The sequence below is a fragment of the Procambarus clarkii genome, chromosome 31 (assembly GCF_040958095.1).
Source record: "Procambarus clarkii isolate CNS0578487 chromosome 31, FALCON_Pclarkii_2.0, whole genome shotgun sequence".
In the NCBI taxonomy this organism is placed as follows: domain Eukaryota; kingdom Metazoa; phylum Arthropoda; class Malacostraca; order Decapoda; family Cambaridae; genus Procambarus; species Procambarus clarkii.
The window spans coordinates 16,401,077-16,623,964 of NC_091180.1; the positions used below are offsets into that span (position 1 = coordinate 16,401,077).

At 40.6% G+C, this 222,888-nt stretch overlaps 8 protein-coding genes and 1 long non-coding RNA gene across 34 annotated transcripts in view; 6 read left to right on the plus strand and 3 right to left on the minus strand.

Moving 5' to 3' along the window:
* The first annotated feature begins 2,134 nt into the window (after positions 1-2,134).
* On the plus strand, positions 2,135-39,371 carry LOC123758628 (uncharacterized). 4 transcript variants are annotated; one of them, XM_069334397.1, is made up of 5 exons: positions 2,135-2,226; positions 20,628-21,009; positions 25,027-25,237; positions 31,214-32,560; positions 33,626-39,371. In XM_069334397.1, the coding sequence occupies exons 2-5, from the start codon at positions 20,690-20,692 to the stop codon at positions 34,361-34,363; spliced, it is 2,616 nt and encodes an 871-aa protein (XP_069190498.1). In that variant the 5' UTR covers positions 2,135-2,226; positions 20,628-20,689; the 3' UTR covers positions 34,364-39,371. The 4 variants fall into 4 exon arrangements, with proteins under 4 accessions (XP_069190498.1, XP_069190499.1, XP_069190501.1 ...); XM_069334398.1 differs by lacking the exon at positions 2,135-2,226 and adding an exon at positions 12,648-13,524; XM_069334400.1 differs by lacking the exons at positions 2,135-2,226; positions 20,628-21,009 and adding an exon at positions 23,342-24,389.
* An 18,370-nt stretch (positions 39,372-57,741) lies between these two features.
* LOC123758627 (uncharacterized) lies at positions 57,742-89,989 on the minus strand. Of its 3 annotated transcripts, none has more exons than XM_045743115.2 (13): positions 89,813-89,951; positions 88,397-88,540; positions 84,260-84,461; positions 80,748-80,895; positions 80,155-80,622; positions 78,096-78,362; positions 77,592-77,716; positions 76,041-76,207; positions 75,718-75,859; positions 74,966-75,054; positions 71,623-71,805; positions 64,185-64,329; positions 57,742-58,959 (listed from the first exon to the last, which is right to left on the minus strand). In XM_045743115.2, the coding sequence occupies exons 2-13, from the start codon at positions 88,534-88,536 to the stop codon at positions 58,807-58,809; spliced, it is 2,229 nt and encodes a 742-aa protein (XP_045599071.1). In that variant the 5' UTR covers positions 88,537-88,540; positions 89,813-89,951; the 3' UTR covers positions 57,742-58,806. The 3 variants fall into 3 exon arrangements, with proteins under 3 accessions (XP_045599071.1, XP_069190502.1, XP_045599072.1); XM_069334401.1 differs by having other exon boundaries at positions 58,530-58,959; positions 89,849-89,989; XM_045743116.2 differs by lacking the exon at positions 89,813-89,951 and adding an exon at positions 89,652-89,777 and having other exon boundaries at positions 58,657-58,959.
* LOC138370195 (basic salivary proline-rich protein 1-like) lies at positions 89,027-92,759 on the plus strand. The gene is made up of 3 exons (XM_069334186.1): positions 89,027-89,068; positions 90,261-91,322; positions 91,914-92,759. Exons 1-3 carry the CDS (start codon positions 89,027-89,029, stop codon positions 92,757-92,759), a joined length of 1,950 nt encoding a protein of 649 aa, XP_069190287.1.
* Positions 92,760-94,389: 1,630 nt separating this feature from the next.
* On the plus strand, positions 94,390-121,989 carry Atg13 (Autophagy-related 13). Of its 10 annotated transcripts, none has more exons than XM_069334405.1 (10): positions 94,390-94,587; positions 100,427-100,464; positions 100,785-101,077; positions 102,298-102,516; positions 103,279-103,408; positions 109,554-109,746; positions 110,008-110,169; positions 113,758-113,995; positions 115,345-115,494; positions 118,337-121,989. In XM_069334405.1, exons 3-10 carry the CDS (start codon positions 100,838-100,840, stop codon positions 118,553-118,555), a joined length of 1,551 nt encoding a protein of 516 aa, XP_069190506.1. In that variant the 5' UTR covers positions 94,390-94,587; positions 100,427-100,464; positions 100,785-100,837; the 3' UTR covers positions 118,556-121,989. The 10 variants fall into 10 exon arrangements, with proteins under 10 accessions (XP_069190506.1, XP_069190509.1, XP_069190503.1 ...); XM_069334408.1 differs by having other exon boundaries at positions 100,785-101,071; positions 110,056-110,169; XM_069334402.1 differs by having other exon boundaries at positions 94,390-94,557; positions 100,427-100,584.
* A 3,081-nt stretch (positions 121,990-125,070) lies between these two features.
* LOC123758624 (tetratricopeptide repeat protein 5) lies at positions 125,071-149,769 on the plus strand. 3 transcript variants are annotated; one of them, XM_045743107.2, is made up of 11 exons: positions 125,071-125,387; positions 128,372-128,685; positions 130,183-130,315; positions 132,656-132,867; positions 133,861-133,953; positions 135,644-135,793; positions 136,553-136,606; positions 138,776-138,961; positions 139,612-139,728; positions 146,038-146,238; positions 147,117-149,769. In XM_045743107.2, the coding sequence occupies exons 2-11, from the start codon at positions 128,662-128,664 to the stop codon at positions 147,234-147,236; spliced, it is 1,290 nt and encodes a 429-aa protein (XP_045599063.1). In that variant the 5' UTR covers positions 125,071-125,387; positions 128,372-128,661; the 3' UTR covers positions 147,237-149,769. The 3 variants fall into 3 exon arrangements, with proteins under 3 accessions (XP_045599063.1, XP_045599062.1, XP_045599064.1); XM_045743106.2 differs by having other exon boundaries at positions 125,071-125,349; XM_045743108.2 differs by having other exon boundaries at positions 125,071-125,349; positions 128,584-128,685.
* Positions 149,770-152,655: 2,886 nt separating this feature from the next.
* LOC123758623 (acidic mammalian chitinase) lies at positions 152,656-163,618 on the plus strand. Of its 2 annotated transcripts, none has more exons than XM_045743101.2 (8): positions 152,656-152,953; positions 155,849-156,052; positions 157,207-157,331; positions 158,937-159,090; positions 159,932-160,023; positions 160,772-160,987; positions 161,145-161,346; positions 161,599-163,618. In XM_045743101.2, the coding sequence occupies exons 2-8, from the start codon at positions 155,885-155,887 to the stop codon at positions 161,749-161,751; spliced, it is 1,110 nt and encodes a 369-aa protein (XP_045599057.2). In that variant the 5' UTR covers positions 152,656-152,953; positions 155,849-155,884; the 3' UTR covers positions 161,752-163,618. The 2 variants fall into 2 exon arrangements, with proteins under 2 accessions (XP_045599057.2, XP_045599059.2); XM_045743103.2 differs by lacking the exon at positions 152,656-152,953 and adding an exon at positions 153,543-153,872.
* On the minus strand, positions 161,512-164,361 carry LOC138370307 (uncharacterized). Its single transcript, XR_011230073.1, has 2 exons — positions 164,223-164,361; positions 161,512-161,672 (listed from the first exon to the last, which is right to left on the minus strand). It is a non-coding gene; the product is annotated as an uncharacterized lncRNA (long non-coding RNA).
* Positions 164,362-165,511: 1,150 nt separating this feature from the next.
* Positions 165,512-176,999, plus strand: LOC123758622 (transmembrane protein 59). Its single transcript, XM_045743100.2, has 6 exons — positions 165,512-165,701; positions 170,444-170,579; positions 172,270-172,370; positions 173,502-173,730; positions 174,050-174,219; positions 175,906-176,999. The coding sequence occupies exons 1-6, from the start codon at positions 165,525-165,527 to the stop codon at positions 176,053-176,055; spliced, it is 963 nt and encodes a 320-aa protein (XP_045599056.1). The 5' UTR covers positions 165,512-165,524; the 3' UTR covers positions 176,056-176,999.
* Positions 177,000-179,992: 2,993 nt separating this feature from the next.
* Fhos (Formin homology 2 domain containing) overlaps positions 179,993-222,888 on the minus strand; it is a 256,586-nt gene continuing 213,690 nt past the window's right edge. For 2 of the 9 annotated variants that reach the window (XR_006772912.2, XR_006772914.2), the window contains exons 9-29: positions 221,930-221,988; positions 220,082-220,255; positions 219,055-219,261; positions 217,986-218,166; positions 217,349-217,471; positions 215,533-215,629; positions 213,533-213,665; positions 213,188-213,308; positions 212,657-212,891; positions 210,625-211,170; positions 209,636-209,756; positions 203,725-203,885; positions 201,740-201,925; positions 201,088-201,342; positions 199,283-199,425; positions 198,600-198,674; positions 197,909-198,101; positions 194,279-194,414; positions 192,004-192,162; positions 183,291-183,433; positions 181,541-181,681 (exon numbers count right to left, since the gene is read on the minus strand). Coding sequence is in view for 4 of the 9 variants with exons in the window: in XM_069334410.1 (XP_069190511.1) it covers positions 181,605-181,681; positions 192,004-192,162; positions 194,279-194,414; positions 197,909-198,101; positions 198,600-198,674; positions 199,283-199,425; positions 201,088-201,342; positions 201,740-201,925; positions 203,725-203,885; positions 209,636-209,756; positions 210,625-211,170; positions 212,657-212,891; positions 213,188-213,308; positions 213,533-213,665; positions 215,533-215,629; positions 217,349-217,471; positions 217,986-218,166; positions 219,055-219,261; positions 220,082-220,255; positions 221,930-221,988 (3,382 nt within the window). In the remaining 5 variants the exon portion in view is untranslated. Of the gene's footprint in view, positions 181,682-183,290; positions 183,434-184,832; positions 184,937-187,224; positions 187,360-192,003; positions 192,163-194,278; positions 194,415-197,908; positions 198,102-198,599; positions 198,675-199,282; positions 199,426-201,087; positions 201,343-201,739; positions 201,926-203,724; positions 203,886-207,209; positions 207,303-209,635; positions 209,757-210,624; positions 211,171-212,656; positions 212,892-213,187; positions 213,309-213,532; positions 213,666-215,532; positions 215,630-217,348; positions 217,472-217,985; positions 218,167-219,054; positions 219,262-220,081; positions 220,256-221,929; positions 221,989-222,888 lie in introns of those variants that run through there. The other 7 variants (XM_045743093.2, XR_006772909.2, XM_045743095.2 and 4 more) reach the window with 7 other exon arrangements.

Consider the following 222,888-nt stretch of genomic DNA (forward strand, 5'->3'; position numbering starts at 1 on the left):
CTAGTGTCACAATTGATATGTTTGTCCTGCACACCGCCCCCCCATCCAGTGGGCAGCGGTGGATAGGTTACAATCACTTAGTTACTACCTACAGTTAGCAAACTGGAGATATTTGGCTAACATTTCTGGTAGTAGATCATTTTGATTAAATATTTACACATCGTTGGAACATTGGTTATAGAATTGTCTCTGAATTCACGTATCTTTTCGCACTCCATCACATAGTGACGGAGGGTGTGCGAATAATTTTGTTGACACAGTTTACATTTGGTCAGGTCTACATCGGCAAATAATGAGAATTCCCAGAGATACTTGTAACCGAGTCTAAGCCGAGCAGTAGTAACATCTAGAAGTCTGCTGATTTTATTGGATGAACCATAGATGTGTGGCTCCTCTTGCATGATAGTATGATGGTAGATGGAATTATAGGTGTCGATTTCACTTTGCCTCAGATCCTCAAGATATTCTTGAAGTTCTTGGTGTACTATTGCTCTCAGATTGCTTATTGACAATCCAAGGTTACACTCAATGGCTCCATTAGAGGCAGATTCTTTGGCTAACTTATCAGCTGTATTATGCATTCGGAGGCCAACATGAGATGGAGACCACGGGGGCCTCGTAGCCTGGTGGATAGCGCGCAGGATTCGTAATTCTGTGGCGCGGGTTCGATTCCCGCACGAGGCAGAAACAAATGGGCAAAGTTTCTTTCACCCTAAGTGCCCCTGTTACCTAGCAGTAAATAGGTACCTGGGAGTTAGGGCTGCTTCCTGGGGTGTGTGTGTGTGGTGTGGGGAAAAAAAAAAAAAAAAGTAGTTAGTAAACAGTTGATTGACAGTTCAGAGGCGGGCCGAAAGACCAAAGCTCAACCCCCGCAAAAACACAACTAGTAAACACAACTAGTAAACACATGAAATGGACTCTGTTACCATCATTAATAATTTTGCTGTATTTGTGTCTAGCTTCAGACACGAGCATGTTACAGTTATGTACCTCGCCCTGCCCTGGTGACACTCTATTACTCTCTCATTTATCCTTATCTCAACTATAGTATTTGTGCTTGGGGGTTCTACTACCCAAAATCATTTACGTCCTCTAATTACTCAACACAAAGCTGCTATTAGGACAATATCTAACTCTGGCCCCAGACATCACTCGGTACCCTTACTGAAATCTCTAAATATGTTATCTTGAGCCTCCTAATGTTAGATATTAAGTCACTGCACATCCTCTCATGTGTATTTTATATATATAAAGCGCTGAACTGTAATGTCAATCCTGACCTTAAAAGCTTCCTAGAAGGTTGTAACAGATCTTATGAGCACCAACACACAAGAAACAAATACCTATTTGATATTCCAAGAGTACGACTTAGTCTAACTAGAAATGCTTTACAAATTAAGGGACCTCGAATGTGGAATGACCTTCCTAATTATGTTAAAGACTATCTCTCCCAACCAGTTTAAGATAAAAACTAAGTATTGTACTACCTAATTAACTCAATGTAACCTACCTCACTCCTAAATGTCTACCCATGTCTACGATTTTAAACAATGCTGTTTGTTGACCAACTTGTATCATTGCTGATTTTTGCCATGTCCCCCCCCCCCCTCACCCAGTTTTCCTCTTTCAACTCAATTTATGCTTTGTTAGTATTAAGTTTTAGTCCAAGTGTTTCCCCCTCACCTTGCCCAAAACACATATTAGTAGCTTTGTATGTACTAGCTCTATCTATAAATGCAACTTTATGTTTGTAACTCATCTGGTATGTATGTATTTTTTTCCCTGAATAAACATTTGATTTGATTTGATTGTTTTGAACGGTAGTGGCCTGAGCCACTCTGAACCAATGAGAGACCAGCAGGACAAGACTGCCCGGCCTCCTAATAAAGCGTCACATTTTGACACATACTTTACCTAGGGCCAAAAATCGTCGTACTAGAAAATGGTAACGGCTCGCGAAATTGATACAGCCCCGTTATCTGTGTTAGGTCCTCTGGTAGGTTAGGAGAGGGCACTTTAATACTACAGTTTACTGACGTTGGGAACCTTAGGAGGCCTTGTCCAGGGAGCTGGTGTCTCGACCAATGGCAGATGACATGGCAGCATAACCTAGCGTCAGTCGGCCAATGGGAGTAAAGAGTGGTAGCAGGCAGCTGTGCTAGGAGTCCCCGAACTCACTACCTGTCAGTCAGTGAGTGCAGCTCGTCGTGAGAGGCCACAGTCACGGTTGGTGCTGGTTGTCTTCCTGGCCGCGTTTGGCCATACTGTTTCCTCCTATACTGTATTCTTCCCTGTTGCCCAATGTCATATATTATTTCCTATTGTGATATATCATACAGGGCCTCGTACTACAGTTGGCTTCGTTCTAGACTCATAATCGAGGATCCCGGGGTCGATTCCCGGACGGGACTGAAATAGTTGGAGGAGTTTCTATTAACCTAATGTCTGTATATGGGTCCCCAAGAGTTAGGCAAAAATTATGGTTTGCATCCTGGGAAGGGTCAGTAACTGTCTTGTAATAACCCACTAAACCACACTGACTGTTCAAGAGAATTGGAAGTCGTCAGACCTTTTAACCCAATCCCCGACAGCACTTGGTGGTCAATTGTTAGGGTCAGATATATTTCATCGCATCACCTCGTGTATTGGGCCCAGGTGAGTAACACAAATGAGTAACACATAACAGAGGTAATCACATCTGTCAATTTATATTGTAGTTATTTGTTGACATGAAAACCTCGCTACATTGTAGCCCTCTCATCTTACCTGATATATGTTAGATTAAGGACCGGCCCAGAACGTTATGCGTTAGTGGCTCTGCGTAAATGTAAAAATACCAGACTTTTGTAGCCTCACCAACCCATTGTACCTTCTTGTAAATAAATTATTATTATTATTATTATTATTATTATTATTATTATTATTATTATTATTATTATTATTATTATTATTAATTGACCCCCGAGTGCTGTTGGGGACAGGTTGCCTGTAGGTCTCGGTGAACTAAGGGAACTATCAGGGGGAAATTAAGCGCCAAATCATTACGACTATATATATATATTTATATATATTGCGACCTGCCCGACACGCTGCGCGTACTAGTGGCTTTATAAGATTGTAAATACTATGCTATGTATTCTCACAAATTCAATGTACCTTCTTGTATATAAATAAATAAATAAATATAGCACTGGGAAGGGGTCAGGATAAGGATTTTGGGATGGGACGGGGGGAGGGAAGGAATGGTGCCCAACTACTTGGACGGTCGGGAATTGAACGCCGACCTGCATGAAGCGAGACCGTTGCTCTACCGTCCAGCCCAAGTTGTTGAGCTGGACGGTAGACTTCCCAGTACTTCTGATAGTCGCTGGCTGAGTGGTTTTAACACTAAATTGGTGCTGAGATAACCAGTCTCCGTGGTGTAGTGGTAAGACACTCGCCTGGCGTTCCGCGAGCGCTTTGTCATGGGTTCGTATCCTGGCCGGGGAGGATTGACTGGGCGCAAATCCTTAACTGTAGCCTCTGTTTAACTCAACAGTAAAATGTGTACTTGGTTGTAACAAGGATTCTTCGCGGCGGGGATCGTATTCCAGGGACCTGCCCGACACGCTACGCGTACTAGTGGCTCTACAAGAATGTAACAACTCTTGTATATATCTCAAAATAGAAAAGCAAAAAAAGAGAAACTAAACTGCCAGGGATGTGGAGACCCCGGTGACGCGGGGTTCGAATCCTTCATGGGTAAAGAAGGTTTATATGTCGTTTATATGTCTATATTATATATTATATATATATTCTTCCTTGTTGTTAATAATAATAGTAATGATAATAAATAATAATAGTTTATTCATAAGAATGTGCGTACAAAGAACACAGGGTTACACTACAAGGGCTACACATAATACACTACAAGGGCTACACATAATACACTACAAGAGCTACACATAATACACTACAAGGGCTACACATAATACACTACAAGGGCTACACATAATACACTACTAGGGCTACACATAATACACTACAAGGGCTACACATAATACACTACAAGGGCTACACATAATACACTACAAGGGCTACACATAATACACTACAAGGGCTACACATAATACACTACAAGAGCTACACATAACAATACACTACAAGAGCTACACATAACAATACACTACAAGAGCTACACATAATACACTACAAGAGCTACACATAATACACTACAAGGGCTACACATAATACACTACAAGGGCTACACATAATACACTACAAGGGCTACACATAATACACTACAAGGGCTACACATAATACACTACAAGAGCTACACATAATACACTACAAGGGCTACACATAATACACTACAAGGGCTACACATAATACACTACAAGGGCTACACATAATACACTACAAGGGCTACACATAATACACTACAAGAGCTACACATAACAATACACTACAAGAGCTACACATAACAATACACTACAAGAGCTACACATAATACACTACAAGGGCTAAACATAATACACTACAAGAGCTACACATAATACACTACAAGGGCTACACATAATACACTACAAGGGCTACACATAATACACTACAAGGGCTACACATAATACACTACAAGGGCTACACATAACAATACACTACAAGGGCTACACATAATACACTACAAGAGCTACACATAACAATACACTACAAGAGCTACACATAACAATACACTACAAGAGCTACACATAATACACTACAAGAGCTACACATAACAATACAATACAAGAGCTACACATAATACACTACAAGAGCTACACATAACAATACACTACAAGAGCTACACATAACAATACAATACAAGAGCTACACATAATACACTACAAGGGCTACACATAATACACTACAAGAGCTACACATAACAATACAATACAAGGGCTACACATAACAATACACTACAAGAGCTACACATAATACACTGCAAGGGCTACACATAACAATACAATACAAGAGCTACACATAACAATACAATACAAGGGCTACACATAACAATACACTACAAGAGCTACACATAATACACTGCAAGGGCTACACATAACAATACAATACAAGAGCTACACATAACAATACAATACAAGAGCTACACATAACAATACAATACAAGAGCTACACATAACAATACAATACAAGAGCTACACATAATACACTACAAGGGCTACACATAATACACTACAAGAGCTACACATAACAATACACTACAAGGGCTACACATAATACACTACAAGAGCTACACATAACAATACAATACAAGAGCTACACATAACAATACACTACAAGGGCTACACATAACAATACACTACAAGGGCTACACATAATACACTACAAGGGCTACACATAACAATACAATACAAGAGCTACACATAACAATACAATACAAGAGCTACACATAACAATACACTACAAGAGCTACACATAACAATACACTACAAGGGCTACACATAACAATACAATACAAGAGCTACACATAACAATACAATACAAGGGCTACACATAACAATACACTACAAGAGCTACACATAATACACTGCAAGGGCTACACATAATATACTACAAGGGCTACACATAATATACTACAAGGGCTACACATAATACACTACAAGGGCTACACATAATATACTACAAGGGCTACACATAATATACTACAAGAGCTACACATAACAATACACTACAAGGGCTACACATAACAATACACTACAAGGGCTACACATAACAATACACTACAAGGGCTACACATAATATACTACAAGGGCTACACATAATACACTACAAGAGCTACACATAACAATACACTACAAGGGCTACACATAACAATACACTACAAGGGCTACACATAATACACTACAAGGGCTACACATAACAATACAATACAAGAGCTACACATAACAATACAATACAAGAGCTACACATAACAATACACTACAAGAGCTACACATAATACACTACAAGGGCTACACATAATACACTACAAGAGCTACACATAACAATACACTACAAGGGCTACACATAATACACTACAAGAGCTACACATAACAATACAATACAAGAGCTACACATAACAATACACTACAAGAGCTACACATAACAATACAATACAAGAGCTACACATAACAATACACTACAAGAGCTACACATAATACACTACAAGGGCTACACATAACAATACACTACAAGGGCTACACATAACAATACACTACAAGAGCTACACATAACAATACACTACAAGGGCTACACATAACAATACACTACAAGAGCTACACATAACAATACACTACAAGGGCTACACATAACAATACAATACAAGAGCTACACATAATACACTACAAGAGCTACACATAATACACTACAAGAGCTACACATAATACACTACAAGAGCTACACATAACAATACACTACAAGGGCTACACATAATACACTACAAGAGCTACACATAATACACTACAAGGGCTACACATAACAATACACTACAAGAGCTACACATAACAATACACTACAAGAGCTACACATAACAATACACTACAAGGGCTACACATAACAATACACTACAAGGGCTACACATAACAATACACTACAAGAGCTACACATAACAATACAATACAAGAGCTACACATAATACACTACAAGAGCTACACATAATACACTACAAGAGCTACACATAATACACTACAAGAGCTACACATAATACACTACAAGAGCTACACATAACAATACAATACAAGAGCTACACATAATACACTACAAGAGCTACACATAATACACTACAAGGGCTACACATAACAATACACTACAAGGGCTACACATAACAATACAATACAAGAGCTACACATAATACACTACAAGAGCTACACATAATACACTACAAGAGCTACACATAACAATACAATACAAGAGCTACACATAACAATACACTACAAGGGCCACACATAACAATACACTACAAGAGCTACACATAACAATACAATACAAGAGCTACACATAACAATACAATACAAGAGCTACACATAACAATACACTACAAGGGCTACACATAACAATACACTACAAGAGCTACACATAACAATACAATACAAGAGCTACACATAATACACTACAAGGGCTACACATAACAATACACTACAAGGGCTACACATAACAATACACTACAAGAGCTACACATAATACACTACAAGAGCTACACATAATACACTACAAGAGCTACACATAACAATACACTACAAGGGCTACACATAATACACTACAAGAGCTACACATAACAATACAATACAAGAGCTACACATAACAATACAATACAAGAGCTACACATAACAATACAATACAAGAGCTACACATAATACACTACAAGAGCTACACATAATACACTACAAGAGCTACACATAACAATACACTACAAGAGCTACACATAACAATACAATACAAGAGCTACACATAATACACTACAAGGGCTACACATAATACACTACAAGGGCTACACATAACAATACACTACAAGAGCTACACATAATACACTACAAGAGCTACACATAACAATACACTACAAGGGCTACACATAATACACTACAAGAGCTACACATAACAATACAATACAAGAGCTACACATAACAATACAATACAAGAGCTACACATAACAATACACTACAAGAGCTACACATAATACACTACAAGAGCTACACATAACAATACACTACAAGGGCTACACATAATACACTACAAGGGCTACACATAACAATACAATACAAGAGCTACACATAATACACTACAAGAGCTACACATAACAATACACTACAAGAGCTACACATAACAATACAATACAAGGGCTACACATAATACACTACAAGAGCTACACATAATACACTACAAGAGCTACACATAACAATACACTACAAGAGCTACACATAACAATACAATACAAGAGCTACACATAATACACTACAAGGGCTACACATAATACACTACAAGGGCTACACATAACAATACACTACAAGAGCTACACATAATACACTACAAGAGCTACACATAACAATACACTACAAGGGCTACACATAATACACTACAAGAGCTACACATAACAATACAATACAAGAGCTACACATAACAATACACTACAAGGGCTACACATAACAATACAATACAAGAGCTACACATAGCAATACACTACAAGAGCTACACATAATACACTACAAGGGCTACACATAATATACTACAAGGGCTACACATAATACACTACAAGGGCTACACATAATACACTACAAGAGCTACACATAATACACTACAAGAGCTACACATAACAATACACTACAAGAGCTACACATAATATACTACAAGAGCTACACATAATACACTACAAGGGCTACACATAATACACTACAAGAGCTACACATAATACACTACAAGAGCTACACATAATACACTACAAGGGCTACACATAATACACTACAAGAGCTACACATAATACACTACAAGGGCTACACATAATACACTACAAGAGCTACACATAATACACTACAAGAGCTACACATAACAATACACTACAAGAGCTACACATAATATACTACAAGAGCTACACATAATACACTACAAGGGCTACACATAATACACTACAAGAGCTACACATAATACACTACAAGGGCTACACATAATACACTACAAGAGCTACACATAACAAGGAAGCTCTACAAAGAGTTTCCAGGAAAAGTTAGAATAATTTAGATACAAAATTATATACCAGTAAGAAAAGATGTAATTATAGGTGTATTATTTATAGGTATACTAGGGCAACCACTTCATACGCTGCCATATACTCTGCTATATTGTTTTCATTTGCTGTCATACTTTTCCATAGTTATCTTAATGATTTCGGGGCTTAGCGTCCCCGCGGCCCGGTCCTCGACCAGGCCTCCTTTTTGTTAAACACCCCCAAGAAGCAGCCCGTAACAGCTGTCTAACTCCCAGGTACCTATTTACTGTTAGGAGCAGTAAATAGGGGCATCAGGGTGAAAGAAACTCTGCCCATTTGTTTCCGCCTCCATTGTGGGTCGAACCTAGAACCTTAGGACTACGAATCCAAAGAGCTGTCCACTCAGCTGTTAGGCCCCTATGTATGTTGTACCATAATTTCTGCGTACTTTGTGAATGTTGAAATGTCTTCAGATGCCTGAATTAAGTCAATATACAAGAAAATTGTTTAATAGTTGAATCAATGATACTCTAAAATTACACGTAAAGGTTCTGCATTTCCGTTTTATCAGAAATTTCAAGATCGCGAGTTTTTTTAGGTTTTGTAAATATTTAATAGTGTTATTGTCAACATCACGTTTAGAAATTTTCAGTTTGAGTTAAAAGGCTTCTATGTTATCAAACATGACATAAAGTGTTGTACCAAATCCCTGTAATTTGGCGCTAAAGTCATGTTAGTGAGGTGGCCAGTTTTATGAAGGGGAAATAAATCGGTAGCCTCGTACTATGGTACAGTTAGCTTAACGACTATTCTAGTAACATTGTTAGAGTTAGTCACAAAAGCCATATTGGTTTACATGTAGATAAACACAGTTTAATATGAGGTTGACAACATGGTTGTGCTCCAGGCCGTTCATGTTTAACAAAGTTACTCTCTCCACCAATATATTTCAAACAGTTGATAGCGGGAAGGATTGCCACATTCTATATCTTGGTGTTAGCAAGGCCTATAATACGGTACCTCACCAGAGACTCGTGGTACTGGAGGGGCGAAGCTTTTTAACTTACCTTAAGTCTTGGTTATTTCAAAGAGAGCAAAGTTACTATAAATGGAGTCAAGTCAGAGACTGTTGTTAGTGGAGTGCTCTAGTGTTGTGTTTACCGTATTATACGGTACAAATATTATACGGTAGACACATACGTGATTGCACAGCAATACTTGCAAATTTGCTGAATATATATGACAGGAAATAAATTCAGATGAAGACATAAAATCGTTCCAAGACGACCTAGAAAGCAGGATAGAAATTTAGATGATACAAATCACCACAAGGTGATTTAAACAGGTTTTCAAAACTTTGACATTTTAAAGTCTGAATGTGAACAAAATGTGTCATGATTAATAGGAATCTTAAGCCAGAAAAAGGATAAATGTAGAAAATAAAGAAAATAAGACACTGGAATATATTTGTTGACGTGTTAGCAACAAAACACCCGGTGTTAGTCTTCAGGTTATCTTAACACCCGGTGTTAGTCTTCAGGTTATCTTAACACCCGGTGTTAGTCTTCAGGTTATCTTACTCTTGCTAGACCTCATACAGATCATGCCGGTCATATTTCCTCTTCAGACTATACAATGAACATAAATTCTCCTTAACACGAACGGAGAAGAATGACAAAGTTAATCCCAGCAATTAGAATCCTTCCATATGAAGAGATTCAAAAAGCTTTATCTACATTCTCTAGAAGGACGAAGAATGAGACATGACATAAATGTTGTATATAAATTGGTGAAGAGTATAACAAAGGAGATATCAATAAGGTTTTAATTCCAACACAGAACACAATGCATATAAACTGGAGAAGTTTAAATCACGAAAGACCTGGGTAAATACTAGTTTGGAAACAGGGTTGTTAATTTGTTTAACAAATTACTGGGTAACCAGCCCGTCTTCATAAATAAAGACCAAAAGTGATTCCATGCATCCGCCAAACCTCCTGTTTATGAATATTTGAGTCGTGTGTAAACCGTTTTTCATTCATAAACAACATGGGGGTTTGGCGGGTGGATGGAATGGACTTTGATCTTTGTTTGGAGGACGGGCTGGAACAAGTGCCTCGCTGACGACTTTTGTTCGAACCACAACGCTGTAAATGCTTCACCAGCATACTATCAATACAAATAATCGCCAAGGGAACCTAAACACATAACCTAACCTAATCAATGCCTAAATATGCACAATATGCTAATATATAACAATAATAATTTACATTTGAAAAAATTCCTATTCCGAATGAACAACATGTTAAAATTTAATGAATGCTTCTTTGGGGTCGACCGCTGGATGGAATGGACTTGCTCTGAGGACGAGCTGGGGGTAACATAATAAACATGGGATCGCTTGATTGTTTCCAGCGTAAGTTATACACATGGTGACTTTGAGTTAATATAAATAAGAACTGTCTAGTACGGACCAATAGCTTGGCCAGCATCTGCAGCCTCGTTTAATACTAATTAGTTTTGTCAGGGACAGGCAGCCTGTATATGTTTATACGTTTAGGCCTGTATGAAGGACCAGCGGACCCACCCCAGGATACAAACTCAACAGTTGTCTTACTCCCGGGTACTTATTTAATGCTAGGTGAACAGAGGCATCAGGTGGGGAGAAACGTTGCCCAAAAGCTTTGATCCTGCTGTGGGAATTGACGCTGACGTTTCCGACTGCGCTCTCTACCACACCCAAGGTCATTCATACACATACACTCTCACATACAAGTGCTCGTTCGCTAAATACATAGTAACACATACACTCATGCAAAGACGTTGAAAAGTTTCTATAACATATGTCGCACCATTGGGTCAGTTTGTATAACAGTATGGGTATGTTTGTATAACATATGTTTGTATAAACATATGGTTGTACAAACAGCTAAATCTATGCAAACACCCCATGCGAATAAAAGGGCCCAGTCCATGGAACTCACTTCCTGATGAATTCAACAATGTTTCATCCAATACCTTGTTCAAAAGTGCAACAAAAAAGTACCTAATTACTTCCTCATAGTTTCCTACCTCGTGCTTCAAACTCACACTGTTCTTGTACTACCCACTTCCCCAACATTAGCACTTAAGACTAAGTACTTCATCTTTACCAGTGTAATCACCTCCGTCAATTGATATTGTTGATATAAAACTTTGCTACACTGTGCCTTTTCACCTTACCTGATATCTTAGACTTAGAACCTCTCTCAAACACTGCGTGTTAGTCACTTTGTCTCAATGTACAAAAATCACTATTGTAATCTGACAAACCCAGTGTACCTTCTTGTAAATAAAATATTATTATTATTATAACATGCAAGTGGTTGGGATCACATGAGGTGATGTATGTGAGGTGAGATGAGATGATGTATGTGAGGCGAGATGAGATGAGGTGATGTATGTGAGGTGAGATGAGATGATGTATGTGAGGCGAGATGAGATGAGGTGATGTATGTGAGGTGAGATGAGATGATGTATGTGAGGCGAGATGAGATGAGGTGATGTATGTGTGGTGAGATGATGTGATGTATGTGAGGTGAGATGAGGTGGTGTATGTGAGATGAGGTGGTGTATGTGAGATGAGGTGGTGTATGCGAGATGAGGTGATGTATGTGTGGTGAGATGAGGTGGTGTATGTGAGGTAATATTAGTTAGGCTCGGCATGTGATAAAGACTGGTGGTAGTGTTGACATATAAGTGTATGAACACTGCAGGTGTGTTTGGCCTGCTCAGGTGTTCTCAGTATTACACCTTGTTCTCCTGTTATGAAAGCCTCGCATTTTCTCTCTCTAACAACACTGAATTGGCAAAATAATCGATATTTGCTGATGCATGAAATATCTAAGAGGAGGCAGCTAGTAGTGTAGAGGGTATCACCCCGCATTATGGAGTAAGAGGACCTAGGTTCGAATCCTGGGCCATGCTGGACGCTTGGGCACCATTCTTTAAATCCATTCGCACCTGGGCGCCGAGCAGTACTTGCAAACCTGACCGTAAAGCACTAGATGGTGCTGAATAACCTAGCCGGTTCCAGTACTTGGCTCAGAGGCCAGTAAATCTCAACCAAGCTCACTACCTGACGGCGACAGGTAGTGACTGAGGGACTTCCTGTCATATGTACATTAAAAGCTAAGTACTCACAGGTAAAGTGTTATGACTCCATGTAGCCTGGGTGGAATGAGTCTACCCAGTGAGAGTTACTCTGCTTTCTGGACCTGAGATTAAGAGATTAGAGAAAGAAAATATATAATAAACGTCAGTGAATAATTTAAAAACACGAGCAGAGGATGAGCGTCTGGAAATATGTGACACGAAATGAGATGTCGATTCTTTGGTGACGTGACACTAGCAGGACGTCGTGACCTCACTTGAGTCACAGCAGGCGTCAGAGGTGGTCGTACTTCGTTGATCTCCTGGGAGGAGGAAGAATATAGTTCTCTGTATTAGCGCTGGAGTGAAGGCTGCGTGTTTGCAAGTGTGAGGAAGCTGTTGGGGACATGGTACACCATTTCTTTGTGATTTGCGTATATTAGAAGCGACCTGGAAGTGAGTGTTGGTGGCGCCTTTGTGGAACTCTAATTGTGTTGGTTCTTCAAGAGGAAGGAAGCAAGCAGGCGTTCCTGTTATGGAGCCTGCCGGGCGACGCCGTGTACTCAAGTCAGGACTTGAAGAAGCCTTGTGAAGCAGGCCTATAGCGATTTATGTGGGCGGCCTGTGTGAGCGCCATTGTTGAGGACCGGGGGGGCCTGAGTGTCCCTACGCCATAGATCCCTGCGGTGAGCCTGTTTAATCATTTGTTAGACTAGCTACCAGTGTTTGATGGCGTGCCCAGCGATCACAGTGAACATGTGTATGTATAGGGTAGTAATTTTATTGGGCCATTGAGCTCAAATAGGAAATTTAAGTTGAGAGGACATGCTGGAGAGAGTTTTTTTTTAGTTAGTTTAGTTCATTTATTATGCACCCCATACCCATCTTGTGGGCGGTAGTGGAAAGGGTTACAGAGACACATAATGGGCTCAGGGACTTAACCCCACAATTCATTTAGCTAAGCAAGTTACAATTTTGATGAACTAGTTACAAAATTCAGTATAAGTCGTCACATCAACAATGGGTTCGAGATCGACCTCAAGTACAGTTTTTAAGTTAAGCAACTGACATATGTGGAGAGCTAATGTCACAATTGATATGTTTGTCCTGCACACCGCCCCCCATCCAGTAAGCAGCGGTGGATAGGTTACAATCACTCAGTTACTACCTACAGTTAGCAAACTGGGGATATTTGGCTAACATTTCTGGTAGCAGATCATTTTGAATGAAATATTTACACATCGTTGGAACATTGGTTATAGAATTGTCTCTAAATTCACGAGTCTTTTCGCACTCCATCACATAGTGACGGAGGGTGTGCGAATAATTTTGTTGACACAGTTTACATTTGGTCATTTCTACATCAGCAAATAATGAGAATTCCCAGAGATACTTGTAACCGAGTCTAAGCCGAGCAGTAGTAACACCTAGAAGTCTGCTGATTTTGTTTGATACACCATAGATCAGGGGATCTATTCCACGGCACTCAATGGAAGTGAAGGAGTGACAGAGGGGCGGCGGCCCCCAGCAGCGCAGCGGGCTTGTCTGGGAAGAATTTAATGGAGGAACTTCGAAATTGGAGAAGTTAATGGAGGAACTTTGAGGCTGGAGAAGAGGAAGTGTATGGTGAACTCTAAGGTAGAGCAGAACTCCATAGTAAGGAGTTGACTTCAAGCAGTGTACGGGAGCTACACGTTTCCTTGTGGAAGCAGTGAAGAAGCGTAGCTGATGTTGGAGTAGAACTTCTTTGTGCAGCAGATTGAGAGAGCTGCAGAAGTGCCATTCCTGTTATCTTGGAGGACCTTGATATATACATCGGCGGTGAGCCTTTAGGAGCACAACAGAGGTTCATTGTGGACACATGATTGTATAAGGGGAGTTCTTGAATGCTTATTGTCATGTAAGACGCAGTGTAAGGTGAGAGATTGATTTCTTCTTATGTTGGGGAGATACGTTTGTAGATGTTTCAGGTATGTCAGCCCCAAGCTGAGTTTCATATACTTTTAGGGTTGAGGATACAGTGTTGTTTGACAGGATTTGAGCCCCAAGCAGTGAGGGAGTAGTAAGTGGTGAGCCAAGAGTTGTACAGTCACTTGATATGGACAGTTGGTGAAGCCAGGATATGATATTGGAATGCTACCGGGATGTAGCAGTTCAGAGTGTTGTATAGTCATATTGCTTATTCTATGTTTTTATTATATAGATTTATATATATAATAAATGTTGTATATGTTAGCTGGCTTTTGCTCTGGTCCTGGTGGGGATTCCCAGAAAGTGAGTGAGAGAGAGAGAGAGGGGGGGGGGGGGGGGTCACGGCTGCATATAAGGTGACAGTACACTCTAATTCACATAAAGGGGGATTTTTGAGGTCATTCCAAACAAGGAGAGAGTGGGGAGCCACGGTGGCTTAAGTAGGGTGTGTACTCAAGAAAACGAGGCCAGTTTTGGAGCTGCACCTCTAAAAAGATGATGCTGAACCCCCTCTCAAAGATCAAGAGGCGTGCAGGGTGATCTAGGTAAATTCCAAGCACTCCAGTGTCCATTGCTGGTCGACCAACGGTGGCCGGAGTGTAGCTGCCGAGGTCGGCTTCTTCTGTCAGGGAGTGGTTGGGCACGTTGTCCGCCTGTACGCCAGTAAAAGTCTGCTGCAACACCCAGATCACCTTTTTGAGGTTTAAATCCCCAACCACCTCCTTACCCTCCCTGGGGGAGGGTAAGCTGCCCCAGGGTGAGGTTGGGGGGGAGGGTAAGCTGCCCCAGGGTGAGGTGGGGGGAGGGTAAGGTGTCCCAGGGTGAGGTGTGGAGGAGGGTAAGCTGCCCCAGGGTGAGGTGTGAGTGAGGGTAAGCTGCCCCAGGGTGAGGTGTGAGAGAGGGTAAGCTGCCCCAGGGTGAGGTGTGAGGGAGGGTAAGCTGCCCCAGGGTGAGGTGTGGGGGAGGGTAAGCTGTCCCAGGGTGAGGTGGGGGGGGAGGGTAAGGTGTCCCAGGGTGAGGTGTGAGGGAGGGTAAGCTGCCCCAGGGTGAGGTGTGGGGGAGGTAAGCTGTCCCAGGGTGAGGTTGGGGGGGAGGGTAAGCTGCCCCAGGGTGAGGTGTGAGGGAGGGTAAGCTGCCCCAGGGTGAGGTGTGAGAGAGGGTAAGCTGTCCCAGGGTGAGGTGTGAGGGAGGGTAAGCTGCACCAGGGTGAGGTGTGAGTGAGGGTAAGCTGCCCCAGGGTGAGGTGTGAGAGAGGGTAAGCTGCCCCAGGGTGAGGTGTGAGGGAGGGTAAGCTGCCCCAGGGTGAGGTGTGGGGGAGGGTAAGCTGCCCCAGGGTGAGGTGTGAGGGAGGGTAAGCTGCCCCAGGGTGAGGTGTGAGGGAGGGTAAGCTGCACCAGGGTGAGGTGTGAGGGAGGGTAAGCTGCCCCAGGGTGAGGTGTGGGGGAGGGTAAGCTGCCCCAGGGTGAGGTGTGGGGGAGGGTAAGCTGCCCCAGGGTGAGGTGTGGGGGAGGGTAAGCTGCCCCAGGGTGAGGTGTGAGTGGAGGGTAAGCTGCCCCAGGGTGAGGTGTGGGGGAGGGTAAGCTGCCCCAGGGTGAGGTGTGAGTGGAGGGTAAGCTGCCTCAGGGTGAGGGTAGCGTGCACAATAAAGTTAGCAATTTAAAACATAAACTCACTCCACACATTTTCTTGTGTCAGTTACATTTACAAAACCCTGTTCTTAAATGCAAATCTGCTCTGAAACTCTCCATGGACAGATGTAATAGGACCCATTATCACCACACCAGAAATAAATATCTCTTTGATATCCTCAGAGTCAAACTTAATCTGTGTAAACACTCTATGCAAATGAAAAGACCCAGTCTAGCAAGAAGAGAGCAGGAAGTCTGCTGGATCAAGAAGGGCGCCAGTTAAGTCTCGATAAGTTCAGCAACTTGACAGTCTCTTACCAGGGCCCCTGGACAACTTGACAGTCTCTTACCAGGGCCCCTGGAGAACTTGACAGTCTCTTACCAGGGCCCCTGGACAACTTGACACTCTTACCAGGGCCCCTGGACAACTTGACAGTCTCTTACCAGGGCCCCTGGACAACTTGACAGTCTCTTACCAGGGCCCCTGGAGAACTTGACAGTCACTTACCAGGGCCCCTGGAGAACTTGACAGTCACTTACCAGGGCCCCTGGAGAACTTGACAGTCACTTACCAGGGCCCCTGGAGAACTTGACAGTCACTTACCAGGGCCCCTGGAGAACTTGACAGTCACTTACCAGGGCCCCTGGACAACTTGACAGTCACTTACCAGGGCCCCTGGACAACTTGACAGTCTCTTACCAGGGCCCCTGGACGTGTTGGGCTGCCCACCGCCTGGCAGGTGTGGGGTCATGGGTAGTGGTGTAGGGAAGAGTGGACGTGTTGGGCTGCCCACCGCCTGGCAGGTGTGGGGTCATGGGTAGTGGTGTAGGGAAGAGTGGACGTGTTGGGCTGCCCACCGCCTGGCAGGTGTGGGGTCATGGGTAGTGGTGTAGGGAAGAGTGGACGTGTTGGGCTGCCCACCGCCTGGCAGGTGTGGGGTCATGGGTAGTGGTGTAGGGAAGAGTGGACGTGGTGGGCTGCCCACCGCCTGGCAGGTGTGGGGTCATGGGTAGTGGTGTAGGGAAGAGTGGACGTGGTGGGCTGCCCACCGCCTGGCAGGTGTGGGGTCATGGGTAGTGCTGTAGGGAAGAGTGGGCGTGGTGGGCTGCCCACCGCCTGGCAGGTGTGGGGTCATGGGTAGTGGTGTAGGGAAGAGTGGGCGTGGTGGGCTGCACTAAGAGTAGTGAGCTGATCACTCTGAGAGTTGATGGTAACACTCGTGTTTGGTGACGAAGGATGTCAACATTCAACACTTTAGTTGTTCCTACTGCTTATATGCTCTCCTCTCCCCTCTCTCTCTCTCTCTCTCTCTTACCTCACTCACCCCTCTCTCCTCTCGCCCACTTTCTCCCCTCACTCTCATATTGTTCCTGCACTCATACTTCCCCTCACTCTCACATCGTTCCTTAACTCAGTGTTCCCTCATTCTCCCCTCACTCTCACACACACTATTCCTCCTCTATTCCAAACGCCTCTTTACTATCGCCTCCATTTCACACTGTCGCATCTGTAAACTATTAGGTGTTGCGTGAGAAAAAGTTGTGTGAAAAAGTTAAAATTACATGTTAAGCAAATATTTTGACGATAACAACATTATTCGTCAAAATACAAAATAGTTCCGTGTGAACCATAGCTGCAGCGATGTCCAATACCGTCCAAAGTTTTTAGTATGAGGAAATAATTAGATATACCCAGCATCCAAGTTAGAATGTTTGAACGCAATCTTATAATAATTGTTAATTTTGTTAGAGGACAGGTACTAGTGTATGTTAGGCTTATATGGAGGCACCCCCCCCCTCACTCCAAGGTCAAACTACTGACCATCCCCCTGGGTGCACCCCTCCCTCCCCAACAAGCTGATTGCCTCCTGGGTACTTACTGCTAGGTGAACAGGCGCATTAGGGGATAGAAAACGCGCCCAGCTATTTGTGTCCCACACGGGATTCGAACCCGGAATTCTCGATTATGAGTAGAGAACGAGCCCGTTTTTACGATCGTACTAAAGCTTGTGCGTGGTAAAGATATTGTATCAGGTGAACTTTGCGAGCACACAGGCAGCTGTGCTAGTGACTCTGGATGAATTCAAGGAACACGACTCATATTAAAATGTTTGTGTTGGACGAGGTGTGTAAAGATGACAAGTGTAGCACTTCCTGTCACCCTGGCAGCTAGTACGTTGTGACATGACACTAACGCTACTCACACAACCCTCATACTCTGCTTGCTCCTAAATTAACTAGGCTTCAACAAATACACAGTTCACAACGTGAAAGCAGGATCACACACACACACCATATACTGTGATGCACCTCTTCTCGCTACAGTGAGGGGCGGGAAGTGCTATCATTGTTGATCAACTCGACCACATGACAAGTGACAGGAATAAGTCAGTAACTGGTCATCCAGCCACCTTGCAAGTTGAACTGTTGAATATTGGAAACCCTGCCATAGATAGCTTAATTATCTTGAACTCCCTCTCGTTACTAACGTTAAATAGCTTACAATCAATTTGCAATGTGTTATCTCTGAAGCCAGGCAGTTTCGTTATCGATAGTGAAGGATCATTCAGTATTAAATGGTAATGTCTGCTCAATGTTGGAGGCCAGGCAGGGAAGAGGGGAGAGAAAGGGTGGAGAGAGAGGGAGTGGTGGGGGGGAGGGGTGTAGGGTGTGAGAAGTGTAGAGAGGGGGGAGGATAAAGGAGAGATGGGAGAGGAAATGAAGGGGGCGGAAAAAGGGGAGTGAAGGAAAAGAGTGCGGATGGGAAGGGAGGAAGAAGGAAGAGAAAGGGGGAATGTGGGTAAGGGAGATACAGACGGGGGGTAGCCAGCAGTGCTAGAAGGGGCACCGTTGCTACCCCTTCTAGCACATATAGATGGAAATGTCTAGCTGTTCAAAGTTGGAGGCAAGATGAGGAAGAAGGGGAGGCTGGAAGAGAGGGAAATAGAAAAGAGAAATGAGGAGAGGGGGGGGACGTTTGAAGAGAGAAGAAGAAAGAGAAGGGGGGGGGGAGACGAAGCGAGGGTGACAAGAGAGGGGTGAAGTAAGTAATTATCAAAAGAAGGCACCAAACCGGGAAGGCTATGTAGCACCATCAAATGTGCAGAATAATCAGAGGGCGCTAAATATCACCAAGGATGCCAATACGAGAACAAAAACGCATAAGGCGAACGATATCAAAAGTATCCGAGTCACCAAGAATTCTATTGAGGTACAGGTGACCGAGAGAGGGGTGAAGAGGACACCCCCATGTATACTCTACAACCTGCCGTGTTGATACCCACAGACAGCCATGGCAAATACTTGCCGTGATCTAAGTATGTCATTCATGTGAAATTGTTAACCTTTAATTGACACAAACACAATTTTAACTATATTATTATTTAATTAGATAACATTAATGTACGTATGTTAATTAATACCTAAATACTTTGTGTAATATAATTTTCTCTTTATGCATAAAGCAGCACTTAATTGCTGACATCATGACTAACTCTTCCAAGTAAAATAATAATATTAATAATATTTTATTTACAACAAGTAATTATCAAAAGAAGGCACCAAGGCGGGAAGGTTATGTAGCATTATTTACAAGAAGGTACAATGGGTCGGTGAGATTACATTACTTATATTTTTACATTCTTGCAAAGCCATTACTTACTTACTCGGGCAGAACGGACAAAATATAGACGTCGAACTTGCCATCGACGGAAATGCTTCTCATGGATGATAATACGGTACAGTAACTATGTATGGCAGAACCCAACATCCAGTGGAGTGTTCTTGCTCATTGTATCTAATGTAATATTCTCTTGGGGTTGAATCGTGCATAAAGGAATACAAGGCTACTTGCCTAAGATTGGCCATTGCGCAGGCAATGCAAACTTTCATGTTGAGAGCTCCCTGGAGAGTAGTACAATGTAAAGTGGGAACCGGATGGTTTTAATCCAATACCTAAATGAATCGTGATATTTCTCTCAATTGCAGTCAGAGCACAGTAGGCTCGGATACTGTGGGGAGGGGGAGGGATCATGCTAGAGGCATATAAGGGGGTCCTGCAAGATGCTGCGAGGACCACGCTAGATGCTATGGAAGTTCAATAAGATGCTGTGGGAGCCTGAAAGATACTGAGAGGATTCTGATAGATGCTGTAGAAAAAGTAGCCACTTAATTTTGCTGCATCTTTCCAGGTTTTGGCGGTGTGTCGAAGGGCGTGCTTGTCCTCATAACGCAACACAAGCATAACTACACGATGAAAGATGCTAAAGTTGTGTGCTCGCAAGTTCTGGTAGAGAAAGTCAGGGTGGGACAACTGGACAAGTACCAAATGAGAGATGAGACAGGCCGTGGGGGAGACAAGACACACCAGCGACCACTACCACCAGATGGAAAAGAAAACGAATCAGGAGGAGGAGGAAGAGTAGCATCAGCAGAAAAAGGAACAGAAGAGGGAGCAGGAGGAAGGGTAAGAGGAGGAACGGGAAGAAGAGGTGTAGAGAGAGAATGGAAGCCTCAACACGAGGCTGTTGCAGACCTCGTCGCTGGAGATCAACAAAATACCACACACCAGAGGTAAGCATTAATACGTCTATACATAACTTTTACTTATCCATATATATTTATGGAGAATGTGCTCCATCTCCTGGCTTCCGACTTTCAGGTATCGGAAGCCCTGTGCAATAACTCATTTTGGCTCATTTCGAAGAACGTCCTCTCGTTCACTTCTGGCTGGAGACACGACAATGAATTTAAGGAAAGTAGTAATGTTGAACCATTGCCCATATTATTTACATGATGTTGGATCTGATCAAAGTTAATGCTGTTACTCCAATGTCGTGCATTCTGCGTTGCTTCTTCGCGAATAAACAAGCCAAGACTCTTAATCTTATGCATGATGCGGCGAGTTCCATGCCGGTCCGTCTAACTATCCAAAGCTTCCAAGCATTGTGTAAGTAATGAGGAAATGATATATTTCTTCATTACTTACATAATGCTAGGAAGCTTTGGGTAGTTTTGAGTAGCTCTGGGTAATTAAACGGACTGATTCCATGCAGGTGCTGCACACGCTGCCACTGTCTACACTAGAGGGCTTCCATGTAGATCCTGCATACACTGCCACTGTCTACACTAGAGGGCTTCCATGTGTCCGAGATTACTTTAGTGTTGGACCACTACTGTGATCAGGAAGGCTAGGACAGGTGTACAAGCCACTCACAGTAGTTAATGCTGGACCACTACTGTGATCCGGAAGGCTAGGTCAGGTGTACAAGCCACTCACAGTAGTTATCAACAGATGCAAGGTAAAATGCTCAACATAACAGCAAAAGATCTTGAGAAGATCTGACAGGATATAGGTCATGTCTAAGCTCTATCTGTGATGGTGTAGGGAGATCACAGTAATCACTTCATCAAAAATATTTTATTTTGAGAGCTAATACGTGTATATGGCGGAGGATCCCTTTGTGGGATCGATTCGGCAAAGGTTTGCAATATGGGGGAGAAAAAATTTCCTGAAACACTATATGCTAAACATTTAATTTATTAAACATAAATTGCATTTACACATGGAAATGGGGATAATTGTCTTTACTTTACGAGTCTATCAAAGGCAGAACAATCCACAGTATCATCTTTTGATGACAATACTTAGGTGACATCAAGTAACCTAACCTTAACACTTCTAATACTGATTTATCTGATGGACATTAACCCTAGTGGCCTCGACGAGGACAGGAAGCTGTGGGTGAAAAAGCATCTCCTGTTCTCAGTCCTACAGTGTGGCTTGTTTTTTAGTTTAGTTCATTTATTATGCACCCCATACCCATCTTGTGAGCGGTAGTGGAAAGGGTTACAGAGGCACATAATGGGCTCGGGGACTGAACCCCACAATTCATTTAGCTAAGCAAGTTACAATCTTGATGATCTAGTTACAAAATTCAATATAAGTCGTCACATCAACAATGGGTTCGAGATCGACCTCAAGTACAGGTTCTAAATTAAGCAACTAACATATGTGGAGAGCTAGTGCCACAATTGATATGTTTGTCCTGCACACCGCCCCCCATCCAGTGGGCAGCGGTGGATGGGTTACAATCACTTAGTTACTACCTACAGTTAGCAAACTGGGGATATTTGGCTAAAATTTCTGGTAGTAGATCATTTTGAATGAAATATTTACACATCGTTGGTACATTGGTTATAGAATTGTCTCTAAATTCACGTATCTTTTCACACTCCATCACATAGTGACGGAGGGTGTGCGAATAATTTTGTTGACACAGTTTACATTTGGTCAGGTCTACATCGGCAGAACCTTGGATTGTCAATGAGCAATCTGAGAGCAGCAGTACACCGAGAACTTCAACAAGATCTTGTAGATCTGAGGCAAAGTGTGGCTTGTTGAGCTTGAAACCGTTGCTCCTTATTTGTGTTACATCTAACCTTCTGAAGAAAATATCCGGATCAACATCCTCTAACGTGTTCAGTATTTTAAACGTTTCAATGAGATCCACCCTGTCATGCCTGGTTTGCAGTGTTGTTAGCCCTGTGACCCTCAACCGTTCCTGATATGAGATGACTTAGCTCTAAAATGACTTTTGTTGCCCGGTGTTGCACCTTCTCCAGGGCAGCTATGTCCTTCTGGAAATGAGGTCTCCATGCTTGGATACAGTAATCCAATTGGGGTCGAACCAGAGATTTATGCAGTTGAACCATTACCTTATTTTCCTTATAGTCAAAAGTATGCTTGATTATCCCAAGAGTTTGGTTAACTTTTCTGACTGCTGCACCCACCTGTTGTGCAACTTTTAACGAGTGGTGGATTTTGACTCCAAGGTCATTTACTTCATCAATCTGCTGTAATATAATTCTATTAATTTGGTAGTCGGGGCATGGGTTGTTATGCCCCACATGCAGTGTCTTGCATATGTCAATGTTAAAAAGCACTTGGCAGTCTTCTGACCATTTGTGGAGTTCATGTAGATCTTTATCTCTCTTATAGCTTCGTAGATCTCTTTGTAAGGCTTCAATATCATCATCATTTCCCACTTTACCATAAATCTTTGTCATCTGCAAATTTGATGATGTGGTTTGTAATTTTCTCATCTATATCATTGACGTACTGTATATGACAAAAAGGGTAGGTCCCAAAATGGATCCTTGTGGCACTCCACTTATCACATTTCTCCATACAGATTCGTTTCCATTTAGCTCGACCCTTTGTTTTTTTTCCTTCAACCATTGTTTTATCCATTCTAATATTTTACCATTTATTCTATGGGCCTGTAATTTCCTTGCCAGTCTTTCATGTGGTACCTTATCAAAAGCTTTAGCAAAGTCCATGTATACTACATCCTCCGGAAGGCCTTTATTTGAGTAGCTGGTTACGGTTTCCAAAAATATGAGCAGGTTTGTAATGAAGGATTTGTTTTAACAAATCCATGTTGCCTAACAGTGGTGTTAGGCATCCACGGTTGCCTAACACCACTACCGTATGCAAAGGAACAATTTAAAGCTCAGAGTGATGCTCTCAAAATGATTTGCATGCACATAAAGATTGACATGTGTTGGAATATATATATACAGTATATATATACACCTCTCAAGGGTTCTTGCTAGAAATGGCCGCAACAGATATTAGACAAGAAACACCGCCTCAGCTCACCTGGATCGCACTTAGTGCCACGCAAATGTGAGTCAATAGCAAATGCAAAATAAATACAATTTACTTAAGAGTCACACCACACATTCATACGTGCTTCTTCTGATGCTGTTGATGAATGGTGAGTTGTCTCTACCAGGATGCATCTGGAGTGAGCAATAGTAGCTGTCAAGGGTGCCAGTGCTCAGGAGCTCAAGGAAGCACTCATCCTGTTTAGCTCACAGCTTCACCGAGAATGACCAATGGAGAGTTAAGGGCAAGCCAGCCAAGCTCATACCTCGCTTCACCCAAGGTAAAGCTTTCCCACAGAGCACCAATCTGAATGCAGTCTCAACCATACACCCACATCTGATTGAGTAAACTCTAGGTTTCAGTGAGGTGACAGGGAGAGAGTGGAAAGGGTTATCAAGACTGTTGGCTGAGCCAGGTCACACCTGCGACCCTGGCTGACTACCTGGTACTCGACAGGTGAACTTGGGCGGCGGGAACAAACCCATGATTATACAGGTGAATTGTATAAACTGCCATCTGCTAGTATAACCAGATGTCGTATATCACATTTTCTGAACCACTCTCTCACAACAGATGTGCTGCATACACTGCTACTGGCCACACTAGGTGCTCATGCAGGTGCTGACTACCACTGGCTACACTAGGGGCTGCCATGCCGGTGCTGCACACTGCCATTGGTCGCACTTGGGGACTTCCATGCATGTGCTGCACACACTGCTACTGGCCACACTAGGGAAGCATATACACAAACTGCCCTTCTACCTCTGTCCTTTATTATTTTCATTATTATAGCACAGAACTCCAGTAGGTTCATTAGACTTGATTTCTCATCCCTAAAGCCAGGTTGTTGATTTTTGTGCATGTGTATGGCACTGTATGAAGACAACGCTTCTCATACCCATTTTGACAACATGCAGGTACTGGTGTGAAGGCGGCGTGACCAGAGTGATAGTTACATCAGTGGAGGCATGTTGTGAATGGTGGGGCGGACAGGTGGGTCAACACACCACTTCAGCCATCCTTATCGCCCTCTGCCTCGTGGGTCTCGCCTCCCTCGGCCTCCTCAACCTCACCCTTGAGATGCGTCCCTACCGACTCTGGATACCTCAGGACAGCTACTTCACACAGGTAGGTGTAATGATATATACCCACTATAACATGCCATACTCAAAATAAAAAAGCATGACATTGATGCACATATTACACCATGTGTTGACATTTTGTTATTCATTTTATTCAAATTTATTTAAAACACTTTACAAATAACAATGGACCATATCTTCTTGAGGTTATCTTGAGATGATTTCGGGGCTTTTTAGTGTCCCCGCGGCCCGGTCCTCGACCAGGCCTCCACCCCCAGGAAGCAGCCCGTGACAGCTGACTAACTCCCAGGTACCTATTTACTGCTAGGTAACAGAGGCATTCAGGGTTAAAGAAACTTTGCCCATTTGTTTCTGCCTCGTGCGGGAATCGAACCCGCGCCACAGAATTACGAGTCCTGCGCGCTATCCACCAGGCTACGAGGCCCCCTGACCATAGAACAATGTAGTGGCTTATAGAGCCACTAGCACAACATTTCAGGTGAGCCTTAAAGCTAACAAAATACTTGGTGTGCACTGACAGTTTGTAGTGATCTCCAAGTTCCAAGAAGTACAGTTACATTTGTACAAAGTTACCTAGAGATACCTGGAGAGGGTTTTGGGAGTTCTACTCCTCGACCCCAGACAAGTTGGTGAAACTAGGGATTAAGGTTAATGTTTAATAATTTTATGTGATGTGGAGGTTTATATAAAGTAATTAATATATAACAAGGTAAATAAAACTAGCAAATGAGGTGTACATTGAAAATTTACAGATTTGAGAAACTCTTTAATATACCAAACAAGTTTGAGAATATTAATCCAGACCCATTCTTTAAAATGTCAGATGTAACATATACAATGGGCAATAGCTTCAACCTAAACAAGCCACAATGTAGGACAAAAGACACGAGATACTTTTCACCCGTAGGGTTTAAACTCATGGAACCGTCTACCCACTGAAGCCATAAATGTCAAAACATTACAACAGCTCAAAATCTAGTTGGAAAAAATCATAATGAAAAATGTTGGGACCTTTAACCTGCTACTGGCTTCCAGTTCTTGTCAAGGCCATCAGATAGATGATGGCCTTCTGGTAAATCAGGATGCAAATTGGCATTGATGGTAGGAGAAAGAAAGGCAATGATTATGTTACAAAAAACCACATAAGGCATTTAGATATATAAGTACAGTAGTTGTCAAAATAGCATTAAGCCAGTATGGCTATACAGTAGAGCACTGCCTCTTAATATTCAAAAGTTCCAAGATATCATTCAATATGCCAATATGAGAGCAGAAAGACATGATATGATTAATGTTAAATAAGGCAGATACTCAGAATCCTCTGTGAATCTAAGACATAATATATGTGGCATATTAGAGACATTTGGCATATAGAAACAGTGGGAAAGCAACATTTTTCTCATCTTGAAAAATTAAACATTCCACAAGATGAGTGACCATAAATGGAACAATGCAACTGAGAGTGAGGAAGTGCAGGTCTGTTCCACTAAATGACCGATATGTAACCGAGTCAAAGACATTTCCATTTCTATTTCAGTGTTTGACCACTGGAATATGTCACATTTGATAGTACATAATTTGTTAAATACTGTGTAGTAGTGCACAGTAGCCGACTATGTTTCCAACAGTTGCAGATCACATTGTAGGATGAACAGTTGCAGGTATGGTTGGCCAGGCACTCCTGTTCACCACTCAAAGCAGATAGTTATCACCAGTATTGTTAAGTATACAAACATTGCCATGTAATGGAGTCCTCTCTCTCTCTCTCTTGTTAATATTGGTGAAAGGATTTTGTCAGAGTGGCAATAATTGTTCAGAGGTCATCATAATTTGTAATTATAAGATTTATCAACTGAAGTTGCCAGGGTGTGTGTAATATCTGGGTGCAACAACTATTATGTCAGATTTAAATTTACTAGTTGTGTTAGAACTATTTATAAAATTTGCCAGACTTTACTCATCAACTATATTAAAAATCAGTCTCTATTTAGATTCATTCTTTTCAGTCTCAGACTGTTGTTAAAATCAGAACTATCAATATCAGACTACATTATTATCAGAATCAGATGCCTATTCAGAATTAGACACTTGATTCAGAAAATATTAAAAAAAAAAAAAAATCCAGAGGCTGTAGAGTTCGTCAGTTTTCTGGGGGAAACCCCATCAGCTCCCCGGAGCTATACCAGGCTGATATGCTAATGTCAGACTTTGGCATCAGTCATGTGTATGCAGTTCTAGGGCCTACCGGGGACCACGGCCAGAACATGGCCCCCCCTCAAAGAGGCAAGGGAAGCAATGGCCTATAGAAACCTCCTGTGTGGTTGGAAGCATTCTATGTCTGCCATCGACCGGGTCAAACATCCAGAAAGGTAAGCATCCCAAAACAAACCCCCTATTCTGGTAAAAATTGCTACCAAAAGCTGAACTAGTGGATAGAACTCCCCAACAGAAAACAAGCAAACAAGTATCTTGAGGTTATCTTGAGATCTTGAGACGATTTTGGGACTTTAGTGTCCCCGCGGCCCAGTCCTCGACCAGGTCTCCACCCCCAGGAAGCAGCCCGTGACAGCTGTCTAACACCCAGGTACCTATTTTACTGCTAGGTAACATGGGCATAGGGTGAAAGAAACTTTGCCCATTGTTTCTCGCCGGCGCCCGGGATCGAACCCGGGACCACAGGATCACAAGTCCAGCGTGCTGTCCGCTCGGTCGACCGGCTGCCCGTCATAGCTCCCCGTATGACGTTGCACATCACCGCACCTCTGTCTGCGCAGCTGCCCCCTCCCCGGGAGGGGGAACGGGAAGCCCCAGACCTCTCACGCCGGCTATCCACCCATCAGTTCTGAGGCTGATGCTATAGGCACTGGTTGTGTGCTTCGGCTCCAGTGGTTGTTTCAGCACTGTGCCTAGAGCGTGGTGTCTGTCTTCTAGGTGGTGCGTGAGCCGGGAGTGAGTCTCCAGTACTCGGGCTGCATGCGCCCAGCGTTGCCTTCCCTAGGTGCCCTGTAAGTACTGCCCTTGGGGCTTGGGGTTACCTTCCACAAGTTCCTTGGGTCCTGCTTCTGCTAGGCCGTTTACTGCTTGGTTTTCGGTCGCCCTTTGTGTGATAGGGGGTTCTGTCTCCCTTGTTCGCCTTAGGGTAAGGGGCAGGTTGCACTGGTAGGGGCACAGGGTACTGTGCAGCTTGTTTTCACCAATAATAGCGGTCGGCTCTCTTCCACCTGGGTACACTGTCCTCTTGCGGGGGTTTTCTTTTTCCTTTTTGTTTGTCTACCTGGTATGGGTTTGCCTTTGGTTCTTACCCCCTTTGTACTGGATTCTCTTCCTTCTTCCGGTGGTTCCCCCTGCTAGGTCTCCGTGAGTGTACTTGTCCCGGGGGGTTCAGTTCTTAGAAGGTTGTTTGGTAGACATGGGCGCCGGTTAGCAGTATCCTGCCTGGGATTACCTGAGCGCGAGTCCTCTTATAGTAAACGCTCAGGACCCTGGGAAAACCCTAGGGGGAGCGTGGGCCCGATGGATGTGGCCCAGGAGTCCCCCCCTCGCTTTGTGCGAGTTTGACGGTTGCTCTGTCACCTTGTCTCAGGGTGACACTCGTTGTTTTGCCTCCGTCAGCTGCCTGTGGGGTCGGTGACACCTTCAGCCAGGGGTCCTGCGAGTTTTGTTGCTTGCTGTGGCTCGGTTACCCAGTCTTCTGCTGACTAAGTGGGTGCAGGCAGCATGGGCGTTGCACGTTAGTTTCGATGGCAACACGCTAGGTTGTTTGCTCCCCAGAAACCCCAAGGCTGCCCTGTTTTGGTTGGTGGCTTCTTTAGTTTTGGCTGGGTTTCTGGCTCTGCCACCTCGGTGGTTGCGCCCGAGATCTTCCTGCGGCTCTGCCTCTTCCTAGGCTTGGATGAACCTTGACGGGGCCGGTTGGGTTCTGCCTCGAGTCTCTCACCTTTGGTAGGTGATCGGGTGACTTCATAGTTGGTGTCCCACCTACGTGCTTTTCTTGGCGGCAGTATGGGGTAATCTGGCGGTCCTTCCTTTTCCTTCTGTCCCTTCTTAGGTGGCTGCGTTTGTTGGCGTCAGCTTGGCTTTTCTACTGGGGGGTTGGGGGCCGTTGACTTGCCGCATACTGTCGCCTCGTTTTGTGCGACGCTAGCGGAGCCACTTCGGCTTGCTTTCGGTCTTGGTGTTACATCTGCGCAGTTCATAGGCTGTCTCGTGGGTTGTTTCACCTCCGGCCTGTTCTTGTGCCACTTGGGCCGTCCTGGTCTCTGGGCAGCGTGCTCTTGCTTCTCCTCGGTTGGTGGTGGCCCCTTCGGTTCGGGTTTGTTTTGACGGCTTTTTTCCTGTTGACGTTCGCCTCTAGGCCTCAGGTCGCTGAGCTTCTTGCTCTCCTTCAGTCGTGGCGTTTGGTTTGTTCGGTTGCAGCTGTCTCCCTCTTTCCTGGTACAGGGTGAGGCTGCAGCGTTCCAGGGGGTCCTTGGTTTGTTGGTGCCTGGTTGGTCGGGCCGGGGGTGCATCGTGTTTTGTGTTCAGTTGCAGCCCTCTGCTGTTAATTGCATGCCGCGGCTTCTGTGTCCTGGGCGCGCTTTCAGTTGATCCGGTTCCGTTCTTCCCTGTTCGCGGGAAAAGGTGTCCCGGGTCGTCCGCCGTGTTATTGCGGCTAGCCAGCCTGTGTTCTTTGCCCATGGTGAACGTGATTTCCCTGCTCTTGCTGCCGTCTTGGCGGCGTGTCCTTGCTGTGGGTACTGGGCTTTTTGGCGGTCGTACTGGGGCCTGGCTGCTCGTTGTCTCGTGTCGTTCCCAGGCTCGTTCGGGCCTGTGTTGCCTTGGGTTGGCGGTTGCAGCCAGTTGTCTCGTTTGCCGTTGAGGGGTGCGTGGTGTTCGCCTCCCGGATCCGTCCCTTTGACCTTCCTCTGTTGGTAGTTAGCTCCAGGGAGCCGACAGGGCTTCCCCTAGAAAACCAGCGTTGAATGTAATGAAACAACATTTTCTGGACAAGACCCGGAGGCTCCCCGGCAACCCTCCCTCCCTCCGGTCAGCGGTTTTTCGCGTGTTTTGACATCCAGCCTCAGAACTGATGGGTGGATAGCCAGCGTGAGAGATCTGGGGCTCCCCCTCCCAGGGAAGGGTGGAGCTGTGCAGACAGAGGCGCGGTGACGTGTGACGTCATACTTGTTTGCTTGTTTTCTGTTGGGGAGTTCTATCCACTAGTTTGGCTTTTGGTAGCAATTTTTACCAGAATAGGGGTTTGTTTTTGGATGCTTACCTTTCTAGTTGTTTGACCCGGTCGATGGCAGACATAGAATGCTTCCAACCACACAAGGGTTTCTATAGGCCATTGTTCCCCTTGCCTCTCTGAGGGGGCCAGGTTCTAGCCGTGGTCCCCGGTAGGCCCTAGAACTCCATACACATGACTGATGCCAAAGTCTAACATTAGCAACATTAGGGAGCCGGTCGGCCGAGCGGACAGCACGCTGGACTTGTGATCCTGTGGTCCTGGGTTCGATCCCAGGCGCCGGCGAGAAACAATGGGCAGAGTTTCTTTCACCCTATGCCCCTGTTACCTAGCAGTAAAATAGGTACCTGGGTGTTAGTCAGCTGTCACTGGCTGCTTCCTGGGGGTGGAGGCCTGGTCGAGGACTGTGTCCGCGGGGACACTAAAAAGCCCCGAAATCATCTCAAGATAACCTCAAGATAAGATAGCATATCAGCCTGGTATAGCTCCGGGGAGCCTCCGGGTCTCGCCCAGAAAATGGCATTTCATTACATTCAATGCTGGTTTTGTCATGTATTTCAGTATGGGGAGGAAGACCTGTGATGTAGTCTATTCAGTTAATTGTCCTGATCAATTCTGGTATAGGTACCTGGAGTCTGCCTCTCAACCTTCAATTGACTGGTGTAGTTGGTGTGATTTGTGACTTTAGAGATGCTAATATATGGTCACCAATCTTGTTCTGCTTCCAGGTGAACAGGCAGAGGATAAGAACACTGATATTCTTTTTGATTCCAGGTTAATGACTGGAGAATGAAGAACTTCCCGAGCAACTATCGCTCCCAGGTGTTGTTGTGGGAAGCCAATGAGAACCTCCTGACTGGACGGACTGTGAGAAGCATGTGGCGTCTTCACCAGCAGATTGTCAATCTCACACTGAACGTAGGAGATTCTGTTGTCACTTGGGATCACGTCTGCACTCGTGTTCCCTCCCTCATTACTGACACCAGCCATCATCGCACCATTCGGGATGCCCCTTTTGAACCCCTTCCTGCTGAGAACCATAAAGGGAAAGAAGATTATGAGGCTCAAAAGGGTAGCATCCTTGCATCCATAAGGGATGCCAAACAAGTCTTTGGGAACATCAGCCAGGCTCCAAGAAATGCCAACCAGACCACAAGGGACACTGGTCAAAGAACAAGGGGTACAAGCCATGACACAAGGAAGATTAACCCAACCTCAGTAGACACCAGCCAAACCCCAGAGGCAACCAGTCCAACCACATGGAACTCCAGTAAAGCATCAGAAGATACAAATCAGGCAATCATGAACTTCAGCAAATCCCAACAGGACTCCAACCCAGCTCCAAGGTACAACCTCCAAACCCTAAAGGACACCAGCCCAGCTCCAGGGGATAACCCCACCAACCCAACCCAATGGAACTCCAGTTCAGCCCCAGAGAACAGTAACCAAACCACAGAGACCACCACCCAAGTCCTAGGGAACACCAGCCCAGCCCGAGAAGACTCTAGTCAAGTAACAGGAGACACCAGTCATGCTCCAGGGGATGCCAGCCATACTCCAGAGGACACCAACCAGGTCCAAGGGAAGGGCAGCAATGAATGGCCCCTGAAGCAGGCTAGTCAGAAGGAGAGAGAACTCATGAGCAGAGTGCCAAGAGAGGTATGGGAGACAGCAAAAACTGATTACAGCCATATGTTACCAAGAGACATGTACTGCAGTATGCTGAACAGCCTACCCAGCCTGTGTTATGAGAGAGGTGTGCTGGAGGTGTGGGGCTACCACCAGCACCTACTCATGAACCTTACCAATGAAGAGGTGCTGCATGATGTTAATGAGATGACAACGAGTCATGTCTTCGGGTACCCACTACAGGTAACAGACTTCCTTGGTGGGGTAGAGAGGGATGATTCTGGCCATATAGTAGCAGCCAGGTCGGCCCTCCACACTTGGGTCACCATGGTCAATACTAACAGCACCTCCAGCGAAGTGGACCTGGGTACTGGCCAATTAGTGGACCAGGAGAGCATGGCCTGGGAGGTGGCACTCCTACACCAAGCACAACAAGCACATATACCCAGCGATGTCACTCTTTATGTCCACGCTGCCCACAGCTTCGGGAAGGTGAGCTCAACAGCTATCATGGATGATGTGATATGGGTGATAGTAGGGTGGGTGGCAATGGTGGTGTATGTGGTGGCAACACTTGGCAGGCCACTTCCTGCCCTGGTGGGACTCCTGTGTGTAGCATTGGCTGTTGCAGCCTCCTACGGCATGTGTTCAGCATTTGGTGTGCCCTATGGCCCTATCACCTCGGTGTTGCCCGTGTTACTTGTGGGTTTAGGAGTGGATGACATGTATGTGGTGGTGGGAGCCTGGGAGGCTGTGGGCGGGCAAGGTGTAACAGTGGCAGAGCAGAGTAAGCAGGCGTTGAGGAAAGCTGGAGTAGCAATCACTCTCACTTCCCTCACTGATATAGTAGCTTTCTTGGTTGGCTCCAGTACACAGGTACCAGCCCTACGATGGTTCTGCATCTATGCAGCTTCTGGTATTGCTGCTGTTTACCTGTTGCAGGTGACTATATTCGTAGCTGCCCTTGCCATAGACCAACATACTAGGGTGTCATCCACAACCAAGTGCAGCATTGAACTATTATGCAAGCATAGTAGAGGGTTTGTGGAATGGGTCATGAAAAGATATGCCAGGGTGGTTGTAATGCCAGAAGTAGCAGCAGTCGTGGTGGTGGTGGCAGTAGTCATGGTTGGAGGAGGAGTGTGGGGTGCAGTCAGTCTCAGGCAGCAGTTCAACCCAGTATGGTTCCTGCCTCATTCCTCATATCTCTATCACTGGTTTGATGCTATGGATCGCTGCTTCCCAACGGTAGGAGAGAGAGGCAGTGTGTATTTTGCCAATGTGAGCCTGCCAGAAGAACTTCCTGCTCTGAATGCCTTGGCTGACTCCCTCCGTCAATCCTCTTACATTGCCAAAGTTGATTCCTGGTTTTCCGAACTTGACATCTACATGTACCATGATTATAGATATTCTGGTCGCAAACTTACTGAAGAGTTATTGCATGAGGCACTAGGCATATTTCTACAGTCTAAAATTGGGGCACGCTTCATACCATACTTTGTTTTTGATGAACCTTTGGAATGCCATGATCCAGCCCCACCATTCTCTGCATTTAAGCTGGAGTTCGTCTACCGAAGACTCGATGAACGGTGGCAGCAGCAAGAAGCAATGGCGGAGGTGAGGCAGATGGTGGAGAGTTGCAATGTGTCTGGCTACCATGCAGCTTGGGCTCATGTCTACAGTCAGTGGGAGACTGATGCCAGTCTGGCAAGTGAGCTGTGGCGCAATCTGGGTTTGGTGATAAGTGTGGTAGCTGTTGTAGCAATGGTAGTTGTTGGGGCAGGCCTAGTAGCACTACTGGTGGTTGGATGTGTAGTAGCCACGCTGGTGGAGGTAGCTGCCCTCATGCACCTATCAGGTCTCACTGTTGACACTGTCACCACCATTGCTCTTGTACTGGCTGTGGGTCTGTGCGTTGACTATGCTGCCCACATTGCACATGCCTTCCTGGAGGGCAAGGGAAGTAGGCAAGCACGAGCACAGGCAGCAGTGTCCACCGTGGGCCCAGCAGTTCTACATGCTGGACTCTCCACACTGCTCGCCTTCCTAGCCCTTGCACCGTCACAATCTCACCTTTTCTTTGCATTTTTCAAGATCTTCACGAGCATGTCTGTGTTGGGTCTCTTCCAGGGCCTGGTGGTGCTGCCAGCCCTGCTGTCCCTGGTAGGCTCTGATCCTCGCAACCTACAACACTCCGAACCAAAGCCAACATCAGCACCATTAGCACCTCAACAATATACACACACTCATCATACGCCCACTCCTACACATTTCCCACTGCTACCGCAACCTTAAAACACACTTCTCATAATCACTGCCCCACTTCTGCCACCCCACAACACGCACACACACACACACACAGTTTCAAGTGTAGATATGATAGAGCCCAATAAGCTCAGGAACCTGTACACCTGTTGATTGACGGTTGAGAGGCGGGACCAAAGAGTCAGAGCTCAACCCCCGCAAGCACAATTAGGTGAGTACACACACACACACACAACAAGGAAGAGTCGTGGCCAGGTTGTAAGGACGACCGCCGGAGTCCTGATGGTTGGAGGAATGTCACAAGTGGAGTACCAGAGGGTTCAGTTCTTGCACCGGTAATGTTCATTCTTTACAAAAACGCTCTACCAGATGGAATACAGAATTATATGAACATGTTTGCTGATGATGCTAAGATAATAGGGAAGATAAGAAACAGATGATTGTCATGCCCTTCAAGAAGACCTGGACAAAATAAGTATACTGTACATTGGGGTCATTCCATGTGAATTCACCAAAGGTCTCCCACTCGAACCTTTCTAAATCTAATGAAATTTTGTAATAAAGTAGCCCTAGACCCAAAATGAAAATGAGCAAAATATTAGAGCTCAATCTGCTTTGGTTCTTAAATAACAGGTCCATATTGAATGGGCTCTCGTCCCATTAATGCGTAAATACCACAAGTTACTAGTTAGTAACAGTTGAGAGGGGGCCAAAAGAGCAGAGCTCAACCCCCGCAAGCACAACTAGGTGAATACACACTTGAATCATTGACAAGTGTAATAGTGAAAGTATTGGAAAAAATAATAAAAGCTAAATGGGTAGAACACCTGGAGAGAAATGATATAATATCAGACAGACAGTATGGTTTTTGATCTGGAAGATCCTGTGTATCGAATTTATTCAGTTTCTATGATCGAGCCACAGAGATTTTACAGGAAAGAAATGGTTGGGTTGACTGCATCTATCTGGACCTAAAAAAGGCTTTCGACAGAGTTCCACATAAGAGGTTGTTCTGGAAGCTGGAAAATATTGGAGGAGTGACAGGTAGGCTTTTAACATGGATGAAAAATGTTCTGACTGATAGAAAAATGAGGGCAGTAATCAGAGGCAATGTATCAGACTGGAGAAATGTCACAAGTGGAGTACCACAGGTTTCAGTTCTTGCACCGGTGATGTTCATTGTCTACATAAATCCTGGCCGGGGAGGATTTACTGGGCGCAATTCCTTAACTGTAGCCTCTGTTTAACGCAACAGTAAAATGTGTACTTGGATGAAAAAACGATTCTTCGCGGCAGGGGATCGTATTCCAGGGACCTGCCCGAAACGCTACGCGTACTAGTGGCTGTACAAGAATGTAACAACTCTTGTATATATCTCAAAAAAAAAAAAAAAAAAAAAAAATGATCTACCAGATGGAATACAGAATTATATGAACATGTTTGCTGATGATGCTAAGATAATAGGAAGGATAAGAAACTTAGATGATTGTCATGCCCTTCAAGAAGACCTGGACAAAATAAGTATATGGAGCACCACTTGGCAAATGGAATTTAATGTGAATAAATGCCATGTTACGGAATGTGGAATAGGAGAACAGACTCCACACAACATTTAAATTATGTGAAATCTTTAAAGAATTCTGATAAAGAAAGGGATCTAGGGGTGGTTCTCAATAGAAAACTATCACCTGAGGACCACATAAAGAACGTAGTGTGAGGAGCCTGTGCCACGCTTTCTAACTTCAGAATTGCTTTTAAATACATGGATGGCGATATACTAAAAAAATTGTTCACGACTTTTATTAGGCCAAAGCTAGAATATGCAGCGGTTGTATGGTGCCCATATCTTGAGAAGCACATCAACAAACTGGAAAAGGTGCAAAGACATGCTACTAAGTGGCTCCCAGAACTGAAGGGCAAGAGCTACGAGGAGAGGTTAAGAGGCATTAAATATGCGAAAACTAGAAGGCAGAAGAAAGAGGTGATATGATCACTACATACAAAATAGTAACAGGAATTGATAAAATCGATAGGGAAGAATTCCTGAGACCTGGAACTTTAAGAACAAGAGGTCATAGATTTAAACTAACTAAACAAAGATGCCAAAGAAATATAAGAAAATTCACTTTCGCAAACAGAGTGGTAGACGGTTGGAACAAGTTAAGTGAGAAGGTGGTGGAGGCCAAACCCGCCAGTAGTTTCAATGCGTTATGTGACAAAGAGTGCTGGGTAGACGGGACACCACGAGCGTAGCTCTCATCCTGTAACTACACTTAGGTAATTACTACAAAAGGCCACACATTCAATCTAAGGTAACAAAGGTGCCAAAACAATATTTGAATGTTATTTTTTGTGAACAAAGTTATTGAGGGTTGGAACAATTGAAGTGAGGAGGTAGTGGTTGATGCTAAAATCATCAGTAGGTTCAAAACATTACATGATTAATATTAGTCAGCTTGTGGGGTTGCATTCTGGGGAGGGCCTGTAGTTTGGCCCTGGGGAGACCTCAATATAATACTGGCTACCTGTTCCCTGACATAGTGAACTACCTGTATTATAATTATCCAACATAAGTCCTCCCAGATTCATAACATGTCATGCATTATCCAACAGTAGCCTCCCAGATTCATGACATGTCATGCATTATCCAACAGTAGCCTCCCAGATTCATGACATGTCGTGCATTATTCAACAGTAGCCTCCTAGATTCATGACATGTCGTGCATTATTCAATAGTAGCCTCCCAGATTCATGACATGTCGTGCAATATTCAATAGTAGCCTCCCAGATTCATGACATGTCGTGCAATATTCAATAGTAGCCTCCCAGATTCATGACATGTCGTGCATTATTCAACAGTAGCCTCCCAGATTCATGACATGTCGTGCATTATTCAATAGTAGCCTCCCAGATTCATGACATGTCGTGCAATATTCAATAGTAGCCTCCCAGATTCATGACATGTCGTGCAATATTCAATAGTAGCCTCCCAGATTCATGACATGTCGTGCATTATTCAATAGTAGCCTCCCAGATTCATGACATGTCGTGCAATATTCAATAGTAGCCTCCCAGATTCATGACATGTCGTGCATTATTCAATAGTAGCCTCCCAGATTCATGACATGTCGTGCATTATCCAACAGTAGCCCTCCCCCAGATTCATGACTTGTCATTCCGTATCCAACAGACGTTCTCCCAGGTCGTCCAGATTCCACTGTCATCCACTAAATTCCTCACAGATTTCCGACTCTACCAGTGATGTATCGTCTTTGAAACAAGATTACATAATTGAATACAGGACCAAGGCAAGGGCTTTAATGCAAGAAGCTCAAGCCTTGAATTAGTATTACTTTCCATCATTAGTATTGCTTACTTTACTTATTAAGATGGCTAATTTCCTCATCAAACCATAACAAATCTCTTAGATTTTAATGATGATGATGACCAAAGCACACATCAGAAAGTGAAGAAACAACAATGTTTCAGTCTGCCCTGGACCCTTACCAAGCTGTGTTATCATTATATTATCAATCACACAGCTTGATAATGGTCCAGGCCGGACTGAAATGCTGTTGTTTCTTCACTTTCTCATGTATGGTTTAGTCATCGTATCTTCAGCCACATTTTTGTGGTTCATCGACTGCTCTAGATTTTAGTTGTTGTGGCATTTTTTTTAAGGTTTACCAATATGGGAGGTACTGATGAGCCATTACTGTGAAATAAAGGGAGCCATGCCAGTATACAAGGTCAGTCAGGTTCCTAAAAACACATTTAAATTACAAGACATCCAATATCTTTTACCAACTTATGCTAATATTTATGCATCAACATTTGTAATTTTGTAATTACTCTACTTTACAGAAGTGAGGGCTGTTGAAACTAGAGCAGTGTACAAAGCTTTCAACATTATGCCACATTTCTATGATTTGGCCTCTTACTGATCAGGGCCAAGGAGCCAAGTAGCCACTGTACTTTAATCTGAGCCTCTGTATTTGTTTTAAATAACATTATTATTATTATCATCATTATTATTACTGTATTATTATTATTATTATTATTATTATTATTATTATTATTATTATTATTACAGCTATTATTATTATTATTATTATTATTATTATTATTATTATTATTATTGAGCAAATCCGTAAGAACTGTGATGAGGGTTCGAACCAATGCCACAACATGGTCTAGACCATGTTGTGGCATAGTTTTCTAGAGCTTGTGCGTGGGAACACCCAGCACATAGGTTCGAACCCTCATCACGGCTTCTATGGATTTGCTCATTGATGCATCACAATAGTGTGACTACTCTGTGTATTATTATATACACAGAAAAATCACACTAATGTGACATACCTGTACGTACATCAATACGAACCCGTGACTAAGACATTGCCAGCCATATACTCTACCACTGTACCACCACTGATTTAGTAAATGTCTTACAACCAGGTTTCTACTGAAATCACAGGAAGTCTGGAGGCCCATTCTGAAGCCTGTCCAAGTTTTACATAATACCCCCAAGCACTCGGGTGAAGAGTAACGAACCTGTGATCAAGGCATTGCCAGCTGCATACTCTAACACTTACCCTTCACCCGAGTGCTTGTTGGGCTTATGTATAACGTAACAGAAATCACAGACCTCCTGTGATTTCACTAGAAATCCGGTTGCAAGACTTTGAACATGTTTGTGATGGTACAGTGGTAGAGTATGTGGCTGGTAATACCTTGGTTGCAGGTTCATGTCTCCTCACATCTTCCCATTATTTTTTCTTCTCATTATTAGTGTATTTTATCATTACAGGTATTATTATTATTGTTATTAATATTATTATTATTATTATATACATTGGCATTTTGTGCTTCAGTGTATGTAAATAGTACCATGTGATATCAAACATATAGCATTAAAATCACAGGACGTATGCACAATATTTATTATGATGTAGAGAAGTAAAAGGATGAGTAGACTTTATTTGTAGATTGTACAAATATAAATTGTAACAAAGTCTCTCCTGTCTCTCACACTTACCTCATTTGTTTTATTCCTACCTGGTTTTACCCTTATAAACCTCTGCTGCTTGTCCCTCCCTTGATGATGAAAAAACCATCATTTATAATACTATATAGTGATTTAGAACTAGTACAGTAGTTGTGCAAATTTTTTTTTATTCATTTCACTTTATCCTTTATTTAAGGAACAAAAATCTGAATACATGCAAAATATATATATACACCACTTCTCTACACCGTTGTTTCTCATCAGCGTGTATTGTTGATCGTCGGTAACAGTGATCTTTATCTAGAGATGATATTGATATTCTTGTGTGTGTACTATTGGCCCTCGTGTGTGTACTGTTGGTTCTCACATGTACTTCAGTCTCACATGGTCCTTATGTGTGTACTGTTGGTCAACACATGGGTACTGTTAGTTCACATGCAGGTACCATTGGTCCACGTAAGTAGTGTTGGACTGCCATGTGTATTCGTGGTTCTCACACATGTACTGTTGGTTCTCACATGTATACCGTTAGTCCACATGGTTGTAATGTTGGTCTGCAGCTACATGTTTTGTTGTTCTTTATTTAGACACATTGTTGTCCATAAATTTACTAATTGCCTCTAAACAGACATTTAATAGTAACACAAATATATTTTGCCATCAACAGTAACCACTAACATACCCTGCTATAAAATCATTATGAGTTTGCCACCACAATAACAGAAAAAGCTTATTGAGAGGTTAAGTTTCAACTACACATCAAACAAATAAATTTGATAAAATTTCTACCACTTTTGGGACAACAACAAAAATTAAATGTAATGAAATACCTTTTTCTAGTGGGTCCTTCATGCTAGCTACCTGGATAGTTCCACCCAATTCATTGCATGTGAGTCATTGTATATCTACTGGGGACCAGGCCAAAACCTGATGCCCTCTATGATAGCCATCAGGAGCACACAGAATACAGATCACCCCCCTGGAAACACAAACCGAATCTGTCTCTATTTTCCGCTTGTTACAACTTGTAATAAAGTTGTTACATCTTGGCTTAAGGTGTTTATGACGTATTAGAACGTTGTTACAACTTGCTATATTGGTTGTTATAACTGGTTAAGAGGTGTTAAAACTTATTTGAACGTTGTACCAACGTCGTAGTTTCGGTGTGTGTTTGGCGGGCCTAAGCCAAGAACAGGGCACAAGAAAGGTGGGCGAGCCAAAACATACAATCAGCAAGATAAAAAGCATAGAAAACAGGACATCAGACCCCCTGAAACGAATGAGCCACCTGGTCATGCAGCAGTTCACTCGTTAGTTCATCTGCAGGGAAATGTGCACCTTTATCTTTGACCTCCGCAGCTCTGGCATGGCAGTCATTTAGCCAAGTAGATGGAAAACCAAAGTCAAGAAAACGCACAACATAGGCAAAGTTCAGACTCCTGCACAACAGTTTGACAAAATGGCAGATAACCAGGAGACTTGCCACCACCAGCCAGACACATGCAAGTGCATCAGGGACACAGGTGGAAGGAAGAGGGAAGCCGACCGAGAATTCCAGACTAGGCCCAACCAGGTCCAACCAGAGACGGAACCAAATGAGCCTTTGGTCAATTCACCAGTACTAGTAACTCGAAACTTGCAGGTTGGAAAAAACCAGATCCTTGGCTTGCAGACACAGACTGGCTGAGAGCCCAAACCAGCCAGTCATTGTGTAGTTTAAGATGTTAACCCCTAACACCCAAACGTTATAAACCACTACACATGCCAACCTGCTTAACACTGAGGTAGCCAGATTCAAGCTCAACAGGAGAACTGGGAAGCAGTTAGCCTGATGCCCCGTTCCTGAATCTGTAATGAATAAAACCCTTACTCAACAGACAGCATGACAGAGCAGTAAGACTGGCCACCACAGTACAGTACATCAATCCTGAGGCACATTCTTCAACCATAATAAAACCCTACAAAAGGCCTTGCTGGGTTCTGAAGGAATGACCAAATAGGAAACACTTGAAATAGGGGAAGGACTGTACTTGCTGAATATCACAAATGTTAAAAACAGCCTAGGGGCATAGGTGGCTGTTAAGGGTGTGAGCGACATGGCACAAAATGAGCACACGAGTACCCTGTGCGACCCTTTTAAAAAAAAAAAAAAAACAGACTGCCCCTATCCACAAATTCTTACAGAGAAGTCAAAGACCTGTACACTGTGCACTACTCTGGTGTGCCTCACCTGGATTTTTGCATCCAGGCATGGAGATCTCATCTTCAGAAAGACACGGCTGCTCTGGAGAAAGTGCAACACCGAGCAGCAAAAATAATTCCAGATCAAAGTCATCTCTCGTATCAGGAATGGTTGAGGGCCACAGGGCTAACAACACTGCAAACTAGGCATGACAGAGCAATCTCATTGTAACCTTTAAAGTGGGGCCAGGTTTTGGCCTCTGGTCCCTGGTAGGCTTACAATAACTTGTAAGGAGCTGGTATGTATTGAATTGGCTGGAGTTATCCAAGTAGAAGCTCCCAAGAGAGCCTTTCCAGAAATTTACACATTTACCAACAATATTTACATATTCATATAAACATGAAGTAAACCAAAGCAACACTCACCAGGCAACCCCATCATTGAATACATGTTCGTGCAGTGATACTCGAATGTGCCTTTAGCCTGGAGGTGTCTTGCTAAATTAATCTTCGTCATACTTCAAGATACTGATGCAGGTACAGCATTTTATTTTTTAAAAGACTGCATTTTTTCCATCTCTGGCAAGGGAGGGTCAATGTGCTTTGCTAAGCTGTAAATGAAAGATTTAGAGTAGGTACTTTAGCAATGGATGGAAGCCCAGACATTCTCTAAGACCAGAGAACACTCAAGTCAAATGTTACCAGAGCAGTTTCAGAATTAAAAACAAGTCATTTATTTATATTAACATTAATTACAACAAATATGAGTTACACAGCATCTACTAAATGTCCTTTACAAACACTACTGAAGCTAAGAAATTGATTAGTTAGGTTTTCCATGATTATAGGAATTGAAAAAAACACAAAGTTAATTTATATATATTAATATTTATTAACCAAAATATATGAGCTACACTGCAACATGTACTAAAGGTCCTTTGCTAGCACTACTCCTTCAGCTGTGTTGCCTAACCTAGTTCAGAAGTAACAAGTACCACAGTCTGCTCCTCGCCTAGTAAACTTCCTTACAAAAAAGACAAGTTGAACACCATACACAAATTATTCCAGAGATGTGTGTATAGTGAAGATAGTCTTGCCAAATTTGAATTGGAAAAAGTCATAATACGAGGCATGATAAATATAAGATGGTATTGACAACAAAACAAACAAAATTACAGCATTTTTGAACCCTAATCCAATTTGCGTGAACAAATTTGACAAGACCAGAAAACTTTAATGAACCACCATGAGAATATATGGCCTTCGAACGTGCAGACATAAAAAACAACAACTGGTGGATGTCCGCTAGTTGAAGAACACAATGTGGGCGTGTAATTCTGATGATGCTACACTGATACATAATGACCACCACAACCACGTGGCCAACTACTTGGTGAAAACAAAATACAAGAAGCAGGAAAGAGCAAATCTCAATGGTATTGAGAAGGTAACCTATTTAGAACAGGAATTTGAAGCAAAAAAAAATAGAAGAAAAGTATAACACTTAAGGCAAATTTACAATTAAGGGACAGATCATTCAAAAGCTTTGCTGATTGTTAAGTGTTGGCTTGGCAGACAGAATAGCAGGAGAGAGCTCACAATAACAGTTGTTACTTCTTTCAAACTGTCCATCAAAATGTAATTAGATTTTGTAATTACAATGACTTCTCCCCAAAATTATGTCAATAAAATAATTTAAATTTTTATTTCTATCAGACTATCCTACTCTGAGTAATTTAGTTTTTAATTCTCCCAAACTATCTATAAAAAAGCATTTTAGTTTAACACCTCAATTCTATCGCAACACAAGCTCTAATCAAAGGTAATGAAACCCCATTTTCTGGTAGGCCATCAGTAGCTTCCCAAGTTAAGTGCTGGTCCAGTCAAGCTTTAAAGAGATGCCCAAGATAATAATTTTAGAATGGTTTATATACTGCTTTATAATCTCTCTCTCACATGGTACAATCTGTAACTCTACTACTGTACAACAACTTCAGCATCTCATGGTTCGAGTTCTTCACACGCAAGCTTGTGGCAAAGATACAGGATTAGTCCAGGATGCCAAGAGAAGCTAATAATCAAACATATTTTGAATACACGACAGCAAAGTGCTCGTTTCTTTTCAGAACAGTTATCCACTTCTCTTGACAGGGGATCACAGGAGGCTGAAGAAACTGATGCAATCTAGATATAATTGACAGCCTTGAAAGCTCACACTACTTCGCTGCTGCATGTCACAAGCCAACATCTTTACAATCAACATAAAATTATGCACAAGACAAAATTTTCAAAGCCAAATACCAGATGAATTCATCAAACTCAGTCAGACTTTTAACATTCAACAAACTCCACAGCCATGCTGAGTCAATCTTAATTGTATTCAGTATATAATATTTAATTGCCACATACTTCCAATCCTAAAATCCCACTTAAGAAATTGAATAGTCATACTTGACCAATTCTAATTACAGTCGGCAAATGTTAAAATTACACTAAACTAATTTTTAATTAGTGTAAACTAATTACACTAAACTAAAATGCACAAAGGTTTTCAGCCACAATAGATTTTTTCAAGTTCATTTTATATTGCTAATAAAGGGCTTTGCCATGCACAACAAATCTTTCAGTTACAATAAATTTATTAATTATACATTGCTGATTATACAAGCAATCAAAGTTCTCCCTCCTGGTCACCCACTTCTACTCATGATCCAACTCCCAACTTTTTTAACTAACTCAACTCTCACTTGACTTGTCTTTGCGATCCAATTTCACAGTCCAGTTATGCTTAATCAGTTTTTGGGAACAAATTAAGATTTTCATTTCACTAAAAAATTTTTTTTTATAGAGTACTTGATTACAATGACTCCACAATCATGCTAATTCATTCTTCACTAAAGTTAATCATATTCTACCATCACACTAAACTATGCTCATTCTGTCTAGTTACTGTACTAAAGTAAAGCTATTCTACTATCACACTCAACCAATTCAACTCAATTATCAGCTTCTGCTAGAACAGTCTGTCCCACAATAAATTACAACTATTAGAATATCAAGAATGCTAACAAACCTTAAGACCTGTCTATGTGTGTCTTAGAGTCTATCTACACTACAAAATGTGTGTAACCCAGGCAGAATGCACAAACACCCCCCTAGTCCGTCGCAGTGGAAGGCGACGTTCTCCTCATGTCTGCGACGGACAAATGGGCACTTGGATGCTACTGTCGAGCCAACACGTAATACACTCAATACTGCATTTGCTAACCAAGACTACTACTTATGATAGCATTTCTAAGTACATTCACTTTGACCTACTGAAGACGAGAAACGACAATTCTACATACAAAGTATGAGGTTATAAATAACCCTCTAATAAAAAAAAAGTCATGCAACAAATTTTTTTAATACAAGAAATAAATCCATGCTTTTTCTTTCACCGATTTGATGCATCATATACTTTTGGTCACTACACCATTATTATTACCCCGTGAAAGGCAGATGAACACTGCCTCATTCTCACAGTGAACTGCCACTGCGTATATGTACAGCAGGGCTACCATACATTTTTTACTTATTAGGTCACCCTAAATTTCCCAAATACAATAGGGCCACCCTAAATTTCCCAAATACAATAGGGCCACCCTAAGTTTCATACATACACCAGGGACACCCTAAATTTCATACATATACCAGGGACACCCTAAATTTCATACGTATACCAGGGACACCCTAAGTTTCATATGTATACCAGGGACACCCTAAGTTTCATATGTATACCAGGGACACCCTAAGTTTCATATGTATACCAGGGACACCCTAAGTTTCATATGTATACCAGGGACACCCTAAGTTTCATATGTATACCAGGGACACCCTAAGTTTCATATGTATACCAGGGACACCCTAAGTTTCATATGTATACCAGGGACACCCTAAGTTTCATATTTATAACCCCTCACAGCTGGGATAAAACAAATTCCAACTCACAGCAGGACCACTATCAAAATCAACAAACTTACCTGAAAGCCATCATTCAAATTCCCAATTATATAACCTATTTTGGTTAAATATGAAGAACACTTCAAGGCCAATCTGAGGAGCAGCTCTGTGATTAATTTAAATAAAATATTAATGTAGGACCCTCAAGATGGTTGTCAAGTTTCAAGTTTCATAGCAGTATGCACATAGCCTACAATATTAGTTGTTTTTGTCCTTAAATGTGAAAGGTTGTAACTCCTGTGCAAGAAGTCTTTATGGGAAATGCTTTCACTTGGGTGTTGGCTCTGACTCATCTCAACGCATCTAAGCAAACTGCTGGTCAATGTTCATTTTGTTTACTGTCTTTGTTATACCAATTTGCTGACCGTCTGCTTATCAAAACACGAAACGACTGCTAAAACAATTGGTAAACATGAATACAATCACTGCTACAGCAATTTGCACCTTTAAATACAAGTGTTGTTACAACAAACTGTACCTTTAAATAGTCACTGCTATAACTAACTTCACCCAAGAATACAATCACTGCACAATACCCTGTACACAAAAACAATTACTCAAAACCCTCTGTATCCATATACAGTCATTGATACAACAATTTCCACCCAATACAATAATGCTGTAACACCCTGTATCCCATGAGTACAATCACGTACTTACTTACTTTCACAATTAAATGGTGTCTCATTATATATGTTCATCCTTCTCTAATGAAACTGGGAAATGGAATACTGATAATGTATTTATGTTTTTTTAATACATTCAATTAAAAGGGGCAGAAGGTGGCTTTGATTTTCTCCTGTAAATATTGATGTGTCAAGTTTATCACTGCCATCTTAAATTACCCTTTGTTGGACAAATTTTAAGTTTTGGCCTACTGGATAAGTATTGGTTATAAACCTAGATGACCATTTAAATTTTCAAAAAACATTCAGTAAGATTTAGCAAGATAAAAATAACATTGTGTAAAACCTAATTTGTGAAACACGAGCTGCTCCTGATCATATCTTACCTAGCACCTAAAGAGGTACGTCATTATTTTACATACAAGCCCTGGCAGAAAAAGAGGTGCACCAATAACACATACTTCCTAGTTTCTGCATCGTCAAACTAGCAAACACATAATTCGTCGTGTAAAAACACAAGACTCCTCCTTTATCAAACACAAATAATCCACAAGTGGAAACACAAGACTATTCAAACTACACCTTTACTGCTGATATCCCACATGATGATCCAAGCAACCCAAGAAGAGTTGGTCACCCAACAACACAATGTTGGGTGACCATTCTTTACAAACTCTAAATGGAGAGCTGAAGCCACTCTAAACCCAAAACATTGTCATAAGCTTAATCAGTATGGTGTTGCTTATCCTTCTCCCTGGGTATCAATTACACCATTCACTTCTACCGCTAAAAGACAATCATTTCCTAAAAATTCCACCAATTTATTTCAGATTGCAGTATTCCCTTCCTGTACAATATAATGTCAATGTTGTTGTGATATATAATAGATTAGCTGTAATACATAGCCATAAAATATTTTTTGAAACAAGTGTACATCACTTCCCATTCGGAAAAGAAAGTGAAATATTAACACGAGTTTATGATAATTTCAATAATCCGACCAATGCCGACAACAATCTTAACAACAGTTGAAGTACTAACGTATGTTATCTAATGTTCCTAAAGAACTAGCTGATAGGGAGATGTATAATAGATATTTCTTACATATATAAACAACATTTTGAGACCTTAACCAAACAAGCTTATTTGAAATGTGACATAAGATTACACCTCACACGTTCTGCAAGTAAGGTTGTACTATGACTCAGGTAACGCTGCAAATTCAACTAGTAATTCACAGCGAACTGTTTTGAAAATCGGAATAGTAATTTCAAATGGTAGGATGCAATTGGCCAGTAGTATGGCACTAACTGGTACTAAACCAGTTCAAAATATATTATAAGTATAATTAATCCAAATAGCTTCTAGGAATACAAATCCAAACAAGACTTTCAATATCTAAATTTGAAATGTCATAAATATAGTATCAAATTCGAAATATGATACCAGTAAATATTTTTTACAAAAATGTAATAAATATTCTTGTTATATCAAATTTGAAATGCGATTAGCATTGTATCAGAAGCACATTTAGACTGCAATGGTCACTCATGTCTAGATCAAGATTAGTACTTGGATCTTTGTGGGTTGTACTGTGAGTTACACAATTAGCATGAATCAACCAGTCATTTACTGTTCAGAAGCAAGCATGGTGTTTTATAAAATACCTAACTCCCAATATGCAATAGACAGAGAAGGCACACTTTCACTCATGGTCAATGAGTTTACACAATTTACACTTCAGATAAATTTTTTGTTGAAATTTAAGCATTGTCTATTTTTCTAGATCTAATACAGTATTTCCTCCATGCAAAGCAGGGAGGTTTTGGCAAATTTTGAGATATACTTTATAAATAAGATTAAGATCCAAGAAAATGTGTATTGAGTTGGATTAGGATTTATGACAATTTATACCTAGTCTACTTAGGATTCATCATATGATGAAAAATACAGAAGTTCACATCCTACAACTGGTGATGGCTACACATAGAGCAATAAAGTTAGTTGGAGATATGCAGCCAGTTGTGTGTTAATTACACAACACAGAAAGTAAACTAAGGAATAACTACAGTACACTAGCACAAAGAAAAAACAATATTAAGTAAGAACTGCTTTCAGAGCACAGCATTGCTTCTTATCATACCACTTCCAAATATCATCACATACACAGCTATTATAGTATATCTCTCGAGTCTATAATAGCAGAATGGGAATGCCCTTCACAGTTTTGACATCAGTGACCAATACCTGACCATAAGCCAACCACAGGATCACTGGATAACATTCAACATTCTGAGAATGTGACAACATGGTGATAAAAAGCTAGGGCAAAATGCATTTAAAAATAATTCATTCAATTACTACAATGCAAGTGGGGGTTTAACAAGTTAAAATTGCCTCATTCTATAACCTCAACTCAAAATGGTGCCAGTGGGCACTGAGGCTGTCTTGAAACATTTTTCTGTCTGACAGTGAAGGTTATACCATCATCACCCTCTGGCTCCTTAGTGCTGTACTAAATGTTATCTATTTCTCAACAAAGCATGCATAAGTCACATAAGGTATAAATATCTGTTTTGTATTGTAATAGAAAAGACTAATGATAAACTTTGATGTGTAAGAGATTTTGCACTGTAACATGATTAAAATTGCTTTAGTGGACATGTGCAATTATGGTGAATATCAGGGAACTGTGTAAGTCACTTACTATAAATATGGTAAAGCCATTACAACACAGTGCTGGATGAGAAAATGGCTCGAGTAATAGGTGGAACTGCAGCAGTGGAGATTTTTATAGTGTAGAGGTGATAGTTACCTATGATGCCAAGTGTGGAAAGGAATAATAAAAGTTCATATGTAACTGAACATTGTCGGGTACTTTTTTATACAGTACAGTACCAGTATTTCAACATCCTTTAATGGTGGATATTTCCCTCCTTCCCTCATGAACTGGTATACAGTTGATGTTAATATCCTTATTGAATAATATGCAGGAGAAACTGTAGTAAGAGTAACTCATGTAAGTAAAAACTTGTATACTGTGAGCAGTGAAAGCATTGCATGCAATAGATCTCATGAATGACCTGTTTCAAGTGATAATACAAGCAACACTGGGAGAATAAGTGTACACTGCATACAGTGGTAGTGTTGTGCAAGTAAGTAAGTAATTATCAAAAGAAGGCACCAAACCAGGAAGGTTATGTAGCACCATCAAATTTGCGGAATAATCAGAGGGCGCTAAATATCACGAAGGATGCCAATACGTGAACAGAAACGCATAAGGCGAAAGATATCAAAAGCATCCAATTTACCAAGAATTCTATCGAGGGACAAGCGACCGCGAAGGACGGTCGGAAAGCAAGACACACGCTCGTCCTGGAAGTCAGGACAGTGTTGTGCAAGGACATGATATGAAATGTATAGTGATAATATTTACTCTTGGCCTAGTTAAGGATACTAGTGAATGGGATAGGTACCTATTGTATAAGCAATCCTACCCACTCCTTATTGGACATGAAATATCAACACACATAGGAGATAAAATACAGTTAAAGTTAAAAAAATACTATGGAATACCAGCCAGAATCTAAAATGTACTAGGCCCACATGAAATGATAAAATATTTATCCATGCAAAATTACAGCAAAGAATTCTGTAGACAACTTGACATAATGATGGTGTATCAAGGTTGTGTTGATCAATGCATCCCTTGACGTACCACTTGGCGTCATGCCGCAAGTAGAGAGCATCAAGGTTGAGCTGATCATTGTATCTCTTGATAATACAATGTCACCAGGTATCAATAGCCCCATCACCCTTCAGGTTTACTCAATGTATCATCTGCACCTCTAGTAGCATATCCTGTCATCGACCAATTCTTTGTAGGATGATTTATCCATGTCATTATAACATGAAATAGATAGCATGACATCATATAAATGCAAGATGTGCTGTCTCTGGAGTTCATACACCACAAACATGAATTAATGGCAGGTATGTGTTTTTACCGCACCTTTGATATGACATTCTTGATTGCTACATTCAGTGGGTCTACACATCATCAATTACAGTAGAGAAGTATGGATAAGCCTATACTTACATATGCACACCAGCACATGTACTTGTACAATACAAAGTTTTGGCTTACTGCTTCTCAAGAAACAAATTTATCTTTTGCATACAAATATTTAACATCGTAAACAATTGGGCTCGGAAGATTTACTCCACTCTAAGTCATTGAGAAAAAAGATGATGGGGAAGGTAGCAAGTATGTAAGTAATTATGGAAAGAAGGTGCCAACCAAGGAAGTCTATGTAGCACCATCTGTGGAGAAAGATAGGAAGCTAACCAACAATTACAGGGAGTAAACAAAATCTGAAAACACACAGACTGCACATACTGGATGTATACAAATGCTCTTGGTAATACTAATATGCATCCAGGAATGTAAATTGTTGCATTGTGTCATTGCAGCACTTTGCACCAGTTAACCCTGATCTGAAAGCAGGAAATGGTATACTTAACAACAATGACAACAAAGATCTTTGTTACCATGTACCTGGTAAAGACATGTGTGTATTTATGCACACATGTGTTAGTGCATGCAAATATTTGAGTGTAGTTATTTGTGTGCAGGTGTGTATGTGTGTAGATAGCCATATGTGGACAGATATTTTTGTGCTGTGTGTGTAATAACCTAAGTGTAAATACAGGATGAGAGCTATGCTCGTGGTGTCCCATCTTCCCAGTACTCTTTGTCATATAAGGCTTTGAAACTACTGACGGTTTTGGCCTCTACCACCTTCTTACTTAGCTTTGTTCCGTCTATGTTTGTTTCTGTTTGCAAAAGAAAATTGCCTATTAATTTTTCCGAACCTTTGTTTCCTTAGCTTCAATCTGTGTCCTCTTGATCGTGATGTTGCTGGTTTCAGGTATTCCTCTTTGTCAATTTGGTCAATTCCTGTTATTATTTTGTAAGTGGTGATCATATCGTCTCTTTTTCTTCTATCTTCTAATTTTGGCATGTTTAATGCTTCTAATCTCTCCTTGTAACTTTTGTTTTTTACAGTACTGTAGTTCTAAAAGCCATTTCATAGCATGCCATTGTACCTTTTCCAGTTTAAAAAGTGTGTGTAATTACCTAAGTGTAGTTAGAAAATGAGAGCTACGCTCGAGGTGTCCCGTCTTCCAAGCACTCTTTGTCATATAACACTTTGAAATTACTGACGGTTTTGGCCTCCACCACCTTCTCACCTAGCTTGTTCCAACCGTCTACCACTCTGTTTACAAAAGTGAATTTTCTTATATTTCTCCGACAGCTTTGTTTCATTAGTTTAAATTTATTACCTCTTGTTCTTGAAGTTCCGGGTCTCAGGAATTCTTCCCCTATCAATTTTATCGATTCCTGTTACTATTTTGTATGTAGTGATCATATCACCTCTTTTTCTTCTATCTTCTAGTTTTTGCATATATAATGCCTCTAACCTCTCTTTGTAGCTCTTGTCCTTCAGTTTTGGGAGCCACTTAGTGGCATGTCTTTGCACCTTTTACAGTTTGTTGATGTGCTTCTTAAGATATGGGCACCATACAACCACTGCATATTCCAGCTTTGGTCTAACAAAAGTCGTAAACAATTTCTTTAGTATTTCGCCATCCATGTATTTAAAAGCAATTCTGAAGTGTGCGCATGTGTGCGTGTGTGTGCATGTGCGCATACGTGTGAGCATGTGTGCATGCACACGCGTGTGCATACATATAGTATATGTACTTACATCTATTTGTGAGTACATTTGTTGATTTATGTACCTAAGATTCCACTGAACCCACTTGCACAAGAAACAAAATGTTGAGCTGTGTTCCAGCTGAGCCTAACAGGACTGCATCAATATTCAGCCCAGCACAAACAACACGGAAATTAAACTTCTATCTTGTTTACCTTTTATCTTTAAGAAGATCCTTAGCCACTACTTATTGAAGTCTAAATTTCGAAGACAGACAAAAAACAAAACAAAAAAAACACAATGTAATGAAACACCATTTTCTGGGTGTGACCTGGAGGCTTCCCGGAGCTATACAGGCTGATATGCTAATGTCAGACTTTGGCATTAGTCATGTGTATGGAGTTCTGTGGGCCTACCGGAGACCACAAGCCAGAACCTGGCCCCCTCAGAGAGGCAAGGGGAGCAATGGCCTATAGAAATCCCCGTGTGGTTGGAAGCAATCTATGTTTGCCATCGACTGGATCGGGCACCCAGAAAGGTAAGCGTCCCAAAACAAACTCCTATTCTGGTTAAAATTGTTACCTAACGCCAAACTAGTGGATAGAACTCCCTAAAAAGATACGAGCAAACTAGCATGACGTCACACATCACCACGCCGCTGTCTGCGCAGCTCCCCCCTGCCGTGGAGGGGGGGAAGGGAGAGCCCCAGACCCCCACGCCGGCAATCCGCACCCCAGTTCTGAGGCTGGATATCAAGAAAACACGAAAACCGCCGCCAAAGAGAGGGAAGGATGCCGGGGGAGCCTCCAGGTCACACCCAGAAAATGGCGATTCATTATATTCAACGCTGGTTTTTTTGGGGGGAGCCCCGTCAGCTCCCCGGAGCTAACTACCCACAGAGGAAAGTAGAGGGACACATCTGGGAGACGGTCGCTGCACGCTTCGCAACTCAAAACCGAGACAACTGGCTGCAACTGCCGACCCAAGGCGACACAGGCCCGACTAGGCCCAGGAACGAGTACAAGACCACGCACAGTCAGGACCCTGTCCAACCGCCAAAAACCCCGCGCCGAACGTCAAACCAGGCCACGTTGCCAATAACAGCAGCAAGAGCCGCAAACGTACAAACGTCGTGAGCACGGGGATAGACCGCAGACTGGCTAGCCGTAAGAATCCTGTGGATGACCTGGGAAACCCACACCTGCATACAGGAAAGAAGGGAAACTGGAGCAACCCAAAACGCGTCCACGGACACAGAAGCGGAGGCACGCAAAAAACAGCGGAGAACCGCCATGGGCCACAAAACACGATACACCCCCAGCCTAATCAACCATGCATCAAAACTCCAAGGACCCCTCCGGAAAACAGCAGTCTCAACCTTTGCCAGACAAGAAGGAGATGGCTGGAGACGAACAAATCTACCGCCCCGACCAAAGGAGCAGAAAACCAGAACATGAGGGGCCACCATAAACCAAGGAGAAGAAAGAAAAGAGCATTCCGCCCAAAGACCAGGATGGCACAGGCGGCGCATGAGCAGGTCGGAGGTGAAACAACGCACGAGACAGCTTGCTGAACGGCTTAGAAGTAACATCAACACCGAAAGCAAGCGAAAGCGGCTCTGCCAGCACCGTGCGATACGAGGCAACAGTATGCGGCAAAATGATGGCCTCGAATCCCCACAAGAAAGGAACAAGACAACGCTAAAAAACACAGCCACCTAAAAAGGGACAGAAGGAAAAGGAACAACCACCAAAAAACCCACACCGCTGCCAAGAAGAAGCACGCAGGTGGGACACCAGCAACGAAGCCACCTGACCACCAACAGAAGGTGAGACTCGAGGCACAGCCGAATGAGCCGAGGAAGAGGCGGAGCCGTGGGAAGACCCCGGGTGCGATCATCGAGCAGGCAGAGCCGAAAACCTGAGCCGGCAAAGAAGGAGATGGAACGTCTGCCGTACCAAAAAATATCCCAACCCAAGTGAGCTGTTAGGAGGTTGGAGACTAAGACCCCGACAGACCCCAGAGAAGGGACACCGCGAGACTCCGAAAACGCCAACAGGCCGGGAAAGCCAGGAACCAGAATTGAAACCTAGCAATAGTGAGCCAAAAGGCACAAACAAAACATATAATGTGTAGGACAAAAGGAAGCTGAGGAACGAAGAAGATAGGCAGCAAACGGGGAACGAAGGGACCAGACCAACACCAAAAGCCGCTGGACATGTCCCAACACGTCCTCGGAAGACAGAAGATCCAGAGGGGACAAGACCACCACAAGCAAACCCTCAGAGGAAATGACAGGGCAGAGAAATACAAGCCAAGGAACACATGGGGCACACGTAACGGGATAAACATGTTGAACTGAACGCCCAAATGAGCTGTAGAAAAGAGAAGAAGCACACCAGTGTCGGGAGGAGACAATAGGAACGCATGAGGTAGGGAAGTGGCAGAGGCCAACCCCACACCCAGCGTCAAGTGCAGAGAAGATAGCCTAGAAAGCTCAAGAACCTGCACAGAAGTCAAATGACAGGCGAGAGGCAGGACTAAGAGCCAAAGCTCTTCCCCAGCAAGCACAACTAGGTGAGGACAGAGAATCCAATGTTCATGGAAAACTGAAGCCTGGTACAGCAAGATCTGCAAGGAATGAGGGGGCCCAGAAAATCATGGGAACAAAGAACCCAAACAAGGAAGGCCCTAGGAAGAAGCACGGAAGGGCCAAAGAAAACGCCACAACCATATCCCAACACTCAACCACAGTATCAAAACCGCAGTAAAACGTCACCACACAACACCCCTGAACACAAAAACATGTGCCACGTATCAGGCACCCCCTCCTTTGTACCCTGGAACACGGTGGAGGTGGGGCCCTGAAACGCAAGCATGGGTGGACATGCATAGGAGAGGGACTGGATGGGCATAGTCAGGAGCCGCCTTGTATGGGCCAAGAGGCCTCCTGCAGTCACCTGTGTTCTGACGTTCGAATAGGGTGGTAAGGAACAAGAGCCGTCATGTATGGGCCAATAGGCCCGCTGCAGGCACCCCAGTATATATGTTCCATGTTCTCATGAACGTATGTACTCCAATTCGTACCCCCAAAACGAACCAGCGCCTGGATGAAGGAGACGTCAGACCACATAAACTCACTTGCAGAACATAGGTACGGAAGGGTCATGACAATGTTACTAGGTTGGTGCTGCCAGAGGCAGCAAGGGTATCATGCACCCTCAGCCCAGAAAAATGGGAGCACCACCTGCGGAAGCAGACCAGAGCTGCTCATGCAGAAGAGGAGGGGAGAGGCGAAGGAGGAGCCCCCCACCCAAAACGCAGGGAAAACCCAGCGTCCTCCCCATAACGACACTCCAGAACACACCCAGGAGCAACGGGGCACGGACTGGAGAACAAGAAGAGCGAGAGGCAAAGCACTCAAGAGAAAATGGACGGAGAACACCAGCACTTGTGCACACCGCCTGAACCAAAACAAACTCCCACTGCACATGCGTAGGACACTAAAGTAGCCCAAAAGTTTGTATCCAGAGTGATTCGCGTAAGAGAAGAAACAGCCCAATGCACGGGAACAGAAGCCAAAAAGGAGTAAGCAACAACACACATAGCCGGCTTAGTTAATGAAATAATGAACCTAACTGGAACCCAACCGGGCCACAAGCAGCCCAACTGGGCGACAAGTAGCCCAACCGGGCCACAAGCAGCCCAACCTGGCATCCGGGACCAGGAGTATGGAAGGAAAACAAGCAGTGCCGAGACAGCACGGAGAGAAGATACATAAACAAATGAACGAGACAGGGCCGAAAACCAAGAGGAAACATGGAAGAGGACCAACAAGCCCTAGAAAGGACCGGAGGGAAGCCTCACCGAAAGACGACAGACGTTCCAATAATACGGGAAGGAGCAAAAACCATCCTGAACTGTCGAGAACACAGAAACAAGTACAAATGACGAAGGCATAGAAAGGCCCAGTCGCACCCGAGACCAAAAGTCATGCAGAATCCCAAGAAGTGGGGAACATGACGGAGAAGTCCCGTCCCAAGAAAAAGGGGGGAATAACGGAGAAGAGCACCCACCGACAAGATGGAACCAATGGGCTTAAGGGACAAGGAACCGAGCCCGGGGAGGGGCCGAGGCCCAACAACTCTTGTGAAGAGTGGGGAGGGAAAACCCACACTCCGCTCAACTGCAAGCCCCGCCCAGAGGGTAGAAAAAACCCCGGCGGGGTCCAACGGCGCCTGAGGCCCCCCAAGTCAGCTCCTCCCCAGCCCCGGGAACCCACACGGCAGGCCCTGGGGCCAAGCCGTTCCCCCAAAGCCCCAGCCTCAAGAAAAAACCGGGGCAGCCATGAAAAGCACAAAGCAAGGGAGCCCACTGGCAGACTCTTACAACACGGCTGGAGGAACAGGCTCGAATGACCCCGTTGCTACCCCGGAAGGGGAATTCCCCAAGACCAACCGAGTCTCAAAACCATGGTAACCCCGCCCCAACCTCGAAGCCACAGACGGGAAGGACCCGGATGCAGGGGGGACAGGGGACCCGACAAGACCACCAACCAAAACGGGGCAGCCTCAGGGCTTTCGGGGAGCAAACAACCTAGCGCATTGCCACCAAAACCCAAAGTACAATGCCCGTGCTGCCTGCACCCACATAGTCAGCATAAGACTGGGTAACTGAGTCACAAACAAGCAACAAAACTAGCAGGACTCAGGGCCGAAGGTGTCACCGACCCTACAGGCAGCAGACAGAGGCAAAACCGAGAGAGTCACCCTGAGAAAAGGGGACAAAGCAACCCTCAAACTCACACAAAGCGAGGGGGGCTGGAACTCCGGGGCCACATCCATCGGGCCCATGCTCCCCCTAGGGGTTTCCCAGGGTCCTGAGCGTTTACTATAAAAGGACTTGTGCTCAGGTAATCCCAGGCAGAGTACTACTAACCGGCGGCCATGTCTACCAAACAACTTTCTAAGAACTGAACCCCCGGGACATGTACACTCATGGGGACCTAGCTGGGGGAACCCCCGTTAGAAGGAAGAAAACTCAGTACATAGAGGGGAAAGAAATAAAGGCAGACCCCCACCAGGTAGAAAAAGAAAACCCCGCAAGAGTACAGCGTACCCAGGCAGAACAGAGCCGGCCTCTATGATTTGTGAAAACAAGCTGCGCAGTATCCTGAGCCCCTACCAGTGCAAACTGCTCCTTACCCTAAGGCGAACAAGGGAGACAGAACCCCCTATCACACAAAGGGCAACCGAAAACCAAGCAGTAAACGGCCTAGCAGAAGCAGGACCCAAGGAACTTGTGGAAGGTAACCCCAAGCCCCAAGGGCAGTACTTACAGGGCACCTAAGGAAGGCAACCTTAGGTGCATGCAGCCCGAGTACTGGAGACTCACTCCCGGCTCACGCACCACCTAGAAGACAGACACCACATTCTAGGTATAGTGCTGAAAAAACCACTGGAGCCGGAGCACACAACCGGCGCCATTAGCATCAACCGAAGAACTGGGGTGTGGATTGCCGGCATGGGGGTCTGGGGCTCCCCCTTCTCCCTCCCAGGGAGGGGGGAGCTGCACAGACAGTTGCGCGGTGACGTGTGATGTCATACTAGTTTGCTCGTATCTTTTTGGGGAGTTCTATCCACTAGTTCAGCGTTAGGTAGCAATTTTAACCAGAATAGGGGTTTGTTTTGGGACGCCCTTACCTTTCTGGGTGCATGACCCGGTCGATGGCAGACATAGAATGCTTCCAACCACACGGGGTTTCTATAGGCCATTGCTCCCCTTGCCTCTCTGAGGGGCCAGGTTCTGGCTCGTGGTCGCCGGTAGGCCCACAGAACTCCATACACATGACTGATGCCAAAGTCTGACATTTGCATAACAGCCTGTATAGCTTCGGGGAGCCGACGGGGCTCCCCCCCAGAAAATTAATCAACAAAGCTAGAAAAACTCTCCTTCGAATCTTTTGTTTAATAATTTAGTTGCACCTGAGGGTTGTATAAGTGACCTTTACTAGGACTTTTATCATTTAGTTTAACCTGAGCTTAGATAATTTAGCTTTGCCTGAGACTAAGATAATAAAGTTTCACCTGAGGTTTGGATGATTTAGCTCCTCTGCTCAACTATCAAATACAAACACTGAACTCAGATGATCACAACTACTGCAATAAGAACAATGTAATCCACCCCATTGCTACACATTTGGTGGATATGACTCAAGAAATATTGGCAGTGATAATAATTCACTCACATTAACAGAAATGCTCTTAAAAACTGATTAAGAACACATTATTAATAAATATAAAAATTAGAATCAATAAATAAAGCATTTTCTACTATAAACTGTGCCTGGGAAAATATATGTGAAGTGGCAAGTACTGGAATTATGAAAATGTTGATACAAGGTATATATCCTCTTGGCTATGTCTAACAATTCTCTCATTAGCATCTATTGGGTGACTAATCTTGTAGTAATTACTTAATAATGTTATAATGTCAGGTCATAATGTTAAATAATATAAAATGACACAATTTACAGCATCCTATGATGTTAAGTAGTCAACTCTTAATAAACTGTTAAACCAAATAATCAAATTTTACACTGAGAAGTCAGTCTGGAGAGACAAAATGTAACACATACTGGTTGACTATAAACAAAAGCATGAATCAAAGACATATAATTCAGCACAAGATGACTCTTCAGCAGTTGTTAGGGACTTCCAGGTAAATAATTGGATCATTAAATGTTTCTGTGGTATTGATGCCATTGTTCAACACCTTAGTAAAATTCAATACAGGGTTATCCTACTATTCTTTTCTACATATCAAGAACCAGCATTAACTTTTCTACATTAACAAAGGCTCCTAAGCCATTTATCTGGCACAGGTGGCATGACACCGGAAGTTTAGCAGCGAGCTTTGAGCGATCTTTGCCATCCTTTACGAGAGCAGATCAACATAACGCTGCTTCAGTGCGGCCCAAGAGAATGTATTGAGGTCCAGATTGACCTTTTTGGAGCGCACCAACTGAGGACGGGAACACCACTGGGCCAGGCTCTTCTGCAGTTGCTGCGTTGTGTTGTACAAACATTCCTGGAAAAAGGCAAGGAAGGCACGGGTGAATATGCATTGTCTAATACACTCGAGCTGTGAGAAATGCTTTAGTAATTGTGTTCTGAGACACCACATGTAGACACATACTTCAACCCTCACTTGCAAGATGAAATCCTCCATGAAATGGACAGAGAGAGAAAGAGAAGGCTCTTGGGAATTTCACCGAACATGCCTCCTGAAGCCCACATCAAAAGGATAGTCTTGCAAATACTACATCAATGGCATATGCAAAACTAGCTAATATCAGATCTGCCTTTAGAAATTTGTGTAAGGAATCATTTAGAACCTGTATATCACGTATGTCGGCCCAATTCTGGAATATGCGTCTCCAGTGTGAAGTCCATACCTAGTCAAGCACAAGATAAAGTTGTAGAATGCTCAAAGGTATACCAGGAGACTAGTTCCAGAACTACAAGGTATTAGTACAAGGAAAGACTACATGTACTGAACCTCATGTCGCTGGAATACTGAAGGGTTAAGCGGAGACATAATTACCACACGTATAATTCTTAGGAGGATTGATAGGTTAGATAAAGACAGACTATTTAAAATGGATGGTACTTGCACATGGAGACAGGTGGAAACTGAGTACTCAAATGAGCCACAGAATCATTAGAAAGAATTTTTTCAGTGTCAAGAGTAGCTAATGGAATGCACTATGAAGTGTTGTGGTGGAGTAAGACTCCATGCACAGTTTCAAATGCAGATATGATAAGAGCCCACTAGGCTCAGGAACCTGTATACCAGTTGAGTGACAATTGAGGTGGGACCAAAGAGCCAAAGCTCAACCCCCCACAAGCACAATTAGGCAAGTATAATTACTGATAGATCTGTACTTGAACCATCATACTTGGAAACACTATTCCTCAATGTCCACTTGCCCCCAAGGTCCACTCAATGTTTGCTGATGATGCAAAAATTACGAGGAGGAATAAGACTGAAGAATAAGATCAAGAAATAAATAGAAAGAGGCTACAAGATGACCTAGACATATTGAAGGTCATTCCATTATAATTGTAGGAATGGTCCAACAAATGGTTATTAACTTTAACTAAAGTAAATTTAAGATAATGAAACTAAGTGGAGAGAATAGGAGGCCAGACACATAGTACCGAATGGGAGATGAAGTCCTCGGACAGAAAGACCTAGGAGTTGATATCACACCGAACCCGTCTCTTGATGTCAAAATCAAAAGAACATCAGCAGCGTATGCGAGACTGGTTAACATCGGAAATGCCTTTAGAAACTTGTATAAGATATCATTTAGAACCTTGTATAAGATATCATTTAGAACCTTGTATACCACATATGTAAGACCAATCCTGGAGTATGCAACTCCAGCATGGAGTCCATATCTTGTCAAGCATAAGACGAAGTTGGAGAAGGTTCAAAGGTATGCCACTAGACTAGTCCCAGGCCTAAGAGGTATGAGTTACGAGGAAAGGCTGTGTGAACTGCACCTCACATCGCTGGCAGACAGAATAGTTCAGGTAGACAAGATCACCAAATACAATTCTCATGGGAATTGATAGGTGTTGTGAACCCCATATAATCTCATGATTTAGGCCCTGCCCCAAAGTGATAGTTATTCCTCACTTGGTCCTACGGAGGACCCAGATGAATGTTTTAGTATACATTGGCAGAATAAGAACCACTGTTGGATATTACAAAAGAGGCATTAAGACAATATGAGCAACTTTATGGAAGCAGGATGAGATGTCAACAGTATGTGGAGTTCCCCAAGGAAGGGGATGATGTCATAGCTAGTGGAGTGTCGTATGCAAAGATGACGTCGTCATTAGTGACGTGTTGTGTGCAGAAGATTTGCGACATCACTTGCCAGTATGAGGTCAAGGAGAGAGAACGCACTTCATAGCTTCTGAGGAGAGAAGATATTTTGGTGTTTTGGCGAGAAATCTGAAGGGATCTTCGAAGGAAGGAAGTGCTGTGAGCAGTAGGATGATTTGTGGGGTGCATCTCATCTAGTGGTTACAAGAAAGGCGATCTGACACCAAGGTAGTGCACATTAGTAGACCCAAAGAAGAGGTCTGTTTATCTTTTGAAGAGGATCTGTTGACAGGTAAACAGACCTGGTACCTGTGTATTGACCCCACACTCAAGTCAGGACATAGAGAAGTCGACAGTGACAGTCGAATGAAGAATTTATGGGTGACCTGCAAAAGGTAAACTCCAGGCGCCATCTTGACATTGGGAAGCAAGCATCGTCACTCCTGCAATTTTGCAGTAAGAGCTCTTTGGTTACCATAGTTTACCTAGTGCAAAGAGGATTAGTGCCCAGTGATCTTACAATGGTGTTTACACACAAATTAGTCATGCATGTAGCGATGAGATGATATATGTTAAAATGAAATAGCATGATGGAGGCAACAGCAATACATGCTCACGCAATGATGGTTGGTGATCGAGAGATAGAGTTCGCCGACTGGTGAAGATTTTTTGAGAGGACTTGCCCAGAGAGGAAAGGGGAAGTACCATTCACAATGCGGGCTAGCTGATGATTTTGGGGTGTTGGAGAAATTTTATTTTTATCACTTTATAGTTGTTTATGGAAAAAGAGTATTTAGTTATGATAAACTTGCAGGTTAATGCATGATAGATGTAGTTTCGTGTATGGAGCTGTAAGAAGTTTACAACTACTGTACTTTAGGACCAATCGATGGATGATTCTGCTGTTTGTTTACTAGAAGATTAATTGGCAAGGAAGAAGCCTGCCTGATTACAAGGGAGATCAATCTGCAAAGCAATATATGGACGATCTTTTGTCAAATGTGTTTGTTTGCGAAAAGAATGTATATGTTGGTGTACTTGACGCAGTGAAAGGAAGCAAGAGAATTTATTCATTATTACTGATTTATATGTTGAAGCCTAGCTCTGATGATAATGTGTTTTCTGCCCAGCAAATTGATAAAGAAGAGAGCAGTAGCCTAGTGATGAACAATTTTTGTAGAGACTATATGGAAGAATAATGACATTTATTGAGGCAACGATTTCTGGTGGTGACAATGTTATATTCCCAGGTTTTTGTTGGTGTATGGCATTTGATGACTACTTTTGTATTTGTTTGATATTTATATATTTATGTATGCCATAATTTCTTGAGCTGATGCTTTACTAAATTCTGGAGGTGATTGTGGCTAAGACAAAAGCTGTAAGTTGGGAACCCCGACCAAAGCACCATCTAATCATTATACTATTTTTATTTTCTTGTGTGTGTAATAAATGTTTGTCTATTAGATAACTTTGTTTGCTCTTGTTCCTGTGAGAGCTTTAATAGAAAGAAAAAGACATAAATACTCTGACCTGCAGACCAGATAACAATGATGTGAAACTAAGGAAACTTTGAAGGAGGATACCCGAGTTGAGGAGAGAAGGGCGAGTCATCGTTTGCCCATTTCTTGGGTGTGAACACGTGACAGCAGGTGGTTTCTAAGCCCGAGTTCCCATCTTAGTAATGTTAAGATCTTTCTCAGCAATTTGGTACGATTCTGGCAGATTCTTGAGTGAGTGGCCAGACATAGTGCAGTGTAAGAAGTGGCAGCATCAGAGGGTGTCTGCTTTCCTGATTGTTTTTCATGGTCACACTGATTAATTTGAGGGCCCCTGCCAGGATGTTCCTCACCCATTTGTAGTTGTGATAAGTTGGGGCGGTTCTGTCTGGGAGGACCTCCCCCCATTTTAGTAGTTACAGGTGTGATACAGGGTAGAAAAGGACAAATTATTTAACATGGGTTGTACTCACAACAGGAGACACAGGTGGAAACAGAGTACCCAAATAAGCCACAAAGACATTAGGAAGAACTTTCTCAGTATCAGAGCAGTTAATAAATGGAATGCATAAAGTAATGATGTGGTGGAGGTTGACTTCATACATATTTTCATATGTAGGTATGAAAGAGCTCAATAAGCTCAGGAACCTGGATCAGTAGATCAATAGTTGAGAGGCTGGACCAAAGAGTTGAAGCCAACCCCTGCAAGCACAACTAGGTGAGTACTTGAATCATCATGATCTGAGATACACTTGAACCATTATCATAATATGCCCAATGGTAAGGGTGCAGCACTATCCGCATGCTATAGTATGCTCTTCAGTTAATACTCCCTTTATTCATTTCTCTCTCTGTTTGCTTGCTCCAAAGCTCATCAGTCTCAATCTGCTGAGCATATCAAGATCGGCCGGCCTATTCCCTATTGAAGAGCTCATAATATCCATAATATCCATATACTGCACTGACAGAGTTCTTCTCCAATATGCCTTCTGCCAATATCAGGACATAACACATTGGCATTCAACATTCAAATTGGGTGCTGGCAGTCTATTTTCTCCCACCTCTGCCTCATTCCCATAGGTGGTATGTAACACCTGGCTGAGTGAAATGCATCTGAGGCAGTGCTTCTTCACCAGACTCCCCCTTCATCATTGATAATCTTGCCGCCTTTAAGTCCTCCTTTTAATTTCTTTTATATTATTATTTCTTTGTGTGTAGGGCTATAAAATAAGGTTTCTCTTGTGGGGCCTCATTTCTGGGTTCACCCTCAGTAGCTACATGTTCTAGCCCTATTTCTACCTACTTCCCAGTGGCTTTAGGTTGGACCTGGACTAGAGTAGGATGGGCTCCTAACTCAGACTAGTGATGGATTGGGCTGCCAACTAGTGAAAAATGTGAAAAGTCATTTGATATGCTAGTTAGTTTGTCAAGAGTTTTGTTTAGTAATTCAGAACTCTCAAAAACTGGTTCAGGGTTTAGCTTTCTTCCCACAGATGCTCTTCACCATAGGTGGGGTCTTGTCCCTGGTTTGTAGTCTCATGGGTGCCTGGTAAATCTAGTGGCCTGTGACAGTCAATGTGTAAGCTGATGGGGGATGCCCAGAAAGTATTACAGCGCAAGACAAAATAGTAAAAGTTATAAAGTAACATTCAGCTATTCATACTATCTTCTGCACTCGGTATCACCACAAAAAAACATGCACTGCTAAACTTCAACAAGAATTCCATGATAGGATTTAAATTATTTTACATATGAGATGTAATAAATATAAACTGCCAGAAACACATCATTCAGTCATTCCTCTTGACAATCAAGTTCTAGTCAGTTCAATCTGCTTCCACTTTTCATGTGTTGTTCACATAAATATCACGTTCATTCTAGTAGTCAAGTTCTTTATGTGAAATGTCTGCTTAATACCTGTGGGAATATTTCCGGGTAAACCAGTCTGTTAGGACATATTGGAAAGCAGCCTGCTCCAACAGCTTCTAGCATAGCCACACCAAAAAACTCGTGGTGAGCTGTTGACACCACAACGTCTCCAGAGTGTAACACTTCCCAGTATCTGAAAAGGAGTACATGGTAAGACAAAAATTCATCTGAGTATATAATTTATTCATTTATATAAGCTGTTACTGTAATGATGTTATTGGCATCATATAAACAAAATTCATCTAGCCTTTGGGTTAGGCTGACAATTTGAGCTGAACTTCAGGAGGTAGAATCAAACAAAAAGAAATAGGATTCTGTGGAAGACTTAGTCTGCCTCTTATTCTTTCCCTGGGAGTGATTTCACAAGACATTTAACTGCCCTTTCAATCATCCACATATGCAATCTCCCCATCAAATTAACGAAGAAAGAGGATACATTAGGGGCCCAACAGCTGAGTGTATTCGTAGTCCTGAGGTTCCGGGTTCAACCCCCAGTGGAGGCGAAAACAAATGGGCAGAGTTTCTTTCACCCTGATGCCCCTGTTCGCCTAGCAGTAAATAGGAACCTGAAAGTTAAGACAGCTGCTACGGGCAGCTTCCTGTGGGTGTGTAACAAAAACGAGGCCTGGTCGAGGACTGGGCCGCAGGGACGCTAAGCCCCGAAATCATCTCAAGATAACAAATACTGAACAAGGTAACTGGCTAAGCCCACATTTAGTACACCATGAGTATATAAAAAGGGCTTTGAGTGAAATTAAAAGCTCCTTTTTGAGTTGGCTCATCAGTTGTGTCCTGACCCACCCCAGGACAATGTCAGATACACCAGAGCTCCAGTGATTTTTACATGCACTTGATATTCGTATGACCCAAGTGTGTTCGAGTGATTTGATAAAATAACTGTGCCCAAAAATACACCAGGAGTGTTGTCAGGTGTTGGGTGCATGCAGGTATCAGGACTTCTCAACACTTTTAGACAATCACTGGCTGAGTGGTTATAGTACAGAACTGCCAGGGAGAGACAACCTGGTAGGTACAACCTGGTACTTTGGCAGACCAGGTTCAAATCTGTGAGATCATAGACTTTACAGTTATACATTGGCTTGGAGACCATTCAAGATTTATGCACACAGATGTATACTATATAATAAATATATATATTGTAATATATTTTTTGTTAAAATAAAATATATATAGGGGGTACCACCTCTGGTTGTTTGTAGGGACCCTCAAGCCTCAAAGAAGAGGATATGCAGCACCTGGGGGAGCCTCGTCAGGCTCCCATGTGCGCTGGCACATATTGTCTTCTCCTACCAAATACATGGATGGCGATATACTAATGAAATTGTTCACAACTTTTGTTAGGCCAAAGCTAGAATATGCAGCAGTTGTGTGGTGCCCATATCTTAAGAAGCACATCAACAAACTGGAAAAGGTGCAAAGACATGCTACTAAGTGGCTCCCAGAACTGAAGGGCAAGAGCTACGAGGAGAGGTTAGAGGCATTAAATATGCCAAAACTAGAAGACAGAAGAAAAAGAGGTGATATGATCACTACATACAAAATAGTAACAGGAATTGATAAAATCGATAGGGAAGATTTCCTGAGACCTGGAACTTTAAGAACAAGAGGTCATAGATATAAACTAGCTAAACACAGATGCCGAAGAAATATAAGAAAATTCACTTTCGCAAACAGAGTGGTAGACGGTTGGAAGAAGTTAGGGGAGAAGGTGGTGGAGGCCAAGACCGTCAGTAGTTTCAAAGCGTTATATGACAAAGAGTGCTGGGAAGACGGGACACCACGAGTGTAGCTCTCATCCTGTAACTACACTTAGGTAATTACACTTAGGTAATTACACTTAGGTAATTACCATCCCCTTATTTATTTATATATATAATGAACTTTATTGTACACAAATACATGATTACAAAATGTGGCATTAACACATACACAACACGACCATTACAAGTAAAATGAAAAACACACCACCGGGATACATTAATAAATGTCACAGACATATTCGATCATTGTTGCAAGTCAAACACCTCTTTAAACTCCTCCGAGGTTGGACTCTTGCCCAAGATGCAACAGGCATTTCCCCCCTCTGAATTGCAACACTGAGGAGCTGGAACAAGAAGCTTTTTGCTCTGTTTTTTTGTAACACTGATCAATTTGTTCCCCAGTTCCTTCAAGAACTTCAATGCACATTTTTCCCATGAACTGAGGATCTCCAAACCGATCGGAACAAAGCTGTAACAGTGTGCTAGACCTCTGTATTTGAGTGCTTTTTTGCATTTCCCTGAAAGAAGCAGCATTACCTCCTTCAATTGTGCTGTGTTGGAAATAGGTACTGGCCAGTGTGGAAGTGCATTTGTAGTCCCACATCACTTGTTTGCCATCCTTCCAAGGATGCATGGTAATTACCTAAGTGCAATTACCTAAGTGTAGTTATAGGATGAGAGCTATGTTCGTTGTGTCCCACCTTCCCAGTACTCTTTATCGTTTAATGTTATGAAACTACCGACAGTATTGGCCTCCACCACCTTTTCACTTAGTTGTTCCAACCGTCTACCACATCTGGATGCTTCTGAGGTTTGTCGAGTCTGAATAAGTGTGGTTCTCTTTGTGCTGGGCAGCGGACTGTGGTGAGGCTCCTCTTGTTGATGTCTTTGACTTCTTCATGTCTTGCAATCTTACCCTGTGATTTACGACACACCAGACCATGATGACCGTATTGGTCTGCCATCATGCTTCCACAGATGCACCTATGTTCGGTGTGGATGGGGACGGCAAGGTGACGGGCAATTTCAATGCGGAGGACGTCATGATTGAGACGAGTTCCTAGGGCTGTATCAGGCACAGCAAATAACAAATTCCCGTCATGGGGGGTGCTGTTACCTCTAGGAGGTGAGCTTTGTTCTCAGCAGATGCCTTTTCAAGCATTGCTGAGGCAGTCTTTTCAATTATGGGGCTATGCCAGTGGGCCTGTTTGTGGTCTTTTGGGGCTTTGGTTTTTGGGGCAGCAAGTCAACGGTTTTTCATTGACTAGCTGCTTCGATGAACTTTGGATCATGAGTTCCCACCGAGTCTCTCATGAGTCTGGTAGGATCTTCCCTACTAATTCATTGGCTGCTGTCCATGAGGATAAGAATGCTTTAAGTGCTACATCAGTTGCCTTTCGTAGGCCTATTCCCCCAAATCTCACTAATAGTGTTGCTTGGTCTCACTGACTCATCTAAATCTAGAGTGAGTGACTTCCTGAATTTTGACTTAAAGGAGCTCATCATATTGACTTAGCAGTGGGTTGCCAAAAGTGGGCGCACACCTTAAAAAGCACGTTAGCCTTCGTAAGGTAAGGCACTTTGTGAGAAGGTAGAGGGTATCATGGAAGTCCAAGTCCCCTATTCTCTCTTCCATCCTCTTTAGATCATTAAACTTTTCTTCAAGTACTGCAGCAGTGGCATTGTGACCCAGAGGTGCTCTAAGTAGTGTGCTGTCCTTGGGTTCAATGACCGAGACTTCCGGTAAAACTGATTTCCCTGCATTAATGACTACCTCGCTGGATGAAATAATTTTGCACTTTGAGGGGTTAAGGACAAGATTTTTTCCCTGTGACTTCACCAGCTGCAGGTCTTCCAGCAGGGAGTGTTGTGTGCCTGCCAGAGTGCCATCATCCAGGAACCAGATGTTGAGCTCACTGGACAGTTTGCTTGTGATTTCTCAAACTGCTATGCAAAAGAGGAAGGGTGCAAGGAGGGGTCTCTATTTAATTTCCTCTGCTGAGGTGACTTTGTGTTCGCCAAACAGGAGCATTGAGTCTTTGCTGTAACCTGCTGACACAAAGGGAAGAACGCTTGGGCAATGTTCCTGGAGTGCTGTGAGGACTACTTCCCTTTTTACAGAGTTGAAAGCATTTGTTAAATAAATTCTGTAACATATTATTTATAAATAATAGATATACACACACACACACACACACACACACACACACACACACACACACACACACACACAGATGAAAATCATAGAGAAAATAGTAGGTTTAGGAGAAGGCTCAAAGGAAAATGTCAGTGATTTTAGAAGAATAGGAAAATATGAGAAAGAAAAGAACCGCCCCTTAAGGGTGACCTTTAATGGAGTGAAAAACATGATGGAAGTGCTAAGAAATGCCAGGAAACTGCAGAGTGATGAGGTTGGCAAATCTTGGTCAATAAGACAAGACCTCTCCAAGGAAGACAGAGAAAAGCTGAAAATGAACTTAATTGAGGCAAAACGGCTAAATGGGGATAGAAATGAAGAAGACAGAAATTCTTTTTTTTACAAAGTGACAGGGACTGGAAAGCTTGTGAAATGGTACATAAAAACAAAGCAACAAGATCAGTAGTGGAAGGGGGAGTAAAGAGCAAAGGAAAAGGGAACATGTTCCTGAAAATTGTATATACCAACATAGATGGAGTGAGGTCAAAAACTTTGGAGTTGCAAGATATAATCCAGCTTAGGGTCCCAGATATTGTTGCATTATCAGAAACGAAACTTGAAGGAAATATAATAAATGAAGTCATATTCCCAAGAGGCTACTCAGTTTGGAGACGTGACAGGAAAACTAGGAAGGGAGGAGGAGTGGCTGTACTGGTGAAAAAACACCTGAAGGTAAAAGAGTTAATATTTGAAAACCCTCGAGATATTGACATAATGGCATTGCAGGTCTGGAATCAGGATGATAACCTGATAATTGTAAATACCTACAGCCCACCAGCAAGCAACACGTGGACAAAGGAAGAACTGGATGACAAACGAGAGGGCCTCATAATGGTCATGAGAGATATTATTGTACAAGCAGATAAAGATAAATCACGACTGTTGATACTGGGGGACTTCAACTTTAGAGCAATAGACTGGGAGGCCTATGAAGCAAGAACGGAGGACTTTTGGACATGCAGATTTGTGAACCTCATTCTGGAGACATTCTTGTATCAACACATAAAGCAAGCCACAAGAATGAGGGAAGGAGATATACCGTCAGTACTGGATCTAGTATTCACCAGGAAAGAAGAAGAGTTTTTTGACATCCAGTACCTTCCTCCCTTGGGAAAGAGTGATCACGTCCTGTTAGACATTAAATATGCTTTAAGATATTATCTAGAAGAAAATGGGGACATTGAAACAGTTGATAAACTCGATTTAAAGAGAGGCAACTATGGGGAACTTCGAAATTTTTTTAATGAGTGTAATTGGACAGAATTGTTGCTAGGCAGGGAAGTAAATGAAATGTATGCCAAATTTTTAAAACTATACGAGGAAGGCACACAAACATTCATACCAAAACAGAGATGCAGGACCAGAAAACAGGATTGGTTCGACAGAAATTGTGAGAGGGCAAGAGACCAAAAGACACAAAAATGGAATCAGTATAGGAAGAGGCCAAACCCCCAAACATACCAGCGATACAAAGATGCGAGAAACAATTATACAGCAGTAAGGAGAGAGGCAGAAAGAAATTTTGAAAAAGGGATAGCAGATAAATGTAAAACAGAACCGGGCCTATTCTACAAATTCATAAACAACAAATTGCAGGTAAAGGATAATATCCAGAGGTTGGAAATGGGAAACAGATTCACGGAAAATGAAAAGGAAATGTGTGAAACATTAAATGAAAAGTTCCAAAGTGTGTTTGTACAAAATGAAATCTTCAGAGAACCAGACACAATAAGAATTCCAGAGAACAACATAGAGCGGATAGAGGTGTCTAGAGATGAAGTGGAAAATATGCTAAAGGAGCTCGGGAGGAACAAAGCAGCTGGCCCAGATGGCGTTTCACCATGGGTTCTGAGAGAATGTGCATCTGAGCTCAGCATTCCACTTCACCTGATCTTTCAGGCATCCCTGTGTACAGGAATCGTAGCAGATGTGTGGAAACAGGCTAACATAGTTCCAATCTACAAAAGTGGCAGCAGGGAAGACCCCCTCAATTATAGACCTGTATCATTGACAAGTGTAATAGTGAAAGTATTGGAAAAGCTAATCAAAACTAAATGGGTAGAACACCTGGAGAGAAATGATATAATATCAGACAGACAGTATGGTTTTCGATCAGGAAGATCCTGTGTATCGAATTTACTCAGTTTCTATGATCGGGCCACAGAGATATTACAGGAAAGAGATGGCTGGGTTGACTGCATCTATCTGGACCTAAAAAAGGCTTTCGACAGAGTTCCACATAAGAGGTTGTTCTGGAAACTGGAAAATATTGGAGGGGTGACAGGTAAGCTTCTATCATGGATGAAAAATTTTCTGACTGATAGAAAAATGAGGGCAGTAATCAGAGGCAATGTATCGGAATGGAGAAATGTCACAAGTGGAGTACCACAGGGTTCAGTTCTTGCACCAGTGATGTTTATTGTGTACATAAATGATCTACCAGTTGGTATACAGAATTATATGAACATGTTTGCTGATGATGCTAAGATAATAGGAAGGATAAGAAATTTAGATGATTGTCATGCCCTTCAAGAAGACCTGGACAAAATAAGTATATGGAGCACCACTTGGCAAATGGAATTTAATGTTAATAAATGTCATGTTATGGAATGTGGATTAGGAGAACATAGACCCCACACAACCTATATATTATGTGAGAAATCTTTAAAGAATTCTGATAAAGAAAGAGATCTAGGAGTGGTTCTAGATAGAAAACTATCACCTGAGGACCACATTAAGAATATTGTGCAAGGAGCCTATGCAATGCTTTCTAACTTCAGAATTGCATTTAAATACATGGATGGCGATATACTAAAGAAATTGTTCATGACTTTTGTTAGGCCAAAGCTAGAATATGCAGCTGTTGTGTGGTGCCCATATCTTAAGAAGCACATCAACAAACTGGAAAAGGTGCAAAGACATGCTACTAAGTGGCTCCCAGAACTGAAGGGCAAGAGCTACGAGGAGAGGTTAGAAGCATTAAATATGCCAAAACTAGAAGACAGAAGAAAAAGAGGTGATATGATCACTACGTACAAAATAGTAACAGGAATTGATAAAATCGACAGGGAAGACTTCCTGAGACCTGGAACTTCAAGAACAAGAGGCCATAGATTTAAACTAGCTAAACACAGATGCCGAAGAAATATAAGAAAATTCACCTTCGCAAATAGAGTGGTAGACGGTTGGAACAAGTTAAGTGAGAAGGTGGTGGAGGCCAAGACCGTCAGTAGTTTCAAAGCGTTATATGACAAAGAGTGCTGGGAAGACGGGACACCACGAGCGTAGCTCTCATCCTGTAACTACACTTAGGTAATTACACTTAGGTAATTACACACACACACACACACACACACACACACACACACACACACACACACACACACAAATGTACTGTATAAATAATAGACAGTATTTAAATATATTTATTCATATATTAATTCCTTACTTTTCCTTATTTTCTGCATAACCCCAATGCGTAATGAAATTTGAGAGCCGCTGACGTGCTTCAGCAAACACTGGCGGGTTCTCTGTATAGGACTGACCCAAGATGCTGATGCGAAAATTCAGTCCTGCCTCAGCTAGCTGGAAGAGAACTTGGAACAGGGTTGCTGGATCCTTGTCATGTTCCCTGAGAAAGGAGAAGAACAGTGGCATAAAATGAGGCGTTAGTGGTGGAAAAACGTATCACTGTCATCATCATTATCACCACCACAATCATTAATCATCTTCACCCCATTTTTACCATTATAGGATGAGGAAAATATTAATTTCTTCAAAACTGTAACATTGAAGTTATTGGCATTGTATTATACAATATCCAGTTACTCTTTGGGCATGGTATATGATCTCAATTTGACTCCCCAACAGGAAGAGTCGAACTAGAGGGGACAGGCTGTGTGGCCCATCAGGTAAGAACACAGTTAGCTTGTCTGCTATTCTTTGAACAGAAAAACAAGTTAGCATGAGACTCTTAACACTCTCGCGCCTAGGGCGTGCGCTTCGTTTGTATGCACGAACTACTCCTGGCGGTGCGGGCGACTATGCGGCGACACCGAAATGTGTTTACTCGTTTCAGTTTTTTCACCTTAATTCTTGTGCTACATCATTCGTTTTGGTATCATTGTGTTCGCAATTAAAATCCCTGCAGGTGTATATGCATATAAAGTCCAAAAGCCTGGCGTGACTCCCCTTAGCAAGGCCTAAAGTTACTCGTGAACGAGCACCAATTGGAACACCCGCAACCTAATGTGTATACTTGTTCAGTTTGATAACATCAATTATCGTGTTACGTCGCTCGTTTTGGTATCAAACTGTTCGCAATATAAAGGCGCGTATTGTAAAACTAGTCCCATAATAATAGAGCAATAAATTTAATTTTAACAAATATTTTACATTTTGGACGCATATCATCACAAAATTATTTATATCTTTCCAGTGTTCTGACATCAATTTTCGTATTACATCTTTCATTTGGGTATCAAATTGTGCACACTCTAAGGGCGTTCATTTTAAAACTACTCCCAGATTGATTGGATAAAATTACAATTTTTAACAAACATTTTAAAATGTGGATGTTGCTCGCATCACCGACTCGGACACAAGAGAAAAACGGTTGACACCAGGGGAGTTAGAAGAGTGCAAAAGTGTTAACTGATCTCTGGATCACCAGAGCAGGCAATCCTCCAATCATTGCATAGTGGTGCTCCATGAGAGGAAAGGGTGAGCATGGAGAGGAAAAAGGGAGATGAATGAGGAAATGAAAGACACAAAAGGCTGGTGAATAAAGTAAATTATACAGTCAAGTGACCCAGGGCGCATAGTTTGGTGACCCGGGCCAGAAAGGGAGGCTTGGGAGACATACCTGTATCTCATGTGGACACCAGCAGAGAATGACACAAATGCTTGACATAGGTAGCGTAGAGGTGGCAGAACTACAACCTCACTAGACATCAGGAGAAAGAAAAATGGAGAAGACACTCAAACAAATCTAGAGAAATCTGACAAGAGTCCTATTGTCAGAACAGAAGTCCGACAGAGATGACAGCCAAAACAACCATGGTGAAATATCTCACAACCTAAAATGAAAGGAGATAGAACTTGGAACCCAACATATGTGATCCAGCCACCAGAAAAAATGCCACCAGAACCATTTGAGGAGAGAAGATAAAGAGAAGATAAATCCATCAGACACACACAGCCCAGAAACAGGGAATGCATACCTCAATCAGAATGCAGGAGAGAACTCAACAAGAACAATATCACATGAGGAAAGTGGAATTAGCAAACAACAGCCACTAATGATAAAAAACCAGTGTTGAACGTAATGAGACGCCATTTTCTGGGTGAGCCCTGGAGGCTTTCTAGAGCTATCGGGCTAATATGTGATACATTAGACCAGGGCATTAGTCAGTGGTGTTCAAGATACTGGGGACCATGAGCCAGAAACTGGCCCCCTTCAGAGAGGCACGGGTGGCAATGGCCCCTGGAATAAAAAACTGTGGCTCTGGGTTTTCCTTATCTGCCATTGACAGGGGTTAGGCACCCAGAAAGGTAGGCATAACAAAACAAACCCACATGGTAAGAAAATTGCAACCGAAAACCAGAGAGGCAGAACTCCATCAATTCCCAAGGAAACAAGCAAACGTCACCCCCCCCCCAGCCATTCGTCCGCTCAGCCTTCCCTCCCGGGGGCCCAGACACCCCGCGCCGGCCACCCAGCAACTGCAGTTCAGAGGCTAAGCATCAAAACAATGCAAAAATCATCAAGTGGGAGGAGAGAGGGTGCCAGGGAGCCTCTGGGGCTCACCCAGAAAATGGCCTTTATTTACATTCAACACTGGTTTTTGTGGGGAGCCCCTTCGGCTCCATGGAGCTACATAACCAAAGATAAGGAATAGAGGGACTTACTCGGGAGGCGGCTCCCACACACTCCTTAACTCGAAGGCGAAACAACTGGCTGCAACCTGTGACCCAAAGCCACACACAAACACCCAGGACCAGGAATATTGACCAAATAACAGGTGGCCAGGACCCTGTTCAACCTCCAAAATCCCTGTGCGAGAATATCAGCCCAAGACATGTTGCTGAAGACGGAAGCCAAAGCAGCAAACTTCCGAACGTCATGGGTACGAGGATAGACTGCAGGCTGGCTAGACCGAATAGCCCTGTGGATGACCTGGGAGACCTGAAGACACTGGGAGACACAAACCACACTAGAGTCCAGGGGTGCCAGATTTGAGTTGCCGAAAGTCGCGAGCTGAAGAACTAAATGTCACAAACTTTACAATAAAAGTAGCCAAATATTTTTTTTTCTGATTGATTTGCTTTTCAGAATAAATAGCCCAGCTTATTTTAACTGTCGCCGAGAAAGTAGTATGTAGCGACATACATAGCTGGCTTTTTAATTAAATACAATTATCCTAATTGGTAACACAATTGGGCTACAAGTAGCCCAATCTGGCATCCCTGCACTAGACCAGAGTGTCAAGACCACTCTGGCTAGCCAGTTATAAGTTTTGGACCCACTCAGGACAATTCCTTGCAATTCTACCTACTCTCTCTCCATTCCATGATTTTAGTAGAAATTTTTAATACTGTATGTTCAAATGGTAATCATGGATCAAACCAAGTATCCTACAGTTATAGGCAATCATTATTTATGTATAAGGTAAATAATAAGAAAATCATTTAATAAATTAAGCACATCAAATTATCTTGGATAAGTACCCAGTAAGTCTCTGATATCACATCCAAGCTAAAGATAAAAGACAGTGCAAGAGTTCTCTTACCAGCGGTGTGGCCAGATAATGTGGAGAGGTTCCAGGGCATCTTTTGGACATCGGGTTTTGTGGGAGATAGTCACGGGGAAGTATATCACCTGTGGGTTGCATTCAGTGTTCAAACTTACAAATCATTTGGAGACCTCTGTTTAATCTACTAAATGGCTGAAATAGCAATGCAGTTGACAGATCCCAAATAAAGAAATCTGGAAAAAAATAATAAGACAAATTAAGGCCATTATGCTAAAAAGTATGTGTGAGGATGTAATATCTGGGAAGATGTAATATCTGGAAGAATGAAAGACAAACACTGATGGATGGAAAACCAGAGAGCAATACAGTGTGCCCCCAGTACACAGGAAATAACAGTGCACCATACTGCCATTCTAAGAGAAGAGGTACCAGACCTTAAACTTCAGACAGGGTTGTACAGAGAAGATGGGATAAATATAAACAGAAATTGAATTTTATTAAACACTAATGTAATCCATCAATTCATATACCACCCCTAACACCATCATTTTATCAGCAACCTAATGTATTCCATTCATTTATAAACACCAGTACATATAATGTATGTAAGAATGTTGAGTATGCAGCACAAGCATGGAATCCCCACCTGAAGAAGCACAATAATCTGCATATGCAGAAAATTTATAATAAAGAACCTAAGTGATAAATAAATCCTGGAAATGTATATTTTTTTACACCATACATTTAGCTCTCCTAGTGCACTTCTACCAACAAAGCCCACAGCTTACCTGACTCTTCTCCCTGATGCTCTGGGCGATGACTTGGGCATCAGCCCTGTGGTCAGGCTGCAGCTTGAGATGGCGTGGAAGCTCACGCAGGAAAGATTCGAAGTTGTACTGAGAGTTGAACACTATAACATCTGCCACCAAGCTGTCAAAGTTACAAATGAATGTTGAATGGACAATACATGTTTTTCATCTTAGTTATACACCATGCAAGCTGTTATTTAGGATATTCTGTGATCAGATAACATGCATTATTCCTTTCAATAAGTAGTTATTAAGTAGTCATGGGACAGCTAACAGCCTTAACCCATTGTTGCATCACTCACCAGGATAATATTTGGTTGTAGCCGTATTGAAAGTCCCGGTCTTTCTGCTTGCGGACAGGATAAACGAGTTGATTTTCGTGAAAGTATAGAATCTTCCGCAATTTTCCCAAGTCAGGACGAAGGCCAATCAGCTCGCAAAGGTTAAGAGTCGACGAAGCAAACAGAGTCTAGAATATAGGAGAATATGGTATAATGATTAATGTGTCTAACAAATTCCATTTATGAGGATAATCAGCTTCCAGATTGATACACAGACTGATAATTTATTTGGTATTAAAAGGAAGGCTGGGTCTCTTAGGACTGGTGCACCTCCTTAATTAGGGCTTGGCTGAACCAGCACATAGCTTGGGGGAGACACTGAAGGGAACTTCTCAGATAAAGAGAATAGTATGGAATGAAATGGTCATTTGTAAGCAGCATCTCAGTTGCTTTCCTAGCCTAGGCCATGGATTCACCCAGGTCACTGTCTAGCACCAGACTCTGGTTGCCTGTGAGCACCACCAAAGCATGTACGTTTTCAAATGATCTTGTGTAGTCCAGGGGCAGACAAACAGTGAAGAATGTACCTCAATATACTTACAGAGAGAAACAATCAGAACTGCAAATATAGCCAATCATCATTGAAAATACATAACTATAAACAACACTAGATACACCAACCACTACTAAGTACTGGAGGTGGGAATCCCCACTTAAGGCCCAGTTCAGTCAAGCATGATGGGAAAGACTGGATCAGAAGCACAGAAGTAGGAAGCAAATAAGGTGAGGCTCAGAAAGAATTTCACACCACTTTATACCCTATTTCTGAGCGTGGTTGCTCTGGTTGCTTTCCTGGCCAATTCCACACTGCAAGAATAATTTACCTTTGGTGGTCATTCCAAGCCAGACGTAGTGATTTTCAATGACTCCCTAGCACATAATATGACCATACGCAGATGACTAAAAATTCTGTGGGACCGGTGCCAGAATGTCATCTTGCCTGGCTGCTTGTGATCATGGTCATATGACACTAGATTTAATCTTGGGAGGCAACCCAATGTGACAGCTCAGTAAGGAAATATGCACACACACACACACTCAGTTGGTTTACCCAAATCCCATTATAATAATCAAGGGAATGCATTTATAGGATTTATATGAATGAAGCTTACAAGACACTAGGCCAATTAGTTGCTCACAAAATTATAATATAAAACAATCCCATAGGAATCATTTTATAATATTCAAGAGGTGGAATTTTGTATCTTCAAGTTATAAACTAAATTTTGTCTGAAGAAATTATATATTATAATAATCTTAGAGAAACCACATATAAAATTCCAGAGTTACTTTTACAAAACTTACTTTTGTACAGGTACTTCGTACTGTAACATGAAGCATGCAGTATGGACAACGATGATGTGTTAAAGACACCGTATTTTATGGAGATTATATTTACAGACATCATCTTGCTACAAGATGCATTTAACAAGACTACTGTGGCAATATATTGTTTATAAATACAGTACAAATCATTATCTAATATGTTGTCCTTAACTTAGCATTCTGTACCTTGAATTCATGAGTTTGAGGAATCTTTTGGTGGAAGTAGAGTGCAGCAGTACGAGCCCTCCAGTGCCACTTTTTGCTGGGGAGGGTAAATAGAGCCGCATCCTCACTCCCAATTACCGAGTCATCTGAGGAAGGCGTATTCTCCATCTTAAATTAACCTACCCCATATATTCTATCTTAAATTAACTTTACAAATATATTTTTCCTTCACAGGTTAATCTAGCCCAACACAACAGTTATTGTGACTCTCTTATGCAATTAATACACTGTACTGTACTTTTTATGTACACTTAGCCAGTTACAGATGTACAGTACCTGTACTATATTTATAAATAAAGTCTTTGAATGATTGATTGTATTAGATAAAATACATTTCATTTACAAATCTGAGCCAGCTGAAATACTGTACAATGAAAAAAAAAAAGAGAGACTTGGACACTAGAACATGCTCAACATCTATGCATTACAAGATACGCTTTACATAATAATTGGTATAACACTAACCATTTCTAAGACAAGTAATAAGCTGCTTGTGAGAGCCCCCGTAGAAAGGCTCAATAATAAGAAGTTGAGCATTAGGAGGACAAGCATCTTCGACCCCTGCGCCCCCCCATGCTTCACTCCCATCTTCCGTGTCCATCACCTGGTCCTCCGCCGTACCATCCGAATCCCCATCACTCTCTGCCCCAGGAATTAATCCAGATCCCGCAGCAGTTGCTGGGGCTGTTGCAGCAAGTACAGGTGCTCCGGAGGGCCTAGAACTTACTGCTCCTGAAATAAATGGTTTGCAGATTATTCAAAATGTTATCATTATTATTACTCTGTTCTCACTTTTATGGGCTGAGGAGGGAGGCATTTGCCCAAAGAGGATATGAACAATAGAGGAAAAGAAGGCTAAAGATGTTTAAACACACATTGCCATTGCTTGTCTATATACTGTACTCAATACAGCTACCAGAAATACTGTCATTTATCTTGTACAATTTAATATTTGGTCATTCCATACTAAGTGCCCCAGAGTGCAAAATTCTCAACACCTACTAGTTGGAATTTAAGAATTTTTAATGTACAAGAATGGTGCTGTATTATAACACAAGAGAACAGTACTATCTAAAACAATTCTGCAAATCTGTGGGCAATGCACCAGACCATCAAATGAGTGCCCTAGATTGTCGGGTGATGCACTGACAAGGTAAAAGTAGCACTCCAGAACATTGGCCAAGTGCCTAAGGTCCCCAGATGGCTGTTCTGGTTCACTGAGCAGGTTCCTCAACACTCCAGATGAGTGACCAGTTCTCCAAGCATATCCTCTGGTGTCTTGGATAGTGTGCTCTGGTGTCTCGGATGTATGCTCTGGTGTCTTGGTTGTGTGCTCTGGCATCTCAGAAGTGTCCTCCAATACTGTATCTTGAATGTATCATCCAGTGTCTTTGGATGTGTCCTCCTATGTCATGGATGTGTCATCCAGTATCTCTGGGAATGTGTTCTGGTATCTCAGGTCCTGCCCAGTTATTTTCTTTTCTTTGCACCATGATTCACAGCGTGTTGACCAGGGGTGTGAAAGTTATGAAAAATGTCCATAGGGTCATGTCTCACTTCTTACATATGGTGAAGATGACGTTTCCAAAGCCTTGCTTCACATTATAGGCCTCTGTGTTGGTTTCTCACATTCACTGACCAGGATTTGGGTAGAACACCACTGTTCTTGGTTTGTCTTGTGGTTTCGGGTTGGTCTTTGCTCATATCACTGACCCTATGGTATGGCTACTGGCAAGTTCCCTTCTTTTCCAGTTCTAAAATGGGCTAAGATTTCTGTGAGACTCGCCAATTACTTTACTTTTTTTACGTTACTTGGTGCTCAGAATGGTCGTCAGACTTACAAGAAAGCGTATTCCAGAACCTCAACTCTAGGTCTCTATTCTAGCCTTCACTATGAATAGCTAATTTGGGACTCACATCATCAGTCATGCCTGCTGACCAGGATTTGACTTCAGTGTGTTTTGATCCACTAGGGCTAACACTTCAAAGTTCCAAGTCTCTATTTCAGTGGGACATATTATAAGCAGATTTTGATGCTTCTGTATATAATATTTCTATTTGTTGTCTTGGTATTTGAGGGTCAGTACTGTTTCCCAAGGAATACTAAACAGTTAAAAAATAATTTTTCCCAGTTAACATCTCAATTGTTGAAATTAAATTGCTTAAATCCTGCCCCCCACCTCCCTAACTGGTGGGATGTAGCCTCCTCAAATAGAACTACCAATGGGTAGGCCTAACCACATATGATCGCCCATTCTATTATATTCCAGTTATGCCATTGGGGGACTCATCCTGAAAATAATTCTGCACTTTCCCAATGTCATGGTGTTGGTAATCTATCCATCACTAAAAGTACTAAATGCATTTTATAATACTGCATAACAATTAAACAATATATGCAAAATATATATACAGTATTTGTAATATCTTGTACAATATATAAACAAACATGAGGTAAAGGGAGTGAGCTTTGAACTCCAACCATCCTACATAAACAAAAGAAAAATGTTCTAGGGAGACTGACCAGCTGTATTCCGTAGCACTTCAGCATTCCCAGACACACTATACTGCCAGCCCGATCGCAGCTGAGCAGAGAACCCAGGCAGGCCTGCTAATGGTAGGCGAGGAAAGAATGGGTGAGTAAGCGGTGCCACAGGTGTTATGATCCCGGCATTCGTGAGGGCTGGGTTGCCCGCAGAGGTTGTTACCACATTATTCAAATTGGCAGCTGCAACGCGCCCCAAAGCAGCACCATTAATTGCAGCAGTGCCAGAAGGTCCTGGAAGTGCTGCTAGCGTTCCTATGGGAGGTGGCAAAGGAGTGGTAGCAGGAGTGCCGTCATTAGAGCTGCCCCCCCCTAAACTGGCGAGAAAACTTGCCTCGGCATTGCCAACAACCCCAGACATCAAGCTCTTGATTTTGGTGATATCGGACTTGCTAATTGCTTTCTTTACGTCTATTGGCCGACTTTTGATAGAGTGATTTCGAGTTACTGTGAAGGAAGAAAATTGAAGTGAAAGTTTTGCATTACTAACCCATTAAACACCTTAAAATAATTTGAAGAACTTTCTATAATATTAAATATACAATGATATACAAACTAAATGAAAAACTTACATAGAACTTTATCAACCGGATCATAGTCGTTAAAGTCAACAAAAGCAAAACCTCGATGCCGGCCGCTAGTCTTGTCGTACATTATGTTGACGCAAGTAACTCTACCAAAGTGGGCAAAATAAGATTCCAAGTCATCCTCCTTTACGTCCTGTAAAACAATAAAACACAATACTGTATAAACCACTCATTTGTAATTTAGCTCATTTTAGTACTGTATTTGATTTTATTACCGAGTTTACCAGATGGCCAACTAGTGGCTCAATAAGGACAGGAAGCCAGCGACTTGCCGAAGGTCAAACTTTTTATTTTTTACCTTGTTATGACCAAGGTTTATGGCCAAAATCCAGTTTGTTTTGAAAGCCAATAATTTTTTCATGTGTGAGTGTAAGTGTATGAAAGAAGGCAAGGGATTACAGGTTTTTCTACATGTTCATATATTTTAAATTATATAATCAGAAACCTCACATCACATAGTACAGTCTGAAATGCAGGCAACAGGGACCCAATCCTCAGCACCATAGCCAAAACATCAAGCCCACTCCAAAGCCTGACCAGCAAACAACTCCAGGACAGATCAGATATGGAGTATGGGAGAGCGAGCCAGAGACAAGCCTGTGATCCCTTGCAATCAGAGGAGCAAAGAGCAAAGGCAAATTCACTTGTAGCTGCCAACTGCCCACATTCTGAGGCAGGGCCAAGGAAAACTGGCACGAGTCAGCATCTCAAAAGACAAACTATGCAGTGAGAACTGATTTGCCCTGCACCTCGGGAGCAGTTTGGTAGGGGTTCAAGTCATTGCCAGGGAGGATTGTCTTGGTGGCAATCCTTAACTCTTCACTTCACTTCACCCAACAGTATTTGGGTACCTGGTTGTAAACTAACTTGTTAGTTGCATTCCAGGCAGACTTGTGAGTAAGGCTTAGCATGAGCCATTGGAAGAGAAAGCTCTAAGCCTGCTAACAAGAGTCGTGGGTCCTCCATTCTCGTAGTCACCTACATAAATAAAATAAACTAAACATTCAGGCTTTGAGGGTTTGGAATGGTAAAAACCATTCCAAGCCCCCAATGAAAACAAGAGGATTGTCCTGAAGCCTCAAACCACAACCAACTGACAGAGGCAGACTCACACTCAAAAGAAGCGGGATCTATCAAAGAAGCAAGGTCCCGGTCCTACAGGAGAAACTGGAGCAGGTCTGACCATCAGAAGCTAGGTACTGATGAGATATTGGGAAAATACAGTAAAAGGATGGGAACCTGGAAACACTGGCATTCAGGGAATGATGAACGGGCAGTCAACCAAGGAATTAAGCTCAAACTGCAATGGAGGATAAATAGTCCCCTGTGCTAAGCAAAAATCCCTCAGAAGATAATAGTACAGTACCTTCTTGATGGGGTTCTGGGAGTTCTTCTACTCCCCAAGCCCGGCCCGAGGCCAGACTTGACTTCTGAAAGATTGGTCCACCAGGCTGTTGCTTGGAGTGGCCCGCAGGCCCACATATCCACCAAAGGCCGGTTGGTTTGGCACTTCTTGAAGAAAATTATCGTTTTCTCTTGAAAATGTCCACGGTTGTTCCGGCAATGTTTCTTATATTCGCTGGGAAGATGTTGAACAATTGTGCACTTCTGATGTTTATACAATATTCTCTGATTGTGCCAATGGCACCCCTGCTCTTCACTGGCTCTATTCTGCATTTTCTTCCATATCGTTCACTCCAGTATGTTGTTATTTTACTGTGAAGATTTGAGAAGTAGCCCATCAGTATTTTCCATGTGTATCTCTCTCGTCTCCTTTCTATTGACTACATTTGGAGAGTATCGAGACGATCCCAATAATTTAGGTGCTTTATCACGTCTATGTATGCCATATATGAACAAATCCACAAGGGCCATAACGAGGGTTCAAACCTACGACGAAGAGCATCACAGACACTGCCTTGGTAGTTGTGAGAGGCACGATCTTCCCGCTCTAAATCTATGTTGGCCTGGGTTGTGAAGGTCATTGGTCTCTATGAAACTGGTGACCTGATTCCAGATCACTTTCTCAAATACTTTTATTATGTGGGATGTTAGTGCAACTGGTCTATAATTCTTTGTCAATGCTTTGCTCCCTCCCTTGTGTAGAGGGGCTATGTCTGCTGATTTAAACGTATCTGGTGTCATCCCCGTGTCCAGGCTCTTCCTCCACTCTATACTGAGTGCCGGTGCTACTGGCACCTTGCATTTCTTTATAAATATTGAATTTCATGAATCTGGACCTGAAGCTGAGTGCATGGGGCATGTTTGTAATTTCTCTTTCAACATCTGCCATGCTCGTGTTGATATCAGTTATATTTACAGGGGTTTGGATATCACCCATAAAGAAGTTGTCCAGATCTTCCACTGTCATCCTGTTTATCGGAGTGCTAAACATATCCTCATGCTACCTTTTTCAGGATTTCACTAATTTCTTTGTTATCCTCAGTGTATGAACCTTCACTCATTCGAATAGGTCCAATACTGGCAGTGGTTTTTGCCTTTGATTTTGCATATGTGAAGAAATATTTTGAGTTTTCCTTTATTTCTTGAATTGTTTTCTGTTCTAGTTGCCTTTCTTCAATCTGATATGAGTGTTTCAGTCTTTGTTCAATTTCTTCAATCTCCCTGTTTGAATTATTCCTTCTTTGTAGTAAAAGTCCTGTCTGCCTAAGCATTTCCGTTATTTTTCTTCCTTATTTTATAGTGTTGTCTGCGTTCTCTTTCTACGTTGGACCTCTTTCTGGCTTTCCTCAAAGGAACATGTTTTAGACAGACTTTATCTGCTTCCAAAGTCAGTTTTTCTATTCCTTCTGTAGGATTTTTTATTACTTAGAACAGTTTCCAATGGAATGTTTGTAAATTCCCTGTTTAGTTTCTCCCAGTCTATCCATTTATTATTAGAACTGAAGTTACTGAATAACCCCTCTTGCTTGAGCATTGTTTTAGGTCTATTCTGAGTATCATGACCAGGAAGGATTGAAGGGCAACCACAGACACTTCCTTGGGATCCTCACAATTACCAAGGCCCCAATTACTTGTACCAAACCTCTTGGAAAAGCTAGGCTCCACACCAGATGCCTGAGAAGACCAACAGGCATTGGGGGAATACCTGGCAAACATGGCAAGGGAAGGCACAGGCAAAGAACAGACACAGAAAACTAATAAACAACCCACACTGTTCACCCCTAAACCAACAAAAACTCCAGCCTACGTCAATCACCAGGTTCCACAGAAGAGCTGAAGCCCATACATTACTTGGGACGAGACTCCTTGAGTGGAGGCAGAACAAAGCACAGCACACACATATCTAGTATCATGACTGATATCTTGTGCAGTTTACAATGATGGACACTGTGTACAATGAAGATGTTACAATCATGGCAGTCTTTACAGAGATGTTACAGTGCTGGAGATCGGGGACAATCAAAATGTCATATTAGCCCACTTTACTAGAAATCTTTCTTACAACACTCCTGAATTATTAATTGATGACCCACCTGGGGAAGACCTCCAATAAATATCCTTGTATGAGTTGCATCAGGATGGTTGGCAGTTGGGAGGAAGGTCGGGTTTGTGTCACTTCGTGGTACAGCACGTTTCGTTTCCACCAAGCGCCCATCAACCTTGTGTGGCCTTGCTCGTTGCACTGCATCCACATGGTCAGGGTTCATAAAGGTAACAAATCCAAATCCTCGAGACCTGTAATGGGACAGCTGATGATATGAAAATTCTTAACTGTACACTTAAGCTACAATTGTTGTTTCCCCATGTTCTTCATCATTCATAAGATCATAATTCCATCAAGAGCCTTTTTCTACCTAACTACTTCATAACATGAGGCACATATGTAGAGAAAACAGCTGGTTATGAGAAATAATTCACTTTTCAAGACAACAGCATCCTAATACTACAACACAAAATTTGCATCATAACAATTAGTGCACCTTTCCCAACTTGGTTCTCAAACAAGATGACCCAGGTTAAAATCTCTGAAGATTTGGGATGATTGGGCACTGTTCCTTTACTGGTTTCATATGTAAAAGATACCTTGAACACTAATTATGTAGGACATACGCAAGTCTGTGTATTTACATATGTGGGTTAGATCAGCATTTTAAAATGCTGATCTAACATTGTAACATTGATTGTTTTTTTTAATTTATTGATTGTTCAATAAATCCAGAACTATCTGTTTAAGAGATCTTTAACCCTGTCCATGGAGGACAGAAGAACATTATTACAGGTATAATCCAGGTATAAACCAAAATACACATTGTGTTCTGATGAACACATGCATGGCAAATCCTTAAAAATATCTAAGAAGACTTTAACCTGTAAAATGTTTAAAGAAGATTTTTTTTCTGCTATATAGTACCTTCAATTATAACAAAAGGTCTAGACAAAAGCTTCAAAATAATAAACCTCCATTTCTTGACAGTTTCCAAACAAGAAAAATTCATTTTTCTAAACAGCTTTTTATTAGGAGAAACCCATTTCTTTAACCTTAATACAAAACAGAATTTAACTTTGCTTTGTTACGTGGCTCTGCATTGGGAGGGGGGGGGGGAGGAATAACCGCGTGGCTCTGCACTGGTGGCATAGCCATGTGGCTCTACACTGGGGGCATGGCCACTTGGCTATGCACTCAGTGCAGGGTCACATGGCAAAGCCCTCAGTACAGAGCCACATGGCTATGCCCTCAGTTCACAGTCACGTGGCTATGCCCTCAGTACACAATCACGTGGCTATGTACCCTCAGTATACAGTCACGTGGCTTTGCCCTCAGTGTACAGTCACGTGGCTATGCCCTCAGTGCACAGTCACGTGGCTGTGTCATCAGTGTACAGTGCTATGGTTATCTCCTGTATAGCAGAAGTTCCTGCCTGTTCCTTTACCGCCTACATATCAGCATGCTCCAACATCAAGATTCAACATAAACAATACGTGCCAAAACGTATTGTCTAGACACACCTCTTTCCCCCCCCCCCATCCAACAGTACACGAGACACTTGCACCTGCTGTCTCGCTGGTTGACCAGACGCCACCTCTCCCTCTCTACCTCTCCTAACTACCTCTCTCGCTCATCTAACTGCCGGCTTCTTGTTTCCAACTCCAGTATTCCTGCCAAATATGACGTCACAGCCCATATAAGAAGCCCTGCCAGTGTCCAGAGTGTCGGATTACTCTTCTAGTGCTCATTGCTGCCCCAGCTACTCTCACCTCCGGGTGACGGTAGACGCACATAGCAATTCTGTATAAAGTATTACCTTCACCTTTGTTATTAATGTAAATTTCACATTTATATATTTCTACTTTAATTGTGTTTAAGCCAAGTGGATAAGGGGTTTTGTCATTAATTATTACTTGTCAGTTTGTGTAAAATTATAGACTTTTTTGTTATATTAAATGTTGAAAGTTTTTATTCTCTTGTTTTTACCTGCAGCTCTCACACGGTAGAGGTATCAGCAGTTTTTTTTACTTTGTTTTCTCTTTTTTTTTTTATTAATGTGTGATTGGCACAGCACCTGCCAGAATAGTTACTGCTCTATTCCAGATTCTCATCACAACAGTCACATGGCTATGCCCTCAGTGCAGTCATGTGGCTATACCCTCAGTGCACAGTCACATGACCCTGCACTTTACATGTAACATTTTGTTACATGTAAAATTCACTATCAAGTTTATAAAATCCCCAACCCCTGATAGGGCATAGCCGCGCGACCCTGCAGTGAGGGCATAGCCGTGCGAACCTGCACTGTGGACATAGCTGCGCGACCCTGTAGTGGGGGCATAACTGTTTAACCGAGCAGTGGGGGGGGGATAGCCGCACGACCCTGCAGTGGAGGCATAATCGCACAACCCTGCAGTGGTGGCATAGCCGTGCGACCCTGCAGTGGAGGCATAGCCATGTGACTCTGTAGCACGTGACTCTGCGGTGAGGACATAGCCACATGACTCTGCAGTGAGGGCATAGCCACATGACTCTGCAGTGAGGGCATAACCATGTGACTCTGCAGTGAGGGCATAACCATGTGACTCTGCAGTGAGGGCATAACCATGTGACTGTAGTGAGGGCATAGCCATGTGACTGCAGTGCATAGCAATGTGACTGCAGTGAGGGCATTGCCATGTAACTGCAGTGAGGGCATAGCCGAGTGACTGCAGTGAGGGCAGAGCCACATGACTACAATGAGGGCATAGCCACATGACTGCAGTGAGGGCATAGCCATGCGACTCTGTGGTGAGGGCATAGCTACATGACTCTGCAGTGAGGGCATAGCCGCGTGACTCTGTAGTGAGGGCATAGCCACGTGACTGCAGTGAGGGCATAGCCAAGTGACTGTGGTGAGAGTACAGGGAAGTGCCAATGTAGTAGGAGTACTGTATAACCAAAACAAAACCAAGTTATGGAGAAAAGGATTAGATATTCCCTTCCCATTATTATGCCTATATACATGGGTTCCCCACTTTTGAACATCTCACTTACTGTTATGACCTGTGTGGTCTTGGATAGAGGAACATGATAATGTTGCAAACAGATAAAATGAATACTGCACATTGGAGGCAGTTATAATAAATAAATAAATAAATAAATAAATAAATAAATAAATAAATAATAAATAAATAAATAAGTTGAGGCATTGTTGCCAGACTTTTAAGTGATTACTGGCATGTATGTTCCTGGCTAGTTTTAAAATAATGTGTAAATTAGTGAATTAATAAAGAGCCAGAGAAGTACATTAAATATGATGTGACAATATAAGAGATTGGTAATGGTCAAATGAGTCAGAGCAGACTGCTACTGCATGATCATTTAGGCTACTCTGAGGCACTGTGGGAACACGGATTCAATTGGTAACAGAACTGGATGGCAGGCGATCATTTGTATTGACTCTTGGGAAATTGCCTCAGATAAGTCCTAGTATTATTGTAAGTACAGGTTACTGATCTACTTTAATAACTTTTCTTACTGTATGCAACTCTATGCTTGCTCCACTGTTATTGTGTTTGTGGGAATGAGTTTAGAGAGGATTTTCTTATGTTTGTGGGGGGTTATGGGATATTTCAACTGTACTTCCTTCAGAGGTTTTTGGGCCTGCCTAGAATGTTTTGTTTGTGAGTCTTAATCCCTGGACCAGGGGGATTCTGAGCATAAGGTAAATGTCAACAGGCAGTACCAGGGGTTTTGTCATAGGAAAGGGTTCTGTGATTATTAAACCATAAAGTATACATACTAATTATTCCTTGTGTCCAGTGTGGAGATGTCTATCATACCCTAAACTAGATATACTGTATTTGTGGGAGTACTTTCCCTGGGGGCCAGGCCTTGACCCACCCCACCAGGAGAGTTTGCTAGATTGTATGTTTGAAATGAATAAGGTGGCCCATGGAGCACAGTATAGTGGTAGCTTTACAATGAGTATACCACAACAATTATCACATCCCTGTAACACTTACGAACCTCGAGTTTTAGAAATGGCCGACAAGTCTCTGTACATCTCTCTAGACAAACTAATTCCTAAGTCCTCACATTATATACAGTGCTACTAATGCATTGTTACTGTACATTTTCAGAAGGAATACTTCCTCAATAATAGCCAAAAAGAAGAGGAAGTGTGTTGGCAAGCGCCCACCTGTTGTTGGTCGGGTCCTTCATGACGACAGCATCGACAACCTCTCCCCATGTTGAGAAGTGTTCCTTTAGGCTCTCGTCTGTTGTGGTGTAGTCAATGCCTCCCACAAATATCTTGCGCATGTGTATTGGGGCCCACATCTTGCTGTAAGATTACAATGAAAGCTTTAAAAGAGTATGCAAATTTAGTTTCAATTCCACCTAACAACAGTAGTGCCACTATTCCTATAAGGCATCAAGAGTGCCCATACAAACAGGGCCATAATATCAGCATGAGTGTTATTATTTACATTATTACCCCACAATACAGGAGTTTATATGATCCTTTAAGAACCATCAGTCACAAACTGAGAACCAATGTTTCCAAAATTACTACAAACATTTCAATTAATTTTACTAATTCTGCAAATTGTTTATTCCCTGTATGACTCCTCTATATTATTATTAGTGCCAAACTCATCACAATGTTTCCCTAGTGATCAAGCGAGGTCAGGATGCGACTCTTCGGGGTCTGGCCGCTGCTGCTAAGCTTAGCATCGCAAAACTTAAGCATTCACAGCCTCGAGTAACAACATCACCTAACATTCCCCAAGGCTGAATAAGTACCAACTATCAGTTCTGTTTACAGAACATGATAGGTGGACAGAACATGATGGGTAGACAGACCGGACAGGTGGGTCCGTTCTTCACTTAACCACCAGTTTGGAGTTGAATACCTGTGAAAAACACATTTTTTACTGATCAACTTTGGAAACCAACACTGGCAAAATTGTCACTGGCCACTGACCAATTTCCACCAAATTGCTGTGGCACAATTCCTCGTGGACATGTCACTTTGGACCCAAGATGGTTAGCCAATGGGTTTTAAAACCTAAAGTTTTAACCTTACCCAAACCAATCTAACCCAGCCAAACCCAAGATAACATGGCCAAACCTATGCTAACACTGCCTAACATAACCTAGCAGCCTAATCTTATATAACACACACTAAAATAACAATTCGTGCGGTTTTAACTATTAGAAAACGAACTTTGTCGAAATGCCAAAGTAAAACGTTACCGTCCTTCACATAGTGTAGTGCATCATAAGTCACTACCGGCCTCCACAGTGCCCCCCACAACGCCCCCCACCACTCCAGGCCCCCCCACAACCTTACCCCACACATCACAGCCAAGATATAACCAATAACCCCTCCCCACCACACACCACAACACTTCCTGGGACCGCACAAGACACACAGTAAACATTACACTCACAACTTGAGAAAAACATGTAATTTCCACCAAAACTACTCCAACTGCTCATATATTAACGAGACACAGACGTAGGCCACAAGAAAACACGACCATTTTAACTGAAAATGATGATAATTAGCTCCGGGGGGAGGATAAATAGGAGGAAATGAGGGAGTAATCACCGCGAGGCGACCCCAGCGACGCTGTGTTGACTGTACCAGCAACGTCTGCTGCCCGGGATGTTGATCCCAGGACGGTCTGCTGACTCCTGCTGCTATTGGTGGTCCCCAGGCCCCTCCTCCTGCTGCTGGTGGTCCCCAGGCCCCTCCTCCTGCTGCTGTTGGTGGTCCCCAGGCCCCTCCTCCTGCTGTTGGTGGTCCCCAAGCCCCTCCTGCTGCTGTTGGTGGTCCCCAGGCCCCTCCTCCTGCTGCTGGTGGTCCCCAGGCCCCTCCTCCTGCTGCTGTTGGTGGTCCCCAGGCCCCTCCTCCTGCTGTTGGTGGTCCCCAAGCCCCTCCTGCTGCTGTTGGTGGTCCCCAAGCCCTTCCTGCTGCTGTTGGTGGTCCCCAGGCCCCTCCTCCTGCTGCTGGTGGTCCCCAGGCCCCTCCTCCTGCTGCTGTTGGTGGTCCCCAGGCCCCTCCTCCTGCTGTTGGTGGTCCCCAAGCCCCTCCTGCTGCTGTTGGTGGTCCCCAAGCCCCTCCTCCTGATGGTGGTCCCCAGGCCCCTCCTCCTGCTGCTGGTGGTCCCCAGGCCCCTCCTCCTGCTGCTGTTAGTGGTCCCCAGGCCCCTCCTCCTGCTGTTGGTGGTCCCCAAGCCCCTCCTGCTGCTGTTGGTGGTCCCCAAGCCCCTCCTGATGTTGGTGGTCCCCAAGCCCCTCCTGCTGCTGTTGGTGGTCCCCAAGCCCCTCCTTCTGCTGTTGGTGGTCCCCAGGCCCCTCCTCCTGCTGTTGGTGGTCCCCAAGCCCCTCTTGCTGCTGTTGGTGGTCCCCAAGCCCCTCCTCCTGCTGTTGGTGGTCCCCAAGCCCCTCCTCCTGCTGTTGGTGGTCCCCAGGCCCCTCCTCCTGCTGTTGGTGGTCCCCAGGCCCCTCCTCCTGCTATTGGTGGTCCCCAAGCCCCTCCTCCAGCTGTTGGTGGTCCCCAAGCCCCTCCTCCTGCTGTTGGTGGTCCCCAAGCCCATCCTGCTGCTGTTGGTGGTCCCCAAGCCCCTCCTCCTGCTGTTGGTGGTCCCCAAGCCCCTCCTGCTGCTGTTGGTGGTCCCCAAGCCCCTCCTTCTGCTGTTGGTGGTCCCCAGGCTCCTCCTCCTGCTGTTGGTGGTCCCCAAGCCCCTCCTGCTGCTGTTGGTGGTCCCCAAGCCCCTCCTTCTGCTGTTGGTGGTCCCCAGGCTCCTCCTCCTGCTGTTGGTGGTCCCCAAGCCCCTCCTGCTGCTGTTGGTGGTCCCCAAGCCCCTCCTCCTGCTGTTGGTGGTCCCCAGGCCCCTCCTCCTGCTATTGGTGGTCCCCAAGCCCCTCCTCCTGCTGTTGGTGGTCCCCAAGCCCCTCCTCCTGCTGTTGGTGGTCCCCAGGCCCCTCCTCCTGCTGTTGGTGGTCCCCAGGCCCCTCCTCCTGCTATTGGTGGTCCCCAAGCCCATCCTCCAGCTGTTGGTGGTCCCCAAGCCCCTCCTCCTGCTGTTGGTGGTCCCCAGGCCCCTCCTCCTGCTGTTGGTGGTCCCCAAGCCCCTCCTCCTGCTGTTGGTGGTCCCCAAGCCCCTCCTCCTGCTGTTGGTGGTCCCCAGGCCCCTCCTCCTGCTGCTGCTGGTGGTCCCCAGGCCCCTCCTCCTGCTGTTGGTGGTCCCCAAGCCCCTCCTGCTGCTGTTGGTGGTCCCCAACCCCCTCCTGCTGCTGTTGGTGGTCTCCAAGCCCCTCCTTCTGCTGTTGGTGGTCCCCAAGCCCCTCCTCCTGCTGTTGGTGGTCCCCAGGCCCCTCCTCCTGCTGTTGGTGGTCCCCAGGCCCCTCCTGCTGTTGGTGGTCCCCAGGCCCCTCCTCCTGCTGCTGCTGGTGGTCCCCAGGCCCCTCCTCCTGCTGTTGGTGGTCCCCAAGCCCCTCCTGCTGCTGTTGGTGGTCCCCAACCCCCTCCTGCTGCTGTTGGTGGTCTCCAAGCCCCTCCTTCTGCTGTTGGTGGTCCCCAAGCCCCTCCTCCTGCTGTTGGTGGTCCCCAGGCCCCTCCTCCTGCTGTTGGTGGTCCCCAGGCCCCTCCTCCTGCTGTTGGTGGTCCCCAGGCCCCTCCTCCTGCTGCTGCTGGTGGTCCCCAGGCCCCTCCTCCTGCTGTTGGTGGTCCCCAGGCCCCTCCTCCTGCTGCTGCTGGTGGTCCCCAGGCCCCTCCTGCTGTTGGTGGTCCCCAAGCCCCTCCTGCTGTTGGTGGTCCCCAACCCCCTCCTGCTGCTGTTGGTGGTCTCCAAGCCCCTCCTTCTGCTGTTGGTGGTCCCCAAGCCCCTCCTCCTGCTGTTGGTGGTCCCCAAGCCCCTCCTGCTGCTGTTGGTGGTCCCGAAGCCCCTCCTCCTGCTGTTGGTGGTCCCCAAGCCCCTCCTTCTGCTGTTGGTGGTCCCCGAGCCCCTCCTTCTGCTGTTGGTGGTCCCCAAGCCCCTCCTGCTGCTGTTGGTGGTCCCCAAGCCCCTCCTTCTGCTGTTGGTGGTCCCCAAGCCCCTCCTCCTGCTGTTGGTGGTCCCCAGGCCCCTCCTGCTGCTGTTGGTGGTCCCCAAGCCCCTCCTTCTGCTGTTGGTGGTCCCCAAGCCCCTCCTCCTGCTGTTGGTGGTCCCCAGGCCCCTCCTGCTGCTGTTGGTGGTCCCCAAGCCCCTCCTTCTGCTGTTGGTGGTCCCCAAGCCCCTCCTCCTGCTGTTGGTGGTCCCCAGGCCCCGCCTGCTGCTGTTGGTGGTCCCCAAGCCCCTCCTCCTGCTGTTGGTGGTCCCCAAGCCCCTCCTCCTGCTGTTGGTGGTCCCCAAGCCCCTCCTCCTGCTGTTGGTGGTCCCCAGGCCCCGCCTGCTGCTGTTGGTGGTCCCCAAGCCCCTCCTCCTGCTGTTGGTGGTCCCCAGGCCCCATCTGCTGTTGGCGGTCCCCTGGCCCCACCTCCTGCTGTTGGCTACCCGTTGTTGTTGTATTAAATTTAGCTACTCAGAACAAAATGTCCATGTAGCAGGGAGTATAGTGAGCCCGTAAAGGTGGCGACCTATGGCTGACCTAAGTACCGATGGGATGTGCGCGCGTTGCCCGGCGCAATATAATTCACTCATATCCTTCATACAGAAACTTTCCTGTTTTTGCAAGCAAGATTATTTTTTGTTAGTGAGTCTGCGTTTTCATTACCATCTATGCCAGTGTGACTTGGTATCCAATTTAGGGTGATTGACAGCCCTAGATTGTGTGCCTCTTTTCCTATATGTAGGATTTCAGTGATGGGTTTTATATTATCTCTGTACTGGCTGGTTAGCAATGCCTGAAGGTGGATAGAATGATGGTAGTGAATGATAGGTGGAGAAGAGGTCGCCTGCACGAACTTAAATACCCTTGGGACAAAGTCTCGCCCTTACTGCTGCTAAACACAAGACAAGAACAAATCCACAAGGGCCGTGACGGCCTATTGACATAGCTCGGGTGCAGTGGGGGGGGGTTGTGTAAAAGCCTGGTTTGTGCCTCGGAGAGGCTACGGGATCCAGTAAGTTCAGAAGAACTTCGGTTTCAACCCTTTTACCCTGTCGTAGCTCAGTCGATTAAGGCAGTGTCTGGGATGCTCCCGGACGCAGGTTCGAATCCTCGTCACGGCCCTTGTGGATTTGTTCATTTGATGCATCACGTTAGTGTGATCTGTGTGTGTGTGACAGGACACAAAGCATTCAGTTCCTCCGAAAATGCCCGTTGCCCACGTATTTTGACAAGCTTTATCTCTACAAATACATCAGTTGGGGTGTTAAAGCCTTTGATAATGAACTGCATGAAAGACTGGCATGGAAATTACAGGCACGTGGAATAAATGGTAGAATGCAGTCCCCGTGGTGTAGTGGTAAGACGCTCGCCTGGCGTTTCGCGAGCGCTTTGTCCTGGGTTCGTATCCTGACCGGGGAGGATTGACTGGGCGCCAATTCTTAACTGTAGCCTCTGTTAACCCAACTGTAAAATGAGTTACAAACAGAATGTTGGATGTCTAAATAGAGCTAGTACATACTATGCCTAAAGCCACTAATACGCACAGCGTTTCAGGCAAGATGTGGGAAAAACACTTAGACTGAAACTTAAGACTAACTGAGATCAAAACAGAAATTAAATTGAAAAAAAATTGTAACAGTAGAAATTGCAACAGAACAGCAGAAGTAATTTTAACTAAATAAACGCAATTTTCTTCAAGTTTATACATGTCGAAGATCAGCAGTTAAACAAGGGCGGAGATCAGTTTATACCTGCCTACCTAAAATTATGTTAGATTAAGGATCTGCCAGAAACGCTATGCGTTTTAGTGGCTTTATAAGAATGTAAAAATAAATAAATAAATAAATTTAAACTTAAATAAATAAATAAATAATAAATACCTCTAAGGGCACCAAAGTTCAGCTTGCCCGGGTCAGCGGCAACCCTAGGACCGGCTCTGATTTGAGTATTATCATTAATTTATCAAGTTTTTCATTAAGCAGGTATTTAAACTAACCCCCCTCAGCAACACTGTGATATCATAATATTTACCTTAAATTCAGGTGAAACCGTATCCCCTGTCGCAGCTGGGCGACGCAGGAGAAGAAGCGACCAAATGGTAATGTAAACAAGAGTTGCTGGGATGTTGGTGGTGGACTGTTGCCGAAATTTTCTTCATTTTTGGCACTTCATCTCACTTTTTTATCCTTTGAGTATCTTCTAACAAGTACCAAGTGTCGTACCCGACGTTGGATACACTTAAAATGCCAATTTTAAGAGGTAAAAAGTTTTTTTCTGGTTAAAAGGCAGGTTGGTACTTTGTCACCCGTTGTATGTTAGTCACTTGTAGTTGTTTAAGGTTTATATTGTGCTCTTAGTTTACTTTTGGTCAATTCACAGTGTACATTTAAGTTTCTTTATGATATACGTTCTGTGCTGTTTTGGAAAGTGGGTCATATTGAAAAGTAAGCAAGTTCATAAAGGGTTAAAAAGATGTCGATTTGCGTCGTCGATAGTCTTCAAACAAATCTCGGCTGGATGCTTTGGTGACGGTGCTGCAGGTAGCTGCGTGGTTTTTCCTGCAGTGGTCAACCCCCTTACCCTCTCAAATGGGTGGTGGAGGTAGATTTCAATATCGTTTACTCTGTGTTTCAGCAGGCAGTGTTATCACTTCTTTAGAAGTCTGGCTAGTAATTGTCTGTATTGTCTTTCACACCATTTCCTCATCACATGTTGCCAGTGGCAGTAGGGGAGGTTTTTCCAGTTGCTTGGGGTGGCTGGCATTATCGTCCTATCCTTGAGTTGGGTGTTTTTGTGGAGTGGTTCCTTTCCCTCTTGTGTGCTTTGAGAGGCCAGTTTTTCTGCTTGCTGCTCCTCCTGGCTGAGGCATTTGTTATTGGGGTTCTTTGCAACTGCTTATTTGTGGCTCGTCCTTTTTCCAGTGTTGTGGGGTGAGGTAAAACAAATGCTCTGCCAGACTTGTGGCTTTGTTGATTAAACAGTTACAGTACAGTTACATCCTGCAACAAAAAACAAGCAATGTAATAAACAACACACACATATAGTCCAAGCATTGTCTATTCACAATAACAAGAAATAAATTATGGGAGCACACCTCCACAGACCTGTACTCATGCCAGACAAATCTGATCTGCCGGCCACCAAACAATAACAAACAAGCGATCATCCATCTGGCACAACTACAGCTCCACTCCGATATGATAGACACATTTTTACTACATTCACCTCTGCCTTGCATTTGACATAGTCTCGAAGATGCGTAGGGGTACTGTGCATCCTTCCTGATCGTTGAAGGGACTCCTGCAATATTGAAGGATCTAGCGTTCCAGTTGGTTCCTGCACACACCACTGTCTCGAGGGCGTGTTACTTCAAAGATAGGTACCCAAGTAGGTGTTTCTAGATGTCTAGGTAGGTGTTCGGGGCAAAGTAGTTCAGGATGAGGTGGTTCAGGACGAGGCGGGTTGGGGCTTACCCAATTTTTTGCAACGCTGGGTGTTGCTGTTGAAAGCCAAAGGTGGAGTCCAAACTCTCGCAGCCCTCTGTGGCCATGGGTGCAAGGTGTCTTAAGAATACAGTAGTAATTCTTCCATCTGGGAATTTGACATGGGCATATTCGAGATTTATGTCTACGAGCTCAACCTCATCAACTAGGGGATCATATTTGCTTTGCCACACCTGACATTGTAGGAGGACAGGGCCTTTGCAAGCAAGCCACATAGGCAATGTTCGCCCTGACGTAGACCTTCTAGAATGTTGGAAGAATCGTTCATGTAGTGTACAGTTTGTAGAGGTGTATAATAATGATCGACTAGAGTGGAGAGCATCAGGAAGAACAACTTCCCATTGGGATACATCTAAGGTTCTCGTCCTAAGAGCTAGCAGCACTGTCTTCCAAATAATCCCATTGTACTTCTCAGCCTAGCCATTTCCTCTTGGGTTGTAAGGGGTCATACGGCTAGTTGCTATCTCCTTTTTTTAGTAGAAAATCTTCAGCCTTCTAAAAAACCTTCAACTCCTCAGACATACAGGAGGTTCCCCTCTCAGGGTGTATATACGAAAGATTGCGAACGACTGCACCAGGCACTGAATTACTGCATCAGTAGTCATATCCGAGCATGGGAATACAAAGGGGAATTGGGAGAATTCATCTACAACAGTCAGTATATATTTATTCCTTGATTGTGGAGGAAAAGGTCCTTTAAAATCTATGTTGAGTCTTTCAAATGGCTGAGTAGCTTTAATCAAATGCCCGGAGTCAAACTTGCAAAACTGAGCTTTAAGTTCAGAGCATGCAGAGCAAGAATTCATCGTCGTCTTCACTTCCTCTACAGAATAAACTGCCCGAAACACTTTGCGTAATAGTGGCTTTAGGCATTGTATGTACTAGCTCTATCTATAAATTCATCAATATTTGTATCACACCCTGTATGTATGTACTTTACCTGAATAAAATTTTTAATTTTAATTTGAATAAGGCAGATTTTGACATTGGACAAAATGAGCCATACGAGACAGATTTCCATGTAATTCCTTAATTTCATTCACACTGGTGGCACCACATACTTGTGAGAATGCATCTACGGGTATGTTCTTTTTACCTGGGCGATATACAATGTCATAGTGGTAACAAGAGAGTTTGACTCGCAATCTAGCTATTTTATCATTTTTAAACTTTTTAACCCCTGCACTGCGCAACTGTTTTAGGCGAAAACGTCATAGTGCAATTGTTAAGGACATATTTTTGTTGTTTTTATAAATGTTCAGGTAAAGTTATTGTCAAAAAGTTTCCAAACTCATCTATTTTCATTTCAAAATACAAAAAGTTATGAAAACGTTAAAAAACATTAAAATATTGCCTAATTAAAAAAAAATAGCATAACTCTCAGAACGACTTTTGTTGGCTGGCGCAGTTAAGGGGTTAATCTTACCAGCTGATTTAGAGTTAAACATAAAAGCAACACTACACTGGTCAGTAACAAGCCGCAAATGGCGTCCAATGAGATAATGTCGCCACTTCCTTTGAGCTTCAACAATGACATAAGCTTCCTTCTCCAGTGATGAGTGCCTCAGTTACTATTTGAAAGCGTTCGAGGGAAGAAAGTTACTGGTTGTTCATTCTGGGTTAAGGTAGCAGCAATGGCATGATCTGAAGCATCAGTTTCCACAGCAAAAGGAGCTGCTGGGGAGATTGCTCGAACTATGGCTTCAGCAATGTCTCGTTTCAATCCTTCCAATGCTTTTGCAGTGGCAACAGATAAGGGAAAACCATTTGCATGAGAGAGGGGACAAATCTTCTCAGAAAAACCTAGCACCCAGTGGGAGTAATGTGCAAGCATTCCCATCGTTCTGCATAAAGAACCTGTGTTGTTTGGTAGTGGAAGTTTTAACAGTGGCTCGAGACATTTCGGGTCAGGTCTAATTTCTTCTTCTTGTGTAAGATATCCCAATAGCTTTATAGACCGGAGTTAAAAGCTACATTTTTCAATTCAGAGTCAGGTTATACCCTTTTGCAACGTCCATAGTGTTCAGATTTTTGTCATGGTCTTCTGCAGAATCTCCACACACACACACACACACAGACATCATCTACATAAGAAAAGGTACCCCTCTACTTCTTTCTTGAGGATGCCATCAATTACTCTTTGAAAACTGGCCCACTCCATTAGTGACCCCGAAAGGGATACGATTAAATTCAAATAGCTTTCCACAGGCTTCGAAGGCTGTATAAGTTTTTTCTTCCTCGTTTAGACCCATTTCATGGTAAGCACTTCTCAAGTTTAGCATGCTGTGTACTTTAATCTAGCAACATTATTCACAATCTCATCTATATATGGTAAGGGATAGGCATCCAGCTCCATGAAACGGTTAATTGTTTGTGAATAATCTACTACCATTATTTTCTTGTGATTTTCTCCTTGAGTTACTAATACCTGGGCTCTCCATGGAGAATTACTTGGTCAAATTATCTCTTCACATGGCAGCCGTGCAGGCTCAGCTTCAATAAACATCTTGTCAGCCACAGAATAGCATCTGGATTTTACAGCTATCGGCTTGCAGTCTGGGGCTAAATTACTAAAGTGGGATGGAGCTGGCACTTTGACGGCAGCTAATCCACATATTCTAAGGGGAGGTCTTTCTCATCCAAAAGCCATCTCGAGCATGAAATGATTTTGTTAAAATTTATGACCCAAAATCACATCGGCACACAAATCAGGTAACACTTTGAGATTCACACCATGGTAGTCCCAGCTAAAGTAGCAAGCATAGCAGCTGAATGTTGAAGCACTGTTAGTCTGTTTCAGAGATCAGCAGACCTGTGCATAATGACCCTTTTTCTTGCAATTCATACACAGAGCCTGTCTAGCTGGACATTGACTGCGAGGATGTCGAGTTTAACCACAAAAGAAACACCTTAAAACACTAGTTATAGCGGCAGAAAATGTTTCAACTTTTTTTCTACACTTTCTTGTCCTACTGAGCCCTCCAGGTCTAATGAGTGTGTCACAGCAGTGTTTGTAGCCCCTGGCTGAACATAACAGGCAGAAAGTTTTTGTGTCATTTCTAGAGTGTGAGCCTAGTCAAAGGCTGACTGTAAGTCTAAAGTTTTATTTTCAAGTAAGAGTTACCTTATTATGGCAGAACCCAGCCCATTAAGGAAAGCATCTCTCACATAGTTATCACAAGCTTCTGCAGCAGTCACTGCTTTGAACTGATAATCTTTAGCTAATAATTTCAATGCCTGAAGAATCTGGTCAAGTGACTCACCGGGTTCTTGGCATCGTGTTGCAAGCACGTACCTTTTGAATACTTCATTCATGGGCTTCACAAACAGTTCTGTTAGGGATTTTTCAGCTGCATCATACGTAGTGCAGTCAGCTATATAGTCAAACACAATTGGACCAGCATAGTTTATCAGCAGACCCAGCTTGTCCACGGTGGGAGTAGTTTGTTGTACTGCTAGAGAGGGAAGTTTTTGAATATCTTGAACCAGTGATGCCATTCTGGTGCGTCGAAGCTAATTAATTGTTTAATAATTGTAAACAAAGCCGTCAAAGATTCAGAAAAGATGTACAGGTTCGTAAGTGCTTGCGTAACTGCTTCGTGAATCTGGCCCCTGCTTGATACCTGCTTGATGGTGTTCTGGGAGTTCTTCTCTTGCTTAAGCAGGCTTTCCTGCAGGGAGTCACGCCAGGTGTTTGGACATTATATGCATGTATACCTGCAGGGAATTCTATTGCAAACACAATGATACCAAAATGAACGACGTAGCACAAGAATTAAGGTGAGAAAACTGAAACGAGTATACACATTTTACTGATTTTGTGCGCTCACGGGTAACTTTTGCCGACTTTAGGCTTTGCGGTGGGGAGTCACACTGGGCTTTTGGACATTATATGCATATACACCTGTAGGGAATTCTATTGCGAACACAACGATACCAATACGAACGATGTAGCACGAGAATTAAGGTGAGAAAACTGAAACGAGTGTGCACATTTTCGTGTCACCGCACCCTCGCTCGCATCACCAGGAGTAGTTCGTGCATACGCGCGGAGCGCACGCCCGGGGCGCGAAAGTGTTAATACATCCCCAATTGTGATGTGCAGTATAAGGGTTAATGGCGATCATATCCCTGATTGTGATGCACAGTTGAAGAGTTAAATCTTGCATCCCACTGGCAGCATTCACCATACATACATTCCACTGTGGCTGCATACACCATATACAAACCACCATAGGAGTATTCACCATATCATACAACCCATTATGGGTGCGTACACAAGTTACAATACATCCCACTGTGGTAGCATATGCAGGTACCATATCATACATCCCTTCATAGGAGTACACACTATATCATACATCCCATCATGGAAGCACACACTATATCATACATCCCATCATGGAAGCACACACTATATCATACATCCCATCATGGAAGCACACACTATATCATACATCCCATCATGGAAGTACACACTATACACATCACACTGTGGTGACATACACCAATACATCTTACATGCAAAGGATTAGTTCACTGTCTTAACATTGGTGTAAGTTCTCTCTGTACATTCCTTTAAATATGCATACATTATCTAAAACCTGCTTTTGTTACTTTTTCAGATGGTGTATGCATTGATGAGCAGTAGCCGAAAGGAGAAGTAAGGAGGATGGTAGAAGTTTTTAGAGAGAACACACATTTGTAATAGTGGGGACTCTTGACTGTGGCTACCACTCACAGCAACAACAGTGCCGCCAGAGTTTCTAGCAGCAAGCCATTTGTAAATTTCTCCTGGGGACTCATTGACTTGAGATTGTTATCTTTTCCATGAATTGCCATTTGACCAACAGGAAGGTTTATGGCATCATTAACAGCAAGCATTCATTGTGTATTTATATAGTAATTTTGCATAATCTCAGTGTGGTGTTGTGGAAAACAGATCTTGAACTTGACACTAATATTATGTGAATTGTTTGACAGGCAAAATAGTGCAGCTGTAGGCTGAATGACCAGGAATTAAATGCGACAGATTTATGATTTTCTGCCGCTGCAAACGTGTGAATAAATACTTGGAATCTCCAAGTGGATATGAAGCGTACCACGTAGCCACAAACATGTCTGGCCGCCATCTGAGCTCCGAGGACCGACGGGAGCTGGCCCGACTAACTAAAATATTGACCCAAAAGATTGTACAAGTGGTTGTGCAGAGCAGACTTGGAGAGAAGGCCCTCACAAAGTCGAAGGCACCAGCACAAGGATCAGAATGGGTTTGTGTGTGTGTTGTCCTCTGAATTTTACATTAATGATAATTTGCTGTGTGTGTGATGAACTAAAGAGGAGAATAAAACAGCAATGTTTAATTATGTTTTATCATAGTCATTGTAGGAAGGCTGCTTGTGAAGGAAGTTACTACATTTGTCGTCCCCTCCACATGTCTTGTACTTCCTGTCCCCTTGTTCCACACCTCCCTCATCTCTTCTTCCACATCACCACCTATTCCTCGCTCCACACCTGGAACACCACCCCTCGCTCCACACAATTATCTGCAACACCTTCTGCCCCTTGATGCACACCTCCCTAAGTCTCTCCCTCCATGTGTCTTCTTGAGGAGGTATGTTGAGCACTTGTGCCACATGCGTCTAAATTATTATAATTGATGACTGTACAGTTAGGTTTGTCTTTTTATTTTATAGCAACATCCAGAGAAATGCCAAATCTTGATAATTATAGAGACTTATAAGTTGAACTAAATTCTTATACATTTTGATAGTGAAAACATCAATGATGTAAGCCACATCGACAGGTAAACCCCTACAGTATACTGTATGTCACCTGACGTAAGTTGCACTCTAAGGGTCAATGTATTGTTGACTGATATTATGCTTACACTGTTAATGTACCATAGTCAAATATTATACTCACACCAGTCTTATGCACTGTTACAGTAACAGTACAATTGCTTAGATTAGTGTGGGACATTCTAATCCTTCTGTAATCGTAAAGTTGATATTAGATGAAGGTATGGAGCTAGCTTCATTCAATTGTGTTCTGTGTATCTCCACTTGTGGAATAAATATTGTATACATGAAAACATGTACTGTATTGAGAATATGTACTGTATATCAAAATATAATGCTAATACTGTACAGTAATCCTATTCAAAATTTAGTTTTATAATTTAATTCCTGTATTGAATACAGTTCTGATGTGTTTTAGAGTTCTTACAAATTAAATTTTTAATTCTAATCTATAATGAAACATCAATCAAGGACAATTTGTAATAGATCATTTTTGATATACTGTAGTGGAGAGTTTCTTCAGGATCTAATGTAGCATTTCAGTGACTGAATCATCATGTGTAATAAGGGCGTTTCCTTGACTTGTCTCTCTCTCAACAGTTTGTTCAGAGTTATCCTTCATTCATCAGATAGGATACAACAGTGTAATGTGAAACCAAAAGATGAAAATGTGTTAATTTTTTATTTCTTGGCAGTTTAATTTGGGCATTGAGGACATTCACGAGATACAGCAAGAGACGAAAAGAGGGTTGGGAGGTCATCTACCGGATGTTGGGAAACCACTCGTGGTGGAGATTCTCCTTCGGACTCCAGAATCAGACAGCTTGGTCCTGGAACTCTGGACCCTTAGGATCTTGGATGCTTGTGACACGTCACCTGCCAGGATAAATCCAACGATATACAATCGAATGACGGTAGGAATTGAATATTTGTGTAGATAATTATTTTCCTTCAGATCAGATGACTTGGTAATTGAACTGTATTAATAACAGAAATGAAGTACATTGCACTAACAATGTAGTGCTTCCTTTACAGCCTCAAGTCTTGCATAATGTAAGTTAGTACTGAACAGTATTGTAGTTAGTAGTAAGAGAGGATATGATGTAATTTTATGGTATTTAAAGTTCCTCTTTTAGCCTAAGGATAGTAAATAGACCAAGAATGTTCCATCTCCTAGAGTTAAACTCTGTGGTGGTGTTGTACCACAAAGCCCTATGCCCTCCAGTTGGATTGTACTTGTTGGAGAATCAAACTACAGTATTAGAAAGACTATTTGTTAAGGCTGTCAGACTTTATATTAATAAATATTAATTACAGAATTTATTATATAATACCATTACAATGATATTGTCACTTAAAAGTTATTCAAACATTTATAAATTGATTTATTTTATTAAGATCTCTACTAATTATGACATATAACTGCTATACTCAAATTTGGTAATTTCAACATTGTCCAGCTGATATCTAGCAACACTTCAGTATTATTAATTCTTTGGCTCAGAACCCTCCATTTGTCATCATTAAACTGCATCTGAGTCTTTGTTCATTTTAAGAGCCTATACAGTATAAGATGTCATGAAAGAATTTTGATATTGTCTTTTGAATTTAGTTACTGCCCTATTATAGTTTGTTGCAGTCATAGAGAATATTTGGCAGCTTCTACCATTTGACAGGTGCTACTCAAGTCTCTGCTGGCTGTGACGCGCATCACTCCCGCATACAAACTGGCCTTCAGACAGGGGCCTGATTCATTCATCATCTGTTACCGTGTTTATCTCGGCGACCCCAACTATGACTGTCTCGGTGAGTATCCCTGCATACACTACTGATTAGGATATGCTAACATACAAAAAGTTCAGAAATAACTGATTCTATTTAAATCATTGACAGTCTTTATTATACAGTAGTAGGTTTTGTTTTATTTAAATAGATATTGTATGGGCAAAATCAACAATTAACCTTTTCTGCTGCTCTTGTTTTAAAGCAGACACCTGATGGAATTACTTAAATAACAAATACAATTGTAGGCTATGAATAGCGTCAGTAAAAAAATATGGACATATTGTAACGCTCCAAAATGTAGTTATCATCACTTGTTGATTCCCATGGCCATTACAATTATCATCATACATTATGTTGCACAGTCAACAGGTTACTTGGAGGGTCAGCAGGTTGCTTGCAGAGTCAGCAGGTTGCTTGCAGAATCAGCAGGTTGCTTGCAGGGTCAGTGGGTTTCTTGTAGAGTCAGCAGGTTGCTTGCAGGGTCAGCAGGTTGCTTGTAAAGTCAGCAGGGTGCTTGCAGGGTCAGCAGGTTGCTTGCAGAGTCAGCACATTGCTTGCAGGGTCAGCAGGTTGCTTGCAGGATCAGCAGGTTGCTTGCAGGATCAGCAGGTTGCTTGCAGGGTCAGCAGGTTGCTTGCAAGGTCAGCAGGTTGCTTGCATGGTCAGCAGGTTGCTTGCATGATCAGCAGGTTGCTTGCAGGGTCAGCTGGTTGTTTGCATGGTCAGCAGGTTGCTTGCATGGTCAGCAGTTTGCTTGCAGGGTCAGCAGGTTGCTTGCAGAGTCAACAGGTTGCTTGCAGAGTTAGCAGGTTGGTTGCAGAGTCAGCAGGCTGCTTGCAGGGTCAGCAGGTTGCTTGCATGATCAGCAGGTTGCCTGCAGGGTCAGCAGGTTGCTTGCAGAGTCAACAGGTTGCTTGCAGAGTCAGCAGGTTGCTTGCAGAGTCAGCAGGTTGCTTGGAGAGCCAGTAGGTTGCTTGCAGGATTAGCAGGTGCTTGCAGGGTCAGCAGATTGCTTGCAGGGTCAGTAAGTTGCTTGCAGAGTCAGCAGGTTGCTTGCAGATTCAGAGGGTTGCTTGCAGAGTCAGCAGGTTGCTTGCAGAGTCAGCAGGTTGCTTGCAAGGTCAACAGGTTGCATGCAGAGTCAGCAGGTTGCTTGCAAGGTCAACAGGTTGCATGCAGAGTCAGCAGGTTGTGTGCAGGGTCAACAGGTTGCTTGCAGAGTCAGCAGGTTGCTTACAGAGTCAGCAGGTTGCTTGCAGAGTAAGCAGGTTGCTTGCAAAGTCAGCAGGTTGCTTGCAGGGTCAGCAGGTTGCTTGTAAAGTCAGCAGGGTGCTTGCAGGATCAGCAGGTTGGTTGCAGAGTCAGCACATTGCTTGCAGAGCCAGCAGGTTGCTTGCAGGGCCAGCAGGTTGCTTGCAGGGTCAGCAGGTGGCTTGTAGAGTAAGCAGGTTGCTTGGAAAGTCAGCAGGTTGCTTGCAGGGTCAGCAGGTTGCTTGTAAAGTCAGCAGGTTGCTTGCAGGGTCAGCAGGTTGCTTGCAGAGTAAGCAGGTTGCTTGCAAAGTCAGCAGGTTGCTTGCAGGGTCAGCAGGTTGCTTGTAAAGTCAGCAGGGTGCTTGCAGGATCAGCAGGTTGGTTGCAGAGTCAGCACATTGCTTTCAGGGTTAGCAGGTTGCTTGCCGGGTCAGCAGGTTGCTTGCACAGTCAGCACATTGCTTGTAGTGTCAGCTGGTTTCTTGCAGAGTCAGCAGGTTGCTTGCAGAGTCAGCAGGTTGCTTGCAGAGTCAGCAGGTTACTTGCAGAGTCAGCAGGTTGCTTGGAGAGCCAGTAGGTTGCTTGCAGGATTAGCAGGTTGCTTGCAGGGTCAGCAGGTTGCTTGCAGGGTCAGCAAGTTGCTTGCAGAGTCAGCAGGTTGCTTGCAGATTCAGAGGGTTGCTTGCAGAGTCAGCAGGTTGCTTGCAGAGTCAGCAGGTTGCTTGCAGAGTCAGCAGGTTACTTGCAGAGTCAGTAGGTTGCTTGCAGGGTCAGCAGGTTGTTTGCCGGGTCAGCAGGTTGCTTGCAGAGTCAGCACATTGCTTGCAGAGTCAGTAGGTTGCTTGCAGAGTCAGCAGGTTGCTTGCAGGGTCAGCAGGTTGCTTGTAGAGTCAGCATGTTGCTTGCAGAGTCAGTAGGTTGCTTGCAGAGTAAGCAGGTTTCTTGCATAGTCAGAAGGTTACTTGCAGAGTCAGCAGGTTGCTTGCAGAGTCAGCAGGTTGCTTGCAGAGTCAGCAGGTTGCTTGCAGAGTAAGCAGGTTGCTTGCAGAGTCAGCAGGTTGCTTGCAGAGTCAGCAGGTTGCTTGCAGAGTCAGCAGGTTGCTTGCAGAGTCAGAAGGTTACTTGCAGAGTCAGCAGGTTGCTTGCAGAGTCAGAAGGTTACTTGCAGAGTCAGCAGGTTGCTTGCAGAGTCAGAAGGTTACTTGCAGAGTCAGCAGGTTGCTTGCAGAGTCAGCAGGTTGCTTGCAGTCAGAAGGTTACTTGCAGGGTCAGTGGGTTGTTTGCAGAGTCAGCAGGTTCCTTGAAAAGTCAGCAGGTTGCTTGCAGGATCAGCAGGTTGCTTGCATGGTCAGCAGGTTGCTTGCAGGGTCAGCAGGTTACTTGCAGAGTCAACAGGTTGCTTGCAAGGTCAGCAGTTTGCTTGCAGGGTCAGCAGGTTGCTTGCAGAGTCAACAGGTTGCTTGCAGAGTTAGCAGGTTGGTTGCAGAGTCAGCAGGCTGCTTGCAGGGTCAGCAGGTTGCTTGCATGATCAGCAGGTTGCCTGCAGGGTCAGCAGGTTGCTTGCAGAGTCAACAGGTTGCTTGCAGAGTCAGCAGGCTGCTTGCAGAGTCAGCAGGTTGCTTGGAGAGCCAGTAGGTTGCTTGCAGGATTAGCAGGTGCTTGCAGGGTCAGCAGATTGCTTGCAGGGTCAGTAAGTTGCTTGCAGAGTCAGCAGGTTGCTTGCAGATTCAGAGGGTTGCTTGCAGAGTCAGCAGGTTGCTTGCAGAGTCAGCAGGTTGCTTGCAAGGTCAACAGGTTGCATGCAGAGTCAGCAGGTTGCTTGCAAGGTCAACAGGTTGCATGCAGAGTCAGCAGGTTGTGTGCAGGGTCAACAGGTTGCTTGCAGAGTCAGCAGGTTGCTTACAGAGTCAGCAGGTTGCTTGCAGAGTAAGCAGGTTGCTTGCAAAGTCAGCAGGTTGCTTGTAAAGTCAGCAGGGTGCTTGCAGGATCAGCAGGTTGGTTGCAGAGTCAGCACATTGCTTGCAGAGCCAGCAGGTTGCTTGCAGGGCCAGCAGGTTGCTTGCAGGGTCAGCAGGTGGCTTGTAGAGTAAGCAGGTTGCTTGGAAAGTCAGCAGGTTGCTTGCAGGGTCAGCAGGTTGCTTGTAAAGTCAGCAGGTTGCTTGCAGGGTCAGCAGGTTGCTTGCAGAGTAAGCAGGTTGCTTGCAAAGTCAGCAGGTTGCTTGCAGGGTCAGCAGGTTGCTTGTAAAGTCAGCAGGGTGCTTGCAGGATCAGCAGGTTGGTTGCAGAGTCAGCACATTGCTTGCAGGGTTAGCAGGTTGCTTGCCGGGTCAGCAGGTTGCTTGCACAGTCAGCACATTGCTTGTAGTGTCAGCTGGTTTCTTGCAGAGTCAGCAGGTTGCTTGCAGAGTCAGCAGGTTGCTTGCAGAGTCAGCAGGTTACTTGCAGAGTCAGCAGGTTGCTTGGAGAGCCAGTAGGTTGCTTGCAGGATTAGCAGGTTGCTTGCAGGGTCAGCAGGTTGCTTGCAGGGTCAGCAAGTTGCTTGCAGAGTCAGCAGGTTGCTTGCAGATTCAGAGGGTTGCTTGCAGAGTCAGCAGGTTGCTTGCAGAGTCAGCAGGTTGCTTGCAGAGTCAGAAGGTTACTTGCAGAGTCAGTAGGTTGCTTGCAGGGTCAGCAGGTTGTTTGCCGGGTCAGCAGGTTGCTTGCAGAGTCAGCACATTGCTTGCAGAGTCAGTAGGTTGCTTGCAGAGTCAGCAGGTTGCTTGCAGGGTCAGCAGGTTGCTTGTAGAGTCAGCATGTTGCTTGCAGAGTCAGTAGGTTGCTTGCAGAGTAAGCAGGTTTCTTGCATAGTCAGAAGGTTACTTGCAGAGTCAGCAGGTTGCTTGCAGAGTCAGCAGGTTGCTTGCAGAGTCAGCAGGTTGCTTGCAGAGTAAGCAGGTTGCTTGCAGAGTCAGCAGGTTGCTTGCAGAGTCAGCAGGTTGCTTGCAGAGTCAGCAGGTTGCTTGCAGAGTCAGAAGGTTACTTGCAGAGTCAGCAGGTTGCTTGCAGAGTCAGAAGGTTACTTGCAGAGTCAGCAGGTTGCTTGCAGAGTCAGAAGGTTACTTGCAGAGTCAGCAGGTTGCTTGCAGAGTCAGCAGGTTGCTTGCAGTCAGAAGGTTACTTGCAGGGTCAGTGGGTTGTTTGCAGAGTCAGCAGGTTCCTTGAAAAGTCAGCAGGTTGCTTGCAGGATCAGCAGGTTGCTTGCATGGTCAGCAGGTTGCTTGCAGGGTCAGCAGGTTACTTGCAGAGTCAACAGGTTGCTTGCAAGGTCAGCAGGTTGCTTGCATGGTCAGCAGGTTGCTTGGATGGTCAGCAGGTTGCTTGCAAGGTCAGCAGGTTGCTTGCAGGGTCAGCAGGTTGCTTGCAGAGTCAACAGGTTGCTTGCAAGGTCAGCAGGTTGCTTGCATGGTCAGCAGGTTGCTTGCATGGTCAGCAGGTTGCTTGCAGGGTCAGCAGGTTGCTTGCATGGTCAGCAGGTTGCTTGCATGGTCAGCAGGTTGCTTGCAGGGTCAGCAGGTTGCTTGCAGAGTCAACAGGTTGCTTGCAGAGTCAGCAGGTTGGTTGCAGAGTCTTGCAGGGTCCGTTCTGTAAGCTTTCTCGTGCATTTTTCCACCAACAGCCTGCTCATGCGCTGCATGAGCCATCCTGGTCTTTGGACCGGGTGCTCTCTTTTCTCTCGTCTCGGTTTCTTCTAGCCCCTTCGGTCCAAGATTGTTTATTAGAATGCTTTGTTTTTGTTGGCTTTGGCCTCTGGGGGTTGGGTCGTTGAACTTCATGCTCTCCTCCGACATGGGTTTCTGCTCTTTCAGGCCTGGTGGCTGTTTTATTTATTTGCAGCTGTGTCCTCCTTTTCTGGCACAGAATGAAACAGCTGGCTTCCCGGAGGAGTCCGTGGGTTATCGATGGTTGGTTGGTCAGGCCGGGGGTACATTATGTGTTGTGTCTGGTGGGGGTACCGGTACTTCTGTGGATGTGCTTTGGGTGGACCCTGTTTCCCTTGTTCCCTGTTCCAGGGCTCGGGTCTGCTCTCAGGTTGTCCGCAGAGTTATTAAGTCGAGCCAGCCTGCAGTCTACCCTCGTGCCCATGATGTTCGAAAGTTTGCAGCTCTCGCTGCAGTCTTTGGTAACATGTCTTGGGTTGACATTTGGGCACGGGGGTTTTGGTGTTCGGACAGGGTCCTGACCACCTGTTATTTGGTTAATGTTCCGGGTCCTCAGTGACCCTGTATGGCTTTGGGGCACCTGTCGCAGCCAGCTGTCTCGTCTCCGTCCTGAGGGACGTGGTGTGATTGCTTCCCATGGGTAAGTCCCTGTTTTACTTATATGTGGGTACCAAGCTTCAGGGAGCCAATGGGGCTCCCAACAGAAAACTAGTGTTGAATGTAATAAAACGTCATTTTCCGGGTGAGCCCCGGAAGCTCCCTGACACACACCCTCCCTTCGGTCGGTGGTTTTTCCTTTCGTTTGCTCCGTCTCCGAACTGGGGGTGAGCAGGGCCTCCCCCTCTCCCCGCCTCGAAAATAGTGTTTCATTACATTTAACGCTAGGTTTTTACAGGACTGACATTGACCGAACCACTTTGGAACTGGACAGTAGAACACTGGTCTCACTTCTTTTAAGTTGGAGTTCATTCCATGACTGTGCAAGTAGTTGAGCACTGTTCCTTTCCTCAGTCCTATCCCAAGTCTTTATCCTCATATTCCTTCCAAGTTCTATATAGTCATAAAAGTTGAGCACTCTGATAATAACTTTAGCACTCTCTGATAATAACCTTGGATCAGTATCATTCTACAGGACAGGTTGAACCAGTGTCAGCTGAATGCAAGAGATTAGGAAATCGACACAATCTTTTTTTATCATTGTTTATTAATTTTCTCAGGGGAGAACCAGGTCCAGGCACGTCTTGGTCAGGTGACGACTCCAGAGTCAACGCTGCTCCTGTGTGTGAGTTATAGAACTCAGATCACCCTTGCACCACCCAATCGCAGTCCAGCGCATGATACTATTATGCTCAAAAGCGATCACTTCAAGCCGGAAGTCTCGCCACGCCACTGCCGCCGCGGTGCTGACAGGTGGGTAGTGTTGGTTGTGTATAAGGTAATGTGTGGTGCTGACAGGTGGGTGATGATAATATACAGGGCAGGGTGTGATACTGACAGGTAAGTGATGGTGGTCAGGTACAGGGCAGTGTATGGTGCTGACAGGTGGGGTCAGCACCATACACCATACTTACCACTTCATGGTAAGCCTGTTTTATCCATTCCCTCAGAAAAGTCTTTCTTGGCTATGTATAGTTTCCATGGCTTCTTTTGAAAAGAGGTTTTGCAGTCTAGGTCAGAGGTGGTTGTGGTGGCTAAACCCGAGACTCATATGTGCTGCAGAGGAAATGAGAGCAGTGAGGCCACGCAGGCGTCGGATGACAGCCAGGATGCTGCCCGTCTCTTTACTGCATCTCCTCTTGATCAACCGTCCACACCTCGTTCCAGAACTAGCAGGTACTTAGTTTTGTTTTGCTTCATACATTGTTCCAGAGCAGGCAGTCCAGGTAACGGAGTGCCATATTATTGCAGATATTTCCTGAGCCAGTAGTTGTAGGTTTCCAAGTATCATTCTGTTAAAAACAGTTGTTCCTTTAAGTACTGTATCATAATGTTGTAGAACCTGCAATTATAGGTCCAAAACTACTGTAGAATGATTACAAATTATTCTAGAATCAGCATCTAATAAGGAATTCACATGTTTTGTTAACAGCTACTTGTGTTTAAACAAATTGTTGCCATTCTATCCCATTTGTGTTCACATTACATCATCATTGTTTACACGAATGATTACATTGTTTACAATATAATGTTTACATTGCATTACATTATCATCATTTCCCTCACATAATTTGAGAGGCCTGCATAATTATTGTATTCCATCTTTCTTCTGTCTTACATCACTTAAACCCTCAAGAAGTAGATATAATGGCATTGGAGATTTGCAGTCAGAACAATACCCTAACAATCATCACTGTATACAGTCCACCAGCAAGTTATATATGGTCTAAGCAGGAGCTTGATGACAAAAAGAGAGGGCCTTATAATGATCGTAAGAGAAATCATTGTAAAAGCAGATAAAGATAAATCACGATTGTTGATACTTGGTGACTTCAATTTAAAATTGATAAACTGGGAAGCCTATGAAGCAAAAACAAATTATATTTAGACTGGCCAATGCGCAAACCTATTCCTGGAATCCTTCATGTATCAATATGTAAAACAGCTCACACGAATGAGAGATGATGCTCCATCATTGCTGGATTTGGTATATACCAGGAAAGAAGAGGAGATATTTGACATTCAGTACCTTCTTTCTTTTGGTAAAAGTGACCATGTTCTGTTGGAAATTAAATATGCTTTGCGATATAATCTAGAAGAGAATGACAAAAGTGAAATAGTTGATAAACTTGATTTTAAGATAGGACACCATGGGGAACTTAGCAAATTCTTTAATAAATTTAATTGGAAAGACTTGTTGCTAGGCAAGGAAATTAATGAGATGTATGCCAAATTCTGTGAACTACATGTATATGATGAAGGTACACAAAAATATACCTGTACCAAGAGATACAGAACCAGAAAACAGGATTGGTTCAATAGAAATTGTGAAAGGGCCAGAGAGGAAAAGACAAGAAAATGGGTACATTATAGGAAGAGGCCTAACCCTCAAACATACCAGCACTACAAACAAACAAGAAACAAATATACAGCAGTGAGGAGAGAGGCAGATAGGAACTTTGAGAAAGGGGTAGCGGACAAATGTAAAACAGATCCAGGTCTTTTATGTAAATTCATTAAAAGCAAGCTGCATGTAAAGGATAACATACAGATATTGAGAATGGGGAACAGGTGCATCTGTTTATCCATCCATCCATCTATTCATCTATATATCCATTTATCCATCTGTGTCTATCCATCCATCCATCCATCTATCCATTTATCAATCCATCTACTCATCTATCCATCTATTTATCCCAATCCATCCTCCTGTTTAGATAGTGTTTTTTGTAATTCTGTGAACCATCATGCATAATAGACATAATGGACTGTTAGAGTGTAGAATTTGGTACTATTCACTTGTACATGATTTTTATTCCCCCAAAAAATAAAAATGAAGCTAAAACTAAATGTAATTATTGCTAGGCCTAGTATAGTACATATATGTACTATATTTGGCCTCAGGTGGCATGTATTAGCCCTAGGAAGGATAGGTTAGGTTTTTTGCAACATCAGTACAAACACTTTTCCAGTTTGTCAAATTCAATAGCATCAATTTCTACTTTCTAACTGCCTTCTACATCAATATATGTGCGATGGTCCTCATCATTACTATAAGTTCTTACTAAATAGAAGGATGGGCTGTTCCATCCATCTACCCATCTTCACACTCTCACATTTGTTAATTTTCTCAATATTAATGAATAATGATGTATACAGTACTATTACTATAAGAAAAACTTTTCTTTAAATGTTTGTTTTCAAAATATTTTCCTATGTAGCTGGCAGTCAGAGCAAAAAATTGTGGTTGGGGTGGGGGGGGGGGGGGTTCTGAATGTGACCCCGGTACGCTGTTCCCTTTGAAGTTCTGGCAGTCCCAACCAGCCTATGTTCATCCTGTACCCCAGACCATTCCCTCTGTCTATTTGGGTGAGCCTAGCTCCAAACATCTGGCCTGCAACTTTGGGCAGATATTCTCTCTTATAGGTATAGTTATACAGTATATTGTAATATATATTACAGGGGTACCTCAGTTTAAGAGTTTAATCCGTTCCAGGAGACAGCTCGTAATCCAAAAACTCATAAACCGAAGCTAATTTCCCTATAAGAAATAATGGGAAATGAATTAATCCGTTCCTGACTACCCAAAAACCTGACTTCAAACTAAATTTTAAACCTAATTCGTCTAAATCTACACTACAAAAGTATGTTCAAGTTATTACTTACCCTTTCTGATGACTGCTGTTGGTGTATGGAAGATGGTGAGGAGGAGGGAGGAGGAGAGGTGTTACTGTTTGGAAGGGGAGTCCCCTTCCATTATAACATCAGGCAGTGAGGACTTCACTGGTGTGCACTCTCTGGCATGTTTTGCCTGCATGCCATTAGTACCTGCTCGTGGCTCACTGCTTGCTTGTCTTACTAAGAATCTGTCTAAAGACACTTGTTTTTCGCTACATTTTAACACTTGTCTGTAGTAAGACATCACATTGTCATTTAAAAGGTCAATGCAACGGCCTGCTACAGCTTTATCTGGGCGAGTTTTTTCAACAAAACTTTGCAGTTCTTCCCATACTTCACACATTTTCTTAATGAAGAAGGGACATCCTCTACTGCCTGTACTCACAACTATTTTCTTAGGTTGAACCTTACCATTGGCTTTCTTGGGACCCATGGCGAGATATATATAATAACAACTTTTATGCTCAAATGGCCAAAAATCTGGCAAAAAAACTGTAAATCCTTGTCAAAAATTCAGGCAGGATAGTCACTGGGCACGAGGTACTGGTAAACTGAGGCGCGATCGCTGTGCCACCACACGCTAGTCGGCCTGTACGCGTATCAACACCCTCGTCTTCCGAGGCAACGCTCGTATTCCGATGTAAATTTTCTGAGCAAATCCTGCTCGTATTCCGAATAACTCGTATACAGGGACACTCGTATTCCGAGGTACCATTGTATTTCTAAAAATTCAGAATGGGAAAGTGCAGCAAAATGCAGAAATGGCAAATGTTTGTCACATGTCTAAGCTACAGTATTTACAGATTGCCTTGTTTTGACAGAAGTTGTAGGTCCAGAAAGCTGTGTGCATTTTTGGGCTGAGTATGTAACCTCATAAAATTTTACATTTTGTGTACATTTTCTTTGAAATAATCTTACATGAACAGAATAATTAATCTTTGGTGGTATTGGATATGAAGGAATACTTCTAAATTTATTATATTCATGCATGTACATTTCCTGGTGTGTAAACTTATGTAGTATGTAAAACTGAAACTTGAGTGGCACTGGGCATGGAAGATTACTTTTTGCATAAATACATTACAGTGACAGCAGCTGCCGAGGGTACATGCAGCAGCAGCAGCAGCAGCCGCCACCAGAGCGGAAAGTGTCAGTAGCCTTTGTTGATGCCAAGCCACCAAAGCCGGATGACTTTTTCCTGCCGGATATACCATTTTTTAACCTTCTTACCTCCACCATTGAAGTGCAGCATGAGAAGAAGGTAGAGAAGTTTGATGGGGCAGCTAATATACAGTCAAATGCAGCTCAGGAAAAGAATGCTCAGGTGAGGATGCTGTTTCCTCATTTAATATCACAAGATACAGTATTTCAAAGTACAGTACTGTACTGTATCATAAAAGTAAGGTCATGCCCTTTTATTAAACGCTTATGCTAAAAATTTAGTTTTTCATTATAATAATGATTTTTCTGTGGCTCCCTCCTCTGGCTCCCCGGAGCTATATATGATGTGTGTGTATATTAGACCGTGGCAACAGTCAATCGATGGAGTTCTTATCCTACTGGGGACCATGAGCCAGAATCTAGCTCCTCAGAGAGTCACGAGGAGCAATGGCCTATAGACACCTCCCCCCCCCCCATGTGGTTGGAAGCAGTCTGTGTCTGCCATCTGCCAGGTCAGGCATCCAGAAAGGTAGGAATCTCAAAATAAACTACAGTGGGTTAAACATTGCAAACCGAAAGCCGAACAAGCAAGCAGAACTCCCCAATCAGAAAACAAGCAAAGAAGCATGACGTCACCACAGTGGCCGTGCCACCGTCTGTGCAACTTCCCCCTCCCTAGGAGTGGGAAGGGGGGAGGGTCCCAGATCTCCAGTGCTGGTTATCCAACCTCAGTTCTGAGGCTGTTGTGTTGAGTGGCAGTCGATGGACTCTAGCTCCAATCTTCGAGCAATGCTGTGCCTTGTGGTGGTGTGCGAGCCAGGTGTTATTCCTGAAGTACTGGGGCTGCATGCACCAAGAATCACCTTCCCTAGGTGCCCTGTAAGTACTGCCCTTACAGTTTGGGGTTACCTTTGCTTGCCCTTGCAGTTTTGAGGTCTGGAACCCCCCTCCTCAGGAGGGAGGAGTTGCGCAGAAAACAGCGCGGCGGCTGTGGTGACATCATGCTTGTTTGCTTGTTTTCTGATTGGGGAGTTTTGCTTGCTCGTTTGGCTCTTGGTTTGCAATGTTTAACCCGCTGTAGTTTGTTTTGGGATTCCTACCTTTCTGGGTGCCTGACCTGGTAGATGGCAGACATAGACTGCTTCAACTACATGGGGGTGTCTATAGGCCATTGCTCCTCATGCCTCTCTGAGAGGGCCAGGTTCTGGCTGATGGTCCACGGTAGGCTAAGAACTCCATTGACTGACTGTTGCCACGGTCTGATATATTCACATCACCCCGGTATAGCTCCGGGAAGCTTCCGGGTCTTACCCAGAAAATGGCATTTCATTATATTCAACGCTGGTTTTTTGGAGTCCTTCAGTAGCTCCACGATGATACAATCTGGAGTCCATCCACTCTTTGGTAGACACACCAGGCCTCTGATGAAACATAAGTAAAAATACTGGAAACCATGACTAACCATAGTCAAATTAGAAAGTTCAATAGCTAAATATGTTTATTAACTTTCAGGAGAGAGTAGGGCCAGTGAGTGGGGCGACAACTGGTACAACTCAACATGAAGGCGGGGAGAAAGCCATCATGACAACCTCGGACGGTTCTCATAAGTCCAACACCTCTGCACATCTCAAGGAGGAGGCTGATTTTGTCATGGTTGAATTGGTATGCTTCTATTATCTGTTGTTCAATATATTTTTTCTCCATTCTACTCTCAAGATTTCAGTTCTGTATTACATATTTCCTATATGTATTCCTTTTCTTGCTATCTTTAATGATTAGGTTCTATAGCAAAACTGTGAGAGCATCTGTATCTTATCTTGCAGTTTTATAGGGTAGCAATACCCAAGGCAGGAAGAATTAAGAGAAGCTATTTCAATGGCTTTTACCAATTGCATTCCTGAGTGATACAAAGAAAATATTTTTTGTACAATTGTGAGGTTCCCAAACTTCTGGCCAAAGGACTGGTTTCAGTGGAATGGATCAAACAGGTATGGGTCTATGATCAGTTTTTTATCCATCTCACAGGCATTTATTTATCTCGCCTTGATAAAAAGAGAGAGATAAATAAGCCTGATCTTTTTTTGTGAATGTTAGGCCTAAGAGTTTATCCCCACACTGTGGATTTAAACAACACAAAATTTGAAGTATGCAGGATTTTATCTTGGTCTATGTTTTGAAATGTGATGAAATCTTACTTTATGCAGGCTCATTACAGTCTCAAAGTAAACCATTCCACCTGTCTAGTGGCCTGACCTAACATTGTTAGTATAGTGATACACTTCATATGAATTCTGCTGTTTCTGGGCTGTGCACCCAGGTGGTGCAGGGAGTGTGTAGGGTTTTTCTTGGCACTGTGTACCCAGCTTTCCATGTTCTGCATGCCTGGCTTTTTCCTGGGATGTTTACCTGTGATTTACCTGTAGTTGGTTCTGATAGTTCTATTCCCTAAGTTCAATCTGGAGTCAGGTTTGCCTTGTGATAGCTTGATTTTAAAAGTTACTGCTTGGAGAGGCCCATAAGCTCATATAACCATTACAACCCAGCTGATCTGGCACTTCCTGTGGGAACTTGTCCAATTATCTCTTGAAAACTACCACTTGTGTTCCAGCAATATTTCTTATATTTGGTGGAAAGAGGTTGAAGAGCTGTGTGCCTTTAATATTCATACATGGTTCTCAAGTTGTGTCTATGGCACCTCTACTCTTTACTGGGTCTATTCTGTATTTCCTACCATATCTTTTGCTCCATTAAGTTATTTTGTTGTGCATATTTGGGACCTGACCTTCCTGTATCTTCAGTATGTACAGTATTATGTGATATCTCTCTCATTTCTCCTTTTTAGAGTACATTTTGTGGGCTTTGAGATTTCCAGTAATTTAGGTTCTCTATTGTGTGTGTGTGTGCTATATATGTTCTGTAAACTCCTTCTATATCAGAAATGTCTCCTGCTTTGAAAGGGGAGGGGAGTACCGAGTAGTACTCTAATCAAGGCAGGAAAGCACAAGTTATTGGAGAAGTAGGAACATTGTGATGCAATATCTTCAGTCTGGCATGATCACTTTAGCTTCTGTTCCATTTCTTCAATTTTCCTGCTTTGATTACTTTGTCTTAGGTTATTTATACCTGCTTGAGTATTTCTGTTGTTCTTTTCCTTCCTCTGAAGGAAAAGAAGGAAGGAATCTTGTGTTTGCCTTCTAAGTTGGTCCCCTTTTACGATCTTCCGCATTAATGTTTTTCAAGTACAGCACTGTATACTTTACATGCTTCACCAGTCAATTACACTATTGTTTTGGAGTTTTGGCACTTGGGACTGTTTTCCAATGGATATTTGCTAGTTGTATGCTCATTTTTTCCCATTCAACTTTCTTATTGTTGAAAATGTATTTACTGAACAATCCTTCCCCCTTACAAATATTTTCTGGATATATTACTATGTTGGTTTGGACTTCAATGAGTTTGTGATCTGATTATGAAGTACAGTATCTGAGATTGTAATGTCCCTAATTAGTTTTTCACTGTTCTTGAAGATCAAATCAAGATTATTTTTTGTTCCAGAGTTGGCTGTTGTTATCTGCTGGTTGAATTAGAAAAAGTTTAGAGTTTAAGAAGCTCTCTAGCCTGTGTTTGGTTATTTCCAGGTTAATTTCCTTTTATGATGTTATTGTTTGTTATTCTTAATACTAAATTAGGTATATTGAAGTCTCAAAGGAAGATAATTTCCATCACCCAGTTTTAAAGATTATCGAGACAATTCTTGATTTTACTTCTCTGTTCTGCGACTTCCTCAACAATTGCATCTGGAGGCTTCTTTCTCATTTCCCTTTTACCTAAGTTTTGCATACATTTTTGGTCATGTTACAGTCTTCAGGTCTAGTATTTTAAATATACTGAATACATTGAACAACCCCACTCATCTTAATCTCATGATGATTACCTGCATATCCTTACTAATGAATTGAAATTCCAGACTAGGCGAGAGTAACAGAATTTTGTTAAGTACTCTGACGTGGGTACAACAAACCACAAAGAATTGCAGTACATTCAGTTTTGCAAAAAAGTCTTCATCAATATTACCCCCATTTTCCACTAGATAGGATAGATAATTAGGAACAGATTTTGAGAGATTCATCATCATACTCTTCCCCCTATTCCCAACATAGATTTTCAAAATGTAAAAAAAAAAAAAAAAAACAGTGCCGGAACAACCGTGGACATCTTCAAGAGGAAACTAGATTTATTCCTCCTAGGAGTGCCGGACCAACCGGGCTGTGGTGGGTATGTGGGCCTGCGTGCCGCTCCAAGCAACAGCCTGGTGGACCAAACTCTCACAAGTCGCGCCTGGCCTCGGGCCGGGCTTGGGGAGTAGAACAACTCCCAGAACCCCATCAACCAGGTATCAACCAGATAGATACTGTATGTTAAAATATCAAAGGACATTTAATAATATGTAAACTTCCAAGAAAAAAATACAATTTTTTTATCTTTTTTTCTTTTCTTTTTCTAGAAAACTCCATTTGTGGGGACATATGACACTGGCAATGACCTGGGAGCTTTCTACCGGGAGTGCCAGAGTGCTCCTCCCCTCCGAATGTTTGCTGACACCCCTGAAGATGAAATTAGTGGTCTGACAGAGCAGCTCTTGACCTTTGAGGCCAATATGGATGAATATGATGAATTGGTGAAATCTCTTCATTCTGAGAATAGTCCAAACAGCCCAGACTAGACTATATGTGAACATTAAGTTAATCTTAAATGGGATTTGAGTGTAAATGGTCATGCCAATTAACTAAGTGCTATATTGTATTTTATTAAATAATCATACCTTTTCCAAGATGGCTTCTCTGTTGTTTGTGGCTAGTAATAGGACTTATTTGATTAAATTTTCTTAAAAAAAAAACCTGTAAATTTCAACATCACATATCTTAAATTTAGTGTTTTTAGATAATGACTCGCAGTATTTACCCTAATCACGGCAGGGTGTGCTTACTGTTACGTTTTGTTTATGCATTTTATAAAACTCGGCTCAAAATCCAACCAGAAGTTTGTCCATTGCAGTTGACCATTTTACTGGTTACTGCAAGGTAGTCCATATATTATGAGAGTATTCTAATGAAGGGGGCGTTAAATTTGTTTTATTTTGGTGGGAGAGCCCAGACATGGAGTGGCTGATGTTTCTTGTTCCTCTCGATGTGTATGTTGTATATATTTAGATATGCACTGGTATGTCTCCCATGTACATGGTAAAGTATACAATATAAATATTTTACATGTCTCGTGCAAACTTATTTATTTAAATATATGTATATACTTGCAAGATGAACACAGCACTGTTTATAATGCCTGAACACATGTATATAGCACAGACTAAGCTATGTATACATGCACACACATCTGTATGCAGTCACACCTTCACACTTATAAATAGACCCAAGTGCATTTACATGCATGTTTGTGTTATCATGTATGTGTGCATGCATTAATATATAGTCAAACATACACTCATCCATCAATATCCACCCAAACACATTCACATATAGTTCATTTATATTATCTGATGCACATGTTTCCCTGTACCCCAAAACACTCCTGATACTTTGTCAGATTCACAAATGCCCATATACTATACTCCAAAACACACCTGCTTCTTCCTATCAGCTGCACATGTGTCCCTATACTCCAAAACACACCTGCTTCTTCCTATCAGCTGCACATGTGTCCCTATACTCCAAAACACACCTGCTTCTTCCTATCAGCTGCACATGTGTCCCTATACTCCAAAACCCACCTGGTCCTTCATATGAGATGCACATGTCTCTATAAACCCAAAACACATCTACTCCTGAGTGCATAACCATGACCCAGCAATGCTCATATTTCACTAATATTTAAGATTTATCATTATGGCTTACTGCACACGAGTATGTAATAACGTTTTTTAATTTAAAGATTTTATGGTAACTCTGAACTGAATGGAAATGGGATAGTTTCAGACTTGACATGGAAAGTTTTGGGACTTATTACAGGAAGGTTTAGGACTTACTATAGAAAGGTTTGGAACTTATTACAGGAAAGTTTGGGACTTATGGGAAGGTTTGGGATTCATCCTGGGAAAGTTGTGGTTACTGTAAACAAAACTGGTACAGTAATCTTATTTACTCAGTATACTATTTGTGTTAATTGCAAAGGTTCTTAGTTTAAAAGCAAATAGCCAATGTTTTTTGACTGTAAGAAAGATAAATTTTGTGTTTTAATTATCTAATACTAATTATATAAGTCATTGTCTTTGATGAGAAAAATTAACTGTGTATGAAGCATGTAATTATACTGTTCAGTACATAATATAGGCCAAAGTAAGGGAAACAATGTAAAACCACTGTATTAGTACTGAGATGTTAAAACTTAATTCACAAGGAAGACAAGAGAATTATCAGGTGGCAACTCCAGCAAGAGAGCTATTAGACTGCTCCACCTGTGAGAGTGCCAAGATGTGGCGGCTCCCACAAGAAAATGAGCAGATAGCAGCTCCAGTGAGAGCTGTAAGAAGCAGCTACTCCAGTGAGTGTGTCGAGGGTTGGTGGCTCCAGTGAGAGCTGTAAGAAGCAGCTGCTTCAGTGAGGAGAGCCAAAGGGTGGTGCCTCCAATTTGTTTGCAATAAGTATTAATTAATAGATAGCCTGTAACCCATTAATTAAAAACAACAATTATTTTTTAGCTGGCAAAACTGTTAAATGAAGTCTTCAGCACATCACCTACATTTACTGGGATAGTGTGAAGACATATAAAACAAATTAATATTAGTGATTACTAAGGAACAGATGATATTATTTTGTAAACCATACATCAGTGTCAAATATTCTATAGGAACCAAGTGATTTCTTAATCTGCTTGTCCATTATTTTCCTAACAGGAAGAGTGTCTGCTTGTGTTGCAGCTAGCCTTAGCACGGGTCAGAAAGAGATAATAATTTGCAGACATGAAGATGATGGAGACTGCAAGTGAGACATTATTTGCTCTGTCAGACTGCTGTTTGAAGGTGGTGTTTAGTGAATTGTGATAAACAGCAGCAGAAAAAACTTACAATTAAGCATTGTAAAAGCAGTTGATTCTTTCATCTGTATGGAAAATTACCTTAGGATGATGCTTTTGGCAGTTGAGGGGGAGATTCCGCATGATCTGTTTGTCTCGCAATGATACTAGAAGTTTGCAACATGAGGTATGTTATTGGAAGAGCTTCCTAATAGCCTGTCCTCCCAGTGATACTTGTATTGTAAGCTATGTGTTCATTCATGTGGGTCCTCACTTCATCCTCAAATTCTGTCCCTCCATTTGTATTTTCGTTCTTGCATCATTGGCCAGTCATTTTGGATAGCTGCAACATATGCCACATTGCTGTACTACTGTGATGCTTGCTTATATTTTTTTACTGCTATTAATAGGTCATATTTTGCTTTAACAGAGAACAATAGATGTTAGAAATAAATAGGTGGACAGCAGTCAGATTTTTTAGTAGTTTTATTGTAGGTACTTAAGGCCATCTTATCTATTGAATCAAGTGATTGTCACCTGATCCAAAGATTATTTGGAAACTGGTAACTCACTTCGCTCACTATTTAAAAAGAAACATCAGTTCTATTTACCTTAAGAGCTGTTAGTTTCATACAAAAAAAGGAGTTACCCCATGAGTTACCCTCATTTTACCCATAATTCATTTATATTATAATCAAATGGGCTATGCTTCCAAAAATCATAGTCTTCTTTAGCTGTCATCATGCCTGGTAACAATTGCCCAGGTTGGAATCTGGGTATTTTTATATTATGCTGCAAACCAGGCAGATGATAGAGAGGCAATTTGTCCATCTTTTCTTCTCTCCTGTGCCATTGAAGACTCATGCATTGTGGTATCAGATAGCATAATCTTATGTTGGTACCTTTTGGACTTTACATTATGTTAATGAAAAAATAAATATTAGTAATTATGCATAATTGGTATAGAGTCTTGTGCTAATGAGTGTATTGCTATTGTTGTGTTGCACTGGAAATATGTAAGACTGAGAAAATGACAATTATTCTTGAATTCCTTTATTTAGAATAATTGAGCTATTAATGTGAATCCTTTATCCAATTAAGTCCTTTAATTAAAAATATTAATGATTTTAATACTTTTCTTATTATCCAGTATAAAGGTAAATGTATATACAGAAAAAGATACTATGGTGAGTTTTATACAATGTAAAGGTCTTAAACAAGGCTTACACAATTTTTATCAAATACTTGGAAAATGTTATGCTTTATAATACTAGCAATAGTTATGTAATGCTTGCAAATACTGGATCAGGATAGTATTAAGTGGTGTGTTGAACTGTATTGTCTCAGCAAGTGTTCCTGCCATGCAGGAATATGACAAAGCTGTAGCCAATATGTCAAAAGCCAAGTAGATATAAGGTATGAGGTGCAAATATTAGATGAGGTCCAAAGAGAGAGCAAGTAAAACAAAATTTAAACACATTTCAGTGGAATAATGGGGCTTACTGTGCTTTCCAAATGGGTGTCCTCTCGGCATATTTAGGAGAGTTTTTGTTTAATCTCCAGGAGGACTGTTGTTGGTGTCAAGTCTCTCTCATATTTTTTTAAAAAGCAAAACTTCTCATCTCACTCATAAATACTTGACAAGCACAAAATAGGATGGTACATAAGATATACATACCACATGAACCACTGAAGTGTATTGTAAGACACAGATAGTGTAGAAATGATTGCATTAGAGATCCGAATTACAAGCAGAAAAATTTAGCAAATGTGTGACCCACACTTCTATAAAAATTATTAATAATTCATTGTCGGGGACAGGCAACCAGAGTGTGTTCAAACACATTAGGATTATATCGAAGTCAGCCCCCTCCCCCCCCCCAAAGAAAAGTTGAATTACTGACCTCGTCCAGGACGCAACCCCCACAACAGCTGAATAATTCCTGAGTACCTTACTGCTAGGTGAACAGATGCATTAGGTAATAGGAAACGTGGCCAACTATTTCTGTACTGCCCGGGATTCAAACCTGGAATTGTCGACTGTGAGTCGAAAACGAACAACTGTACTACCGGAACCCAATACTACATTTTGTACAATATTGTCTTTCAATATGGGTGTAGAAACATCTTGTATATCTCAACACCAGTCTAGCAACACCTCATCTCTCAACACCAGTGTAGCAACACCTCATCTCTCAACACCAGTGTAGCAACACCTCATCTCTCAACACCAGTGTAGCAACACCCCATCTCTCAACACCAGCGTAGCAACACCTCATCTCTCAACACCAGTGTAGCAACACCTCATCTCTCAACACCAGCGTAGCAACACCTCATCTCTCAACACCAGCGTAGCAACACCTCATCTCTCAACACCAGTGTAGCAACACCTCATCTCTCAACACCAGTGTAGCAACACCTCATCTCTCAACACCAGTGTAGCAACACCTCATCTCTCAACACCAGCGTAGCAACACCTCATCTCTCAACACCAGTGTAGCAACACCTCATCTCTCAACACCAGTGTAGCAACACCTCATCTCTCAACACCAGCGTAGCAACACCTCATCTCTCAACACCAGTGTAGCAACACCTCATCTCTCAACACCAGTGTAGCAACACCTCATCTCTCAACACCAGTGTAGCAACACCTCATCTCTCAACACCAGTGTAGCAACACCTCATCTCTCAACACCAGCGTAGCAACACCTCATCTCTCAACACCAGTGTAGCAACACCTCATCTCTCAACACCAGTGTAGCAACACCTCATCTCTCAACACCAGTGTAGCAACACCTCATCTCTCAACACCAGCGTAGCAACACCTCATCTCTCAACACCAGTGTAGCAACACCCCATCTCTCAACACCAGCGTAGCAACACCTCATCTCTCAACACCAGTGTAGCAACACCTCATCTCTCAACACCAGCGTAGCAACACCTCATCTCTCAACACCAGCGTAGCAACACCTCATCTCTCAACACCAGTGTAGCAACACCTCATCTCTCAACACCAGTGTAGCAACACCTCATCTCTCAACACCAGTGTAGCAACACCTCATCTCTCAACACCAGCGTAGCAACACCTCATCTCTCAACACCAGTGTAGCAACACCTCATCTCTCAACACCAGTGTAGCAACACCTCATCTCTCAACACCAGCGTAGCAACACCTCATCTCTCAACACCAGTGTAGCAACACCTCATCTCTCAACACCAGTGTAGCAACACCTCATCTCTCAACACCAGTGTAGCAACACCTCATCTCTCAACACCAGTGTAGCAACACCTCATCTCTCAACACCAGCGTAGCAACACCTCATCTCTCAACACCAGTGTAGCAACACCTCATCTCTCAACACCAGTGTAGCAACACCTCATCTCTCAACACCAGTGTAGCAACACCTCATCTCTCAACACCAGCGTAGCAACACCTCATCTCTCAACACCAGTGTAGCAACACCTCATCTCTCAACACCAGTGTAGCAACACCTCATCTCTCAACACCAGCGTAGCAACACCTCATCTCTCAACACCAGTGTAGCAACACCTCATCTTAACATCGTGTAAAATGTCATTCATTCATAAACGGGGGTTGGCGGTTGCACGGAATGGACTTTGACCCGTCCTCATATGAAGAATAATAAAGAATAAGAATAAAGAATGTAAGAATAAAGTAAAACATACTAAAGAACTATGTACGAATAAAGTAAACGTGATGATAATCTTTATTTATTTATCTCTAGAACAAGAAAAAGAGTTCTTACATTCTTGTACAGCCACTAGCATGCATTGCATTTTAGGCAAGGCCTTAATCCTATGTTCCCAGGAAAACGACCCTTAATAATTTTACTGTTTGGATAAACAGAGGCTACAGTTAAGGATTTGCACCCAGTCAATCCTCCCCGGCCAGGATACGAACCCATGACAAAGCGCTCGCGGAAAGCCAGGCGAGTGTCTTACCAAGTGGTTGGGGAGGGAGTTATAGAGTAAACTGTAACTTTAGCTTTGTCCCTACTGAGAAACTGATACGGCTGAATGCTGCATTATTTCAAGTGCATTTATATAAATGTTTTCAATATTTTTTGAAACAAAAACTTGTTAACTTAATTTCTAACGGCAATAATTAGATTGCATCTTGGCTGAAACCCTATGCGTATTTCTTTTTATTTCTATGTACAAAATTAATATAAAGTTTATGAACCATAGAAAACGTAAAAGTTGCCCCGGGATACTAACCGCGCTCCTCAGATCCGTCAAAATAAAGAGTTGCCACGAGAGCTTAAAGCCCCAAAGGCATTATCATAAAGAAGATATTCCAGAGAAGGAGTTTGTAAGAAAACTGGAGGTGAGGCGAGCCAGTAGATGCTGCTGGAAAAATGGCACTTCGGTCACGACGAACTGAGTGAGGAAATCAGGCAAAATTATTCCGACTGACTTACCAAACCCACCGCGACCCAAGACCTAATTTGGAATGTTGCGTGGGAAGCAGTGAGTAACTTGGTTCTTGCCAGGCTGTCAAGTGAAGGGTAAGGTCTTACTTCTGGGGCTACAACTTCCATCTTGTCAGGCTGTCCAGTGAAGGCTAAGGTCTTTCCTCAGGGGCTACAACTTTCATCCTGTCAGGCTGTCAAGTGAAGGCTAAGGTCTTTCTTCTGGGGCTACAACTTTCATCCTGTCAGTCTGTCAAGTGAAGGCTAAGGTCTTGCCTCTGGGGCTACAACTTTCATCCTGTCAGGCTGTCAAGTGAAGGGTAAGGTCTTGCCTCTGGAGCTACAACTTTCATCCTGTCAGTCTGTCAAGTGAAGGGTAAGGTCTTACTTCTGGGGCTACAACTTTCATCTTGTCAGGCTGTCAAGTCTGGTCTTACTTGTCTTACTACTTGTCTAAGGTCTTACTTCTGGGGCTTCAACTTCCATCCTGTCCGGATGTCAAGTGATGGGTAAGATCCTACTTCTGGGGCTACAACTTTTATTCTGTCAGGCTGTCAAGTGATGGGTAAGGTCTTACCTTTATGACTTAACAACTATATATATATAAAATATATATATATATATATATATATATGTACACATACATACATACACACATACATACATACATACATACATACATACATACATACATACATACATACATACATACATACATACATACACACACACCAATACATGTGAGTTGCAGGAAGCAACAATATTGAGATAAATGTGTATTAACGATCTTACTCAAATAATTTTTTAATATACCTGTATCAATTAAAAATAGATTCAAATTTTACAAACAATTTGAACTCATTTTTGTATTATGTGGCTTTGTAATTTGTATTAAAGCAGATTCAACAATGTTTCTGTTGAAAATGATTTTTATAATTATTGAAGAAGACCTCCCAATCAATTTGGTGTGAATTTTCTAACAAATGAATAAATAGGGCATTAAATAATTGTCCGTTTTTGCTTGCAGAATATTTATGATGTTAAATTCAAAATTTCAAACCTTTGGATGTTTGAAATGTATTAATGTTCTACTTGGGAATGTATTGCATTGTAATACATATATATTGTATTACATTGTAGTTACAGTACAATGTAATATAATGTAATAACAATGTAATACATACAATTACAATGTACATATGTAAAATGTACTGTACGTATGTAATTACATATGTACAATGTAGCGTATATGTGTAATTATATACGTACATGACAGCACGTATGTAATCCATGGTTGTATCACTACTGTATCGTTTGCTACTGGAGTCCTGTCATATTTCAAGAATGGCTCGCTTAAAATATATTTTCAGGGCTGCCTAGTCTGCCACTCCCTAAGGAATCGGTGTTCTTTTTCTTATCATGTACAAATTTGGGAAGAATATACAGTATTGTATATGTTATCATTAAATCAGGGCCAATAAATCATATATGTTACAAGTTATGCAACACATACAGTATGCTCATTTCTCTCCAAAGTCTCCCTTTTATCACCAACACTCGTCGCACCACATAATCTGCCTTCTTTGTTGCCGACACATGTCTCAGTTGTGTTCTGTTCTCTCCTATCACTATCCTTACATTCACTTTTCTCACTACATTTTGTAATGTAATAATAATAATAATAATAATAATGGTAATTCATTGTGTTGAGGGATAGGAAACCAGAGTGTATTCATAGACATTTGGCTTTTATCGAAGGGTTCCTCCCCCCCCCCTCCAAGGCTGAATTACTGACCCCCACCCAGGATGCAACCCCACAAGAAGCTGACTAACTCCTGAGTACGTACTCACTGCTAGGTGAACAGAGGCATTAGGTGAAATGAAATGTGCCCAACCATTTCTCTCCCGCCCGGGATTCGAACCTGGAATTCTCGATGGTGCGTCAAGAACGAACCAGACTGTACTACTGTGACCCTTAAATATATTTTAATTATCTTCTTACTATATTCACCCTTGTATTTAAAGAGCTGTATAATCACAGTTCTTTACTCATCATCTTACATAGTCCCACTTTCCCACACCTGGTAAATTCTCCATTCTTTTTTCTCTAATGGATTTAAATGGATACATACCAATTTGTTTGATTTGTAGGTGCTGTAATTTTAATTATCCAGATTTTAGTTATCCAAATCTTTGAGTATCAGGACTTGCAGTTTGGTTAATTATTTGGGTAATTGCATCTGATGACACTCTTGATAACAGGTTCAGTTGTAATGATGAATCCTTAACACTTGAACTATTGGCCATGAAACTTGGATCATAAGAACATAAGAACAAAGGTAACTGCAGAAGGCCTATTGGCCCATATGAGGCAGCTCCTATTTATAACCACCCAGTCCCACTCATATACATGTCCAACCTACGCTTGAAACAATCCAGGGACCCCACCTCCACTATGTTTCGTGGTAATTGGTTCCACAAATCAACAACCCTGTTACTGAACCAGTATTTACCCAAGTATTTCCTAAATCTAAACGTATCCAATTTATACCCATTGTTCCATGTTCTGTCTTGTGTTGATACTTTTAATACTCCATTAATATCCCCTTTGTTATGTCCATTCATCCACTTGTAAACCTCTTATCATGTCAGCCCTAACTCTTCGCCTTTCCAGTGAATGCAATTTAAGCTTTGTTAATCTTTCTTCATATGAAAGATTTCTAATTTGGGGAATTAACTTTGTCATCCTACGCTGGACATGTTCAAGTGACTTTATATCCATTCTATAGTACGGCGATCAAAACTGAACTGCATAATCTAAATGGGGCCTTACCAGAGCAAGATATAGCTGAAGAACAACACCAGGTGTCTTGTTACTAACGCTTCGATTAATAAATCCCAGTGTCCTATTTGCCTTATTATGAACATTCATGCATTGATCCTTTGATCAATGGGATCGACGTATTATCCCATCCAAATTGCAGTTTAGTCCTCTGCCATTCAGGTACTCTAGATTTTCTTTCAATATGTAAAGGAGTGTATTTTGACCACTAATGCTTTTATTGTACTATCTTTACCAGGTTTTTATCAGCAGAGTTACCATCACTGTGTTGGGTGCTCTCTGGCGCTGTCCCTACTTCTAGTGTAATACAGTTTCAACCTGATGCTGTTGAAGAGTTACTAAACAATTAATGATATAGCAAATTAGTTATATTGTTATATATGGTATTTGTACTGCATGAACTGTGTGTACACAAAACTGAATGAATAGCATATACCAAATATTCTTCAGTGAAGTCTTCCTCAAGCAGACGAACACAGGTCTGGGGCCTCTCAAGGCAGGTCACGGCAGTGTCAAGAGAATCCCACCATGACTGCTATAGAGCAAATAAGGGTGAGTAATAGCAGTGTGAAAATACAAAAAAATGTAGCATTGTATGTAATTATATGGCCTTTTCTGGACATCCTCATTAGTTTCCTGAAACATTGGCTTTGGTACCACAGAGATGGCATCAAAACTACATCAAAACTACCCGACTTTGGAACTCTTGCAGGCCTACCAAACACTAGGACCAGCATCTTCTGTACTCATTGAAGTGAGAGGAGTATGGAGATCTAAAATCAAACTCATAACCGAGTAAAACCTCTTAAAAAGTACAAGCAAAGCAAAACAAAGTATATCTCCTGAAAGAAATAATATATGGATACAAGGAAAAGTTAATTGACCTATGTCAGCAAACCAAGCACTTGCATCTCGGTGTGCTAACAGGTGGCAGCTCAGGTTCTGCCTGCCCACCTAGCTCACATGTCACTCCAAGCAGCCCCGAGCCCCACAGAGAAGAAAAACTAAAGGGTTGGTTTGGGGAGTTTCTCAGGTCACCCAGGAAAAAGTGTTTTACTACATTCAATGCTTGGTTTGTGGGCTGACCCTCAGAAGCTCCCAGTGCATACATACAGTGGTGCCATGGAGAAAATGAGCTGGCATTGGGTGAAAATAAGCAGCAGTAAGAAATGAAACTCGCAAAGACGTAAGGCTAATCATTTGGGTGAAAGAGCTGGAAACACAGGGTTCAGGAAAAAAGAACTTGGCAACAGGAAATGCATCACATGAGTTTAGGGATTCTTGTGCTCTATCAGTGTTAGCTACTCATTACCTTTTGGATGTTCCTCATTATCACTAGGTCTGCAATTACCTAAGTGTAATTACCAACAGTTAGGTAATAACAGACCCAGTGATGAGGAGGAACATACAAAATATAATTAGCAGCTAACACTGTTAGAATACCAGAAACTCTGAGCCCATATATTAGTTCTAGACATATTAAGAGAGAAAGCAGAAATAGCGGCATACTTAACCACATTATATGGATACACATTAGGCTGGATCAGATGAGCCACCTAATATTATCCTGAGAAAGCCTTACCTTGGAACAAGGCACCAAAAAAACAGTAGGAGCTAAAAGAGCAAGAGCTAAAGATGCATGACTAATATGCACATAAGAGACAAATAAGATGCCCATACTCTTCTCGCTTCTATGAGCACACCAGAAGGGTGAAGAAGAAGTGGTCCTGGTGTTTGGTAAGCATATTCATATCCAAAGACCTGGCACTTATATATGTGGCTGTTTCTGTAGTGCCAGAGCCAGTGCACATGAAAACTACTGAAGGTCAACCCTGAAAAAAATAAAGAGCATACTGTATTTAAATTTCTGACTGACAGTAAAACTTTCCATCATATTCTTGTTTACCAAAGGGATTAGGGGATTTAGAGTAAAAGAAGGGTATGCAAGAATAATGTTAGGAAAGTTTTCTTTAAGAGAAGTGTGTATAAGAATAGTTATTTACAATTTAGATGAGAAGGGATTTTAATTAAGAGAGTTTGTTATCACAGGAGAGTGTGGCTGGCCTATACAAGTTTCGTGATGAATACTTCAAAACGTTTGGCATTGAAGATGCTGCTAATAAATCCCAACGGGTACAGAAAGAGATACAAAATACGATTCAGCTGATAGATAGTGTCAAAGGTAAGTTATTTTGACCTAAGATATGTTTGCAGAATAAATCTTTGCAATTAATCATGTCTGTCTTATCTTTGACACCATACTGTATATACTATACAGCATACTGTATATCTTATGTATTCAACATGGAGCCTGGTATCAGGCCAGTGTTGCAAAATGTTAAGATTTTCTAATTCTCCAATATAGCATGGGTAATGATACATTTATGGATGACAGGAACCTTGCATGTTATGCTTTTGAGGTCAAAATGCCCCCTTGGAGGACTAGGTTGTTGTTCTTAACCTGTTTTATGGCACTGGCTTGTCACTAACTTATCAGTGTCTTTGGGGCATTATGCAGTGTCTGTTATGTAGCAAAAGTGTCTTTAAGGTGCAGCGAAAGTCCCCAGGGTACAGTGGCAGAGTCTTGGGTACTGTGCTTACCTAACAGTGCTTACCTAGCAGTGATTACATAGGGAAGTGAGGTCTAGATCTTTATGTCCCACTTACTAGCCTTGATGTACCTGTTGGCAGTGGGGGAACAGTGGCAGTGTCTGGGATACAGTGGCAGTGTCTGGGGTACACTGCTAGTGTCGGGTACAGTGGCAGTGTCGGGTACAGGGGTACAGCGGCATTGTCTGGGGTTCAGTGGTAGTGACTGGGGTACAGTGGGAGCATCTGGGGTACAGTGGCAGTGTCTGAGGGTTCATTGGCAGTATCTGGTATGCAATATCAGTATATATTGGGGTACAGTATTATTCTGACATACTGAGCTGGTAGTCTAGCAGTTCAGGGCAGGATTTACTAAGCATTTGCCTGTCCACATATGAGACCTATAGATCTTTCCTCAATTATGGCAACTTGGTTTGTATTTAGTATATAGGTTATAAAGTTCAAAATGCTGCAAGGTCATTCTCACCCCAAGGACATTATTGTTATAGATAACTTACTAGCACTTTAGAGGTTGTAAGCTGTTCAATAAGTGCAAACTAAGCCACCATGATTGAGGAAAAATGTAAGGCTCTCGTACTCGAGGACCTAAATGCACATTAACTCCTGGCCCTGACACCAAACTTCCTCTGTAAGGTCGGTTTGGTGGATGACTGTCGAGTAATGGCATCTTTACAAGCTTATCATAAAATAGCCGTTGGTTTACACAATGCCAAATCCTGTGAATGGTTTGGCTTATTAAAATGCCTCATTCCTATTACTGCATTATGCATAAGCAGTTTTGGCTGTGACTGGGACCTAAATCTATTAAAACATAAAAGCAGAATATATGAGTATATATTTGACTATTAAGCATTTCTTGCTTCCAGGCTTGTCAGTCTTTCATGCTGCAATGCTTGTTAATCTTTCTTGCTTCAGTGCTTGTTAATCTTCCTTGTTTCAGTGCTTGTCAATCTCTCTTGCTTCAGTGCTTTCCAATCTTTCTTGCTTCAGTGATTGTCAATCTTCCTTGTTTCAGTGCTTGTCAATCTCTCTTGCTTCAGTGCTTTCCAATCTTTCTTGCTTCAGTGATTGTGAATCTTTCTTGCTTCATTGCTTGTCAATCATTCATGCTTTGCTGCTTGTTGATCTTTCTTGCATCAGTGATTGTTAATCTTTTATGCTTCAGTACTTGTCAATCTTTCTTCTGTGATTGTCAGTCTGTCATGTTTTGGTGCTTGTTAATCTTTCTTGCTTCATTGCTTGTCAATCATTCATGCATCAGTACTTGTCAGTCTTTTATGCATCAGTGCTTGTCAATCATTCATGCTTCAGTATTTGTTGCATGGCATCCATATTCATTAGTGACACTGTGAAATGTAGGATTGTTAATAAGCAAAAATATGTGTTTTTAACTCTAATACTGTACATATAAATCACTTGTGGTTATTTACAAAACATTGTAAACTTAGCATGAAGAATAAGCTGGGAATATGGCACAATAAATGTGGCTGAAAATAAATAACGCAACCCACACATATGAAATGAAAGTGATGACATTTTAGTCCATCTTGGATCCTTATCAAGTTGTGCTATTGCTCGAATCTTGTTTGAGTAACTTGTACTGTACAGTATAACCAAAAAAGATCACTTTCAGCACTTACTTGTAATAACTTATTTGCTAATATCACAGATGATGTATTTGTATGGGAACCCAGCATTTATAGAATTTTCATATAAACAATACTTTACTGTATAGGGGTTGCTCTGAGGAGATTGTTTAAAAATATAATACAGTTTGCAAAATTATCTTATCTGTACCTACTGTAGTTCAGCAGGGTATTTGAAATACAGTGCTGTACTATGCTAATCTGTCATCACTTGTATTATCTGAAAGATTATTGTATCAGACAAGATGAGTTCAATTTTTTAACAGACCAGGTGTGTCCGGACTTAAAGGGAGAGCTGCATTTCTTGCGGGGTCGTGCTCTCAATGCCACAGCAGAGTACAGTGCCGAAGCCGAAGAAGTATTGGGCAGAGCCACACGCTTCAACCTTCCAGGTGCCTGGAATGAACTTGGAGAGTGCCAGTATAAGAAAGGGGACCTGAGTGGAGCTCAAATGTGTTTTGAGAAGGCTCTGAAATTGGTGGGTGTTGATACAAGTTATCATGGATTGTGTTATACTTGTATACAGTGTATATGTGTTATATTCTTGCATAAAATGTGTGTGTTATCCTTGTTATACAATGTGTGTTTGTGGTCATCATATGCAATATGTTTTTTATCCTTATATACAGTGTGTATTTATGTTATCTTTATATGCAATGAATGTGTGTTTTATCCTTTTGTAAAGTGTATGTGTGTGTTATCTTTGCATGCAATGTGTCATTGCATGCAAAGATACTGCATGATTGGTTGGTTTTGGGTCCCAGTCATTCAGATTATTTCCTGGCCAGAAAACTGGTTCTTTCACAGTTGGTCTGTTTCAACTTTTTGGTCAACTGGCAAAGTTCCAGTTGGTGCTTTCTCACTGGTCTGGAATAGCATGATGGCCTCCCTTTCTTTCCTGCAGTCAGTGCTACTGAGATTTTGCTTTTCTCTCTGCCTGGTACTGCAGAGGTCTGGACTCTTCTCTCGGGATCTTGAGCGTATTCTGGGTAACATGATTTTTTACTGCATGGTTTTTCTTGGGGCCATGTAAGGGTAAAGGCTTTGCTGGGTGCATGGATGCCAAGGAGAAGTTGAAAAATAGGGAGATTGTGGTATGCAAGTCTAATGTTATTAATTACTGGAACTCTATATAAAATAGTGGTGTTTGTTTGAATGATAATATCAGATAATGTGTTAAAATATAAGTATTAATAACTGAATGAACTTTGAAGCACTGTTTAACTCTCCTCTCACAAGTTCCTAAGATTCCCAAGTCTCGCCAATCGTTTTGTTACTAACTTTTGAGCTGAATACTGCTTCACACCCTTTCTCTTGCTTATGGTGAAGCACTACTGTATTAAGTGAACTAGGGTATATTTTAGATTATTTATTGTTTAAAAAAGATCATATTATTCTGTTCTTATTATCTTCTGTTTTTCTTCACAAGCTCAAATTCAAATAGAAAGTTTGTTGTATTCCTCTGCTACAGGCACAGGATAAAGTTTACTACCGCAACATGTCGATGCTGATGAGGAGTTTGCCCTGGAAGACGAGTGCTGAGCGAGAAGATAATGTAGAGAAGGTAAAATGAGTGTCCCTTTTATCACTTGTCAATGTCTTGCTAAGTTTTTATGTTTTAACATTACATATTCTAGCTGACTGGGATTTGTGTTGCTATTCCCTGTTTACTGAGACTGAGTGAGGGACTGAGGGAGTGAGAGAATGAGTGAGGGACTGAGGGAGTGAGAGAATGAGTGAGGGAGCAAAGGAGGGAAGTGAATGATGGAGTGAGAGAAAGAGTGAGTGAATAAGGGAGGGAGGGAGTGATTGAGAGAAAGAGTGAAGGAGGGAGGGATGGCGGCAGTAAGTGAATGAGTCAGGGAGTAATTATCTAGATGTAATTATGTAAGTAGTTACAAGTAATTACAATCTGCTGCATGGGTAACAGCTTCTCCTCCATATCGATTTACCCAGGCTTTGTGCCCTGGAGAGGACACTCCAGCCTCAACAACTAGATTGCAAACCCATAGTCTCTCGAGACTGCAGGATGCCTACACAGGATGAGAGCTATGTTTATGGTACAGTATCCCATCTTCTCAGCACTGCCATATAATGCTTTGAAACTACTGAAGGTTTGGGCCTCCACCACCACCTCACTTGTTCCAACCATCTACCACTCTGTTTGCGAAAGTGAATTTTGTAATACAGTGGTGCCTGGATTAATGAATTTAGTCCGTTCTGGCACCGAGCTCGTCGTGTGAAACAACAACACTGTCGTTGGAGGCGTCCGAGAACCAGCAGGAACGCTACGAAGCACCATGTGATTTGCTCATGAATCGAGCGAAAGCTCGTCAATCGAGACAAATTTTCTGCGAGTGGCTTGCGCTTTACTCGAAATGCTCGTAACTGGAGTTGCTCGTCACTCGAGGTTCCACTGTACAGTATTTTTGCGGCAGCTTTGATTAGTTAACTTAAAGCTATGACCTCTTGTTTTTGAAGTTCCAGGTCTCAAGAATCCTTCTTGATTTAATCAATTTTGTCAGTTTTCATTACTATTTTGTATGTAGTCATCATATCACTTTATTTTCTTCTATCTTCTACACTTAGGTAAATACTCCTAGGTAATTACATACACACAAACAAAAACACCTGAAAGCTCTGTTTTGCAATCATAGTTGTAGGTGGTTAGAACATTTTAAATGAGAAGGTGGTGATTGCCAAAACTATGAATAGTTTAAAAATGTCATATGACGAAGATTATAGGGAACTGGAGCACAACAGGAACAGCTCCTATCATGGAAATACTCTTAGGTAATTACACTTTTGTAATTGCATATCTTCATGTCACTATGCCTGAACTGTTTGGTCGCTTGTGGCAGTGGAGCACATCTTCTGGCCTGAGGATACCAGACAGAGTGTAAACTTTTCTATGTATAATTCCTGTGGTTCTGTCTGGCCACCGAACCTATTTTCTGTACCTTAACTTATTTTTGGGGAGTTGAACTGAGATTGTGAGCCTAATTCTAAAGGTTAAAGAAATTATTTATACTGTAGAGCACAAATGATGTATATGTAACCAGGTAAATTATTTATCAATCAAAGTACAGCAGATTTCATCAATCAATCAATCACTCCTTTCTATGCTTTATTTTTCTCTTTCATTCTTGACATTCAACTCCCAACTTAAAATAATCACATTATGATTTACTATATTGCCACCAAAGATCTCTGTGCACTATTATTCTCTAACCAATATTTGTTTTAATTTTCAGGGGCTTGAATATGCCAGGAAGGCAATTCAGTTAGACATGAGTGATGGCCATTCATGGTTGGTCTTGGGAAATGCCTATCTTGCTTCATTCTTTACTGTTGACTCCAAGTTGGAATCCCTCAAACACTGCAAAGCTGCTTATAACAAAGCTGTAAGTATACTGTATATAATTAATTAGTTAATTAATATTAATATGAATTATAAAATAACAGTTATCTTTAATTTCTAGGGTGTCCCACCTTGCTGTAACCTAAGCTCTCCTCTTTGTTTGTGTTTGTAAGACAGGGTCATTAAAATTAACAGCTAGGCAGAATAACATTGTGGCACTCAAATTTTCCATGGCACTTCTGCCATGGAAAATTTTTCATATAAGTCCTGCAGGGTCATACTAGTGCTAGAAAGCTCTGCAGAACATTATAACTTTACAATTTTACAATTTTATAATTACAACATTTTTGAAAGGGAAATTTTGTAAACAAGATTATGTGGCATTCCATGTTATATTTGTCTAGTTCATGAATGAAGTAACATGTAGCTCACATGGACTTTTCCAAAGTGTTTGACAAGGTACCACATGAGAGACTGGCAAGCAAATTATAGGCACGTGTAATAAATTGGAGAATACTGAAAGGGATAAAACAATAGTTTAAACATAGAAAACAAAGAGTTGTTCTAAATGGGACTGAATCTGACTGGGGAAATGTGCTAAGTGGGGTCCCACAAAGGTCCAAAGGTGTGGGCTTCCTACATAGAATATATACAGTTACAGCCCCAGTATGTACTTAAGCTCAAAACATTCATTTCACAATGGATATAAATTTACATTATGTTAATGTTCATTCTCTTGATTGTTGTTATTAACAGTAATGGTTCCAACATTTAATTATTTTGCTTGTGTATTTTTCTTCAGGCAAATGATCCTCTAGCTGTTGTCCTGCCAGAGTTGCACTTCAGCAAATTTCATGTGAGTTCAGTATGATGTACACCATTATGGTGGTTCAGTATGATGCCAATTAGCCTAGCCAATTGGCCAATTAGCCTAACATCTATTGTGGGAAAGTTACTTGAATCGATAATTGCAAATACCATTTGTCTTCATCTCGAAAAACATAAATTAATAAATGATTCACAACATGGTTTTACAAATGGCCATTCATGTTTTAACACGAATTTGCTATCATTTTACTCCAGCATAGTTGAGGCAGTTGATAGTGGTAAGGTTTGTGAAGTTGTGTACCTTGATTTTAGCAAATAATTGATACAGTACCACATGAAAGACTTATTAAGAAGATAGAGGCTCATAGTATTGGGGCGCTATATTGGATTAGGGCATTGCTGTACCTTAATAAATGTGGTTAAGTCATAGTGGGAAAATGTTGTAAGTGGAGTGCTTCAAGGCTCAGTCCTGGGACCTCTGTTATTCATAATATATATAGATGATTTAGATTCAGGTTTGAGTAGCAATATTTGCATATTTGCTGATGTTACAAAAATCGGGAGGGAAATAAACACGGAAAAAGACTTGCTATCACTTCAAGACCATCTAAATAGGGTTTTGAAATGGTCAAAAGATTGGCAGATGCAGTTTAATGCTGATAAATGTAAAGTTTTGAAGCTAGGTAATGATGATAGAGTTACAAGATACGAGCTAGATGGTGTTGAGATTGCGAAGTCGGAGTGTGAAAGGGATCTGGAAGTTATGATTAGTAAGAATTTAAAACCAAAAAATTAATGCATAAATGTTCGTAATAAGGCATATAGGACACTGGGATTTATTAATCAAAGCATTAGTAACAAGACACCTGGTGTTGTTCTTCAAAATAAAAAAATTAAATCAAATATTTATTCAGGTAAAGTACATAAATACAGGGTGAGATACAAAACGTTGATGGATTTATAGACAGAGCTAGTACATACAATGCCTAAAGCCACTATTACGCAAACATTTCGTTTCAGTTATATCTTGCTCTGGTTAGGCCTCCATTTAGATAATGCAGTTCAGTTTTGGTCGCCGTACTGAAGAATGGATATAAATTAGCTAAAATTTGTCCAGCGTAGATGACAAAGTTAATCCCCCAAATTAGAAACCTGTCATATGAAGAAAGATTGACAAAGCTTAAATTACATTCTCTAGAAAGGCGAAGAATTAGGGGTGACATGATAGGGGTGTGCAAATAGATGAATGGGCATAACAAGGGGGATATTGATAGGGTGTTCAAAGTATCAACACAAGACACAACATGAAATAATGGGTATAAATTGGATAAGTTTAGATTTAGGAAAGACTTGGGTAAATACTGGTTCGGTAACAGGGTTGTTGATTTGTGGAACCAATTACCGGGAAACGTGGTGGAGGTGGGGTCCCTCGATTGTTTCAAATGTGGGTTGGACATGTATATGAGTGGGATTGGGTGGGTTATAGATAGGAGCTGCCTCGTATGGGACAATAGGCCTTCGACAGTTACCTTTATTCTTATGTTCTTATGCATGCCATTATGGTTGTTCAGTGTGATGTACACCATTATTGTTGTTCAGTATATTGTACACCATTATGGTTGTTCAGTATGATGTACACCATTATGGTTGTTCAGTATGATGTACACCATTATGGTTGTTCAGTATGATGTACACCATTATTGTTGTTCAGTATATTGTACACCATTATGGTTGTTCAGTATAATGTACACTATTATGGTTGTTCAGTATAATGTACACCATTATGGTTGTTCAGTATGATGTACACCATTATGGTTGTTCAGTATAATGTACACTATTATGGTTGTTCAGTATAATTTACACCATTATGATTGTTCAGTATAATGTACACTATTATGGTTGTTCAGTATAATGTACACCATTATGATTGTTCAGTATATTTTACACCATTATGGTTGTTCATTATAATGTACACTATTATGGTTGTTCAGTATAATTTACACCATTATGATTGTTCAGTATAATGTACACTATTACAGTTCAGTATAATGTACACCATTATGATTGTTCAGTATAATGTACACCATTATGTTTAGATTAGATAATGTAATTACACTTCACTTGTAAACCAAAGTTTGCTTATATCCTTAACATTTTAATGATACATGTTAATGGTAATTGTGTGGTGGTAATACAGGTGCAGTGGTACGAAGAGGACTACGCTGGGGCTCTCGGTAGCTTAAGACGTGCGCATGAGCTGGAGCCAACCTGGACGGAATGTGAGACAAAGTTTGATGAGTGCGTCAAGTTCTTAACCAAGCTGTCACAGATGGTGAAGAACAAGGGCCAGCTCAACCAGAGACGGCTAAATTCATTGGCAGCAGTGAGTGACCTATTACAACAACAACAATTATTATTATTGTTATTATTATTGTCATTATTATCATATTATTGTTATTACTGTATTACTGTATTATTATATTTATATATTTATTTATAAGATACACAAAAGATCATGCTTCAATGATCTTATATTATTGTATTATCATTCCAATATCAAAGTGATTCAGATCCACAGGAGTAGTTATATGGATATTTGCAATATAGTTGTCCATAGGTACGTATATCTCTTAGTTATTTACCTGAATTTATCTGACGGCCACCATCCCACTAGCAGCCTCAATGAGGACAGTAAGCCGGCACCTTGTCACAGGTCCCCAAATTTGTTCTGGTGATTTAATCCAGCTTGATTTTGAATTGCAACAGTGTTTTGGCTTTATGGATTTGGCAGATATTCCTCAATGTTTTTATAACTCTACAGTACTTGACAAAAGTGTGGGCCGGCCTGCTTGAGGCAGTGCGTACTTATGGCATAAAAAAGAATGATAGTTGTGTGGGTGAAATATGAGACAGAAGTTAGTGCTGGGTATATGACGTTGTGGGTTTTCTGCATGTTGTTCTCTGCCATTCAGAGCTTGATTTTTCCAGTAGTCTCAACAATATATCAGAAAACGGTTCTTTATGTCTCTACAGGATATCAACATGAGCCAGCTGGGACCATACAACAAAGGGGGAACAAATCTCACAGGAGGAAGAAAGCCAGACATGGTGCCACTTTCACTGCTAGGTGAAGGAAGCAACCAGGATAAGGTGAGCTTGTTGATTCACAGAATAGTGAGAGTTTTTTCATTATTAATCTTCAATGTGTATTGACTTAAATCTCTTAGTATAAAGAATTCACCAAACTTTACTAGTCAGAACAAGGTACAATGTTTGGTTTAGTAGAGGATTGATTCCTGATTCTACGTGGGGATGCAGTCTCTGAGACCATATGAATCGCCAGACTTACCTGGGGAAAGAGCTCCAGTAGCTCCCTGAAGCTATCTCACCCAGATTGCTCCTAACTAGTAGGTCACATCAGTCACAGGAGTTCTGATGTTCTATACATTCTCTCATATAAATAATAACATTGATAGCCCAATACATCATTGCATCTTGAAAAAACCCACACATGGTAAAAACATTAAAAATATTGTATGTAGAAAATAAAATAATGTATATTCCCTGTGTGTACTTACAACTTGGTGCAAATTATGTGGGGCTAGGCTGAAATTGAATCACTGGTTATGAGATTATCACACTCACTAGAACTGCTTAGTGGTTCATAATGGTACATAAACATGTAGATAGTTATAAAACATGTGTGTATATAGTGTGATAATAACAAAAACAGTATGTTTTGTTGTTCAAAGAATATAATATTTTGCAAATACGTGTGTGTTTATCAACATTCTGCATGTTTCATTATAAAAAAATTCAAATAACACACTATTGCAAACAAATCAATGACACTGAAATAAGTCTGTGTAAATATATTCGTGGCAACTTCCTCCACTCGCTTGGCCCGGGTGACCACTTTGGGGCGTCTCGTCCATCAATGCACGGTGAACTGGTATGGTTTGTTGGCTGTGAGCAAACTATTATTTCCCTTGTTTCCATCTTTTGTTTCTTTAATAAAGATATTGTACATAGTATGACTTTGCTTGTACTTTATGGGTGCTTTTACAGTACTTGGGTTTTGTCAGTTCCCCAGGCTGGCACAAGCCAAGAGGCCTGATAGTTATGTGCATATCTCTGTGATACCAGAGCCAGTGTACTAGGGAGCTACAGAGCCCTCCAAGAAAAGGGGCATTTCATTACATTCTTCAATACTTGATTATTTGCCATTAGCAATGGGTAATTTCGTTGGTGAACTCCGTGCTCTGCTTCATTCCAAATATGTTTGTGTGATCCTGGCAATCGGTTTTGCTGCTCCAGTCTCTTCCCTCATTTCTTACGCAAAATGAGTTTCCTGGCTTTCATGGTGGTGCTGTTCTCCTTCATGTGTGGTTTGTTGGCCCCATCTCTGTACCATACACAGTGTCCTGGAGCTGCTTTGTACCAGTATTTCTGGGCATGTTACACCTCTCAGGCTGATGATCTATTAATCTTTCATCTTTGACCCGCTGCTCTAAAGCTCACCTCTTGCAGCTGCTCTCTTGGTTGATCAAGCTCAGTCAGCCATGGGCTTACCCCCATTTCCATGATCTTAGGAAGTTTGCAATGCTCGCCATTCTTCTTGGCAATGTCTTGCTCCAAGATTTAGGCTTGTGAGCTCTGAAAATCAAACAGAATATTTGCCTCCCATCACCTGCCCAATCTACCATGATGGCTTTATATTGCGCTTGACTGCCTGTCTTCCATTTAGCTTCTGTAGGCAACAGGACACTGATTTCATCTTCCCCAATTTCCTCCATTTCCATGGCTGGCATTCTTCAAGAATGCTTCTGGGTATAGTCTCTGTTTATTTGTGTGTCTTGGATCCTGCAGTGGTTTGTGTCATGTTGTTTTGGAAAACAACCAAAGGGTTCATGCTCAGAAATAAGGCAGTGAGTGGAATATAATGCAACTTTTTGACCCAGTGCCTCTTATTTCTATCATTTTATTTCGGACTTGCTTAGTATACCTGGGTGGTTTGGGTATTAAGTGAGGTCTGCTGACTGTAACAAGATTATTTACAAATATTACTTGCCTCAGTTGGAAAATAATCTACTAGAGCCTGGCTTGTAAATAAAGTCCTGGGTCCACTCAAGCTCTGGTTTGGCAAATAATTAATTCACAGGCTTAGAAAGGAGCATTTTATTCCACTCAACACCTTATTTTTCATCCATTCTTTTCCAGTATTGTTCATCCTTGTAGCTTCAGCTTCAGTCTTCTTGTCGCCTGATCTCCTCACTCAGTTTTGTGCATGTCCCCCTCCCCCATTTTTTTTTTTTTTTAGCTTTGTTAACCCCTATGCATCTCATAACCTTTCTGTGGCTTGTTATTTAGATATTTGTATCTATATCTACCTTTGTTCTTGTATTTCTTATCTCTGCACATATTTCTTGTCTTTGCACCAGGTACACTAAGGTGGAGCCCAACAGAGCCACTATCACATACCTTCATGCCACAAACAGGTAAATGATGGGAAGCTCTTCTAGTTTAAAAGTAATTCCTACTGGCTTGTATTCTCCTGTGGTTTGTTTTTCCCTCTGTGGTCTGTATTCCCTTCATGTGGCTTGCATCCTGTTAATGGTTCCTCATATGTACTTTGTCAAGCCCATCCTCCAAAAATTCTATAACCTATGGATACTTTAGACAGAATATACAAAAACTTCATGTTTTGTACGACTGAAATTCTAAAGGGCATAATGAAAAGTGAAACAGAGCAATCATAAACGTATCCTAACCTGTTTTAGGCCTGAATAAACAGTCCTAGTTGCATATGCAATCTTTGGCTAATTTAGCACATATATATTCTGTACTATATTAGAAGGCCTAGGAAAAGTTTAGCTGTTTTCTTGTTTCTTTTCCTCTCTACAAAAGTAATTGTAGAAAACGTGGACTTTAGGGTGCAAGAGTCCATGTTTTATACCTCCATCCATAATAGCAATAGGCAATCATTTGAGGATGACTAGTGGACTTTGTCTTATACTCGGAAATATGTGTTGAAGGAGGGGGGGCACTTATGTGGATTATAGCCAGATCATTCCTGTCTATTCTTATACCAATACTGGTACGTGTATCCCTATTTTCAGTATTCTTTTTTTATCTTGTCTAGTACAGTAATTCATGATATTCTCTTTTGAGGCAAAAGCTAGTTTACTGAGTTTCTGGAGTTCACCTTGTTGATAATGTACCTCTGACAAGGAGGCCTGGCCAGGTGCTGGGCTGCAGAGACATTGATCCCCAGAACTGCCACAAGGTAGGTAGGTAGCCTGTTCATATGATACATTTCTGTCCTCTTCCAGTGGGTGCTTTGCCACCTTAAGAAGGGTATGGATAGGAATGTATTCTGGTGCTTCACAGAACTTGTGCATGCATTTGCACATAATTGAGGATGGAATATGTATTTTTGTGTCTACTGAAATGCACAAATGATCTCCATCACTCACATGTACATTAACTGTTACACCACAAGAGACCACTGTCTTTGCACATACATACTCACATGTATCATTTTAGTTGACACCCAGAGGAGTTTTACATTCTTACCCAAGTTGACTCACTTTTGCCTATGTAGTGACTCATTTGAGACAATAAGTTAATGGTCCTGTTTCCAAACAATTCAATCTTAAGGTTTGGTCTCATTCACAATGGAACTAAACAAATATGGTTTGGTCTCATTCACAATGGAACTAAACAAATATAGAACCATTTGCAGACTCATTCATTGCCATAAAAACGTACTTTACTTTTTAGGATAAACTTTTACTGAGTGAATACAAAATATAAATATTTTGCTAAAATATACTCTACTACAACTGTATACAGTATATATATTTCCAGTACAGTACCATTATAAAGAAATTACTGAGTACAGTATGTAATATTGTGCTAAGTGGTGTTGGCTACTCTTAGAATGATACCTGTAGTTCCATGTGGAACCATTGTTTGGTTTTGTTCCATATTTTGCTTCATGTTGACAATTTGCATCATCTGTTGACAATTTGCTCCAGCTGTTGTAGTCAGTGTTGTCTTCCCTGGTAGGTGTGCTTGTGGTGCCCCCCCCCCATCCTTCAAGGCTACCTTCCCTGAGGGGTACAAGTATCTACAGGATGCCTCCTCTTGTAGCCTCTTGTTTCCAGGCAGTGCATTGACTTTTGCCCCTCTGCAAGGCCTGTTGAGGAGCTTTGCTGTTTTATAGCTATTTGCTAGCTTGCCTCTTGCATCTCGCTCTTACTTTAAACTACCTGATGCCTTCGGCAGAGGGTGTGCTTAGTCATGCACATGACTAATCTTTGTTAAGGTCTCCGGCAGCTTACACCTTCCCTAGTTGAATGGCTGCTATGGTTGAGAAGTGGTGTTTTCTTCATCGTCACATGTTCTCCGTGTCCAGCCTGCCTGCTCCACCATTGACAGTTAGGCTGTCACTTCACTCCTTAGGACCTGCCCAACCACTTGGGCTGGACGGTAGAGCGACATTCTTGCGTCGTGCCTGTCGGCATTCAATCTCTGACCATCAAAGTGGTTGGGTGTGGAAAAATTGTCAGGATTGATTTATGAGGAGAACTACTTAGTACTTGTACTGTACTAAATTAAAAATTACTGTATGCAAAATTAATACAAATAAAATCCCCAGCAAGGGTTGTAAATCCTAGCTCCTCTAGTCCTAATGACTGACTGTGGGCTGTAAGGGGCAGGTGGGTACTTAAGGGTGAATGGAGAAGTTGATTGGAGGTCTACAATCCACCTGCAGACAAATCAACACATCAGCTTGTATTGCTTATACAAGGATAAAATTAAATAACTCAGTTTAGTAACTGAACACTAGTTCTGTTTAATTCAAGGATCTAAACAATATATATGTAGTCCAGCCCAACTCTATAATTACAACAGCCAGTATTCACATACTAATAAACACAACAATTTGTATTATAGAGGTATGATATATATAAATATGCAATCAAAGGACCTTAAATTTGGTCCAAGTACTGGTATCTAGGTACAAGAATTTATGTTTAATATGATAAACTTATATGATAAATTAAAGATAACTTAGTTAGCTATGGTTAACTTAATGTATATGATCAATTATATATACAGGTACAGTACTGTATATTCATTTTATATGAAAAGATAAGTCAAGCTTGACTGACTTTCAGTAACTGAGTGTCCACATAGCATTGAATGATTTTCAATGAATGAGTGTCCAGATAGTACCGAAAAGATTCAGTTGATGAAAAATTAATCAAAACTTAGTGAAATTTGGGGCATTGCCCCGTGTTGTAATGATAAACAGATTTATTGGATAGATTAAGGTTATACAAGCATGCAATTGGTCAATCAACACACTACAATAACACTCAATATATTTATATTGATTGATGTTCCAATTGTTTTTTAATTAAGATATTCTTGAAGTTTCTAGATCCTTGGGAAATCATGCACAAAGTCACGTAGACACATTTGGGGCCAAATGGCATATGGGATCATGGTAGCATTGTCATGTAGGATCCAGTTGATGTAGGATGTAATGAATCTGATGTGATTCTGATATGATTTTGATATGATATAAAAATAATACATTTCTTAGATAATAATGTTGATAAAATGGGTAAAATTTCCCACAGTTGGGCACCATTCCTTCCCCTCATCCCATCCCAAATCCTTATCCAGACCCCTTCCAAGGGCTATATAGTCATAATGGCTTGACACTTTCCCTACAAGGTCTCCTCATGGAGGCCACCTCACCAAACTCCAAAGACAGCATGGCTGAGCCAAAGTCTCAGCCAACAAAAAAACGGAAGACCTAGAGGTCTACACTAACCCACCAGCTCCATAACTGAGGCTGAAATCCACCATGAAGACCCCATCCATCCCCTGATCTCCGGTATGAGCTATTGATAAAGATAATCGCTCCAAAGAGCCTCCACTTATGGGCTCACAATAGCCCGTGCTACTTGGAACTTTTTGTTCCGAGTAACTGAACTAAAACAACAACAACAATTTTCACTGATAATTCCCTCCCTCTTCAGTACCCATTCTTGGCAGTCGGGTATAGCTTTGCCTGCTTCTTGACCAGACACTTTCACTGCCACCAAGGCAGATGTTGTACCCAAACTCTTTGCACTGTTCCTGTTGGATGCAGTGATAAATTTCTTTGTAGTTCACTGGGAAGTGACATCCATTGACAATTTTGGTTTGTTTCAGGTTCCTGTGCAGGTGCTCAGTATTTTGTATTTTTCTGTATTGTATTTTTATCAGGTTATTACAGAAAAACATTGTAGGCAAAGAGTCTTTAATTTTTTATGTGCCTCATAGATAAGGTGTGCATCATTGCAACCCAAATATTTTTGTATATATATATAACTTGTGTACATTGTACTTATCTCTGACTCTGGCATTCTGTTTTCATTGTACCTGGTTGTTTTTCAGGTAATTCTGGGGAAAGTTGTGTGCACAGTTATCCCTGAATCGGGTATTCCATTTTCTATGTGTCTGATCGACAAGGAGAGTTCATGTATTGCTGTCACTGTCTACAATTGGGCAAGTGGCTGTGGTGTCAAGATTGGAGATTCAGTGGCTGTGATTGCACCTGTGTTGAAAAGTCACAATATTGATGTTCCTGGTGGGGAGGTAAGGCAACTCTGTCATTTAAATTAATGAAGACATTAATATTAAATGACTGCTAGGGACTGAGTTCTATCACAATTTGAATAGAAAATGCTGAGAAATGGGTATACAGTAGTGCCATTTTCCTTATATAAGAATTAAATTATATTCTGTCTTTGTAAACATTTGATTGTAGTGATAAAAGTTTTAATTGCAGCTGAAAATAACTAGGAAAACTTTATAATTTGAGAATCCATAGCTCTTGACTAGTGAACTCTGACAGTGTATGCTGTCCCATCATGTTCCCCCTCCTCTTTAAAGAACAAGATGTCATAGATTTAAGCTAACTAAACAAAGCTGCCAAAAAAAACACCAGAGAGGAGACTATATGGGATCCATGGTGGATGATGGAGAAAACTATATAGGACCCCTGGTGGATGATGGAGGAGACTATATGGTATCTATGATAGATGATGGAGGAGAAACTATGGGAGCCCTGGTGGATGATGGAGACTATATAGGACCCCTGGTGGATGATGGAGGAGACTATATGGTATCTATGATAGATGATGGAGGAGAAACTATGGGAGCCCTGGTGGATGATGGAGACTATATAGGACCCCTAGTGGATGATGGAGGAGACTATACAGGATGCCTGGTAGATGATGGAGGAGAGACTATGTGAGCCCTGGTGGATGATGGAGACTATACAGGACCACTGGTGGATATGAATGTGACTTACCTCCCTTTGGAATTCTAAAAAAAAAAAAAAAGACTTCCCGAATAAATTATCCAAATATTTAAATGTGATACATCTCATTCTTTTTCATGCTTTTTGCAGGATGCTTCAAACTTCCTAATGTCTAATTGCTGTTCATCTAATACAAGTTTACATCTTGCAGGCACTGTCGTTTCGGTCGGTGCGTGTGGCGGTACCATTGATGCTGGTAGTCAACAAGCGACCAGTGGGCATCAATCAGATTGCCACATCACAGATTGTTTCTCAGCAGAAGCCAGAGTGACTTTCACCTGTTTTTACCACTTAGGTCTATTTACACTTCTATACAGAGAAAAGGCAATCATGGCAATCAGGAACTTTTCTATAGTTTTCATTGTTCCTTTATGCATGTTCTTTTTTTTTAATGAAGGTAAAGTATAATGAACACTGATTCATCAAGTGAACAACAGAGTCTTTAATTAATTCATCATCCGAGTGTGTTTTTTTCCAAGAATATTGAATTTAGTCTAGTACACTGTATCCAAAACTGTCAAAGTGTACCACAGAGCCAGAGATGGTCTAGAAGATGGCAACAATAAGACATATGTATTACAGTGCCAAAGTAATTAAAGAGGCAGACATGATTTACCATTTTCAGAGGACAGGAAGCCTGTTGGTTTCATCAAGGGATCCTTAGATCCTTCCAAAGAATACAGCCCACAAACGTTCCCTGGTAACTTCCTGGTACCTATTTCACTACTAGGTGAAAATAAATATGATAATGTCTCTGCCCTGCTGTGGAAATAAACCCTGGGAGCTTTCAGTTATGACCCAAATGTAGTGAGCATTGTATTACAGAACTTGGAAGTTGTTCATGATGGGACATGGAGGCTATGTAATTTATTTGAGGTTGGCAGGAATTGCCTTATTTATAAAATACCAAATTGTCAATGACAACTTGGTATCTTAGAAATACCAGACGACGAGAGACCAAGCAGCAGATATTTCACAACTTCAAGAGTTTAACAGAAATAGAAACTTGTAAAAGAGTATGTAACAGGAGTTAGTGTCTTTGGACAAAATTAGTATACTTAGAGAAAAATGGTTAGACATTGCTATAAATTAAAGACACATTCCTAACAGTCATGGGTCTTTCATTGGAAGATTTTAAGGAATGTATTCTATAATATTATAAGCAGCATAGGAAGACTGACAACACACTTAACAATAACATTTGTATAAGTTGGAAGAATATAACAGTAAAACATTAGTTACTGGAAAATGAATAAGGTGGACAATGTAATAGGAAAGCCTTAGTTGTTGTTATCACTGAGTGGACAATTATTGAGGAGCAGCTTTGGAATACTTTGGTGTGAAACTCATAAACTGGTCAAAGCAAGTGGCATGATGATGGCAGACATAGATATGGACTGCAAGATGGCATAGTTGACCAAAGGAAAAGGAAAGTTTGGGTATATGCAGGATGGCTACCTGAGTCAATAGGGAACAAAAAAATATCTTTTGAAGGATAGTGTAATTCTGAAGAGTGAGAAGTTACCCTTGGAAATTTCCAGATATGTATGTGGTTGAATGTGTTTAGAGGGGACTCGGCAAGGATGGTTCAGGAAGATAGAGGCATAAAGTCATAAAGATGGTCATAAAGACCCCTTGCATAGTGTCATTCTGGCAAGCAGTTGTGAGGGGCAAAGTGGTGCTGGCTTCGATTAATCCCTTCACATTCTACAACATAAGTAATGGCTTCCTGTCATACCCAACAACATAAATAATGATCTCCTGTCACATCCTGCAACATCAATAATGGCCTCCTGTCACATCCTGCAACATTGATAATGGCCTCCTGTCACATCCTGCAACATTGATAATGGCCTCCTGTCACATTCTGCAACATCAATAATGGCCTCCTGTCACATCCTGCAACATTGATAATGGCCTCCTGTCACATCCTGCAACATTGATAATGGCCTCCTGTCACATCCTGCAACATCAATAATGGCCTCCTGTCACATCCTGCAACATTGATAATGGCCTCCTGTCACATCCTGCAACATTGATAATGGCCTCCTGTCACATCCTGCAACATTGATAATGGGCCTCCTGTCACATTCTGCAACATCAATAATGGCCTCCTGTCACATCCTGCAACATTGATAATGGCCTCCTGTCACATCCTGCAACATCAATAATGGCCTGTCACATCCTGCAACATTGATAATGGCCTCCTGTCACATCCTGCAACATTGATAATGGCCTCCTGCCCTGCAACATCAATAATGGCCTCCTGTCACATCCTGCAACATTGATAATGGCCTCCTGTCACATCCTGCAACATCAATAATGGTCTCCTGTCACATCCTGCAATATCAATAATGGCCTCCTGTCACATCCTGCAACATAGATAATGGCCTCCTGTCACATCCTGCAACATCAATAATGGTCTCCTGTCACATCCTGCAACATCAATAATGGCCTCCTGTCACATCCTACAACATTGATAATGGCCTCCTGTCACATCCTGCAACATTGATAATGGCCTCCTGTCACATCCTACATTATAGTTATATTAAGCTTCTTAATATTGTTGAGCATTTACTGGCATAATAACTAAACCATCACTTCCAGAGTTCTTAACAAGTGTGATGCACTAGATAAATTGTAATGTAAAAATTTCAGTATTATAACTTGTTCAATTGTGTGATTAAATTTGTATTACTTAACAATTTTCATGATGATTGCTTTGCACAGTTAATTGGGATTTACAGTTGTAACCATATAAGCTTTTTTACCAATGAAAACAAGGAAATAAATTATGCAGTTTTTGAAGTTTCTTGACTATCCTGTCTTGCCAATATATTACATCCCCAAGATAAAAATGCATTTATATGCATGATTTTGATTCACAATTTACAGTATTGTAAGTACAGTATACATGTACAGTACTTCTGAAACTGGAGGAATGGTCTAGAAAATGGCTATTAAAGTTTAACATGGGAAAGTGTAAAGTAATGAAATTGGGCAAAGGGAGCAGGAGCACAAGGTACCATCTGGAAGGTGAAATCCTGCAAGAGTCAAATAGAAATATCTGGGAGTTGATATCACACTGAACCTGTCCCAAGAGGCCCACATCAAAAGGATATTATCAGCGGCATATGCTAGACTGGCCAGCATAAGAACTGCCTTTAGAAACTTCTATAAGGACTCGTTCAGGACCTTGTATACCACTTATGTCAGACCAATCCTGGAATATGCAGCTCTAGCCTGGAGTCCATACCTAGTTAAGCACAAGACAAAGTTAGAGAAGATTCAGAGGTATGCACCAGACTAGTCCTAGAACTGAGAGATATGAGCTACGAGGAAAGGCTATGGGAGCTAAACCTCACGTCCCTGGAAGACAGAAGAGTAAGGGGAGACATGATAACCACCTACAAAATTCTCAGGGGAATTGACAGGGTGGAGAAAGACAAATTCTTTAGCACGGGTGGAACACAAACAAGGGGACACAGGTGGAAACTTGGTATCCAAATGAGCCACAGAGACATTAGATTGCCACATTTCTCTGTGGCAAATGAGTCACAGAGAAATAGTGCTGCATGTTTTCTTAATGTTGCCCCTAATTTGGTTAAATGTATTTTTTTAAGTTTTAAAATATTCCTGGAATTTTAAATTTAGGAATTAAAAAGGAAAACATTAATTTAGGAATTAAAAAGGAATTTTAAAATACCTGAAATTTTAGGAATTAAAAAGAAAATTTAAAATACCTGGAATTTTAAAATCAACCTGGAAAAGATCATCAAGGAAAATGGGGGAACCTTCGACAAGCTGCTGGCTTCCTGTCCTCGTCGAGGCCACTAACCCTAGTGGCCCTCAGGTGAAAAAAAAAATCAGCCACATCTGCACACCATAGAAAACGTAAACTCTGAAATAACACTTGAAGTGATCCTTTGATGACCCATATTAAGGTAAGATAAGATGTTTATTCAGGTAAAGGTACATACTGTAAATTGAAAATGAGTTACAAACATAATGTTGGATTTATAGATAGAGCTAGTACATACAATACCTGAAGTCACCAATACGCACAATGTTTCGGGCATATTCAGTCATAACCATCAAGTTTCATTCTTTTTTTTTACTATTTTTTATTTATTTATTTATATATATACAAGTGTTCTTACTCGAGTCCTCTCGGTGCAAATCGATCTATAATGTAAATACACTTTTTTAGTTAAGCTCAAAATTAACGTGTTTTAACAAGTATTAACAGTAGAGAATAAAATACGCAACTATCAATCCTGTGTTGACCATGATGATGACACAGACAAGGCAGCTGAAACTGCCATGTGATAAGCCTGAAATTGAGTTGGATATAGGCATTCCAATCTCTGCATTAAACCCCCAATATTTCAGGAAATTAGAGAAGACAGAAGAACAGTTACTGACACTCAGAGGCCAGAAAACACGAGTATAAAGAGCTATGACATGTTTAGAACCAAGAATTATATGTACGGGGTGCATAAAACATCCACTAGACAGTGTGACATTGTAATTGACAGAATTAGGCTGGGATATCGATATCTATGGCAGGTGGCTGCAGGTAATGAATCCCCCAATGGTAAACATTCCAATTGTAAACTATATGAACAAGGGCTGGGACATACTCTACAACACTATGTCTGTGATTGCCCTATTATAAGTGAGTTCAGACCTAATGGTATGAGGTACTTTGAGCTCTGTAATTACTTCATACACTCAGGAATATTGGAAGATATTCTTATGCTGTACCCAGAGTTACAATACAATACAATACAATTTTATTTAGGTAAGGTACATACATACATTAAATTTTACAAGAATTGGTTGACTTATAGGTAGAGCTAGTACATACAATGCCTAAAGCCACTATTACGCAAAGCGTTTCGGGCATAGTAGAGGTTTGACTAGCAAACATAAAGTTTGCTAGTAGAGGCTAATAGATCAGCTTCTATTTCATGTTCTCTCCTAATTCCATGTATGACTGGCTGTCGTGTGAGGTAGGAATGTTGGATGAGCTTGTAGCTGTTTTTTGACCTACACTGTGAGGTCCATCATACAGAATAGTGCAGCAGCACATTGGTGTGTGTATACCTGGACTTGTTAAAAAAGAAAAGACATTGTTTGAGAGGAGTCTTGTAGAAACTGGTAAGAGTAATTATAATATAATTTTTCCATGATTTAGTGCTTAGCTCTTGTGAAAATCGGAAAGTCGTTGTTTAGTCAGAGTTGATTTGTTTTTGTAGTGAAGCTGGTATTTGCAATATTAGATGAACTTATAGCTAGTTTTTGATCTACACTGTGTAATCTTTCATATAGGATAGGGTAGCAGTATATTGCTGTGTATACCTAAGCTTGTTAATTAAAAAAATCATAACCAAACATGTTGTTCTGCCCGAAACGCATTGGTGTTAGTGGTTTTGCAAGAATGATTTAAACAAAAATGATTGAATGTAAGAACACCAATGTTATGTACTCAACAAACCCAATGTACCTTCTTGCATATAAATACATAAGTAAATGTTGGTAATTATTAATTTATTATTAATTTATTATTTATTTATTATTTACTATTATAAAATAAACAAGTCCCCACTCTGAGCGCGTTTTCTTCCAACCTCAGAAACATTTTGTAGTATAACCGACGTCAACTTTACATGACCAGTGGTCGTCGCCTCTCAACCACCACCAACAACAAACTCAACCACCTCACCTGGAAGAAAAAGTACTTTAATTTTGTCTAAATTCTAAAGTCATAGAAATGAATTAATAAGCATAAATGTCTATAAATCAGTGGCAGATGACTATAAACACACGACAAACAAAAAGGACCCTAACTACCAATCATAGAAAACGGACATTGCAGCACCATAACAACAACACCAACAAACAGACGTCATTACCAAGATAACAGCCTCCACTTCGTCCCTAAATCACCAACAACAGTCACTGCTCGGATGTTCCCACGTTCAGGTGACGTACAGCCGCATGGCCTAGTGTTTTGTTTCGTGATATAGACACGACAGGGCTCATACCACCCAGTACCGTCTTAAGCCTGAGAAAGGGCTGGAAGTCCCTTAAATCAACAAGCACAAATGCTCACAAAACATGCTGATAAGAAACCTCACTCTAACACAGCCAACAATGCTGCGTCACCACACAACTGCCTCACCCACTTGCAGTCATCTGGAGGTGTAACCCTCATCTCAGACTAGTCCTACCACTTGGGCTGGACGGTCGAGTGACGGTCTCGCTTCATTTTTTATTGTTTTATATATATATATATATATATATATATATATATATATATATATATATATATATATATATATATATATATATATATATATATATATATATATAATATACACACACACACATATACATACATACATACATACATACATACATACATACATACATACATACATACATACATACATACATACATACATACAAGAGTTCTTACATTCTTGTACAGCCGCTATCATAGCGCTTTAGGTAGGTTTTTAATCCTAATTTTTCCTTGGAATATGACCCACCAAATCGTTTAACAACCAGGCACTCATTACATGCTGGATGAACAGAGGCTACAGTTAAGGATTGACACCTGGTCAATCCTCCCCGGCCAGGATACAAACCCTGGCAGGCCGAGTGTCTTACCACTGCACCATGGGGACTGCCCGTGAGACTGCTCATGCAGATCCCCGTTCAATCCCTGATTGAAACTCGCCTGAACTTTCAAGTCCCACTTGAGAAAATCATCAGAACAAATGGCGGGAAGCTTTGACAAGCCACTGGTTTCTTGTCTTCATTGAGGCCATTAGAGTGTAAGTGGTTATTGTGGCCCACAAGAATGGCCACTAACCACTGAGTCGTTAGTGGCCCTCAGGTAAATATAAAACTATAATGTATTTCACCAATGTTGCACTCATCATTGAGAAAATGTAATTCCAATACAGTAATAGTTTCCCTAATATATTTCACCTTTGGAGCTGAACCTCAAGCTTCATGCCATTCCATCCATTCATCATTATCTGAGGCAACGTGGATTATTGTAAACGATTGTTGTAAGGATTATTAATCCGTTCTAGTAATGTATCATTAGGAGTATTGCTAAGTTACCAAAATGCACCAGTGAATTAAAAAATAAAAATGCCAATTAAATCACCTTAATTAAAAAATCCCCCCCAAAATGGAACCCAAATAACACTTAAAAATAGAGCCCAAGTAACCCCATAGAAAATGATAAATAACAGATCCCAAAGACACCCTTAAAAATATTAAGACATATTTTTAAAAGTACTGCAATTAAAAAAAGACACCTTTAAAATATAAAGCAAAAGAATTCTAAAAAAAAAAAAAAGAAACTCAAAAGAATCTACCAAAACAAATCAAACCTCTTTAAAAATAGAAACCAATGTACTGTACTGTAGTCTTCTCACGAAGGAACCCCCTGTAAATAATTGAACCCAATTGATAAAATGAAAACAGAACTCAAAAGAATCCTTTAAAACCCACAATCCAAATAGTTTAACACTCTTGAAAAAAGCTAAAATTACCCCTTAAAATAAGATGTCATATAAATGACAAAACCCAAAAGACTTCCTTAAAAACAGAATACACACTATCTCCTTAAAAAAATAAAATCCCCCCCCCCCCTTAAAAAACATTAACCCAAAACAATCTTCTTAAAAATGTATCCAAAACAGTCAAATTAGTTTCTGATTGTCCGAGACAGAAAGCCTGTTATGCTCCCAGCTACTAGTGGCCTTTCCCAGGATGCAATCCACAACAAATGAGTAACAATGGGGGTAATTATTTACTTCTAGGTGAAAGAAAATGTGTCAGATGGTACTCACCTAGTTGTGGTTGCGGGGGTTGAGCTGTGGCATTTTTGGTCAAGCCTTTCAACTGTCAGTCTATAGGTAATTACCTAAGTGTAGTTACAGGATGAGAGCTACGGTCGTGGTGTCCCATTTTCCCAGCACTCTGTCATATAACGCTTTGAAATTACCTGTACTCACGGTTTTGGCCTCCACCACCTTCTCACCCAACTTGTTAGACTGGGCTGGACCTGGTCCAGACCAGTCTAACCTGGAACCTGGAGTAAAGCTCAGGAACCTGGTGTACAGGTTCCTGAGTTCCCTACACACCGTCTTCCATATGCCAACAAGAGTCATCAATAAAGGTAACTTATAATTTGTACATAATATAGTACAAACTATTTGTGTGTATTATGTATGAAATATATTTTGAAGTTAATATTTTTAGGAGTGTGAAACGAATTAATTCAATTTACATTATATCTTATGGGAAAATTTGTTTCTGTTTGAAAATTTTCGGTTTACGAGCCGTCTCTGGGAATGGATTAAATTTGAAAACCAAGGTACCACTGTACTTTAATAGGTTTGTGCCAAGATCCCCATAAGGTTGAACTACTGACCCTCCCCAGCATGCAACACGCCAACAGTTGCTTAACTCCCAGGTACATGTTTACTGCTAGGCGCAAGGAAATGTTCCAATGAGCTTCTTGAACATGAACTTATTGTGCCTTGTAGGCATTACATGGTACCTTTAAAGGACGTGGTCTGAATTAATATCCTCCAGTTTGTTCAGCATTTTATAGGTCTCGATGAGATCAATTGTGCCATATCTGGTTTGTAGTGTTGTGACCTTTAGGCTCTCAACCATTCCTGGAATGAGAGTTGTCTTAGTTTTGGGAAGATTGGCATCACTCTGTATTGAACTTTTTCCAAAGCAAATACAGTATGTCCTGTTGTAATTAATACCAGTACACTATACTACTTAAACATATATAAAAATTGACATTTATATTGTAATTGATGTATCATTTTCTTTTTGCAGTGAAGAAGTTAATAGAGCCAACAGAGGTTTCGCAAAATGCATCGGGTTTCGTACTATGCCATAATAGGGCCAGATGGGGATGATCCCACTGTTACGAAGCTACCAGTGCATAACATTGATCCACATCTCTGTACACACATTATAATTGCATTTGCAAGGGTTGTGAATAATGTAATTGTGCCTGGCTGTGCAACAGATATTGAGGTAAGACAAAATTTCAGCCAATCAACTCCATGTAAGTGTTTCAGCATTCACTTAAACAAAAATTTGTACTAATGCCATTCAGTTCCTTAGTACTGTATTGAGTTCCCTAATTATCATATTCAAATGTTATATATGATAAAGGGTACCAGGTATACCATTGTTGGGAACAGCAAGGTTATTAGTTCCTATGAGGTCCTCCTAACCAAGGAAAAGTCTATCTGCATGGTCAGCTGTCCAGGTACTTACTGAATAATTTGCACATTCTTTGCACCATTCCCATTGAGCTATTGTTACTTACACCAGTTCTAACAGTTTCACATGGAATCAACTATTCATGCAAGAAAGATTGCTATTTTTTTTTTTTTTTTGAGATATATACAAGAGTTGTTACATTCTTGTACAGCCACTAGTACGCGTAGCGTTTCGGGCAAGTCCTTAATCCTATGGTCCCTGGAATACGATCCCCTGCCGCGAAGAATCGTTTTTTCATCCAAGTACACATTTTACTGTTGCGTTAAACAGAGGCTACAGTTAAGGAATTGCGCCCAGTAAATCCTCCCCGGCCAGGATACGAACCCATGACATAGCGCTCGCGGAACGCCAGGTGAGTGTCTTACCACTACACCACGGAGACTGTGAAATATAACTATACATACCATATATTGAACATGAACCACTGTACTACAGCTGACCACTGTGCTACAGCTGACCACTGTTCTACAGCTGACCACTGTGCTACAGCTGACCACTGTGCTACAGCTGACCACTGTGCTACAGCTGACCACTGTACTACAGCTGACCACTGTACTAATACAGCTGATCACTGTGCTACAGCTGACCACTGTACTACAGCTGACCACTGTACTACAGCTGACCACTGTACTACAGCTGACCACTGTACTACAGCTGACCACTGTACTACAGCTGACCACTGTACTACAGCTGACCACTGTACTACAGCTGACCACTGTGCTACAGTGGTCAGTGAATGAGATGACATTATTAACATGAGTGTGATCAGATAGCATCTATAGTAAATGCTGCAATAAATACTGTTTAGTGCTGTAGCTAACATGTTAAAAGTTTACAAGATTATTTTGATCCTTAAAAATAGTGATTGTAAAAGTTTCAAATATTGTTTCTGTAATTTTTAGGTTTACAAGGAAGTGGTTGCTCTTAAAAAAAAGAACCCTAAATTGAAGGTGCTTTTGTCCGTTGGGGGATCATCACCGGACCCAGGCTTCCCAAACCTGGTACGAGACCCATCTGCCATTGCTTCGTAAGTGTCTTGTATTGATTTTATTACTATTTGTAATAGGCCAGTCGTAGGAAGATTATCTTCCTTATAAACAATAGGCGCTAGGATAGTTTCAGAAATGAACATTGTAGATCTTAGTTTTTCTTTACTGTGCTTTTTAATCATCTCTATTTCAGAGTAATTTAATCTCTTGCTCAAGCTTTTGAGATTCTGGCTGTGTTGTATATACAAATATTGTATTGTGTCAAAATCTCATAATTTGCTATATTTTATTACATTTACATAAATAAGAAACTAAGAGTGGGTTGTGTCAGTTCAGATTTTGATGTTTTATTGGTGCAATTTCACTAAGCCACCAACACACATAGTGTATGCTAGGAGTGGCTGGAAAACACTCAACACTACATGCTGCCTCAGAAATGGCTCTTTCCAGCTCAGATATGGCACTCAGTAATATTGTCAGTCACTAGTGCCTATGGGAAGCCGCCCAGTTTGGCAAAGATAGGTAACGGCTATTCAACATTTGCCACTGAGCTTGTTTACCTTTACCACCTGCCACCTGAGGGTCTAGGCCTACTGTTTAAGGTACACCTGGAAAAGATCATCAAGACAAATAGGGGGACCTTTGACAAGCCACCGGCTTCCTGTCCTCATTGAGGCCACTGGTATTAGTGGCTCTAAGGTATACAGGCAAACTTTAATTCAGAAATGTTACTAACTGTATTGGGCAGTCCTTTAAAGGTGCTTTTGTAAATTGTTAGCCATAGCACCATGTTTTTACTCCAGCTATTGTGATTTATAAACACAGTCTTATAACTATGGTATTAGACAAGAAATTGGGAGGTCAAAGCCCTATAGGTCCCAGGTTCAAATCCCAGGCATCCTTCTTGTCCCGAAATGAGTGTATGTTGCTGAGTAAGCCACTAAAATACTAATCAGTACAGTATAGTCATATCACTGCGCACCTCTTTAAACCTAAATAACCTGATTTGTACATTACAGTGCTTGATATCAATAGTCATATCACCACACACATTCATAATCCAGTTTACCTGTTCGACACATTATTGCTTGATATCAATAGTCACATTACCTGACATAGAAACATCTTTTCCTTTTGCCCTCCCTGCTAACACTTGCTAGTCCATTTGGTATCAGAGCTTTTCTCCCAGCAAACACATCTCTGAAATGTATTGTATTATCACCTATTATTGAAGATAGGAAATCTGTAAGGTTTATTGAGGTTACCCAAGGCCAGCATGGCTGACCTCTCTCAGGATGCAACCCACAACAGTTCTCTAACTCCTGGGGTACCTATTTCCTGATAGTCAAACAGAGCATTAAGTGTAAGGAAACTTGCCCTCCGTTTTGCATGGGAAATGAAAACCCAATGCAGTATTGACCAGTAGAGGGGAAAACATGTGAAAAGCTGTGAAAGATTGAGATTTTATGAGACAGTGATTGTAGGGCAAGTAGCTTATGTATAGAGTAACCAGCAGTACGTATAATATAAATGTCCCATTTGTCAGGAAGTAGTGTACTTTTAAGTTCAAATTTAAATAGGGAAGTATCAGTAGCTACCGCTATACTATTCCCAATGCTTTACTTTAATCAATATTCCTGCAGATTTGCTATCCAAGCACGAGAATTTTTAGTGGAGCACAATTTGGATGGTCTGGATCTAGACTGGGAATTCCCTGCATGGCCTGTGTGTAAACATGATTATCGTGAGAAGATTTGGTTCACGCGACTTGTTTACCAACTGAATTTTGAATTAAAGGTGGGTTCAGTCCAGTGTATGATTGGTTAAAAACCTCTATGACGTTAATAACATATAGTACTTTAAGTGTTTCATAGTAAAGCCAGATCATATTTAGATATATAGTATTATCAGCTTATCATCTTTTATTAATCACATATTGGTACTGTATATCTTTAATCATAATCTCCCAATTTTTCAGACACAATGTCATTCACTGGGAATTACAAAGCACTTAGCATTTTGATATATGCAATACTGCATGTCTTTCTCACACTTAATCAGAGGTTTGTCAATGTTATCACTGCAGAATTAGTATTTGATAATGACAAGTATTAGTTTGCTAATAATTCATATAAACAAATAGCATAAAATATAATGAATAAATGTCTGAGCTCTTTGCAAGTTAATATTGACTATAAATACCACAAAGTTTATGCCACTGTCAGAATTAATCCACAAGTTTAGATAAAACAAATTAGTACTGTATTACAATTTAAAATCAACTATTTTAGATGAGGCAGTAGTATACTGTATGATGATGAAGAATGTATGCTTTGTATGCTACAGGGCAATGTCTGGCAGAATGTGATCCACAGTAAACCTTACTTGTAAATGGGTTAGTACTTGATGACTAGAGATGTTTTGTTGTAGTTTTGTAGAGCAAGTTATGCAAACAAAATTGTTATTATCTTTTAAAAAAAAATTATTTTTAAAAGAAAGCTATAGAAGAGAAATTGTTATTGTCCTTAAATATATTTTTGTAGTTTTGTAGAGAAATTTATGAGAAAGTGATAGTTTAATATGTTAAAAATTGTTGGTGTGAGAGTTTGTACTGACTTAGTACTGTCATTGCTTGCAGGTTAGAGCACCAACGCCTTTCCTCCTGACCATTGCTGTTGCTGGTCCAAAAACCATCATTGATAGATCCTATGAGGTTGACCAGCTTGCTCAGTAAGTTGAACAGTATACCATCAAATATCGTTAGTCGACGACACTATTGTAAGTCGAGTCGCATTTTTTAATCAAATTTACATCGTAACTTGAAATTATCATAAGTGGGGGCAATCGTAAGTCGAGGTGCGACTGTATATGCATTGTGGTGGATGTAACCTCATTTATTTTTTTCTAGGGGAAGGGGTGCCTTGGGTCTCACGGGGTCGAATGAAATTCCTTATGAAATAATCGGCTTCATCCCATATAGTTTGTTCAAACAAGTACACCCTATAGATTATTATGAAATTGCTTTGATTACTGTAGCATTAAATATTTCCCCAAAAATGCAGTACTGTAATTAAAATCTTCACACTAAACTTATGCCAAAAATGATGTGCGTGATTAGTTGGTGTATAAAAAATACAATTTACTACGAAATATTGTAAATGGAATCATGTCCTCTATAATTTTTTATAAATTATTATCATCATTATTATTATTATTATTATTATTATTATTATTATTATTATAGTATAAATTGCATTGATAGATACAATATTTATATTGTCTGAATGTCACTAGTCACAAGCTTTGTCTTTGGTAAACATTAAGATTAATGTTTTTTGCTGCAGTGTATACTTAATATAATATGATGTAAGTTAACTTTTATAAATCAATATAAAATTCATTATGCAATGCACATTGATGGAGATATCTTTTTAGAAATTTATTGTTGGCATTGCTAAGTAATAATTTTTCCTTTCAGGTATGTTGACTTTGTCTCTCTCATGGGTTACGACTACCGCATATTTTGGCCATACTTGCCTTTCACAGGTCATAATGCTCCGTTAGCCAAGAGAAGAAATGAGTGGTGCTATTTTGCTACGCTAAACATCCAGTGGTCGGCAAACTACTGGGTGAAGAAAGGAATGCCAAAAGAGAAATTGGTTGTCGGAGTGCCAACTTATGGACGCACTTGGAAGTACAGTATGAAGTGGCATTACCTACAAGTCATATTTGCAGTGGACAATATTAATATCAAAATATAAATTAATTGTATACATGAATTATTACCTTTAGCAGTTTTGTATGCTTAATTATATCAAGTATGTACATTAATATCAAAGATAATCTTGCAGGCTGCTTAGAAGCTCTTGGCACAGTGTTGGGTCACCAGCTGTTGGCAGTGGAATGCTGAATGGAGCTGTGACCTATCCACTTGCCTTCTCCTTTGTCCGTAATGGAGCCGAGCGGTACTTCGATGAAGAAAGTAGGGTTCCATATGCGGTGAAGGACAAAGACTGGGTGTCTTATGAGGATTCTGAGAGCATCAGGGAAAAGGTATGCTCTTGGCTAATCTTATTTAAACAAAAGTCATATCTACAGTATTTCAATTTAAAAAAAAAACTAAGTATTTTGTATATACTTTATGTCTTGTCATTTCCAAGTTTTTTTTGCATTTGTTATATTCAGTACTACTGGAAATTAAAGTAGAATAATGTCATGTGAGTTCATTATTTATTTGTTCTGGTCAAGTACAGTACAGTAATTTGATGAAGAGTGGTATTGTTTCTGACCAGTTACTATCAACAGGCTCAGTGGATAAAAAAGTCTGAATTTGCTGGAGTTATGATCTGGAACCTGAATTCTGATGACTGGGCTGGAACCTGCAGAGGAAAGAAGTTTGAACTGCACAATATTATCAAGGCTGTTCTCAATAACAAAACAATTAACAATGCAGAGTAGTCTATTTAGCTCCAGAAATTGGTTAGTAGCAGGGCATAGTGTCACAAAGTTATCTGTCTATTTAGCTTCAGAAGTTGGTTAGTAGCAGGGCATAGTGTCACAAAGTTATGTCTATTTAGCTCCAGAAGTTGGTTAGTAGCAGGGCATAGTGTCACAAAGTTATCTGTCTATTTAGCTTCAGAAGTTGGTTAGTAGCAGGGCATAGTGTCACAAAGTTATATGTCTATTTAGCTCCAGAAGTTGGTTAGTAGCAGGGCATAGTGTCACAAAGTTATCTGTCTATTTAGCTTCAGAAGTTGGTTAGTAGCAGGGCATAGTGTCACAAAGTTATATGTCTATTTAGCTTTAGAAGTTGGTTAGTAGCAGGGCATAGTGTCACAAAGGTATCTATTTAGCTCCAGAAGTTGGTTAGAAGCAGGACAGTGTTGCAAAGTTAAAATTTTATTGTATTGTTATAATCTCTACAGTGCCCTTACAAACACTTGTATGTGTTCTTAATGTGATAACTACTGTACAAATATGTATATTAAATAAGGAAAGTTTAGAACTTCATATTTATCTGTTGTAAAGTAGAGCATCATTGTTACACAGAATTTAACATTCCAATTACTGTAGTCATTTCCACTATATCTGAAATGCACAGAACTGAGGAGATTTCAGATACTTTGGTAATTCTGAAAGTTTAGCATGGCCATTCTGGAGACTTTGAGTTCTGTACTGTGCTCCCATCATAATTACATTTATTGTATCACCTGTAAATAAGACAAGTTCAAAATTAGAATTAAGTGACTGGAGAGTAGCGTTTTATGTGGAAGTGTAGAACTATACACATTGTAGGGTAATACAGTAGTACTGTATTGTAAGTGATCCAAATATATATATATATATATATATACGGTATACCTGTAATATAAATGTAGTACTCTATGTGCTATATTGTAAAAAGTAGTGTACTGTATTGTAAATTTATATTTGTATCGAGATGCCTGGCATCAGGAAACAAGGTATTTTTGTTTTAGACATAAATGGTTTTCATTGTGACTAAAATTACTGCACAAGTAGTTGAGTTTTAATGTTCCTATATAAGTATACAGGTATACTATATTGGAAATGTAGAACTATATACCATATATTTTTATTGTAATACAGTATTGTATTGTAACTATATACTGTACTTTATTGTAATACTGTATAATACTGTATTGTGAGTATAGATAACATCTATGTGCAATATACTGTAATGTATTACAGTACTGTATGGTAAGTGTAGAACTATATACAGTATACTGTGGTACTCACCTAGTTGTAGTGTAATACAATACTAGCTCTGTATTGTAAATACAGAGCTATATTGCAGTGTAATACAGTACTGTTCTGTTGTATTGCATTTGGCAAGCTTTCCTTATATTTGGAAAGTATTTCAATGTTATTAATATTTTCACTGGAAAACATTCAATATTCTAATATCCCTAATGGGGTGAGAATAGCTTGAGCTACCTCATTCCTTTGTGTGTATTTTACCTCAATAAACTTATTTCAATTTCAATTCAATATTCTTTTAATTAGTGGAAAAATTGTAATGTAATGTCCTCAATCTTTGACGGCGTTGGGTACATTTATTAAACAGTTTACAAGCATGAAAATTTCTCAATCAATTGTTGTTATTGTTATAAACAGCCTCCTGGTGCTTCAGAGCTCATTAACTGTTTAATAATTATAAACAGAGCTGCCAAAGATTGAGAAAAGATGTACAGGTTCGTAAGTGTTTCGTGAATCTGGCCCCTGGTATGTTAATAAGATTTGTAGCCATCATTTATTATATAAAAGATTGTAATAATGAGTATAATAAAGAGCATTTTCCACAGTACTTGTTGTAGTAATTCTATAATAATAGTTCCCATTCTCTGGGTCATGAAGCCTTTCAGGGGTCATCGAAGTCCCTTTAGGCCAGTGACTGACCTACCAAAACCATGAGTAGTTTCAAAGCCTCATATGACAGAGTACTGGGAAGACAGGACATGATGAATACAGCTCTCATCCTATAACTCCACTTAGGTAAATACACTAAAATAATTGCACTCAAACTTAATAACAGTATGAGTTGTCTACATACAGTAATTCCACACACAAGAGCATGGAGGAACTACAGAAATACCAGAACAGAGCATAGGATGATTCCAAAGGGCCAGAAATGGGTACCTCACTTTGAAAAGAGAAGCAGAGAGACAGTATGAGACTATAGCAAATAAAGCAAAGACCAAACCAAAACTGCTCCACAGACAAATCAGGAGGTAAACAACAGTGAAAGAACATGATGAAAATAAGAACAGGTTAGGACAGGTACACAATGGTAAGGTGTGTGAAGACCTCAACAAGATATTCCAGGAGGTGTTCACCATACTGTATCAAGAAGTCACTGAACTAAGACAGCTGGCAATAAACCAGACAGGTTTCGATGAATTTGAAATTACCAGAGATTAGCTTAGGAGGTATCTGTTGCATCTGGATGTGAGAAAGGCTGTTAGACCTAACAAAATCCAACCATGGATACCAAAAAGAGTGCAGAAGAACTTTGCTTGCAACTCCTGTTCTCAGTCCTAGTGTGGCTTGTTGAGCTTGAAACCGTTGCTCATTGTTTGCGTTACATCTAACCTTCCGAAGAAAATGTCCAGATTAACATCCTCTAACTTGTTCAGTATATTAAACGTGTCAATGAAATAGGCTTGGAGTGTTGTTAGCCCTGTGACCTTCAACCGTTCCTGATAAGAAGGTTGACTTAGCTCTGGAATGACTTTTGTTGTCCAGTGTTGCACTTTCTGGCAACTTGGCCTTCTGAAGATGATTATTATTAATTACTTAATCATTAATTAATAATAATAATTATTATTAATTAACGTTGCCCGAAACGCTATGCGTATTAGTGGCTTTAGGTATTGTATATATTAGCTCTATCTATAAATCCAACAGTATGTTTGTAACTGTGCATCCATGTATGTACTTTTTCTAAATAAATTATTATTATTATTATTATTATTAATTACTATAAAAGTGGAGTTGCTAATCATGCAACTGGAAACGCTATGCGTGCTGGTGGCTTTACAAGAATGTAAAATCATCATTGCTATGTACTTTCTAAACCCCCAATGTACATTCTTGTATATAAATAAATATAAATAAATAAATAAATAAATGCACGTAAGTGCATTTATTTATTTGGAAAGGTGGAAAGAGTAAGACCACCCAGGCACTAGCTAAATATAGTAAGTTTAACTAAAGTAGACAAGAAAGTGGAAATAGATTATTACACAAGAAAGGAAAGGGAAAGTGAAGATCACAACGGAAAGTGAAAGTGTACGAAAGTGAATTAACAAATAACTAAAATAAAGGCGAGGCATGAGGGAAGGGTATAATAAAGAGAAGTGTGACGAAGAGAGAGACATAAGAGGTTAGAGAGATGAAAGTGAGACGATGATGATGTTGTATGATGATGATAATGATGATAATGATGAGAGAAGTGAGTAATAACAACCTCCCCTCAAGGTGTTATCGCCACATACCAACCTCTCCGCTTCTCTCAAACTTATCAACCCCAACTTAATTATCCCTCTTGTAATAATGTACTTAGAAGAATAAATCATAATATATGCATGTTAGAATTATTATTTTGCTCGATATAATTGTAAATGTTTGGGAAAACGTTGAGTAGAGGGTATAATAATGATAATAGATGTGTTAAGGTGGGTGAAGCCGGAGCCAGAGAGGTAACGGAGGCGATGAAGGGGACAGGCGCCACAAGAGCACTAACAATGGCGCTGCTACACACCTTCCTAACACTCCTGGCGGTCCTCGCCCTCTGCTGGGGCCAGGACACCTTCGACAAGATCCTCAGCAACGTGACGTCGTGTGAGGAGGTGTGCACCAAGTCCTACTCCCCTCACACCAACCCTGACGTGAGTACTTGAGCAGATAAATGATGGAGTTGTCGACCTCCCTCACACAGGGAAAGCTGTTCAGCTTTTATGTCACTTTTGGCTAATTACTGCCCCGTTGGGGCCGTATTGAGCTGCTCCTTATACAGTGACGAGCAGCTTTTGCTAACTGTTCGTACGACTGTATTATCACTAACAAAGTTATTGGTTCCAAAGTATCGTTGTTTTGTCTTTAATGTTCACCTAAATAAACCTGAGGCCCGCCATCTATCTAGTAGCCACAATGGGGACAGGAAGCCAGTGACATGTCAGATGACCCACCTCCCCCCCATCCCTCCTCTCACGAATTTTTCCTGATTTTTTTTGTTTCCAAATTTATTTTGAACTATAACCCTGTAAGGCATCTGCTGACGATGTTGAATATTGCCACTTATATGTGACCTTTTTAAAGAAGTTGTTTGGCTTAGCTGTTTAGTATCAAGTGTCGACCAGCGTCGGGGTGGCAGTTATGGCCCTCGACCGTTCGTGCTGTGAGAATCGCTTCTGGAACAAGAAGTCATTCCAGAAGTCGACTTCTCGACTTCTGGAACAAAAACTCGTTCCCGAATTGCTTCTATGAGTAGAACAACTCCCAGAACCCTCTCTACGTGTGCTCCAGGTCACTGCTTGATAGGCCTTGACCTCATCAGAAGGGTTAGATAGAAGTTGTATGGGGAGAGCAAACCCCACAGGACTGTGGGTCAGGTGTCATTGACCCAAGAGGCAACACGGCAGAGGCAGAATGGGTGGTTGTCGCCCCATGGCACAGATCATGATCAACTTTCAAACTTGCACAGTCGGAGAAAGTTTAGGGGGGATATCATTAAGAACACCGAAAATGCAGGGATTTCCAGGGCCTGAAGGGTAAACAAAGCGGGACACCCAGGCACTGGGGATGCTATGCTTTACCTAAAAGTAAGCCAACACAGCCATATTCACATGGCTGTGAAGACCAATGTTGGTGCAACATGAATGTTGAGCATGTGAACCACCAGTGGGGCCCCGTGCCGTGCCAGCCAACGTTGATCCCGACCAGGGCAAAGACAGTGTGGCAAAAGGCCTTTGACTTACAAAGGGTGAGCAACCTGCCCTCTTAAAAATGTTGCTTTTGGTCGTTTACCAGTATGGCCGAAAGTGGACGTAATTTGAAAATGAAAAAAAAAAATGAAAATAAATTTGGGATTTTTTTTCAGCAACAGTAAGTTAAGGGTCCTCTGGTAGATTAAGTGGGCAAGAAATTCTCATCAAGTTTCAAAACGTTATGAAAAACGTTAATTGAAAGTTTCCTCTCCTAACCTTACCGAGTAAGCCGGACGACTCAAACAGAAAACAGGACACTACGTCACTTTTGTGAGTCGGTTTCATTTCAAATTACGTCCAAATTTGACTATAGCGCGCATACGAGCGAAAAGCGACGCTATTTTTAAGAGGACGGGTTGGGGTGAGAGCCACCACAAGCAAGGAGGACCTGTACGGGAGTGACCCCTGAACACGTCAGAGAAGAGCTGTCAGTGCAAGGGCAGCACTAGGAGCACCCTGCAAATGCTAAGCACATGCAGCTGCAAGCACTCTTAAAGCCTGGCTCACACACCACACCACACTGTAGAATACAAGAAAGTCCACCAAGGGCAAACATTACATCACTTGGCTGAATAGGACACGGGTCAGCATGGAAGAGAGGTGACCCGGCTATCTACCCATCACCCAGCATGAGCACCTGCATGCCTGCTCATTCACCCACCTGCCCACCCTCCTCCCACACCCAATTGCCCTGCCCACTGGTCTTCCAGCCTTACTTCATGACCACCCACCCACCATTAAAAAAATTATCTACAAACAACTCTACTCCTACCTCATGCAATTTGACATACTGTACTTAGCCCCTGTCAGTTTGGCTTCTGCTCCCAAAAGAGTACCAACGATGCAATTATTAGTCTCCTTGATATAATTTACTCAACCCTTGACAAAAATGAGTTCCCAATTGGGCTCTTCATTGACCTGAGAAAAGCCTTTGATACTGTTAATCACAACTACCTCTTACGTAAACTCCTTTATGGAATCCGAGGCCATGCACTGGACTATATCCTATCTTGGTGATAGGCACCACTGTGTAGCCATCAATGATATAACCTCTCCTACTCTACCAGTAACCATTGGAGTGCCACAGGGCAGTATCTTGGGGACCTCTCCTATTTCTTATATACATCAATGATCTGCCTAATGTCTCTTAACATTCTGAAACCTATATTGTTTGCTGATGATACTACCCTCATCTACTCTAACCCCAACCCACATACACTAAATAATGTTAATAATGAACTAAAAAAAAAGTCCACTTATGGATGTCAACCAACAAACTAACACTTAACATTAGAAAAGCCCTACTACTACTTATTTGGAAGCAAATCTACAAATGCAATTCAGCTTCAGATAGACAATGTAAACATTAATAATAAAAATGATGGAAAGTTTCTTGGCCTATTCCTAGACAAAAAACTCAACTTCAGCACCCACATACAACACATAACTAAGAAAGTCTCTGAAACAGTTGGTATACTCTCCAAAATCAGATATGTACCTAACTCTGCTCTCATCTCTCTATATTATGCACTAATCTATCCCTATCTTAATTATGGTATCTGTGCATGGGGTTCAACCACTGCAAACCACCTAAAGTCCATCATCACCCAGCAAAAAATTTATCAGAATAATAATAACATTCTGCTTTCAGACAACACTCGGCCCCCTTGTTTAACTCCCTAAACATAATCTCACTCCACAAATTCTCTTGTCAACTACATTTACAAAACTCTGTTCTTAAATGCAAATCCTGCTCTGACACTCTGCCTGGACAGATGTGATAGGACCCATTATCACCACACCAGAAATAAATCTCTCTGATAACCCCAGAGTCAAACTTAATCTGTGTAAACACTCTATGCAAATAAAGGGACCCAGTCTATGGAACTCGCTCCCTAATGAATTGAAAAGCTGTCCAACTTTTGCATCATTCAAAAACAAAACTAAAAAGTACCTAATTTCATCTTCATAGTTTTTTACCTTGTTACTTTAAAATTGCACTGTATCTTAGTGCTACAGTCAGTCAGGAGATACAGTCTCCCAATCTTTATGTACCCAATCCGAACAACTTTACCATTGTGATCATTGCTGTCGTCTTATCTTATATCTGCTATCAATTTGCTGTATGATGCCTATTAATCTTTGTTTAAATTACCAATCAAGCTGTCAATGTAATCAATCAGAGCTTTAATATACCAATGTGATTTAATATACTTACTAATCTCTCTCGTCTCATTTTTTTCTTGTAATGTATCCGTTATTTTATTAATTCTGCTAGATTTTACCTACTTAAAATTATCTGTTAGATTAAGGACCTGCCTGAAACGCTGCGCGTACTAGTGGCTTTACAAGATTGTAAATACCTTGCTATGTATTCTCACAAACCCAGTGTACCTTCTTGTATATAAATAAATAAATAAAAATAAATAAGCAGAAGTACCTATTAAGGGGGCATATCAATGTAAAATTAAAAGTGGTTCAATTTGCTTATAAATTTTTTTTATGAAATGGTTATAGAAAGGGCTGCAGCTGGTCCAAGTTTCATCATCACACCCTAAACAGAAAAGGAGAAAAAAAAATAAACAACGAATTATGCAACGAATTTTCAAATAGTTTCAGGGAACACATGTGTCAACTAAAATCATTTCTATAACACTCAGATATTAAATTAAGCATGTAATAAAGGATTCTAGTGATCAGTTTTATCAAAAAAGTGTTTAGTGCAATAATATAATTTTTCAAAGTTACCCTTCTAAAAAAATATGCAATATATGATATTTTTAAATTTTTATAAAATCAACAATTAGACTTTGGACTAAAATGTCTACTAGATTCTGTAGAAGCACAAACGCTACATATAAGGTGTAATTTGCATGTAAATTGATTAATAAATGAAAGCTCTGAAGTAATTTGAAGGTGTAAATTACTTTCCAGAGTAAAATAAAGATCCAAGTTCGGCCACCTGTAGCTGAGCTTGACTTCGACAGATTTCGTTCATAATTGGCATCCTTGCAGATAGGCATCCATTGAGCAAGGTGTGCAAGTTTCATGCAAATCCCTTGATAACAAACGAGAAAAAAATATTGGCCAAAAAAAAAAGAAAAAAAAAAATTAAATATATTGCACATACATATTACAATTATTACAAGAGTTTGTGCTTCTACAGCACATAGTAGACATTTTAGTTGACACATGTGTTCCCTGAGATTATTTGAGAATGTTGAACATTCGTTGCATAATACGTTGTGTATTTTTTTTCTCCTTTTCTGTTTAGGGTGTGATGGTGAAACTTGGACCAGTTGCAGCCCTTTCTATAACCATTTCATAAAAAAATTTATAAGCAAATTGAACAACTTTTAATTTATAACGATTTAGAATGATATGCCCCCTTAAATTATATTTTTGATTTATAGTGTGTAAAAATAAGAATAATGGTGGTTGTGGTACAAAAATTGCAAATATGGTCATTTTTTGAATTCCCCTGTAAGAATTGTTCTTGTCAGAATGTTTGGATTATCCAGCAGGGGGTCGTTCCCATACAATTCTGACAAGTGAGCTTAGACAGTACTGTTGTACAGCATTTTGTCTTCCCCCAGTCACTTACAAACTGGTTATTTTATATATTTATTTATTTGCACTTGCAGTCGACTGATAATGTTGCTTGCAGCCGAGGCTGCCGTTTCTACTCGATCAATGAGTTTGTGTTGGATGACCAGCCCGACCATGGGAATGCAGTTGATGGCAGTGATGCACACCCAATCAAGACCGCCTGCTACAATGGTGAGATGGGCATACGTGATGCTATAGCCACGTGTGTTGTCTATTGTAGTATTTTCTGGTGTTCAGTAGAGTGGCAAGTGGCATGTCTGGAGGCATTGGATTCTTATGGTTGCCATATGTCCCTTGAATATCTTCCTTACTGCTCTTCTTGCCATGCTTCATTATATTCTACTTGCAGTCAACTTATATTCTACCCTTGGCATTCAAAGTTTAACCATTTGTGGCCATCTTCAAATTCTAAAGAATTTCTACCTTCAGTAGAATAGTGCAAAATTTTGAACTGAATAATGTAAATGGTGGGGGGCTAATAATGACAAACATTAATAATAAATCCCTCCCAGCTTTCCCACATTTTGGCTTCCTCTTAGATGTATTTCCCCTTATTTAACACTGATTTCAGATAGCGTTCTCTTTACTTACAGTACTAGTAATATCTTCATCATTTATCATTTTCACAGGTCTTGTTAACATTCATGTCTTCTTACTGTGTATCTCCGCTTTCTAAGAGCTTTTCTTATTTTCCGATTCTCGACTTGTAATCTTTCACGTCTTTTATCCTTGTGAAGTACAGACGCACTTTATCACGTGAAACTTTTAACGTTTGGACCCGTTGGGGTGTGTCCGGCTGTTAAACGTTAAAGATCCCACTCGGCGATGCCTAAAATGTTTACTATTTTTGTTTTCTGCTACTGTATTTTGGGGATATTGCCCCAAACCATGTTTGGTGTCAAAATATTTGTAAATAAATTTGTGTATTGATGCAAACCAATATGATTTTTGTTAATAGGTTGAGTGACAGTGTTGAACGTGTAAATGTTTATAAACATTTAAACAAATTTTTTCAACATACCAGTACCTCGTGTATTTTTCAACAAACAATTGTATAAATGTGTGTATATGATCAGTCTGCATTGATGTAAAAAGAACGCAAACAAAATTCTTACTTTTCCAGCAGGTAATTTGCAAAGTATTGCAAAAACTCTTGCCAGAGCAATTACGATCCTGAGTGATGGATAGTTGGCCAAGGCGATCTTTTGATTTCCAACATCAACAGGGGTACAACAGGGTACCAACTTTGGTTGGTACCCTGGTAAGCTATGCCCATGCTGTGCTCTAAATAAAAATAAAAAATAAAGAATTGTGAATGACCTGATTTTCAGGAATTCAGAGATGTATGGTGCATTTTAGCAGCATGAGAATGCTCGAGTGTTCTAAAATTGGACAGCTCGTGTATATAATCGGACAACCCTTGAGAAAACAAGAAATAATTAAGTCGTCAATATAATTAAAAGAATGTCATAATGATAGAAGGATGATTAGAGTTAGTGAAAAGGTTTGGGGATAGTCCAAACAATATGAGAAAGAGCAGGTAAATAAGTGAATCTGTCTTTCTAATAGTGTTGCATTTTGATGCATACACAGAGGTGTATCCCACTTGTGTATATACTGTATACTGAAAAGCTTTAGCTCCTGGATTATGTTTAGGACTAAAGTGTATTTGCTGGTTAATTGGCATGTATCATAGCCTTAATAAGCCTGCCATCATTGTTGGCCCCCCAAAATTGTAAGATGCACAGTGAGAGTATTTTAGTACTTTATTCAGACTTAATTAAGTCATTGTACAAGAAAATTTAGTTGATACTTCTTTAGTATACATGTTTGGTATTTGATCTAATAACTACTTCTACAGCATGTGTGGAATCCTACAACGAGACATCACCTAATACAGCAGCGTGCAGGTTTGGGTGTGATTCCCAAGAGAAAGTGTCTGCAGATACAAAGAAGAACAAGGTTGTACGAGTTTAAATTATTATAATTTTAAATGTGTTCATTTATCAGGGGGGTGTTGTTTTGCATATTATTGTTGAACCTAGTCTTTAGCTTCAAGCACTGTTTAGAAAGCAAATTTAGGAGAAATGTGTAGGTTAGGGGAATTGGGGTTTTAATATAGGTGGCCTGCTTGTAATCTCTGAAATATTTTACAGGGGTGAGAGACTGGCACAGTAGGAATGACTGTTATAGGAATGTAAACTTCAGATACTTTAGTGGTGTTTTAGTGGATGAATTAATGATGGAATACTGTTTACTCCTCTAGAAAAGATTTGAGACTGACCGTCAGTTTTTCAGTTGCATCCAGAGAACTGATTGAAACTCCATTGCTTTGTGACCCTAAAGTGGCAAAGTGAGGAGTCCTTGTGCTAAAGGCAATTGTATTTAGATGGGTTTTGTCTGAATGGATGAGTGAAGTGAATAGGACTAATGAATTGGAGTATAATTAGAAGAATGTCATAATGATAGATAGATGATTAAGAGTTGGTGAGAGAATTTGGGGATAGTCCAAACAATGAGCAGGTGAATAAGTGAACCTGTCTATCTAATAGTGTTGCATTTTGATGCATACTTTACCCAAGGTCAAAAATCATCTTGCTGGAAAATGGTAGCAGCTTGCAAAATTGACATACTGTAGTGTCACTGTTTTCTGTTTTGGGTCCTCTGGTAGGTTAGGAGAGGAGGGCAGTACTTATTTTAGTACAACAGTTTCCTGATGTTGAGGAAACTTTAAGGGGATGGGTTGAATAAGTTGAGGTGGAACAGTTTAAAAGCAATTTACTTAATATATAGTTATGAATTATTGAATCATTATTTTTTTAGATAAATTATGGGAAGGGCATGAAGAAGTAATATGAAGATGTAGGGCATTTATGTCAGTCTTTTGCTGGTGTGATGTTATTCAGGTTAGTGGGGAAGATTCAGTAAATGAATGTCTTTGGTAATTCAAATTAATTCCCCATATTGTTCTATTTCTTAGACTGGAAAAATAGGGTAATGATGGTAAATTGCTCATTTTTAATTAATCTAAATATTTTTGACTTGAATAAAATCTATATAAAAAAAGGACCATTACATTACATTACATTGCAGGGTGATGATGGTCCCTCTATACATCTGCTGAGTCCACTGATGCAAGTTCATGCAGTGTACTCCTCCTTTGTTGGTGCTGTCCACATTGTCCGCTCTTCACTGGTCACCTACTTTTTGAGCGATGATCGCTCTATTGTGGCAGTTGAATCTGAACCCAAACTCATGATGGAGGTGATTTCTGAGGAGGAAGACGAGCCGCCACTAGAGCTGCAGCAACGGGCCCGAGAGCGTGAGTGTTTCCTTAATGGGGGTTGCTTGGTATCCCCCCTTCATTATAAGGAGCTCATATTCCCATTAAAGTCAAAGATAGCCACCCCCCTTCCCCTTTTATCCTGGCTTCTCCAGTCCACACAAATTAGACAGGGGTAATTTTAATGAAATTAATGTCAGGTTTAGTCCAGGCACTTGAGCTTTGGCCTCTCAGCTGCACACGTAACGGGCTCCCACCAAAGATATCTTGTTTTGCAAACTTTGAGCTATGCTTATTCATCTTTGCTCATCTTAAACATGTGTTTTTTTTTATATTAATTGTGGTAGTGTGGTTGCAGTAAATGTGGAGGGAGGTGAAGATCCATCAGTAGTGCACTGTGTGTCTCGACGCCTTGGAGTGCCCCCTTACCTGCTGGTGGCCTCTGTCCTGGTCTTGGTCCTCTTCACCCTGTATGTAATCTTCGCAGTCTGCAGCACAGCCTCTCCCCCCAAGGCCAAAGGCTATACAGTGAGTTATCACTTCTTGAAGCTTTAGTTTTCTAGCTGCTCAAATTATTGCACATTTTCAAATATGCTTGTTTCATAAATTGGCCTGACAATGTAATGTTTAGGAGGTGCATGCAGTATTTGGCTATGCATTGTACTTGTACAGTTTGTTAAACTGCTAAGTCATGAAATGAAACCAGTCAAAAGTGCAAGAATTGAAATGATATACAGTATCTGTGTTCTTGGCAAACAGTGTCTCATAAGTGATCAAAGGCTGGGGGCTCTGGGGCGAGGAGACTTAAAGGAACCTGAACAATACTCATTCAGCCAATAGATGGTGTGTAAAAATTAGATAAAGAAGGTAAATTGGTTGTTGGAACTGGAAACTTGCTATAGTATCAATGACAGTATCCATGTAGGCTTAAAAGACTAATATATGAGTGTGTCAAGTAGGATTACTGAACATGGCTTTAAATTGTTAAACCTTGAAATATGTACAGACATTTGCCAAAAAAAGTATTGGGCATTGCCCTCGACATTTGCCAGAAAAAGTATTGGCCATTGCCCTCCATTAACTTTAGACACTATATAAAAAGGAACATGCAAAGCTGACTTTCATTTTTGACATTGGCTTATCTTTGATATCTTGTGTTCATTACCATCAAATTTAATGTACCAAAAACTGCCAAAAATTTACCAAGGCCTTAAATTTCTGAAAGTATTATTAAATGCCACTTACATAAGTGCACTTTTACAATTACACAATTCACTGGTGCTGTAAGACTTTAACGACAACACTTTCCGTTGTGCATAGTTGTTTTAACAATTTGGTGATCTGATGATAGCAAGCAAGATAATGTCGTTTAGAAACCTAAATTACGATGTGTTAAAAGCAATATAAGCAGCTATTTTTACACTAGTATTGGAATATGCAGCCCCTGCTTGGCATCCATACCTTGTGAAACATAAAACTAAAATTGAAGAGGTTTGCTACTAGATTGCCAGAGCTTAAGGGCTCAAGTTATGAGGATAGGCTGGTGAAACTGGATCTCATAACCTTAGAGGACAGAAGAGATAACAACAACGTACGCTGTACAAGATACTGAGGGGAATAGAAAGGTGGACAAGGACAGCCTCTAAGTCAAGAGAAAGCTTGGCAAGAGGACACAAGTGGGAGGTGGAATCTTAAGTGTTTCAAAGAAATGTAAGGAAATACCCTGTATGGGTGGTCAACAAGTGGAATGCACTAAGAGCACAAGTTGTGGAAGCCACCTCCATCCATAACTTTAAGGAAAAGTTTGACAAAGACATAGTGTGTTAGAATAGTGAAGCTTTAATGCACCGGGTACAAGAAGACTAGTAGGCAGGACATAGAGCTAGACCTCACTGCCCCATAATCACAGATGGGCAAGTACTGCTAGGTGAACGGAAGCACCGGTTGAAAAGAAACATATCCAGTCATTTATCCTGCCGGTGGTTTGACCTTGGGAGTTCAATTGTGAGCCAAGGGCAATGATCGATTAACTTCACCAATTCATTTAAACAAAATATTATTCTATAAAAATCTTGGAATTAAACTCTAGAATGGATAAATGGTTATTCTGGTCATGTAAGGCAGTATTACTGTATATAGGAACTCGTGAATTGCATAGTTATATATAACCATACTTAGGGTTTGTCTTTGACAATTATTTATTTATGTTAGCAGAATGGACTGAGTGTGCAAGCTGATCCTATGACACTGCCAATTAAAGTGGTGCGACCAGAGGATCTGACCCGACTCAGCTTTACGGACGAGGAAGATATGCAGGCTCCAGCATTACCCACCAAGGTCAAGCTGCCCGATTCTATCATCTAGCTACAGCTTTGAAAACTGCCAGCATAGCTAATATATGCAGTGTGTACTTTGATGATTTAATTTGTTGACAATTAGAATTGGTTTATCAGTATTTTTCATCTCTTGAGTTTGTGTTGGTGTCACTGCTTATCATGTTTGTCAATTCATTTATTTAACTGTGTAAAATAGTCTGCCTCATGTTTCATGTTGTGGGAACACGGTAATTAAGTTCATGCATGTGTACAACCCCTGCCCCCCCCCTCCCTTCCCCAGATAAAAAAGTAACTTAAGAATGTATTCATGTTCTTCATATAATGGATTACTGTAATTTCTCTTCTTATCAATTATATATTTTACAGTTTTTTTTTTTGCTGTAAAACTGCAGTATTATGTAAAACCTTTGTACCTATTTGCATTCCTGGTAAAACATCTGTAACTGTTCAGAAAGTTTATGAAGTTAGTTTATCCTCAGTTAAGGTTTTAAAATGTTAACTACATTTGGTTTTTCTTATCTGTTTTGCATTTAGAAATTCTAAACTAGTTTTGAGCTATTAGATTGTTTGACTGGACCAATCAGGTTAACTGTTATTACATTAGATCTTAAACAATTTTCAAGTGTGGTTTAAAATTAATTAACTTGAAAGGATTTTTGGCTTTGCTCAAGTGATGTACCATTTTGATATAAAAGTTTAGTATGTGCAAGTGTATCCTTGCTGAACTTGACTAATGGTGTTTAATGTAGTTTTTCATGATTGCCATTATGCTACACTAAGACATGTTATTGAGAATGTCTTAAGCTTATGTGTTGGATATTTCTAATTGAGTATAAACCTGAACTAGTTACTGTTACCAAAGGTAGTTTATCAGAGTATATATTTATACTGGATGTGCCATTTTATTTGGTGGTCTGATTTAAGTTCTTAATATGTTGTGGATTTGCTACACAATAAAACAACTACTTATAATTTTTGTTCTTTTTCTGTCAACAGAACCTAAGATAGCTAGGGCACCCCATTCCTTTTGGGGGTGTTGAGGGGAGATGGGCCTAGTTTGCCCACTAACCATACCAAGCACCACAAGAGTTCTCTTACCCATGTAACGTCACCGGTTCCTATTGCGTTGTTTTGATTTGTGAAACATTGGAGCGTTTGTTCCCGTGATTTCATTTGACATACAGTACTAATAAAATCTTGAAACGTCTGTGCACTGTGTTGGCTCCACATGCAGGCATTTTGTTAGTAAAATTTTCTACAAGTGGGATAAATAAGAGAAGGAGCTCGGTGCTGACATGTGAGAAGAAAAGGTTTAAGGTGTAGAGTGGGATGGCAAGAAGTGTTGTGTGTACTGAACATTAAATGAGCAAGACTACACTTTGACTAAGACTACATCTATCTATGACTATTTTTCTAGAAATGAAAGTGATAAAGCGATTCAAAAAGAAAAGTCGAGGAATAGTCAAGTTGCATAAAGAGTTGATAATACAGTGTGGGATTACCTCATCACCATCAGTCTCCACTTCAGTCAACCCAACACTATTCCCACCCACTACCTCTATCATATAATAACTGTGCAACATCAACAATTATCTTCAGCTTCATAATTAGATTGGAATGTCTTATATCGGTGAGTACAAAGTACTGTATAATTTTTTCACCTTAATATTTAGGATGAACTACTTGATGTGCACAATGGGTTATTCTTCGGTCTGTCCCAAGGTGTCCGGAAAGGATGTACAGTGACACCTCGACTTACGATCGCCCATATATGTACTTGCAAAATTTTTCAAGTTACGGCGTAAGTTTTGTCGGAAAGTGCCGACTTACGACCGTGTCGTCGACTAACAACCTTTGTTGATATGCATTTGGGTCGAACGAGCGTGTGTTCCTGGTGGCACGGCCGACCCCGCCTCAGTTTACCAGAGCCGTCCGCTTAGTGACCATCACGCTTGTAAAGAACTTCGTTATTTTTGTGCTTTTGTTTTTTTGAACATAAGTAGTTATTATATATCACACCATGGGTCTTAAGAAAGTCGGTGGTAAAGTTCAACCTAAGAAAACACGTGTAAGGATGAACATAAAGAAAAAAAAAAGAAAAAAGAGATCATTTGTAAACATGAAAATGGTATGAGGGTTGTTGATGTAGAGTAGAGGATGTCCCTTCCTCATTTATTACAAAAATGTGTACAGTATGGGAAGAATTGCAAAGTTTTGCTAAAAAGTGTCACTAAAATCAAGCTGTAGCAGGCCGTTGTGTTAACCTTTTTAGTGACAATGTGATGTCTCACTTCAGACAAGTGTTACAATGTAGGGGGGAAAAAAAAAAGTCACTAGACAGGTTTTTAGTGATAAAAACAAGTAGTGAGCCACAACCAGGTCCTAGTGGTATGCCTGCAAAACCGGTCCGTCTAATTACCACAAGCTACACAAGCTTCAGAAAGCTTCCTGGCAATACATTAGTAATGAATAAATATGATATATTTACTCATTATAATGTTGGTGCTGAATGTACAGCACGAAAAAACATAATTTTAATCTGAAAAAGTATCTTTTTATAAAGAAATTGGACTAAAATAAAAAGCTGGTGACGCCAAATCAAGTCGACGATCCAAGCTTCGGTTAGGTTAGGTTTGGTTTGGTTTGGTTAAGTTAGGTTAGGTTAGGATAGGTTAGGTCAGCCTAACCTATCATATTTATTCATTACTAACGTATTGCCAGGAAGCTTTCTGAAGCTTGTGTAGCTTGTGGTAGCTTGTGGTAATTGGACGGACCCTGCAAAACGTAGGAGAGTACCCTAGAAAAGTCATCACTGCCTGATGTTATAATGGAAGGGGACTCCCCTTCCAAAAACTAACACCTCTCCTCCTCAGTCTTCTATATGCCAACAAGAGTCCTCATTCAAGGTACATACTGTGTTGTAGTGTTATTTGGTATGAAATGTATTGTTAAGCTAATATTTTTGGGGTGTGGAACAGATTAATTCAATTTACATTATTTCTTGTGGGAAAATTTGTTTCGACTTGTGACCCATCTCTGGGAACAGCCTTAAAGTTTGTAAGTTGAGGCCCCACTGTAGTCTTGTGTATATACAGACATTGTACTGTATATACATATTCTTCTGGACTGTGCATTAGTAAGCCTGAAAACTTTTAAGACATTTGGTGATGTCCTCCTGGTATTGAGCCATGTAAGCCCCTGGTTATCAATACACAGTTGAAAAATCATTGTGATGCAGGGATAAAATACATTGATATTTAAACAGTTAAGATTTCTTTATTTCTCTACATGCCCTATTGCCAAAGAATATTCACAGTAGCTTAGACAGCACACACTACCTTAGGCAGTGTTGCTATAGATGCAATTATGCATTTTATTTATTTCAACAAATAGTTAAGGATTATTTAAATTTTGAATTGTGGGGATGGTCTGAGGTGAACAGGAAGGTTCATCCTTTGTGTGGTGGGGGGGGGGGATGCTGTATCTGCTATGTTTTAAGACTTTGTGATAGGTTGTCTTCCCTGAAATGTGTACAGTGTTCCTTCCCCACAGTGTGCCTGTGGACTCTAGAGGGTTGACCTCGCATATTCTTGGTTGATGTAGGGGTTCTGTGGTGGCTGAGCTTTCAACATCAAAGGACTCCTTTGAGAAAAGGAGGCTGAAGTCTTCCTAGAAAAGGGGGAGGTGTCTTTTTTCTGGGCACTTTGCCCTGATAGTTAACAATAGTAAATAGTTTGATAGTTAACAAGTAAATTGACACTTTGATAGTGTGGTGGGGGGACAGCTGAGTACTTCCTCCCGTGTCTGGGCATTTGGTGTGATGTCACTGCATTTAGATGGAGGATAGAAAGGTCACGGCAAGATGGCAATGTAGACTGAATGACGTGGTAGGCACCAGTTGTGGAATTCTGCTCACTTTTCCTCTAGATTCTACTAAATATCAGGATGCTAATCATACAAAACCATACGCAGGATTTTTTTTATTGAAAATCCATAAAGCACGGTTTGAGTATCAAAATCTCAATAGTGACAAAATGTCAATATATATATTTAAACCTGACTTGCTTGCATTATAGCATTGCATCTTACACATAATTATCATTCAGTAAACTAAAGTCCCCATGCAACCGCCCACATATGTCGCAGCTGGCCACCATTACGCAATCAACAATCTTGAGAACTATGTAGCATCTTGTGACAATTTTAAATAAAATTTAAAATCAAACAAATTATAAATTGCATTGTATTTTCGTGAATGGTACCAAAATTTAAAAATATTTATTTTTAAGAATGTGTGTACTGTATATGTATTGTATACTGTACTTAAAAACTGAAGATTGCAGTTTTCCTGATGTATGCATACACTATAGTAGTAGCCTATGTACTGAGTGTATATAAGAACTTAAGTTCACATACAAATTTACAAATGTATGGTCAGGAGTTTTGGCTTTCACCAGTCTTCAATCTATTTGAATCAAATTTATTAACTTTTCAATGTTTTTCAGTACAGTATCACAATTTAACCTTGGTGGACTGAACAGTTAACAAGTAAATTGACACTTGTATATATTTTTTTTTATTTAAGGCTGGCAGAGAATAAAGCCGAATATAACAATTTGCTGTGGGAGATTGAAAGTGTAATTTTCATTCATCGACAAAAACAGGGATACCCTTCACACACTTGCTAGTTTCCTCTCCCAGACTATGCCATTAGAGATGATTGCCAAAAAATAAAGTTAGACATTTGCTTGTACGTCGTTAGTTTTTCAAGTGTTTATCCAGTAAAATGGTTCTCTATAGACCTGGTGACAAAGCATTAAACATTTCATGACACGTGACATGATGCAGAACTTGTTTACTTTGAAGGAGACTTAATTTAATCTCAACATGACATCACAGTTGATTAAAGAAAAGTTAAAATGAACAGTTAAATCTGGCATAAATGATAACTAATTCTTATCTGAGAATGTAAAATACAAAAATAAAAGATGCAACTTATTGGTTCAGCAGCTGGTGGAAATATCATGTACAGTATATTAATGGCAAAAGGGGTACAAGATTGTCTACTTCATGGGACTCTGCTAACAGGAATCTCTTAAAAGTAATAAAGGAAACAAATTGATAGTGAGAGCATATACGAGACTCATCACAAGGAGCGGGGCAGCTGATAGCTTTGTTACTCATCGCATGGAGCAGATCATTTGAGTTTTACTACATCCTAAAAATGCTCATTTGCATCAAAATATACACATTACAAATGGACGAGTAGATCTGACAAACCATAAAGGTTAAAGCGATATGAAGCTTTTTCTTTTAAATGTCTATAGCTACCACTATCAGAGCAGTTGAAGACTGGTTCTTAATCACTCCTGTCTGACTAGATCACATCACCCTTTTATGCACTGGATAACTGTTGCTAATATCATTCTACATTAGAAACTCCAGTTTCAGCATTTTCAAGCAACTGGTCAGATAAACTCTAGAACGAGCCATAGTGCTGCATGTCATTAGACGTTGACCAGGAGGAGGTTGAAGGAGGAGTGGGTGACGGCAGGTTTAGAGAGACGAGGCTGTGACTCAGCGAGTCTGGGCTGCAATCATGGCCAGCAAGCGTTTTTCTTCCTCTGTGAGTCCAGTCTTCAGGGTGCGCCGCACTGAAAAGTCATAATTATGTTTAATACTATTATATATAAAGTCTAGGGAACTGCAGATTCAATGTAACATTCTACACACTAGTGCTACGAGCATTGTATATATATGGCAAACCAAATACCATATCTGAGTATTACAGACATGACAACAGTGATCTATCATATCATGTGTGCATATAAGAAACCTTGAAAACTGCACAACAAACCCCATAACCAAGATGAAATTAAACTAAATTAGTGTAAAAGATGAAATGCCTAGGAAGGTCAGGCTAGTGGGCTACGAGACAATTATGGAGGTCGAGTCACTGGTAGGTCAGGTTGGCAGAGGTAAGCTTCTAAGGAAAGTCTGTTAAGAGAAAGGTGAAGAGATGGTAAAGAATATAAAATTGGAGGGAGGTAAGGTCAGTAGGGGTTGAAGAGAGGAAAAAGAAGTTCCAGTCAGTTAAGTACAGTAATGCCAAGGGAGATGAAATGTTAGGTTTGTGTGAATAAGATGACAAGGAAGGTCAGGTCAGTGTGGAGCGAGACTGGTTTTTCCATTGTCGGGGACAGGAAGCCAGTTAGGTTTATCGAAGCCATCCTAGGCTACCTACTGACCATTTCCAGGATGCAATCCAACACCTCTTTACTAACTCCTGGGTGCCTATTTACTGCTAGGTGAACAGAGGCATCAGATGATAGGAAACCCAACATTTTTCACTTGTGAACTGACTGCATTGACCATTTGTTCTACAAGACTCCAATGGAAGCAAGAACACTTTGAAGAGAAAGGTGTGTAAACTCAAGCAAGCAACCGCTAGGTTCTGGGTGTGATTGCCAGGTAGGTAACATATTTCAATATCTTTTATCAAGTCCAATGGTTCTATTCATTTAACAGCAAGTAGACATCCAGGAGTTACTTGGGAATGGGTAGTGAGGAGGCTTCCTGGCCTCACAATGGGAAGCAGATTTCTGAGAGGCATGCATATGTGTGTGTGTGTGTGCAAAACTAACACAGACTGAGACTTCTGATAGGTCAAATAGCAAGAGATTTGTTGTGCATTTGTACTCGCTTCGGTAATACACTTACTAAATTGTTATGCATTTGTTTATCAATGCATTGTGACTTAAAAAATACAATATATTCTGACAATGAAATATGCATACATGCTGTATACAGTATATATTTGTTCAAAGCACTGAACATTCAATTGCCAATACCATGAAATGTAATAAAAAAAAGGTATAATTGCAATATCTCACTGCAACAACAGTTTTTTTTCCTGTTAATTATTTTAGTCACTTATATAAACAAAGAACAAAAATCATCATGCAATGGTTAATTACAAATTTCAGAAACTTTGAGATGCATGAAGCAGCATATTAATCACTCATTAAGCCATTCACCAACAACACACACATGTTGAAGCTGTAAACACAAGTCACAAACACTTGATACTGTAACTACAAATAACAAATATTTACCGACTACAACACTCAAAAATGCATTTTTAAGCATTTTCTTAATTGTGGAAGGAATTAAGAATATATTGGAAATATGGTAAGAGAATTGCAGTTGTCTGGCAGTTTGCCATGCACCAGGAATCGCCATAAGCTGAGAAGAGAGAATTACAGAGGATTTCAGCAGCGATGCGTCTGAAGCACAAGTCGAGTGGCCGGCGATGCCTCATTCAGGCAACGTCACCACCTCCAGGTGGGATAAGTCGGGTACACCTTTTCTTGACCTTGATCTTCTTGGTCCATTAGCTGCTGGGACTGTGAACCCATTTAAGTCATGCAAATATCTTAGTGCACATGGACATATTTCTTAAACTATGTAAATATTTACAAAATTAAATGTTTACTTGGGTATTAATTTTACAGACTAATGTTAATTTAGTAGTTTATTTTCGGTGTTGAAGAGTGCCAAGCTGTAGCTTGGACCCCCCATTAATTATGTGATGCCTCCCCTTCGTCACGGGTCCTACTATATATACATTTGAACTTAGTTTATGGCTTTTGCCACTGCTACTTCCTCCCATAATACATAAGTAATGTAATGAAAATCAGCTGGAAATTATTAGTAGTATAGGATACTGTAGTGCATACTGTACGTTCAAAGATAAACTTCACCTATTTAACTGACAATATAAAATAAAGTTCAAATTGTCATCAGAGTAAAATAAAGGCAATATTCATGCATATTTGACAAGCAAAAGCAGTAGCCAAAAGTCAAACTTAATATTGTATGCATTTTCTTGAAGGGAATTTTTATTCTAATTACTGAACAAATGTGATACAATATGGATGTCACGATTCAGTGCTTGTAACTTCTCTCGGTACACATAAACGCATTCTTCTCAATGTTTTCCTGCTTAGACTAACATAGCATCTTGATATTATCTTGAGATGATTTCGGGGCTTTTTAGTGTCCCCGCGGCCCGGTCCTTGACCAGGCCTCCACCCCCAGGAAGCAGCTCGTGACAGCTGACTAACACCCAGGTACCTATTTTACTGCTAGGTAACAGGGGCATAGGGTGAAAGAAACTCTGCCCGTTGTTTCTCGCTGGTGCCCGGGATCGAACCCAGGACCACAGGATCACAAGTCCAGCGTGCTGTCTGCTCGGCCAACCGGCTCCCAGTTCCCAGCATTAACAAATATGAAGAAAAACTTATTTTTAAAACTTCTGTAGGCAAATATTGCCTACAGTACAGATTTTGTCTGTGGTAAATGCTTTATCTTGTTTTGTTTTTCTTTGACTAGGTACAGTAAAATCTTGCTCATGTGTGACATTTCTTCTATGGTTTATAAAACATGTAATCCACTTGTATTGCCCTTGGCAACACTTGACCTGTCACAATAAAAGAAGTATCGCATATATAGTAGTCTGCCCAGTGACTAAACCACTGAAGGTATTCCAAAGTTGTAGAGTTTTAGGGGTCAAGTCCTTAAAAATTATCTTCATTGAAAGTAGCAAATTATAGTTTAAGTTTAACAAAGTCATTGCATTGCACATCCATGCCATTTTTGTATACAGTATACAGTATTTAAATAAAAAGTTCATACACACTAATGTCATTCTTATGATATATAAGGTCAGCCGAGTGTACAGCTGTGTGCAGAGGTATCATTAGACGTCATGCAGAACCTTTGAAACAAAACAAAGATTAATACTTGGGAGATCTTTCATTGTTTATGAGTGCTTCACACACTCACTCTGGTGTTCCGCTGAGGGCCACGTTCTGGAGACCATCGACTGCGACCACTTGAGTACTTGCCTGATTGAGTCAAAAACATATTATTTCTGAAATTTTAATTCAGAATCAGTGAAGATTCTGTAGCAAGACTACTGATGCAGTCCTGTTTTCCAAACTTGCATTATTAAAATAAAACCCATTACATTATCATAAAAATGTTCAGTCTGAAACACCACTTCCCCTCAAACACGAGTGCTCACATCAGAGAAGCTACGCCTAGTCTGCTGGGCACCCAACAATGGGGCCATGTAGCTGAGAGTGCAGATGCAAACCTGTCTTATTTTTGTGGTGCTACATTGAAGACCTTCACTCCCACACACTTCTATTTTGTAGAAAACACAAAACATTCTGCTACCATAACTTCCAAAAGTGGTTATTGTACCTGTAATTGCATTGCCAAAACCTCAAGTAGCAGCAAACCAAAAAGGAAACTTTTGTGATGAGTTTTGAGTAGAAAGTAATTGTTATAAGACAAAGAATCTGGCATCTCCATGATAATTTTAAGTACAGTGCAGTATATATGTAACGAAACTCACACTTTTATATATTTTGAAGACTAAGAGTAAAATCTTTACTCGTTATACTCAAAATGAGACTGATATATTAATACAGAAGAGGAAGCAATCAGCCAGTGTAATGCCGGGAGAGTGCACCCATGACTCACCATGGGAATGTCCTGGTAAGATCAGCCTGTAACCTCAGATTCAGCTAGAGTTAATTGAAATATCATCTGGCTCTTCCCTAGTCAGCTTTCTCCTCTTTATGAATAATCCTGATGGTCTTGACAAACAACTTAATGGTGCAGCTTGATTGCTTTTTTGTACATCATGGGAAGCTGACGCCCTAATGTGCTGACCAACCATTTAGGTGTGCAAAACACACTTTTCCTGAGTTGGCTGAATCAGCTGGGAACAGGTCCACACCAGACTTTCCCACAACAGTGTAAAATGCCCCCCTTCTGATTCAGTTGTATATATACCCCTGTATGATCTCATAAAATATGTAATTGTCTAATGTGTGGGTGGTTGCCCATGAGAGGAGTTTATTGGTGTGAAATACAACAAAAAAAAAAAAAAAAAGTTTTTTTCCTTACTCTGATAAAGAACCGAGGTGTGAAACCTTCGAGGCTGTGGAAGAATTGTCTGTTTTATGTTGGTACGGGCAAATTATCAACAGCAGGAATTTTTTTTATTTTCCTGAGATCAGTGAATAATGGCACCTATTACCACAAGATTTTTTATTTATAATAATAATAATAATAATAATAATTTTTATTTAGGTAAGGTACATACATAAAGAGATTTTACAAAGTTTGTTGGCTTATGTATTTATTTTTTTAAACTTTTAGCCGCAGTGCCAAAAATCATTGTGGGGGTCTGAATGTGGTGCTATTGTGCTGTTTCCTTTTGAATTCTGGCGATACCAACCAGTCTATGTTCATCCCATACCCCAGACCATTCCCTCTGCCAATTTGGGTGAGCCTAGCTCCAAGTGTGTGCCTTTAACTTTGAACAGACAGACATTCTCTGTTATAGTATAGATTTGATAACTTGTTCACCAGACTTGATTACAGTATTAAGAATAGTTTGCAATTATCCCAAAACTGACAATTATCTATTAAAATTTGAAAGCTTTCTAAAACATTAAACTTAATAATTTAGCCTAATCTAACCTTTCTGATGAAGCTGATAATGAACATTAAATATACTGTACTGAAATCTAATAATCTCTGGTTTTGAGGGCGAGATAGTACCCAATAATACCAATGTCAGAGTTAGTCAAGCCCACACAACAAAAGACAATAGAGTTATGCCACAAACGTTTAGTAACTTGTTAGTTGCATTCTCATTTCATGAAATAATTTCAAATGGGGTAACATTCCGAGCTAGGTCACTACGACTCCATTGAGCAAGATCTTGCCATGTGTCGGCCTACCCTGACCATGTATGATGCTGTCCAGAGAACAAACAGGATCTTGCTTATGGTAGCTTTTCATATACAGTACATGAATCTTGAAAACCATTTTTTTTTTTAATTTAGTATCAAATTAGTTTGCACAAATGTTTAGGAACTGATATAACCAAACTGATGGCCACACACATGACCTGTTTATTATTTACTCATAATGCAGTTAATAGGGATTATGAAAATCCAATTTTTTTTATTAGCAAAATGGGAATAGGGATTGGAAGGTTTTCTGAGATTAAGTCTCTGAATGCGACTGATACTGTACACAATTTTGGCGCGTACAAACTATTACTATCACACAGGGAACTTAAGGGGTCAAGGGGTTGTCCATCATAAACTACCTTACGAAGAAATACTGTAAAGAGGTAAAGAGAGAGAGTCGACGAAGGTAGACTAATCAACATGGAGTTCCTGAACCATTTGAAGTGCTTCCAGCTCATTAATGAGGTTGCGGTCACGAGTTCTGGACCGCTTCACTGTGCAAATGGAGAAGTTGTGGCTGGTTAACGTGCAAAGCATCAGCTGGAAATCAGTCTTATAAATTAAAACAAATGAAGATGTGACACTTAAACCAAGATATGAGAAAGAGCAAAGATTAATATCAGTGCAGTATTAGAACAGAATCTGTTAAACATGGCCGCAGTACTATTATGCATTAAATAAGAATAAGAGTGCTCTTCCACAAGTTAAAAATAAACCAAATAATATTCATAAATAAGCCAAAAGCTGAAGAAGAATATGCATTAAAAAAAAGCTGAAGAATAATGGTTATTAGCATTACTTCCCAATAGTTATTACAAGCCATAGGTTTCTTTTCCCCCCCTAATGAGAGGGATGTCCAAGTCAAGATTCGAAGAAGACCAGATGAATGAAAATTGACCGCTTCATTAGTCTGGTAATGTTTCATAACATCAATCGAGTCAAGTCAAGCCCCGGGCCAGGCTTGGGGAGTAGAAGAACTTCCAGAACCCCATCCAGGTACAATCAGAGGTTCAACCCCTGAACACCGACACCTCTCATGCCAACATGAACAGTTATAAGTTATTGCTTCATTGCCAATTCAAGCCCCTTGTGGGTGTTGGCAAGTGTTTATGGTGGTCACACAAGCATGCATGCCTTCCACTGTCCAGCCTTCTTTCACCTCACCTCACCACCCAACCCCATTACACACTTGCTCATCCTCACCCTCATTTTTCTGTTGGAAAATATTTCAGCCATGTTAGAAGCCTCCTTGTCCAGTGTGTTAGGTGTTGTTATTACAGGTGTACCGGTGTGTCGGGTATTGTAATCACAAGTGTACCAATGTGGCACATGTTGTATTCAGGAATGTACCAATGCACCAGTATTGGATTCACCTGTATGTAATCCATATCTTCAGGTAATCAACATGCCACATATATGCCTTTAAAAGGAAAAAGAAAAGAAAGGAAGTTTCAGAATTGTTCTATGCCTATATAAGAAGTCCAACTAAAACAAAGAACTTAAAAGGACCCTTAAAAGATGAGAATAACCAAGTTATAATAGATAAAAGGACAGCAAACATTAAATTAATACTTTATGGGTCAGTGTTAACTGACCCATAAATGAATACTTTACATCAGTGTTCACACTAGAAAGATTAGACGACATCCCATCACCCACACAAATGTTTGAAGGAGGTGATGAGAAGAACTTAAGGGATATACCCATAATTTTTTACATAACCAGGAGGAGCATTGATAAATTTAGACTCAAAACCCCAGAAGTGGATAGAATTCTATCAAAGTCATATAGGAACTATACCTACACTGAAACTCCTTTTCAGAAAATTTGGACCAAGGGATAGTCCCTCTAGATTGGAAATATGCAAATGTTACCCCTATTTTCAAAAAAGGCAGAAAGAACTCTGCAGAAAACTACCATTTGATCCGCTTGGCATCACACATCTGTAAGCTCATGGAGAGAATCATAAGAAATAATAATTCACCATCTCACAGTGAACAATCTTGTAAAATCGAAGCAACATGGGTTTCTTAAAAATAGATCCTACCTTACAAACCTACTCACATTTTTCAAAATGGTAACCAGCTACTACTCAAAGGACTTCCGGTGGATGTAGTATACGTGGATTTTGCTAAAGCCTTTGATAAGGTACCATATAGAAGACTAGCAAGGAAATTACAGGCACATGGAATAAATGGTAGAATTCTAGAATGGATAAAACAATGGTTTAACCCTTAGACCGCACAAAAAATATTAAAATTATGTAAAAAAAACTTAAAAATGGTACACAAATCTCCAACTTATTAGCTTCAGTGTCGTGAAACTTTCATCAAAATATTTTCAGAAATTTATTTTAGATGAATTTTTAAAAAATAAGAACATTTGTTGATAAGGAGAACAGCTCCTAATAACTGGAACTGAAGGATAATGCAGTAATAAAGAGATACAAGCACCTGTCCGACGCACAAAGAAGAAGAATAGTAGTAAGAAGTGTCCACAAAGTGGATATACAGTTGGTGCCTTTATATCATTGCCGAGTAATACATAATAACACAAATAATAATGAATAACTATGTTAATATGCTCTATTTTGTTATATATTATATAAATACATTGTCCAATGTTAATATATGTTACTTTCATCAATGTCCCAAAAAAATTTTTTTAGGGAATTTTTTTTTTTAAGATTTTAGTTTTTCTCTCCTTTGTTTATTATCTGATTTTATTGTAACTTTTACATCCTGGAGAATGTATACGTTTCCCTAACTATGTGAAGATAGAATGAAATTGGTCTACAAATAAATAAGTCACAACTTGCAAAACTTGGGACTTTAAATTTTTTATGGCTGATTTTTTCTTTATCCTTTTTTTTCTTTAAAAACCCATATTAGGGTTTTTTCACTCATATAAAGTATATCCTAAATCATTATAATTATTATAATTATCCCTATATTTTGTATTTTTTGGTTATTTTTTTTTTTTTTTACTTCATTTCAACATATATTGACCTACAACTTTCACATATTCGAGTACGAATGCCAAACAATGTTTATTAAAACATACAATTAAATTAATGAATTAAAACTACTGTATCTTTATTCATTATCGATAACTTCAACTTCAATTATCTCTGAAAGTAGAGTTTCAACTTTGAGTGGCTTCTAAAATTCCAGTTTTTGACTGATTCTCACTATTTTGACATAATGTGTGCTCAGCTGTCTGTTCTACAATCCCTTCAGAATTGATTTTTCATACACTTTATACATTCAGAGTTAAATTTTTTTTGGTCTAAATTTGCCGTATATTTCAAATGCCTTTTGACGATGTTTTTTACAGTAAACTATACTGAAAACCTATATTCTAACTTTATGAAAATGAAAATCATATGCTATTCTGAGAGAATAATAACATTAAATGAACAATTGGTGATAGTTCATTTTTTTTATTCTGAATTGAAAATCTGAAGTTTTCAATATTCAAATTTAAAATTAATTTTGATTCTCTTGTTTTTCAAGTTACGTTGTGATCATTTAGACAAAGTTGGAGCATTTGCCTAGTTGATTATGCAAAAAAAATTGGAAGGTGTTTGTGCAAGTTTTAAAAACTTGTGTTAAATTATTTTATGTCAAATCATATATGTATGTATTGCAAGGTCTAAAGGTTAAACAAAGCAAACAATGGGTCGGGTTAAATGGGAATGAATCTAACGAGAAATATGGTGAGTGGGGTCCATTTTGGGCCCAACCCTCTTTGTCATATACATCAATGACAGATGAGAATATTACAAACCACATCATCAAATTTGCAGATGACACTTAAGATTTATGGTAAAGTGGGAAGTCAAAATGATATTGAGGCCTTACAGAGATTTACATGAACTCCACTAAAGGTCAGAAGACTGCCAAATGCTTTTTAATATAGAAAAGTACAAGACCTTGCATGTGGGGCATACCAACCTGTGTAACAATCCACATCTTCATGGTCTCTTTCAAATTAATATCACTACCTTGCAGTAGATTGCTGAAGAAAAGGACCTTGGAGTCAAAATCCATCACTCACTGAAAATTGCACAATAGGTAACAGGAGCAGCAGTAAAAAAAAGCTAACCAAACCCTAGGAATAATCAAACATACCCCTGACTTTAGAGAAAAGAAGGTAGTCATTCAACTGTATAAATCTCTGATGCACTCTTGCTTGGATTATGGTATCCAAGCATGGAGACCTCGTCTTCAAAAGGACATAGCCGCTTTGGAGAAAGTTCAACACCGGGCAACAAAAATCGTTCCAAAACTAAGTCAACTCTTGTACCAGGAAAGGTTGAGGGCCTTGGCTAATAACACTGAAAACCAGGCATGAGAGGGCAGATGTCGTCGAAACTTTTAAAATACGGAACAATTTGGAGATTTTGATTCAGACAATTGTTTCTGAAGGTCAGATGTAACACAAACAAGGAGTAATGATTCCAAGCTCGGTAAGCCACAATGCAGGACTGAGAACAGGAGATGCTTTTCCACCCACAGTGAAAATATCAACAAACCCATGGAACTGCCTACCTGCCAAAGCTGTAAATGCTAAAACTGTTAAATTTTATAATCCAGCTAGAAAAAATCATCAGGGCAAATGGGGGACCTTTGACAAGCTTGCCCTTATCGAGGCCACTAGAATGTTAGTGGCCCTCAGGTAAATTCAGGTGAATGCAGTGCCAAAATGTTTCCCAGAAATTGAGATGTAAAAGGGTGGTTCAAGTTTATACAAAAGTATCAATAATTCATCATAAAAGGTTTCCTAATCAACCATAAAAGGATCCCCAACCAACCATAAAAGGATCCCCAACCACCCATAAAAGGATCCCCAACCACCCATAATAGGATCCCCCAACCAACCATAAAAGGATCCCCAACCAATCATAAAAGGATCCCCAACCACCCATAAAAAGATCCCCAACCAATCATAAAAGTATCCCCAACCAACCTTAAACGGATCCCCAACCAATCATAAAAGGATCTTCAACACACCACAATCAAAAATGTGTGAAAATTGTTTTATCAATACCTGTACCTGAACCAAAAAAAAAAATGTAACATGTATTGAATATACTGTACATTAGTTATACAGATTTGTATATACTCTATACTTACAAGACTTGCGGTCTGCATGCCGTGACCTCTTTCGTTCTCTGGGTGTGGAGCGAGATGACGGCCCCTGTGTGGCTGTTTTGACCAGGGAGTCTAACAAGGCATCATCACCATCGGCCATAATCTCCGCCATGCTCTCCTCACCTCGACTTCGTGTTTTACCTATAAGAAAATACAATGACTTTTGTAATATGTTTGTAATATTTTTTAATATGTATTTTTACAAACTACAGTATTACAAACATATTCTACTAATATATTTGTAATAAAAATATTGTAATATGGTTGTAAAGCACAGAGGCTTAACATAATAGACGTACGATTCATTGATTGTTATATGTGTAAGTTAGACATACCCGTACAGTGATACCTTGGTTTTTTAATTTAATCTGTTCCCAGAGACAGGTCACAAGCCAAAAATTTGTAACCCGAAACAAATTTTCCCATAAGAAATAATGTAAATTGAATTAATCCGTTCCACACTCCCAAAAATATTAACTTCAAAATACATTTCATACATAATACACACACAAATATTTCATACTATAGTACTGTATGTACAAGTTATAGCTTACCTTTACTAATGACTCTTGTTGGCGTATGGAAGACAGCGAGGAGGGGGAGTGGAGGAGAGGTGTAACTGTTTGGAAGGGAAGTCACCTTCCATTATGACATCAGGCAGTGATGACTTCTCTGGGGTACTCGCTATCTTACGTTTTGCAGTCATACCACTAGGACCTGGTTGTGACTCACTGCTTGCTTGTCTTACTAAGAATCTGTCTAAAGACACTTGTTTTTCCCTACATTTTAACACTTGTCTGTAGTGAGACATCAATCACATTGTCATTAAAAAGTCAATGAAATGGCCTGCTACAGCTTTATCTTGAGAGTTATTTCAGCAAAACTTTGTGGTTCTTCCCATACTTCACACATTTTCTTAATGAGGAAAGGACATCCTCTACTGCCTCTACTCACAACTATGTATTTCTTAGGTTAAACTTTTCCCACTGACTTTCTTGGGACCCATGGCATGATATATAATAATTACTTTTATGTTCAAGACCAAAAAAGCAGAAAAACAATGAAATTCTTTACAAAGAATTCAAACGCGATCGTCACTAATCGGGAGGGACTGGTAAACTGAAGTGCGGTCTCCCGTGCCACAAAATTTCACGCGTTCGGTTGATCCATACGTGTAGTATCAACAAAGTCGCAAGGCAAGGCAAAGTTCAAATTTTTTGAAGCAATTGAGTTTGTAACCCCATAAATTCGTAGAGAGGGACATACACTGTATATGAATGAGTTCGGATGGTTATAAATAGGAGCTGCCACGTATGGACCAACAGGTCTTTTGCAGTTTCCTTGATTCTTAAGTTCTTATGTTCTTCATTATAAAAACCAGTATCATGTACAATACTGTTGATAAATGTTGATAAATATCTTTCATTTCAGGTTATTAAAATAAATGTGACTAAGAGAAACATTTTGCAATTCTGTAATTTGAATTACTGGTATGTATACTATTGAAATTTACAACACCGGCAAAGAATGGCAACTTTTGGCTTTCTGTTGTCAAGCACAGGATGCCTGTTTGGCTTATTGAGGTCCCCCTAGGCCATCAACTGGACCCTTTCCACATGCGTTATGAGGAAAGGCTGCGTAAACTGCACCTCATGTGCAGAAAGACAGAAGAGCTCAGGGAGACATGATCACCACATACAAAATTCTCAGGGAAATTGATAGGGTAGACAAGGATGGATTATTTAACATAGATGGTACATGCACAAGGGAACACAGGTGGAAGCCGAGTACTCAAATGAGCCACAGAGACATTAGAAAGAACTTTTTCAGTGTCAGAGTAGTTAGTGAATGGAATGCATTAAGCAGTGATGTGGTGGAGGCTGACTCCATACACAGTTTCAAATATAGATATGATGGAGCTCGAGATGCTCAGGAATCTGTACACCAGTAGATTGACGGTCGAGAGGCGGGACCAAAGAGCCAAGGCTCAACCCCCACAAGCACAACTTGCTAAGTACAATAGTTGAGTTACTCTCATTTATCTATTTACTTTTAGGTAATTGTATTTAAATTCTAACAACTCTGTAACTCCATCTGTGTCCCCGTGTTAGTGTAGTACCCATGCTAAATAGCCTATTTTTGTCTGCCTTGTCTATTCTCTTGAGTATGTTTTATATGGCAATCATGTCTTCCTTGTTTCTTCTCTTGCAGTGATGTGAGGTGATCAGGCTTCTGCACAATACTGTACAGTTCTTACCGTCTCTCGTTCTTCTCCAAGTATTCTTGCCTCGTATGGTCTCAGTGTCCGAAACATCGGAATAGTTAAGAAGCTGCCTCAGGTCTGAGTCGGCCTTTTCCTCTTTAGTCTGTTTTGGTCTCTTGAACTTCTCCATCTATTTGAGAGGGAATATTACATTAGTTCACAAAATAACTTGAGACATTTATCGTTATTTAACGAGATCAGATGCTAAGTAATAAAATGTTGCATATGTACTCCGATAACACTAACATGATGAAGGAAAAGCACATACAAGCAGTTACTGTATTGACACTACCTATAGAATGTGTCCAGTCACTCTCCTTACTGAGGGAGACATCAAGGATAATAAAGATCATACTACTACTACTACTACCGTGCAGATCTTAATGCAACAACAATCATATCAGTATTGAATTGTATCAAGGACCACAGGTTCAAGTTTCTTTGTCAAATTTCTAATAAAATTTCAAATAACATACACCAGAATGATTGTATTGACTAATGTTAGCTTCAAAACTCAGATTTGTTTTAGAAATATACTGTTACTTTTAAAAACATTTAATTGGTTGAAAGCGTCAAAACAAAAATATTTATAAATAAATAAAATTAACAAAAATAAAGATAATTTTGAACATTTATAGATGTCCTTATTATTGAAATGATAAATATTAATAATTTATTATTTGTTTGTAAAGCTATTGTAGCGACTGGTTATTCTGAAGAATTGACCAGACAAAACTCACTTTAGTCCCAATACATTAGATTTAGACGAAGGTGATATGTATAGACGAGCAATATTATAACTGTGGACTAATATATTTAAACTTTCAAACTTCAATGCTACATTCTTACTACACATTTTTTTCTTAGCAACATTTTATCTAATCATAAGATATTTTTCTGTGTAGTCATTCAGTATATGATAACTAGACTGGTGGCTGGAGAGATTAACTGCCCTGCCACAACTGATGATGATAATTATGATGTCTTAAGACAATTAATCATTTACCATATAGCATATATTATTGACACAGCATCACTAAACAAAACAACATAACATTAATTCAGTAATAAAATAAAGTAAAAATCATATATAAAATCTTAGAAAACAAAATGAAACTGACTAATGAGCATATTCTCCAACATAATTATTAACTGTAATAAATATAAGGTTAAGAAGCATTTCAACAGCCCATGACACATTAGTCAAATACCGATCGGCTCTTCAAACAAGGCTTGATGATTCCATTGGCTCGGTAATCTGGCTCCTGCAGAGAGAGAGAGGGAGAAAGAGAGAGAGAGAGAGGTAGAGTGAACAGTGATGACAACACCACATGTCTAAGTATTCAAGTGCTATATACCTTTACTCAGTGCGTATCTACACCGAATAGTATTTTACAGCTCGTTTTCTATCCAGGCTTATGCTTTACCATTTATGATTAAACAGTCTTTCCGTGGTATAGTTGTGGCCAGAAAGCAGTGGTTGATGTGCATGTTACTCAGACAGACAGGTTCATTTCTGCTGGGTTTGGCAAGTAGCTGGACCGGTGATGATATGTAAATGCTCATCATTAGAGCAGCTTTGATAAGCTTATACTTCCTGTCCCTGACATGGCTCTGCAATGTTGGCATTAGGAAGCCAATTTAGATTCATCAATATACCCTAGACAATAACCTGCCATTCTTAAGGATGCAATTCACAACAGTCAACTAATTTTAAAGTATGTATCTATTTACTGCTAGGTGAACAGAAGTACTTGGTATAAGAAAATATGAGCAAACATCTTCCCTTGACTTGAGATCAACCCACAACCAATTAGTTGGGAGTTGACTGCACTACAGGTCAATGTACTAGTAAACTATTACAGTACTTGCCTAGATTTAAACTATCCTAAATTTCTCTTTTTACAGTATCAAGAGTTAGACCAAGTAATTATCTAATTGTTGTTACATGATGAGAGTGATGCTCATGGTATCTTGTCTTCCTTATAAACTTTGTCATAAGATGCTTTGAAACTACAGTAATGATAGTTATGACATACGCCGCAACCTCACTATTGTTCCGTCTATGACTGTTTGCAAAAAGAGAAGTCTCGTATATTTTTGACATATTTGTTTCCTTAGCTTGAACCTATGGCTGGTTGTTCATGAAATTGCAGGTTAGAGAAGTTCTTGTCAGTTGTGTTGATTCCTGTTTCTATTTGCATGATCGTATCACCTCTTCTTCTTCTTCTATCTTTCAGCTTTGATTGGATGCATTATTATGCTTATATTGAGCTATATTAATGTGTTAAATTGCATATCAAACATGTATATTAATATAAAAGTACTTTCCAGAAATTATCAATATAGAGCCCAGCAAACTGAGTAGTGATGTGGTGAGCAAAGTCGAATCACAACCAATAGGACTTGGAGTTTAATTTTGGTGCAGTTTGAGTCATTTGGACATGTTAGTTTACACCCAATGCCTTTGCCCACCTATCAGTAAATAAACACCCGAGAGTAGATCAACAGCTGGGGGTTGCTTCACTGGCAAAGGTCAGTAGTTGGCCTATGGTGAATCTTGATAAGCAAAAGAGTCTTCCTGTCCCTAACAATGGAAATCTATATTTGTACTATATTGACACTTCCTAAAGACATTCAAACTCCGGAAAAATACATTATTTTTATTTTTTTGACTTGAATGAAACCCCTTAACATATACTAATTCATCACTAAGTCTAATACTATTTTTTTAGATTCAATACTTTTTCTGGGATGAATATGAATCAAGGCTGTTAATTAGGGGCCAGGGACCTGACAGCTGAGTGGACAGCACTTCGGATTCGTAGACCTAAGATTCCAGTTTCGATCTCCAGTGGAGGCGGAAACAAATGGGCAGAGTTTCTTTTACCCTGATGCCCCTGTTACCTAGCAGTAAAATAGGTACCTGGGAGTTAGACAGCTGCTACGGGCTGCTTCCTGGGGGGGTGTAACAAAAAGGAGGCCTGGTCAAGGACCGGGCTATGGGAACACTAAGCCCCGAAATTATCTCAAGATAACCTCAAGATTATACCTACAAAAAAGCATTAGGCCCTAAATGTTCCATAATGGTGGTGTAATTACCTATAACAAATACTTCACTTACCAATGTTATAATGAGAGGAGAGCCAAAATTATGGTGCTAAGTTAATGAAGCTGAGTGGATAAAATTACATATAATACACCATTTGGATGAAACATATATGTTAACTATATAAATGGTAATTGCATAAATTTTTACTGAAGTTTAATGATCTTCAAGCTTTACCAATAAAACTTGCATGGGTAAGGAAACTTGTAAGAACAACAGCAATCTTGTACCATACTGGGTGCAGCCTTTCACAACTCTAATACAGTACTGTACTGTATAGTACAGAATAAGTAGTTTGGTAATCTTATTTATAAAAATATAATAATACTGTACTATAATTGATTTGTCAATTTTTATCAATCCATACCTCCATAATCCTCTTTCTCATACTGTTATTCCTCCGAGATGAATAAAATGTTTGATGGGTATTTCCTAATACAATATTTTACTAGAACAACCTCATTTCTACTAGCAATAAATAAATTTAGACAAAGATATTTTTAACCACTGCATACCTCCATGATCATCTTTCCACGGGTCTTATTCCTCTCCCGATGGTTTGCCTTCTTCTGAATCTGCTGCAGGACACGTTCTCGGCAGGTTCGATACTCAAGAGCAAACTCGCTAATGGTCGAACAAACGTGCTGTACTTTAATTTCTTGAGCCATGTGTAATGGGGAACCCAACCACACCAAGAACCGTTGAAATCTGCACAAATAATATTACCAGTTAAAATCTGTATACTGTACTCAAAATGTTTATTTAGTATGCTAGTACAGTACAATAGAGGAAAGTCACATCCAATACACCGAGTTAGCTTATCTATCACCGACTGAAAATGTCTGTTTGCCAGTGCTTGTCTTGCAAAAAATAAGGTTAGTAGGCAAGTAGCTCATTTTTTTAGTCAATGAACTAAATTTGTTTTGACTTTAATTTACTTTTTAACCAGCACTTTTTAAGGTAAAACACTTCACTAATGCAATTTCAGTACAAGTAATTAGGGGCTAATGGGAACCTGAGGGCTGGTGAAAACTTAGGATGTGGACGAAACTTTGGGTTAGTAGAACATCTTAAGTTTAGTGGGAAATCTTAGGGATTATGGGAAGATTTAAGGTGAATGGAACACCATAAATCTGTTTTCTGTGTGATGGTGGCATGTTTACACTAGTGGTTCAAACACTGTGGGCTCTGCCCTGGGTTACTCACCTGGTCATTACTCGTCGATAAATAATGCCCAGAACAATTATACGCTCGGCACAGTCTGCTAAAAATTCAGACATTCTGAAGAGAAATATAGAAAATTAGTATATATCGTACTTTATGTTTATAATCTATGTTATATTTCATGAGAAAGAGAAGGAATAGATAACAGACAGGCTGCTTCACATCTGGTAACTACTTATGATTCACTGAAAAATTACCTTAATTATAGTAGTGTATCTACAAACTTAATTGATAAAATATTTGCACATACCATAAACATAAAATGTGATAATTGATGATGAAAAATCAGAAAAGCATATCAGTTATCCAGTACATCTTAACCCTTAATCTGCTAAGCTATTTAATAGTCTAACATGAAGGTGTGCATGAAAAAGTATTGAAAACCCATGAGTAATATGGTGATTTGCACATTATCATGTGTACTGTACTCTATAAATACAGATGTTAATGTTTGCATTTTATATGCCAACATTATACACAATTTTAATCTGAATCTATTAGTAAGCATTCATAAATAGATTATTTTCATACTCTAATAATGTAATTTAAGTTTATAGTAGTCATTTAATGTGTAAATCATCTCTTCTCAATCATTCCTAAAGAGATTGTCAGTACATCAAGAAACAGATAACATTTAGTATAATGACACTGAAAAGATAGCTTACTTGAGTTTAATCTGCGTTGGGCCATCGTGTTTTGCGATGGCCTTGAGATGGTCCCACGACTCCTTGCAGTCTACCTCCATCTTATCAATGTTGCTAGACAGCTCTTCAAAATCCACCTTTGAGGCACGTGTGATAGCACCAATCTACAAGAAGAGTGACCCTTGTGAGGCTTTGGTCTGGTGTAGGGATTAAAACATGTCAAATGTTCTCAGTATATTATGGCCACCAAAAGAGCTTATTGGCCAACCAGCAAGTATACATTAGTCCTGAACTTAGACCAGAACTAAAGTAAGCTTGTGTATATTCACCGAGAACCTTAGATAAGCTTATTTATATGAATGATCCAACAAGACATGAGCATACATGAGCATTCTTGTAAATGCCAAAATGTGATGAAAGTAGAAAGTAGCAAAAGACTGCACATACATGTAGTTCAAGAAAATTTAGATAAACTGAACAATTTCTGCAAAATTTAATGTACACAAATGGTATATAATAGGATAATAGGAAAGAATAAATATCCTAGGTTGTAATAAATAGTTTTATAAATAGCATACAAAGAAAAGAACAATTTCTTTGGAGAAAATTCAACACAGTGAAGCAAAAATCATCTAAATAAAATCAGCATTGAATGTAATGAAATGCCATATTCTGGGTGAGCCCCGGAGGCTCCCCTGGAGCTTACCGGGCTGACATGTATGTATGTATTAGACTGTAGCATCAGTCGATGGAATTTTTGCCTACCAGAGACCATGATCCAGAACCTCCCCCCCCCCTCAGAGAGACACGAGGAACAATGGCCTATAGAAACCCCCCATGTGTTTGGAAGCATTCCATGTCTCCCATCGATCGGGGTTTGGCACCCAGAAAGGTAGGCATAACAAAACAAACCATAGTTACCAAACATGTTACATGTTACCAAAGACAGCAGCCAAAGGAGCAAGCTTACGAATGTCATGGGTACGAGGATAGACCGCAGGCTGGCTGGACCGGCCACACACATTGTAGCTGACAATATGTGGCAGATGTCAGCTGACAGCATCAGCTGAGTGTGTGCCAATCTCTGTTATTGTCTGAACCCACCATACCAGCTTAGTTGTACAGTTATGGTGAACAAAACATGTAGATACTTATATATATATATATAATGTCTGTGTATATAGTTTAATAAAAGCAAAAACAGTATGGTGGTAGGAGGAATGTTGGTGAGTGAGGTGAGAGGGAAGGAGGTGGCATTTGCTGGCTGGTGTGTGGCAGCCACTCTTGTTGTTTTGACTCACCATACCAACTTAGTGCTTGGTTATGGTGAACAAAACATGCAGATACTTATATATAACCTGTGTATATAGTGTAATAACAGCTAAACTATTTGTTTATTGTTTTATGAACATAATAATTGAATCACTATTACGCACACCATACTTTTGAGTATAGCGATGGTTCACACATTTTATTATATAAATACTATATCAAACTACACACTATTGAATAATATTACTGCAAAAAAAATTAAAAAATTAATCAGAGACACTGAAATAATTAGGTAATGTCATCTTTGTGGCAACTCCTGCCTGACAGCTCGGGTGGAGCTGACCGCCTCAGACGTTTACTCTGTCAACGCCTCAATTTTGCCAGACTTCCTCGCCCTACTGCGGCCAAAATGTCACCCTACGATTTTTTTTTCTGCGGTCAGGGAACATAACAGTACAGTATTGTAACTATTGTTGTGGCTTGTGTAACAAATCTCTCATGACATGCTAGCCAGCTTCTCTTACAATTAAATGAAAAACTTGTAATTAACTTGCCTCTGAATATAGATCTGAAGTGTCTGAGAACTTTTCAATGACCATGTGACACAAATGGTGGAGAAGAGAGTGCTTGTGAACTGTGTCTTTTACTTCGGGCACCTTAGACAAGTACTCAATTTGGAAGCCTCGGCATTCTGTACCATTAAGGAAATTACCAACAGACAGGAGGACCGACAAGATGATTTTGAAAGTATGATTCTTTTGAAGATCTTCAACTCCTTGCTTCAAGTCCATCAATGGTTCTGCAACTTCCTATTTTAATTAAACAAAAAGGAACAAAATAAACTATTAGCATAAGGAAAACTAATAAACAGGTGTAAAATCTATTCCTTTGTTTCCCATTTCCTACAGAGCTCTAGCTTCCAAACTATCAATTCAGTGCCTGAACACCACTATGATGTTTACAAAAGAATTATATTACAGGGAAAACAAGCATGTTAAGTCTTTAAAATGAGCTGTAGGTGGAAGAGCTCTTGCAAACAAGAGTCATAGGACTTCTTACGCAGTTAATTATATTTTACAAAATGGATAAATCATAAAAATAACTAAATTTAAACAAATAACTTTAACACCCCCCATTACTTTTCCTTCTCTCAAGTAGCAAATACTGCATGATACATGTACAACTACCTGGGCAGCTTTCACTTACCTTTTCCATGTTCTCATAGTCTAGTTTGAAGATCCAGAGTTTTAATCTGGCAGGAAGTTCCGAGATGGACGAGAGCATCATGAGGAACTGCTCTGCTGAGCCCAGAGGCAGCTCAGGGTTGCTAATGGCAGCTTCTTGAATCTTATGTTTCTCATCAGGTGTTGGCAACATTGTTGTCAATAATTTCTGCAGAAGGATAAGGGTATAAAGTGATATCCCTATTACCATTCTTAACCTGAATTACCTGAGGGCCACTATGTCTGGTTACCTCGAGGGGGTAAAGTAAATCAGCAGGGCTTGTCAAAGGTCTCCCCATTGATCATTCAGTATCACTGTAATGAACTAATTATATCTGAAAATGGCTTGGTTCAGTATTACAATTAAGGTGTAATGTAGTATCAGTTAAGAGCTAATTACCTAATTACCATATTACAGATATAATTTAATTCTAATATTGTTGTCAGCATCTAATTCTAACAAATTAGCTCACTATATTTGTCAAGATCTAATGTTATTTGAAAATATCCACGACCACTAGCAGAGTCAAGATCACATTCTAAATTAAAATGGCATCACTTGTTGTCACAACCAAGACTTCAATCTAACTGGAAATAAACTGGAATTTAATTATCTGATAGTGTACAAAATGTGAAATACAATAAATTTTATAAATTAAGTCTTATTAATATAAGCAGACATATTAGGCATTTTTTTATTATCTGAATTCGATAACTGGAGAATAATACTTACAAATACAAATTCACAATGCAGCCTTGCCTGACTTGACCACCACAGTGGATCACAATATTTGGAAGAAATCATTTCCCAATTGTCAAAATATTGGTGAAATATAATATGATGTGTGTTTCAGCCAGATATCTTTATACACCACCCCAACTCTGTATTGACATGTCATATTGATTTTGTATAATTTTAACTGATTATCCTGTCTTTAGCAGTAAATTAATTTCTGTAATATTTAACATTATATACAGTACTGTATACAGTGGAACCTCGACTGACAAGCGACTCCAGTTACGAGCATTTTGAGTAACGAGCAAACCACTCGCAGACAATTTGTCTCGACTGACGAGCTTTCGCTCGATTAACAAGGGTTCCCGCTGGTTCTCGGACACCTCCAACGATAGTAGTGTTGTTGTTTTGCAAGACAAGTTTTCCACATGACGAGCTCGGTGCCAGAACGGATTAAATTCGTTAATCGAGTTGCCACTGTATTTATTTTTTATTATGTTTTAAGTTGAACAGTTATTAAAAATTGTGTTTTTCTCTGACTGTATATAGTGACCTCTCATAACTTATGATTTTGTATTATTTTCCAACGATATTTTGTTATTTTTGAGTGGAAAAATAGGTATGAACAGTAGTGTGACTAACCCAGGAAGAGGAGCCATCTTATCATGGACGACATGGCTAAGCTGACAAAATCTGAACAAGGCAGCTTGACAAGATGTTTGCTATTGACACTAGTACTCATCGCCATGGTCCACAGGGAAGAATGATCAAGAAATCAAAACATAGCTTGATAAGATTGCTTACAAGTGCTCTATGCAACTGCATAATGCAGCAATTTTGTACAGTACAGTATTTGTTTTGGTTTCCCCATTGTTAGTGACAGGAAGCACATTATTATTCAACGGTTGGCAAATTACTGAAAGGTGAACAGAGGCATTAGGATAAGTAGCCAAACACCTCGTCCCACCCAGAAATTCAGAAGTAAGCCTACACAAGGCAACACAAGCTAATCTACTAGCCTACAACATAAGCCTTTTGTTTTATTTAGATCTTTTCTTATACTGTATTTACCTCCCAGTACTGTATATTTAAACTCCATTCTTATACAATACAGTATACTAATTGCGTACAGTATGTATGCAGGGCCAGTCTTAATTTCTCTTTTTCACCAAAAGTTTCACTATAAATATACAAGTCAAAATAAAAACACCATGAAAATACAAAATTGTCACCTCAATGCCTTCTCGGTTGATGATTGAAGAATCCATCTTTAGAATTGCGGTCTTGATAGTACGTGGCGGCGGTAGCTTAGTCATGCCGATATTTATGACATTTGAGCGTTTGGGATCCAATACTATCAATTCTTTCACCCCCTTTTGTTCTTGTTGCTTCTGTAGACACGGAGGAAGACTGTTTAAAAGGTTATGTATAAACCGAGCAGGCATCCCATTTGTTAATGATTTGTAGAATATTATACTACTTAAGCTGGCAGAAATCTGAACTGCCAGAAGCACTGTAGATTGTAAATTGTGTAAAAAATTCCTGTCTTACAAATACACACAATTTTTTTTTTAGGATTATATTAGATTCAGATGTTTAGCAATGTTAAAAGCATCATCACTATCCTCATAGTAAATGTTTGCATGATATAATGTCACACAAGAATTTATACATTAACTAAATTCATTTCAGGATCTAATATAAATTATTATCAAAGTTGATATAATATAATGACAAGACACATAGGAACTTAAACATCACAAGAGTCAAACAAGAGACAGTCACATGGTCAGGGGTCACGTCACGTCACATTCCACACCTTCACCAGGGAGACAACCTCCAAGCAACACACACTCCCCATGAACACAATTTCTGAAACATTACTAATTATCTTCTCAATATGTGAAGCAAAGAATTAGGACAAATCATTCAGATTAAATTATCACAAACTTTGAAAACTGGTTTATCCACTTTGGACAGTGACGATTGAAAAATAATGGTACCTACTGCAGATAAAAATCAAATGTAAGTAAATGATTTACAAAGGCAGTAGTGTCAGATGTGTAGCCATAATCAGTATTTATTTAAAAAGTAAACAGTATTTATTGTATGAAATAAAATTATTTCAATGCAAAAAACACTGATTCATATCACAAGAATAAGTGACTTATAATATAATTTGTGTAAATCATTTACAAAATTTGGCCTGGGGACCTATTTTTATTATGTTCTGCTTACTGACAGTCAAATGCCCCCCTTTCTTATCAACATGGGAAGTGGGGGGTTGCAATAATTACGTTTCAGAAGTTAGTCCATGGTGTCCCAGGGAACACAAGGTATCCACAAGTTATAAAACTAGAAGTTTCTCTAATCCCATTCTGTATCATTGACTACCTAATAACATAACCCCAGTCATAATACTGGCTAGTACATACATGTGTATATAGTACATATATATATATATATGCATATATATATATATATAATTTACATATACGTATGTATAGAGTAGGTATAAATTAGAAAACATCTCGGGAAGCAAACTTAATCCTTGTATACAGAAATTTAAAAAACAATAAATGCAATGCTGTAAAAATATATCTAAATTATGTATTACAGGTCTCAAATACAAATCAAACTACTCAATGTTTATCAACGACATATTTTAAATTCATTGTCAATCAGACTTTCGACAATAGAATACAGTACCTGTAGTGTCAAATTGGGCAATAGAGTAAACCTTGGGTGTGCCCGAGAGACAGCCACGAGAAGAACACGGTGCTACTCTACAACCACCACTATCACAACCTACTGGATAGTCTTAAATACAACAATACCATCAATAAGACTACCATTTTCTCTCATTCTCAGTCTGTTTTCTCCTTTCTTGTTTTCCTAATTTTCGGTCTTTAAAAGCTCTTGCCAAAAAAATATGAACTTTTCTGCACATTAATGTTTACCAACAAGACTGGTGGCTGCTTCACTACACTATAGCTGTAGGCTGACCAGTTTGTTATTTTTGTAGTAACAGTTTGAGTGGAAATCAGGGTTAACTGTTGATTATATCTCAGTGCAGCTAGATTTTATCTCCACCTGCACAAGAGATAAAATCAAATCAATTCACAATTCCCTACTGTATTTATATAAGTCAAGAGCAGACATATTACACACAATTGAATCACGTTGTGTTGATTACACAACCGAGCAAGCCATCAGCATTCTACATCACGTAGGTTAGCATTGAACTGTGCAGTTTTCTGATGGATGAACTCAGCTCAGTCCTTGTAAAAACTGTTGGTACCTCCAAATATTTATGAATGCACTTTCAGGTCTGTAAAACCATTCAGATTCTGATGGTTACTTTTTATTTATTGATTTTTATTTTTTTACCCGACTTACCTGAGGGCCACTAACACTAGCGGCCTTGATGAGGACAGGAAGCCGGCCGCTTCTTGAAGGTCCCCCCATTTGCCTTGATGATCTTTTCCAGGTATATTTTAAAACTCTAACACAGTTTTGGCAGTTACAGCTTCGGCGGGTAGGCAGTTCCAAGGGTTAATAACCCTGTGGGTGAAAAAGCATCTCCTGTTCTCAGTCCTACATTGTGGCTTGTTGAGCTTGAAACTGTTGCTCCTTGTTTGTGTTACATCTGACCTTCTGAAGGAAATATCCGGATCAACATCCTCCATCTATCGCAAAGAACCTCTACGTATTGCAGAGATCCTCCATCTATCGCAGAGATCCTTCATCTATCGCAGAGATCCTCTACCTATCGCAGAGAGCTTCCACCTTACACTACAACCCTTCAACTATACTAACAAGAGAACAACACACTCAATGCTGCTAATTTATACTGTTGAACAAAGAAACACAGTTGAAAAAAGACAGAAAAACAAGTAAAGGTAGAGTTTGAACCGTAACAAATTACTCAGGCATACAATAAGCTGCAATAGATCAAGAAATATCGTTAAGAAAACACTTGCTAGACACGGTAAAAAGTTACCCCTCTAACTACAGGGAATAATGTGGACAAGAAGCTAAAATTAATTACCAGTCACAATGTGCATACAGTATACAGTATATTGATAAAACAGGTATTTTATACATAGTAAATAAAACTCGAAGCACCTTAATAAAAGAATGCAGAGTAGAAAATGGCTGAGGAGAGAGATGAGATAGCACAACACAAACAACGAGTGAGGTTTGGCATCCCCATGCAGGTGAATCTGTGCAAGCAGTGATTTGATTTTCAACATCCGAAGATAAAATGCATTTTATAACGAGCACTTGATTATGACAATTTCATTATCACACTACAATGAAATACAGCATTTTCTAATAATGAAATCTATATTATCCCCAAAAGAAATCTTTAAATTTATCACAAAATATCCACAATCTTAAAAATCAAATCAACAACAGGAGCATAAGAGAAAAACATTTAAAAAGGCACCAGCGCATATAATATTAAAATAAAGCCTGACTTACCTCCTAGGGTCGGCAGCAGCACGGTTATATAGCAAGTGAAACAGACAAAATATTATTAGCATTTAATAATACATAGCATTTATATATGGAGCAAAAACAAAAATGCTGAGGCTTTATAAGCTGTTAAGGAAAGCATTGTTTTATATATGGCTGAAAAGCTGGGAACCACAGCAGTACTGTACTACAAATATGTACAGATCTGTGATTGTGAAGGAAGATTAGTATTTACCTTTCGGGGTTAAAATATTGAAATGTGAATGATGGTAACACCTTGCAAGGTGCACTGCAGTTTACACCACCAGTGAGGGTTGTTACATAACAGCTATCAAAAGGAGAATATCTTATACAGTACTGTCTGCAATAATATGAATTTCATGACCTACACAATGTTAGCAAAAGGTCCCATATTGACATAACCAATGTTAGCACAGGTCCCATGCTGACATAACCAATGAGTGTGTCACGCGATAAATCCCATACAATGCTGAGTAAAGTTGCATGAGCGTGCTGGGCCCACTGTGCCCGCAGCTTGCTCTAATAACAGTAGACCAGTAGAGTGCAGTCATCAGTCAGGTCAGGTCATGGCAGTAATATAACACGGGCATATTTAATACCTGCTGTTCACATTTAATTTCTTTGCAATATATCAAAACACATGCATATTGAGGATTTAGCATTTAACTAGGTGAGCATTCCACGAGTTGCTAAATGTGTCGCCTATTATTACAGACAAGACGCAAGCTTTTCACCTATGCATCTGTGAACATTTATACAGTGCAGCATAACTTAAAAATTATATTACTTTAAAACATTTACCTTAAAACATTAATTACTAATATATATTTGGGCCTAATTTTAATGACATTATTCAGAGTTTTTTAATATTATAGGTATATTTAGGTTAGGTTTATTTAGCTTTGATATATTTAGGTTTTATATTTATAAATATAAAACAAAAAGATTGAAAATTAAATATTTTAGGAAAATTCAGCTAGATAATTTTGGTCATTAGGGCCGGCATTATTATATTACCACATGCATGTGTGTGTGAGTGTGTTTGTGGAGGATGTGCTGTGGCAAGAAGGGTGTGGCCCAGAGGGTGTGGCCCTGGACAGTGTGGCCCAGAGGGTGTGGCCCTGGACAGTGTGGCCCAGAGGGTGTGGCCCTGGAGGGTGTGGCCCAGAGGGTATGGCCCTGGAGGGTGTGGCCCTAGAGGGTGTGGCCCTGGAGGGTGTGGCCCTGGAGGGTGTGGCCCAGAGGGTGTGGCCCTGGAGGGTGTGGCCCAGAGGGTATGGCCCTGGAGGGTGTGGCCCTGGAGGGTGTGGCCCTGGAGGGTGTGGCCCTGGAGGGTGTGGCCCTGGAGGGTGTGGCCCTGGAGGGTGTGGCCCAGAGGGTGTGGCCCTGGAGGGTGTGGCCCTGGAGGGTGTGGCCCAGAGGGTGTAGCCCTGGAGGGTGTGGCCCAGAGGGTATGGCCCTGGAGGGTGTGGCCCTGGAGGGTGTGGCCCTGGAGGGTGTGGCCCTGGAGGGTGTGGCCCAGAGGGTGTGGCCCTGGAGGGTGTGGCCCTGGAGGTTGTGGCCCTCAGAGGGTGTGGCCTGGAGGGTGTGGCCCTGAAGGATGTGGCCCTGGAGGGTGTGGCCCTGGAGGGTGTGGCCCTGGAGGGTGTGGCCCAGAGGGTGTGGCCCAGAGGGTGTGGCCCTGGAGGGTGTGGCCCTGGAGGGTGTGGCCCAGAGGGTGTGGCCCGGAGGGTGTGGCCCTGGAGGGTGTGGCCCTGGAGGGTGTGGCATTATTTCCGCTCGCCACCAATGAACTAGTACATAGTTTAGCAAAGTTAGCCAAGCTAAAAGTTTGTATGGTTATCCTGAATGCAACGAAGCATATTAGCAGTCAGGATTATCACAATCAAACACAGGCATTAATGTATTCATTGGTGATACTTCACAGCAGGGGAATATATTGCAATGTGATTCGAATAAGACCTTGTGTATTTACCATTTAATAGTTGGAAATTTGTCAGTTATGTCTTGCTTAAAAACAATAGTACAGTAATTATTTGTGAAAAAATAAGATGCAAAATGGGCCACTGTAGTTGAGATACAAGATGGGCAGCTGTAATTGAGATACAGGCTGAGGCACTGTAATTGACAACAGTAATTCAGTATTCATCAGATAATACTCCTAATAAAGGGCCTTAACAATCAAAGATTCCTATACTGTATAATAAAACCATCTCATTGTCACTCTTGTTTATTTTCCCCTCAATCACTTGCAGATTTGAATATATACACAAATTCTACTTTCCAACACTAATAATACGATGTGACAGTGAGTCAGAATACGGTGCAAATGTAACATGTGGTGATCACATATGTACTATTAGCAGACATATGTAATTACATATTACATATGTGGTGATGTGATTGAATAATTAAATAAACAAGGTCTCACTTTATTTTCCCAGCAAAAACAAATACTGTACAGTAATTTCAGTGTAAAATTTATAACCAAAACTTAATTACGCTTAATTTACTATTATTGGGAGCCTATGATGAGCATAACTTGCACAATACAGTACATGAATTTTGTAATATATTTGTTTTTTTTTGCTACACACGTTTAAGAAGAAAATCTGGAGAAGGATGGCATTTTCCCCCTTACCTTTGCAATGAGATCCTTCGCTCTGGACTCAAATAGATGTTCAAGTTTTTGAGTGTCAATGGAAACATTTTCTATCTTATCCCATACAGTGCCATCGTGTATTCGAGGGTCCTCTCGAACCTGTGGAAATTATACTTAAGATACATCAACATTACCTGCTTCAGACTCCCATAAGGTGGGAAGGCACCAGTCTGGAGAAAAAGGGATGAGTAACATAGGAGTATAAGAAGGTTACAGCTTTTGGCTTCCAATTTGGAAGCCAAATTTCCAAAACTATAATTTTGACTTGGGGTACAAGAGACCTGTTAGATTTATCCAGGTCCCCCCTAGGCTAACTACTGACCTTTCCCCTATTTGCAATCCACTAGAGTTATATAATGTTCAGGTACCAATTTTCTACTAGGTGAACAGTCATCGGGTGAAAGGAAATTTGGCCAAACATCTGTCCTCTGAATGGGAATTGAACCCTGGACCTCTCGGTTGTAAACCTTCTTTGAATGGAATCAAATGTGATCTCAAACTTAACAAAAAGCATATGTCATCAATGGATAATCTTCATTAGGAATATTTAGTGAACGAATCTCTTGACCTGTGAGCAAACCATCACCAAAAGAATAAACTAAGGACTTTGTGTTATATAATTACCATTACAGTACTATAATATTAGAAGTTTATGAATCTTTCACAGTTTCATCCAACATTTAATTTTGAGCCATAAACCATGTTATTCTCTAAGAAGTAAATTTGACATACTGTATCCTGGAAATAAGAAATTCAAATCATAAAGTAGAACAATACTTATAGCCTAAATTGCACATAAGAACTATTAATACAATTAAAAATTTTACAGTCTTACTATCAACTCATTACACTATACGTAAAAAGTCATAATACTGTAATAAGATTATAAATTCATTCTACTTCAATGTAATTATCTATTCATTATTGTGATCATTAACTCATTATTGTCAGCATATTAAAAACTAACCTCTTTCCAAAACAGCTTAATGGTTTTCTTAGTTTTATGAGGCTTGAGGAGAGACAATTCTTGCAGGTGTGGATCTAAACCATTCTGCGGTGAGTCTACTGAGCATGGAGGAGCTGGTGGTGCTGGAGGAGCTGGTGGCATCCCAGGGGCTGGCGGAACTCCTGATGGTGGCGGAGGTGGTGGTGGGGCTCCAGGCGGCAATGGCACCCCAGAAGGTGGAGGCGGAGGTGGAGGTGGTACACCAGTTTTCTGTGTTTCTGTTATGAGTGTGTCATCATTCATTGTCAGATCTGTGAAGTCTAAGTCACAGAGATGAAGGGGTCGATTCAGGTGTTTGATCAGGAGCTCCCATTGGATGTCATTTTCTGACTTTTTAGGTGCTTCTGGTAACTGAATGAGATTGTCTTTTACGTCCCCTTTGGAATGTGATTTCGATAAACCATCCTTGATTTTATTAATGCGGTCACTAATGTCACCTTTACGTCCTTGCTTTTCACCCTCCATGACTTGACCAGTACTGGAATTTATCACTTTGTCTTGGAGCTCCTGAAGGTAAAAAGACAAGAAATCAAGATTAATTTAAGTCGCTTACCCATAAAGGTACAGTATGACTGTATAAATGAACTCTGTTTCTCTACATCTCCACACACAGTGCACATGAGCAGTCCTAGTTGAGAACTCTAGTACAGCAGCAGGAAACTGAAAATAATTGTTTTGCTTATTTTGCTTAAAAAGAGTCATACTGAAAATACATTGCCAAAAAACTGGAAACTATTCAATAAAATTAGAAATAAAGCTTTGAGCTTTTATGGAATCCTCTTTTTCTAAACTGTATTGTTCAGCTGTTAATTCATGTAAGATCATATTGCGTCCTTGGATGCTTATCGTATATTTGGGTATGTGCAACATATAGCATATTGCCACAGGGAATTTTAAGTATCCCTGCATAGTTAATGTTCTGAGAACATTTTATTGAGAATACTCAAACCACCCCAGAAAGAAGTTCCACATAACTTTAAAGCCTTTCCAAGCTCTCGCTTGTGATCACAGGCGATCTCCAAACAAGGGCTGTCAGCAGCTTCCTGATCCAATCAACTGCTCACCATCAGTAGGTAGCACCTTACTCATCCTGGGGTTTAATGACTTATGCCAACTAACATACGACCTCGCAGTGAAATCTACACATGAGTGGGTCAAAGGATTGGTAGGGATGGAAAGCAGATAAATGAAACAGCTCAGGAAATAGCTTTTCACAAAAATTCAAAGGGGTCAAATATGGTGAGATGAATAATATTGAGTACCACTCATTTGTGCTGCAGGTGAACATCCAGACACTATAGTGGTCTCTAGCAGAAATATGGTGGCAGCAAAGGTATCACAGATCAGTCCCGAGTCAACTCGGCAGAGCTTTTGATTTGCACTAGGGATTTTGGCAATTCACCGAGCAGGACTTAGGTTAGAAGAAGATCCATCATGCACAATGTTATATCTAGAACACCTGGAGTCTTCATACATCTACTAAGCAAATATGAATAAAAAAATTGAACACAATATAATGGGCCATGATAGCAAAATAATTTTACCTAGGAAAAGCCATACTAATGATAGTGAAAACCTCCTTCCACTTAAGGACTTAAAAACAGAATAACAATTGCCATGCAGAAAACAGTGTTACCTGCTAGCAAGGCAGAAGGACCAAACACTTCTTACATGAAGCAGACATAGACCCAAATGTTATTCAGAAGAAACATTTTGTCTCACCTAGCCTTAGGAGCAGGAAGACAGAATGTCAGAAACTCTGAAAGAACAGGTCCTCCTCCTCAACAAGGAAGAACTGAACCTAATATGGTACAGAACTATAAACACAATCAGACTTAGTAACCATAATGTAACTAGCCAAATTGACACCAAACTGTGTCCTCATCACATGTCACTCCTACGTAATCACTGTTAAGTAAACACTGTTAGGTAGGCACACACCATCTGTTCAGATCATATTAAAAAAAAAAAAAAATCACAAAGAAATAAATACCTTAACAGAAGCCCCGGAATTAATCTCAATAGGTAAACGCATATTATTATCTACATTTTCTTTATCTTGAAGGCTGGATATTCTTGATGCAATATCCTGTATGTTACTTAATGACTCCCTGCGGCCCGTTCCATCATCATCCCTTTTTCCGTACATCATATCCATCATCCATGATGCCTGCTTATTTAAGCCAGATATTTCACTGTTTTTACGGTTTTCATCCTCCACATTGTTGCTGAAAAATTAATAATTTATTAAAACAGAAGAACTGATACCCCTATCTTTAACCTCCCGGCAAATCTGGAAAAATGACGTTGATAACTATGAATCTTACATTGATTAAAGTTACCCAAACATGTTTTGCCCACTGGGCTTAGTATGATATGATATGGTATTTACAAAATACTGTATGTTTAAAGAGTAGCTTTATTTAATAATGATATATATTTTCAGTACACAGTTTTATGTTATTACTCTAGATATTATCTGTATAGTCAATATAAACAGACATATAAAAATGTGAGGGCTCACTCGGATGACTGAGAGCCTCGTCGAGTCTCGTTAATAATTTCTTGCTCGTTTATAAATGTTCTATGGCGTTCGGCTCGTTCACGTCGTCTTCGAAGTGCCGGGGTTACACCTGCATCAGCATCTGAACATGAAAGAAATTCCTTTTGAATACACACTAAAAATGGAAGAATAAAGATGAAGACAACTAATGAGCATCTTTAAAGTACAGCACCAATTTGATATTTTACAAGCTTCCTCATGTTACTCTGAAATGTCTATTGACTATCCACCTAATAAACACTATTATACAGTGCAGAACTGTATAATAGTGTTTATTATTATAGAACTAAAATAATCACTGCTTACGTTTAACACCAGACAAGTCATCGTGCGGAATACCAAATGACTCGCCGTTGATGTTGATGACTGTGATGTGGTCGTCGTCGCTGCTGGATAGCCTGCCACCACCGTCCTCCAGGTTAACTCCCAAGTGTTTACCCTGTGGATAATATATGCCATTTCTTACAAGTCTGCCGTAATAGTTGTTCATTTTGCTTCACCACTAAGAGGGCTCTCCAAGACAAGTTTTGACCCAGTAAAAGTGGGTACGTGATGTTTTATTTAATTTCTGATTGTTGGGATCAGAAAACATGTAAGGATTATTTAGGTCCCCCATCCTTGGTCAATAGCTAATTATTCCCCCTGGATACAACCATAATATTTTACTAATCCCCAGGTGCCTATAGTTACTGCTAGGTGAATAGCGGCATCAGGTGTAAGGAAACTTGCCCACATGTCTTAATCTATATGGGCATCAATCCCGGGCTCATTCAGTTATGATCCGACACATGCTGGCCACTGCACTACAGGTTACCTGTCTGGTAACATCTAATAGGCCTATACCTGTAGTCTTTTTTCCCTATAATACTTTTCAATCATGGGGAAAGTATGATGCTCACAACTGAAGGACCCGAGTTCATTTCCTGGGCAGGGTAGAAATGATTGGGCACATTTTCTTTCACCCGATGCACAGGTACTACATCAGTTCATCTATCAGTAAATAGATACCTGGGAGTTAGGCAATTGTTGTGGGTTGCACCCTGGGGAAGGTTAGCAGTTGGCCTAGGGAGGACCTTGATAAGCCTAAGTACAGGCTTCCTCTACCTGACACCAGGAACTGTAACCAATGCTGTCCTTAAGTACGTAGTAAGATGATGCACTGGGTGCTCAAAGGAAAATGTTGCTGTACTTGGTGCAGTAACAAGAAACACCTTTATGAAGAAGTGTTGCAATAAATGGGCCAAGGTAGTTTGTAGTGCAAATAGGTAAATGAATTTAGCACCGCAAGATATTGTCTCCAGTATGGTAAAGAGCCGAAGCACATCAAAGATAACAGTGTACAGTACTCTTACAAAAAAAGTCAAAGGCAATATTTACTAGTAAAATATCCCAGTTCTTTTATCCCGATTATCCCAATAATCGGATCCCGATTAAGGGTCCCGGTAGAACAGTCGGGTTCGTTCTCGACTCACAATCGAGAATTCCGGGTTTGAATCCCGGGCAGGACAGAAATGGTTGGGCACATTTCCTTTCACCTTATGCTACTGTTCACCTAGCAGTAATTAGGTACTCAGGAATTAGTCAGCTTGTTGTGGGGTTGCATCCTGGGCAAGGTCGGTAACTTGATCTAGGAGGGAGGGGGGGGATGTCGATATAAGCCTAACGTGTATGAATACACTCTGGCTTCCCCAACACATGAATTAAAAGATGAATGGATTTAACCAAAAAAATCTTAATGTGTATGGAAAAGTTTTTGATTGCTTTAAATAAAATATTTCATATTAAAATATACAAATCATTACCATTTATAGGTGAAAATCTATACAGTGCTCATTATTATTTATATTTATAAACTTTGTATAATAATCAAGGGAAATAGTCAATGCTGAATTTATACATACATACATACATACATACATACATATATATATATATCTGTATATATATACTACATTTATACAGACTAAATTTTGGTGTTCAACAGGTGCAGACTCCTCTTTGTCTAACTAAATTATTTAATAAATTACTGTATATTTAATTTTGATGCAAAATGTTTCAGTCATGGTGACATTTAACAACTAATTTAAATTAGCTTATAATAACAATTTAGAAATGTATAATTTTAAAAACAAAGATTGTACTGGTATATTATCCATTTGATTCATTTAATGAGCTACATTTACTTTAAAAACTAATGTGCATTATTTCCATTAGACTTAAAAATGGTCACTTCAGTTGACTTGTACTATTCAAACAGAAGACAAATTTATATAAATACAGTACAGAACTATTATTAAAAAGTCTACCTTCTTCATTTTTATAGGAGATGGTGACTGGAGGTGTCTTCGTGACTTGCGACGATCAATGGAATCTCGATCGGCAGAACATATGCGGGGCACTTGTCTGCCATGAAAATAAGGGGTTAAAAGCCAATAAACACAGATGAAAAAAGGGGGATGGGAGAATTAAAATTGTGTATACAGTATTATGTATTGACTTTGGGAATTCATTTTGAGCCTCATGTAAAGTCTTTTTCAATATTTCAGCCACCGTCTATACTGGCCTCAATTGTAAATGTATCTATCTAGCAGAATCTAGCAGGCCAACCCCACCCCCACCAAAAACCCAAGGTCAAGGTTGTGTGTACAGTTACCAGTGCTAGCCTTAACCTGAATGAGTGATGCCCACTTCATTCCCTGAAAAAGCATAAGACGGGAGAAAGGAGTGCCAACTAAGCTGTAAAGAAAATGTCTTCATTGTAGACCAGATTCAAATATAAAGATTCAGACACCAAGATCTAGATATCTCAGCCTGTTCTTATAATTTGACAAGTGTCAAATACAAAGCAGTTTTACCTAATCAGAAGACTACCAACCAATGCCACTCACCTACCCCTATTGAGGCTGATATTCATTAGTCAGAGGTAGCATAAATTTTGCAGCTTTGTACTTTCCCCACACTGTGGCCGAGTGTCAAAGTTGCCGTGCGCTAAATGTCAGGACAGGCCGAGGTATCAAGACACATTTTTTCCTGATGGCAGCCATCTGTATTGGCTATGAAAGGGAGCGGAAGTGTATGGCTTGTGAAAGTTCTTTTCTCCCATCTTAATGATTACAATAATTCTTCAAGCATTATTCTAGCAGGTGAGCAACATTAAGTTAAGAGTTGTTAACCAATGGCAAACTATTGCTAGCCTTATTTCTTTGTTTCAAGCAGTCATTTGTTTTGTTTTGTCCAAATTTCTGATTGGTTTTCCTCACTTTGGGATAGATCTCCGACTTCGTAAGATCCTTCACCCACAGATAGAGCCAATTTTTTTTAGCCTGGCTCCTTGCAGGGCATAGTGGTGTTGGAGGCATGCATAATCCTTACTATTAGTGGTATCAATGTGTAGTAAGCACCATAAAGCTACTGATGAGGCCTTCCTAGAAATTATATGAAATACTTTTTATAAGTGAGGTTTGAATCAAAATAAGATTACTGTATGTGTAAAAGCATGCTCTATTGTTTGCACCAATAAATCCATAATAATTGTGGGCATACAAAAACAAAAAATAAAGTTCTGATGCAATAGAGGTTCTTTAACATTAGAAACAGTCCTGAACAAATAGTTGTGTTCAAGTGAGACACCACTGAACAGCTATACATTGAAGATGCAGTACAGTATGCAGAATAGATGCAGCCTATTAGCCTCACATGAAAACAACAATAATAAAAAATAATAACCACTACTATGCAAAGTGTTTTGGGCAGAACATAGAATAGTTCAGAGAAAATTAATACTGTAATAGGCATAATGGGATAAATATTTAATGTTAAATGAGAAGTAGGTTAACATATTTGAGATGTTAAAAAAAAATGACAAATGATATATGATGTAAAAGAAGATACTTAATGATGACAGGCATATACTGTACGGCTATAATTATAATACTGTACTGTACACAATGGACTCCAGTTCAAGTGTAGAAATTCATATTGGACACTATTTGCAGCAAAAAAACTTTGGTTGCACCTGAAGGATGTTTCCTATATAAATAAGCAATTGTGTACTTTATTTGACAGTCTGACCCTGTAAACCTTGTCTTTACAATTTATATGAAATGAGCACAGTAAGAGTACCTGATGGTTGGATCGATAGTACATGTGCGGCAGATGTCATCACCGTCCTCGTAAGCCATAACTGCTTCATAGATAGTAAACTGTTGGAGCAAATCCAAGTCACTGTCTGGTCGATGCATGTACCTGCACGTGGGAGTTCAAACAATAACACATGATACAAATAAATTGATTTGATAAAAATTTGGTTTATTTATGTAATGAAAACTCAAAATTCATTGTTGTTGAGTGGCTTTGATTTAAACTGTACTTCTACTATAATAGTTTTTATATAACAAAGTATTTTTTTATTTATTTTATTTTTATTTATTTATATATACAGTACAAGAGCTCTTACATTCTTGCAAAGCCACTAGCACACATAGCATTTCAGGCAAGTCCTTAATCCTAATTTTCCCCAGAATACGACCTGTCAAATCATTTAACAACCAAATACCCATTCACTGCTGGGTGAACCGAGGCTACAGTTCAAGATTGGTGCCCAGTCATTCTTTCCCGGCCAGTATACGAACCCAGGCCAAAGCTCTCGTGAAGCGCTGGACGCTTCGCGAGCTTATTCAGTAAAGCCTTGTAATACAAATACCAACATTTAAAAACCAACTTACAGTACCCTGATACTAGGGTTTTATAATATACTTACTTTGCAATTAGGGTTTCAATGCCTTGCTCCTCAAGATAGTCTGTCTGGTCATAATAGGTATCTTGGTCTGGGATGCCATTTAATGTCTTGTTGACTAGTGTCATGGCATATGTGAGCAGCTCCATATCAAGACTATCCCGACCTTCTAATAGTCTCATAATTGTTGTCCACGGCAAGTCACCTGGTGGTGGGATAGACACTGATTGACACAATGAAACTTTTAGCAAGTGAATGTACTCTATGAATAAAGCATCAAGTATTATTGTTTAAAGAAGTGATTAATAAAACATAATAACTAATAATTACAGCATGGATAAAAACAATGCTAGAACTGTCATACATGTAGCTGCTTTATCTGTTAAATGATTAGTAGTAAAATACAAACAATATTCAGACAATTGCTACGTACAAACTTTAAACATGCATATGCAAGTTTATAACATTTTGTACGGGACATTATACTAACAGGTAAATGAGTTCACAAAATACATGATGCAATATATATACAAACTCATTCATTATACTTGTGATGTGCTTGAATGTTGTTCAACAAGACGACCAAGGGAATCAAACATCTAATATTTCCCCATTAACCACTTCTTTAATTAATATATTTCCTCTTACTTAGTGTTAAAATATTATTAATGTACTATTGTAACAGTTCTCAAAATTTAAAACTAATACTACACTTAAATTATTAATTATAATTAATTATTATGTAAACCAATCATTCATATTCTAAATAACTGTTGCTCACTTATATTAATATCTAATACAGTATACTATTTAAATAAAATCTTTAACAATCATATGACCATGCATATAATTTTAATGATTATTTTTTAAGCATTTGTAGTTACTGTATATACAATACAGTATCTGTTAATGATTAATTTAAGCCCATAATGCTATGCTTGATTACAGGCCTTATAAAAATATAGCAATGTTATACTGTACTATGTATCAATATAATGTAATATAACTAGTGCTGTATATATTTTAATACATAAATAATAATAATTAATATTATCTCTCATTGACCTGTTTAAAGATACTTGTCCAGACTCACCTCTGGAGGAGTCTATGGTTTCGATGGCATTAACCAATATGAGAGCATTGGACTCTGTGTACTCGACAAACACGAGCAGTAACTTGAGAGCGGTCTTCACTACCAGACGATACTTGGATGATATAAGAGAGTATAGCCACTGGATTGTTTCCTGGTGTTCCATTACGCCATTCATCCCGTCAACATACAGCATCACTTGACCCAGGGCTGGAAAATACAAATATAGAGCATTTTTGTCTGGCACTTTTAAGGTTAGGCTGCTGAATTAAATTACACTTTAACTAATAAAATAGAAGTGTGTCTTTCCACGTTAATTTCTTTAGCAGTTATTATAGATGCAAATGTCTGCTCTTGCTGCTTTCATCAAGTCATAAATTTGTGACTGTTTTAATAAAATAGTATTATGGTAAAGTCACTTTTAGGCCACCTTATTTATACATTATATATATATATATATATATATATATATATATATATATATATATATATATATATATATATATATATATATATATATATATATATATATATATATATATATATATATATATATATAAATAAACACACACACATATACACACATAGGTATTTGCAAAAATAACAGATACAGAATAGCCAAGAATATAACAACAATGCAGTACAGAAATGTACTTAATTTTAAAATTAAAAAGTGTTACAAATAAAAAACATTAGGCTTAGACAGTATATCAGCAGCACATGGCTGTGTTTACCTAAGCTTGTTAAAAAAAAGTTTTTACTGTATAATTCAATGAAATAATATTACTAATGTATTTTTCAAAGAAATACATACCATAGGCTTTGATATCAATACAGTATACTGTATACTGTTTTTAGGAAACTTTTAGGCAAAACAGTTCTATTAAATTTGCATTTTATATGAACAGTAATGTAAGTAAATAAAACCAAAGTATTTACATATAACATTTCAAAATGTAAAACATGAGCTTTATACAAGAAAACAGCATTAATGTTTGACATGAAGAAAGAGACGTTATTTGGTAGTGACCTCTGAGGATGTAGTTCTGGTAGTTCTGGTCGGCGGACGACCCCACCTTAATGAGGCAGGTAAGACCATCGTTCTGGACAAAGGCGTGGACCAAATCCTTGTCATCCTGGAAGATCTGCTTGAGAGAGAACAGGGATCGTCTCAACTCTCGCCCCTCGGAGTTGAGCAGCTTTTCTGTCGGGAGAATACATTGGTTAATTAGCACTTCTGAAGAGGCGTTTGAAGGGTCAAGGTTTGGGCTGAGTGCCTCAAGAGGTCAACATGTGCCGTTGGTAGTTTTCCTAAACAGCTACCGAAAGCTTGAGATTTTATGAATATTTTAATTCAGTGTTGTAGGTTTGATGGGCAGCGTAAACAGTTAGAGAGACATGGACGAGGTTGACCATCATATAGGGTGCCACCAGCCAGTGGTCGCCGGCGAAGGGTCCTTACCCCACACCATTCCACGAAGCTCGTTTTCTGTTTGCTAAAACCGTGTACTGTATATTGCTATGCTAGGATGGATTAGCTTAGGTTAGACTGTATTTCGCTCGAGCGAGTTAGGTTATTTTGGGTAGGGTTGGGTTAGGTTGAGCTAGGTTAAGTTAGGTAGGTTACAAAATTTGTTAAGAACATAAGAACAAAGATAAGATAACCTACCTTACCCCTAAATGCCAACCCATGTATTACTATTGTAATCAATGCTGTTTGTTGACCAACTTGTATATTTGCTATTCTCTGCCTTGTTCCTCCCCTTATTTTTTTTATTTTTTTCAACATAATTTAAGCTCAATTACTATTAAGTCTTAGTCTAAGTTTTTTTTTTCCACACCTTGCCCGAAACGCTATGCGTACTAGTGGCTATAGGTATTGTATGTACTATCTCTGTCTTTGAATCCAACATTATGTATGTAACTCAATGTATGTACCTTTACCTGAATACAAAATCTAAATCTAAGATAACTGCAGAAGGCCTATTGGCCCATACGAGGCAGCTCCTATTTATAACCACCCAATCCCACTCATAAACATGTCCAACCCACGCTTGAAACAATCGAGGGACACCACCTCCACCACGTTTCGCGGTAATTGGTTCCACAAATCAACAACCCTGTTACCGAACCAGTATTTACCCAAGTCTTTCCTAAATCTAAACTTATCCTATTTATACCCATTGTTTCGTGTTCTGTCTCAAGAACAGAATGTGACCCATTGGGTCACATTTGGCTGCATGCACTACCTATAGCTTTCAAACTGGGAATAATTGACTAAAATTGTAGATTGGTTGTAGAGCTTCGAACCTGTGTGTCGGGTGTTCCCAGGCGCGCTCTAGTCGCCCAAGGGGCGTCAGAGATAGTATTACTGGTTGACAGAGGCCGTCGACCAGGAGGCCTGGTCGACGACCGGGCCGCGGGGACGCTAAGCCCCGGAAGCACCTCAAGGTAACCTCAAGGTAGATAATTTTTGAATTAGATATACGTTTCTTGACCATTTGTGATAGTTATCTTTAAATTCATTCATTTTTTCGTATTCCATCACATAGTGACGCATTCATGATGTGTCAAATCAGATGAAAGGACTAGGATTGGGTGGTTATAGATAGGAGCTGCCTCGTATGGGCCAATAGGCCTTCTGCAGTTACCTTTGTTCTTATGTTCTTATGACTAACGGGAGAGGGTGTAGAATGTATAATTAAATAACTTGGTTCAAAAGCCAATATGCCAGGAAACAGAAGGGTCGATCGGGAGTCACTACATTGGAAAACCGACAGCTGGTAAGGCGGGGCTCAGGAGTTAGCGCTCAACCCCTGCATGTACAGTTAGCTGGTATATAAATAAATAAATAAATAAGCTAAACGGCCACACTCACCAATAATTGCGTGCACACGAACGGAGAGTTGCGTGCGGAGGATGATAGCGTTCTTCTTGCTGCAAAAGACAAAATATCTAAGTTACTAATCTCATATTGAAACTATTAAAGAACAGTTTAGTTAAGTTCATTTACTATGCACCCCATACCCATCTTGTGGGCGGTAGTGGAAAGGGTTATAGAGGCACATAATGGGCTCAGGGACTGAATCACACAATTCATTTAGCTAAGCAAGTTACAATCTTGATGATCTAGTTACAAAATTCAATACAAGTCGTCACATCAACAATGGGTTCTAGATCGACCACAAGTACAGTTTCTAAATTAAGCAACTGACATATGTGGAGAGCTAGTGTCACAATTGATGTTTGTCCTGCACACCGCCCCCATCCAGTGGGCAGCGGTGTTTTCCTTTTTAATGAAAGGACCAAACGGTAAGAAGACAATCCATCTCATTTTCTTTCACGACTAACTTATACATTCACCAGCTGAAGTTCTAGATTATGGGTACCCGGCATTGCCCGGGTCAAGCCCTCCCCACAATCATGTACCATTTTAGTGCCGGAAGCACCCAGAATACAAATCTGTAATCAGAAAACGCATTTTGGCATGTCTTCCCCAACCGACCTCATCGCGTTCATGATGAACTATTGATAAAACTCCAAGGACTCTCACTCGAACATTTCATCTCCAGCGACTTGAGGAGGCATGGGGGCCAACCCCGACCAGCCTATGTTGACTATTCACAACAGGAGTGAATGTCTTCACATACAAGGGGAGGGCGTACAAGGGGAGGGCGTACAAGGGGAAGGCGTACAAAGGGAGGGCGTACAAGGGGAGGACGTACAAGGGGAGGGCGTACAAGGGGAATGGTACACCTGCTCGTCTAGCTCTCTCATTCTAGCAATTCTCAAGACTCCCGTCAAATTAAATAATTTACTTTGAATCAACAACTGAAA

Coding starts and splice junctions, on each gene's coding strand:
- LOC123758628 (XM_069334397.1), top strand. CDS start 20,690: ATGAAAGATGCTAAAGTTGTGTGCTCGCAAGTTCTGGTAGAGAAAGTC. Junction 21,010..25,026: donor CAAAATACCACACACCAGAG/GTAAGCATTAAT, acceptor GACAACATGCAG/GTACTGGTGTGAAGGCGGCG. Junction 25,238..31,213: donor AGGACAGCTACTTCACACAG/GTAGGTGTAATG, acceptor TTTTGATTCCAG/GTTAATGACTGGAGAATGAA.
- LOC123758627 (XM_045743115.2), bottom strand. CDS start 88,536: ATGTGGGCCCCAATACACATGCGCAAGATATTTGTGGGAGGCATTGAC. Junction 84,462..88,396: donor AAGGACCCGACCAACAACAG/GTGGGCGCTTGC, acceptor GTCCCATTACAG/GTCTCGAGGATTTGGATTTG. Junction 71,806..74,965: donor ATTATCTGGCCACACCGCTG/GTAAGAGAACTC, acceptor CTCCTTTCTCAG/GGAACATGACAAGGATCCAG.
- LOC138370195 (XM_069334186.1), top strand. CDS start 89,027: ATGATAGGTGGACAGAACATGATGGGTAGACAGACCGGACAG. Junction 89,069..90,260: donor TGGGTAGACAGACCGGACAG/GTGGGTCCGTTC, acceptor GGTGGTCCCCAG/GCCCCTCCTCCTGCTGTTGG. Junction 91,323..91,913: donor CCCAGGCCCCTCCTCCTGCT/GTTGGTGGTCCC, acceptor GGTGGTCCCCAG/GCCCCTCCTCCTGCTGTTGG.
- Atg13 (XM_069334405.1), top strand. CDS start 100,838: ATGATTTTCTGCCGCTGCAAACGTGTGAATAAATACTTGGAATCTCCA. Junction 101,078..102,297: donor AAGGATCAGAATGGGTTTGT/GTGTGTGTTGTC, acceptor ATTTCTTGGCAG/TTTAATTTGGGCATTGAGGA. Junction 103,409..109,553: donor CCCCAACTATGACTGTCTCG/GTGAGTATCCCT, acceptor TAATTTTCTCAG/GGGAGAACCAGGTCCAGGCA.
- LOC123758624 (XM_045743107.2), top strand. CDS start 128,662: ATGACTGCTATAGAGCAAATAAGG. Junction 132,868..133,860: donor TTGAGAAGGCTCTGAAATTG/GTGGGTGTTGAT, acceptor CCTCTGCTACAG/GCACAGGATAAAGTTTACTA. Junction 139,729..146,037: donor AAGGAAGCAACCAGGATAAG/GTGAGCTTGTTG, acceptor GTTGTTTTTCAG/GTAATTCTGGGGAAAGTTGT.
- LOC123758623 (XM_045743101.2), top strand. CDS start 155,885: ATGCATCGGGTTTCGTACTATGCCATAATAGGGCCAGATGGGGATGAT. Junction 159,091..159,931: donor AACTGAATTTTGAATTAAAG/GTGGGTTCAGTC, acceptor CATTGCTTGCAG/GTTAGAGCACCAACGCCTTT. Junction 161,347..161,598: donor CTGAGAGCATCAGGGAAAAG/GTATGCTCTTGG, acceptor TACTATCAACAG/GCTCAGTGGATAAAAAAGTC.
- LOC123758622 (XM_045743100.2), top strand. CDS start 165,525: ATGAAGGGGACAGGCGCCACAAGAGCACTAACAATGGCGCTGCTACAC. Junction 165,702..170,443: donor CCCCTCACACCAACCCTGAC/GTGAGTACTTGA, acceptor TTGCACTTGCAG/TCGACTGATAATGTTGCTTG. Junction 174,220..175,905: donor CCAAGGCCAAAGGCTATACA/GTGAGTTATCAC, acceptor TTATGTTAGCAG/AATGGACTGAGTGTGCAAGC.